Here is a 203,185-nt window from a genome sequence, read left to right as displayed (position 1 = left end):
CCCCCCCCCCCCGGTCGGCGTATACAACACTTCTGCCACCATCACAATAATGGAGAAGCCGCCGTCCCCGGCCTTGATGGTCATTGATCCCGCCGCCGCCGAGTCTCAACCCGGCGGTATCGGCGCCGGGCCCGACGACGACGCCGCCTGGAACGAAGCCCTCAACAAGGAGCTGCAGGAGGGCTTCACCAGCAACGACCGCCGGGACATGCAGCGCATGGGCAAGAAGCAGCAGTTTCGCGTGCGTTTTTCTCTTTTTTCTTCTTCTTCTTCTTCTTCTTCGTCTTCTTCCACCTCGTCACATCTCCTCCATCCCGCAGCGCTGACCACAACCCACCTTCCAGAGAAACTTTCGCCTCCTGTCCACCATTGGCTTCACCACCTGCGTCATGGGCACCTGGGAGATTCTCCTAACGTGAGCCTCCTCCTGCCTCTCTCGCTGCTCTCGGTCACCATCACTAACACCAGACCACCAGCTCCAACACCCAGGGCCTCACCGCCGGCGGCATGCCCGGCCTCTTCTGGTCCCTCTGCTGGTCCTACACCGGCCAGTTCTTCATCGTCCTCTCCCTCGCCGAGATGGCCTCCATGGCGCCCACCGCCGGCGGCCAGTACCACTGGGTCTCCGAGTTTGCCCCGCGCCGCCACCAGAAGCTGCTCAGCTACCTCTCCGGCATGCCCTGTTCCTTTCATAATCCCTTCCTTGCTCATCCTCTTACTAACGTCCTTCCCACCTCTGCAGGCTGGCTCTCTGCCGTCTCCTGGCAGTCCATCGTCGCCCTCGACGCCTTCCTCATCGGCTCCATCATCCAGGGCCTCGTCTCCCTCAACAGCGCCGCCTACGACCCGGCCCGCTGGCAGGGCACCCTCCTCGTCATGGCCTCCGTCCTCGCCATCTCCCTCTTCAACGTCTTCGGCGCCAAGCACCTGCCCCTCGCCGAGGGCATCTTCGTCACCGTCCACGTCTTCGCCTTCTTCCCCGTCGTCGTCACCCTCCTCGTCCTCGCCCCCAAGCAGCCCGCCGCCGCCGTCTTCACCGGCTTCTCCGACAACGGCGCCGGCTGGCCCTCCGTCTCCCTCGCCGTCATGGTCGGCCAGGTCTCCACCATGTTCGTCGTCCTCGGCTCCGACTCGGTCGCCCACATGTCCGAGGAGATTGAGGACGCGGGGGTGATCGTGCCCCGCGCAATGGTCTGGTCGTTTCTGCTCAACGTGCCGTTCACGTTTGGCCTGCTGCTGACGTACCTCTTCTCGATCGGCGACGTGCAGGCGGCGTTGAGCGACAAGACGGGATTCCCGTTCATGTACGTCTTCCGCGAGGCGACGGGCAGCGTGCAGGGCGCCACGGGGCTCACCGTCGTTGTCCTCGTCCTGCTCATCATGGTCACCATCTCCAGCCTGGCCTCCACCTCACGCCAGACCTTTGCCTTTGCTCGCGACAACGGGCTTCCATTCTCCAAGTGGCTTGGTGCTGTATGTCTCCGCCGCCATCGTCCTCCTCTCCCTACCTACCCAACAAACTAACATACTCCCAGGTCCATCCTACCTGGCACGTCCCCGTCAACGCCGTCACCTTCACCTGCATATTCAGCATGGTCCTCTCGCTCATCAACATCGGATCGACCGTCGCCTTCAACGCCATGCTCTCCCTCTCCACGGTCGCCCTCATGGCAACCTACGTCATCTGCCTCGGCTGCGTCGCCCTCAGACGTGTCCATGGCGAGCCGCTGCCGCACTCCCGCTGGTCTCTCGGCAGATGGGGGCTGCCCATCAACATCACCGCCCTCGTCTACGCCTGCTGGTCGTTCTTCTGGAGCTTCTGGCCCAACAGCTATCACCTCACCGCGGAAAACTTCAACTGGGCCTGCGTTCTTTTTGTTGGACTCATGGGCTTGTCTGTAGTCTTGTATTATGTGCGTGCTCGTCACATTTATCAAGGCCCGGTTGTTCTTATTCAAAAACAAAGAGATTGATGTGCAATGAATTCCATTTTTGGCACGCAAGCAAGCAAAAGCGCTGTATTTGCATAATTACCTAAAACACTTATTCGCTACATAGTGCATGAACCAGCCAAATGCAAACTCCAGTGCAAGATCAAGTCAAGAGCAATGGGTTGAAACATTTGATTCGTATATACGTTATATCCCCTTCTATATTTTCATACACATACACACCGTTTACATGATACGTTACTGTCCCTCCACGCGCTTCTCCTTGGCGGCCTGGAGACCCTCAGCCTCATTGCCAATCTCCAGCTCGGGCTCGTCACGATCGAGATCGTACATGTCCTCCTCCTGGGCATCGTAATGGCGGAACAGGACGTAGCAGGCACAGCCGGCGATGAAGGACGAGATGGCGACGCCAGAGTACATCCAGACGAACTTGGGGTTCTTGGAGACGGGGACGAGACCCTCAGAGATGGCCGAGCCAAAGGCGTTGGTGAAGAGGTAGATACTCTGAACGAACGACTTCATGCTGGGCGGAGCCTTGGTGTAGGCGTACTCGAGGCCGGTGACGGAGATGAAGATCTCGGAGAGGCCGATGAAGACGTAGGCGGGCGTCTGGACGGCGATGTGGACGTTGTTGGAGACGATGACGCCGTCTTGGCCGACCGCGGCGGCGCAGTTGTCCTTGTCGCGGGGGAAGCTGTAGCAGGGGCCGGCGCTGTAGATCAGGTGCTGCACGATGGCGGCGTAGGCCAGACACAGCGCGGCCAGCCAGAAGCCGATGGTGATGCGGGCGATTGGGCGCAGCTCGATGCCGCACTTGCGCAGCAGCGGGTAGATCAGGCGGTCGAGCACGGGCGTGAAGACGAGGATGGAGAGGGAGTCAAAGTTTTGCATGAAGTCGTTGGGCATGCCGTGGCCCTGCATCTGCTCCGCCTGGGTGACGAAGTTGGACGAGAACTGGCCGTAGCAGACCCAGAAGATCGGGTAGAAGAGGAACACCTTGCAGGCGCGCAGCGCGCGCTTGAGCTCCTCGACGAAGTGGTCGTCCCAGTGCACGGGGGACTTGCCGTGGGCAGCGCGCCACGCGTTCTTGGGCGCGTCGGTGCTGCGGCCGACAATCATCATGCCGATGGCCTTGAGGGCGTCGGTGATGATGGAGCCTTGCGGCGGGCGGATGATGTAGGACTTGCGGCGGACGACGAGGACGAAGATGCCGACGTTGAACATGCAGAAGCACATGAGGAAGGCGGTCCAGAAGCCCTCGTAGCGCTCCATGAAGGGCGTGGCCATGAGGGAGAGCGCGCCGATGTTGATGCACCAGTAGAAGATCATGTAGATGCGCTGGTAGGTGATGGCCGGGTCGATGATGACGCGCTCGCCCGTGGGCTCCGTGCGCAGCGCCATGCGGCGGCGCTGGTACTGGTCGGCGATGAGCGGCGCAATGTTGGACTTGATGCCGCCCGTGCCGAGGCCGATGATGATGATGGCGACGATGTAGCCGGGGAGGCCGGCGACGTCGCGCGTCGAGGGCAGCGAGGTGGTCCATAGGAAGATGAGGCCGACCCAGTAGACGGCGCAGAAGATGAGGATGGTCTTGTACTTGCCGAGGTACTGGTCCGAGATGATGGCGCCGAGGATGGGCGTCACGTAGCAGAACCACTGGAAGAAGAGGTTGAGGCCCGTGGCCGCCTGGTGGCCCATGCCGAGGCCCTTGGCGCCGTCGGCGCCGTGCTTGTCGTGGCTGATGTAGTTCTGGAACAGGCCCTGCGCGCCGTAGTAGGTGAAGCGCTCCGTGAGCTCGACGAAGGCGATGAGGAAGGCCGAGGGGGGGAGGCTCTCGCCCACGCGGCGCAGGGTGGCGCGCTCGTGGGCCGAGGGCTCCTCGCCGTCGGCGGTGGGCAGGCCGTTCTCGAGGTCCTTCTTCTCGTCCGACGAGGCCGCATCGACGTCCGGCTCCTGGATGTAGCCGCCGGCGACGTCGTGATGCTTGTTGGGGACGCGCTCAGAGAACTTTTCATGGAGCCTGGGAAGCGAGGGTGTGTTAGAGAGGGTCGTTGTCTCTGTGTGTGTAAGTGGAGGACGAGGTTGGGCTTACTCAACGGCGGCATCCTCGTGATTGGTAGCCATGGCTGCGAGAGGTGCTCTCTGCACTGGGATTGTACGGCCTTGAAATGAGGGGAGGAGAAAGACTCGACGCAACAAGGACGAGAAGGGGAGACGAGAGAGAAGAGAACTCGACAACAACTACGAGGTGGGACGAGTCGAGTAGATAAACAGCAAGGCCCGGGGGAGTTGTATTACTGCAAGCGGGCGGGCGGACTAGCTAACTAACTACGACCTAGCTGATTGGGCAAGTGCAAAAGGGAAAAAGTACCACCAGTTATCTATGATATGGTAACTATGGGGGGAAACCACCCGGTTCCTGTCCAGAGGGTCTGGAGGCGAGGACCGAGTGAAGGCGAACAAGGCCCCAAAACGGCGGTGCCGCGGAGGATCCACTTTGAGTATGTAGGTGGAGGTCAAAAGTCGACGGCCTAGGATTTGCCCCGGGCGAAGAGGCAACAAAGGGCAGCTAAACAGTGCTGGGGATTTTTTTTTTTTTTTCAGGGTTTGTGCATTTGCCTATATTTACCTGTATTTATTACCATATACCCGAGGCATTTTGGGATTTTTGTCGAGTGGTATTGCGGCCAGGACAACAGTCCCGACATCTTCCTGGGCACATGGACAAAAGCACGAATACCTCCTACCTAAATTGTAATCGAGGACTTGCCCAAAAGGGCCTTCCGCAACGGAGTTGCCCGTCTGAATTTTTCCACGGTCGAAACTAGTCATCAGAAAGGAATAGGTACCTTATCCCCGATGGTGAGGCGTTTGCCTGTTCAAATCCCATCATCAAACAAAGTTCTATACCTTTCCCTCTCGCCGCCAACTATTCCGAGCAGCCGCCCCCAAGGTGGCGTAACGCCTCGTCCTGTATCAAGTTGCGCCAGGCATGCGTTAAACCCGCAGCACCACCCCAAAGACAAGGGGCGCATTTGCGGTACAGCAAGCCTCCCTGCCTCCCGAGACGCCTAAACTTCGCTCTCTAGCGCCAAGCCCACCCGGAGAAATTTTCCACTGCCTTTTTCGCCTTTCCGTCTGGCCTAGTAAAACGCCTTGCAAGCCAAGAAAACAAGAGATCCCCGCCCGCCAAGTTTCGATCGGAACTTGTCAAAGGCAGGCCGCTTGGCGATGGCCAAGGGCAAAACGCCGGGCAGCTACGGCCCGCGTGCATCAAGAAGATCGTCAAAAGAGTTGCAATCGACTGGGAAAGTGGACAAGAAGCAAAGAAGAGACCCGTGACAACCAGACGAACCAGTGACCCAGTGAACCACACCCCAGGAAACGGATTCCCCATCTCATGCTACCAAGGCCCGGTGGTGTGTCCGCACCTGCAAACTCGGTCTCATCACGGGCTTCCACACACCCATAATCTCGCTTTCCAGCCATCAGCCAGTCCCAGAAATAAACTGGAGCCCCGCCTGTTGCGACGGTCCCATGGGATCATCAACAAAAGGTCCTTTTGTCAATGACATTCCGCACCCTCACCGAGCCAATTGTCTACGAAATGCGGATAGTCACCGTTGGGAAGGGGAAGTGACCCCCATCAGGCTCTTTGACTCCCACGCCGCAAGAGCCAATAGCGACCCGAGCCTTTGTCTTTGTTGCCATCCAACCTTTGTATGCCGCTCGCCCAATCCTCTCGCTCGCCCCGACATTTCACATTCTACCTTTTTCTTAGCGTTGGATCATCTTCTCTCCAACAAGCAAGGGGCGCCCGACTCTCATCACAGCTCCTATCCACTTCTCTTGCAACAGTGCCTTGTCACCGTCTCCAAACAGTTATTAATGGAAACTAGGGTCTCTCGCAACTCGCCGCATTTTTTTAATTCTATGACACGGCCATGTGCCCTCCCCATGGGGCTCCCGCATCAACAAGTCCGACGTTGTGTAGAACGGTGGAAACGAAAAACATTCTGCTAGTTTAGGGTTCACGATGCTTCACTCAGCCGTTCCAGCCGCTTGTTAAGCCTCTTCAGCTTTGACTCCATTTTCTTTCAAAGAAAGGGTGTCCCAAATCAGCTCGCCACATTCTCAAGACATGGAAATCAGCTCCTTCAGCACTTGTTGGCTGAAACTCCCGTCCCGGAAACTCTCAGCCCATGCCACCAAGCCAACCAAGCGAGCGCCACAGTGACGTGGATGGCACGGCCACTACCGGCACATGGGCCTCATCAAACCGCTCCAAACCGTCAGCTAATAAGAAGCCAACTCTCACTATAAGCCTGCACGGAGACTAGACTTTCCGTACAAAAGTTCATCAGCATTGTAAGTCATTAACGACCCTGCTGATTTGTTGACCTCGGTGCAAATCGCGCTGCCAACGTCACCCCAGGTCGCAACGGCGCGACCCAACCTAGTTCGTCATACGACAAAATTGAGGTAGCCGGGGAGTCTTCGGGGAGACTGTTAGTGCCTTGTTGGGTTCTCTTCAGGCTGGCACTTATTAGCTAAGCAGTTCTCAGTGAGTTTCCCAGCATATTCCTGCGTCGCCAACTAACACCGACCCCTACAACGTCACATTCATCCTGCCGCACCTGCTGGTCCGGGCTGTAATCTTGTTAGTTTTGGGATTTTGGCTAGCCACCGCCACTTGTTTCTATACGGGCTCTTACTCCACGGAATAGTAATTTTAAACTTTGGCCTTGTTCTCGGCCGGCAGGCTTGGACCCGCCGCCGACATTGCCGACGCGGCAGCCACACATGGCAGTAGCCAGCCCCAAGCAACATCCAGCTCGATGGCAAGCCACCAACTGACGCTGCCGTAATAATAATTTACAGGGCGTTGGCGATCGGTCGGCTTTCCCATTTGCGTAACCTGCCTCGGCAAGCCTGCGCTTACGTCCACCCACTCAGGCAAACTCCTTATCATGATAATAGTCAATGGCGTGACTTATTCGTCTTGACTGGGAAATATCTCCTGTCAACAGGACCGATGCAAGAAAAGTTTTTCCCCTTATCTTCTGTGGGACGGCTCCAGCTCGCTCCCAGTTGAGGCGAACCTGTCACGGCTCGGCTCCCAAAGCGCCACCACGTCTGCGCTAGAATGAATCGCCTCCTTTCGATGGGCTTCCTCTCAGCTTTGTATCCACCAAACGCTGAACATTGATAATATTCCCAGTGCCACCGCCGAGACTGCCGGCACCAGTCTGTTTTTGGCTCTTTTCCAGTAAGAAACTGGTGAAGTCGAGCTGGTTGCATTTCCGCCGCCGCAAGACCCCGCCGATGACTTCAAGCGTCCATGTAATGCAATCGTTTTATCGGTGGGGGCGATATTTGCAGGACTCCACAGGAGCTGCAATTCTATCTGGGTCTCCGGCGGAATGCGTCAATTAAATCCGGAGTATTGGATGCTAACAGACAAAAGTGGCGAAAGGGTCCAGTGGTGCAGCGCACAAGCAGCCCGCGCTTGCAGCGTTGTGACGGCCGGGGTTTTTGCGCGTGCGAGGTGAACATGTCTCACATCATTCGATATAAGCGTTTTGGAAAAGCCGGCTGAGCCGGGATTCTCTTATTCGTGTGATGCCTTCTAGGAAGCTGCACTGACAGGAAGTTTCCTTTCCTAGAGCAACAACTAACTATGTAACTTGTTGTCCTACCTAGAGGCGCAGTGTGCCAACAGACATTAACATACTAAATACTGCGAGATAACTAGTAAAGTGACAATTCCGAAAGAAAAAAAATTCATGCAAGATTTCGAACAAAAAAAGAAACAAAAAATAAGCATCAACAAAAAGTGAACCGCTCTTAAGAGCGGCTCTCCCGCCGGGAATTGAACCCGGGCTCAAGCGTGACAAGCTTGCATACTGACCACTATACTACGGAAGATGTTCGGATGTTGGCATCCGACGTAGCTGAGATCGATGGAAGCTGCTGCGCTATCTTTTATTATATGCCTCTGCGTAGTTGACCCCGATGTTCTTTGTCACGAGCGGAACACCAATGCAAAACATGTAGCTCTAGAAATTCTACCATGGAGTGTTTAGCACATTTTAGAACCTGGTAAATTACTTCTTCAACGTTGAACAGGTGAGTTCTACTCCAGACTACGTCGCTAGACAGGCTGGTTCAAAGCGAACTCCGTGCACGTTCAACGCGATGGGCTTTTTTTTTCTCTCCGAATTGTCAGTTGCACCTGCAAGAACCCCGCGGCAAACTGTATGCACCGCACAAAGAGTCGTGCCGGAGCTCCGCGGGGCAGCCGTTCGGCGAGCCCCCCATCGTGCCGGGAAGCCAGAGTTGCAGGCCTCGCGGCACGCCCGAGAGGAGGAGGAGGAGGGGGGGAGGCGGGAGGCGGGCTGCTGCTAGCCCTGGGTGTGCGAAAAGTTCGGATGGCCTTTCTACGCTGGGCGGTGGCCTGTTGCGCCTAGTCCTGATCGCCCGATTGATTTGCCGGTGGTGCGTGTGTACATGGTGCTCGACTGCCCGTGTCTTACTCTGGCCACCGGCCGGCTGTGGCCATGAGCGCCTCCTTTCGAGGCAGACCGCGTGACTGGCTACGGGGAGACCCGGTGTGGCGGAACATACAAAGAGGTTGGGGTGTTCTGAGCGGCGAGGAGAGTGCGGCTGGCATGATGGCGGAAGGGTTGGGTGCTAATGAGGAGGAGCGGAAGAAGAGGGGAAGTAGAGAAAGGGTAAGGAGAACCAGGACACCAGAAAGCCGGCGACTGAGGACTGGTGTGTGAACGTCTGTCTGTACAGCACTGCGTTTCCCACCATCCAAAAACCAACGATGAGTCCGTGTCGGGCACACTTCCGCCTTGTGTGCCCATTGAAACGAGGCAGTCAAAGACACTTTGTTGTCCAGGAGTGGCAGTAAAAATACAATTACGCAGAGGTTATATACAAGCCTATTACATCTCCCATGCTTCCCGTTATTCTGTTCGAAATGATGCTTCCTTCGCTGTTCTTGTCCCTTGTTCCTTGTTTCGATTCCGGTGTACATATACTATAGGAAAAGGCAAAAAGCACAAGTGACTGCTTGGTATGCATGTTCGCTTCGCTATGCATGATGAGCGCCTCCGATGGTAAATTTCATGTTTTTCAAACGCCGTGTTCGCCATTCCATGTCGTTTTCGTCCTTGCTCCTCCTCCATTATGCCCTCTCTCGGGCCGTTTTTAGTGAGGGAGCGTCAGCGTCAAACTGCCACTACGCTTACGTCCGGCCAGGGCGCTTGCCGTCCTGTCCTGCATGCAATGCATCCATTCCAGAACCGTCTCGTAGCACAGCACATACTGCCGCAGGCTCTGCACCGTGCTGAGACGCTGCTGTCGAAAGTCCTGCACGGTCTTTTGGATCAAGTCCACAGAGTCGTCATTCAGCCACCTCGTGTCGAGTGCCGTCGACTTTCGCTGCTGATGGGGCAGGTTTGCGAGCTGGTCAGCCGCGGAGCTCAGGTTCAGCTGAAAGTAACAATCCGATGCCGACATCTCGGCAGGGTTGAGCATGCTGACGTCACCCTCTGCGTCCTTGACAGCGATGCCGGTGAGATCTGCTTGACGCTTTCGCTTCAGCATATCAACGACACTGTCGACAGTACAGAACGCGCCAGTGCGGCCGCAGCCTGCCGAGCAGTGAACCAGCATGGGTCGGCAATTCTTATCGGCCTCTGGCTCGTCGTGCCACGCGATGGGCAACGCGCCGCCCTCCATTGCCTTGTGCGCTTCAACAACAGCGGCGGTCTCGACGGGTAGTGCAGCACGCTGCATCACGTTGGCCAGCTCTACCAGCGCAAGCAAATGCGACGGCTTAGCAGGAGTCCCAAAGTCAGGCCACCCAGGGAAGTGCAGGTGGGTGACCTCGCGTATCGGCGCGAATGGATGAGACGTGTGCGACAGCGCAAACTTGCGTATGATAACGTACGGGGCCTCTTCGTCGGGTGATAGGGTTGGTGCCGCCTCGAATGCCGTCGTGGTGTTGGCTCGGCGCCGGCCACGCTCCGAGGCGTGTGATGCCGGTGTGCTGTGAGAATCCGATCTGTATTTCTCAACGTCAAGCGATGCCTTCTTCTCGGACAAAGGCCGCAAGCGAATGGGCCCAAACTCGCGACCTTCCCAATACGGGTGGCATTTCAGCTGCCCGCCCTCCGTCGTTGCTGTCAGCATGACAATGACACGGACATCTTGGTCCCATACGACGGACCAAAAGTCCTCAAAGGTGGCCGGCAGCGGACCCTGTGTGGCGATATACTTCTTGTTGCTACGCGAAGCAGAGAGATTACTGGCATTGACGTAGTCACAGCAACCAGAAGCCTTGTTTTCTAGACGGACTCTGCTGTGCTCAAACGGAAGAATATCCTTGTATCTGTTCTTGACTCCCTTCTCCACGCCGCATAGCTGGATATTGCTGGCAGACTTTGCGTGATTAGGGTTGAATGCAGCGTACGCGCTCCTCATCCGAGATTGTTCCTCTTGTTCGATGTGAAGGAATTTGTCAGAGACCTTTTTGCCGTGGTCCCCAGGCGCAGCTGCCACACGCAGCCAGATTGGGAGCCACGAGGCTTCGAGACCATCGGGCAAGTGGACATCGAACTGGCCAACGCCATCTGCAAGATCCATATTCTGGCGGATGTTGGAGAAGAATGGGTTGGGCTCCTGCATGCTCGTTGGTAGCATGACACCACCAATGACGGGGGCAACCGCGTTGCAATCTGAAGAAGCATTCTGCGACTTCGTGGCCGGCGCTGCAGTCGGCTCGGTGTCAACATGTGCAGGGAATGATTGGCGGAAAAGACTGAAACCTCCACGGAGAATCCCAGTCTTGCCGGAGAAGTTGGCCGCGGTAAACTTCTTGATCATGCTCTGGGCTGTAAAGGCATCGCGGTTATCGGAAGCGTTGGTGTCGTAGACTATGATCCATTGCATGTCTCTCCAACGATTGAACTTTGTCGAGTTGATACTGTCTTGGAAGGTTGCCTGGAGCTTTTCGATGCCAAAGGTGGCGCGCTTCAACAGCGTAGTTGGAATACACAGGTTGAGCGCATGCCTGATGCGACTTTGTGAGAAATTTTGAACCGAGCGAACATCAATGAGCAATACCCCATCCATATCCCCGGCTTCCATAATGTTGGCTAGCTGATCACCAGCGATAAAGGGGCTTTGGGCATCTAGCTTCATTGGTAGGGTGGAAGCCCGCGGTAGACCGATGCTTGGTGATTGTCTTCGTGGTTTAGGTTCGTTGAGTGAGAGTCGCTCATCACGGTACTGCTCTACCGATGTAGTCGGGTTTGACGGCTGTTTTGTTTCCTCCATCAGCAGCGGGGACGCAACCCGCGGAGGAGGGGCAACCTGAGGTAGCTTCAAGGACACATCCAAGTTACGCTTCGAGTCCAACGATACGTATGCGGAGTCGTGAAGGCTTCTCTGATCAGCGTCCGGCTTCATCATCGGGCCCATGTCGGCGCGTATTCTATTCAATGCTAGCCGAAACGACGACGGCTCTGTGGGAGGCTCATGACTATGGGAATGCCAGCGGGCCGGTCGAGGACGGGCCATGTGAGCAGACGCCGAGGGAACATGGCTAGTGGTAGGAAGTGCAAAGGAGGGCCCGCGATTGCGGTCCACCTGCCTTTTGAAGGCTTCAAACTCGGAATTGGGTTCGAGGGGTACAGTCTTGGGCAGCGCGGCGGCAAAGGACTTTATTGAGGAGCCGGCTGGGCTCCAGTTGTCTTTTCCGGGAACTGAAGAGTCGGCCCCCTCGAGGTTTGAATCGATGACCAGGCCAAAATAGTTGGGACTCGGGGCGCGTGGTGGTGCTCGGCGACCGGGAGAGCCTCTGGGCGGGTGGTTCTGACCGACGGAATACGCGGCGCGGGGTGAAGAGAGGGGTGTGGTTGATTTCGTTATGGTTCGTGAAGGTCGTCTAGATAGATTATGGGGACTTGATACCCCGGGGGTTCGTGCAGTGTGAGCCGTCATGGTGTATTGTACAGACATTTGGGGAGGCCTGGTGAGTGGAAGTGAAAATTAGGAGCGAAAGAAGCCAATCAGCTTCGAAATCGACCGAGAAGACGGCTTCAAAAGTCCATGGTTCGATTTGAATCAACTTTGGAGAGATGGCGAGGAATAAAAAAGCGTCGCGTGCGTCGTGGCAGAGGCGGTTCAATGAAGGCTGTCGGTTGTCGGTCGTCGGTTTGCAGGGTTCAGCCTGTGACGTAAGGGCGGGAAGGGAGGCGGTGGCGAGAAACAAGAGGGCGGAGCCGCAAAGTGAACAGAAAACCGACGCAACGGGTAATGAGCAACCAACGACAAATCACCTTAGTCAATTGCGATTGGAAGCAAATCGAAAGAAATTCTCCTTCTTTTTAATATCGAGCTCGAGAAGAAGGGAGCGCGAAAGGGGTAGGTGGGAAAAGGGTCCTGCCTTGTCCAGTGGCGTTTTTTGCTTGCTGCGCTGAGTGCGTGCCGCAGTGTCGGAAGAGGCGACCAGGAGGTGCTGACCAAGGATATTGATTCAGACAGCGATGGATTGATTCCACGAGAGACGGGAAGGACAAGTCGAGCAATATGGGACGTATAATACGACAACTTAGCGAGCGAGCGAGCGGCTGGTAGATGCAGATGCAGGTGCAGCCAGCGAGACACGACAGCGATGAAAGGGGGGGGGCGTCGGCTTATGCAAATCGACCAGCGAATGGCGCGAAAGGAAAGGACAAACCGGATCGGCGAGCAAGAAGAAAGCGCTGATCCAGGTAGACAGACGACGAGATGTCGGAAGACAAGACTGTGGCCGAGAGGAGCAACCAGACCGCCAGCAGGAGGGCAAGCCTACATGTGTAGAAGAAATAAAGGACGAATATCAGTGTGCGCCGAGAGAGTTGTGTGATTGTGTGATTGTGTGTGTGTGTGTGTGTGTGTGTGTGTGGGCGTGGGCGTGGGCGTGGGCGTGTGGGCAGGCAAGCGTGTAAGTACCAAGCAAGTTATCGGCTTTGCTGCCAACCAGCATCCCTTCTACTTGGAAATAGGATGGGGATGGGCTTATTAGGCAGAGTGGGAACGCGAATAGCCAACTTGTCTGCCACCACCGCCCTAGTCTTATCTGGCATTCGGTCATGGGCGGGAAGGAGTTGCTGTGGATGATGGCGGACGCCAGATGACGATGTTCTGGAGACGAACAAGGGCCTGGACTGCGCCGATGCAGGGTCCTCGAGTCACTCGACCTGCTTCCATTTCACATTTTCTTCGTCTGCTACGGAGTACACTCTTCGCCATGCCATGGGCATGATAACAATTAATCCAGGGGACTAGAAACGGGGGCGCTTCGCCGAGAATGCCAAACAGGACACTCTTCACCCTAGAATCGCCAATGAGACGAGACGTTTTGGGGGGGGCGCCAGCGGCGGGGGGGTCTCATGGCCAATTTTGCCATGTTCAACTGGGTTTGTCTCCTTTGCCAAAGTAGCGAGGATGTATCCAGTAGCAGGTCAACGGGCGACAAGGGGGCGGTAACAGCCTGGGTCGGTTGGTGTGCAGCGTGGGAGACATGGGACAAGACGGGGCACACCAAGTTGGTGCCACGAACTAATAAAACAGGCCCAGCAGAACGCGGCTCAAGATCTTGACCAGGCCGGTCGAGCTTCTAGTGTACCGAACTTCTGTGGGGGAAGAAAGCAAGATTTTCGTGAGGAAATAACTGGGTCGTGGACCCAAGTTGAAGTTGGTAACTGAGCGGGAGAGAAACCGTGAACTGAACGAGGAGAAAGACTGAAAGGGCATTCGTTGTTGGTATCCGGAGCCGATGTCAACCAAGAGCGATCTACAGTGATGTACAAGTCACTCTCGCATGATGCAGTTGCCATCACTGCCTCCCTATCCGTACGCATGTATATTACGAAATACAGAGTTAATAATAGAGCATTGACAACCTTGTTCCAACCGCTGCGGCAGCCGTTCCGTTGTGTGTTCTGCTTACAGCGCCACGGCTAGCTAGATAGGTACTTGCACGGTACCTGCCCACCATCCATCCCAGCGAACAAAAGTCGCCATTACATTAGGTCATTGTAGCGGTGGAGGGGCCTGAAAGGGGAAACTGATTGACACGGCGCAGAGCAGATCGAGCCTGGCCAAGGGAGCCGGGCTGGAAATAGAAGGGCCCAGAACAACGGCCGACATGCACCACGTTTGACCGGTCAAAGGACGATGTGCTTCGGTTCCGGCTTTCTGCTTTCTTCTCGTCTTCTTCTTTTCGTTCCCTCCAACTACCTCGTCTTCCTCACTCACCCACTCAACCCATCAGCGTCGTCTGACCCCCCAAAAGTCAGCGAGCAGTCGACGGACCTGCGATGACTTCTACCGCTGCACTGGTGTCCATGATTGTTACAGTTCCTCCTGTGACGTAGCGGCTTCGTCGTGCACGTACCACGCTTGTACCTCCGAATCGTATCCCGCCATGCTTGGACCGCCCACCATCACGTCATAGTGTTCCGGCCGGCGAGGTCCAGAACGTCTTTGCCTGACTTGGCTGGAGTTGGCCCAGCAAGAATTTCCCCTTCTATTCCCATTCTTACACTGTGCTTTCTTCAACACTTCACCCGAATAAGAAAGGGGGCGGCCGCAGCCTATCCTAAAATGGAGTTGGTGATTACCTAGTCTTGGCGCGCACCTGAACAAATCTTGCTTTTCTGGCCTTATTGTCTCGCCTGTAACGCCCTCCTTGGTTCCCGTGTAAGAGCTCGGCTTGCCAATGAATACCCGCCGAACGAACCTGGTACGACATTACACAAAAATCCGATAATGTGACCACCACCACCACACAACATAATCCTGGCAAAAGAGCCTCCTCCCCTATATCGACCGGAAATCCAATATCTAACTCTCCTGTGCGGTCTAGAACTTTTGCCAATGGCGTGCTATATCGAGCTTGCCACCCGTTTCGCGGGCCAAATCTCCCAGTGGTGGCGAGGCTTGAATTCTCCGCCCTTTTACCACCTTGCCATCTGCCCCTCCAAACCCGTAACTGGTAGTCATCGATGCCTGATGCAGAACCAGCCCGAGTATGCTTAACAGCTCTCAAGTAACACTCGGTCCGCCATGAAATCTCAGCCGGATATATGTACCATGCACAGCAGCCGCGGCGCTATGCACAGCAGCGCCGGACAGGGTATGCCGGCCTCCGAAGAGGGCTTGCCTGTTTCTCGTTCTCTCCCCTTGTGCCACGTTCCAGCGCCGACCGGCTCAGCTTCGCGTGGCTCTTGCATCCTGCAGGAGAACAACCACTCACTCAGACAACTTGTGGCCTTCCAGCTGGCATTGCAGCATGTAAATCACGGCCATCCCAAGCGCCGCGGCCGGGCTGCTGGCTGCATGACAAAAGCCACAACGCATCTGATGGTGCAGTAGTAATATCTTGAGGCGCCCAGTCACTGGATTCGCTTCACAACTCCGCTGTACAACCCCCCTTGGAAAATTGAAGCCGTTTCGGTGCGAGTCCCCTGATCACACACGGAGCACGCGTTCTGTCTCTCTGCCCCGCAGCTTCACCAGGCGAGAACGCAAGCTACACACATAGGAACGGGATGACATCACGGCGGCGCCGGCGGCGCAAGTCCAGACTCTTCCATTTCGCAGAGCCGCAGATGATTATCGATAGTTGGCCATTGTGCACCCACGGTCAAGTGTTACATTGCCACAACTTGTTTCCTGTCATTATTGCCACGACAAAAAGGCTGTGACAATATCGCATTGGCTGTGTGGGGAAGACTCAGACGTAGACAGGAAGCGAACAACGAGGACCCTTGATCGTCACATTACATGCGTGTTTCTTTGCATCTAATCCATCTTGGGACGTCTGACCCGGCTCCCCTTTCCCTGTAATCCGCTATCCGTCTGTAAATGGCCATCATTTTCCTTGTTGTTGCCTGCATGTTCCCCCATCCATCCCATCGGGGCTTTGTCCCGCTGTGCCGCAACTACTGCAACTTGCAAGCGACAACTTGGAACAGCGTTCAACTAAAATCCTACATCCAGTACTACGATGCAACTTGCTGGTCTCGAAGTGTCGATCGAAAGCTCTAGAATCCGGTCTCGTTCGCTTTATCCACTTGATTGCCCCCCCTCCATTATGGTTTCCTTGATTCGAGCCTTTACCCTTACCACTGGGGGCCACACAGTTAACCCGGCGGCCCCTACCTTCGAAGCCGTTCAATCCGGTTTACTGATTTCAGATAAATCAAAACCTATATCCAATGTGACAGATCTCTACCTGTCTCATCCCTGTCCTATTCGATTTATCGGTCGTGAGAATTCGTTCGCCCGTCAAGAGCGGCACATGGCAGCACCCACATTCTCACCGTTCAACCACAGGTGGTGATATCTCATCCTTTCCACCCGGATGCCAAATACAGCGACCGAAGACTGACCTGAGACAATCGCTGTTCCGGAGCCAACCATCTCAACAATTTCTTCTCGGGGGCTGGCTTCCAGATTTAATAAGGGGTTCAGCCAACTTTCGGGGCAGCCTTCGCAAACAAACATCCCATGACCCAAAACCCTGTGACTTCTACCCACCGCCTCCAACTCGCCAGTGTGTGGAGGGCGCACCACAACCCACCACAGCCACTCATCCAACAACCAAGGTCATCCAAAGCACCATTCTGTAAGTCTTGATCGAGCACTTTGCGCGTTCTACTTTCCAAGATTCAATACTATGAGACCAATACATCGTTTCTTATTAGTTTAGAAACCTCAACGTAGAAGACAACATTCCTTCGTCTTTGCAATTCCGTCGTAGTGTCACGTCACCCCCGCAAAGCCGTTGATGTTGGGTGGAACCGATTCCCCGACCTCGGGGTTGCACCGCCGCGCGCGCTCTAGCCCGCCAAATGAGAAGAAAACTTTGTTGAAGTTAAATAAAAAGGGCAGACGATGCCTCGTTGATTAAATCCTCTGATATTTGGGCATTTTTCAGTGCAGAATTTTGAAGCACCTCTTTGTTCGCGAGAAGCCCTTGGCAACCATGTCCCAGCCCGGCCCCGAAGCATCGGCCGAGGAGCGCCGGCAGGCCCGGAAGCCCATCCCCAAGCCGGTCCCAGCCTACCTGCCCACGGCCGGATCCCCGTTGACCGTCGACAAGCCCGCCTACGAGGCCATCCAGCGCGCGGACCGGGTGCTCCTCGAAGAGTTTACCATTCCCATCCGCTCCGGCCAGGCCTGGGAGGTGCCCCAAGGCTGCGTCGTGCGCATCACCACGCCCGAAGGGCCCCAAGTCGGTACGTCCACCCCCATGCATCCATCGCCCGGCCTCTGCCTCCTAACCTACGCCCAGGCGACCTCAACCTCTGGAACCGGCACAACCCGCGCGAGCGCTTCTGGGCGTCGCGCACGCGGCAGCTGCACGCGTCGCACGTCTCGACGCACGACCGGCTGTGGTCGTGCCTGCCGTACATGCGTCCCCTGGCGACGATCCTGCACGACGGCCTGGCGTGGTACGGCGAGGACGAGCACGGCGGGCGCGTGCACGACCTCCTCGGCACGCGCTGCGACCCCTACGTCAACGCGGTGCTGGCCGGCGCGGAGGCCAGCTACGACTTCCACTGCCACTCCAACCTGGTCCGCGCCGTGGCGCCGTTCGGCCTCGCCGAGGCGGACGTCCACGACGTCCTCAACATCTTCCAGGTCACCGGGCTGGACGACCGGGGAAGGTACTTTATGAACCCGTCGCCCGCGCAGAGGGGCGACGCGCTCGAGTTCCTGGCCGAGCAGGACCTCCTCATGGCGTTGAGTATGAAGAGCCCCATCCGTGTTGTCCTTTGCTCACCTTTTGTGCTTCCCGCGACTGCCGAGACGGTTCTTTGCTCACCTTTTGTGCTTCCCGCGACTGCCGAGACGGTTCTTATACCGGAGTATCATGCTAACTTTGTATAGGCACTTGCCCGGGTGGCGACTTGTCGGCTTGGGGATTCGGCAGTGACAGTGAGCAGGAAATGATCAAGTGCTGCCGCCCGCTCCACGTGCAGGTGTACAAGCTCAAGGATGAAGAGCTTCTTGAAAAGGTTGGCTGGAAGCCTGCTAAAGTGTCGCCGTATAAAGGAATGCACGGCGTCTTTTCGCCCATGGGAGAGTCCAGTCAACGCAAATAAACCCGCCGGAAATTTGTAATCGAGTCACTCAGTCAGTCATAGAAAGCCGGTTTGGGATTCTAATGGATCGCCCTGTTGATTATTGTTACAATAAGCTATCCTACCATCATCAAAGCTTGTACCATCGTGAAACCATGACCGCAACATCTCGTTTCCCTCGCACGCCAAGAACACAGTACCCAACTGCTTCCATTTATTTCCAAAGCTTTCCAAGTGACACTTCCTTGTCATCGTGCTTGTTGAGAATCTTGGCTGTGGCTAGCTCAAAGTCCTCTTGCGTAACGTGCACTCTGCGCTCACGAAGGGCGTACATGCCGGCCTCAGTGCACACACCCTTGAGCTCGGCGCCAGAGCAGCCGTTCATCTTCTCGGCAATCTTGGTCAGGTTGATGCCACGCGTCAGGTTCATCTTGCGGCTGTGAATGCGAAGAATATCGGCTCGGGCCTCCACGCTTGGGGGAGGGAACTCGATCTTGCGGTCGATACGGCCGGGTCTCAGGAGGGCGGGGTCGAGGATGTCGAGGCGGTTAGTGGCCATGATGATTTTGATGTTCTTTGTGGGCTCGAAGCCGTCGAGCTGGTTGAGCAGTTCCAGCATTGTTCTTTGGACTTCGGAGTCACCACCAGAGGAGCCCTCGACACGCGAAGAACCGATGGAGTCGATTTCATCCATAAAGATAATGGAAGGCGCGTGCTCACGCGCCATAATAAAGAGCTCACGGACCATGCGGCTACCCTCGCCAATATATTTTTGTACGAGCTCGGAACCGGAGACACGAATAAACTTGCACGCCGTGTGGTGGGCAACGGCTCGCGCCAGTAGTGTCTTGCCGGTACCAGGAGGGCCATAAAGCAGAACACCCTTGGGCTGTGCAATACCGAGCGACTCAAACAGTTCGGGGTGCTTGAGACCGAGTTCGATGACTTCCTTGATTTCCTTAATTTGTTGATCGAGGCCACCAATCATGTCGTATGTGCTGTCGGGGACCTTTTCGACCATCATGAGGGAGACGAGGGGGTCAACTGAGGATGGCAGCATCTTTTCGAGCTTGTAGCTATCGGAGAGGAGTGTAACGCGCTTGCCGGCGGTGAGCTTGGATACGTCGACGTTATCGGAAATGTCAACAACTAGGATTGGTGTCAGTATGCTTGAATCAATGCGTGCGCAGAGAGGATATGAAATATTCCATACCGTATTTGCCTTCGGGGTGCACCTTGACCAGGACCTTCTTAGTGCCCATAACCTTGACAACCTCGCCGACATAGGAACCCGGCTGTTGCAGCAGCCCAAGCTCTTCTCTCAGTAAGCGCACGCGCGAGTTGTAGTCATTGCGCTGCGCTTCGAGACGTCGAAGAGCGCCCTGACCCTTGAGGATCTCGAGCTTCATCGCCTCGATCTTGTTGTGATAGTATTCGTCGAGCGCCATGGTGACCTGGGGCCGCTAGGCAGTGTGAGGACGCGCGGAAGGCAGGATGCGGGATGCGGTGGAGAATAACAGGACCAATTCGCGTAGCAGTGTGTCGCTGTATTTCGAGAAGGCTGGCAAAAGCGGTGCGGTCGCAAACGTGGGTGCTGGATGCTGAGATGCTGAATGTGGACGGACGGTTGGCGAAGCTTGGTGGCAGCAAGGCTACAGCTCTCTCGTAAGCCGCACACAAATAGTTGGCGCAGTGCGTGGCAGCGAGTTGCCTTGTCTGCGCAGCGACACGGAAAATATGTTTTGCCGAACTCCCGGGGAAGGTGATGGTTGAGCTAGCGGGAAGCTTTAGTGGCATGTTTAGCGGGCAGAAGCGCTGGAGAACGCTATTGCCGGGAACTGGGGGACCATTGTGCGCTGAGACGGCCTGCACGACGATCGCATGCATTCACACGATCTTAGATAGACATTAGTCTGGATGCAGAGCTTGGCATCACAATATCATATCTTGGCTGTGTTTGTCTCAATGAAACGAGGTCTGTCAAACGAAAAAAAACTGCATTAAATAGCTACAGACCATCAGGTTCTGTTGGAGCAACAGCACCTACCCTAGCATTCCATGCGCCACAACAACATCCCGCACAGGAGGCATCAAGCAGTGGCCAAGGGCCCTTCAAAACCTTTCCTTGGATGAGCAGGGTAACCCATCTCTTTCGACTCCCGCTTGCAGCGTTGTCATATCCTGTGTCGCATGGCGTCCTGCGTAGGTTGTATTGCGTCTGCGCCAAGCGGCACGAGGCCATGGTCGAGATGACCAGCATGCACATGTCATCCTTGGCTATGGAGGCGCTGAAAAGTAATAAGAGGAGGACAGGCATTGGGCTTTGCTCCTGGGTCCTTGTTTGCCTGTCATCCTCTTCGTATTTATTCATCATAAAAAAAGTGTCGCCCTCGTCCGCAGCCATTCCTCCTCAAGGGGCAAGCGCCGCCCTTTTATTTAGGTTCAGAGTCGCCGCCGTAGCCGAAGCTCTCTGCCTTCTGCACTTGATAAACAACAGCTACCCACAGCATCTGTAGGCGAATAAGCTTATCCAGACTTGCTCCTCCCGTCTCTCTTGGATCATTTCAATACATCATCTATCCTTATCCTGGCTGCCTACTACTTACAGCCTACATAGCATCCTGACCTTGTTATCACCAGGCCAGGCCTCCCTGGTCATACCACTCCACCTGGGCTACCAACTAGCTTCGTTTGTCGCGCCACGGTGCCCAGCTACTCCAGCTCCTTCAGTTCTTACCTTTCTGCCTCAGCTTCTTGGTCCTTAGGATCTCATCTTTTCTTCGGCTTCAGGCTTCGCGACTGCATATTGTCTCGTGCCTTGCCGCGGCCTGCTGTGTTGACAAAGCTCAACAGCATCCGCCGTCATGGACGACGACCGCGACGCCCGACGGAGGTCCAGCGCGACCTCGCCCATGAGTCGTCGTACTACCGCCGCCGCCGAGTCTTCGACGGCCCGCGATGGTGATGGACTTTCCGAGAGTTTCCAGTCCACTGACACCGTTAGGAGGCGGCCTGAGAGCTCATACGGTCAGTCTGACGCTATTCATCCCTCCCTTGGCTACTGACCTCTAACGTCTCCTAGGCACCATGACCAACACCCCAGAAACCCAGCCATCCGCTCAGGATCCGCCGCAGACTCCTCGTCAGTCGCAGCCCAGCCGACCGGCCGCCAGCGACCGTACAAAGTCGTTTCCACGTCCGCGAAAGCCGCCTCTGTCGAGACGCCCATCCTCGAACACTCCCCATCGCCGCAGTGTCTTTTCCGCCCATGACGACCCCCACGAGGTCGAAGCAGATGCTGCTGAGCGAGGATACACCTCCAGGCGCCGACAACCACCCCCAATCACACTATCTCGCGTGCAGTCGCAACGAAACGAGTCCACGCCAGATAAGGAAACGAGCGCTGCTAGCACCCGCCCGAGCTCCATCAAGGGCAATGGGGAAGACGACATTGACGAGACTGACGAGCACGAGCACGAAGAACTTGTTCTTGAGGAACATGTCGACTGTGACTCCGACGGCGACATCAGCGAAGCCGAGAGCTTCACGCTCAAGGACCGCCAGCAAGCCATCAACCAGACCCATCCCTTTGGTATCAGGGTCTGGAAGCCTGCTCTGTATAAAAAGGACCGTTCTATTCAAAAGTCGGCTGAAGGCGATATTCACTCATCCCCAGGTGGAAACGTCAACAAATGGCTCGTTTTGTTCAACTTGATTTGGACTCTCTGCTTTGGTTGGTGGATGGCCCTTTTTGCTGCGTTTGGCGCCATCATGTGCCTGCTCTTCGCTGCGGCTCCCAGCGGCAGAGAGTATGGCCGTGTTCTTTGGGGTCTTGCTGGCTATCTCTTTTATCCTTTTGGCAAGTATGTCCGTCTGGAGAAAGATGAGCAGTACATGCACGAAGACGCGGATGAGGGCCGCAGCATCTCCGAATATGAGCAGTGGCAATCTGGCGATCTGGAGTATGGTCGACTTTTTTTCGGACCCGACCGCACTCGATCCATTGTTGGACGCTCGCGAAGCAGCATTGACTCAGAACGTGACGAAACTGACAGCCTGCTTGGCCGCGGAAGACGCTCGGACAACCCGAACAACGCACGAATGAAGCGACGACTGTTTGGCCGAGGAGAATGGAACATTGGTCGTGTCATCTTCTTTCTCTTCTTCTACTGCCTCATCTCGCCGTCTCTTATTGTTGTCTCGTTGGTTTGCTGGTTCCTCGTCTTTTGGATTCCCATGGGCAAGGTAACTATGCTGCTTTTTGATCACCTGCGCCGCCACCCCCTTGCGCTTTCGTTTGAGTCGCATCTGGATTATGCAAGGTCGACTGATGGTTCTGATTCATCTATCCTCCTCTGCACTTACCGCGCTGTAGGTATCAAGTACTGGAAGTACACCATCGATGGAACAAACGTCTTCCTTATCAATCTCATGGCCGTGGTGTTTTTCGTCATCTTTGACTGGGCTGTGCTGGATCGAATGCTGCATTTGAAATCGTTCATCACTAGCCCTGCGTTTCTTTTCATTGCTGGCCTTGTCTCCATCATCCCTCTTGCGTACTTCATTGGTCAAGCCGTCGCTTCCATTTCGGCACAATCCTCCATGGGGCTTGGTGCCGCTATCAACGCTTTCTTCGCGACTGTGGTGGAAGTATTTCTGTACTGTGTTGCTCTAGGCCAAGGCAAAGCTCAGCTCGTGGAAGGAAGTATTGTGGGCAGCATCTTTGCCGGTATTCTCTTCCTCCCAGGACTGTCAATGTGCTTTGGTGCTTTGAAGCGCAAAACGCAACGATTCAATGCCAAGTCGGCAGGTGTGACATCGACAATGTTGCTCTTTGCCGTTGTCGGCGCTTTTGGCCCGACCCTTTTCTACCAAATCTATGGCACACATGAACTGCAGTGCCTCGGCTGCGAAGACTTTGGGGAGATTGGTGGCCGCCCCGAGGGACGCGACTGTCGTCGATGCTATTTTTCACAGACGCCGGCTCTCGACGATCGATTCTATCTCGAAGCTGTCCGACCGTACTGCTACATGGCAGCCTTTATGCTTTTCTTTTCGTATCTTATCGGCCTCTGGTTCACCCTTCGTACGCACGCCGCCGTTATCTGGAACTACGAGGTCGAGGAGAAACGTCAAGAGGAGCAACTGCACGCGTCCTCGGTTTTGAGAGCCTCACAGCCCTCTGCAGCCGAAACAAGCAGTACAGACATTCGGGATACGCACCTATACAAGCGAATCCTAGGCCAGTCCTTGAAGCAAGTTGGTCTTCCAACTCAAGAACCCAGTCGTCAGCCTTCTGCTAGCGGCCCTGACGCTGCAGCAAACGGGGCGCCCAGCACCCTGCACTTTGTGCCACCCAAAAGCGCTGGCGCCGAGGGCCGCTCATTGGGAAAAGCAACCGCTGGTCTTGGCCAAGGAGACAACTCGGCCCTCGTGCGCGAGGTTGCGGAGATTGCCGCGACTGCTGCTACCATCGCTTCGCGGGACCGCCATCACAGCCGAAAGCCGTCTTTTATTCCACAATCGACAAAACATACGGCATCTCGTGCCGGGGTCTTTGATGAGGACCCTGCCGGGCATGGCGCTGCTGGTCACGGCGGCCACGATGCTCCAAATTGGGGCCGTGGCAAGAGTTCATTTATTCTCTTGTCCGCCACCATTCTCTATGCTATTATTGCTGAGATTCTCGTTGACACGGTCGACGTCGTTTTGGAGAATTTCTCGATTGATCAAAAGTTTTTGGGCATTACGCTTTTCGCATTGGTGCCAAACACGACAGAGTTTCTGGTAAGCTTGAGTCTTGACTAATTGATTGAAACAAGATACTAACATGTGCGCAGAACGCTATTTCGTTTGCTATGAACGGCAACATTGCGCTGTCGATGGAGATTGGCTCTGCCTACGCCCTCCAAGTTTGCCTGCTTCAGATCCCCGCGCTTGTTCTATACTCGGCACTGTACCCCTACAGCGGTCCGGCGGGCAGCGACAGCAGCGAAGCGTCCATGTACACATTTTCGCTCTTGTTCCCGCAGTGGGACATGGTGACTGTGATCCTCTGTGTGTTCTTGCTCAGCTACGTCTATGGCGAAGGCAAGAGCAACTACTTCAAGGGCAGTATCCTGATCCTCACGTACCTGGTGGTGGTGATTGGGTACTACTTTAGCGGGTTCACGTCGGATGTATTGGGCACGGAGCGATTTGATGTGATGGGTGCGAACGGACAGTACACATCGTTCAAGACGATTGGACGCACGACGAAGGGACGCGCATACTAGAACTGCAAGGTTCTTTTTCTTTGGAAGCATTGTATTTTTCCTATTTCCTAGCACGAAGCGCACCGTCCAGCATGTTTAGGTTAACGCGGATAACGGGCGTAATTAATGTTTGTATTGGCAAATTGATGGTACACCTATGTTGGATCGGCGTGGGAGTTGTGATTGAGTTGTGACTGAAATTTGATATATGCTACAGGAGTGTTGTAACTGTCTGTGTCTGGCTTTCTCAGCGTCAAGCATGAGATTGCCATGATCGGAAGCTACGCCATGGTACGGCATCGTGGGCACTTTCTCGGACTCTCTTCAATGCTGAAATATTGCTTAAGATGTAAATGAAATGCCAAAAATGCAATGATTGCCCACAAGGACGCCTAAACACCAGTACCCAATTCTCATTCTACCATGACATACTCTTGGACTGCGCCTTCTCAAAGGCGGCCGCGAAACTCAAGCTGCTGCTTCTTGTACGATGCCGCCGCAGCCTTTGCGTGGCCGCGCTGCTCAGCGTCGTCCATGACCCATTGCTTCAAATCATGATCCCACCGGTGACTTGACAAAGGTCTCTGTTAGCAAGGGGTCTTCCCAACCAACGGTCAGGCCAGGGCGGACAGGAAATGAACTCACTATTGATGCGACTCCTTGATCATGGAGCTGCGGGAGTACTCGTCGCCGATTATCTTCTCGAAGCTGTGCGGGATCCTCGCCTTGACGCCCTCAAACTCCGTCTCGCGCAGCGGCCAGATGTCCTGCGCGTAGTACCTGTGATCATTCTTACAGCTCCACACTCCGGGCTGCCTCTCCGCCGCGCGCTCCCTGATCACCGTTATGTCCACAAACATGCCATTGTCCACGTCGATCCACCTCCCGTCAATGATGTTCGAGCCGCCGCGCGACCTTCGCTCCTCCCAGTGCGGATTTATGTCGAGATGATACGACCGCGTCGTCCCTTCCTTGTCAAAGGTGACGTCGTGCCGGGTGCCGTTGAGGTTGGCGGCCAGCCAGGCCATGGTCGCGTCGGTGACCTGCACGTCCAGGTCGTAGTCCCAGGGCATGACGCGCGCCCCCCACCACCAGCCGAGCAGCGTGCCGTGGGCGAGCCAGGTCTCGACGCCGGCGGCGCGCGTGGTCTCGAGGTAGGCGCGGATAAGGTCGCGCAGGACGGAGGGGCGCTCGGCGTAGGGGACTTCCCCGGAGGAGGGGAAGAAGCGCACGTCGTAGTGCATGCGTGCGAGGGAGCCGCCGGGCTCGTGGAAGTATTTGGGCGCGGGGGGCGCGGCGGCGGCGGCGAGCTCGGAGGCGGGGAGGGCGGTGGTGGGACGGGGAGGAGGAGGAGCCGGAGGCGGCATGGCGGCGGCGGGGGAGGGCGAGGAGGTGGCGAGGAGAAGAAGGGCGGCGGCCTGCCGGAGGTGATTGAGGAAGAGGACCATGGCGTTGATGTCGGGGAAGGAAAGGGCGAGGCCCTTGCGGTGGTTTCGGCCGGTGTGGCCAGCCGCCGTTTGCGAGGCTCGCAGAATGTAGATGTTCCGGTACCGAGTAGCGTGCGACGCTAAAAGAAACAACTGTCGTGTGTCGACGAAGCGCGCGCGATTGAATGTCTGGGGAAGGATGGAATGCGACAGTAGCGGTGGGTAACGGGCAGGCAGACTCTCGTTTGACGTATTCGTGTGTATTGGCAATGTCTCGATTATATCCGTCAACTCAAGTCAATGTTGAACAAGAAGAGAAAAGTCGCAACCATCGGCCAGGGGTCGATGGGGATTTCAGATGAGGAATCCAGCCGCGTGTCCCCCATGTTCTTTCTATTTTAACTTTCCTCTTCTCGTTAGGCTTTTTGGCTGAACATCACGCGCCATACTCCACTGGGCGTCGTCATCGCGGCACGAGCGATAGCCAAGTCGAGTAGGTGAGCTCCAGTAACAGAGCTAAGAGTGGTCGAGTACGGCTGTTTCGGCCGTTTCGTGGCGTCGGCTTCACTGGTTACGAAATGTCTTGACGTAAGGAAGCCATCGATACATGTTCAATTTCTGAGGGCCACACTATCTTCCGGATGTGGAGGTGATAACTATGGATGCTACTTGAGTAGACTCTTCGCATGATATCGCATGCCAGAAAGATATAAATATATGCAGGTTAATAAATAGAAAAATACCCCTACTTCTCCACCACCTCCACAACACCATGCGACAAGTCAACAAAGACATCCGCATCCTCAATCGTCTCCAGTCGATGCGCAATCATCAAAATCGTACACCCAGCAAACGCCTCCTTGAAGAACCCCTGCGCGTTGGCGTCCGACTTCACGTCCACGTGGCTCGTCGCCTCGTCCATGAGAACCAGCCTCCCCTTGATCCTCCGCTGTCGGAGGATCGCCCGCGCGATGGAGAACAGCTGCAGCTGGCCGTGCGACAGCCTGACCTTGTCCGTCGCCTCCTCTAGGCCGCCCTGCTTCGCGATCGCCTCCCAAATGCCGAGCCGCTCCAGCACCGTCTGGATCTCGGCATCTTCCTTCCCCTTGGCGTCGGATCGACCGAGATCGAAGGGAACGAGGCTGCTGCGGACGGACCCCCCGAAATCCAGGTTCTCCTGCGAGACGGTGGTGATGCGGGCACGCAGCTCATCCACGGGAATGGTCGAGATGTCGACGCCGTCAATCTGAACTGTGCCGCTGTACTCTAAGAACCCAAGCAGGGTAAGAAACAAGGAGCTTTTCCCGCTGTTGCAGAGTTAGTCTACTTTGCTAGTTGGTCGTAATAGGAAGGCAGACTGACCTTCCTGTCCTGCCAGTGATTCCGACTTTTGTCCCTGGAACGACGACCAGAGACACATCCTTGAGCACCGGGGGCGCCTCATTGCTGCTGTTCATTAGCAACGCGGGGTCTACACAAAGCAAGACAAGAGCACAAACCTGTAAGCCGCCGTCACGTTATTCAACTCTAACCTGCCATGCTCCGGCCAATTTGGCGGCAGATGTCTGGTTGGGACTCGGGGCTCCACGGGCGTGTGGTCCAAGAACTCACGCAGGCGAGACAGCGCTCCGACGGACGTCTCAAGGCCAACCCAGGCTTGGATGAAGAATCCAAGAGCCAAGCCAAACCAGACAAGATTCAGAAATGAAAGCCCAATGGCCGGTGCTGAGGTTGTGTGACTGAACTTGAGCGCAAATGCGGTGACAGTCGTGCCGATCGCGCAGGCTAACAGGTCCAAGTAGAAGCTCAACCAGCGCTGAATGGCGCTCATCGCATAGTATGGCTTCTGCGACACGTTTAGGAATTGTAAGCTTCTCTCGAAATTGTCAGACTCTCGCCCAAACGCGCGGATGTGTCGGAGTCCGCTGGCCGTCTCCCCAAAGTGCGTGTAGAGCGGCGTCTTATGTTCAAGATCGAGGTGACGCATCTGGCGAGATGTCCGCAGGTAAAAATATTGCAAGAACCATATAAATATGAACATGAAGGGGAGGATCGCCGTTGAGTACGTGGCGCCGGCAAGGATGATGCCAAACATGATTAGAATATGGAACAGCATGTATACAAACGTGAAGAAGGAAGAGGGCAAGACTTGGCTGACGAGATTCATGTCCTGACTGAAGCGATTCAGGATGAACCCAGAGTCGGCAGAGGCAAAGTACGAAATTTTGGAGCGCATCACCGTATCGGCCAGCTTCTCGTGCAAGCCTGCCGCTGAGCGCGGAGCAAGGGTACGGTAGAGGATTCTGCATACCGTCAGTAATGCAACCTGGGAGTCATGAGAATGCAGTTGATAGACTCACACAAAGCTCCAAAAGGAGGCAAATGTACCGCCGACAGCAATTCCGACGTAGCCAATGTAATACAGAGCGTTACTCGGCGCATTCGTCACCCACACGCGCATGTATACACCTACTAGACCGTTAGCAGAAGTAACAAAAAGAGGCGAGATTTACCCACCAGTCATACTCTCCCCCAATGATACACAAATCACAACGAGAATCCACGGCCAAAACATCCACTTCCCAATGGAGTTGATAAAGAGCGCGTAAAGACTCATATCTTGCCTCCGCCGCGAATTGAGGAGCTCCAGCTCCGCGTCACTCATTTCCTTCTTCGGCTTCACCGGCTGAAAGTCAGACTCGGCCTTTTCGTCCTCGCTGGTCATCTGCGAGCTTAGCTCCTCGATTCGTGAGTGGAGAGAAGCGCTGTGAGAATTGGTTTCCAAGGTGACGCCGCCGTCGCCATCGAGGAGGAGGACGTGGTCGGCAATGTCGAGGCATTCTGGGAGATATGTCGAGAGCACTACAGTTGTACCAGCCTTTCGAAACAGGCCGTCCTTTCCACAGAGGTGGAACAGCACAGCGACGGCCGTTTTTCTGTCCAAGGCACTGAAAATGTCATCGAGAATGACAAGCTTCGCTTCACAATATGCTGCTCGTGCTGCCGCAATTCTGTGTCTCTGCCCGCCGCTCAAGCTCATGCCATTTGTCCCTGCCATGTAGCCATCGCCACCTGGGAGGTGCCGAAAATCTTCTTCAAGCATGCAGGCCTGGATAACTCTATCGTAGCGCTCGCGGTTAAATGGCAAATTACCAATGATGTTGTCGCGGATTGACGTGTTCTGTATCCATGGCGTCTGATCTGCAAAGCCAATGACCTTTTCTTCAACAGAAATGGAGCCGCCAAAAAGTTTCACCTCGCCTAGGAAGCTCTGTAGCAGAGTAGACTTTCCGGAGCCGCTTGTGCCAATTGTCACGGTGATGCTGGATTTCGGGATTGCAAAACCGGCTTTGCGCAGCACGGGCTCTTCAGCGCCGTCTGGAGCGATGGAAGCAGCAGACAGCCGAATGGCGTACTCTTGGATGTCCGCAGCCTTTTCCTGGGCGGGCGAAATTTGATCAGACTCTGGCGATGCTTGGTCTGTGGCTCGGGGATCCTCGCTTTCCGGTAGGCAGAGGTATCCCTGAACGCGACCGAGGCATGCGAACAGCTGCGAGAGGTTGGCGTAGGCCTTCAAGAGGTCCGATAATGGATTTTGGCTCAACGCGACGATGGAAAGGCACGGGAAGATTCTCTCAGCCGGGAGCGCTTGGTACGGCGCGCTTCCCCCGAAAGAGGTCCAGAACAGGCCGACGGCAACAATCAACAGCTGTGGAAGCAGTGCCGTGAGGATGGCGGCACCCATGAGAATTGCAGTAAAGATACGGTACCTCTTGGAGTAGTCGATGTCGATCCGGCGAAGGCGCTGCAGGTATGCAGTCGCCGTCGGACCAAGCCCGAGCATCTTTATGACACGCAGCTGAGAAAGGATCTTGGAGGTCTCGGCCATGCGGAATTCCACCTTTCCGTTCCACGTCGCCAACGCAGAGCCAGACTTGGAACCGAGATAGAGGCCAAACAGCGTCGAGAAGGCCAGGGGGAAGAGGACGACAAAGCAGGCCTGGCCCACGAAGAAGGAGAGGAAGTAGGTAGACATGCCGACCTCGATGATGGCGATGGGGATGCTGTACAGCGCACCGATCCCCGTCGCGATGCTCTCCATGTCGGTGCTCATCAGCGTCATCGCCGCCGACTTCTTGGCTTCGGATTGCGAGATCCGATGGCACTTGTCCAGCATCTCGGCCACGAGGACGCCTCGCACCCGCGTCGTCAGCCGGTTGTTCAGCTGCTGAAAGGCGCCCCGGCTGAGCCCAATGCCGGTCAGCGCGAGCACCGTGGCCCCAATGAGCGAGTCCTGAACGTGTTGCTGCTGTGAGTGCTCTCGACCGACGCCGGCGCTGATCACGTCGGTCATGCGCAGCAGCAGGAAAGGCAGGGAAAAGGAGCATCCCGTAAAGGCCAGGCGCGCGACGAAGCAGTAGAGCAGGTATGTCCACATCTGGCTGAGTAGGGCTCTCGCGAGGCGCAAGGTCCCGGGCTTGTCCTCCCACGCCGCCCGCCATCGCGGGTGGAAGCATTCGAAGAGAGCGCGGGAAGAAAACTCGACGCCAATCTCGGTGATGTCGTCAATCGAAATGGTCTGGCGATAGCCCTTCCACACGAGGAGGTTGAGCCAGAAAAAGAGCGATCGCGTCCAGAAGCCGGCTGAGGCTTCTTTGCCGGTGAGCTCGCGCAAGTCGTCTTCGATGATGAGACTGGTCCGTGGAACCTCTCCTAGAACGGCAATGGTGAGTCGGAGCGTCGCCGCGGCGGCGGCGAGGCCGCCGAGAGCGTCAAGGCCGGAGCGGAGGAAGTACGAGCGGCACTTGGCAATCTCTAGCAAGAAAGTGACGCTCAAATATAGGCCAAGGAAGGCCGATTCCCGCAGCGCTCGGCCGTGCTCTACGAACAAGAGCAACGTCAAGGCGAGCGAGGCCACCATGTCGAGCGACGCGGCCGGGATGGATGCAGAGGTGCGGTATTCGGATCTTGGGCTCCGTACAGCCAAGCTTGCTATCTCAATTGCGACAAGAATACATGCGGATGCCTATACGCAATGCCTCGGTTTAGCAGTCGTCCGGCTCAAAGCGGAGGGCGGTCACTAACAAGCTTGAGCCAGAGCAAACGGCCATTGCGAACGACGGTAGGCTTGCGCAAGTAGTACAACGTTATACACGCAATGAAAACGATTGCTATTCCCGACGGCGCAATGGTAAAGATGGACTCCTCAAACTTGAGAGTAAAGTCAAAGATGCTGGCGATTGGGGGCCAAAAGGTTTGATCCGCAAGCTCGGACGCCATTGTGCCTTTCACCAGGAGGAGGAAACACACAAGTTCGCCAAGCTCGACGTTCAAGCCGCCCCGAGCTACTGACGACGGGCGTGATGTGAAGCCTTGGGTTTATGAGGCTGGCGAGGAGAGCAGCCGAGCATTAGCTCCAGTTCAGCCAAACAGTCGGGGGAAAGAGAAAGAGAAATGAACCAGCAGTCACCTGCGAATGACAACCTTTATCAATGGACCCCAATAAGGCTGTAGATGGAGCGCCGTACCAACCAACGAATTATTAGCACCAGCACAGATAGCTGGCCTGGCCCGGGAAACCAGGATCGGATCTGGGCAGGGAAGAGGTTGGTGTAAAGTATCGAGATGCCGATAGGTGCACATCTGATTTGATAGTCTGTAGGGATACCAAGTATGCGTACTCTCCCTGTGTCTTCGTCTCTGTATATCGTAGAGGTCTGGTCTTTTACTTTCCCCTCGAGCGGCTCGAAATACGAATAAGCGCAGCCTGATTTGCTTGAGCTGCCACCAGCGAGCCTCGTCCGCCGAAAAAGCGTTATTGGTGCCATCCCAGCGTTGCAGTGCATTGAACGTACCACTGCCGTTAACTCGTTCAGGATCCCTTGCCTCACAGATACATAGTGGCGTTTTCTGGCTTCCCACCCGCCGCCGTGCTCTCCTCCGGAGAGACTAGCATCGTGCTCCCCTCGCAGCCTTATTGTTGCCAACGCTCCAATATCTGGATAGGTACGCGCCCTGGCCGCTGCAGGGCGTCTAGCTTCGGTGTGTTCATCATCAATCCGCTGCCTTTCTTAATCAAGTAGACTGAGATTGTCGAAATGAGTGATGCAGGGCATTTTGCGCAGCCAGCTCTCGTCGTTTGTTCGGTAGCACGTATTTGTAGGTACATAGGTGTGGTATTGCGAGTCCGCTAATCTCTAGGCCCTCATCTCGGAGTCGATCGCGAACCTGAGTCTTGGCCAACGCCCATATCTGATGGCCACTTGATTTCGTTTGGCGTGGATGATGTATGATGGAAAATGGATGGTGGGACGCACTGGCTGGAGGTAGGCCGTACACTGCAAGCACATACATACATAGGTACATACATACGTTCCACGAGACAACCACTTATACACGCATTACAGGTCCCTTCTTATCTCGCTAAATATTTTCTTTTTATTTCTTGATCTAATAGATGGCCACTATAGAAGCAAAAGTGGAAACTAATTCTTTCTGTACTCACTGCTGAGTACATCTGCTCTTACAAATACTGAAATGCTTCGCGCGTAACCGTTGGGCTCAGGGTCTCTACCCCATCCCAGCGGACGAAAGCCTAATCATTCCGCCACCAACTCACTGACAAGTCTGTACATCCTTACAAATCCGCCATCCATTTACCTTCAACTGGCTGCATTATTATTCATAAATCGTCTTGTCCTACTGCATCGATTTTTAACAACTCAACTTCACCCTCCTGCTTGGATTACGGGAATCTTTGACACAACCACATGCAGAACGCGACATAGAACACATTACAACCCCCCGCGTACACAGGCCCAATTGCCAATCGCCATCCTGCAACCGCCCAAGGAACACACCCAATGCCAGACGTGCATCCCCCGAGCTCGCAGTCCCCCGCCGCCTCCGTCGCCGCAAGCCAGGGCGACGGCAAGCAGCACCTGCTCCTCGCCGCCAGCGGCTCCGTCGCCACCATCAAGCTCCCGCTCATCATCGCCGCCCTCGCCCCCCGCGCGCGTCTCTCCATCCGCGTCATCCTCACCAAGTCCGCCAGGCACTTCCTCGCCGGCCAGGCCGCCGAGCAGCCCGACCTAGCCGCCATATCTAGCCTACCCAACGTCGACGGCCTGTACGTGGACGACGACGAGTGGACGGCGCCCGGCTGGACCCGCGGCGCCAGCATCCTGCACATCGAGCTGCGCCGCTGGGCGGACGTGCTCTTCGTCGTCCCGCTCTCAGCCAACCTGCTCGCCCGCGTCGCCGCCGGCATGTGCGACGACCTGCTCTCAAGCGTCATCCGCGCGTGGGACACTCGCCGCGCGGCCATCGTGGTGGCTCCGTCGATGAACACTTTGATGTGGGAGCATCCGCTGACGGAACAGCACTTGGCGGTTTTGCGGTCGTGGTCGTGGTTTCACGTGCTATTGCCGCAGGCAAAGGAGCTTGCGTGCGGCGATGTTGGACAGGGCGCGATGCGTGAATGGAAAGACATTGTTGTTGATATTGAGCAAAGTCTTGATGAACTTGCTACTTGAAAATCAAGCATTCAATCTGTAAAAATACGTGCCAATCTTTTAATGTAATTTAATAAGCCCATCTTATCAGAAGGATTCATGTGTTGAATTACCTGCACCATGCCAGTGTGTGCAGTCAGCTCGATGTCCTTGTAGAAAACCCTCCAAGGAAACGACTGTGATGCACGGAAGCAACTGTAAAAGTGGATTATATATCTATCGAAAAGTATCAGAGTGCAGAGTAAAATATCTTCCAATGGCCGTCCCTCCCACCAAGGCTTTCTGGCATGAGTCGTCGGTTGCTATGCTGAGGTTGAGGCTGTGACGATCCTTACAGCTCGAAGTCATGGCTTGCACTTGCGCTGCTTCTCCTATACTCGATAAAGCAGTATTCGAAAATTGATGAATTTCTAATTAATACATCAACAGATAATATCGCCGCTTTCTCTAACGAGGGTCTGCTGAATGATCGCAAGCCGTCTGTCTGTGGCGAGAGTCCTAAAGACTTTGGTATGTATAATCCTCTATAGTTGGTAGAGACTTTGCTAATTATTATCTTTAGTCCTTAATTCACATCAGCATCTATTGCTCTTTGGTTTAATTTAGCAGAGCTCCTGATGAGATCTGACCTCTATGCGATGCTCGGGCAGCGCGGTGGACAGTAGTGGGAAGCAAGTGGGTGTAAGCGGGAATAGATTCGGCAAACGAGGTTACTCTAATTCGAGAGCAGCTTGATAATAGTCTGAAAAGTTAATGTAGGGCACCATCGTAACTGCATTGTCTCATCGCCTTGCGAAGTAGAACTGCGGGCTATGTTCACGAGCCGCACACGCCATAGCTGGGAGTCAAGCATTACGGCGTACTTGGAAGTTCCAATTCCCAACGTTCTGCCACCTTTTAATAACCTTGAATCAATTCATACTATGATGTGCTGCAAATTTAAGGAATTAATTTACCGTACAGAGTATGACTTGTAACTAGTAGGTTGTGAGCCGAGTCAGAATCTGGGCGCAGCAGATGGCTGAGTGGCCTTGAAGAGCACCACTGGTACTCGGGGAAACGATTTCTATTTATGACCTGCTGTTTGGAAATTATGGTAATCTGCAGAGGATATAATGCCATCGGAATAAAATCTTTGGTGTGGATGTAGTAGAAGACGACGCCTCGGCACTCAACGGCCGACGCAAGTCCAGCTGAACTTGGTAGCCTTGCGAGGAACAATACACGGCCAGAGCACTACTCACTGTCAAGTATCAATACCATTTCGAGCAGAAGTAATCGGTGCACTGAAATTGGGAGTTTAGAAATTTACGGACGCCAGGAGGTCTGGATAAAACGATGGCAGCTGCTCGCCGACACCAGCCAATGAATGGTAACACAGCAAAGTCGCAGCGTGTAAATCCCGACAGGGAATAACATATGTTCGTCAATACGAAGTGGTTGGAAGAATTATCAACCCAACCCCATGGATAAGACACCGAAACTTACTCAATGCCCACGCAGAGTCCCATCACCACGTGTTTTAGGGAATATTCTTGTAAGTGGAGGGCCAAAAACACACGTGCGAACCCTCATGAGTACGACAAGTGCGCCAATGTCCGCCTGTATCCAGAGCAATCCACGGAGCTGCAGATAGCAAGCACTCTTGTCCACAACGCTTCCGCCCCAGGGGGACACACGTGTGCTCGCCTGTTCCTTTGCGACGCCCAGCGGAAGTGGCTGTACGAAGTAAGCCGACTTGCTAATTTAGGATAGAGCGGAAGCACTGTGGACATTGTTAAATTGTGCGCGGGCTTAAAATCATTCTTAGCGGTCCTTCTTCTGTGGCCCTCCATGTACGAGTAACTTGCTCCTAACTATTAAGCTAAACTTGTGATAAACAATTCGACAAAGTTCCCTATTGGGCTTGGCACCGCATCTACGCACCTTCAGCCCTTTTATACTTCGTAATCATTATCTAGTAATCTGTGGCGGATGCCTCGCTCCACAGTGGCACAGAGCGCGCGCATTACAACACAAAAATTAGTATCGGTGTTATGCCGTTGGACGTAGAGTATGTATGGCTGGGCTATCAATAGATGTCGGCGCCCTGGAAACTCTGGGATACTACTGCACCACTTCGCTCGCATGTCTAACTTATCCAGCCCCAGAGCAGTTCCACAGCCGTCAGCCCTTGACTCATGAAGCCAATTGCTCGACTTCGGGGCAGCTCGGTCGCCTTTTTCGGCCTCTTCCTAAACCAGGGCTGACGATTCGCCAGACATGTTGATGAATCTGCCGGCTCGGACCTCCCACTGCGACAATTGCCCATTAATCATGGCGCTGCATCGTTAGAGGGGAAGAACTACATATGCAAGCCAGAGCCGGGGTCAACTCCACAAAGCACCGTCCCCCCTCCCGGCGCGCGCTCCCCCAGACCTGTCTTGAGAGGTTCCCCTCACCGTCGCCAGCTGAGTCTGAGCTGCCTGATTTGGCCGTCGCAGGTGGTGTGCGAAGCGATCAAGTTGCAGTGGCTCAGGGCTGTAGGTGAGGCAACGACCTTCGGTTGTAACGTCGTTTTTGAAACTTCCCCGCCACATCTTGCAGCATTTTGGCAAGCCGATTCTTTTAACAGCAGCGTATGCGAGACGATCACTTTCCGGGTGAAGAGCCGACGGAATCAGGATTCCATGCTTCCCCGACTGAGGCGAAGCTAAAGAGTCCATGTTTGCGGTTTGCCTGTGTGGCCATCGGGGCTGGGGTAAATAGGAACGGAAGGAATCACCCCGTGCTGCGACATGACATGGTGGGACAGTTTGCATTGCATTCTGCATTGCGCCGTACAGGTTGAGAGTGTGAGCCACAGAACTTTTGGGGAAAGCTCGTGCTTTTGCGCGGAAAAGCGACGCATAGAGTCCGGGCTTTTTCGCCTGTGCTCCTGGGTATGGTATGATGATGAGCCCAGCACTCTCATCCTGGCATATAGGCATCCCACGGCCATTAACAATTAGCAATACATATGTGCCTTTTACAAACAGTAATCTTGGCCGTCAGTCGGCTGCAAATTGGCCTGGCACTTGCTTGGGCCAAGCCGCAAGCCACTTGTCCGTCCATTCGTGTCGCCCCAACCTCTGAAGAACCTCCTCGTTCGGCGCCACGCCGCCACCTGCAGCAGAGAAGAGAAGCACTTTGTCTTTTTGCCAAGACAGGAACCCTTGCGGAGCTAGGCTTGAAGAGCATGGTGCCTCTTCACAGCTGACCCGCCTATCCAGGCCCCAGACCTGGCCCCGACGCCACGACGGCTGGAGCCTTTTACTCAATGGCAATTCCACCTGCCTCATGTGGGAAGTTGGGCTCCTGATAGGTGGGCGGCGTTATTACGCGAACGCATTGAATTGGCCAACTAGTTAGCTCCGAACAAACAATGGGCGGCGGCTTGGCCGTGGGGAGACAAAGAAAAAAAGGTCGGAAGGCCGACCCGCTAGCTATCCGCACCGTCACCGAGCCACTAACAGCAGCCCAGTAGGGACTCGGGCCATGCCATCCTTCCATCTATCCATACACCTCGCTATCTTGGGGAGGAGTCGGCCTGCATGGTCATCGCGGCTGATGGTATATAGCTAGCCAGGTCGCTGTCCCGCGGGCCTGGTTGTCTCTCCTTTCCCCCATCCCTCTCCAAGTCTCAACTTCAATCATCATCGGTCCTCATACTCCGACAACCTTGTCTCACCACCCGCCCCCTGTGAAAATGAAGTCCTTCGCTGTCATCTCTTCCCTCGTCGCGGCCGTCGCCGCTGCTGGCCACTGCGGTGGTGACAACTGCGCCCGTCAGGTCACCGGTACCCGTGACGGTCTTCTTGCCGTCACCTCCCGCCAGGTCGACTGCTCCAGCTTCATGAAGACCACCATCGTCCCTGATGCTACGTAAGTTGTTCTCCTACATCCTCACCTACTTGGACGGGATGCATTCGATGAGGGAACCCGCCCCATGCTGACGTTCCGCGTCTCCAGCACCACCACCGTCACCGTCACCGTTGACCCCGATGCGCCCAAGCTCAAGCGCGAGAACCAGCACGAGGTCCGCGCCGCCACCGAGATCCCTACCGCCGTCCCCGCCTACGCCTCCGGCTGCGACAGCGCCGCGCGCTACTCCTCGGCCTGCTCCTGCTGGGGCATCACCGCCAGCGCCACCACCGCTGCCCAGCCCACCAAGACCGTCACCGTCACCGTGACCAGCGACTACTGCGAGGACCTGTAAATGCCAGGACAGCACATGTCAATAGTTGGGGTCGTCTGGCCTGCGCAGGGGGAACGCGCCCCCGTCCGTCGGCTGGAACGGTCGGCGGTCGGACTGTACAGGAGTAACATATGTTAAAAAAACGAACGCCATCCAATCACGGTGTATGAACAGCACTGAGCAGAGAATGACCGGCAAGGCCAGCTGAAAGTGCTGGGCTTGCCTGGTCGATGTAAATAGACGATATATAAGGACTAATGATCAAATCCAAGTTATATATACATACTATCTATGCCCGTACAGAGTGACATAAGCGAGCTGAGCATTCATCGTGATAGCTGGCAGGCTATTTTTATGAAGCCGGATCGGCAATCTTCAATCGACAGCGACGATCACTTGTTGGAGTCGTTTCGGAGTAGGAAATGTGAGACAGCGATCGGGCTCTCGGGCCTGAGCTCTGGCGTTCCCACTTGGCACCGAAGAGTAAGTATCGCTGGCGATGAACCGGCCAGCTCCGCCATGAAGTATCTGCTGAGATCTGTCGGTCGCAGAATGTTTGGAACTGTAAAAAGGCAGACTTATCTACTCACCACCCAAGCTACGAGGATATGTAGCTCATTGGAAGGCCTTGTTGACACTCGATGTCCAACCAGGAGGCTGTTTACTGGCTTCCAGTCAGGGCAAGCTGGCAGTTGGACTCGAAGCTACTGGAGAATTCCCTAGGGTCTAGGTAAGTTTTAGCCAAGATCAGCAGCTCATATCCTACTATGAAGGAGTGACGGTGTAGTTGCTACAACTGTCTGTGGTAGAAGAACGCAGCGCGTACAGAAGTTGCAAGATTATTCGAAAAAAAAAAATCTTGGCATCATTCAAGACTGTAGATATAAGCGTCGTCCTTTAACAGCAACGTGCAAACAAATGCTTTGAAATACCTGCTCTGCAAAAACCGCGGAGTCTCGAGACGTGCTTACTCACCTGCCAACTGGTCAATACCCTTGAGCATCAGGCCTGCATTCACCAACCAACAACCGCTCAGTCACTTCGTTTGTTTATCTCCAGATAACATCAACATGACGTTTCGGTGCTGAAGAGTAGAATCCCCTAGACGGAGAAGCAATTACACTAGATTATCTCAGTGGTGCTTTCAAGCAACTCTAGCTATGTACATAGGTACACGCCACATTATGCGACGCCCCGCAGGAACTGGCTAGCCAAACTGCCCCAGCATTCCGATTGCCTTTGTTGAGTGCACACTACCTCAAGCCAGAGCATAAGAATAGTTAAGCGAGAAACAAATGCCTTCAAATCCTCAAAGAATAAAAACTACCCGTTTTAACCCAACCAGGGTGCGTTTGCGTTGGGCGGCTGGCCTGCTGCACATCGGTTTCGTGAGCAAGGGCTCATCACCGCTGTATTGGCGGGGCAACACAGGAGATAAACAAAAGGTACCATGTCGCCTCCATCAAGACCGCCAGGACAACCCAGCCAAAGCTACACCGGAGAGTCCAATCTCATTTCCCTGTCTCATTCATATCGGTCTATCTGCCATCATCGTCCGGGCTCCCTCCAATTCCTCATCGCCTCGTTAAGCCCAGCCCGCAAACGCATTCACCGCTCCGACCGCTGTTCTCGAGACTCTCCGCCTTTTGTGCCCATGCCTAGACAACGGGATAGAGACGACGACTTCAATTTCGAGATACATATTGACGACTCCTGCTTACCCGAGGCAGCTAATGAGGTGCATAGCCCATTCGAATCTACGGCGCCCCAAGAGACCAACATGACGACCCCGAGTCCCGCCAACGACTTCAATGCCGACTCTGAAGGCTCAGATGCAACGATTCTGAACAACGTTGAAGCGGAAGACATCGACCTTGCTGGTAGACGGAACTCAAGTTTATCCAATGCATCGTATGAGAGCGACAGACGGCCGCCCAGCCAGCCGGCATCCGACTTTGAGCAGTCGGCCCGGCATTCCTTTGCGAGCGTCTCTGACGACAGACGGTCGGTAGGAGGCTCTGAACCGGCTGGTGGTAGAGTTTCTGCGTGTGAAAGCAGCTCACAGCATGGCCAGGATGATGACGTCTTCAGTGATCATAGCCCGAGGAGCTCGACGTGCTCAAACGCCGAGGCGGATCATTTGAAGCAGCCCCAGGCCCCCTCTCGAAGATTGACTGGCGGGTCACGAATCTCTGATATGCAGCCCTATGACCCGGACGAAGAATTTATACCGGCAGTCAGAGAGACGCCACGACCACCATTTCGATCGCCATCCTCGGTCAAGGCTATGCAGATGAACTCTCCGCCGCCGTCGGTCTCGGGTTCGTCTCGCTCAAACCGTAGAGCTACTCGATCAAGCATTTCACGGATAGGATCGCCGGCCGTAACCACGCAATTCTCCCCAAAGAAGACGCCACCTCGATTCAAGAGAAACACGCCACCCCTGGTTCTTCTGCATGTTACATTGCTGCCCTTGCGGTGGCCGTGGGGCCACTTGATGGACAACGCGCGGCCGAGCGAGCTGAGCGATGCTTGCAAAAATCTACGCGAAGCATGGAAGCAGCTGCAAGCCCGAGTCGGAGACACGATTTGTGACCGGGGCATCTTGCTTCCACACCCTCAAAATGATTTTGAGATCTTGGAGGAGCGGTTGCTCGAGGCGTTGGAGCTACCACTTCGACGCCGTGCTCGTATTCTTGAATGCGGCCACTATCTCGGGCCCGCCAATGAGATGGCCACGCCGGATGATGAAATCGGCAGTGATGACGAAGATTTCGAGCAAGGTGCCACCGAAGCAGAGGACCGCCATTGGTGTTCGACTTGCCAATCCGATATTCGATACGATTCTCTAGGAGAGGGCAAGATGTTTCGAACCAAGGTGTACGCTAGCAACGGCCTAATGAAGGCTGGTGCCTGGGATGCCTGCTGGAAGGAAATGGAGAGGGTTGATGTTGAGCTGGAACCGATCATTGATCCATCGATTGTGGATGAACTCGAACGAATTGCAGCCACTCAAGAGCGGGAGGCTATAGAAGCCGAAATAGCAGCGTCAACTCACATGGAGCTAAATGGTCCGGACGATGCTTTTGACGCACCACCCGCTCATGAAGACGAACGGGAATTGTACGAAGAGAGGATGCGTGAGATATACGGTCAACCTGAAAGCCACGAAGCTGTCCCGGAAGAAGTGATTACAGAGATGCCGATTGATCGAGAAGATTCTGCTCAGCCATGGTCTATCGCCTCGGTGATGGATGTGCGAAGCGGTCCTTGGGCGGATGTTTTCAAATATGGGCCGCGAGATGTTGTCCAGCTACTCGTTTTTATTCTCTGTGTGCTTCTTCTGCAGTATTTGGGCATTGGATTCGACAGATCAAGCAAGGTCGAGCCCAGAAAAAGCGAAAATTCGTTGCCGGTCCCTGCGATGCCGCCGCAAGAATCTCCCGGCACCGAAATAGCGGCTAGAGAGCCCACCCATGGACAGCCAACCACTGCAATGCCTCACCCCATGGAAGAGTCTTACGCGGCCTGCACGTCTGCTCTTGAAGCCGCCCATGCGTCATTGGCTGTACCTGTGGCAGCGTTAACCGTTACGGTGACGGAGACGGTCTCTGTGCCCGCAGCCGAGACAGCACAGGTTGCCGAGGTGGAGCCACGCGTGGACGAGCAGTTGATGCCAGAGACGCAAGAGGAACACACGATGCTAGAGAAGCAAGAGGAACACACGATGCTAGAGGCGCAAGACGAACAAACGATGTTCGAGGGACTGGCTGAACACACGGCAGAAGCACCTATGAAATCAGCGATACCCGCCGAGAACACGATGCATGAGGATGAGGAGGAGGATACGAATGAACATGGTGATCTGTCCTCCGACGCGACTGGAAAAACGGAGTTGTAATGGAAAATTTGGAGATGGATTGTGGAAGGAGAGCCCTTTGGATTGATTTGAAACGAACTGAGAATACCATAATGTAGATTGCCACGAAACAACCATGAAATAGCCATGATATCAATACCAATGAATCTTTGCATGATACAATGAAGGAACGGCGACGTGTCTTTGTGCCCTTTTAGGTATCTTACCTCTCTTAGGTATATCCCCCCCACCCCGAGAGTGTTAGATATATCAACTACTTGGGGATAGGTAAGACACCCAATAGGCACAAATGCATCTTGCCACCCACTGTAAAGTATAGTCTCTTGCAGACTCTGGCTCCTGAAGCTGTAGAAGCAAGCCGCGGGAGTTCCGGACGCGTGTAGGTATTCATCTATTGTTCAAAGGTCGCTTTCTGGTAATCGCTTATTTGTCATTCAGGGTATTTATAGTCGAATATATATATCCATGCATTCAATCTGCCACTCTCGTTGGCCCAGGAGATTTCTGAGCCATCCTAGCCCTAACCCCGTCCACTCTGGCTTCGCCACCGTAGCCCTCGCGATCGTACTCGCCGTTGAGTTGAGAAGGCGGAAGACAGTCCCATTATACATGGACCCCGCGCCGTTGTGCGCGGCGGAACAGTTGAGGCCAGCGCACGAGGCGGTCGCCTCCTCGATCGCGCTGCTCGATCGCGGCAGGAACCAGTTGCTATTGTAGTCGAAGAAGCACCGATCGGACCAGTTGCAGCTCGTGAAGAACAGGATGATGAGTAGGATGCTGCAATAGACGCATGGGCGGTGCAGGAAGTACGTGCAGACGAAGAAGAGGAAGATGAAGGCCGGCGAGGCGTTGGTCGGTATGAAGAGGAGAGGGAGCCAGCTGCGACGGTTCTCGGTCAGTGGGCATTCTTAAGAAGATAAGGAAGTGGCACTGGGCAGTATGACGTACCTGCGCAGACAAAACATTGCGGCGGTGTTGTTCAATGTGTCTGGTACCCGAGCTCGCAGGGGGCGGAAGGCAAATGAATGGCGGAGGGGCCGTCCGCGCTCAATGTCGCACAGGTCACAAAGCGATAGTCAATGTTGCGTAATAATTCTTCGTAGAAGTGGCGGTGGACTTTTCGAAACGACCGCGCTGGAAGGGTAAAGAAAACTGATTGCCGTGGTTCGGGAGCGGTCACTACCCTGGCTCGCTTCGGTTTGCCTTCGACTAGAAGACGTACAACTTACCCGCTAAGCAGGCTTAGCTCGATGTCCAAATAAAATATGAGGTACGTATGTTATGATAAGAAGCTGGGGGGTTGATGTGGTAGGGCACTCGCGACGGGTTGCACAGGATGAGAATATTGAAGTTGAAGCTGATGTCGGCGGTAGTAGCGAGTACTGTGATGCGACCGCAAGAAAAGCTGCGGTCTCCATTGGGGCGTGGGGGACCAATTTGGTGGGGCGACTGCCACTCGGCCAAGTCATTACGACTCTACTCAGTAACACGCTCGCCACCTTCATTACAGTTACCAGTGGCCGTGCTACACGTTTTGTTAGCCCATGTTTTGCGAAATTAGGTACTGACATGCTCGTGGCACAACTGATATCAAATTGAATCGAGTAGTATTTTTACACGCACAGCACACAATGTCATCAGGCCAAATGCTGACCAGGTCGTGCGAATCACGCGTGCAACTTGGTGTTTTCTGAGCCTTAAAAGCAAGAGCACTCAACGCCATTGCACCACGTCTCGATGATACTATACATTCACAGTAGACGCCACCGGGTGCCATCAGGTGCCCAAAGCAGTTATCAAGCCCAACGCATCAAAGAATAGGCGCTTCGTAGCCAGCCCGAGCCATCCCTCCTCACGCATTGGGCCGTGACACTGGATGACTAAGCACTTGTCCGGGTCATTAGTTGGGCCACTACAGAACGCTGACCCGCCACCGCAATGGACAACTCTCTCTTATAATTTTTAAGAGTTCAACCACCCAAATTCTACTTTATCCCTCTGCTAACCTATCCTTCCCTCTCCCACCAACAATTTGATCCTCAACTCGTTTCGCTACGCCGAGCGCAGCTCCGCAATTTGTTTGCGTTGCATCGTTTCGTAGCCTCGATTTTCGACTCCCTATTTCACCTGCGGCCATGGATCTCCCGGCCGCACCGACACCGCCTTCTGGCGGCAACGGTGCCTCTGATCGCACCTCCGATCGCACCTCCAGTTTGCTCAACCTTCTCAAGTTCAGCGGCAACTCTGCTGGTGCGAACTCTCAGAAGCAGTTTGAAAAGGAGCAACCGCACAAGAAGCAGCCCAGCCTGCCCCAGAATCCGGCGGCAGCTCGCCTTCATCAGCCTGCACCCGCTGGCGCCGATCCTAGTGGTTTGCTCGCCGCCCTGATCAGAGGTAATCCCGAGAATGACGTATCGGCCCCGAGCCAGTCGCAGATAGCTGCAGGGCAAGCATCAAATCCGTTCAGCAATGGCTCGCCTCCGGCCGACACGAGATCATACCTACTGAATCTTCTCAACCGTCCCAAGCCTAGCCAGACAGACCAGCCGTCGCTGACGGAGTCTGGCCAAGGTCGAACTCAATCCCCCAAAACTATTGAAAAGTCGCACGAGCTGTACTATGAACAGCAGCAGTACCAGATGCACGCCCACAACGCTTATGGGTCTCAACAGCAGCAGCAGCAGCAGCAGCAGCCCGAGCCATTCACCGATGCTAGGCAACCTACTTCAAACGGCTCCTCCTATCCGTACAACGCGTCACAAGATGCTCAAACGGACATGTCCGCCGCGTTGTACCAGCAGCTTATTGGCAGGCTTGCGGAAACGTCTCCGCAGAGCCCACAAGCGCTCGCAGGTGCAAACGCCGCGCCGCTACACATTCTGAAAAGGGACCAGGGCTCGCCCGCTGGCCACCACCTACGCGAGCAATCGGCGACGCGTAGCAACGAACAAAGTCCCCATGCAAGCCCCAGAGACCAGGCGAGCCAGCATCTCGACCGTGCTGTTTCTTACCAATCTCAGCACTCTTCTCAGCCGCCCACACAAACTTCCCCTTCCGCAGATCTAGCCTCGGGTCAGCACAACCAAGTTCCCGCGGAGCCCATGTCTTCACCAGTTGGCGAATTGACCAACAAAGCTGACTCGGATGCTCGCGAAACTGTCGCCATTGCGGAGCAGCAGCAAGCCCCCGTTGACAACGCCCCAACTCTCGACAGCCAGACTGCCGAGATGCATCCCCTTGACAACGCCGACGAGTCTGTCAGCTCCAACGTGGCTGATTCCAATGGCGATGCAAGCAAAGATCTGAAAACTGATCTTTTTGAAAGCCAGGTGCTAGTCCCCATCGCCACCTCTGTTCGCGTTCTAGCGGAGGAGGACCAAGCTGTTGCCGACAGCTGGGAAAGCGCCGACCAAGACGAGATTCTTGTCATTGAAGAGCCTGAAACACCCCCCGTGAAGGTATACAACTTTCCGATGAAGCCCTGGATATCGATCAGCCTTCAGGAAGATGCGACCGACCCCCGACCGCAGTTTCGCGAAGAATCTATCATGGACATTGCTCGACTCAAGAAAGATTTTGATCAGATCGACCGCAACCTGTACACTGCTTCGCGGACCTACATGACTTATGGTATGTCGAAACAAGGTGGCCTTCGAGTGATCCGACAGGATGATGGAAAGGACGCCAAGGTGTTCACGGATACCAAGGATCGCATCTTCAACGTTGGCATGTCTGTCACGCCCCCCGACCACGAAGGGCCTCATAAGGAGGCTATAATCGGTACAGGTATCAGCGGCACTGTGTACTGGGTTCAGCTCAAGGAGGGCGACAAAGACCACATTGATGATGCCCACCTGGAGCAGTATGGTTTCGCCCTTCCTCCCGTTTCTACGCAGGAAGGTGATGCTCCCGGCGGAGCTTTGAAGACACGTGCTAGAGCATCGACCGGCCACCCCGAATTCTTTGCCGTCGGCCGTGGGAAATGCATCAATTTTATTTGGCCCGCGCATATTCTCCAGAACAACCTGTTCAAACCTGGTCATGATCGTGTTGCTGACACCGAAAGACTGTTCAACGAATGCTCTCTCAAGATCAACACTGGCAAGGCGGGCAAAGATTTCACTTTCAGCCAGGATGACACTGTCGTCGTCTCCCTGGACAAGTCTGGTCGGGTCAAGTTCTGGGATGTTCGTGACCTTACCACCGCCAAGGAAGGAACTGCTGGTCGCTCTCCGTTGCCTGCGCACAATGCCATGGAGGTCAAAGAGCCTTTGATGACGCTTGCTAGCACACCGGAAGGTGAAAAGGCTTGGCCCACATCGGTTCTATTGCTGGACAAGCTTCGACCTTATCAGAAGAGGTGTGCCCTTCGCTACATGATTGTTGGTATGAAACAGAACCACACTCTACAGCTTTGGGATTTAGCTCTGGGCAAACCCGTCCAAGAGTTCAACCTACCTCATAGTAAGGAATCAGATGCTGTTTGCAGCGTCATGTACCACCCCGCTAGCGGTATGATTGTTATCGGTCACCCAACGAGAAATTCAATTTACTTTGCGCATCTGTCGGCACCGAAGTACAACCTCAGGAGCGTTTCTCAGGCCGACTACATTCAGCGACTGGTCAGCCAGGATTCCTCCATCTCGCAGCCGGATAGTACCGCTGTGATCTCCGGAGTCCGGGAATACTCCTTCGCAAATCGGGGCGTTTTGAGAAGTCTGGATATTTTGTGCAACCCTGCTATGATGCAAGATGCCGACGAGCCTACTCTATTTGAACTGTATGCCATGCATTCAAAAGGCGTAGCTTGCATGCTGATCAAGCAGCATGAGCTTGGATGGTCCAAGGACAACAAGGTTTTGCAAGCCATTGATGCTGTCACCGAGGGCGTCGTCACAGTTTCCAAGTTGAAGGCACCACAAGCCACGGAAATTCATGCCACTTCCGAAGCTCGTCCCAGTAACCGAAGCTCCGCTAAAGAAGGGAATAGCTCCTTGCCATCCAGCCACAGCGAAACTAGTCAGCGGGCCCTTGATTCCAGCATGCAACCAAATCTCGCTGCGAACAAATCTCGCAATGATGGCAAAGACAACGATGCCGCCGCCCAATCTTCCAGGGAGAATCAACCTGAGAGGCCAGAGAAGAAATCTAGAAAGAAGAAGTCTGCCGCCTCCAAGGAAGCGGAATCCTCGTCGCATGGGTCGTCTGCGACTGTCCGTGATGGGCAATCCGATAAAATGGATAGCAAAGGCATCAATGGCATCTCGTCTGACGCCATGGAGAATGCCATTGCCAATTTGGAGACCCGGCTTTCTGCTCAGTTATCGGACATGCTGAAATCGTCATTCAGAAACATGCAGAGTAAGATTGACGAAGGCGTTCGCGTCAGAGACGAGAGCTTCAACCATCATCAGATTAAGCTCCTTGACATGGTTTCCGAAGTCCTGAACGAAAACACTCAGCATGTTCTCGAATCTCTCATTCACAGAAAGTTTACCGAGTTGGTCATTCCGACCATTGGCGAGAAGACCAGCAAGGTTGTTACGGACACGCTTTCCAACAAGCTTCAACCAAGTGTTGTATCAGCTGTGCAAAAGGAGATACAATCTGCGATGCCGCAGGCATTGAAGCAGGTTCTGCGCTCCGGGGAGCTCTCGAGTTCGATTGCCGAGCGCATTAGCCCAGTTGTATCATCAGCTGTTCAGCGCGACATTGCCTCCACTCTGACGCAGCGCCTGGCGCCAACATTGAACTCAGTCGCGACGCAGTCAGCACAACGCGCGATTGGCGACCTTCAGCAGCAACACCATGATCAGCTCGAACAGTTCAAGGTCCAGCATATGGCAGACTCCAACAAGATTGATCAGCTCCGATCCCAGGTCAACCAACTCACGGACATGGTCTCTAACCTGGTGTCGGCACAATCTTTGATGCAGTCTGAGCTGTACAAGCTTAAGCAGCAACCCGTCCATGAGCTACCCGGCGTGTCTGGCAATCAGAGTCACCATGTGCCCAGCACAGTTGCATCACACGGATACGCCAGCAACAACAATGTCAACACAGCCAGCCATCCTCCGAGCTTCGCACCCAGTCAAACTGCGAGCAACACACAGCCATACATGGGCAGCCCGCAGTATATGCGAGGGCAGCAGCACATGAGAAGCCCACATGGCTCGAGCGGCCCTTCCGAAAATGTCGGTCCCGCGAATAACGTCAATGCTCTAGCAGGAGCGTACGCTCATCAGATGAACAAGAGTGAAGTCGAAGCCGACAATGATCTTAACCAGCGCATTCAGCTCATTGAGCAAGCCATTGATGCGGGCCGCCTCCACGAGGCCATCATTCAGTGGGTGCAGAGTGGGAAAGAAGCCGAAATCTTCAGACGTAGCTTGAGCCGTTACCCAGCCGCCAAGTTCGCGAATCTGCCGCCACTGATGCTTTTGGTTGTGATTGCGACGATTTCGAAAGATCTCAAGCCGAATCCGCGACTGAAGGAGGAAGTGGAATGGATTGAAATGGCAGTCCATGCTTTCGCTGACAACATTCATAGCCACGTAAGCTACCCCCTTTTACACGAATCAACGTCAAGAGCGCCTCATGCTAATGATTATTATAGGAATGGGAAAAGCAGGGTACCCGTGATGTCACTAGAAGCGCTTCTCAGACGATGCAACTACTGGTGAATCGTATTCGCCCGTTGATCGCGAATATGGAAGATGGCTTCCCGACGGATCCTTTCCTGATAAGCCTGGAAAGAGGCAAGCTTGAGTGGATTATCGGGACATCTGAGCACATCCTGAGTCTTTACCCGAATCAACGACACTATGAGTAAGAAGTGGCAGGCATTCTGAAACGAGAGGTATTGAGGTCAATGGATTTCCTTTGGTCGACGAAAGCGCGGCGAAAATGCTAGTCGACCGCTAATTATTCAAGTGGTCGCCCCTTGTACTTTTGGTTTTACATTTTCTCATTATTTTTGTTGCGATGCATAAAGATTCCCCCTTTCTGTCACGCAGGAATTGTTTTACGACATGGGAACGAGAAAGGAAGCTGGTTTGTATTGGACGGCGTGTAAGAGCGAGGCAAGATGACGCTGGATTTCCTCATGGCTTGTGACGGTAAACGATTTTGTTAGATAATGTATATGTTGGCTGTTCTTACACATCTTTTCTCGGCTGCCAGTGATGCATATCAAGATTCTCGTGGAGTAATGTATACATCCTGTCATTAGTAGAAAACTGCCTGCACCTTCCTTCACTCTCTTTACCATCCGATGTCCACCTACCTCTTGCTCTTGGGCAGCGTCCGCTGTCGGCCTTGTGGAGGGAGCCACGCCCGCGGGCCACTACCCGCCTCCCAACATGGCCTCCCAACATGGCCTCCCCTCCAGCTTTTCTCCTCACTTTCCCCTCACGCCCTGCCCCTCTGACAAATCGGTCAAGTTTAAAACCTAAAGGCTCTGATCCATCCTCAATTCGATAGACTCATTGGTTGTTCTGCGCAAGAATGGCTCAGCCGATTACAAACGTCATAGTGTTAATTATTTAGTTAAGATCGTCGCGATGTCCTACGCCACGTCCTGCCTTTTGCTGCCCTCAACCCTCGCCGCAGCAGCCTTAAAGAAACGAGTTATAGATCACATAAACCCCCACCCATAGCTGAGCACACGAAGGGGGGGGGGGAGGGGTAACTACAGTAGACTTACATGGACAGAACAAACCGCCAACTCCATTGCACAGTGTGGACAGTGCAAGCGCCAGGAACAGGCACATCGAGCGGGCACATCAATATCACGGAGTTGTGGCACATGCAATGTGACTTTCGTTCGTACAACTTGCACGTTAGAGAAAGTTCAGTGGGCATACTTCGGATCCTAGCTGAGAGGTGATCGGCCCCCAGCCGTCGGACCTAACTCTCATAAGACGAGGTTGGCCGTGGTCTTCAGGCCAGCCAACAAATGGAGTTGGAAGTGCCTCTGCTCGTCAAACAAGGCCTGGCTGGCTGACACAATCTTGGTGACGGTCCCTCCGGCTAGACGTTCCACTAACTAACTATGTACATAGCTATCCGTTCCTAGGTACCTACAAAACCTAGCAGGAGCTATTACATTAGTTAGTAGTTAGAAAACCCGTGCCAAAGGGCGCCGTAGCGTTCTCAGTCGCTGCTATTCGTATATGAGCTAGAAGTCGGGGTTGCTAGCTGCGTGTGGGCAGAATGATGGCCTGCCTATGCATACGTAGAAAGCCGTCATGTACCATCTTCAACGAAAGAAAGTGCCACTTCAAGAAAGAGCTGCAGTGGAACAAAAGTAGCACGTGCAGCAAACTGTCGCTCATCCGCATCCAGTTGTACAGTGTACCCATTCCGTGATTGGGTATGCGCTGGTTCGCTGCCTCCCTGACTCACGAGGTGGCTGCAGCACACCACGTCAACGCCTCCTCATGCGTGACGTGAATCTTTATCGAGTGCTACAACCACAGCATTAACGCTATGCCTAAAACTGGGCAGATGGCGAATAAGGAGGCCTCGTAGTCAGTAAGTTTCGCCGCCTTGTTAGATTGACGCATACCCGTCTTTCCGGTTGTCACCTTTACTGAACTACTGCTACTGTGCTAAACAAGCAACGACTTGCTTGTTCTGCAGTTTCGAGACTCCCGTTCCAACAACCCCGGATCACAGCTCCACAGACCAGATGTGACACTTCGGGATATTTTGCTTCCCGAAATAGCTTCTCCACATCTTCCTCTAGTAGTTCAGAGTAAGGCTCCTCGCCGACCATGATAAAGTACATGACTGATCCGAGGGCGAAGATGTCATCAGCCGCTTTGGCTGGCATATTCCAATCCCAGTCGGGAGGCTGATATCTTGACCCAGCCGCGATCGTACGGTCGGACCCTGCGACAGAACTGCCAGCGAAGTCGGCAATATGGAGATCAAGAGCCGTGTCGAGCATCAAATTACGTGGCGTGACATCGCAGTGAATGACATCTGCCGCGTGGAGCACACTCACCGCGGAAGCTGCCTGCAGAGTCCAACGCTTTCGAAGCTCTATAGGGACACATGACGTCTCCCTTAAATAAGTCGCCAGATCTCCTTTCTCGAGGAATTCCAGAGTTAGGCAACAGCTCTCGGGGTCCCAGTCAATCAATCGAGGCAAATATGAGCATTGCCCGATCCGTTGATAGACCGCGGCTTCCGTCCTCATATCCCTCCGATGATTCTCCTCCACCTTCCGGTTATACGGGTTCGACTTCGGATACTTAACAATGTGACATGAGGGTAGACGCTCAACGTGAGCCGTTGCTCCGCCGCTGATTTGCGTTCCCTTTGTGATATAGTATATAGTGCCGTACGGCACGTTTTCTGGAACCTGGAAAACAGACTCTGGCCAGTTAGGATGTTCCCTTCTTTGCCATGATCCCGGGACAGGCCGATAGATGATACGGGACGGAGGCGCAGGCGCAGGCGCAGGCGTCAGAGATTTCTGAATGGCTTAGTTAAAGAATATTGATAAAGAATATTGATAAAGAATGACCCTCTCATACCAATTCTGTCTCGATTTTTGTCTCCCGCGATAACCAAGGAAGCCTCAGCAGGCATCTTGATATGAGATTCCATAGGTCGCGGCACTGTTCGATGAAGTACCACCATAGACCCGGCGCTGGTGGCAAACGACGGAAGCGATCAAGCAAAAACATCAGGCACCGCTTAAAATGAAGAAAAGCTTGGAAACTTTGTTTGTTGCTCTCGGGGTAGCTAACCAGGGCTCGCCGTTGAAGCTAACCCGCGTGTGGAGTGCGGACGCTATCGGGAAAGGGGTCCTTTGCAGAAGCACGTCGGTGACAATGAGATGTGTTATATGTGTGCTGACTAACACGTGAGTCTCTCACAAACGTAGAAGCCCAGTTTGATATTTCAATTTGGGACAGAAGGCTCCTGGATTGGTCGCGGCCACGGAGAATATTGATTCGCCGTGGTTATAAGTGTGCGAGTTACGAATTATTAGTGGCAGAGGGTGTGTAAACTGTTTTCTGTTTTCTGAAGCGGGTCCGCTCGCGCATTGTCTATTGGACCATTTGTATCTAGGCGGTACCAACTGCATGAATCTACCCAAGTTACTTCCCTTCAACCTCAACACATCTAGCCCAGCTGCGCTACAGACGAGCAAGTAAATGCTGTCTTGGCTGCCGTCGGACTGCTAGACCGCGTTGACGACTACGATGGCTTGGATTCTCAGTTGAGCAAAGTCAGGCTCTCTCACCCAACTCCAGGTGCCATCGATCGATCCGCGCGCGCAATTCTGCCTGGGAGAGAAATAGGTAGTAGGGTTGTGTTGATTAACAATGCTAGTAGCAGCGTTGATGCAGAATTGGGCGACGAGAACTCCGATGAAGTATTCTCCAAGAAGAAATTTTGATATCAAGCAATAGGCTCTGCGGTAAAACTGCCAGCTCAGAATTTACACTACCTTTAAACACGCGAATCGCGACAGCTTCGTGTCAGGCAAACTCACCCCAAATGACCCCGCCTCCCCTTCCCCGGGCCGGACAGAGAAGCATTTGTCCGCCGCCGAGCAACTGCAACCACGCGTTTTTCTTTCTTTCCCCATCTTTCTTATTGCAAGGCGCTCAATGCCTTGTTTAACACGTATCAGGGGGCAGACTCAATGCCGCCGACGCTGCGCAATTTTGGAACAACAACTTGGAAGGGGGTTGCGCCGGCCATGATGCAGGCTGTTCCAACATTGAGACCACTTCGGCCCCTCTTCTCTCACCATACTTATCCCCCCCTCCTCCCAACCTTTCTGCGATGCAGGGTGACGGCGCATACGGTCGGTTGGTGGCGGGGACTTTTCCTGCGCGGGACCAGTACCAAGCCGCCTGGAGCCACCTGTGATGGCGAATCACACCCGCCATAGCCCGCGTCTCGCCTCGCTTGCTCGCTTGGGCAGAGTCGATTTGCGAGTCTCTCGGTCAGCGGCATTCTTCGGGTATTTCCCTGTTCCCCTCATTTGCCTTTATTAGACCTTCTCTCGTCCTCGTTTTGACTTGTGTCTTCTCCTCTCTCTCCTCCTGCCTGTCTCTCGCTACCAGCTCTACTCTACTCTACTTTCCCCTACTAACCACACTGCCCCCATCAAATCGAGTCAGATAAAGAAGATTTAAAGAGCCAGTCGCTGGTTATTTTTCTTGCCTATCACCCGCACGCCTCCATCATGGACTGGTCCAATGACACCCGCTTTCATGCGATCCCAGGTGCAGAGTCTGCAACTTCTCTCCTGCTAGAACTGCTATTGCATCATGGCTTGAACGCAATGCGATTTGTTTTTGCCCAGGTTTTGCCCAGCTTATCGACCGTTGTTTTTATCCTATACACCAGGTCCCATTTTGCACGCGGGGCACGTCACGAACGTGATGATCATATTGACCGGGAGAAGAAGGTATGCTTTCACACGCCAGCTACTTGATCTGCTTCACAGCTTCATTGCCAACTAATTTTACCCTATCCACAAGATTCTATCTCTTTATCTCGGGATTTTGGAACTTCTGATCCCAGCTCTGCAAGCATTCACGGATGGGCTGGACATGGGAGGGTTTGCACCCGTCAACTACCTCATGGGCTTTGTTGCTGCCATCACGGGATACGTCATCTTTGACAGGGAGAGCGAGATGGGATATCGGCCCTCTAAGTCCATAATCCTCTTCGTTGCCTTGTGGGCCCTGATCGACCTGTGCAAAACGTGGACGTATCTGCTGGAGGGTCACAGTCGGCTGCTTGCCGCAGGTGGTTTTGCCACGGCTTACATTCGGTCTCAGCTCCTGACTGCGATTCTGACGCCGGGATCTCCGCCAAACACAGATTTAGTCGCATTTCTACGACGGTGTGAAGCTCAAGTGCAGCGCGAAAGGGCAGAGTCGGCTCGCAAGAGCACGAGGGAGGGTAGATGGACTGTGTCGGTCGGCTCTGAACCTTTAGCGCGCCCAATAAAATCTCAGAAGACGAAGGATGCGACAAAGATACGTCCCGAGGCAAATGAGAAGTAACGCAACAACTCGGGCAATGCTAGCAAGCCAGCTGAACGAGCTGAGCGTTGGACGACGCAGTATCAGGCTGGGTCTCGGGCGTTCGGAAGATAGAAACTTGCCAACTTGATACTTTAGGGTCTGAAAAGAGCAAGTAATAGCTGAATAGCACTGTAGACAAAACCTGAGGATTAAATGAGAATGGCTGATCCTGAGATGTGTAGAACTAAGTCTAGTTACCCTAGAGGCTGACGCAGGAAATAACCGACTGACTTAGCAGCGGAAAAGATGCGATAATTAAAAAGTAATTTACTTTCATTAGTAGATTATGTTTTGTTCAAATAATGAAAGAGGCTACTAGGGAGGCCCAAGGTCGGGCGGGTAACTTATGCACTCCGGTGATACAAGTGCTTTGTCGTGGATCGAAGTGTGTCGCTGCGTCGACAGCAGGAGCCGCCAAGCTCTCCAAAGAGGGGCCGCGGCAACATTCCTGCAACTCTACGCTAGATCGCCCGAGAGCGACGATTTACGTGTGTGCATTACATGCAGAGACTCAAAATTAGCAGGGGGTGGCGCATATTTCGCCAAGGCAACAGCTTCATGTCGGGCACGACGCCCACCGACCGCACACTTGCGGAGCTAACGGCCAAGCTCGCCGAGTTCCGGGCGTCGCCGGCCCGGCTGGGGCTCCTCTACCCCCCGGGGACAACGCTCAGCAACTGGGCCAAGGAACTGGAGAGGGAGCACGCGCGGGCCGTGCAGGCGCCGCCGCCCGAGAGCGCCTTTGTCAGGGCGGGGCTGCGCTCGCGGCTGCTGGTGCTAGACGCGAGCTTCAACCCGCCGACGCTGGCGCACGCGCACATGGCCAAGCTCGCCGTGCGCGACGTGCTCGCGGAGCAGCGCGCGGCCCTGGCCGGGGCCTCCGCCGCGCCTGTCGTTCGGCCCCAGACGCGCCTGGTGCTGCTGCTCGCGGTCGCCAACGCCGACAAGCCGGCCGCGCCCGCGCCGCTCGAGCACCGCCTCGCGATGATCTACGCGTTCGCGCGACGCCTGCAGGAGGAGTTGCGGGGCCAGGGCGACGAGGTGCCCGTCGACATGGCGCTCACCTCGGAGCCCTTCTTCAGCGGCAAGGCCGACGCGCTGCGCGCCGCAAGCTGGTACCCGGGCGCGGAGCTGCTGCCGATGGAGTTTATCGTGGGCTTCGACACGCTGGTGCGGATCCTGGATCCCAAGTACTACAAGGGGGAAGCGAGCCAGACAGGGGAGGGTGCTGCCGGCTCGGGTCATCAAGAGAAGGGAGGCGTTGAAGCGGCGGCACGGGGGCGACGACCCCAGACGCCCATGATGAGGGCGCTGGACCCCTTCTTCACGCACGCGTCGCTGCGGGTGATGCTGCGGCCGGGCGAGGACTACGGCGGGCGCGACGCGCAGCGGAGCTATATCGCGGCGCTGGGCGGGGCAGCGCAGGGTGACGCGACTGGCAGCAGTCTTGACGAGGTTGGCGGCGACGCGTCCTGGATGCGCAAGGTGCATGTGCTCTCCGACGAGGAGACTGGCGGCACTGTGGCAGAGGGCGTGAGCAGCTCCCGGGTCCGCCAGCTCGTGCACGACGGAGGCCCCCCGGCCGCGCAGGACCTCGTGCATTCGCCGGTTCTTGACTGGATCAGTAGGTACGAGCTGTACAGGCGGTCGCGGTTGCCCAAGGGCACGTCTACGGACGATGGAGGGTCTGGTTGAGGTTACGTCGTTTGGCGACTGATGGAAGGCGGACTTTTGCAACTGAGGCCGTCTTGATAACAGATACGAGTGGGAGAAGGCACTTGGGGAATGTGAATGGGGAACACGAAGCAATGTACGTGATGTATGTGTTTATTGTTTTAGATTATTTTCTCTGTCAGTAGGAATAGCAATTCAGCATTGTGCAATATGTAATTCATATTGCGTGTTGTATGGTGTTCCTTTTGTGCAAAGCTGCGTAGTGTAGTTATCCATATCTGTGCCTCATTCATTATTTGTGATAGCGTGCGTGTTTGCCAGAGTAAGTCAACGCCAAGAGTGGACCCGTACTTTTAATCTCTCATTTTTTATTTCGTCGTTTTTCTCTTCAGATTTGCTTTCTGTCTTGAATTTTGACTCCGGATCACACGACTACAATTTCCTCAGACCCTGTTTCTCAAGTCGGTCAGCCATCACCATCCACAGCTCACCCAGCAACCGCAATCTAGAACCAAGCGGTGACCAGCCTCTCTCACACATCCCTGTAAAAAAAGACATTCTGATATCATGATATCAGAATTTTCGAATCCACACAGTCGTAGACCCTGGCGAAAAGTGAAAAATTCACGGGCGCTCGAGCCTGAGGACCCTGCAGGCTCCCGCGCGCCCCAGTGAAAAAAAAATCAGATTCTGCCTGCCACAAAAACTTTTAGGCGGTGAAGCGCAATCAGCGCCCCACCAATTCTCTCTATAAAGTCTCGTCCTCCCGCCCTCGTTTTGTCTCTTTTCTTCTTTTCTTCTTCACGTCGACAATACTTCAGTATGTGCACCCCTACCTTGGAAGCAACAGTCTCCTCCCCAAGACTCCAAGCCGCTTTCTCTCCCCGCCCTTCGAACCTGCCTTGCTGACCTCCATTCAAGGAGAATCATTTCTATAGTAATCGACCTATCTCTTGGTTCCCCAAAAGAGCCACAGAATCCACCCTGGTTGATGATTGCATATCCTCGACACCCTAGAGTGAATACTTTTCTTCTGGTCCTCTCGAACTGTCCGCAAGGATGGCGGCTTTGGCTCTTGGGTCTCTGCTGTATAGAGAGATGTGCAAGTCAGTGATTGGCCAGCCTCTGGCTGGTTCATGTCGACTTGCCTCGTTTCTTGATGATCTCGACCCTGTCGGCGGTCTGCCTTCGGGCGCGCTAGCAGGGTGGGTGTTGATGGACGTCTGACAGGCTTTCTTCTTTTTTTCATTGCTGTCCAAGGCTTGCCTCGGACGTGAAGAAGATTGATCCATCCCACCTGCTCCCGACCGCGCATCATTCTATTACATGTCACTTCCAATTGTGCAGGGAAGATCTTACGATCCCAGCTCGTCTTGATCCACGATTGCAGCACTGAAACTGTTCTATTGCACCGTTGGCTCATTCTCTCATTACGCGCCGCTGTTGTGACGCAGTTTTGTCTTGCGAGCGGCCTTTGTATTATTTTGTCCTACCCTATTGCGCATAAACGAATTCCTACCAGGTCGGGCGCGCAATGTTTTGGCAACATTCTTCACACCTACCCTACGTTGGCCCATTTTTAACAAAACCGAACCTTCAGCATGTTCCTCCAATCGCTCACTTATTACTACGATACAGAAACAACGCTCGGGGAGTTTTTTTCTTTTTGCCACACTAGATCGAAAAGCATCTGCCCTCCTCGCCATGATTGACTCTCAACCAACCTCCACGCTCTCCGAGAGACCAGAGACACAGACCTAACCATTGTCGCCCTCTACGCTTCCAGAATCATGACAGGCATGACATTGAGAAGCCACCTCTGGGGCTAAACTTTGAATTTGCAAAAACTTCCTCCACAACCACTGAGGAATTCTATCTACCCTAGCCTTCCTTGACTTGCCGTCAAGTTCTTTCGCGCTGGCAATCATCACCAACAGCACCATTCCCGTGTTAGCCATCCATCCATCTGCTCCATGCATCTAGACTGGGCAGCACAGGTACTGAAGAACCATCTCGAAACGCAGCTGCTGGAAGCGTACAAAGTACACCATCTGTTTTATTGCCCAGGTCCACAAGAGGCGCCATGCTTGGCCGGCCGTGGGCGCATTGGAAAGGCAGCGAACACTGAGCAAGACGTCGGATGAGCGAAGTGCACTCTGCTAGCGTAAGCTCATCATTGAACATTATTGCACCTGTAGAACGCTGATTAGTAAGTGAATAACGTAGTCCGTGGAGGTCCTCGTACTTCGGCATGCTCTTGAATGGAGCAATTCGAGTATGCCACGCGGGCATCCCTGAAAATTCGCGCTTGGCTGTATTTTTGTATACCCTCGGCCAGGGTTGTCTTCTGCGCTCCAGATCTCTCTGCGCAATAGGTCAAGCAGAAGTCGCGGCTCTCCCCTACACCGTTCCAGAATGCTCGGCGGCAAGCCGGTGACTGTTGCCCGTGCCGCCGGAGGCTCCCCACCAGTATCCGCGACCTGATATTTGATGCCCCATCCCAGCCAAAACGCCATCCGCTTAGCAAACATCTTGGCCTCTTTTTGAGATATTTCGAACGACAGGTGCTGGTCAAGGGGCTCAACCACAGGCATGATATCACCCCTTCTCCGCTCAAAATAACCCGCCATCAACTCCTCCAACCGGCAACGCTCGTCCGCTGCATGTTGGTCAACCGCGACGAGGGCAGATTGGGCTGGATCGGTGGTGGGTGTGACTCTGCCAAGAGGTAACTTGACTAATACAAACTTGTTATCCACCTGTGCAATAACCTCTGCTTCTGCGAGAGAATTTTTTGATATTTGGCCGCTGATATTGGTTGAGGCAGTGTGTCGGGTATTAGAGTCGGCTGGCAATTGATGTACCGCAGGTTCCACTGTATCAAACACTGGGTTTTCCCAAGATTGAATGATCCTTTCAAGCCACTGGCCTTTGCCCTTCAGACAGTGCGTATCTAATGTTTCGAAGGTTCTCAACTCAACGCTTTGTAGATGATGATTGTCAGCACCACCACACAGACCGCCTGCGAATGATTCCTCCGTAGCAAAGGGTTTCCGTAAAAGCTGGCCGCCCGAGCCAACGATTTTGGGTTGTACTGAGGCCATATCGGCATGATGGCCGACCTTGATTCGACGCCAATTATCGAACAGACTCAATGACGACTTCCCTGGACTAGGAGACCCGTTATCAGTGCTTTGGCCATCTTGGAATGGCGACAGCCGAGCATCTCCTCTTAATGGGGAGGGTAATTTCCGAGTATGCACGCGTTTTCGCGGGCGCATCTTGTGCTTTCGTAAGAAGGCGTAGCATACGGCGCGCAAAAGGGCGATAATAGCTGCCAAGGTTGAACTTTGTGGTCGGAGGAGGTTACCTGTCAACACATCTTCACTTTGAAATCGTAGATAAAACATGGGCCATCTTTCCGGGCCTTTTCTAGGCTTCCAGTATGATGGGAGATCACTACCCGTGGACTTTTCCTCTCGTCCGGCGTCCTCAATAACGCCAAAGCTTGAAGACGTGAATATTTCGTTCATCTCTTCAAAAAGAATATTCCCACCTAAAGATTTCTCAATAGGGTGGATCCCGAGGCTGATGAATTGCGAGTTTCTGGTTGCAGCAGGAACCGTGCTGATGCATCCATCGACAGAGATGCTACCATTCACTGCGGCCACTGGTATCCACGAATTGGATTCATCAGAGTCCGATAGTCCCGTTTGTGTTAAGAGACGGGATGTTTGCCGATCCGTGGCCAGCCCATCGAGACTGTTCATCCGGAGCTGACAGTTCTGCATGGCTTCGCGCAAAGATATCGAAACACTGCAGGGCCAGGCCAACAGCAAAGCAGTCAAGTCGTACGTGAGCGACTTGAATTCCTTTTCAAGATATGGCGGTGTGGAGAAAACAGATGCGCGGTGTTTTACCCTTACGGGCATTGACCCAAAGAGATCAAAAACAGCGACCCGCGTTCCATGGCTGAATGAAATGCGGTGCTGAACGGAAGGATCGGCGGTGTCTCTTGACGCTGCCGCGCCGTGGTGAACAGCTATAGAGCGATGCAAATCTTCCTCCTCAATTTTTGAAGAGATTATCACAAGTGATAACGCTGCGAGAGAAGCGAGAAAGTTTCCTTGGTGGCCATGATAGCTTGAGTAATGAGGAAAACGTGATGTGCCTGAATTTTACTGATGAGTGTTATGAATGTGCTGATCAGTAAAAAAGACATACTGTTCGCTTTCGCTAAACCGCCGTCTATTGTAAATTCCTTTGGTGGGATGCCCTCGCCATTATCTTCCACGGTGCAGTTTCCGCGAACGTAGTCGAGTACGATGCTGACTTTGCTGGCGCCGGCGTCCAACGAATTTTTCACCAGTCCGCATATGACCCCATTCAATGACACAATAGAAGAAGATGATATAATTTTGTCGATTACATCGTTAGGAAGCCGTTGGATTGACATGGCATGATGAGCGACACAGGTGACGAAGGGGAGTTGCCAGCCTGCCTTGACTGGCTCCACTAAATAAATCTAGCACCACTTTCTACTGGGGTAGCTTGAAGCACGGCAGGATCCGAATAGCAAGCATTCGGCTCGGCGGGGTTCGTGATACACATTTACGCTTCTCTAGAGCTTGAATCTTCCATTAACTGTCTCTTCACGCGACAGATAGTAGCGAGAGCCAGTCGAACGTATTGTGGTTAAGTTTGAGCATCTATGCAGTCACGTGATATTGGTGTACCTCTCCTCCCCCCCCTTCGTTACGTGCGCCGCGCTGCGTGACAGCCTAACTACCTGCATATCCACGCGGCGAAAGAACATCAGCTTACCATCAACAAAGACACGGCAAAATCTCGAGGGCGCTCTATTCCGCTAGAAGCATCTTCTCCCACCGTGCAAATACATAAACAGGAAGCGGTGCCATGATGACCAGCGAGGACATGATCCACGGAAGCCAGGGTAAATGCAACCATTTTGCATTGTTCATCACACTGACGAGACATCTACTTACACTCAGCAGATCGTCAACCTCAGCGTCGACGCCCATTTACAACTTGGGTTAAAAAGCTTACCAACTTCAAGAACTCGTCGGACCCCGAAAGAAATAAGCGACATGTCAAGCCTCGCAGAGGCGGCAAGCTGAACAATCCGTATCCCGAGTCCGGGACAATCAGCCAAAATCATGGCAACAGGCACCGATACAGCGAACATTCGTTCGCCACGCACCAAACCGGCGATACTTCAATCGCTGCCCACTCCGGTCGATATTCGGTAGATGATTTAGCACCACCCACAACTGGTGGAAGGAGCATGGCGGGCACGGCCTCGACTGAAAACGATGCTGCGCGATCTATTACTGCCCCTAGCCATGGCACAAGCTCCGTAACGGGCACCAGTCGGACTGTAGGAGGCGGTGTCGAATCTAGGCGAGGAGGCGATAGCACCTTCTCGAGCCCGGCTCCTTCGGTTCGCTCCTTGACCACGACTTTGACCACGATTCAATCCGTCGGACCAAATAACAACACGCAAGCACCGCAAAACAATCCAAGTGGCTCACACGGCCAGTCAATACAATTCAGCCAGCCATTTGCAACTCAATCTCCGGCATCTGCGATACCAGCACACTTGGCGCCACCAAGTAATCCGACAACCTATACTACTGCAACCGCCAATAACTTATTGACGGATAACGCCTCCATCCTGACCCTCGCTTCATCTAGCAAGCGACGCAGGCGTAGATCGATGGACACTGATGCTTCAGTGAGAGCACTAGCACCGTCGTCACTTTGGGGAGGCAGCCGGGAGAGTCTCCCGCTCAGTGTTCTTAGCTCAAACGTCGAGGGTGTGGTTCCTGGGGTGCACTCTAGCGGCCCAAGACTCGGAGCCGAGCGAAACAGTATGTATTCCACCACGGGGGCAGCTGCTGCTGCGCCTAGCGACCGCAACAGCCTATATACAAAGCAAGGTGATGGCGCCAGTGTGAGGAGCGGCCTCCTCGGCCACGGTCGACCAGACAGCATTGGGGGAGGAATCGGCAACCCTGGTACTGGATTGGCGAGTCCTATGGAAGTGCCAAATGATGGGTGCCCTAACTCTAAGCCTGAATAAAATGCCCTCAATGGGTGACTGGTATGGTTGGGCACTTTTGGGTCGATATAACGAGATGATTACGAATAGGTGAACTACTGGCTAGTGAACAGCGAGACTGCCGTAATTGGGAGATGAGGGACGGAACTTTCTGCGAGATACCCGCTACTTAAAGCACGATTGAATAGTTATTTTTGAAACATGAATACATATATTCTCTTCTGATGGTGAGAATATCCTGTGTCTGGGAAGTCTGCCCTGCCTGACTCTGCACCAGCCACTGGCGTGGAGTTAGCGCCACAGCTAGAGCTACCCCAGCTGTTGCCAGTCAGTGTCCCGCCGTCGTCATTGCGCTCTCACAAGCTTTGCCTTCAGTTCCTCAGCCAAATTCCATTCACACTACAAAATGGCCATCTCGGTAGGTTTCCTTTAGCAACTACAGCGCATTTACAGCAATCTATCGGCCGCTGCTCTCAGCTCATTCGCGCACCCGCTAACGCTGCGCAGTGGAAGTCGTTTGACTTCTTCGACGTCTCTCAGGTGGCCGCTCCCGAAGCCGAGGCTGCCCAACTATTCGAAAGCAACGATGTTTCAAGCGTATGCGCTGGCTCGGACAGCTTGTTCTTGGGATCGGGCGATGGATCTGTCAGCATTGTCGGCAAGAACTGGAAGGTGGTGAACAAATTCCAGGCGCACGAGGCGGGACAAGTAACGCACATGCGACAAGTTGAGGGAACCAGCATACTTGTCACGGTTGCGGTAAGTTGGGTGCTGCTTGAACAGCGCAACTTTGCAATCTTAACACAATTGTGTAGGAAGACTTGAGCAGCGAACCGGTTCTGAAAGCTTGGGCACTTGATAAGCTCGTCAAGAAGACAAACGTACCGACGTGTCTAAGTACAATCACGATCAGCAATGGCAGGCGACAGTTCCCGGTTTGTTACACCATCAGAAGGAAAGCTAGAGGCCTAGAAACTCACAGTCCGACATAGATCTCCGCCTTTGCTACCCTCGACGATCTCTCTCAAATTGCTGTCGGCTTTGCGAATGGTACCGTCACGGTCATTCGCGGCGATTTGATCCACGATCTCGGAACGAAACAACGAATAGTATACGAATCGGAAGAACCGGTCACCGGCGTGCAGCTAATGGAAGACGAAAAGATCACAACCCTCTTTGTGTCGACGACGTCCAGGATACTGAAGCTTGGCTTGTCAAAGAGAGGCCAGGGACTTCCACCAAAAACGGTCGAAGACAGTGGTTGTGCTGTTGGATGCATGACTCTGGACCCTGTCACAGGTGACATTGTCGTGGCAAGAGAGGATGCCATCTACACCTACAAATTGGATGGGCGTGGCCCCCCAAAGGCATATGAATCACCGAAGAAGATGATTGCTGTACACCAGGATTACATGGCACTGGCTTGCCCACCGGTCACTAGCAATGAGCCAGATTCTATACGTCGCCGCTTCACGAACGGGGCGGATGGGCTATTCGATTCGTCTACTTTCGTGCTGCTCGAGCCAGATCTACGCATCATCGCCCACACAGAGACTCTTATTTCGCCTGTCAAGTTCATCTTTGAGGTCTGGGGCGATATCTTTACGGTAACAGAGCAAGGAAAGGTAATTTTAGCCGCTGAATCTGATAATATCATATGCTAAAGCCTCCGCCAGGTCTACCGGTACCACGAAAAGTCAGTCCAGCAACGCTTGGATATGATATATCAACGAAACATGTTTCCACTAGCTTTGGAGCTCGCACGAAACTCTGGAATGGATAGCAAGGAACAGAGCGTTATTTATCGCAAGTTTGGCGATCATTTATACCAAAAAGCCGACTATGATGGCTCCATGGTACAGTATATTCGGGCAATCGACACCACTGAACCTTCGCAGGTCATTAGAAAGGTGAGTACCCAGCCACCATGCCACTACAGTCGCTAAGTATTTCAGTTCCTCGATACACAACGAATACATAATCTGATAAGGTATCTCGAAGAGCTGCATGAACATAGAAAGGCAACAGCAGATCACACAACGTTGCTGTTGAACTGCTATGCCAAGCTTAAAGACAAAGAGAAACTGGAAAAGTTTATCGAATCTCCTGGCGACCTGAAATTCGATCTTGACACAGCAATCTCGATGTGCAGACAAGGAGGCTACTACGAGCAAGCAGCTTACTTGGCAAAGAAGCACGGCGAAACAGAACTGGTGGTCGACATTCTGATTGAAGATTCAAAAAATCACGCCGCGGCGCTCGAATGTATTTGGCATCAAGATCCAGAAATTGTAAGCTCAACTCGAAGTCTACATAAAGGATGTGCTAATAAATTTGCCCAAGGCGTACCCTTGCTTGCGAAAGTATGCTCGAGTTCTCATTGAGCATTGTCCGAAGCCAGCGACCAAACTGTTTAGCGACTATTATACTGGTCGATACAGGCCGAAGCGAACGCCCGTCGCCGTGGTTGAAAGTGCTGGTCACTCGTCGAACGCATTCACCTCTGGCGCTGCCAGTGCTGTACAAAATCTTTCAAATCTCTTCACTCTGCCATACATCAGTCCTGCTTCAGCAACGGGCACACCGGCTGGTGCGAGACCAGCCGTGGAAGGTCTGCCCCCTAACGAAGATGACTTTCCGCCTCCCAAATACACGCCACCCGAGCCAAGAACGGCATTCTCGTCGTTCATCGATCATCCCGACGAGTTTATCGTGTTTTTGGAAGCTTGTTTGGAGGAGAAAAATATTCAAACGTCGGACCAAACAGATTTATATACAACCTTGTTCGAAATGTATCTGTATAAGGCTGGTGAGAAGAAGGGCCTGCACAGAGAAGAGTGGGAAGCAAAGGCAAAAAAGCTGATCGAGGGCGAGCATGTCCCCATGGAAAGCTCTAATGTCTTGTTGCTATCGCACTTGTCTAATTTCAAGGACGGCGCTGTGTTGGTCAAAGAGCAGGCTGGATTGTTGTCGGACATATTCCGGTCCTATACCTCGGCGCGAGACACTCAAGGAGCGATGAAAGCACTGCGAAAGTATGGCCCTGAGGAACCTCAGTTGTATCCCGCTGCCTTGGCATACTTGACTTCGGATCCGAAAATTCTGGAAGAAGCAGGGCAAGACGAACTTGCGGGCATCCTGGCTAAGATTGACAAAGATGGCTTGATGGCCCCCTTGCAAGTTATCCAGACATTGGTTGGCCAGTCTGCCGGTGGTGGCTTTGCGACAATGGGGATGATCAAGCCATATCTGCAGGAAACAATCACTCGGGAGCGAAAACAGATCTCGAGCAACCGTCACAGAATCAGAACACTGCGGACTGACACAGAAAAACGACGCGCCGAGATCGAAGAGCTGAACTCGAAACCTGCCATATTCCAGGCTACTCGATGTACGGAATGTGGCCAGGGGTTGGATTTGCCAACCGTCCACTTTCTATGCAAGCACAGTTTCCACGAAAGATGCTTGCGGAGTGGTACAGAAGAAGGCGCCGAATGCCCCAAGTGTGCGACTGGTAATGATATGATTCGCAAGATTCGACGAGGCCAACAGGAAGAGGTGGATAAACACGACCTCTTTAAGTCTGCTTTGGAGAGGAGCGAGGATAAATTTGGCACTATTGCAGAGTGGTACTCACATGGGGTGATGGACGCGTCTCAAAATGCAGAGCATGCTCCGTAACAAGTCCATTGGCAGAAGATGTAGTCGACGGATTGATACATGTTTATAGCGCGCAGTTGGGAATTAATTTAATACCTTGAAGATTGAATCGCGCCCATCCTGTCCGCGAATCGGCGTCGTCGGAGGCAACACTGTACCTGCTATGCTGCAACCATGTCGCATGGCAGTTCTTTTTGTCTTGGTTGGAACCAATAACTAAATGCCTGCAACGTCACATAAAATGAGAACCGTTGGGCTTTCTCTGGCGCTGCTCGCATGCTCTGCTGACACGAGCCAGCGGGCTTTCCATCTGAGGCATATACCGCTCTTTCACGATGATCCTGGCATCGCGCGCGCGATTGGTTGTCGACGACCAAAAGAGAAGCCCCGGCATTAATAACGCCAACGTGCCCTTTCCTGGGGGGGGGGGGGGGGGGCGCGTGTGCGCATCTGCCGAGACGTTTGGCCACGACAGACAAAGATCGAATCTAGGTGAAACCCGGTGGACGTGACTTGGCGAGTCAGCTGCCTTCTTTGGGCATTCCAAATTGTCCGTCGTCGATTTTTGACTGGGCGTCGCAGAAAAATAAAGAGGGTTGCGGGTGCCGTATTTTCGACTTCTGAGACGGGGGCAATAGTCAAGGTTGGGGGGAGAATTCGACAAGTTACAACTCAAATCATTTATTTATTGAGGCACTCAGCCTCGACCACTTCATCAGCGAATGTCACCGCCTGGATATCATGGATCAGGGTATCTACTCACAGAAAGCCTCTCCACACGGGAGGGCTGCCTGCCTGGCTGCTTCAGGCGGTTCTTGGCTCGTGGCTTGACGAATGCCATGAGAGAGGGGGAGGTGTTGTCGGAAATGCGAACTTTTTTGCAATTGTGCGTGAGGGGAACGATGCTCATCTAAGATCCTCAAGAAAAGGTCAGCCGCTGTAATTCGATGGTCTAGCATTCCCAGTCTCGGATCAATCTGAAGAGACAGCGCTCACCGCACTAGTCACAACAACGGACAGCATTTCATCTGACGGCATCACCAGATGGCAGAGGTGTAATTCGTACATATGGGGTATAACCACCTGTCTGATCATTCGGCCGGGCAATCATGCTAGCCCCGAGCTTGTGCCAACTTATTTTAATTCGTCCGGCAGCTCCAGTTTCAAATTGTTTCGGCCCCCTCCCAACTCGACTATCTCCGTCCACTTTACCCAAGTGTCCGGCTCAGAAATCAGCCAACGACAGGCGCCTTTCCCCCTTCCCTTGTCAATCCTTGCTTGCTGACAGCGCCTTCCTCCGAGGAAGGGGATGCCTCTTGGCTTTGGAAGCATTGCGAAGCCAAGGATCTAGACAACACTCTCACACAGTCGTGGTTGGCTCCGCCGTCAAACTCAATCAATCAAGGTGGGCGGCGACTCGGCTTTCAATGGCTCGGGGCGGCAGTATGAGCCGTCTTGAACCCAGCTGAAGTGAGCGCTCATGGTATCCTTTCCCTCGTTTAGTAGTAGGAGAATTATGTAGTTAGTTAGTGGTAAGCCGCAAAGCCAATGGGGGCCGACACGATCGCCCCGGCGTCGATATGCGGATGGGACAGAGCCAGGGGAGGGGGGGGATTGGTTTTGCAGGATGGCTCATTAATGGCTATGCTGCCGGTTGCTTATTACCCTTTTCCCTCTTTTCTTCCCACGCTTCCTGTTTTATGAAGAAGGAGGCTAGTCTGCGTTCATTGTTGTAACCATCACCGGCCACAAAACTACAACAAACTTCCGACTTCCACCCCCTAGCCGCCTCTTCCGTCTTCCTGGGTGGCAATGGTGCCGGCACTGTTGGTCTGAATCGACGCTGGGTGAAGAAACAAAACGAGGCCATGATGGGGAAAGGCGGCGACGTGAGCGTGTTGGCGTGCGCCATCGGCCTCTTGTACTCTCTGGCCATCTGCGCCTTTGTGGTCCGTGTCTGGGCGAGACGAAGGACGAGGCGCTGGGATGTCGACGACTACGCCTACACGGCTGCTTTTGTAAGAGAGAACGAATAGCGGGACAACCTCGTCGACGGTTGAACTGAAATGAGAGAGCCGAGATGACTAACCGTTGTTGCCTTTGGCCTCCGTCTAGATCGTGGCCGTCGCCCACGCCGTCCTGACCTCGTTCTGCATCGCCAACGGCTACGGCCATCGCGCGCAAGAGCTGAACGCCTCCAACCTGGACGCCGTCCAAATCGTACGCCCACCCGGCCTTGGCCGCCCTCCTTCTTTCCCGGGAAAATTGTTTGACTAACATGGAGAGGGACAACGAAAGGCGTACTACGTCGCCCAACTCACCTACGTGCTGTGCTTCGGCCTCGCGCGGATGTCCTGCGCGCTGTCCGTGAGCTTCGCTGCCCACGGCACGTCGCTCGTCTGGCCGGCGCGGACGACGGCGGCGCTCGCGGGCGTCTGGGCCGTGGCCTCGGTGCTGTGCCTGGCGCTCATCGACAACGCCGACCGGCCCTGGACGGGAATCGAGACCAAGTCTATTGTGAGAGCCTCCTTTTCCCTCTTGTCATTCCCCTCCTTGCCGAAGAAGAGGCAGCTAATAACGAAATCAACGCTGGCAGTTCTTTCGATGGCTCGGGATCGAATCTACAGGCGTACTGCTCGAGCTGTCGCTGTTCATCCTCTCCACGAGCGTCGTCTGGAACATCCCGCTCGCTCCGCCCCGGCGTCTGCAACTAGCAGCCGTGTTTGGCATCCGTCTATTGTAAGGGGCCCCGGGCACATCTCCGTACGTGTTTATGCTGACCCCTGCGCAAGCTTGATACCGGTCATCTCCGCACGGCTCATCTTCCTCCAGCCGCTGAGCAGCTCCGCCCCCGCGTGGACCGCCACGGCGCCGACGCTGCTCACCGAAGCCGCCCTTTCCCTGTCCGTCACCATCGGCTGCGCCGTCGCCGCCCTGCACCCGAAGGCGGCCAACGTCAACGAGGAGGAGGGCGGCCCGACGACACTTTCCAAGATGGGCGGCGGCGAGCGCTATTATCGCCTGGACCGGCTCCATAGCAGCCCCAGCAAGCATGGGGGCGGGGCGCGGGCGCTCCGCGTCGGGAGGTTGAGGACGAGGTACCGCCCGGTGACGCCGGACCTGGACTGGAAGCCCTATCAAGGCTTCACGGAGGCATCCGAGGCCACAGCGTACCCCCCGCGCGTGCACATCTCGAGCGGAAGGGAGAGGGCCGACGCAGGCGTGGAGGGAGGGAGCGGGGGTCGGATGACGGAGCCGACGACGCCTCCGAGCACGCCGCTGCCGATGGGGATTCACAGGAGGACGGAGGTGATTATAGAATACACCTGAGCGCGGAGGCACGGCCACCTGCTACTTAAGAATCACCAAATGATGGCTGGTCTCGTGTGTGTCCGAGCATAACGCCTCAGTTCCGAGTCTGCCTGGGTCCGGACCCAGCGCCGACAGCCCCAGGCGATCCTCGCCTTCATGGAGGCCCTACACGCAGACGGAACGCGAAGCGGGAGGGACCGAACAGAGCAAGCTCAGACCTCCCTTCCCAAATACAACGGCAAAAGGTAACAGAGACTTTGCCACAGGTGCACGCATACCTGGTATCATGCTTGGATAGCGACGGCACGGAAGCTGCCCTGGTTCCGCCACCTACACCAAACTCACCACAACCAACGACCAACCTCCAACTAGTTAGTACATATGAATGATACCCACCACTTACCATAGCTTCAAGCCTTTTAGAGCAAAGTCACCAGATGAAACACGTTTGAATAGAGAGATGCGAGTCGAGCAACGTAGACAGTAAACGTGTCTGCAATCTTGTTGTATAAGTGTAATGCCGAAACCAAAGTTCATCTTCTTGCAATATGTCCGTAAATGCACGTGTTCGATAGGAAAAAAGCAAAAACGCCGAGTGGTCCCCAAACATCCCAAGATCATAACGTCGTATCCTGCTTCGTCTTCCAACCAGAAGCTCTTCCAAGAAGCTAGGAGTGTTCAACCATCACACACTCACAATTCCCAAACCCATCCATCCATATTCATGTAAGTCCCGATATCCTTATACTCATGACGATAAAAGCCATTCCAAAAAAAAAGAGACGCCTGATATAAATATCAAATACAAATGCAAGAACAAATTCATGAGAGAAAATACAGCGCCCATGGAGTCGTCTCAAGACTCGATAGTCTCTTGCTGCACTTTGATGGCGACAGCATCCCACCAGGTGCCGTGCGCGGCCCGGTCAACTGAGCCGACCTTGTCAAGCAGATCAGAAATCTGCCTGACGCGGTCGACAAACTCAGACAGGCCCAGGCTGGCAAGTTTCTCGCCCGCCATGTTCGCCGCCTTGACCTTTTCGTTCGCCGACGAGGAGCCGGGGACGAGTCTAGCCAAGATGTTGCCGCGGAGCCGAGTGAGCAGCAAGCGAAGCACCGGCTGCGTCGGCTCGGCGCCGGTCCGAGCCATCTCCTGCGATGCTTCCAGAACTTTGCGCACGAGCTGCCGCAGCTGCGTCTTTGTCGCCGTAGGCATGGACCGGCCAGCCTCCAACGCAGCCATGGTGCCGTTCAGGGTGGTGTCGACAGATGAATGCTCATTCTCAAGCACCGCCAGGATGCGAGAAGCCTCCATCTTCCACTGTGAGCGGACATCCCGCTTCAGCAGGTTTTTGCACTGCAGTAGCACTGCACCGACTGTAATGATTCGTTGCACCATGGTCGAAACCTTGGTAATGCGTGAAATGTCCAGGCGCAGCATTTCCGGTACCTGATCGGGCGAAATAGGCAGCGCGAGGGTCGTGAAAACATCCACGAGCATCTGCGCATAGAACCGTGAGGCAGTGGGCCGCGATTTCGGGTGGTTGATGCCTTCTGGATCGCGGCGCTGGACCTCAGCCATCACCTTGTTAGTAGCCTCTCGCCAAGCATTTTCAGCAACAATGAGGCGGACATCGCCAGCCGCAATCTCCTGCGCGAAGAGCTTTGCTTCATACTGTGCCGCAGACTCAATAAGTTGCGGCGCAAACACGCACAGCAAATAGTTGACATGGTCGCAGAGCATCACATCGATGAACCCAATCAATGCCTCAACGCGATCGATGACATTGCCGTCAGCCAACTTGTCCCGGATAAGGGTATTGAGTTCCTCATCACGGACCGGGGCACAGAGCTTGGGCAACAGGGATGCCATGGCAGTGAAGAAATGTTCGTAGGAAAAGTTGCCCACCGTAAACTGCCGTTCTGCCATTTCAAGGTCAAGGATCTCGCCAATGAGATTGTACATCGAGTTCCCCGGCGTGAGCCGCTGTAGCTTATCCCTGATAGTACCTGCCATGCCGAGAAAGATGCGAAAGTTGGCTTCGTCATCATCTGCATAAACAACTGCCCTGATATGCGTGTATAGAGGTCTAAAGGTTGCAGCTTGCTGCTCGACATATTCCTCTGTCGGTATCTGGTACTCTTTATTGATTGCGAGCTCATGCACAACGACACGGTTGTCGGGAAGCAAGCCCGCCAACCCGGTCTTGGGTGCGGATGATTGCTGGTGGCTTGAGCTCCGGCCCTGACCTCGACCAAGTGGTGTCGAGGGAGGTGTGAGGGTCTGCGAATCTGGAGACACGAGGCTGCTGGCAGTTGCAGAAGCATCGCCAGCCGAGTTGTCAGCAACTCGCGGTTTAGTGTCACCGGTAGTTTGCTTCTTGGCTTTGCGGGCGTTGCGCGCTTCGGCAACGGCCGCGAAAATCAACTTCCTTCCCTTTTCTTGGCCGGCCAGCCGCTTGATACGGGCGATCAACATTACTTGGCTCTCTTGAATGCTCTTTCGATATACGTCAGCGGCGGCATCGTCGGTACTATCTTTGACTGTTTGGTAGATGGCGTCAAGCTCGACAAACTGCATGACCATGACCTCCACAAGAGCGTTAGAGTCACGAGACTTCCAGGCGATGAAGGCATTGTAAAACACCGCGTAAGCTTCGGGGATGACGTTGCGCATAGAGGGTGGAACCGTGTAACGGTGGCCGGGTGTGAGCCAAGACAGGATATTCTCAAATGAAATGAGAAGGTCTTTGGCTTTACCAATGAGATCTTGAAGCTGAGGATTGCTCAAGTCAGCCGCCGGCAAGCGGTTTGTTGCAGCGGCGGGTTTTTCAAGATCGCTATTCGATCGAGTAGGATCATCCTTGGTGCTCAGGACTTTGTTGGGGTGGCCGAGGATCATGAAAGCACTCATAAAAGTGCGGCAAGCAGCCATCTCCGCAACAGAGTTGGGCTCGCCTTCTTGCAGACCGCAGAGACGTAGCAGACGGGCAGTAACATGAAGTACACTTTCTTGGGAAAGTAACTCAACGACGGTGTCGAAATCGGTGTCTCGAATGCCGTCAATGCTTATGCCAAGTTTGTAGAACTCGTCAATAGCTCGTTTACGGAGAATGGAGCTCCACCAGCCATGGATAAGCAGCGCGGCATCCTGATCAGACAGCTTGCGGGCCTCGCGCTCGTTCACACGAGCCAGTACGTCAACAGATTTCTTGGAGGCGCTGTTGACGCGGGTCTTGCGAGAAGCATTTTTGGAGAGTAGTTCCTCACGGCGGCGCTGGGCCTCGGCCATGCGCTCCTCCAACTGGGTTTTGATGCGGGCGACTTCCTGCTCACGCTTCTCTTTGGTCTGTTCGGCAACCTGCTTGGCTTTCCGTACTTCCTCAGCGCAAGTGGCGGCGATTTCTGCAAGATTGCGGTCTCTCGCCTGCTGGGCTGCGAGGGCCTTCTCTTCCGAGGCCTGGCCACGTGGGGCGGCCTTTGCGATGGCAGCTCTCAGACGAACCTTTTCTGCGTGAGCAGCACGGTCGGCCAGACGGGCTCTGCGATCTTCGAGGAAGGAGGCTCGGCGAAGGTGTTGGGCGACATATTTGCTCTGCTGATCGGGATGGGTGGAAGATGCGTGGATGGAAGAGCAGCGGGAATGGGCGGAGGAGATGGAGTTTCGTCGAGATGAAGCGGCGGAGTCACGGCGCCGGGCGTGCGAGGGGCGGTAGAAGCGGTCGGCAATGCGCTGCGGCGGCGGATAGATGCGGGCATCCTGATCGCGAGAATCTTCGCTGGCCCATACCGTTGGGAGATCGAGATCCAGGTCGAGGTCCATGGCGTTGCCGTCAGAAGGCTCGGCGTTTGACTCTTCGATGTTACGAGAGGGCTCGCTCAGGTCCATAGATGGTCGGCGCATCTTTGGTGGGTTGGCCGGTGGTGCTGAAGATAAACTGAATCTATACCGATGAGGTGGCTGGCGTTTCAGCGCCAGAGGCCGAGGGAGCGGCGAGCTGGTCGTCTATGTCTCTGAATGAATGCGGATGCAAATGCGATGCTGATGTATGCAAGGTCGTGGGGCGGTGGTTGGGTGTCTGGGCGAAGCCTGGCTTGGTCGACTTGCGCGTCCCGTCGCAGGAGAGGGCAAAGACAATAATAATACAGGGAAAAAAGGGCCCGGGCGCGCAGAAGGTTTATGCAAGAGGCGGCGGTGCAGGGAGGAGCGTGAACCGTGCCGTATTTTGGTCGATGTGACGAGGAAACATGGATGTATCTTGGCAACCGGGGTAGATAGATGAGCGGCGAGATGGCGCGTGATGGGAGTTGTCTTGGGATGACGCAAGGAGCAAAGCCTGTCGCGAAATGCAGGTCTCAAGATCCCCCACCAGGGCGTTTGGAAGGTTGTGGAAGGAGAGAGAGGCGATGACAGAGCAAGGAGTTGGTTGGCTGGAGAGGACGGCAACGGGGAAGATGACGCTGGGAACGGCACAGGTGCCGATTTGAAGGAGAAACTAGGGTTGGTGCATTTGATTTTGCGAGCGAAAGAGTTGGACTGTTGATGTTTGCGGCTGAAGCAGTTCGAGATGTGCTAACTACTTGCAACGTCTACAGGTACCTGTGAGCAGAAATGCACCATAATTTGCTAGAGGTTTGCTCAGAATTACTCGAGGCCCACTGTAGATAGTTAGTTTGGTGTAGTTTGCCGCTAAGTCTTCAGCCACTTCAGCGACCAGAGGATGAAGATGATAAGTTGAGGAAGTGGATTTGAGGGATACTGATGTTAGTTATATGAGTTGACGGGATTATTTTGCTCATTATTATCCCTTTACCATGGCTATTTAATCTTTGTATCTCATGTTATTTCTGTAGATACTCGGTAGTTGCAGGCGGAGGGGTAACGCAATATGCCCAGCCACCGATTTTACGAGTCGCCAATCTACCTTGATCAGATGAGACAAAGTAAATGCAGCTATTATTGGATCTTTTGGCTAGTTAGGGGGCGCAGTCGAATGGCTCAATATTTAACCCCAAGATTCACACAAACGGCTGAGGACTTTGGAGACAAGTGGCGGTGGTTTAAACATCAGCCACAGCTACTTTAGGCACCGCCACGTGAGTTGTGGCGTCAAACGTTGTCAGCAAGCACCCTCACATTGAAGAATAATTTGCATCATCAGAGGCAACGAGCAGAGCGACTTAGCCAGCTTCATGTCCACGACATGGAGAGTGGCCAACCACGCAGCACCAAGGCTACCGAATTCATTCTGTAGTCATCTTTTCACCCGATTTTGAAAGCAATTGGCTTGTCCGGCTGCTCAGATTCGCGCTCACGGTAAGGGGCTGCTAACCATTTGAACGACTGGGCCTGCATCACGAAGCAGTCGGCGCGACGGGCCACGACTCAGGGGTCATCAAGCACCATACCGCAGCCACACCGCGGTGAACAGCAATCACCCTACCCGAATCTTGCTGCGCATATGGTTTGCATCCGGGTGGCTGCAACATGATGGATTGCCCAATTCGGCAAGCTGCCCGCTGCTGGCGCCTGACAAGCTTCAGCGCTGTTCGAGCTGCTGCTAGCGGGCAAAAGGCCCTGCAGCGGACATCACTCAATGTCTCGACGGGCCGAAGCCGAAGCAAGGCGACGCTGGCCACAGTCGGCTTAGGTGGGCGCTGTCAACTACACCAACAAGTGACGTCGGTACCGCAGCCGGGCATACGACCGGGGATGCGAAGGGTACCGTTGCCGGGACCGACCCGGAGTGGGATGACTATGAGGTGAGTTTTTTTCTTTGCTTTCCAAACATCGTCGAGCGAGCGATGCAAGTGATGGCCGCCCCCAAACCAAGAAAACTTCCGGTAGCGCCGGCTTGCGTTATGGCGTGCGTTACGGCGTAGTTTACAGCAACAGAGCGCCGAGCCAGCCAGTGCAGTACGGATGCCGCTTTCAACAGTGTTGTCTCGCGCTGTAATTTGAATTTTACATTTTTTTTATGTACTATACTTTCTGCCCCCTTTATCTTTCTTATCCCTTTATATATCTTTTTCATTCTCTCATCATTTTCTCCGTCTTTTGCTTTCTATACTTCCTTTTATTCCTCTTATACTAGCGCCTCCCGCTTGCCCCTCCATCCCACCGCCCCGCATCAACCAAGTCCCCGCCGGTCACAAACCCCCCAGCTCATGATACTTGCCTTCTCTGTTTGACAAAACTTCTTACGTTATACGTGGCTCTCATTCTCGTACTCCCTTTTCCTACATCCTTCTCCCCAATCCATCTTGCTTTGCCCCTCTTCTTTTCTTCAGCCGCCATCTTGTCCGCCCTCCTGTCTGTGACGCTGCTCTCCCTAGAAGCTTCACTTCAAGCTGCTGACTTCAGTCTGTCCTGCCCCGCCTAGACTTTTACACAATACATCACCGCGAACTTGTTCCGCCGCTTCGCGTGCGAGATACGCCGAAACCATGTCTGATCGCGAGGTACTCCCCGACAATGTCAAGCCTAACCACTATGCGTTGTCAATCAAAGACATCGAGTTCAAGAACTGGACCTACCAGGGCACCGTAACGTTAGTACCACCTGCCGCTGCCCCTCCCGCCATGGCGTTCAGTCATAACGCGATAGCTACAAGATGGTCATCTATGTTTCGAAATCCTGACCCTAGCTTTTAGAATCGAGTCCGAAATCGTCAAGCCTACTAACCAGATCATTGTCAATACCCTCGAACTCACGCTGCTCCGTGCCAAAGTTTCGGTCGACCACACAAAATCCACTCAGAGCTGGGAATCTACAAACTTCTCCAATGACGAGAAGGCCCAGCGTACTACCGTCACCTTTGACCAGGAGATCCCTGTCTCCAGCAAGGCCACTGTTGTCATTGAGTTTCAGGGCATTATCAACAACGACATGGCCGGTTTCTACCGCTCCAAGTACAAGCCTGTCGCTGGCACTACCCCCGCCGCCTCCGTTCCCTTCGACGATGAGTGGCACTACATGTTCAGCACCCAGTTTGAGTCCTGCGATGCTCGCAGGGCTTTCCCTTGCTTCGACGAGCCGAATCTCAAGGCGACCTTTGATTTTGAGATTGAAGTCCCCGTTGACCAGGTCGCCCTCAGCAACATGCCTGTTAAGGAGACCAAGCCGTCCCGAGATGGCTGGCAGGTCGTCTCCTTCGAGACTTCTCCTCGCATGAGCTCTTACCTGCTTGCCTGGGCTGTTGGAGACTTTGAGTACGTCGAAGCCTTCACCGACCGTCGCTATAACGGCAAGCAGCTCCCCGTTCGTGTCTACACTACTCGCGGCCTGAAGGAGCAGGGTCGCTGGGCCCTTGAGCACGCCCCTCAGACCATCGACTTCTTCTCGGAGATCTTCGATATTGACTATCCTCTGCCCAAGTCTGATCTTCTTGCTGTCCACGAGTTCACCCACGGTGCGATGGAAAACTGGGGACTTGTCACCTACAGGACCACTCGCGTCCTCTATGATGAAAAGACCTCTTCGCCCCGTCTGAAGAACGACATTGCCTATGTCGTTGCCCACGAACTGGCTCACCAGTGGTTTGGTAACCTCGTCACCATGGATTGGTGGGATGAGCTCTGGCTTAACGAAGGTTTTGCTACTTGGGTTGGCTGGTACGCTGTCGACCACATCCACCCTGACTGGGAGGTTTGGGCCCAGTTCGTCAACGAAGGCATGGAAACTGCGTTCAAGCTCGACGGCCTCCGCGCCAGTCACCCCATCCACGTTCCCGTCCGCGATGCCCTGGACGTCAACCAGATCTTCGACAGCATCAGCTACCTCAAGGGATGCTCCAGCATTCGCATGCTTGCCAACCACCTCGGCGTCAAAACTTTCCTCAAGGGTGTATCCAGCTACCTGAAGGCCAATGCCTACAAGAATGCCAAGACCTCCGACCTTTGGGCTCACCTCAGCGAGGCCTCGGGCAAGAAGGTCGACCAACTTATGGGTCCCTGGATTGGCAAGATTGGCCACCCGGTCATTACGGTTTCCGAGCAGCCCGGCCAGCTCTCCGTCAAGCAGGCTCGCTTCCTCTCTAGTGGTGACGTCAAGCCCGAGGACGACACCACCACCTGGTGGGTGCCTCTCGGTCTTGAGGGCAAGAAAGGTGAAGCTGGTATTTCCTCTGTCGAGCTGAATGCTAAGGAGGAGACGATCAACGACGTCGACGATGACTTTTACAAATTCAATACCGGGGCCACGGGTTTCTTCCGCGTAAACTACCCCGAGTCGCGTTTGGTAAAACTCGGCTCTCAGCTTGACCGTCTCGAGCCCGTCGACAAGATGGCTATCATTGGATCTACTGCTGGTCTCGCGTTTGCTGGTAACTGTAGCACTGCTAGCCTTCTCACCTTCCTTAGCTCCTTTGCCAACGAGACTCACCCTCTAGTCTGGAGCCAGGTGCTCGATGCCATCTCTGGTATCAAGAGTGTCTTTAACCAGGACGAGGCTATTCGCACTGGCCTCGACAGATTCACCATTAAGTTGATTTCGAACCGTATCAAGGCCCTTGGCTTCGACCCTGCTGAGAATGAATCCTATCTCACCATTCAGTCACGAACTCATGTTCTGAACAGCGCTATATCAAGCCGTCACCCCGAGTAAGTGGTGCATTTGGAAGGCTCGTATCAGCTCATGACTAATTCGATATCAGGACGCTTGCGGAGGCTTTGAAACGATTCAATGCCTGGGCTGAAAATCCCGAGGCTAGCACGCTCCATCCTTCGCTCCTCTCGCCTGTGCTTCGAGCCGGTATTGTTGGTGACACGACCCGTGCTGTTGACTTTCTGAAGAAGGAGTGGTTCAACACCAAGTCTGTCGATGGCAAGCTTGTCATCTCCCGCGCTCTTGGCTTTGTCCCTGATGGTGAAATTATCAAGAATGAGATTATCCCCTTCAACTTCAACTCGTCACCACGCGACAACAACACGGCTGATATGCACTTCCTCGGCGCCAACCTCGCCAACAACCCCCAAGGCCGCCATTCCCAGTGGCAGTACATGAAGGATAACTGGGCCACCTGCCTCGAGAAGCTCTCCAACCCCATTGTCTTGGATCGCTTCATTCGTTCCACGCTGAGCAGCTTTGTCGATGACGCCGATGTTGCCGATATCACCGCTTTCTTCCAGGACAAGGATGTCAGCAGCTACAACCGCACTCTGGAGACGGCCAAAGACAAGTCGAGCGCGAGAGCCGCCTACAGGAAGCGCGATGCAGGCGCCATCAAGGAATGGCTCGCCGCGAACGGATACTGACTGCAGCCTCGGCAAGAAACGGGCAGATTATAGCAGGGCGTGTATCGGGCGTGAAAAAGTTGTTGTTGATGTAGGTGTGTTTAAATAAAGTTCATGATATCCAGCAAAGTAACTACCGTCTTAGCCTGATGGCATGTGGCAAGTCCTGTTTACGAGTCAAGACACTTGAATTTTTAGGCCAGGATGACGTCTTCTTATTGCTGTCTCCATATGCCGAACCCCACCGTGGAAGACGAACCTGAGCCAAAATTTGTGAGCGAATGCTTTCTTCGCCGAACTAGGTCTCCATTTTGTATTGAGGCTATGCGCTGTCCTTGACTAGTTGTTGTGATGTGTTCGGTGCTCGGCGGTGCTTGGTAGACCATGTGTAGGACCATGGCCACAGCAGCGTCGCTGTGCGAACTTTCCACCCGGCCGCCGTACGGCGTCGTCAGGCGTCACTTGTTACCTGTTCTGGTCAAACCCGACTAGATAATCTGCAGCATCTTGAAGGTGTGCCTGGCCCCTCGGTTATCATAGCGGGCAGCACCGGGTTCCCGACAGCACCAGGTCCCCAGCGTAGCCGCCAAGGACCGCTCTCCGAAGGCACCGGCCCCGGCACTTATAAACGAAGTGCCCCTCATTGACAATGTTGCTACTACGTTTTTTTTTTTTTGAATTGAAAAACGCTCTTCTCCCATCTTGTTGATTGCTAAAAACTTACATCGCTCTACCACTTTCCCTGACTTTCGCATTTCGCTTCCCGGTCTGGCGCGCCGCCGACTTGACTAACACCAACCAACGCCTTGACTCGAGCCAAGCGAGAATAACAAGGACACCGATTCATCAACGAGATATGACGACGACGACATCCAAGGTGGAAGACGCCGTCGCGGCCGACGTGCCCACCCTCGGCGCGATGCACATCAACGCCTTTGACGACAACTTTCCGGTGCCGCTCTTCGTGAAGCCATACGCCGTCGCGGGCTGGGGGAAATTTGTCCGGCGCGCCGCCGACCCAGCCCCCGCCTCCGGCTCATCAGGCTTGCAGCCGCGGGTCGGCGTGATCCGCGACGACTCTGGTAACCGAAACTGGTCCCCGCAAGCACTGGGAGAGAGAGAGAGAGAGAGAGAGAGAGAGGACTTGGTTTGTCGGCTAACCTGCGCGCTTGTAGGGACGGCGAAGGCGGCGTGCCTGCTGTGGATTGCGCGGGACCGGGAGGCCGTGGACGGGCTGTACGGCGCGTGGAGGGACGCTTGGGGCGAGCCGCACGAGGGCATGGTGCCGGACAGGCTGGACACCTTCTTCGGCGACATGAAGGCGCAGCACAGGACCGTCATGGGCCGCAACCCTCACATGTGTATTTTTTTTTTTTTTTTTTTGCTGGGGTCAGTTTTTTCTGATGATGGCGTAGACTTGGAAATCATCATGGCACACTCGACGGCGCGAGGGAAAGGATACGGCAAGGCGCTGCTGCTGTTTGCGAACGAGCTCGCGGACGAGTTGGGGCTGCCGCTGTACCTGGATGCCGACGAGGACGTGGTGGGGTTGTACGAGCGCGTGGGCTATGTGCGGCAGCCGGAGGAGGTGCGTGAGAGCAAGGGACTGGTGCCCATGGTGCGCGCGGCTCATGGAGGTTAGGTGTCTGTGGACGTTGGGATGTATAGCTGCACTGTCTGGAGGCCGGATATGTGGCAGTGTCGTCGATGTCTGCATCGAGGAGGTGCGTCGTACGAGAGGCGGGCGGCCGACAGGAATAGACTCCGGAAGGGGTCTACCCCAGCTTCAACAAAGAAAGTTTTCAGGCTAGACTGACTGTGCTGATAAGTCGAGGCTCGCTTGTATCGTCTTGCGGGGATGCAGGAAGCGCCTTGTGAAGCCTCTCCGCCTGGGCAGCATGCTCGCCTGCCATTCATTGCTCGCGTGTAACAAGCAGATAAATGTCTACATGACAGCGCATGTGCAGTGCCGTCATGCCTTGACTACTTGTTTCTGAGCCCGGAGACTTGATACTCTAGTGGCCTGTGTCTTGACAGCGACACAAGGCGTCTCTTCCACCATACAGGTCTACGACAACAAGTGTTCAAGTGTGTATGCAAGTTTTACAAAAGAAAAAGAGCTTTTTTTTTATTGTTTTCTAGCTTTTATGCTTTGGTCGTTGCTTTGTTATTAGTTCGAGTAAACAAATGATACCAGCCCTGGCATGAAACAAAATCTTGAACGAAACAAGAGTTGCCTAGTAGCGAAAGGTTGAAAAAGCATCGTCAAATTGTAGTCGTTTCGAGAGCTGCAAACGGAATCCTGGAAGCTCACGACAGCTCTCCCCTCACAAGTTCGTTTGTCTGTGCCCTCGTGGGGGGTTTCTTGATCGATCCGAACCACACCCAGCGGCTTCTTCATGCGAGGGCCGGCAGTTGTGTAGGTTGGGCATGGGTGTAGGTATCTTTCCCGTATGAGGGGCTTGGGTGTGCCTTGACGTGGGGACACGGAGGGGCTTCTTGGTAGTGGAAGTCATCTCGCAACAGCTACTTCCACGCGGGCGCATTCTGTGGCTCGTGGCTCACCGGGAACGTAGCCGGCGCGGGCTGGTGTTCGCGGGGCGAGGCGTAGGTGTTGGTGGTGTTTTGCTGGGTCGCAGCCTCGTCGTCGTCCTCATCGTCGTCGTCGTCGTCGTCGTCGTCGTCGTCCTCATCCTCTGTGCTGTCAGGCGATGTGTCGACTAGCATCACCGCGTTGCTGGACTCCTCCGGCACCTGTGCCAAAAGTAGTAAAATCTCCCCGACCCTGAGGTCGCCTGAGGTTTGCTGGTTTGCTACGGCGTTCTCGTCCTCGCCCCCCACCTCCTCCTGCTGTCGGACGGGCAGGAAGGACGGGGCATCCTCGATCTCGGTGTCAGGTGAGGCCGGCTGGCTGCCAACCTCACCCTCTTTGGAGAACGAGCCGTCAGAGGCGCGGCTGTCGGCTGACGTTGCGAGCGATCTAGCATCGTCCTCGCCCTCGCCCTGTGTGCTTGGCAGGGTAGGTGGACGGCTTGAGAGGCCTGCAGGCCCGTGGTAATATGCGGCAGTGGCGTCGGCCTGGCTGCTGCTCGGGGTATTCTCTGTGGCCCCTAGCATCGGGGGTGAACACGCAGCATGTCCGGGGCGATCGCCGACCGCCCCGAACGGGGGATTGTCGTCCGAGGAGAGGCGGCGGCTCAAGAAGCCAGGGGCGGGCGTTGAGTATTGCATCGGATCCTGGAGTGACTGGTCGACATCCATCGAGTATGTATGAAGCTGGCCTTGTGGCAACGCAAAAGACTCATCGTCGCGCTCGAAATGCGAATACCACGAGCTGCTCTGAACGCCACCAGTGAGTGGTCCTTGGGGCCGCCTCAACTGCTCGGCGATTTTCGGCTCTTGAATCATCTCCGTGGCGGTGTCGTTCTCGGCGCGCCACGCCTCGGGCGGCTGGCTTTGCCAGCCAGGCGTGAGGTTGTCCACAATGCGTCTTTGATCCAGAACCCGTAACAGACTATTCATGGCCACTTGGTTCTCCCTAAGATCTTTTTTGAGATCCTGGAGCTCATTTCTGAGATTATGGCAGTTCTGCTCGAGTTCTTCTCCGAGACTCTGGCAGTGCTGCTCGAATTTCTTTCTGAGTTCCTGGTTCTCGAGCCGTAGTGCGTTGTTGTCATGTTGCCGTGCCTGCACCTCATTCCGCAGCGCGTGCAGATCTTGCATGATCCGCGCCTGTCCTATTTGCATGAACACCTCAGCTTGCAACTGTTGCATCTGCTCATGCAGTATGAAAAGCAGGGTGTCTGTCCCCTCTCGACAGTAGTAGCAGACTCGGAACGACTCGTGTTGCTGATCGGCACCCCCGTTAGATTGTAGTTGGGGCGACGGGCCTAGATGTACCAAGACTGTTAGTATATATACCGATAATTCTCCAAGATTGCCTTCTTAAGCAGGTCGGGCGTGAACCATCGCTCGGATGATGGTATCTTGTAGCTTGACTCACTATCGGAATTTACGTCGAGGAACATGACACGATCCGTCTGGTTGACATTTGCGTGCGTGGCTGGGTATGGCGGCGCGCCTGGACAGTCGTACGTGAAAGGAAATGGGGCAATATTATATAAAGGCTCCCACTCCCCTCCGAACTCTTCATAGGTGACTTGTGCCATTTTGCGTTTCCCTGTGAGGCGACGAGAAAAAGCTGGATGGGCCGGGCGTAAGGAGAAGGAGAACAAGAGTATTCTGGGAAGCATCCCGCCAGCCTTATATACCCAGGCAAGCAAGTGGCCTGTGCTGGATTATGACATAAGTTCAAGGAGAATGAATGAATACTCAATATCCTCGGCACTCTGAAAGCTTTTCGTGCCTCTGTCGTTGCACTGCATAGTGTGGCTGTTTCGAATGGGAGCGTTGACACTTTTCCCCAGCCCAGCTAAAAACCATCGCAACTCGAGTGGGGATGAAAGCAAAAGGCACCCCTTTGCTGCCTGATACCCTGTTGAAGTTACACCTTCACCCCCCAAAAGAAAAGGGTTGCGACTTGCCCATCGGTTGGCTGTCAGCTTTCCAGAGCGGAAACGAAGAGCACAGCCATGTCCGTCTTGACAAGTCACCAGCATAACAAGACCAAATATATTATGATTCTGTGCATCTCGCACCCGAGAATAATGCCCATCGCCCCTTGTCTCACACCATGAGGAGTGTGTGGTCTGCCTTGAGGGGGCGTCCTCTTCGAGCCGCGAAGAAGCAGGAGTAAGGAGCAGATGGGGGTTCAGAAACGGTATGACTGCGCGGACCCCGAACGTGTACAACGCTCCTATACAAGTCTCCAAAGACTGGAAATCTATTTGAAGCGGTTCTTTGTTCGTAATGACGTGAGGCGTCGACTTCGACATACTTGTCATTCGAGCCCTCACGCTACACGTTGCAAGACATGGCGCTGTCAGTCTAAAAGACACTCCCTCACCATCCAGAGCTCCGACCCAAGGAAGTTATTACAGGAATATCAAAGAGGCGAGACGTCCCCGAATGTGACGTACACGCCAGTCGTGGGACACCAGCGCCAGGCCAGGCGTACAAGAAGCTGGGGGCCGTGACGACGCCTTACTACACACACTCCTCACAAACTTGTAGTATAAATATAAGTACCGTGTAACTTGCACCACCTTGCTCTGCTCCTGAATTTTACTTGAAAACTAGGAGGCGGCCTGTGGCATCGGCCGCCGGCGTCTGAGACCAGTATAGTACAACACAGCAATACGTCAACGGATTTGCCAGTCTATTCTCGCACCGTCTTCCCCTGTGCAACAATCCGGAGTGATAGATGTTTTTAATTCGTTTCTACTAGTTATCTCGCTCGCGGCTGAGATGTTTTACGCGAAGATTGTCTGAATCCCAGGAGCAGCTGAAGGCTGTGCTCGGCGGCCTACCTATTACGTCAGACCTTTGCTACGGTGAATATCATGATGGCTGACTATACGTAAGTAGCACGATTTTCGAAGCCTTTCTTCGCATCAGACGTTTGTTGTTGTAATTCTTGTGCTCCGTAGGTGTTCTTTGTTCCCCGGCTGGCCTTCTGCGTCTTTGTAGACACCGTGCTATGTACGGTGACCACACAATACCTAGAACAGGTGTGAACCGTGCTGTGTACATATACGTTATCTACCATTCATGCCCACTGCATTAGTCGGTAATTTAACGTTTGGAAATGTAGCAGGAACTTGCCTGCCAAGCGCCCGAAGCCAATGCGCCAGGCTCGTCGTAGTGAGGCCGAGGCCATACCATGAAGACCACATCGCGCATTGCCATATGAATGGAAGTCAATGAAGAAGAAAATAAACTGAATGCATTCTTTACTACGCGAACAAAAACAAGATCTGGCCAGATTTGCAAAAAGAAAGCTTCTGCCAGGACAGGGGTTCGAACCCTGGAATCTCTCGATAGTGGTGTGCTAAGTATAAAAGTAACTTAAAACCACCGCCTTAACCACTCGGCCATCCTGGCATTCAGACGCTAGCGTCCAGCTAATTTGGTGCTAAGAAGGTATCAAGAAGGAGGTCATGGTACCATGACTTTGCTTCAGCCATCTCATTCGTATAAGTTGGCCATTTTTAGATTGAGGCTGTATTTCAAGCGAATTCTTCAACTCTTCTATGAAGCTTCAGATATTCACGGCCCCGTAGACGCTGCATTTTCCAGGTGTACATACCTCACACGCCGTACGCAGGCCAGGTACTTCAGTACGTGCCTCGTCGCGAAACTGCCGTACAAGGAAAGTCCCGGTCGCCAAAGTCAATGGATCTTGTTTCTAGATTGGATTCCGTTCTCATATTTAATCGCATGTTTTTTTCTGCTGCTGGCGCTGAACCTGGTTCCATGGTTCCCTCAACACGCTGTAGCCACGACTGGCGGCTCGACTGGTGAATGCGTAAGAGAGTTTTCTTGTCCGATTAAAAACCGAGCGCTGATTTTAAAGAAGGCATATTTTGAAAAGTTTAGTATTCCTCTTCTCTTCGTAGACTACCCGCTCCGGTGTGTGCGTCCTCTCCGCATCGATCCAGCACCAAGGCACTCGTAACGTGAAAGCCTCCCTCTGCGCGGTCCCTCACGGATTGGGATCGGGACAAGGTACTGGCGGACCAGAGTGCTCCTCTCTAACCCTAATCTTTTCGTTAGCGACATATACAGTCAAAGTATCTGCGTTCGCCTCTCACAATGGTAATTTACACGCCGGGTTCGACTTGGCCTGCGGGACCATCATGAGCTTCACAATTGTTAGGCTCTCTCTCTCTCTCTAAACATCACCAACCAGCACCCTTCGATAATCTCCTCTCTCCTCAAACTCACCGGCTCGCAGCAGGCTGGTTTCTGATTCCATTTGCAGTCAAAGTAGAGGTCTCGTCCGCACGGGTCCGTCGAGTGCAGGTACGCCGTCATGCCTAGAGAGGGTGCTTGCGTCGTTAGCGAAATCGGGGAGCACACGTTTTTTTTTCTCGTTTCGGAGGCGGCGACTTGCAGTTCTTGCCGGTGTATTCGAATGGGATATCGAAGATGGTGTGCTTGACGACGGAGTCGCAGCAAGCACCGGCGGGGACGCGCGGGGTCGAGTTCTTGGGGTAGATGCAGTCGAAGAAGGCGGCGGCGGAGGGCACCAGCGCGAGGGCGGCGACAACGGTGGTCGTCTTTGCAAGCATATCGAGGGGAGAAACTGGCGTTTACGCTGGGAAGCAATTCTATCTGGGATGATTATTTGCTGTTGTTCTGTGGACGGACGCTGCAGATCAACCTTCAACTCCTCATGCAAGGGCTTGTTGATGCAAGTGACAAAGTGCCCGACTTCATTTCTAAATGTACTAGTACAAGCTCTATAGAAGGAGTATAGCTTCGAAGGCTCTGAAGTTTCCACTCCCGCTAATGCACAGCTACCTTACAGTGCGCGGGGCAGAATGGCATCTAGGGCGACCAACAACTTTGCTATACAGTTGCTGGCAACCCCCTCGAGCAGCATCGCAGAAGCTGACACAGCTCACCACAGCAGCCTCACAGCTTGCGGTGAAGCTGATCGGTGCGTTTATCTTTCTTGTTTCATAATACGTCACTGTGCACTTGCTCGATGACTGGTGCCTTGCCGCCTGGTTGCTCGTTGGCGTAACGCCGGCTGTGATGGCGGCGGGCCAACACGGTCGTTGCTGTGCAACCTTCCTTCCTACCAGCCCTTGACCTTCGCATTGGTCAACGTACGTGCTGGGTAGCTTTTTCTGCCACACAAGAATTGAACCCCTCCAACTACGAGGAGTGTCGCAGATGGGTCTTTCACAGAGGCTGAGCGTAGGCGCCGACACTGGACTGCGCCTTGGCCCCCCAGGACTTTTTTAAGACTTTTACGACTCTCACTTTATATAATTTATAGAACATGTAATACGGCATACGGAGCTTACGAGCTCAGGTGGTGCCCGGGGTGGCCCTGCATACGCCACAGCGGCTGTCGTGGACAGGTCACCTTGCACTGCATCACCTCTTAGGCAGCCATGCACCTCTAGAAGCTTTACCCAGATGAGGGTGCTTTTAAAAGGTACTTATCACTTGTCCGACGTACGGCAAGGTGGCGATATGAGTCTGGCCATGACGCTGTGCGCGGGACCTGCCATCCTCACCACTACGCCAGCTCTGTGCTCACGTTGTCAGAGCTTTCGGTCGGATAGCATAAAGCGCCGCTGACCCCCAAACCCTTCAGTTACACCAAGCATTCCCATTTGTTGACGGTTCACAACAGCCTTCTGGCGCCGGGCGAATGCCCCCTTGCCCGCGGCGTATTGGTGGCCCCGGTGGTACTTTTTGTGCGTCCGCTTGACCCTTTTTCTTCTCATATTACTTTATCCTTGGCTGAATTCTGTGTCACCAATAACGTGCTATCGCCTTGCAGAGTTTCCTTTGGGGATTTAAAGCGCCGGGGGCTGAGGCGGCGCCGCGGTCTAGGTAGGAGCCTGTGGAACAGTCAAGTTTGACAGCATCAGAAACATGAACAACTGCAGTTGGTTGGTGACGTCCAGAATCGTAGCTTCACACTAATGTCTTTACCTGTATAGCCGTGCCGATCTTGGACAAAGGCTACCCTTTCCTATTATCAAACCCGCTGTCTCACTCAAGGACACTACTTCATGGTTCTTACTACCAATAGTTTACTGGTTAGAACTTATTAGTGCTCAAGCTAGCGACAGTTGGTTGAACAAAGCTTTCATAATCAGGAACCAGCTTCACAATTAGTAGCAAGACAGGAGCAGAGAAGCGGTGTTAGTGATATCATCTTTTTCTGGCAAATCTCTGTCCGTATTCCCCACCACAGCTGCGCGCCGCATCCCATCCTCAAGGATGTACGGTGCCATTCACCGTACCGGCCGAGACGACGAGGTGGTGTCGTGCTTGTGGAGATTGCTGGCATGGGGATTGCCGGTGCGAAAGCCGATGCATCGAGCTTGCTTCGGCGAAGTATGCAGGAAAGGTCGGTCTGTTGGGTACGGTGACACTGCCGATTTTGATCCTCTCAACGAGCGGGCATTCCATATTCATCTGCATCAATACCCGGCAGGACCGGGACGGGTAATCCAGCCACTCAACCGGCTCCTCGGTCTCGTCTCGTATGGTCGATTTGCGAACCTTCCAATGGCATGGCCGCCACCTGCTAACTAACTAGTTCATTAGGCCCCCCCGGATTTTCCTGGCCAGGTTCTGGGGGGGGGGCAGCAGGCTGAACGGGGAAGGCACACGTCCGATCCTTTGCAAGGCACTCCCCACTTGTTCCTCTCTTCATCTTGGTTGACAGCCTTTGCAACTTACCCTTCAGATCGTACAGACGTGGCACAACATTCGGGTCTTTTTGTCACCGTATCAATCCTTGTCTGTTGACACCGTGGTCCTTTCGACCAGCAACCTTGACGCGGATCCGAACCCCGTACTTGAAAAGAGCCACACCAAATGTATTGACGCGAATCCACTTCACCAAGAGGCCATGGTATGCTATTCGTAACTAGTTGAGGCTGCAGAACTGCGCATGCACCCTACCCCGCAGGCGGATGAGGACCAACCTCGGCTGGGCCTCGTCGATTAAAAAAGGGTAATCGCCCAGTCATCTGTATGTATGTAGTTTTCTGTGTCCGTGTGCTGTATAGTTGTCAATTGTTAATTGCCAATTGCTGTCCAAAGATGCTCGCCCCTCTCGTCGTTGCCTTTGCCTTGGCGTCCACTGCCACTGCCGCGCCGGTTCAGGCATGTCCGGCACCCGCTCCAGAATGCTCTTCGTACAGTAGGGTTCCAGGAACAACGTTAGGCTTTTGACTTTTGACTAATAGACCCGGGAAGCGATTATCAACGCACGCGGTACGACAGAGCCGCAGGGTGAATCTGTCGGGTTCAAAACTATGAACAAGAACATCTTGACAACCCATAAAGGCGGAGAGATTGTATGTACACGTCTCTCGCAAGTGGTCATTGTTAACATTCCTTGATTTATCAGTACAATGTGGTTTATGGTGCCACCTGGGACCAGAACAGCGCGCCGGGCACCCAAGATGTGAGGACTCAGTGGACTACCTGGGCGAGGTTCAGAGACTAACACGAAAACAAGTTGATTGACCAGGTTGGCAAAATTCTCGCGAAGGACGCCTCGGAATGCATCATCCTCGAGGGCTATTCTCAGGGAGCAACCGTGGTCGTCGATGCGCTTCCCAAGCTCACCGGCGCCGCCTTTGACGCCGTCAAGGGTGTTTTCCTCATCGGCGACACGAGACGCCAGCCCGGCCTGGCGTGCAATGTGGACATGCAAGGCGGCGACAAGACGAAGGACACCTCGGGCATCCTCTACGAAGAAGGAAAGGGCATTCCCACGGGCTGGATTGCCAAGTCTCTTGATGTCTGCAACGTGGTAAGTATCTCCCCTTTACAAGGCTCTGTAAATAACGACGGTGATCAATTGCTAACGCTTCAAAAGGGCGATTCTGTCTGCGATGTCTCTGCTGGAAATGGCACCGTACTTATCACACCTGAGCACTTGGCCTACCCTACAGACGCAGGTCTGCAAAAGATGGGAGCCGACTTTGTGCTAAAGAAGCTGGGTTGAAAGGGCGCAATATTTTGCTGAATTTTTTTTTCCGGGCATATTCTTTCATCTATATGCCTGGTTTCGCCAGATATGACAAGCCACGCCAGTGTACATATGTATTTTCTAGACGCTCACATGTACTAGATGCTAGTGATCCGATGAGGAGATGCTTATTCCCAAATTAGACAGTAAATCTAGGCACAAGCATGGCCAAGTCAAGCATTAAACAAGCCACAAGACCTCAGTTTTTATTAATGTACAACAGGCAGCTATGTAGCTAATACGTGCTGCTCACGACCTACTACCCGGTACGTGGTGGACTGAAGCGATGCAACTCCGCACGCTGAACTCCGTCTAAGCCCCCCCTGATATCAAGCACACCGGCTGCAAGAGCCGCATTACGCATAATAATCATGACATTACCCGAGGTGCGTACCGACTTACCAAGCGTTCCGGACTGCAATAGCGCTGACGCCATGTCTCAAGCTTGTGCTCCGATTCCACAACTGGAGACACGGCGTCGCCAAGCACCAGGCCACCGTCCGCAAGACCGACCGCCCGCTGCGCGCCGGCGCCCTCTCCGCCGCCTCCATCAACTGGATGGCCCTCTTCGACCCCGTCGCCAGCCACCCGGACATTGTGCTGCACGCCGTCGCCGCGCGCTCCCTCACCCGCGCGCAAGCTCAGATTGACCAGTACCGCCTCGGCCCGGACGTCCTCGCGTGCGGCTCGTACGAGGCCATGCGGGCCAAGCTCTCCATACAGCCGTCCCCGACGTCGGCGAGGGCGGTTGAGTGCTCGCTGCGCTGCGACCGGAGGCAGCCGAAGCCCTGGGGCGTGGTGCCCAAGGTGTTGGGGTCGGGTACCGGTGTGCACGATCGAGCTGGACAGGGCGCAGATCCGCTTCGACACGTTCGTCGGCGCGCACGTCGGGCATTCCATCGTCGTAAGACGCAAGGACGAGCAGGGAAGGTGGACGGGCCAGGAGGAGACGGTGAGGCGCTACGAGGGCGGCGAGGTCTGGGGGGCAGGGCACGGGGGAGAGGTGGTGGACGAGCTACAGGTACCAGCTGGAGGCGTTTGTGAGGGTGGTGAGGGCGGCGGATGCGGGGGATCGAGAGGCGGCGGAGAGGTTTCGCCCGTGGTGCGGCTTGGAGGAGAGCAGGGCGGTCATCGCAGTGGTTGATGCCATCTACGACAAGGCTGGCCTGCCGAGGCGCTAGTCTGCGCCACAGGGAGATTAAATAAGGCGCAATGAGCAGACAAGAGTAGTAAAAATGGTAGCGTAATGGTCGCCGTATGGTAATATGATAATGATTAATATACATTGGAAGAATAATTAGCTGGTCCGTTCGCGTTCTGGTGCGACGCCATGCAGGCCTGGTAGGCTGCCAGATCCAGCAGCGACCAGACTTGCTTGATCCGGCCTTCCTCGAGCTGGTAGAAGGCATGCTCGCTGAACCTCACAGCGTTTCCCGTCGGCGCAATACCACGAAATTCTTTGATAGGCACCCCAGTGAAGCCGAGACGGGCTGCGATCTGCTGAGCCTCCTCGTTGACAATCAGGCTCTTGATCGTGAAATGCAGACCCGAAATCTCCTCGAAGCTGGACTCGATCATCGCCCTGTACTCGTCACGGCCATAGCTGATGTAGTTGTGCGTGATGAAATCCTGGCAGAAGCGCTCAAAATGAGCGTGCATGGTGAGGGTGTTGATGGAGTCAATGTACTCTGTGTAGAACCTGCGCAGGTCAGAAGTCTTCGCCGCTCTCGACGCCGCCCCCTCTCTCGCTTCATTGATGGGTGGTCCCGAGGTTGCCGAGTTATTCGCACCCGAAAGAGTTTGGACAGCAGCGATCTTGTTGCCGAAGATGGTGAAGAGGCTCTGCTCTGCCCACTCCTCCCCGTCGGCATCGAGCGGCGTCCCCGGCGGTGGACCGGGCAGCAGGAGGCGTGCTGCAATCTCAGGCTTCTCGTCGTCAACTATGCATGTGTCAAGAATGGCAGCTGAAAACCCGTCGTCCTTGAGCTTTTGGATGTATTCGCCTCGCGTCAGGCTGTCGCCATTCACGATGACGTCGTGGGCCAAGAAACTCTCCGCATCTTGCCAGTCGTTCCTTTGGATGGCAGCGAGCCACTCCAAGAAAACGAGTCGTCTACTTTTAGACATGTCCATTGATACGCATGAGACTGGGGGCAAAACTAAATCCGATAGTGAGAGGTAGATGAATGAGTCAAACTTGACGCTGCCTAGCGAGGCAAGATTAGCGAGGCCACGAGGCAGCTTAATAAGGGATGCATCATCGCAAGGCTGCGATTAGTGGAATAATGTTCTGGAATCTAAATGGCTCTCCCAGGCAACTGGCTGGCAGATCAAATTTACAACAATGCGATAATAATCAACTAAATACAAGTATTCAATTCATGCACTACATCTACTTCATTCTAAGACCTTGTGATTACAGTAGATACGGAAAATATACTAGATAAAAATCGTAAATTAATGTAATAAAAATATGATAAGAAATGCAAGAAATATGTATAAGAATAAATAAGATGACAATGATAAAAAGAGTAAAATCTTCTTAGAACGGTAAAGAATATACAAGGCCTGTTTCTCATGCCCACATAAACCAGATACGCCGCCAGGGTATAAATCTACATGACATCGTTAGAAAAGGAGGCAGAAGCTATTTGTCCTCCTTGGACGGTCGCCATATCGCTCGGCAAGACAAGGCGAGGGGCCCCTACGCCGCGGCTTGGAGGGCAGGTCCTCGCCGTATGCATTGCTTTTTCTTGCGTATTTGGCTGGGCCGTTCCTCGTCTGACTCTCTAAAGCTGTCGTTGACAACTTCACCGAGAGCAGGCCGCTTGCGCTTGCCGCCGCTGGAGCTGGGCGCCTCCACAATGTCCTCTTCCCAGGTCTCCATCGCATCCGGGTCAAACGGGCCGACCAGATCCTCCCCGAGCGCCTTTCCGAGCCGCTCCCGAAGCCCCAGGATCGGCCAGATGGGGACCCGGGCGTAGTCAATCTGCACACCCAGGTCCTCGTCAGACTTCGCAGCAGTCGGTACCCTGTGTGGCTGCCGAAAGCGCTCCAAAAACAGCGCCGTGATGTGGCCAGTATAGACGATGAATTCCGCTGTCTCAGTGTCGTGTGTCATGACGCGGAGTGTTAAGTCTCGGAATGGCATGGCATACTTGGCTGGGAACCTTCCTTTGCGGAAAACGCTCACCGTGCGTGAAACGGGGTAGAAGTGTTTTTGCGCCATGGAAAGCATGATGGCTATAACATGAGAGTCTTCGTCCGCGTTTCGCGGCTCCACATTCTTGGATCGCAGTCGATGCAGGCGATACACGGGCTCATTCCCCTTTGGGCCAGGTACAACGCGAAACATGTTCCTTCGTATCGATGCCAATTGATCCTTCCCCATGTAGCAAACCATAGGGTAGCCAGACAGGTTACGTCGAAAAGCTGACTGCTGAGCTTCTGACACAGACACGGACGCAGACTCGAATTCGTCCCTCGGCTGAGAGCGTCCCCAAGCTTGTGACTCATCAAGATCGGGATATGCTGCCTCCGTCGACAGCGACGAGCTTGAGGACGTTTGCGATTCTATAAAGCTGACGCCAGGGTACGCCCACATTATCTGGGCTCTGGCGGCCTCATTGTACACCCTATCTCCGAAGTAGATAGGAAGATCTGGGCCGAGAAATGACCGACAAAAGGTGGCCGGCCAGAGTGTGGCCATGACTGTGCGCACGGCGTTGCACATAGCCGCAGGTTGTGCCAGCTTGTGCGACAGGATATTAGTGAGGGTCTCACTAAGGGTCGTAATGGTTTTAGAGGGCTGCATGTGTCCCCTGGAAGGCTGCGAGCCGGGCTCATTCACTGGCATAGGCGCATCGCAGATGGGCAGTTCGTTGAACCGAGTGCCCAGGAGCTCTGTGTGCTGGTCCGTCCAACACAGCGGCCGCACAAAGAGTGACACAGTAGGATATTGTCGCATAATCTCGAGGAGAGAGCCTGGGGCAACGCGACGAGGGTGACGCCTCCTGGTATCCTTTGATACGTTGGTAGGTCTTGATTGAGGTAGTTGCCGCGTTGTGCGTTTTGGCGAACTTGTGGGCGGCGAGCTGCGAGGCTGTCGGTGGCAAACCATCTTGACGAGTGAGTGAGCGAGCAGTATGCCTGCGGCCCCAGTAATAAAGACGCTGGAAGGTGTATCGAGTTAACGTCGCGCGTTTGGTGATGAAAGATAGAGGGAAGATGTTCTCTGCGACAGGAATGCGCTTACTCGATGGTGTCCATGTATGGTGTGCCTTAACTTGGGAGATCTGCTAATTTGGGGGGTCTGCCTTGTGATATATATAGGGCGAGGAGGCATGAGCAGAGTCCGTGGAGCCGTGCTAGTGACACAGATATCGTGCAGAGTCAACCTCCACCGAGTCAGTCATCGATACACAAGGGTGACTGTCGGTCGCGCGATGCTGTTTATGCGTGCAGGCTGGAAGCTGACGGGACGGCTATGTGTGGCGGCACCGATCATGAGGTTAATTAAGTTAAAAGAGGAAGCGCTTCCCCGACTGAAATGAGACGGACTCGTGCGTGAATTGCAGAGTTTGCTTGAGATGAAGGGCGCAAACAAGAAGGGCGCCCTTTGTTGGGCCACGATTCGGGCCCCGCGCAGTGCAGTCCAGCTCAAGCACCCTAGACCATCTTCGGGAAGGACCAGGCTGTCGCGGTGCGCCACGCTCGGAAAGTCGCCCCTGGTCTGTGCTCTGGACGCGCAAGTGATGCGTGATCACGTGGCTAGTTAGGCAGCAACGTTCCACTTATTGGCAAATATCACCAGCCACAGTTGTACAGTCAGCAACATGAGGGTCACGCCAACTCGTATTGCTGCTGTGCCACTCCAGTGGGCTTGACGACCACAGGTGCAACCACACCAAACTCTTTCTTGAGCTTTTGGGCGCCAGCGCGCTAGTTCACTTGAAGCTTCCAATAAACTTTTTGAATCGTGAATGCTGCGATTGATCACGCACGTCACGCACGCGTGAATCTAGGCAGACAGATCCCACGCGCGTCATCATTCTTTTAGCTTTTTTTGGTTGACCAACTTCTTTACACCAACGCAGGCCCGCGTTACGCGCGCCCCTCGCAACCATGGCCAGCCGATTCATTGTGCCTGACAGCAGTCCACCGAGCAGCGCGCCCTCGACCCCCGACAGATTGCCTCGCCTCAACAATCAACCCTCTACTACGCCAGCTGGTCATCCACCGCCCTCATCTGCTGCTTCCACAACGCCGGCTGGAGCTCCATCCGATGCCTTCCTCGGCAGCTCCATGATGCGCGGCGTCAGCAAGCCCAATTTTGGCGGACGCACCCTGTTCGAACGAAGCGAGATGAGCAATGCTCCCCTTGGCCGCTCCATTCGTGGTCGCGAGCTCAGGCCATCCGGATTAAGTCGACAGTTCCATTTTGATGAGGATGCTGAAGGGGAGGATGTTGATGCTGAGGGCGAGGACGAGCTGCCTCCCCCGCGCGCCAGCCTCTTCCGCACATCGCACAAGGATGATTCTCAAGCTGCGGACGGTGCAGATGCCGGTGGCGATGACATGGAAGCCGAGATTGAACAATTTCTTCTGCAGGAGATGGAACTTCAACAGCAAAACAAGGACGATGAAATGCTTGACGATAAAGGATCTGAGCTCGGCGACATGTTCCTCAATATGCGACACGACGATAGACCATATGGCCAGCCAGTTATTGGCGAGGGAGACGACCTCATAATGTTGAATACTCCCGCGGCTACTCACAGGGTGCGCAAGGAAGCTGAGGACATCTTCCGTCGATCAAATGTACACTTTGGTACGTCGACGAGAAACAAGGAGTTTCGATTTGGCGCGATTGCGAGAGATTTGTACACGAGCCGAGATGCGGCTACTCTGACCGAACCGACCGAGTTGATTCTCAACACCGAAGATCTTGTTTGCCGTCTCTACAAGGATGGCATTGGCGCCGAGGAAAATGTGGACAAGATGGACAATTCTCTCGCCACCGTCTCGTACCGCCTGACTCAACTCTGGAACGATTTTGTCGATACCCTTCCAACGCCCGATGGAGAAGACTTGGTGTCCATTGGTCCCGGTATGCAGGCACAGCCATTCGAAAAAGCTGCGTTTGTCGCTCACCTTGTCCTTCGCATGCACCACACAAGATTCGACCCTGAGACCGAGCAAGAAAAGACTCCTCCGCTGCCTGAGGTTCTCTTCAGCTGGATGACTACTAGCCACAACCTCTACCCTGATAATTTTCGCTTAATGAGCCGGTTCAAACCTAGCCCTGCATGTCACACCATGTTCTGGCAACAGGTGCGAAACACGCTGCTCCGAGGAAATGTCACCGCTGCGTCCCAACTGCTGAGGAATGCAGGATGGGAGCATGTACGCAAGGGGACAGGAGGAGAGCAGGCATATACAGGCAAGGCCCTGGACAATGTCCGTCGCTTTTGCGCGGCTACCGCTGAGGCCCTGGAAAAATGTCCTGCGGCTAATGGTGATTGGGACATCTGGAACAGTGCATGGACTCTGTTCCGTGTGCATGCCAAGGGCTCACTGGACCGACTGACTCTCTTTGCAGAAGGACGTGATGTGCAAATGGACGATTTGGGCGGTGGCTATGATTCTCCCGCTCAATCTATGTCTACGATGGCAAAGGAGGCGTCGAGCCAGCTTCCGTGGGTTGTGTACGAGGAGCTGCAAATGGTGTATGGCATCCTTCTCGGCGATGCCGAGGCTGTATTGGAAACCGCTCAGGACTGGTGCGAGGCCACGGTGGGACTCTTCGGGTGGTGGGATGACAGCTCACAGCGACGCAAGAATCTTCGCATCGCACAGGGCCGATTTAACGCATCGACCACGGGCCGGTTTGGTGCTTCCGACGACTACCTGGACCGGCTGTCCGCTACTTTCCACAAGGTCATTGAGTCTGATCTGAATCCCAACACTATGAATCCAGTGGAGGTTGCGCTTGCATCCGCATTCGAAGGCAACATCACAGCAGTCATTGGCTGCCTCAGAATTTGGTCGCTGCCTGTAGCATGCTCGGTTGCGGAGATTGCCTCGTTGGGCGAGTGGCTGCCAGCGACAAAACTGGCAGCCGATCTGCCCGCCGATGGACTCGATATGGAGGACTTAGCTTTGCTCGGAATTACACCGCCATCTGACGACGAAAAGCAGGGAATCAAGGATACCACGCTGGTGCTCTATGCCCGCGAACTGGCCGGCATTGAGCACATGTCGCCCCAGCAAGACGGCTGGGAAATGGCAATTCAGGTCCTAGGACGCATGGATCTTCCTGAAAAGTCGGAGCAGACCGTGAGCGAGCTTCTTCGGGACTTGCTTGCAACGCTCGACCAAAACTCAAGCTCGACGGTGGACAAGATGTGGAAGATACTGAACGATCTGGGCATGATGAACTTTGCCGAAGAGACTGCCGAGGTATGTGGTATCAGCTTGGTGATGATGCGAGTAGAAGCTAACCTTGAGGCAGACATTTGCAGATATCTTGGCGAAAGAATCGCACCGCTACGGTGAAGCGTTGTGGTACTTTGCCCTGTCGCACAAGACTGAGCGGGTGCGTGAGGTGCTGAACCTCCTCACATCATACTCGCTAGTTCATTCGACGGCGTATCCGGCAGAGAAAGAGCTGGATGACGATCTTAGGAATCTTTTGCGCAACCGCTCAGCCACCTTGGAAAGGAGGGCGCAACAGGATCTAGACGCAGCACAATTGCTAGGCCGGATGCTGAGTGGATATGCGACACTTCGCAAGTTTTATGAGCTGCGAGACGAATATGCACAGCAAGATGCATCGTCGTCTAAGGCGTTGTCGCTGCGAAAACAGGCGGCATTTGCACTGGTAGCAGCCATATCTAGCTCTGATGACAATATTCGCGGCGGGTTGTACGACGACACACGCGACGCGGTAGTGAGCGAGGACTTCCTGCTGGCTTTGCTGGGCGAGGTGACGGTGTTTTTGGGCCAGCAGCCGTGCACGATGTCGCTAGAGCAGATTGACAGCGTGCTGAAGGCAATTGAGGACTTGCAGACGGTCGGATCGCGGGTGTACGAGGCCTGCGACGAGTTCTTTCAGCTGGTCCTGGCGTCAGGGCAGGGCTTAAAGGGCTCAACACCCGCGGATCTGATGCTCAAGTCGACTGGCGCGCTTGGGGCGAGCAGCTACATCATGACGGGCAGCTCGATGCTTGCGAGTCAGCTGCACAAGACCGGGCCGGGCCGGGTCGAGAGGGGATGGGACTGGCGCAAGCAGTGGCAGATGTCGACAAAGGGAGAGGATGTGCTGCGTAAGCTGCGGCTGGGACTGGCGAAGGATCTGGCGGCGCTGTGGCTGGAGGAGGCGGACGGGGCGACGACGGCGTTTTAAGTTTGCTTACATGGATAAAGCGGCCATTTGTTTTGTTTTCTTTTGTCTTGGGAAATAGGGAGGTCGTGTAAAAATATTCAGGGACGTATTTCAGGATGTGATTTTCCTGCCGATGTATAACCAGCCATGAGATAGGATGGATGTAATGGCGAATTTTAATTTTCAGGCAATTGATGCTTTACACGATGAGAGGAGTATGCACCATCATGCAAGGTGAATGCCAGCTGAGCATGTGTAGTGCTATGTAACTAATAAAGTTGATGCAGAGATGGCACCTTGTTTGCCGTGAAGAGGATCGCGGGCTTATTTTGGAGGTGTGACGTGGTGACCTGGGCTGGAGAGCCGATTGCGGATGTACATTATTACCAGCCTGTCAATAAGTGCCGATGGCGATTGCGCAAACGCTAGACCTGCAGGGCAATCAAGATGCTGCAGGATGACGGCAGCGGACAGTTCAGCTATGAAGTATGGATAGAGAGAAAAAAATCAATGTCTAGACGATCACAGGGAGTTGCTAGAGCTTGCCTATGTTTTTACATTTTTAAAGACGCATCCAGGCCGCTTTTGGACGCCGCGTCCTTCAGCACCAATGCGCTGTAACGTCCAGTGCAAAGCATACCCCACACACCTAAAAGCCCTGATCTTGGCCAATCCAGCGCTGGCAATTTCCAAAGCCAAGCCCACAGACCCTCTTGCATGCTGTTGAGACAACGTCACAGGCCGTTTTCCCACTGAAAATAAAAGCACCGAAAGAACACTGGTGTCCCTTTGAAAGCCGTGTTCAGAGGCGGATGCTCAATTAAAATGCATGTCAGATAGAAATAAAATCACGAAAGGGATAAGAAATATAAAAACGTAGGAAAAATAGGAAGGACGAGAAAGATAGAAACGTCTTTTTTGAAAGTGACTCGTCCAGCGTCCCCCTTCCTCTACCGCCCCCACTCCGACCACGCAGCCGAGCAACCGGGGCAAAGAGAAAATCCCCAGCATCTTTTCGTCCATGTCAGTCACTCAATCTAAACCATCACCATTTTTTTTTCGTCGTCCACAATGGCTCCAATGGCAATGGCTGGCCGCCGTGGAGGTACCATGACGGTATGCGTTCCCTGCCATTTTCAATGGTCAATTCTAACATATCCTCACCCTTTAGACTCTCGTCCGCTCTGCTGCGCTGCGCTCCGGCTCCGGAGCCACCCTCAAGAGCCGCATCACCACCACCACCACCACCGCCCGCACCCTGTCCACGGCCACCGGGCTGCCGCCCACCTACGAGCGCCTGTTCAACAAGTACACGGAGGTGCGTCGCGTGCTCAGCGGCCAGCGGCTCACCCTCGCCGAGAAGATTCTCTACAGCCACCTGCGCGACCCCGAGGCCTCGCTGCTCACTGGCACCAACAACGGCCGCAACGTACGTGGCGCCGCCAACCTGCGCCTCGACCCGGACCGCGTAAACATGCAGGATGCCTCGGCCCAGATGGCCCTGCTGCAGTTCATGGCCTGCGATCTCGCGCGCCCGGCCATCCCCGCCAGTATTCACTGCGACCACCTGATCGTGGGCGCCAAGGGCGCTGGCGACGATCTGAGCGCCGGCATCGAGACCAACAAGGAAGTCTTTGACTTTCTGGAGTCGGCCGCCCGCAGGTACGGCATGGACTTCTGGCCGCCCGGCGCGGGCATCATCCACCAGACGGTCCTCGAGAACTACGCCCTGCCAGGCCTGATGATGCTCGGCACCGACAGCCACAGCCCCAACGCGGGCGGCCTGACGACCATCACGATCGGCGTGGGTGGTGCGGACGCCGTCGAGGCCCTCGTTGGCGCGCCGTGGGAACTCAAGGCGCCCAAGATCCTCGGCGTCGAGCTCACCGGCAAGCTCTCCGGCTGGGCCTCGCCCAAGGACATCATCCTCCGCCTCGCTGGCGAGCTTACCGTCCGCGGTGGCACCGGCTACATCATCGAGTACTTTGGGCCTGGCGTCGAGTCGCTGAGCTGCACAGGCATGGCCACCGCCGCCAACATGGGCGCCGAGGTCGGCGCCACCACCTCCATCTTCCCGTACACGGCGGCGTCGGCGCGCTACCTAGCCTCCACACGTCGCACGCAGGCCGTCGCCAACATCGACGCCTTGCAGGCCTTCCCAGGCGCCGGCACGAGCGCCGACGCGCGCTTCCAGTTCCGCGCCGACGACGGCGCCGAGTACGACAAGCGCATCACCATCGACCTGTCTACGCTTGAGCCGCACATCAACGGGCCCTTCACGCCGGACCTGGCGACGCCGCTGTCCAAGTTCAAGGAGACGGTGCGCGAGCAGGAGTGGCCCGAGGCGCTCTCGGCCGGCCTCATCGGCAGCTGCACCAACTCGTCATACGAGGACATGACGCGCGTCGAGTCGCTCCTCAAGGAGGCCGCCGCGGCGGGGCTCAAGCCAGCGGCCGACTTCTACATCACGCCGGGCAGCGAGCAGATCCGTGCGACACTCGAGCGCGACGGCACGCTGGCGGCGTTCGAGGGCGCGGGCGGCGTGCTCCTGTCCAACGCGTGCGGGCCGTGCATCGGGCAGTGGGCGCGCCAGGACGGCGTCACCAAGGGCACGCCCAACGCGATCCTGACCTCGTACAACCGCAACTTCCGCGGCCGCAACGATGGCAACCCGGCGACCATGAACTTCCTCGCCTCCCCGGAGATCGTCACCGCCATGGCCTTTGCCGGCGCCACCACGTTCAACCCCGTCACCGACACCCTCAAGACGCCCGACGGCCGCGACTTCAAGTTCTCGCCGCCGCGCGGCCAGGAGGGCCCCGCTACACCGTTCGAGTCCGGTGTCGCCTCGCTCGGCGTGCTCTCGCAGCCGCCCGACGCCGGCGTCGCCATCGCCATCGCGCCGACCTCGGAGCGCCTCGCGCGCCTCGAGCCGTTCGCGCCCTTCCCCGACGGCGACCTCGCCGGCCTGCGCGTGCTCGTCAAGGTCACCGGCAAGTGCACCACCGACACCATCTCCGCCGCGGGGCCTTGGCTCAAGTACAAGGGCCACCTGCCCAACATCGCCACCAACACGCTCAACACGGCCGTCAACGCCGAGACGGGCGAGGTCAACGCCGCGTACGACCTCGACGGCGAGCGGTTGACCATCCCCGAGCTCGCCGAGCGCTGGCGCGCCCGCGACCAGCCCTGGCTCGTCGTCGCCGAGCACAACTACGGCGAGGGCTCCGCGCGCGAGCACGCCGCGCTGCAGCCGCGGTACCTCGGCGCGCGCGTCGTCCTGACCAAGTCGTTTGCGCGCATCCACGAGACCAACCTGAAGAAGCAGGGCGTCGTGCCGCTGACGTTCGCCGACGAGGCCGACTACGACAGGATCGCGGCGGGCGACGAGGTCGCGACGGTCGGGCTGCATGAGATGCTGCGCAACGAAGGCCGCGGCGAGGTCAGCCTCCGGGTCACCAAGAAGGACTCGGGCGAGGAGTTCCTGATCCCGACCAAGCACGCGGTCAGCAAGGACCAGGCCGGCTTCATCCTCGCGGGCAGCGCGCTCAACCTACTGTCCAAGGGCGTTTAAGCGGGTTCGTGCTGGGTGGGCTAGATTGATGGGGAAAAGCGAACATGGCTGATTGGGATCATTTGATAGGAGTCTGCAAGGCTGTTTTTGTACGTTCTTTGCGGGAGTTATGTCTGTACCTTCACAACACTTGTTGTTTTTCTTGTTCTTCTTATTAGATTTCACATCTCAGTGTCATCGCTTCATTGTGATGATCCTTACATTTGTCAACAAAATAGTCCAAGGACACCTCGATTAGGTTCGCATACCTCTCCACATGCAAATATACCAAATCTTGTACACCACCGGCGACGCCAGCGCAACCCGATTCCCAGAAAATCTGTTTCGTCTCATCAAAAGAAATAGCTATGTCGTGTATGCCCTCATGCTAGAAAATGCACTGGTACGTGTCTCGTAAAGCTATGCGCCTTAGGTATTACAAGAAAAACCCTCATAAAAACATGCACAAGTCCAATAACGCCATAAAATGACCCGATTCCCGTAATACGTCCCGTTTCCCGTAATATATCCTAATAATACCTCAAGAGCCATCTCTGTACAGAGTTACACTTGGCGTTTTGTGGCCGCGTCATCTTCTCTCATCTTCCGCTGCCACTCACAGGCCTTGGCCCAGGCCGCGTTGTTGAGCACATCCGGCGGGAGTCGGCTCTCGGGAACATCGCCGAAGTCCATGATTCTCTGGTACGAGGCCGGCTGGGGATCCTGTCGCGTCTGGCGCCCTGTAGCACTTCTTTTGAACCCCTGACGTTTTGCCTCCTTCAACTGCTGCTCATAAAGCCAGCGCATACGCTGCGCTACTTTGCCGAACCATTTCTTGCGGTTCGGCCGCTCGCAAATTTCTCGCACCTTATCATTCCACCACTTGCTTGATCTCACCACCATCCCGTGAACCGCGGGGTTAGCAGAGACAAAGACCCTCGGGTCTTGAGCAGGTGCCGTCGATGTGAAGGCCCGTCGAGGAACTATCACCCCAGGCGGAGGTCGCATTTTACTCTGGGCATAAATCTGGGCATCGAATGAGCTAGAGCTGAAAATTATAGGCTCTGCTCTTATCATAGCACGTATCCTTGACGATACCGTAGATCGGTTTACAACGATCAGTTTGGGTTGCTCATCATGGCAGCTCGATCGGCATTCCTTGAGACGCCCTCTTTGCAAGAAAGCTAGCGGGATATTATCCCCAGAGGATTCACATTGGGCGCTTGGTCTCGTGGTGCTCGATTTTGCGGTGCTTGGTTCGGCGGTACTTGGCTTGACGGTGCTCGGTTTGGCACGTCTTGCTTTGGTATAACTTGCTCTCGCGGCCCTTGCTTTGGCACACCGAGCTTTAGCTGCACTTGCTTTGTCGGCGTTTACTTTGGCGACGGTGGCGACGGTTCCTTTGTCGGCGCTTCCTCTGTTGGTGGCAATAACAATAACATCTTGTGCTGCTTCCTGGGGACAATCGTCTTCCGTCGATTGCAGGCGTGGCTCCGGGATCGGTATATCAGAAACCGACTCTTCCAAAGTCAAGCGCTGCATAGATGAGCCGGCGTCAGTGCCCTCTCCCTCACTTTCGTCGCTGCTGCTTATGTAGATCACTTCTCGACCCTCGTCAGTAGCGGGGACTAGAAACTTGCTGCGTATTTGTTTCGGCGTTGGAAATAGCTCATTCTTTGTTGTTGGAGCCAGTGCAGTACCAGGTGGGTGCACACTAGCAGAATCCGCGGCTTCTGATAAAACGAGCAGTACATCATGCGCGGCTGCCATCTCTGCCCTAGCTGTAGGCGAATCATGGGTCATGTCTCTGTCTTTGTCTTCAGATAGGACAGTCAAATCAAGGTGATCGAAGGACCGTGGCACAGTAGCAGCGACCGTCACGCCAACGGTGCCATCCTGGGTGGGTGCAGGATTACACTGCGCGAGCACTTCCCCAGATTCTACCCCGTCGATCATGTCAATATCCGTGATAGAGGTTGGCGAAGTATGGTATGAAGGTGGTGAGCCTGCTAAGTTTGTGTGCAAACGCAAAAGTGACTCAGTGTTTTCATCATCTGCACCCGTTTGCACGCAAGCTGGCCGCTGTTCACTTTTCGCTGCTGGGTTCACCGCGTCACCGACCGAAATCTCATGTTGTATCAGTGCTTTTGCCAGCGCTTCTGACCTCTTTGAGGAAGTAGACACATGTGGTCTTCGCCGAGCTCGGGAGACATCAGAACCTGCGGAAAACGAAAACTGCCCACGGGTCCGTTTGGCGGTCCATTTTGGCTTCATGACTTTATATTGGGAGCTGATGCCAGACGCGCCAAGTTCGAGGCCCTTCACTGACCCGTTTTCTCCATAGTTGCCGCTCCGATTCGGGGATAAGGCGGTTGTTGTTTGCTCGGCAGCTTGAAGGCTCATGGTGGCTTTCGATCGCCGCACTGCCGCGGAAAAGTTGAAGCATGTAATTTGAGCCAATCCTCCCCGCTTCATATATACCAGGACTGGCTATCCATACGATGAAAGTCCAGCTAAAGCATGCAGGCAGTCGCTCTAACCGTGCCGCGACTGTATAGGAGAGTTGTCTAACAGCGTTTGGTCAGCGCGTGTTGCCACTTGCACCTGCAGAGTAATCGAGCACAGTGGGTAGTTTCTCGTCAGATCTTTTCAGTTATTTTGCAACTTCAAGCTTGGAACGCAACGGTTCCTGTGTCCCTAGACCGTGTGCGCGACACAGTCACTTGTCTGCCACGGCCTTTGACCTGGATCAGTTGAGCAGCAATGATCGAGGTTCCAAATTGTGGTAGGAGTTGCTTATACGCCAGTCAGGACGGGCAAAGAATGCAAGAGATTCTTTGCAGCTATCCGTGGCTAGGCAATCACGTGTCTAGCCGCCCGTGGAGGTGGCGAGACTGGAGCAAGGCGACACAGGTCCCAGTCGGCTTCGTTCGGTCAGACCTTTTACCATTGGACATCATTCGAGAGTATTAGGAAGTGCATGATGAAGAGTTTAACATACCGTGTGTGGTAGGGGTTCACGTGGGCAGGCAGGCAGGGCATCTACCTCAGCGACTGCCTAGCTGACAAGAGGAAGCCTCAACGCACCGTTGCCCCGCGGGAAAGCCCAGTCCGTTGCAAGGAGGAGATCCAAAATCCGGTCTATGCGTCTTGGTGCGGATCCGATGCGTATGCCGGAAGCCAGCCGAAGCTTGCTCCAGCATTGGTATGGTAGTATGAAGGCGGAATGGGGCCGATATGCTGGGGTACTTGGTGATGCCAAAGTCGTCACGGACAGCGGAGACCAAAGCATATCTGGCGCTGCCAGACGAGACCGCCTTCCCAAGTTGGTGTAGGCGAGTGCGAACCCGCTGTAGCGCTTCGCCAACCCCGCCAACAGCCCTGAAGGCGCTGTAATTTGTGTAGGTATGGACCTGTTACTGGGGGCGTACTAAAGCAAGGTATGTATCCCCCAGCTTCACGGCCACCTTGCTGAATGCCCTTCGCCACCACGCGCGCTTAGCATCCCGTCAATACCCATCTACACGCGCGCGCAAGGTCCGCAAGTCATGGATTTCCTCAAGTCGGCCGTGGCCTCCGCCATGGCTAAAGGACCGCCCTTTCCCTACAGCTTTGGCGACAAGGTCGACGTCGACGAGTCCATCTGGACCTTGTACAATGGCACCAAGAGGGCAAGTCGCGCCGCGCAACGCAATACTGCATATCCCTTAGACAATTGCTGACAACGCCCACAGGAAGACGGTTCCAACTGCAGCATCTTTTCCTTCGATATCACGGCCCACAGAGGTCTCCTGCCCCTCGCCCGAAACGCGCTTCGAAAGCTGCGTACCATCCGTCACCCTGGTGTCATCAAAGTCCTTGACACAGTAGAGGTCGGTACAATTGCCCGGTGGCACTTATACAATGTCTTATACTTGTAACAGACGGAAACATACATCTACATCGCCACCGAGCGAGTGGTACCCTTGCGATGGCATGTTCGACGCAAATCACTGAGTCCCGAAACCATAAAATGGGGACTACACGGCATTGCGGTACGAACCCAAAACAAACAGCTGCCGAAACTAAAGTCTAACTACTGATAGCGGACTCTGAAATTCATCAACTCGGACGCTTCCTCTATCCATGGCTGTGTCAAGGTCGGGTCGGTGTATACCTCGGAAAGTGGCGAATGGAAACTAGCTGGCTTCGAAATTCTTAGCAGCGTCAAAGAGGACGAATCGACGATATATGTCAGTACAATTGGTGCGAAAGTTGGCCATCGCACTAATACATCAGCAGACATACGGAAGCCTTACACCCGACTCTGCCCGCTATTCACCCCCAGAAGTTGTGCAAGGTGGATGGGATGTCATCAAGAAGCACCCTCACTCCGCTGTCGACGCATTCAACTATGGCGTCCTGATATACGAGGTTTTCAATGGCGATTACAACGGCCGAGACAACGTTGGACAAACACGCGGCGTTCCTCCCACGATGCACTCTAGTTACAAGCGACTATGTAACGCGAACGCGAAAGCTCGGATATCCATATCCGCATTCCTCGATCAAGGAAGCCGTCGCGATGCCTTTTTCGATACACCCCTCATTAAACTCACCGAAGGGATTGATAATCTAGGTATTAAAACGGAAGAAGAACGCGAGAAATTCTTGGAGTATGTGCATCCTATCTTCCTAATGATATGTGACTACTAACAGCTGCAAAGCGACTTGGAGCAGGTATCGGATGACTTTCCAGAGGACTTCTTCATCATGAAGGTCCTCCCGGAACTAATGAAGTCTGTGGAATTCGGCGGTGGTGGGCCCAAGGCCATTGGTGTCGTGCTCAAGATTGCCTCAAAACTGTCGCAGGACGACTTTGAGAGCAGGATGACCCCCTTTATTATCCGGATATTTGGCAACCCCGACCGCGCTATCCGAGTTTGTCTGCTAGACAGCTTACCTCTCATCATCGACCAACTGCCGCAAAAAGTCGTCAATGACAAAATATTTCCCCAAATTGTAAGAGCGGCCATTGCTTTGGTAGACAGCCGTACGCGTTCTAACAGCCCTAGGTCACTGGCTTCACAGACGCAGCACCTATTGTGCGAGAGCAAACGCTCAAGTCAGTCTTGGTGTTGATCACAAAACTCTCGGATCGCACAATTAATGGAGAGTTGCTCAAACACCTTGCCAAGACTGCCAACGACGAACAGCCTGGAATTCGTACCAACACAACGATTTGTCTCGGCAAAATCGCAAAGCATCTAGGGACGGGGTCAAGATCCAAGGTCCTAATTGCGGCTTTTACGCGCTCAATGCGAGACCCATTCGTTCATGCGCGCAACGCCGCCTTGATGGCGCTGGCAGCGACATCCGAGTATTTTACCGAGGAAGACTGTGCAACGCGCATCCTTCCTGCGCTGTGCCCGTTGCTTATTGATAAGGAAAAGCTCGTGCGTGACCAGGCAACTCGCGCGATGGACTCATACATTGCCAAGATCAAAAAGGCTGCATCCACTATGCCGGACTCAGCGCTGCCACCGCCGCAGTCTGGAGACGCTCAGGCTGCTCGCATGGGAACTCCTCAGCCGAGCGCTGGGTCCCAAGGCTGGACCGGCTGGGCCATCTCGTCCTTCACCAACAAGATGTCGACCGCAGCCGGTGATATGCAAACTACCAACGGGTCAGCATCCGCAGCTAGGACCCCATCTTCTCCAGCCCCGGACGCCCGCAAGCCGACTTCATCAGCATCCACGCTGCACAGACAGGCGCTCGCGTCACCGCCTGCATCCACCGCAGCGCCGTCTCCCACGCCTAGTGCCGTGGCAGAAGAATTCTACGGTGATGGCGCCGATGACGACGACGTCGGTGGTTGGGGCGACATGGGAGACATGGACGAGGATGGTGGCTGGGGTGAGCCTGCTGGCCATTCATCTACGAAACCAGCGCCGGCTGCTGCTACGGCATCAACGACGCCTTTTGACGACGGCGAGCCCGACTTTGCGGGCTGGCTCGCGGCGCAATCACAAAAGAAGTCGGGCGCAAAAGCGCTTCCTAAGGGGCTGTCAAAGGCGGGCGGCACGGCGGCGAAGAAGGCGCCTGTAAAGGCGGCGGCGGCGAGTAAGGCCAAGCCTGTAGTGGCCAAGAAGATTGATCTTGCGCCAAAAGCGGATGACGATGATGACGGCTGGGGAGACGGTTGGTAGATGGATCGGGTATAAAAATCTGTGTAGTTAAGCGTTTAATACCTTTTTTGGAAATCGATATTTGTAGTGTTGTGATGAAATGTCGCATCGTAAGCCTGGTTGGTCAGGTTGGCGATGGGTTACAGAAATGCCGCAAGGTATAAGTCCCCAGGCTCCAGTATCCTATATATATCCTTCGCATCATTTTTAATGATTATTAAAGCACACTGTTTATTAGTTGCTTTCCCCAGGATGCTGAATTGAAAGAGGTTAGGCGCGTGACAACGGGCAAGGCTGATTTGCGACGCCTCTCGCATCTGATAGGCCTGGTTAAGCGAGCTGAGGCTTTGGAACGCTGGGGCCGTCTCACAAGACTCATTGTTGGTCTTGGCATTGACGGCTAGTGATAAAGAGCTCTTCCGGCCGTCAGGCCCTAGCAAAAGAACAAAAGGAGGTTGTCTTCTCTTTTCTTCGTTTTATCAGTTCGCAATAGACTCAACTCGACAAAGGTGCACACCACGATGCGATGAATCAAGACTCGTCGCCGACTTACACCGTGACGGGGCTCCACTGGTTCGCGCTGTCCGCGACCATCGCGCTGCTCTGCTGTATCTGGTGGGTGCCGGAAATCCCTAGCCTGTTCCCGCGGCGGGTGCAGAACTACACGTCCCCGCGATATCCGGTCTACGACGGCGCGGATGACTGCCACGTCGCGGCGGCGGCGCCGCACCGACGGCCCTGGGGACCTGGCAGCTTCGTCCGCAACGTCATGTGGAGCTGCCTGCGGTCGCTGCAGCCCGGCTTCGTGGTGCAGCTCATCCGGCGGTTCGAGCTCGACCACACGCTGTGGGCGGTGCGGTACTACCACGGGCCGGGCACGAGCTCCGAGCGCATCGCGCGTCTGAGCGCGGCCGGCTGGGCCGGGGCCATCTGCGCGGAGATGGCGCCGCTGGTCGTCCAGGCCGTGCTCATCTACGTCGGGTCGACCGGGTTCGACCGCGGCGGGGACCTGCTGGTCCCGTTCTGGATCGTCGGCCTGCTGCCCTCCGCGGTGACGGGGCTGAGCATGATGCTGGCGAGCCGCCTCCCGCGGTCCGCCTGGCGCGCCGCCTCCCTCGTCTTCTTCCTCTGCTTCCTCGCGCTGAGCGCCTCGCTGATCGTCGCGGCCACCTTCACGGTGCGCGGGTACGGCGGGCTGCGGCACCGGGCGGCGTTCGGCATCGTCATGGCCGCGGCGTGGCTGCTGCACATGGTGCTCTCCGTCGTCGTCGGCTTCCAGTGCAGCAAGGGCGTGCACTGCGTCGCGCTGCTGCTCACGGCGGCGCTGCGCGTCGCGCCGATGATCCTGCTGGCAGTCCCGCCGCGCGGCGGGCGCGGGCGCGGCATGCCGTACCCGGGGATCAACGCGCTGGCGTTTGCGATCGCGGTCAGCGTGGTCGCGGGCGGGCTGGTGTTCGTGCTGGCGGCGGCGGCGTTGGTGCGCTGTCCGGTATGGGACAGGCGGCACGTGTTGGTGCGGCGGCGGCGACGGAATAGGCGCGATCCGCGTCGGCGGCAGCGCGAGAATGACCCGTACGGCGGAGGCGGAGGGGGTTCAACGGGTGGCGGCGATGGGGGAGGCTGGAATTTTGACGGCGGCGGTGACGGCGGTGATGGCGGAGGACACGGTGGTGGTGGTGATGGAGGTGGTGGCGACGGAGGAGGAGGAGGAGACGGAGGTGGTGGCGGAGGCGGAGGAGACGGAGGTGGGTGATCTGCAGGTAATCTGTGTTGCAACCGAGGTTCCTGTTATGGCGATTTATGCTATTTGGGTAATTGGTGTTTGTGATAATACATGTCTCATCCGTGTCGCCGTGGAAGCTGTTGCGCTTGCAGAAGAGGTAACTAGTTGCTTGGCTATAGTGGTGGGTGATACAACAGGTCATGGGCAGGACGACTTGCTGGAGGGATTAGACTCAGTCGATAATGTGTTGTGTACTGAATAATAGCTAGTTATCAATTAGCGCTTCGGGCTTTTGCTTTGCAACTTGTCATGATGAAGAGTGAAAATGAAAGTTACAAGATGCTTCGTTTGCAGCCCCAACCGTAACTAGTGCTGGAGCAGGGCTACCAGCTGCCAGCTGCCAGGTCGACCAATTCGTCCATGTACACCACGCACAACTTCTCAGCTCCCAAGCCATTTCCTATTTCCTACAATGCCACGCAGCGCAGGCTCTGTATCCGATTGGATCCCAATAGCAGCGATGGCCTGGGCATGCACCAATACTTCACCGGGAGAATGACATCCGAAACGCATGGCCAACAGTGACGAAATGATTTTCTTCACCGGGGACGCTAGCCGACCTAGTCAATGGCACTTCGTGGAACGTCGGCCCCAGCAACTTAACTACTTAGATGAAGACGCCTGTTGTGCTACGCCGGCTGTTTTTAAACTATACAAACTCTTGAAATTGGTCGGTCTCGTTTCTAACCAATTGTATTGCCACTAGCAGCCAGATTTCATCTCATCCGTTTCAAAATGTCTACCGAGGAAGCCAAGGTCAAGCTCTACTGGTACGTTCCCTAGCGCCTCGGCGCAAATCTGCACTGTCTCACCCATGTGACGAAGCTAGCTCCTCGGCAGCAATCAACAACCACAAGACAAATCCCAAGCACATTGTATCATGAGCTAACCACAACGCTTCCCGCCGCCAGGCTCGAGCAGTCGCGCTCGCAACGCATCCTCTGGCTCCTCGAGGAGCTCAAGGTCAACTACGAGGTCGAGATCTTCCACCGCAACAAGCAGACGTTCCTGGCGCCCCCGGAGCTTGAAAAGGTGCACCCGCTCGGCAAGTCGCCCGTCATCGCCATCACGCCCCCCGGCGCCGGCGCCGATGCCAAGCCCATCGTCCTGGCCGAGAGCGGCTGGATGACCGAGTACCTCTGCACGCACTACCCGGAGGGCGAGCGCCTCGTCCCAAAGCGCTGGCAGGACGGCAAGGAGAACACCATCGGCGGCGAGACTGAGGCCTACCTTCGCCATCAGTACTATCTGCACTACGCCGAGGGCACCCTGATGCCGTATCTGGTCATGTCTCTTGTCATTGGCCGTATGTATCCCGTACTCTCTGGTACTGTGCACGCGCCTGGACCATCTCGGAACTGACCCCTTGTGCAGGCCTCAAGGGTAACGACATCCCTTTCTTCGTTCGACCGATTACCTCCATGGTCGCCAACAGGATCATCGCGTTGTTCATCGCCCCCAACATCAAGAAGAACCTCGCCATGCTCAACGACCACCTCTCCACCTCGGGAGGCAGGTTCCTCTGCAACGACCAGCTGACCGCGGCCGACATCCTCATGAGCTTCCCCCTCATCGCGGCCAAGTCTCGCTTCAGGGATGTTGCGCCGGGCTGGGAAGAGACATATCCCCGCATTTCCGAGTACATCAAGACGCTGGAGAGCTGCCCGGGCTACAAGAAGAGCATTGCAAAAGTGGAGGAGCTGGACGGCAAGTTCACGGCTTCGCTGTAGTTGGCATGGACAGAGAATAATACATAGTAAATAAAAAAAGGCTCTCACTTTCAGCTTCAACGACAGCAAGGCCGTGGAATAGTCTATTGCGCAGTTCTACATTCTATTCTACCTAGGCCGGATACGCGGCGCCGTCACCACGCGAGTCACTGCCCGCAGACCACACCGGCGTTTTTTCGACAGAGTCGACCAAGTAGCGGATAATCTGCCCTCGTCCAAAGAGGCTGCGCTTGTCACCGCTCACCAGCTTGATCTTGTGCCCCAGCTTCCGGAGTCCGTCAATCGTCGCCTCCGGCATGCCCTCCTCGACATGCACGATCCACTCACTCGTCTTTTCCACTTCCGCGAGGCCGCTGCCGATGCAGATGCGAGGTGCATCCAGGGCCTGCTGAGGATCGAGCCCGCCGACGACCTGCCCGAGGAGCACCTGCACGTGGCCCTGCGGCTGCATGAAGCCGCCCATGACACCGAAAGAAGAGTGCAGGGAGCCATCGCGAGTGTTGGTCGCCATGGCCGGGATGATGGTGTGGTACGGACGCTTCCGGGGCTCGATCCTGTTCGGGTGGTTGCGGTTGAGCGAGAAGTTCGCCCCGCGGTTTTGGAGGGTGAATCCACAGCCGCGGGGGATGATGCCGCTGCCGAAGCCGTCGTAGTTGGAGTTGATGAAGGAGGCGGCGTTGCCGGCGGCATCGGTGACGGTGAAGTAGACGGTGTCACTGCTCTGCAGCGCCGGCGAGGTAAAGAGGGGTCGCCCTTCTGTAATGTTTTCGCCAACCTTTGACGGATCGAACAGCTTCGCCCGGCTGGCGAGGTACTCCTCGGAGATCATGCCCGCGATTGGGACTTTGGTCACGTTAGGGTCAGTGACATACCAGTTACCATCGGCAAAGCTCAAACGTAGGGCCTCGATGATGGCATGGAGGTACGCGGGACTGTTAAAGTCTTCCGGCTTAAAGGTGGGAATTTGGCCGGCCTTTTCCAGCTCTTGGATGATGCCAAGCGCCATGAGCGCAACGATTCCCTGCCCGTTAGGCGGGTGCTCCCAGAGCTCAATGCCCCCGTCTGCGGACTGGGCGGAGAGCCCTTGGCCGTAGAATTTGAGCGAGATGGGCTCAACCGGCTCACTGCCCATCTCAGCATGATGCTTCAGATCATCCAGGTCAAGAAAGCCGCCGAGGTCTTGCACGACCTTGACGAGCTCCTCGGCGATGCGACCAGTATAGAACCCTTTCTTCCCCTCCTTCGCCAGCGTGCGGAAGGTACTCGCCAGCCGTTCGTTCTTCATAATCTCGCCGGTCCTAGGTGCGCGGACACCTTCAGCGGCGGCCGGGTCCCTCTTCAGCATCTCAGCGAAGTTGGGCGAGGCGCTGCGAATGAGCTCCTCTGACTCTCCCCACTGCCCAGTGTTAGATGAATGCGGGTAGATTTCATGAGGAAACTGTAGATATACGCACGGCAGAAGCGGCCACTTGGGATACGGGGAAGCCCTTCTCACCAAGGTCGATTGCGGGCCGCAGGATGTCAGCCATGGTCAGTGTTCCGCTTCCGAATCGCTCAACGGTGTCTAACCAACCCGCTGCAGCCCCGGGGACGGTGACAGCATGGACACTGAGCATAGGGATGCTGTCCGTGCCGTCGTCCTTGAGGCCCAGCGCCGAGCGGACCTTGTCCAGCGTGCACTTGGCACCGGACCGGCCAGAGCCGTTCATTGCTGAGACTGTCTTATTCTGCGCATCCCAATACAGAATAAACATGTCCCCGCCGATGCCAGTCGAGCACGGCTCGGTCATGTTGAGCCCAGCAGCTGGAAGAAGAACAGGTTAGCACGTCGTTTCTCGAGCGGCGGCGGATCCCGGCAACATACCGACAGCGACGGCTGCATCCTGATGAAGAATTAGTATCCCTCTTAGATAATTGTACAAGAAAGAAGAGGGAAAAATGAAAGGTGTACTCACAGCTGCGTTTCCACCAGCGCGAAGCACATCGAGACCACACTTGGCGGCAAGTGGCTGCGTACAAGCGACGATGCCCTCGGTGCTATGGACGACGCTGCGGCGAGAAGGGAACTGGGAAAAGTCGAGCGCCGAGTGATTCGTGCTAAAAGCAGAGTCTGTAGAGACAGGCATTGTTGAATATTCGGCAGATTCGCTGTGGTTTACCGTACGTATACCTTATCTAAGAGCTGGGACAAAGAAGGCCAATCTGTTCAAGTTAAGAAGGCAACAATTTGGTGTCTCGGGGTGCGCGGAACGCGGAATTGAGGGCGATATTTGGCTGATTTACTTGCGTAAGTGCCGGACTCTAGCGTCTTGATAGCGTGTCGATGGCAGACGAGTGAAGCTGGTGATGTCGTTGCATCAGCTTAAGTTCAAACAGGAGACTGTGAGGCGCCCTGCCGTATCCCCAGATTTGGACTCCGGCGAACCCAATTCAACCTCCGGGCATCTGGGGAGGGCGTGAAGTGGCATTGTGGTGGCGTTTCGCATGGGCCCTGACTCCCCTCAAGTTCCTTTATCCATCTACAGATATCCATAAACACGGGATATATCAAGGACTTTAAAACGGGCAGACCGTGGATAGAGATAGGGAATAAATCGGGCTCGACGCCGTATCTTTCATGATATCTGTTAACGAGAGGTATCAGTCTCAAGGTTTCCTGATAGCCCGCATGCTCCACTTCTATTAACTAGACGATTGTATAGACTTGTGGAGGAGGCGCAAGAAATGTCGCTTTTAGTCCTGATTGTCGGAGTTAAGTCGGTATATATGTTTTTAATAACTAGTAATAAAGCCACAATACTTTACACACTGGTTGTGGCACTGGACGGCACTTCAAACTCTCAGCTAATTAAGTACATGGCGCTTTCCCGCCTGTCGATCATCGTGCCGTTTTGGTCCTTCCCCGCAGTCGATAGGTGCTATTAAGTTCCGAGGAGCCGGCGAACCAAGTATTCAGCGTATGCTGAATGGTCATGTTAAGGTTTGGAGTTCCGAATAGCTTCCGCTGAGTCGTATCGTAACATCGCCCAACATACCCTTGCGCACTCAAGTTCCGAGACACCTACCCTGTGGCTTGGTCGACGCATCTATAGTATACGAAGTCATGAAGATCGCTACATAAAGGTGTCAATTGTCGCTGCTTCCAGCCCGAGGTCCTGATACAAGCTAAAACGTCTGTTCCCTTACTTTCTCTGAGTTGGACAAGCTTGCTCTGCCTGCCATGGAGATCAACCAACACGCCAAGGCCGGCCAAGGCCACGATGACTACGACCCCGAGCTAGTCAAGCCAACAATCACAGGCTCTGACATTGATGCGGCCCTCAAATTCATTGAAAATGGTGGCGACGGGGTGCCGCCGATGACCGCGGAAGATGAGAAACGCCTGGTCCGGAAAATCGACATGACCATTGTGCCACTCATGTGTAAGTCTCCCGCCCTTCGCCGGCCGCATTTTGAGTATGCTAATGAACTGTGGCAGTTGGTTGCTACTTTTTGCAATACCTTGATAAAACACTCAGTGAGCCTCCCATACATTGCCCTACAGCCAACTTTCTCTCCTCACACATCGGCAGTCAACTATGCCAACATCATGGGCCTCCAAGCGGACACCGGCATCAACGGCAACCAATTCTCCCAGCTCGCCCTCATCTTCTACGTCAGCTATCTCGCCTTTGAGTTCCCTACTGGCTATCTCATGCAAATCCTACCCACCGCGAAATACCTCGGCGCCAACGTCGTCTGCTGGGGCGTCATGGTCGCCTGCACCGCCGTCGCCCGGTCCTGGGGCACCCTGGTCGCGCTACGAGTGCTGCTCGGGTGCTTCGAGGCCGCCGTCGCGCCGGCTCTCATCCTCATCACGGCCATGTGGTACAAGAAGTCGGAGCAGCCGCTGCGGGTCGGCGTCTGGTACGTCGGCACCGGCGTCGGCCAGATGGTCGGCTCCGTCACCTCGTTCGGCTTCCAGCACTACAAGGGGAGCGTCTTCAAGTCATGGCAGATCATGTTCCTCGTGTACGGCGTCCTTACCGTCATCGTCGGGCTCCTGGTCGTCTTCGTGATGCCGGACAACCCGATGGTGTCCCGGTTGTCGGACACGGAGAAGCAATGGGCCATTGCGCGGTTGCGAGAAAACATGACAGGTATCGAGAACAAAAAGTTCAAAAAGTCCCAGGTTGTCGAGTGTCTGCGGGACCCCCAGACTTGGTTGCTGGCCCTGGCCATCATGTCGTCTTCCATCCCCAACGGCTTCCTCAGCACCTATTCCTCTACCGTGATCAAGACGTTTGGCTTCACATCCGAGGTCTCCGCCCTGATGGGCATCCCTTCTGGCGCATTCACGGCCATCCTCACCATTACCTGTAGCTTACTTGCTGGCAAGTACAACATACGGGGCTTCCTCGCCGTCGGTTTACTTGCCACTAGCACCTTGGGCAGTTGTCTTTTGAGGTTTTTACCGGCCGAAGGTCATGTTGCGGGCAAGATGGCGGGCACCTACCTCACTTCATGCACCGTCCCCTCGCTTGCGCTTATATACTCATTCGCATCAGCCAACTTTTCGGGCCACACGAAAAAGATCACCTTGAACGCGCTGCTCCTCATCTGCTTTTGTAAGTCATGTCGTGCTCCCTGTCATTTTCTAATTGCTGATTGAAGTCTAGGCATCGGCAACGTCATCGGCCCCCTTACATTCCGCGACAAGGACAAGCCAGAGTATATTCCTGCCAAGATTGCCATGGTCATCACCAATGCCTTTGCCGGCGTCTGCATCTCTGTCCTTGTCATGTACTACAAGTGGGAGAACCGCCGCCGTGACCGCATTTACGCCAACATGGAGCACGTGCCAAACAGCGAGTTCTTCAACCTCACAGACCGTGAGAACCACGAATTTCGGGTAGGTCGATCTCAATCCATCCTTCCCAGACGCCCCAATCAGATACTGACGGCGCCGTAGTATTCCATGTGAGGTTAAAAATTGTGCCCTAGAAATGCCCCAGTTCTTACTAGTTCGATGCCGCGTCCGTCCCCCAGAATGCAAGCCATTGATCGATCCATGTGAATACCTCCTTGATAATTACTCAACACTAAAGTTGATACCCTATATTCTAGTGACTGTAAGTGGTCTCGTAGCCTGGCTATTATTGACCTGGGTTTAAAATTAGTTGGCGCACCCAGGGCACCTCACACCTTTTCATACAGCCCTGTAGTATACACCTCCATAGGCGTCGTCAAATTGACTAATCATGCCATTGATAATGATCTTGTATGCTAGGTCACTGACTTATAGCCTCTAAAAATTGTATTGTGTACAGATTTGCATTCTATCAACATCGTCAACACAGTTCAATTACTTATGTACACCTGCCCTTCTGGCGGTATCCACTGAAATGTTGATGGGATCCACCGCAGAATCTCAACCTCGAATTTCAACCAGAGCTTGTCCCTGACGGCAACAAACGACATCGCAAATCACCGCCCTCGAGCTTCGTGCGTACCATCTTCCGACCGGCAGAAAACCTATCAGTAGGCCCTTCCCGGCGAGCATAGGTGCCATGCTCCCGTCGCGCGCTGTGTGCTGGAGATGCACCACACAGCTACGCACCCAGGCTCGCCAGCCTGTCGCCAAATTGGCATTCTCGTCGCTCGCCGACACGACCGGAGACGAGCAGCCCTGGCGAGCTTCGCAATCCTCTGCAAAGGAGCGCAAGGCGCCACGCCATCGAGATGGGAAGCACAAGCCCAGGCACGCTGGCGCGCGACCCTCCTCCAGATCCGATGTGTCAGCCTTTGACATGTTTAATCAGATTGTCAATGCGAAGAGCATGGGGTGGACAGGCAATTCCACCGGTGTCCAGCCCAACGAGGCCGCCTCAGGAACCCGGCCGAGTACCGAAATCGATATAACATTCATGCTGAGCACCTTGGTGGCGCGTAAAAACGACCCCGTCGATCAACGACTCCAGACGTTCGAGGAGTCGATATGGCCGCATCTGCGAAACTACGATAACCACTTTCCGGTGCCTATATCACAACTCTTGATAGAATTCATCAACAATGCTTGCAGAGATGAGATACAGTACGGTCGAGCCTCCTCCTGCCTCGCGATCGCTCAGCTCGCAGCTCGGGTCGGCATAACAAGTCCGCACATCCCAAATATCATGGCCCTCAAGATATGCCATGTTTTTGCCACGAGCAAAAATTCCAGCGCTCATCGCAACCTTTTGGCGCAAAATTTGCTGGCGCTTTGGATGCACGTCTCGCAAATGCAACGGCTGCCCGAGAAAGAGCGACCCTTGCGACTGGCTCTCCCGGACAAGGTTGAATTTAGCGTTGGGCTGAGGAGCACACAGAAATCAAATGACGGTGTGCTTGATGATAGCAGCGTCACTCCGGAAGCTTTTCTCAACGCCGTTTTTCCACAGTTTGAAAATGGCCGAGCGAGAGAACTGATGGACGGGCTTCTCGCCACGTTATGTTTCTGCTCCGACCCGCGATTTGTCACAGAACGTGTGCAAAGAGAATTTGCTCCATTGTTGGAGCTGGCAAGCATTTTCTTCGGTGAATACAGTCAATCAGCCGAGTTAATGCTGCAAGAATTCCCCCATCACGCCACCCTTCACGCCGTCTTGTTTCCATCCGAGAAGTCTCATGAGCTCCAAGCCTACATCATGAACCAATGGCCCATATTTGTTCTGTTTCTACAGAATCAACAGGTACCATGGCGTCAAGGAAGCTCTGCCAAGGAACCAAGAACAAGTCTTGCTCAAATTCACAAGCGACTACGCAAGGCATACATAGAGCGCAATAAACCAGGCGTCCGGACCATCTGGGCCGAGCTGTACCAAAGACAGGCTAATAGCGCAGGTCTACGCTCCGCAATACAATCCAGGCCCGAACTGATGGACTTTATCATCTTCATCGCCTGTGCACTGCGCCTAGACTACGAGTACAAGACGGCTGTCGAGTTGATGAACGGACTGCAGATTCCCTTAACGCTCAAAACATACACCGGTATGATGCACGGTTGGAGACTTTGCAAGGATACGCGGAAGATTGACGCCTTGTGGGATCAACTTGAAAGCGCCAATGTGCGCCTCGACGTGCCTATCTGGACAGAACGCCTCGCAGCATATATCCTCAAAGGCAAGATTGGCTTGTGTATAACGGCACTTGCAAAGCTACAAACGGAGTGGGATGATGCAGTGAAGAACGATACAGTGGCAGAAAGTGGTGCTGTCCAGCCCAGCATTGAAATGGTGAATGCATGCATCAAGGGTATACTCGAGATTGACCCCCCGGCGGCCAAGGTGCTTCTCAGCTGGGCGCACAACAATGGCATCCGACCCGACGTCAGCACACACAACATCATCCTTCGCCGGGCCTTCTCTAGCGGGCCTGATGACGTTGCCTGGATCATGGAACTGATGGAGAAGAACGGCGTAGAGCCGAATCAGGCGACCTTTGTGATCCTGATTGAAGAGATGCTGGCTCTAACGGGCGCTGACTCGCCAGAGGCGCAGGTCGAGGCGGTCAACCAGGTCTTTGCCGACCTGGCGCGGTCCAAGTTTGCCCTTACTGGGGAACTGTACGCCAAGGCACTGCACGCCGTGGCCTCGCTAGCCGACGCCTCCGACGAGGCCGTCGAGGCCGTCCTCGCACACTTGCGCCACCAAAAGGTGCGCATCAACCCGTACATGGTGACGATCCTGATTGAGCGGTCGCTACAGCGCGACCCGCGCTCGTTTGCGCCCATCGAGGCACTGCTGCACCGCTACGGCATGGCCGACATCTCGCGCGGCGACCAGACGCTATGGGAGCGCGTGATCCGCGCAGCCGCGCTCACCGGCGAGGCCCGCACGGCGCTGGCGCGCTTCGACGAGTTGGCCGCCGCGGGACGACCCGTCACGTCGCTGCCGTGCCTTAACGAGCTGCTGCGCGCGCTGCTGGCAGAGGACGACACGGAAAGCGCGCGGCGCGTCGTCGACACGGTGCTGCACAACAAGATGGCGGCGCAGGCGCAAAAGGGCAGCACTCACGGCGAAGATGGCGGCGGCGACGATGAGGCGCGCTTTTGGAAGCACCACTTTTGGCACGTCGCTAAGGAGAACCAGCTTCTCGATGAGAAGAACATGCCGGGTGGGCTGCACAGAATGATCGAGCACTACTGAAAAGTACTCTGGTGTCATAGTCAGTCTTGTCTTTATTCTGTATGATATGTTCTGGCGATCCAGCCAGCGGCTTCTTGTCAGCATCATAGGCGGACATAGCCTGTTGTATATTAGCACATTCAATACCATGTACATTTCACCCATGCGTCACCATTCTGCAAATGAATGATGTGTTATACTTGACACTGCAGAAAGGTCATCAATCCCTGTCTGAAATCAGCATCAGATGACCATATCCCATCATAATCGTGATATAAACGCCGAAATCCCGCTGACCTCCCAAAACAAAAAGGTACCAAAAGTCTTTTCATGATACATTCGCTCCGCAGTCACTCACGACTGCGCCATGCTCTCATCCTCATCCTCCGCTGCACCACCCTCCTCGTTCTCCCCTTGCGCCGCCGCCGCCGCGGCGCCTAGGACAGCCATCACGGCCTCGAGCCCCTCGACCTCGTCGCGCGCGAGCGCCCGCCCCGCGCTCTGCCACTCGCCGTCGCGCACCTCGCCACCCGGACCGAGCTCGACGCCCGCGACGGTCTCCAGGTACCGCCTGGACGCGCGCTCGATGTACTCGGCGCGTTCGCGGCGCCAGCTCTTCTCCTCTTCTCCCTCCTGGTCTTCTTCGTTGTCGTCGTCGCGGATGGTGGGGAGGAGCTCCCGCAGAGATGACGACAGCGTCCGGAGGGTTTGTAGCTGCGCGAGGGTGAACTCGGTCGTCGTGGCGATGGGTCGCTCGGAACCGCCCTCCTCGAGCGTGCCGCGGTCGTGCAGAAAGCCCAGCGCGTTGGCCTGTTGCTGTTCCTGCACGGCGGCGGCATCGTCTTCCGTCTTCACCGCCGCCGTCGTCGTCGTCGTGGGTGCGGGGCCCTTGACGCCGACGGCCGCGCGCAGCGTCGCGAGGAGCGCGTCGTTGCGCACGCGCTCCGTCTCCAGCGCGAGCTGCAGCTGCTGGCTGGCGTGCAGTCGTCTCCGTAGCTGCGTTATGGACTCGAGGCTGGGCGGCGGGGAAGCTCCCGCGACGTCGCCGGGGGGGGAGAAGTCGAGGCCCTTGTAGTGGGCGAGCTGCATGTACGGCCGGTCGTCGGGCTTGACGGTGAGAATGTTTCGCATGACATAGAGCTCAAAGATGTCAAAGTTCTTGTCGATGGAGGCGTTGAGGAGCGTCTCGAGCTGGTGCGTGCCGTGCTCGATCTCGCGCTTGGCGGCCTCGTCGGGGCTCAGGGCGGCGGCGGCGGCGTCGGCGCCAGGCGCGCCGCGCTTCTTGGGGTTGCCAAATCCGAGGTTCTGCGCGGAGATCTTGCGGAGGGCCCGCTCGACGGCGCCGAGGGCGTGGTCAGCGAGGACGTTGACCGCATTGATGATGTCGTCGAGGAGGGACTGGGCAAACTGTCAGTAGGTGGGGGTGGGAGGGCAACGGGAGAGTGGGCGATGGGGAGGGAGAGAAGGCGTACAACTGGGGGATAGCTAAAGTGCTCGGTGAGCAGTTCGTACTCGGCGTTGTCTGGCGCCGACATAGCCAATGTCGTCGTGTGTTGGTGTTGGAGACTGGGAGAGGAAGCATGCGACAGGACGCGCTGGCCGGTGGGAGAACGCGTCGGTGTGCTTGCTGGGACCGTGTATAGTGGGGGCGGCACGGCAGTTGCAACGCTGCTGATTGATAATTGGCTGCCGTTGTCCGTTACTTTCGGTCCTCTTGACAAAGAATATCACAAGATAATTGACATGGATTGTTAATGTTGCGAATGCGAGATTCAGACGACTTGTTGGAGAAATGCAGGTACCTGGTACCTATTGGTGGGGCACTAAAACCAACCGTTGGCCCAAGCCTCCTCCTCCCCACAGCCCGTAATCGTCGTCATCCCACCCGTTCATCCTAGCAAATACAACCAACTTGTGCAGTATTTTATAACAACGCAAGCAAGCATCCAGCACGGTTACGTCTGCCGGTATTTCCTCCTACGAATCTCCTTTATCCTCCTAATCAAAGTTGCGGCTGCAACGGTGGCCCCCCCCCACCATGTCGAAATTCGGCGGCTTCGTGAAGAACGGGTGGCATCCCGAGAAGGAGGGCACCACCTTCAAAGGCCAAATGGTACGACCGCCCGACGCGTAGCCAACCCCCCTTCCCATCCTTGCATGTATTTGCTGAACTTTTGCTCTCCAGAAAGGTCTCGTCGGCCGCGGCGAGTCCAAGGACCAGCGCAACAAGGACCACGTGTCCCGCCCTCTTCACACCCTGACCGACCCGTCCTCGCTGCCTCCCCCACCGCAACGTCGCGGCACCGGCCTCGGCCCTGGCCCCGCGCCATCCTCTTCCGGCGGCGAGAAGCGCAAGCCGGTCACCGCGCCATCCAAGTATCAGGACCCCCATGGGCCGCGCGTCGAGCCGCCCGCTCGCACAGCCCGTGTACCGACACAATCTGAGGAGGAGGAGGCGGAGGCGGAGGCGGCCCCTGCACCTCCTCGCCCGTATCGAACCAACACCACAGGCTTGCGGACCGACCACTTGCCGCTGCCGCCGGGCCGTCGGGACGGCGCTGATGGGAGGAGCCCACCATCGTACAGCGCGGCGACCAATACGACGAGGGCCGCACCACCAGCGCTTCCCGGGCGTGGCGGCAGTGCTGCTGCGGCGCCGAGCCTACCGCCCCGACTGCCGCCTCGCGGGGCCGGTGATGCCGCAGTCACCCCTCCTTCTACGAGTCCACAACCAACGGGCGGCGGTCTACTAAATCAGAGTGCGGTGAACCGCCTCGGCGCCGCTGGAGTATCCGTACCTGCTCTCGGTATCAGTAAGAGCAACAGCAGCGCCAGCAGTGCCAGCAGCCAGCAGCAACAAGGTGGCAGCCACATGAACGAGCTACAAAATCGCTTCGCGCGCTTTAACACTTCGTCCTCCACACCGCCGCCGCAGCAGGAACAAAGTGCACCTGCACCGAGCCAAGGCACGACGTGGGCGCAGAAGCAGGCCGCGCTCAAGACGGCGTCGCAATTCCGTGACGACCCCTCGAAAGTGTCGCTGACCGATGCTCGGGCGGCGGCCAGCACGGCTAACAACTTTCGGCAGCGCCACGGCGACCAGGTGGCCGCGGGGTATAGCCGGGCGCAGGCTTTCAACGGGAAGCACGACGTAACAGGCAAACTGGGAGGCCTCGCGAACAGGTTTGGGGGCGTGGCGGGTCAGGGGGGACAGGAGACGCCTGCACAAGATACACCAACGGTGGGTGGGAAGAAGAAGCCGCCTCCTCCACCACCGCCCAAGAAGAAGCCGGGTCTCGGGACGGTGGCGGCCGCGGAAGACGGGGATGCGCCGCCTCCAATTCCCATGTCAACGCGGCCAAACTTCTAGTTTCGTTAATTCTTTCTATCCAAGTTGCCGCCGTGTCTTCTGCCTGGTAGCCCCTGGGCTAGACCAAGGAGCGATAGGCCAGAGTACACAGGTTTACATTGATAAACCGTCCGACTGCATACGCGCGACATCACATCCGCCTTAGAAAGCAGCTTCAACGCGCCAAAGGCCAAAGCTACTCAAACTCACCCTATACAACATACCCAAGTACAGCGCAAGCCGGGCGAAATACGGGGTCCAACAACGAAGAGACACCAAATACTGCAAAGGAGCATGAATACATAACATAAAATATTGATCTTATGCTCGTTTACGTTTCTGCTGCATAGACTTGTGTATACCCGCCTTCCGCCGCAGAGACATCTTCCGCTGCTCTAGACAAGTCTAATGCAAATTAATGCAAACACGTCCACCGGATGTTCTGGCTTCTAGGGATCCGATGAGCGGCACCATGCATGCAAGTGTCTTTTTGGATAATAAGCTGCAATGCAGTCTCGCCATTCCATGTCCTCTGGTGTCGTGCCATCAATGGTCATATCAAAGCGGCGAATCATGGTCGCGAAGGCGATGTACAGCTCGGCCCAAGCCAAGTTGACGCCGAAGCACATGCGAGGTCCTCGACTGAAGGACACAAGCCAGTGGTCAAGGCTACCCGCGCGAGCCATCGAGGCGGTCATTTCGCTCTCAGCATCGGCCTTGACCTTTTCTTCCAGCCATCGCTCGGGCCTGAACTCGGCCACGTCCTTGCCCCAAACCTCGGCGGACATGTGGACGTGCAGGATGGCCATGCCGACCACGGTGCCGCCGGGTATCTGCCGACCCGATATGGTGGCGCCGCCCGGCGGCACCACGCGCGTCAGGGACACACCGGACGGGATGAAGCGCAAGGATTCCTTGATCGTCGCCGTCAGGAGTGGGAGGGCCTCGAGGTCGGCCAGCGCCGGCTGCGCCGCCAGGTCCGGCCAGACGCTCGCGACTTCGCTCCTCAGTCGCCCGAGCAGGGCGGGCCTCCTCATGGCGTGCCAGTGGCCCATCAAGAGCGTGTCGGCTACTGTGTGTGCGCCGGCAAAGATGAGTATGAAGCCCTCGTCGTGCAGGGCCTTCAGCCCCGGTACCTCCCTCGCGCGGTACGACCGCGGGTCCAGCATGTGGTGGAACAGCGTGTGGTGCGACACGGCGTCGAGCTTTGATGGGCAGCTCAGCACCACGTGCAGCTGGTGCTGGATAAGGGCGCGGACCTGGTACAGGCGCGGAGCCAGTCGGCTCGCGTTTGGGATGAGACGCATGGCGAGGGCGGGGGGCACGGCGAAGATGAGGTGCCGGACGAGGGGGACGTTCTTGAGGAGCGGTAGCATGCGGAGACTGGTGTCCATGGCGAGGATCAGCGGGTCGCGGAAACGCGGGGCGTCGAGCGCTCCAACGCAGCTGCCAAAGGTGAAGCACATCATGGTGTCCAGGGTATAGGACCGGAATGCGTACAGCAGGTCAACGGAGGCCTTGGTCGCGCTAGCTTTCGCTATGGAGGATGCGAGTCTAGTTGCCTATGTTGAAAGATGGATGAGTGCTCAAAGCGCAAGATAGCTGGATTAGAACGCTTCCTCCAAGACTAAGCAAAGACTACTCACGTTACGCCAAACCAGATGATCGAGTTCGTTGATGGCCTTTTTGGAAAAGATTGGCTGAAGCACCTCCCGTCGTTCCCTGGCCTGGGCATACTTGAGGAACGCAAAGGAGCCGGTCGTGACGCCAGCGGTCCGATAGAGACCAGGGTCCTTATCCCACCTATTGCTGCCGTGGTATATGTCATGAAACGCAGAGGGCTTCCCAAAATGGAGCTGAGGTAGATGTAAGGGACGAGGCTTCCAGTAGTCATAATGCTGAGCAAAGGGTGTGTCTCGTGTCAACGTACCTCGTTCGGGGCGACTCGGACGATTTCGCCTACGAGGTGTATGAGATTACTTTTCTTTGAACTGAGAATCTGCATTTTGTTTTTTTTTTAGCCTACCGTATTTCTCGTGAAGACTGAAAAGCTCGCGAGCCAGAGTCTGCTGCTTAATGACTTCTTTGTACGCCTTCCACCCGGACGTGGCTCCGGCCATCCATGGGCCGGGGAAATGTCGCAGCGGGTGGAAGTACACATTGTATACGATGCTGCAAACAACCCAAAGAGCCGCGATTTCTAATGATATAAGGAGAATCTGCGTGGTGACCATGATGAGTATGAAGATGGTACTGTATAGGTTGACCCAAAAGCCCCGACGACGAGACCTATTTAATAACCTCAGTTCCGAGGAGAGGCTCCAGGCTGTTCATGGCACCCGTGTGATGAAACACAAAAACATGCAGAATGGTTGCTACCTTGCATTCGTTTGTGGAGTTGGAAACGACATGCATGGTGTTCGATTCTTGTCATAACGAAGAGCAGGCTGGCAATAGTTACACCGCTGGGAAGCCACCTCGTCTAACAAGTGCATGACGGCAAGCCTTTTACTTTCCGTTCTGCCTCCAGATCTCCTTTGAAAATTATTCTCTTGTCCTCTGCTGCCAAAGCCGGCCGGAGCTTGACCGCCTTCCCCGCTGACGACGCTGTGATGACTCCTATTCGGGCTTCCGCTACCCGTGTGGCTTCTCGTGCCCTGCAGCCGCTTTCCGCCAGTCACCAGGGCGGCGATCAACCAGCCGCCCTGCCATCCGGCTGTTTACTTCTTTTGTAGATTTTCCTTCCTTGGAGATATGTACGGCATTTGCAAACAAAGGTCTTCCAGGGCTTCGAGCCCGCGCTTGTTCAGGCTCGGTCGTTTCACGAACAGCAGACGCAGCTGTGCAACCCATCAGTCGCGGATGCGGACTCCAAGAGATGCATTTCATCTATCCACCACTATAAACTCGGCTCGCATATCGCATGCCGCCATCTGAGTCCCCGCCATGACCCTTGTATGACCTTGCGGCCGTAAAGTTTCTTCGCTGTCCCAACAGCGGCAACCTTCAAGCACACATTATCTGAGCCTAGCATGACTAGAGAATCCGTGGGGGATTTTTGAATATTGGTACGAAAATTTCGGCCAGAGGACACGCCACGGCAATAATATCGAGCTTGTTCCCTCAAGCCTCCTGGGGACCATGTTTTGGGGGCCAAGGCAACCTTTGCGAGGACACGATCCGCGAGCCTGCATGCATCCCCCCGGCAAGGTATCTTACCCAGGGATATTGTCTCCATTATGATCAGGACGGGGAATTTCAAGCGAATTCTTAGTGCCACCCCCTTTCATACCGCTGGCACATGCGACAGCAAAGTCTTACTCGGAGGCTGGCAGATACCGGGTAAGACGGGCAGGCGCCGTCTACACAACATCAACAAGGAAGAAACAAATTACCTGCAGGGCTCTGAGCAAATTCCCGCCAGGCTTAAGCCCCGTTATTGAACAAGGGTCATTGTTGTAAGCACAAAACGATACCGCACAAGGGTATCCGTGCTGAGATATGATTCCTTCGCCCGGCACTTCGTACACCAGATCAGGTAAGGTTGCTCGGCTCTCGTGCTCGTTCATGAGATGCCCGCCTAGACCTCTCAGCCCCAGCCTCAAAATAGATTGAGGACGATTACCGCGAATTGGTCTCAGCCTTGCGGATCGGCGCGTCGACATATCAAAGTAGCATCTGCCAACGCAGATCATAACGGCGAGCAAGTAAGCACGGCCCATGCCATCCATGTAGCAACGACATTTCTAGTCATCAAGGTATATATGGAGGTTTCATGCCTGACGACGAATGCTCCTCATGAAAGGAGACCTTGTGCGCTTCATGCAGCGCAGGCTGACGGAGCACAGTGCTTACAATGGCAATGGTGCGCCTTGGCGAGCCAGGTGTAAACCTGGGCAGTAGCGTGGCCTTGGCAGGTTGGCGGCCTCGCAATTCAGATGGATGGGAAACAATGCGCGCGGAACATTGAATCCTTTCTACTAAGTTACATTGTACGAGGCCCTCCAAGTAGTCTAGTCATGCATCCACCGCTTCGAAAGCCTCCCCCCTCGCGGGCCGGGTTGACCACGGCGCAGTTTAGACTTGAGATGGAATGTAAGAAAACCGGCCTCGGAGAGTTTAAATCGGACTTTATTTGGCCGGCTCACACACTCTCTTATCGCCCTGAGCCCGCCCTTGACCGATAGCACGAATCCTACCAAATCCTCCCGACCAACCACACCAGAACATTAGCGAACAGCGAAAACCCAGCGAATGGATACGATTTTCTCTCTGCAGCCATGACTTATTAACGCAGCTGAGGCTCTCTCGCTCTGCAGCATTCAATATGTAGTAGGGTAATCACATGGCTGAGCTGAGACAGCTGAACGAGCTGAGGCCGTAAAAGGGGCAAAAAGAGGAATGGTGGCCGCCATTTGTCGTAGATTCCGATGTGTGGCATGCATGAAACCTTACCTCGAGGAAAAACCATTCTGTCGTTTGCGTCCTCTTATGAACAGACATCACGCGGCCTCTCTTTTCAAATCCATAATTAGATTGCTCCGAGTCCCTTCCGTATCGCACTTCATGTACGCCCGGGCACCGCCCTTATCATCGGCCACCGAAGCTCAACTCGCCGCTCAGCAACAGCATGGCGCTGCCGCGATACCTACAGCGGCATCAGAAGAAGCTGTATCAGCACCACCGCCGCCGCCACCGAACCACCAGTGGCGGCAGCCGCCTCCGCCTCCAGAGATGCCTGTCCAGTCGCCCTGGCGGCGCTCAGCTTGCGACCGCTGTCGCGCTCAAAAGCTGAGGTGTCTGCGCTCCAAGGAGGACGACACCTCGATACCTTGCACGCGTTGCCTCCGCGTCCGGCATCCATGCTTTACCAGCTCAGCCAAGCCGCCTGGGAGGAGCTCTGGGAGGCTACCACCGGCGTCAGAGCTGACCGCGGCTGCGAGCAGATCAGCTGGTAACAAGAGGGCGGCCCGACAGCGGGCAAGCGAGCGTGTCTCCCCTGTTGCCCCAGGCCAGCAATCGCCCATGTCGATGGAATGGCCCTTGTTATACCAAGAAGGGGACCAAAGCGAAGAGGCTGCGGTCTTTGAAGAGGGCGTCATGAACATGATCTCCTTCGATGAGAACCAGCCCATCGACTTCTTCAGATATCTAGCCTCGATGCCACCCTGCATTTCGGCTTCGCCGCCTTATGGGTTCGACCTTGTACGGGAAGGGCTGGACCACGAGCATGAGGATGCCATGGATCTGGTCCAGGAAGACCAAATTCCCATGGCGTCTCTGGCCCCAGCTCCGCCGATCCAGCACTGCCGGGGCGTCCTGCTGGCGCGGCTCTTAGAATCTCTGTCGACGCAGCTGGTGCAGCTCAATTCGGAATCCTGGGACCTCGGAGTTTTGAGCGTGACGAGCTCGACCGTGGACTCTGGCGAGGTAGACGTTGCTGCCGCAGAGGCGCTCGCTCGCGACGTGCCAGTATTCAACCCGCTGTTATCCATCCTCGTCAGCACGAGCAAGTTCCTAGATATCTGCAAACTATTCGTGGCACCCGAGGCCAGCGGCGGAGCCGGCGAAGCATCCGCGGCGACAAGTGCGGCTGCGGAGGTAGTAACTCAGGCGGTTCCGAGGGCACGGTTGTTCTCCACGCACGAGATCGGCGACAGCCGACCGTCGTTTTCATCTCCATCCTCTCTTTCTGGCTCGACCCGGGTTGCGTCCTCGTCCTCGTCGTCGCCACCAAAAGGGACCGAGTCGTGTTCCTCCTCGCCGAGGATGCCGACCGGCCAAGTGGCCATCACCGCCTCCCAGCTGCTGACGCTGGTCTCATGCTACCTGCAAGTAGTCACCATCTACAACGACATATTCTCCCATCTCCTCGCCCAGCTTGCCCAGCCGCAACCGCCACCGCCATCATCGTCGTCTACACAGCACCAGGTGAGCGCCGTCCCCGTTCCTTCCGGCGCAAACGCAAACGCATCTACCTTCGGTGGCACGCTGATGACGCCCAGCCTGGTGCTTGCCGGGTTTTCCGTGCCGTTGAGCTCGAGCCTGCGGATGCGGCTGCTGGTAGAGGTAGTGGAGCACCAGTTCGAGCAGATCGAACACACCTTGGGCCTGCCCGGCCCGTACCGCGTGTCGACCGCGAGTCACCCCGGGCCACAGAGTCAGCAGCGGAAAAACGGCACTGATGGTGGCGGCGGGCTCCTCGCCAGACGGGAGGCGCCGACGCTACTTGACGCCGTAATTGGGCTGTCGAGCAAGGTGGACGATGCTGACAGCAACGACTGTGGCGGGATCGGGGTCGTCGCGTCGCTCCGAGAAAATCTGCGAAAGGCACAGCGAGTGCGGAGAGGTGGGGGTTAGGGAGCCCTATGTAGCGATCCTTGTGATCCCTGTTAGTAAATATAGACGAGTTGGCGACTGACAAATCCAGATCAGATAGAAGTGATTTTCACAGCCGACACCGGAGTTCATCTGCCGCAGAATTGAATATTGTGCCCTACATTAGTACACTCGAGTTTTGCATGCGACTCCCTCGTCTAACTTGAGATCGTACATAGCTTCCACGGCTATGGACACAGGCTTACTGCTCGCTTGGAATGAACCCTGCCAGACCTCGCTGGGTAGGCGGGTCCCTGCACCTGCATCGGCTGCCAAGCAAGCGGAGATTGGTGCTGAGGTATCCACCTTCACTCAGCTGGCCAGATTCAGACCATCGGATCGGCAGACCATTGCGGGTAAGCTTTGCAGACGAGGCTGAATACTCTCTCTGAGAGCCAATCGGGCTCCGATTGCTCCGATATTAGAAATCCTTCTGAATAAGCTACAGCGGAGTTCTCGATTAACAGTCAAAGAGGAGCATGATAAGAATAATGGTGTGCCAGACGAGTGGGCGATGCTTACGGATGATTCCTGGAGCGATGTCGATCAGGTCTATTCATTCCCATACCAGGCTTGAACAGCACTGCTGACAGGAGGGGTATTACTAACAATTGCAAAAGAAAAGGAAAGTTTTGCATCTTTTATTTTTTTCATGTCTAAATTTGGACGGGTGGTTCATTTTATCAGGATTCGCAGTCTTGGGGTGAGGAAGTGGAAACGGTCCCTAAAATTTCTACGTTTCAACCGCTAAAAATTGTGAATAAAGAGAGAAGTCCGCAAGGTGCGGAGCGGCTTTTATTAGTCGGAGATTGTGTGTGCTTCAAGTGGTTGTCTGTTTGACAGCATCTGCGACGGGCTGAAGCTTTCCCTTTTGTGGGCCACCTAACGGGCGCGTTTCTTTCTGCTCATCCCCGAGAGAAGAGTGGGGTGAAACGTGGCAACCTTATTCTGTCGGGCGCCGATTTACTATTGACGCTAGCATGCAAGGATCGCCGGGCGGAGGATCCAATGGTAAATGTGTAAATACGAAGGCTTTTTTTTAATCGTGCAATCATTAGGGTAGGGAGGAAAATCGTCATTGTGTTTTTGCTCTTGTATCGTGGCGGCTGGGCTGGCGCGAAGGAAACCAGGACTTTCTGGCCACTGGATCATTAGATCAGACGAAGATCTATGTATGTACATATGTACCTCCTGAAAGCCACGGGGCCCTGCTAGTCCGTTGCAAAGTTAGGGGCGGACACCGTGCGGGCCCCCAGCTTTACTGGGGAAATCGAACTACCATTTGTACGAATAACTCGATTAACGTTAGACCCTTGGATTTCAAAATCTAGCTTCTTGTAGAAAAGCTGTATCTCACAGGAGTCATCATGGCGGAGGTATCCTCGCAGAGGCAGAGTCATCCTAGCGGAGTTATTCACTGCAACTCCGCATCAGGCTCCCGCTGCGGGTACTTGCTGTCTTGGACGCTCCTGACCAAGCTTCCCCATTGGGCGGATGCCTTGCCAGCGGCCGCAGACCTCAGATACAAATGGTTCGTTTGTCAGTATTCCACCCTCTCGGCGCAACAATTAGCCCGATTTCCACCTCTCCCATCTCTAATCCCTGGAAGCAAAAACAGATCGGGCTGTCGCCATCTTCTTTTAAGATCCCACCTCTTCCTCTTTCGGCTAAGACCGCGGTGAGCGAGTCACGCTGCTAACAAAAGGCAAAAGCACACCGGCCGACTAAATATTGCCCGCGAGATCCTCACTCATTTAGCTTGTTGCAGCTCAACCAACCAAGGACCCTTCTCCCACCGTTCAGACCAGAACTCTCAGCCATGACAGACTTGGACAAAGGTCCCCCTGACGCGGCAACGGCGACTGGTTCTACCACAACACCCGTCGCCAATGATGCCGATAGCAGCACGAACAGCAACCTGAACAACAATAACAACAACGACGGAAGCATCAAGGCAGACGAGAAGGCCAAGCCCAACGATGGCGTCACCGACTTCAAACCCACGGCCCGCTTCTGGGCCATCCTGTTCACCTGCGCCGTCATGGGCCTCCTTAGCGCCCTGGAAAACACTGTTGTGACCACCGCCCTGCCTCATATCGTCGCCGACCTCGATATGGGTCAAAACTACGTCTGGATCACCAATGTCTTCTTCCTCACAGGGTATGCATCTGACAAGCCGTGCTGTGCAAAAGAAAACGACAAGCCTTGCTGACATTTCCCCGTTTGATCCAAACAGCGCCGCCATCCAGCCGCTCTTTGGCCAGCTGGCTAACATCTATGGCCGTCGATGGGTGACAATGGCTATTGTTGCCTTTTTCACGCTCGGCAGTGGCATCAGCGGCGGTGCCACCAACGGCGCAATGCTCATCGCTGGTCGCGCTATCCAGGGCATCGGCTCCGGAGGTCTTTACATCATCATCGATATTATCGTGTCCGACTTAGTGCCGCTGCGTATACGGGGAAATTACATGTCTGTCATTCTCATGGTCTACACAATTGGTCTGGCCATCGGCCCCTGGATCGGCGGGCTCATCGTCGAGAGGACTACCTGGCGCTGGGTCTTCTATATGACCATTCCGGTGAGTAAAACATGTTCATCATGCTCTTTTAGGGGTTCTTCAAATCCCAATCAAACCCTTCCGCCAATGCTAACTCTGCTTTAGATTGGCGGCGTGTCCATGGTCATGGTCTTTCTCTTCGTCAGAACCGCATACAACCGTACCGAAACGCACATTCAGAAGCTGGCGCGGATTGACTACACCGGCAACGTGATTCTCATGGCCTCAACTGTCGGTATTCTCTACGCGACTACGTATGGCGGCACAACCTACTCGTGGGCATCGGGCCGTATCCTGTCCCCTCTCATTATCGGATTTGCGGGTTTTTTCCTGTTCGGCTGGTACGAGACAAAGGCCAAGGAGCCGGTGATGCCCCCCAAGCTCTTCAGCAGTCGCACTACCTCGATCATTTTCCTCGCCACTTTCCTCAACTCGACCATGGTTTACTGGGTTCTTTTCTTCTTGCCCGTTTACTTCCAGGCTGTTCTCGGTGTGTCTGCCTCACAGTCAGGCGTCAATATCCTTCCTGTCATTCTCTTTGGCCTGCCCGGTGCTATCATCGCCGTGCTGATGCTCGCGCGCTGGGGCGAGTACAAGCCTCTGCACATCTTCGGCTTCGCCGTCGCCGTCATCGGCAACGGTCTCTTGACCCTTCTGGACCAGAACACCTCGACTGCGAAGTGGGTTGTGTACGAGATGATTCAAGCCATAGGCAGCGGTTTCGTCCTCAATACCCTCCTGCCTGCTGCCCAAGCCCAGCTGCCGGAGAGTGACCAGGCCGCGACCACCTCAGCCTGGGCATTCGTGCGTTCCTTTGGCAGCATCTGGGGCGTCGCCATCCCGGCCTCCATTTTCAACAACAAGTTCGCCCAGCTGGCCTACCGCATCGAGGACCCGCAGGTGCGCGCGCTCTTCCACGGCGGCAACCGGGCGTACGAGAACGCGTACGCTTCCTTTGTTTGGTCCTTCCCCGAAACGACGCGGGAACAGATTATCGGCGTCTACAAGGACGCGCTCAAGCTGCTTTGGCAGATCGCCATCGCGTTCGCGGCCGTCAACTTCCTCATCGTGCTGTTTGAGGAGCGCGTGCCGCTGAGGACCGAGCTCGAGACCGAGTACGGGTTGGAAGGGGAGGAGAAGAAGAAGAAGGACACTGAGGCGGCCGTGGGTGTGGAAGGGGAGGCCGCGCGCAAGGTTGGGGCGGAGGAGCCCAAGACTGCTGTTGTCGGTTAACCTTGAGATGATGTTGGCGGCAGTGATATCGTAGACGGCCTAAAATTGGTATCGCCTCGGAATTGAGACTTTACATTCGGTTGCATTTCGGGGCTAATAAGTCACAGCCCCTATATAGTTGAGTAGTTACTATACCTCCTCTGTTATAGATGTCAGTTAATACATGCACAATGGTATTCATTCGACCCTTACGTTGTGACGCTTAGACACTGCTGCATTGAAAGCGAATGTAATTATTAACAGTATCATTCTCAACCTATCTTCTATCTTTATCTTGTTTCCGTTCTATTTATCCCTTTCTTTTCCCCCCATGCTTTCCACCCACTACGAGGTTCATGAAGCCTGCGGGATCCGAACCACCAGCTTCTCGCCGCGCACCTGTCCGCCGCGGAGCATCTCCAGCCCCTTGAGGATCCCCTCCCATCCGCCCCGGAGCTCTCTGACGGGGTGCGGCACCACGCGGCCGTCATCGATCAGCGGCTGCAGCTCCGCGACCGCCTCGACGGCCAGCGCGTACGCCTCCGGGCTGGCCGCCCGCGTGTACGCCGACTCAGCGCCGTAGTCCACCGCGTGCCCGGTGCACTCGTACGCCATCACGACGCCCGCCCGGACCGCCTTGCGCGCGCCCGGCCAGCTCGCGTCGGGCACCTCAAGGCAGGCGTAGCGGCCGCCGCGGCGGGCGATGGCGCCCATGCACGCGGCGTGCGAGTCGGCGTCGGTGATGCAGTCGAGCGCGTGGCGGATCTGACCGTCGCCGGTTGCTGTCGCCGCCTGGCGCGCATCCTCGGCGACGGAGGCGGACTGGTACGATGCCGTGCCGGCGGCGCCGTACTGCCGGGCCAGCGCGGCGGACGCCGGCGACGCGACCGCGATAGGTCTATACCCGGATCTTTGCGTTTCGTCAGCACTGAACTTTCTTCTCCCGCGCGGGGCGAAACACTCACGCTTTGAGAAGCTGCGAGGCCATGGTGCCCGAGGCCGTCGCGCCGCCGTACACGAGCACCGGCTCCGACTCCGCCTCCGCCAGCGGCCGCGACGGCCTCCCTTGCAGCGCCAGCGCTGAGTCGCCCCAGAGCGCGAGCGCGGCCGTGGTCCACCCGATGCCGCCCATCGCCGCGCCCTGCGCGTCGCTCCAACCCGCGGGCACGCGCAGCGCCAGGCGCGCGTCGACGACGGCGAACTGCGCAAAGGAGCCGTCGCGCGGGCGGGCGCGGTTGTACGCGAAGAGAGAGCCGCAGACGCGGTCGCCCTCCTTGAAAGGGGAGGCAGCGGCGAGGACGACGCCGCAGTAGTCGCAGCCGGCGGTGGCGCCGGGGTCGGGCAGGTAGGTGGGCATCTTGAAGTCGTTGGGGTTGAGCGCGGCGGCGAGCACGCGGATCAGGAGGTGGCCGGGCGGAGGGGGCAGGGGAGGCATGGGAACGGCGTGGGAGATGGTTAGGGGCAGGGGCCCGGTGGCGGCCTTGGTGTTCTCGGGGACGGCGACATCGCTTTGGACGATGGCTGTTTGGGTGGTTTTTGCTGTGTAAGCTGGGGATGACTTTGACGTTGTCATTTTGTACGTATTTTGTTACCTATCCCTAACATGAGCTGGAGAAATGCTTAAGTAGGGTTCTTGGGTGGTACTTTGGGTCATGCTTTGTTCTTTTCTCGCCCGCCCGTCGGCCTCCGAGTATCTGGTCGGGGTGTTGAACGTCACGAAAGTAACGGAAGCCTCGAGCTGACAGCAATGAGTCTTCGCCGCTTTCTGTGTCAGTGTGTCGCTCCGACATGTCTGCCAATGCATTGTCAGCCCCGAATTGTCTCCGAACCAGCGCCTCTCCTATTGGGTGTGACGCTTCGGTGCATCGGATCCCTCCGACTGCAGCAGCGAAACGATGGGAAGGGTGACACCCACCTACCTTCGGATCGGACGGATAATTCACCGTATTACTATTCATCCGATCACTTGCCAGCTAGCCCTAGGATCTTCGGAAGATACTGGCAAATTCTCTCCATTAACCCCGTGTCCGATCCATTCCCACGTATTCAGACGCCTATCTTCCGATTCTAACCTCCGGGTACATGGTGCATTGTGCAGACGAATCCCTCCAGCACATTATACCCAATTGACAAAGTCAGATATAAGTCGTAAAGTATTTTTTAGTAAGGATTGTAGGATGCACTCTTTATCATTGGGTCTCCGATAAGACGTCTTTCCCTCAGAGACATGTAGCCTTGCTTGCGACAGGGCATGTATGCTGAGACCCCAAAAACAGATAGATGGCAGAGATCAAAATTGAGCTGTTATTCCGACTATGAGAGGACTTTCTACTTCTGGAAAGCTAGCCTAATCCTCCGATAGTAACATTGTCTATCGGAAACTCCGATGCCCCTCTACAATGATCCGAGCCCGATCCCATTCTCTCAAGCAGCAATGGGCTTCTCTTCCTGCTCCGCAGCGGCAGCCTTGGCAACGTCCGACAGCCGGTATCGCGCCTTGAAGATGGGTCGGGTCCAGATGGCGTACAGGCGGATGTCGCGCTCCCAGTCGAACTCGTCGGCGTTAGCAATCTCCCAGTCAAGCTTCCAGGCCATCTTAGCCAGCAGCACGCGCGCCTGGCGGTAGCCCATGTTCTGCCCGATGCAGCTGCGGGTGCCCGCGCTGAAGGGCCGGAAGCAGTCGTGCACGTCCTTGTCAAAGACGGTGTCGTAGTCGGGGTCCGTGGACGGGAGCCAGCGCTCCGGGCAGAAGGAGCGCGGCTTGTGCCAGTAGCGCTCGCTGTGGAAGGCGGCGAAGAGGGAGGTCTGAACCTTAACCTGGTGGGTTTTTTTATCTGGTTAGTCTTTGATGCTTGGGCTCGAGTCGTCACGCAGGATGTAGCAACTTACTCCCTTTGGAATGTAGTGCCCATCCACGGTCGCACCGGGGCTGATGCGCGGCTGCCCAAAGGCTCCGTTGGTGTGCAGACGCAGCGACTCCTCAATGACGGCCTTGAGCCAGGGCAGGTGCGTGAGCTCCTCGTCCTCAATGTCCTCGTACCTCGCAAACTTGCCCCTGACCTCGTCGGTGAACTTCTTGAGCTTGTCGGGGTTCTGCGTGAGAAACAGGATCGCGGACCAGAACAGCTGCGTGTCCGGATCCAGGCCGCCGACGAAAACGTGGACGGCCTGCGCCAGGATCCAGTCCACGTTCTCGTTGGGCGGCGTCTTGCCTTCCTGGACGAGCGAGCTGAAGTAGTCGCGTTGCTTGTAGTCCTTGTAGTTCTTAACGCGGTCACGGACGATGCGCTTGTGCTCGAGCAGGAACCGGACCAGGTTGGGCGGCAGCGCGAGGTAGACGAGCGGGTGGAGGAGCGGGAAGCGCTTGAAGGCCTGGTCCAGGGTGACCCAAAACATGGAGGAGTTGAACCATCGGAGAGAGTTGGAGGACTCGTTCTCCATATTCTTGTAGTCCCAGCCGTAGCCCAGGCTTCCAGCTAGGTCGCAGGCGATCCAGTCGCACCACTGTCATGTCTCGCCAGTTAGTCGCTGTGTGTTGAATAATCTTCCGCTAAAAAGGACAACTTACGGCAGTCATGTCCAAGCCTTCTGGTGTGTTACCCTTAGTCGCCAACTTGTCGATGCCATTGTCAATCACCCTGTGCAGGACGGGATCCTGCTCCTTGAGGGCACGGGGAGAGAAAGCCGGAGCCATCCACTTGCGAATAATTCGGTGCTTCTCCGGATCCTGTTCCGCCGCGATTCCGGTGTGTGCTCCAATTCTGAAGTAAAAGTCCGATTTTCTGAAGACCGGTCTTCCCTTGGTGCCGCTCATCATGATGTCTGGGAGCGACGCGCTCATGGTGTTAGGTCCGTAGAGATGCAGTGAAGGAAAACCCGAGAATGACTAACCGTTCATGGCCTCTGCGCGGAAGAAGACAACCTCGTTCGGCGCGATGCGTACGACATCACCTGTGATATTGTTAGCGGGCCAACGACCGAAAGCCCCGGCCTCACTCGCAGCTTGTGGAGCAATCAGGCCAGCGACGACGCACCGTATTCCTTGATAACGGCTTCAATTGCCCATGGGTATCTTCCAGTGAACCAGTGATACATGTACCAAATATCCGTGAGCGCTGCGACTTTGGGGCCCGGAAACTTGGCCAAGGGGTGGAAATAGAGCAGGTAGACGGCGCGCACGACGAGGTAGGCAGTGGTCTGGGACTATGTGTCAGCGGCTATATGTGCAGCTCTACACGCATACGCTGAATCCTCTCTTGATACAGGCTTTTTTGAACCCGGTGAGAATGATACAGGAGCGACCAAAAAACTTCAGAAAGGACATACCAACACGGCACCCAGCTGGACCCAGCTGATCAGGGGAACCTGCCCGAGGAACTCTTTGTTGTCGACCCAGCTGTTTCGGGAAATCTGCCCGAAGGCCTCTGTCAAGTTTTCGATATGCTTCATGATGGTCGCCGGCGATGGCAGACTGACTGACTGTAGGGTAGATGAAACGGCCCAAGCTTCACACAATCGATGGGAGTGTGTGGCAGTCCATTTTTTATCACAAAAATCGACACTGCCTGGACGACATGGGATTTATTCTCCCGGCAAGACATAAGACGGCAGGAAAGTGACATCTGCGATCAGTGGGGCCATCAGGCAGGTCGTGATAGCTGAACGGCATCCGGCCATGACACTCAACGCAGGTTTGAGTGAGTGGACTGCGGCTCGGAGCCGGGGATTCGGGTCAGATCTGGGGCGTCAAGTTAGCGGCCGGGGCGCGCAGCAACCCTCCGATAGTGCACTGGGATTGTGCGAGGTAAACGTTATCGATGCAAACGAAGTACAGGTAAAATACTGGCTTTTTTTGTCCAAGACAATCAATTCTTTTACAAGATAATCAATCGTCTTCATTTTGCACATGTTTCGCGGTGCAATCCGCACTTGATACTACGCATGCTGTCCTCAATCCCACGCACACTGACCAGTACGCCACTAGGCCAGACCCATCAGCGCATATTCAGCCGCAGATTTCGTTTCTTTATCCATCATCATCATCAGCCCTCCGACCGACAATTCACACAAATTTACACAAAGCCCCAATCGAGATATCCGAAGGCCCCACCCCGTTAGCTTACTCGCCTCCGAGTAAGCCAATACGCCTGGCTTCGGCTGCTTACTTTCGGGACACCTTTTCTTTCTCAACGCCTGTGATGCACGACCGACACGGGGCAGCACAGCGAGCATGACGGTTGGTCCGTCACCCACCAGTCGCTACTGCACCGGCTGACATGGTGGAAGAGGCCATCCTCTGTTGAGCATCTTTCCATCTCCGACTGTCACCGAGCAGCGTCGAAGGACCATGTTTGCCATCCGACTCCGTCACGCCACGCGGCGGGTCTGCCGGTTCAGCTCCCCGTGAGTCTGGCTGAGGCTTCAACTCAAGTAGCGAGCGAAATATAGTTACATGAAGACATCTCCAGGCTTGTTACCTTGATTCTATAGCAGTATCTCTTTTCGTGTAGATCGATCCTTTCAGACACCAAGCATCACCATGTCTGCCGCCAAACGAACACAAACCAACGAGCCCATCGCTTTGATAGGCTCCGCCTGCCGTTTCGCGGGAGGCGCCAACAGCCCTTCTAAGCTGTGGGAGCTTCTCAAGGAACCGCGCGATGTGCTCAGCGATATCCCAGACAGCCGCTTTAGCGCTGATGGCTTCTACCACAAAGACGGGACGTACCATGGGCGGTCCAACGTCAAGGCGTCGTATCTCATCGAGGATGACGTGCGAGCCTTCGACGCCCAATTCTTCGGCATCAAGCCTATCGAGGCAGGTGGCATCGACCCGCAGCAACGTTTGCTGCTCGAGACGGTGTACGAGGCGCTTGAGTCGGCGGGCCAGTCGATGCACAAGCTGCGTGGCAGCGACACGGGCGTTTATGCTGGGCAGATGTGCAACGACTTTGAGTTCCTGTCGTACCGCGACCTTGACGCTCTGCCGACGTATAACGCTACTGGAACGAACCGCGCCATCCTTGCCAACCGCGTCTCCTACTTCTTCGACTGGCACGGCCCATCCATGACACTCGATACTGCCTGCTCGTCCAGCCTGTACGCCGTGTACCTCGCTGCCCAAGCGCTGCGCTCCGGAGAGTCGCGCACCGCGGTCGCGTGCGGAACAAACCTTCTGCTTGGGCCCGAGTTCTTCGTCAGCGAGAGCAAGCTCAACATGTTGTCACCCGATTCGCGATCTCGCATGTGGGATAGTAAGGCGAACGGGTATGCACGAGGAGACGGAGTTGCTGCAGTTGTCGGTACGTGCACCTGATCCTTGCCCAAATACTCACCGAAATTGAACCGCTAACATCAATACAGTCAAGACACTCTCTGCCGCGCTGCAAGATGGCGACCACATCGACTGCATCATCCGCGAGGTCTGCGTCAATCAGGATGGTGCGACAAGCGGCATCACCATGCCGAGCGCAAAAGCGCAGGCTGAGCTCATCCGGAAAACATACACCAAAGCCGGCCTCGACTACCGCGGCGACGGCAGGCCTCAGTACGTCGAAGCACACGGAACGGGAACGCCTGCTGGCGACCCTATTGAGGCAGAAGCGCTCAGTACCGCCTTCTTCCCCGATGGGAAACCACTGGCTCGGGGTGAAAAGAAGCAGCCCCTTTACGTTGGCTCACTTAAGACGGTTCTTGGTCATACGGAGGGAACCGCTGGAGTCGCGGCCCTGATCAAGGCGTCGTTGGCAGTCCAGCACGGCGTCATTCCGCCAAACATGCTCTTCAACAACCTCAATCCCAATATCCAGCCCTTCTATCACAGTCTCGAAGTTCCGACCTCCCCTATCGATTGGCCAATTCTGCCTGCAGGGCAACCACGTCGTGCTAGCATCAACAGTTTTGGCTTCGGAGGTGCCAATGCGCATGCCGTCATCGAGAGCTACAGTCCGCAGGCTCACAGTTCGCTCGAGGGCGAATCTGCGCAACAAGCTCCGCTACCCCTGGGCCCGTACGTCTTCTCCGCCGCGTCGGAGCAATCGCTCGTTGCAAACCTTGATGCCTACTCTACATATCTGGCCGGATTAGATGCCGCTACGCTGGATGCTGGTAATCTAGCTTGGACTCTGCGCCAGCGTCGCTCTACCCTGCCATTCAAGGTCGCTTTCCCGGCCAGCTCAATGGAGCAACTCAAAATCACTATCGACGAAAAAATAGCAGAAGCCAAGTCCAAGAAGACTACGCTAGGGCTGAAATCGTCGCTGCCGCAGAACAAGCCTCGCCTGCTTGCAGTCTTTACCGGCCAAGGTGCGCAGTACGCCCGCATGGGCTCTGAGCTACTTGACCGCTCTCCTATGGCGCGACAGATTATCTCCGAGCTCGAGGCGCACCTCGCCGCCCTTCCAGAGTCGGAGCGGCCCAGTTGGTCTCTGGAGCAGGAATTGCGCGCCGCCCAGGCCACTTCCCGTCTAAACGAGGCTGCATTGTCGCAGCCTCTCTGCACGGCTTTGCAAATTGTTCAAGTCGACCTCCTGCGCGCCGCAGGTGTCGAACTTGCAGGAGCCGTCGGGCACTCGAGCGGTGAGATTGGCGCCGCATATGCCGCCGGACTCCTGTCGGCTCGCGATGCGCTACTAGTGGCCTACTTCCGCGGGCTGCATGCTTCCAAAGCTGCCAGCCCCAACGGTACTGATGTCAAGGGTGCCATGATAGCTGTGGGAACCTCGATGGAGGACGCGCTCGAAATTGTTGCCGAGTTCGATGGGGCAGTCGCACTGGCGGCTTGCAACTCGTCAGCCAGCGTCACGCTCTCGGGTGACGAGGACGCCATCGACGAGCTGGCTACCATCTTCGAAGACGAGAAGAAATTCCGTCGAAAGCTCAAGGTTGACACGGCGTACCATTCTAGCCATATGGTGCCCTGCTCGGCACCATACATTGCATCCCTCCGCAGCAACGACATCCAGGTGCGGACTCCCAATGGCTCCAAGGGCCCGGTTTGGTACTCAACTGTGTACGAAGACCTGAAAATGTCTTCCCCCGAAGCGATCACGAAGCTGCAAGACGGCAGCTACTGGTGCGACAATATGGTCCGGCCCGTGTTGTTCTACCAGGGTCTTAGCGCGATACTGGCCTCTGACACATTTGACCTCGCGCTCGAGATCGGCCCGCACCCAGCTCTCAAAGGGCCTGCAGCCCAGACTATCCAAGAGACGCTGAACCGTGAGATCCCTTATCACGGTGTGCTTTCCCGCGGCACCCCGGCCGACGTAGCCCTCTCTAGTGCTCTCGGCTTTCTCTGGAGCCATGAGACCACATCTCTGTCGCTGGTCAACCTAGAATCGTTCGAAGCCGCAGCCGCCGCCGCCGCCGCCGCAAAGAGCAACGGCTACCGCTTGGTGAAGGGGCTACCAACGTACCAATGGAACCACGAGAAGACGTACTGGAGGGAGTCGCGGCACTCCCGCCGCCTTCGCACCCGAAAAGCGCGTGCCAACGCCCTCCTCGGAGCCGTCGAACCTGAAAGCTCGACGACGCAGCAACGCTGGCGCAACATACTCCGAGAGCGCGAAATATCTTGGCTACCGGGTCACCAGCTGCAAGGCCGCACCGTGTTCCCAGCGGCCGGGTATGTCTCCACGCTGCTCGAGGCTGTGCGCCAGCTCCCACAGGTTTCCGGAAGCGCAATTCGTCTGATTGATATCTCTAAATTCCGCATTTTACAGGCAATGTCGTTCGACGAAGACGACAGCGGCATCGAGATCCTGTCGACGCTTGAGAACATCCACAAGGACGATGAGCATCGAAGCATTCGGGCACACTTCACGTATTCCTCAGCTTCCGGTCGAGATCCCGATGCCTTTGTTCTAACTGCCAGCGCTGACGTCGAGGTCCTTCTTGGCGAGCCCTCCAAGAGCTTGCTACCAGCCCGACAGGCGGACCCGCCCAACATGGTCGACGTGACTGACGACCGCTTCTACGGCACTCTAGCTGATCTTGGATACGGCTACACTGGACCATTCCGCGCCTTGTCTAGCCTTCGTAGGAAGCTCGGCAAGGCTGTCGCCCAGGTGATCATCCCGCCATCGGATGAGAGCACGCTTCTGGTCCACCCCGGCACGCTGGACGGCGCTATCCAGGCCGTCCTCCTTGCCTTCTGCGATCCTGGCGATGGCCTGCTTTGGTCACTACACGTTCCCACACTCATGGAGCGCATTCGTGTCAATCCATCTCTCTGCGGGTCAGGTTGGGGAGAGGTCGAATCTGTCCATGTGGCCGCCTCTATGTCTGAGGCTGGTGAACCAGGTATGGTAGGTGATGTGGACATTTTTGCCGCGCCAAGTGGCAAAGATGGGCCGGTTGAGCACGCTGCCATCCAAGTCCAAGGCGTCCGCACTGTCCCATTTGCAGGTGCCACAGCCGCGGACGACAACAAGATATTCGCCAGAATGCGCTGGGCCAACGGCAGTCCTGACGGTGACGCGATGGCAGCTGACGATGAGACGACGCCGTTCGAGCGAGATCTTGTCCAGGCTGCTGAGCGAGCCGCCATCTTCCACCTGCGAAGGTTTGAGCGGGATCTGGCCCCCGACCATCCTGCGAGAAGTCACCCAATCTATAGCAATTACCTCGCCTTTGCGCGCCACATAGACGGGCTTCGGGCTAAGAGTCGCTCCAACTACAAGCATGCTCACAAGAAGTGCACCGACGACACTCTTGAAGATGTACTCAGTGCTTGCGAGCCCTTCAAAGACTGCATCGATGTTCGTATCATCGACAAGGTCAGCGAGGTCATGTCCCGCATCTTTGATGGCGAGGACATTGCTCCAGAGCAAGCAATCCCCGCCGAGCTTCTGGCAGAGTACTATGCCAACGCTGTCGGCCTACGCCAATCTGGCCAGTGGCTGGCCAGAGGCGTGAAACAGCTCGCCCACTGCTACCCAAACATGAACATCCTCGAAGTTGCGGCTGGCACTGGAGCCGCAACTGGACGCATCTTAGACCAGCTCGGAGTTCATGGATTCTCATCGTATACCTATACAGACGACTCGGCCGAATTCTTCAAAGAGGCCGCTTCCATGTTCGCACCATACAAGAAGCGGATGACTTTCAAGACACTTGACGTGGCGCGAGACCCGGTCTCCCAAGGATACACTCCCGGGTCATATGATTTGATTGTTGCGTCGGCTGTTCTCCACGCGACCCCGAGGCTGGAACAGACTCTGCGCAACATTCGTCGCCTCCTACGCCCCGGCGGCTTCCTCATAGTCAATGAATCCACCAGCGGTACCCTCGCTCGCGATGGCTTCGTCTTTGGCACAATGCCGAGCTGGTGGTCAGGCGCCGAAGAAGGCCGCACCCTCTCGCCACTCGTGGCGCCGGAGCAATGGGATGAGGCGCTGAGGAACAGCGGATTCTCGGGCGTCGATACTATCACTCCGGAGGCGTTCCAGGATACGCATTCTAACACAGTCTTTGTCTCGCAAGCCATCGACGATACGGTCCTGTTCCTCCGCGAGCCGCTGTCGGCCGCTGTCCCCGCCACAGTTTACGCCGGTGGCGACGGCGCAAGTCTGGAGGACCTGGTCATCATCGGCGGGTCTACGCTGCGTACCGGTCGTGTTGTGTCGGACCTGAAGCGAATCCTGGTGGCTCACGTCTCGGGTGGCATCACATTCTTCAAAAGCCTGCTAGACCTGCCCGCAGACTTCAACCCGTCGCCGAACACCTGCGTGCTCAACCTCTCTGAGCTTGACGTCCCCGTGTTCGAGGATCTGACAGCCGCTGCTTTCGAAGCGCTCAAGCGACTCGTGGCTGTCGAGCATACCCTTCTCTGGGTCACGCGCGGCAAGTTGGCAGGCAACCCTGCGGCCAGCATGAGCGTGGGGTTTCTGCGTACTGCCGTCCATGAGGTTCCCGGCCTGCGAGTGCAGTGCGTTGACCTCGACCCCGACGCTAGCCACGGCCGGGTGGACGCCTCTGCCCTTGCAGAGACGTTGCTGCGGTTCCGTCACCTTACACGGATCCAGGGTTCGCTGGAAGCTCCGCCACCACCGCTGTGGTCAGTCGAGTTCGAGATCGCTTTGAACGCAGAGGGCCACCAGCTGGTGTCGCGCTACCTGCCCGACGATCACGCGAACAACCGGTTCAACTCGGCCAGGCGGACAATCACGCGTGAGCTAGATGTGCGCGAGGCTGCTGCGGAGGTGGAGAAGGACAAGACCGGTGGCTACCAGGTCGTCGAAGCCTCTCTACTCCGAAATGCAGACAAGCTAGCTTCCGAGCCGGGCAGACGCGCCACGGACTTACGTGCAATGAAGGCAATGATCTCTCCGGTCAATACTCCGCTTGGTCCGCTCTTCTTAACTCTGGGTCTAGAGGATGAGGGCTCAGTCATCCCTGGAAGTCAAAGGTCTGTAGGATCGCGTCGCTTCCTGGCCCTGGCCGAGTCTCTTGCGTCGAGGTGCAGTGTCCCGAGTTCCGCCACTGCTCTGCTCACCCACCAGGATGATGATGCTGCCTCGTCGTCAGGAGGCAGTGAGGACGCAAAGATCCTGGCCCAGGTCGCCGCCAACCTCTTCGCCGAGTCCGCGCTTCAGGGTCTCGTCCCAGGTCAAAAAGTCGCGTTCCATAACGTCACAGGCGGTCTCACTGCCGTGCTTGAACGGCGAGCGGCGGAACAGGGTTTCAATGCTATCTTTACAACCAGCGTTGAGGAAACCAGTGAAAATGACGCAATCTCGATCCCGGCTTTCATGCCTGCCAGAGAAGTACGGGATCTACTCCCCAGGGACCTGGCTCGCTTCGTTTTCGCGTCGCCCAATGATCCAGTTGCCAAGAGAATCGCGGAGGTGCTACCAGTCAACTGCCGCATCGAGTATTTGACGGCCGTTCAGAGTAAAGATCCGTATGCAGCCATGTCTCCTTACCGTTCCACGGCAGAGAGCGCCCACGAAATACTTGGAAATAGCCTGAGAACGGCCTTGAACTATGCTCAAGAAGATCTCAAGGCGTCCGCCCATGTCTCGGTCAATACTTTCAGCACCAGCGACTTGACTGTCGCCGCGCAAGCCAATGCAGAGGACAGCGACACTAGTTCTACAATCCAAGATCCTCTCACGGTGCTCGACTGGCAAGCTACCCCGGTTGTACAAGCCCACGTCAGCCGGCTGGACACCAAGCCCATCTTTAAAGACGACAGGACCTATTGGCTGGTGGGACTTTCGGGTGCCCTAGGACTGTCTATTTGCGATTGGATGATTGCAAAGGGTGCCAAGTACATCGTCATCACCAGCAGAAGCCCCAATGTCGACGCTACTTGGCAGGAGAGTTGCCGCAAGAAGGGCGCGGTTGTGAAGATATTTTCCAAGTGAGTTTCTTTCCTTTTTCTCTCTGCTCTCTTGGAGGATACAGTTCCAGTTCTGCCTAGAATGGCCTACTAATTCGCTGCTAGTGATATCACCGACGGCGAGGCTGTCGAGACAGTATACAAGATCATATGCGACACTCTCCCTTCCCTTGCTGGAGTCATGATGGGGGCTATGGTCCTCAGGGACCGTCTCGTCCGTGACATGACATTCGAAGAGATGAAGGCCGTCCTTGGGCCCAAGGTGGATGGTAGTCGCCATCTTGATCGCCTCCTTGGCGATCTCCCACTTGACTTCTTTGTGTACTTCTCTTCCTTGATGCAGATTGTGGGTAATCTCGGGCAAGCCAATTACACCACTGCCAACGCCTCCTTCACTGGGTTCGCAACGCAACGCCGGAGGAGAGGTCTAGCGGCCAGCGTCGTGGATATCGGCGCCGTCGCTGGCGCCGGTGTCTTCGCACGTGGGGCCGGAAACGGCGGCGACCTCAACATGCATCTTGCTGGCCTGCGTCGCGTCTCCGAGGTTGATGTGTACCAAGTCCTCGCTGAGGCCATCAACATCGGACACGCCCACCTGCCGCTGGAGTCCGGTGAGGAACCCGCGATCGGCGTCGGGATGCGATTTACCACGCCCAGCGAGGCTTCCCTGCCCAGGTGGTTCGGAAACCCGAAATTCGAGGCCTTTGTTCTCCGTGATGAGGACGATGGCGTGAATCACGGCTCTGCAAACAAAGGCAGCGGCTCCGTGCAAGAGAAGCTGCTCCAGGCACAGAACAAGACGCAGGTCTTTGAAGCCATTAGAAGTAAGCTAATCTGGGGGCCCTTGGAGGCCGTTTAGAGAAACTGAAACAATCTAACCCATCAATTTTCTGAACAGACTCATTCCTCGCCAAGATCCGGCCGATGCTGCAGATCGATGGTGCCGACGATGAGGCACTCATGCAAATGCACAGCGGCGAGATCGGTATGGACTCGCTCATCGCTGTCGACATCCGCTCCTGGTTCCTCAAGCAGCTCAACGTCAGCATTCCGGTCCTTAAGATCCTCAACGGGGCGTCGATTGCGGAGTATGTTGAGGAGGCGGTGGCCAAGATATCACCTGAGCTTACCCCAAACCTTGGGCTCGCAACGGGCTCTGGCCCGTCCGCCGCTGACATCGGACCGGCTGCGCCGCCCAGACCTCGCTCCACCACCGAGTCTTCCGCACCATCATCATCAAGCCCTGACACCCCGGGCACCGGAGCTGCCTCGCAGGTGTCAGATGAGACGGTGCCGACACCGCCTCCGGAGGTGGCCGCCCACCTCTCGCTCCCGAAAGGTGAGGAGGCCCTTCCGGCGTCGCTCACCGCCGCCGCTCTTGCTAGGCTACCTGTGACACTCGAAAGATCTATGAGCCTCTCACACACCCAGTCCATGTTCTGGCTCATTCACTCGCTGCTCGAGGACAAGACTACCCTCAACCACACGGGCTACATTCGCATGAGGGGGCTGGTTCGTGTGCAGGACCTCAAAGCGGCCGTCCAGAAAATCTGCAATCGCCACGAGAGCATGCGTGCTTGCTTTTATCTGGACGAGAACAGCACGAAAGGCCGCAGCGATGACGCAGCCGATCCGGGCCACATTGTGAAGCAGGGCATTCTCAAGACCGGTAGGCTGGAGCTGGAGCACATGGAGATCGGAAGCGACGAGGAGCTGGACGAGAAATTTAATCAATTGAGGAACTATGTCTACGATCTTTCTGGGGGAGAGTTCATGCGACTCATCCTTCTGACGAGGACCGACTTGCCGACCGAGAATTACTTCATGATCGGGGCGCACCACATCAATTTTGACGGGGTGTGCACCCAGATTCTCTTGCGCGAACTCGAGGCCTTCTACACCCGCCAGGCACACCTGACGCTGAGTTCCACGACCAAGCAGTACAGCTCCTTCATTGCCTCGCAGCTGGACGACGAGATGGCAGGGGCTTGGGACGGCGACCTTGCCTTTTGGCGTCGCGAGTTTTCGACCATCCCGGAGCCGCTGCCACTGACGCGCGCGAGGGTGGTGGCGCGAAAGCCCCTGCTGCGGTATGACGCGCACCGCTTCGACTTCAGGCTTGACCCCGTGCTGGCGGAGCGAGTGAGGGACGTGGCGCGCCGGCACAGGGTCACTGCGTTCCATTTCTACCTTGCTGCGTTCCGCATCGTCCTACAGCGGTTTCTCAGTCTCGGCCTCGTTGATGGCCAGCAGGACGGAGACAGAGAGACCAATACCGCCCCCCATGACAGCGATGTATGCATCGGCATCGCCGACTCCAACAGACACGACGAGGAGACGCTCGGCAGCCTCGGTCCCTACCTGAACCTCCTAGCCCTGCGGTTCCGTGACCGTCCCGCCACGTTCGCCTCGGCACTCACGTCGGCGCGCGACAAGACTTTTGCGGCTCTGGGCCATGGCGCGGTGCCCTTTGACGTCGTTCTGCGAGACCTGCGCGTGCACCGCGACATGTCGCACGCGCCTCTGTTCCAGGCGTTCCTCGACTACCGTCTCGGCTTCCCTAACCAGCAGCCGTTCGCAGACTGCACGCTGGAGTTGCTGCGATTCGAGCCGGGGCGGACGGCGTACGACCTCAGCGTCGACGTCATCGACACTCCTCTGTACAACGACGCCGGAGCTCCCGGAGGCAAAGCCGGAGGCGATGCGCTGCTGTCGGTGTTTGGGCAGGCTTCGCTCTACGAGCCGGAGGATGTTCGTATCTTCGCGGCCTGCTTCGAAGATGTCATCAGGGAGTTTGCGGAGGACCCGAGCAAGGGCTTGGTTGGACCTGGCAGCGAGTGGAGCTATCGTGATGCCGACGTGACCAAGGCATTGGAGCTCAGCAGAGGTACAGTTAAGATCTCCACGGCTTGATCTGCTTTCGGGGCCGTGAACTAACAGAATACAGGTCCGGCATATGAAACACAATGGCCAGGCACGTTGGCACATCGGCTAGACGACATCGTCGCTGCGCATGCTGACAAGGTGGCTATCAAGCTTGTGGGCGATGATGGTGATGATGGTGGCAGCAGCCTCACCTACAAGCAGCTCGATGACAAGACAAACGCCATCGCCGCCACGCTCCTGGACAAGGGCGTTTCCAGAGGCCAATACATCGCGGTTCACCAGGAGCCAACGCCGGATTGGATCTGCTCAATGCTAGCTATTCTCAAGATCGGAGCCATCTACGTGCCGCTGGACCCAGGCACTCCGGCTGCTCGTCTGGCCATGGTTGTCGCCGCATGCCATCCTGCTGCCCTGCTCGTTGACAGAGCCACGGCGCCCAACTGCGCTTTCGAAATCCCGACCGTGGTCGACGTGTCAATGGTCCCTGCATCCAACGTCCGCCGGATACCGCCCGTGCCTAAGGCCGGCGAACCAGCCATCGCCCTCCACACCAGTGGCACTACAGGAACCCCAAAGGTCATTGTCCTGACACACACCAACTTAGTCCACGAGATCGAAACTTCGGTCGAGACATACGGGCTTGACTCCAACGTCACCGTCCTCCAGCAGAGCGCATTCGGTTTCGACATGTCAGTCCTGCAAGCCTTTCTTGCCTTGGCTCTGGGAGGGACACTCGTCATGGTGCCACGCAAGCTTCGGGGAGACGCCGTCGCCATGTCCGAGTTCATCGTCAAGCACAATGTCACGTACACCTGCGCGACCCCGACCGAGTACAGCAGCTGGCTCCGGCATGGCGAATGCGCGGCGCTTCGGCGCTCCCACTGGACCGTAGCCCTCAGTGGCGGGGAGCCCATCAGCCATTCATTCTTCGATACCTTCCGCGAGCAGCTCGGGGCCAAGCTAAATATGCGGCTGTTTAACGGCTACGGGCCAGCCGAGACAACTTGCTGTTCCGCCTCGACTGAGCTCGCCCTCCGCGGCAGCGCATCTGAGCTCCCGCCAATCATCCCGGCTGGACACGCCTGTCCCAACGAGTCTGTCTACATCCTCGACGAGGAGATGCGTCCGCTGCCGCTAGGCCTCCCTGGCGAGGTTTGCATTGGAGGCGTTGCGGTGGCCAAAGGATACTTGGGCAACGAAGCCCTCACCAGCCGAGCATTTGTTCCGAATCCCTTCGCTACCGAAGAGTACATAGGAAAGAGATGGGCAACCATGTTCCGCACGGGCGATAGGGGCCGCCTCTTGCCTAATGGGTCCGTCATCGTTGAGGGACGCATCGGCGATGATACCCAGATAAAGATTCGCGGTGTCCGCATCGATCTGCGGGATATTGAGCAGACGATCGTCCAGGCCGCGAACGGCGCGATTGTCGAGGCAGTTGCTGTCGCGCGCACAGCGTCAAATTCGTCCACTCCAGATGTCGCATCTAATTCCAAGATCATTGTTGCCTATGTGGTCGTTGATGCCGAGTTCCGCAAGCATCAGCCCCTCGAAGGGCCATTGGGGGCGACATCTAGGGAGCAAGCATACCTGGCTCGCCTCCTCTCGGGTTTGCCGCTCCAGCGTACAGTCTGCCCTAGTATGCTGATTCCGATCGACAAGGTACCACTCACCACGTCCGGCAAGACGGACAGACGTGCGCTGGCAGCCCTGCCTCTAGACCGGTCCTCTTCATCCGCAGCGCGGCCACAGATTGAGACTGAGCCCCTGACAGACATGGAGCTGCGCGTCCAGGCCATATGGGAATTGGTCTTGAATTTTCATAGCGAGCATCTCAACGACCTTCAAGAATCAGCTCCCTTCCTAACGCCAGAGACCGACTTCTTCCACGTGGGTGGGACGTCGATGCTGCTCCTGGAGCTGAGGGAGCAGGTTAAGCGACACCTGGGACTCTTAGTGCCGCTGATGCAGCTGTTTGAGCATAGCACGCTAGGTGCCATGGCAACTCTTCTCGCTGAGCAGGAAGCGAAGGCTCAGGCAGATAACGACTGGGAATTCGAGGCAACTCCTTCCGACGAGCTCTACAGGCTGGCCCAAAGCGCCGTCACACGGGGCATCTTGCCTGAAGGCCACCCACAGGCCGAAGCCAAGACGGTGGTACTGACGGGCGCATCAGGTATCCTCGGACGGCAAGTTCTCGAACGCCTCCTGGCCGCTCAGAAGACCGGTGACGTCGGCAAGATTATATGCGTCGCGCTGCGCCGGATCGAATCGCGCATCTCCTCAGGCGTGCTGCCCAGTCCGATGGACAAGGACGCGGCACAGCTGGTCTACTACGCAGGCGATCTAAGGCGGGAGCGTCTGGGCTTAGCACCAGCCGAGTGGGCTTCCATCACGGCGCAGGTGGACGTCATCGTGCACGTCGGCGCCGAGGTATCGCACACCAAGACCTACTCCACGTTGAAACCCGCCAATGTGGCCTCCACCGCCGAGTTGGCGAGGCTTTGTCTCGAGGCGCAGCTGTCACAGGGGCGCTCTCGGCCTGTGCCCTTCCACTTCGTTTCCACGGGTGAGATCTGCATGCTCGGCGACGGCGGCCAGCACGGGGCGCTGTACGAGGAGTCCGTCGGATCTGCCCACGTCGAGCCGGACCAAGACGACGCGGTCGCCAAAGGCTACGCCGCCACCAAGTGGGTGTGCGAGAGGATGCTGGAGAACCTCGCAGGGGACACGGCGACCAGCGATCATCATCTTCTCGTCTCCGGCAACAACCCGCTCCGCGTCTGGATCCACCGGCCCTCGAGCATCACGACGCCGCAGGACGAGTCCGCCATGGGGCCCGACGCGCCGATCCTGCCCCGGGTGCTGTTCTACTCGCGCCTGCTGCGGGCCGTCCCTCACGAGATGGAGGTTGGCGGGCGCATCGGGGGCTCCCTGGACTTTGTGCCGCTGGACAAGGTGGCGGGTGACATGGTCGACATCGTCATGGCGAGCTGCGGCGAAGCCGCCGCCGCCGCCAACGGGACTATGGGTGTCAGGAGCGAAGGAGGTGGTGTCACGTACGTGCACCACAGCGGGGGCACCGTCATGGAGCTGGCGACGCTGCGAGCGTTCCTCGAGGCCGAGGCGGAACAGTCGGAGGGCGGCTGCCTCCAGGAGAATAAGGCGCGGTTCGAAGCAGTGCCGTTTTCGGAGTGGACGGACAGAGCCGAGGAAGCAGGTTTGCACCCGCTGCTGGCAGGCTTATTCCGGGGCGTAGAGCAGCAGAGGAAGGCGTTGGTCTTTCCCAGATTTCCTAAAGGTTCTAGACATCCTCCCACTGGATCTGTCTAAATGATTGTTTCGTTTTGGCCACTTTCAATGTTTTTCTTTTCTTTTCGTTTGATCTACATAGAGGCGTTTTAGCATAGCTTTTAGGCACAATGAGCATGTTGGGGTCATCAATTCATCCTTGTTGTTTTATATCTTGTGTCATGGGAGAAACCAGGGCTAGATTCCAGTGATACATCATCCACCATTTAGGTAAAAACAGGAAAAACAACGCCAGGACTTTTTTCATGGTGCTTTCGCTGTTTCTCGACGGTTCAAGACAAAAAAAGTCAAGGGCGGCCTCGCGAGGTTTTGAACCTTAGACCTTCATCTCCTTGAGGCCGTGCTTCCAGACAATGATGTAGGGGGTGACACCATCCTCACGGTAGTTGAGGAGGACAATACTAAGAGGCAGGATAAGTATGCGAGCCAAGAGCCAAAGGGGGAATTTCAACGTACAGGCCATCGGGGTTCATGGACTCGCCGGTGTAGAACTCAAAGTCCTTGAAGTTGGGGAGGAGCTTCTCCTTGACGTAGGCGGAGGCGCCCTTCTCGAAGGCGGTGATCTCCTCGGCGGGGGCGCCGCGCTCCTGAAGGGCGGCCTTGACGGCCTTCATGTAGCCCTTGAGGTAGACGAGGTAGCCCTTCTTGTCGAAGTTGGTGGACTGGAGACGGAAGGAGTTGACGATGTTGTTGACCTTGACGTCAGCGTCATCGAGAGCCTCCTCAGCCTCCTCTGCAGAGGCGTTGGCACCGGTGTCTGGGGAGGAGGGAACGGTGTTAGCGGGGTAAATGCAAGTCTGGCATATGAAGCGCGCTGATGGGCGCCAGTTGACGCTTTTGTAATCTCGATCATCATCTTCTTCTTCGTCTTCTTCGTCTTCTTCTTCCTCCTCTTGCTCCCTCTTTGTTCTTCCTCCTCTTTCGCGTCTTTTTTTCTTTTTCTTGCTTCATTCGAGTTATGGAGACGTACTGACGACAACAGCACCCTCAGTGATCATGGCGCAGTCAGCCTCGTAGACAATGTTGTCGACGAGCTTGAGGTCGTACGAGTCAGAGATGATCTCGTCATCGGTGAGGATGTCCTATTGCAGCAATCCTGTTAGTTGCTTTGTTCTTTCACATGTTTTTTGATCGCCGCGACATCTTTTGGCCGGGGGGAGGGGGTGGTTCGGGTATGAGGATGGCGGGGTTGCAAGAGGGGGGGAAGAAGCGAAAAAAAAATCTCGACAAAGTGGCGCGGGGTCTGCCGCGCCGAGCTGGTCACGGGAGCTCGGGGCGACGCTCCGGGGTAGGTCGGTAAGATTCGTACCTTGAAGATGAGCATGATGGCGGTGTTGGTCGTGAGGAGGACTGGAAAAGAGGCCGTGAATGAAGGTGATCGAGGTGGAGGGGAAAAAAAGAAAATGGGAAGAAAAAGAGAGGCAGAGACAAAAAGCAGGATAGGTGGAAAAGTGGAGGGGCTGCGTTTGTACCTTTGGGCGCTCCGTGTATGGTCGGCCAGGCCTTTTTGTCGCCTAGGAGTACCTTGCCAAAGAGGGCCAAAGAGGGGCAGCATCGTCTTTTTTTGGTGGGGTCGTGGCCTTCCTTCTGCTCTGTACTAACATCATTCTGATTTTCCTCTCCCACGTTGACAAGTTATCCTCATAACTAGGGGCATTGCTACTAGCTCAATTAAATTTGTCGCCCCTCTTTACAGGACTGTTGACTTTGGCCCGTTGCCAGAGCATCTTGTTGGCCGTGTTCCACTCATCGGCTATGGTGACAATCCCCAGTGCTGGCCTTGTCTTCCCCGGGCGTGAGGGGCTATTAGGGAATTGCCATGATCGAACATGCCCTCGGCAGCAGTTATTGGTTGGTATTTAATCCACCTATTCTTTCTGGTTCGATTCGAACTTGTACTGTCGACCACAGTCGTGATGAACTCTAGCTACCTGCCTGCTGACGGCAATAGGCTGGGTAGGTATCCTATCCGAAGAGGTTGAGGAGCAAGAACAGCCAATAAAAAAAAAAAGTTCAAGGCCACGGGTCGAAGCCTTTCATACTCAACTTGTCATGGCAGCAATGTCCCAAGCCACGCATGTACTGCTTAGCGATTCTCCGCGCTCTACGACTAGCAGCCTCACAGCCTACCCTATACCCTACACCACAAAATGTCACTCTGTTCTTTTCCGCTAAATCACAGACGGGACATTGACTATGAGGATTACTCGTATCCCAAGTACACAATAAAGGTAAAAGTGTTCTTAAAAGAGTTATGTTTTGATTGGCTGACCAGCACAGATGCAAGTACCAACCGACTTGCGCGCAATGATCGCGGAGACTATCACGGTGTTGAACCAGTTGAGAACCCGCCTCGACCTGTTAAGAGCCAACATTTTTGCCATAGCCCGGACCACCAAGGTACATGTAACTGCCCCAGTTACCCCCCGTTTCGAAGTGCGTCTCCAGGTTGTATACACCGGGATCCGTGATGATGTTGTCGTTCGAGTTGGCCGAATAGTTCCGCACCGAGTTTTGGGTGTCCGCGTACACAATGTTGCGCATGTACGCCGACTTTCCGTACCCCGCCGAGGGAAACTCACCCGAGCCCATGTCGCTCGTCGTCTTGTCGTTGTCGCTGTAGATCTCTCCATAAAAGGAAATCTCGTTGGACGTTGTCGCGAGGGACGACCCGGTCGTCACGTTCTGGTTGAACATCCAGGTTGGGTAGTAGCCAATGTTGCGGCCGTTGACCGCCAGCCACCACTTGTCGTCGACGAGGCGGTACTGCAGGTCAATGTCATACTGCTGGCCGCCGTCCACTGAATGAGTCCACTTAGAGTAGCCGGGGTACACATTGCTGTCGACCTGCACCCAGCCGGCGTAGTCGGTGTTGTAGCCGGAAATGTTGTGGCCAAAGGCATGGTATCCGTTGGTGTTGAAGAAGGTAAAAAAATGAACAGGGGAAGGGTTGTAGGCAGGATACTTTTGCCAGCCCGCCTCGAGGGTCTGCACAATAGAACCGTAGTATGTGTTCCGAACTTGAGTGTTGCTAACGGCAGTCTGAATCAAGGAGAAGTCCGTATCATTCTCCAAGTACGGGTCATAAAGACTGAAGCTTGCACCGCCACCCTTGTTGTTCACGGTCTGCTGCGTGAAGGCATACTTATGACCCTTTGTAACCCGCTTAGACAGACCTGAGTCTTGCCTAGGCAGTTCCTTGACTTTGCTGTTGATGTTCGTGCTGGGCCGGAGGTATGGAACTGCTCCCTTGGGACCATTGAGAGGCGTGATCACCTTATCCAGGGTGTCTTCAACCCCAGTGGGAGGTGCAACCTCGTCCGATAGCACCCAGTCAATAATTTGGCCATTAGGCAGGACAGTGGTGTCGACAATTGTCTTGCTATGGTGAACAATGGCCCGGCCAGAGACAATAGGCAAAGCCCCAGCAGCGGCGAGAAGAAGCTTGGAGTAATGCATGATGTGCTAGTAGAGATGCCCTAAGTAAATACACAATTGATATAGATAACAGAACTTCTGTCCCTCCTTATATAGTTCTGAATGCAGTCTATTATGAATATTAGCTCCTTCTGTAAGACGCCACGAATAGCAATAAACCAGCAGCTAGTTTGTTGGATAAAGATTCACTGAACCGCCCTGACTTCTTTCACCTTCCGCAAATAGTGAAGGAGTGGCTCCCATGTAATAGTGCTAAGGGGCAGAAGTTTAGGCACCTTCTGGTTTGAGTATTCATCCCCAAACAGCCCTCACCATGTTGGAGAGGTTTGTAGAGCCATTCTGGCGTAATCTCGATCGAAGTCCGTGGCCGTACCATACATTGTCGATATGGCGATAGGTGCCGCTTCTGACTACAATGTTTGCGGTTGACGGCGCCAGGCCAAAGTGGAAAATCGCATCGTTTTGTCTCGCTTTCCTAACTCAATGTCAACGTGAAATGATAAATAGACCCAAACCATTATGTAAAGTTTTAGGAGAGAGTGTAACGGTCTGGGGTAAATTTGGGGCTCCATAGGTATAGGGTGCTCCAACACGCCCAACGTGGAGACAGTTCATGAGATCGTAAATACTGCTTCGGCCACAGGGTCTAGCCCGAATTGAGAAGCTTGAAAATCACGCCGCAAATGATTATTCCGGCAGTTATCGTGGTCAGCGTAGATGGCGCAATGTCGAAAGTTCGTTCAACTCCTCTCCCTCATACCGCTCGCGAACCACTGGCGAACAAGACAACTTCAAGTGCCGTTGCGTAAAGCGCTTGCCTAACTTGTCAAGCCATGGCACCTTGCTGTATTGCGCACAAGGGCGGGCTAATTAGGAGTCCGGAGCAGAGTCGGCAAACTCTTATGTCCATCATGTCTGAATGTTCAAGAAGTCGTGGGCGAGGATGTTGCACTAGTGTAATGAGTGATTCGAACGGATGGATGGTCCACTTTGCGTGGTGAGGTTGAATATACGACGACTTTTGCACACAATTCTGTACGCTTTCAAGAGTAAAGCCTCCAGCCAGCAGGGTAAAGTATTAGGACACTTAACACTACTATTAGTATAAGAAATGTCTAGTCAACTCTTGTATAAAGAGTTAATACGCGTCCGCCGGCGGCTTCATCGCGCTCCATCACCTTTACAAACATAGCTGCATAATTAATGAAGGCTGCAAAGAGAAGAACGCATTTGTCTACACCCTAAAAAAAACACAAAATGTGACCTAATTCACTGACGTTGTTACAAATTCCTCCGTGGCCTGTTAGTAGCTAACTATAGGGTCGGAGCGTGCAGGCACTAACAAACTCCAGGCACGAAAAAGCAAAAGGAATGTGACAAGAAGGGGCCCTATTTTGTAGTGGTATCTTTCCCGCCTCGAATTCCCATAGCATGATGCAAAAAGCAACGGCCGTCGAGCCTTATTCGTCCTTGATTCGCGCAACGCCCGAGGCTGAGATCACCCTCGCGTTACAACCCCTGAATGATTGCCTCGCTCTGCTGCTTTACGCGTCGAATCACCCCACCTCGGACTACGGCTCGGATCGGACTGCTACCACATTTTTCCCATCATAAATGAATGACGTTGGGGTGGCCTGGCTCCGCGGCGGCCGCCAGTCGGGTAGGTACAAGGCAGTGTCACCGCAGAAAGGCTGAGCTCCAGGTACCGAATTATCAGATTGAAATCCGTCTCTTGCCCCCTGCAGGGTGACCGGGAAAGGAGTGACGATGCTAGACACGCAGGGGCTGAGCGACACATGCTTGACAATTTCTCAGCGCAGGCAGGGTGGGCGCGTGCTGGAAGTTGGATTGCCGAGTGGTGTCATTTCTGGCCGGCCTGTACCAGTAAGCCAGCCCGTGCCCGTGCCTTGTTCTGAGGAACCAAGTTACCAGACACTGAGCATACGGGCTCCAGGGCTGGAGAATTAACTAACCTATACCATGGAAGTTAATTAATAAAGCCCAAGGTCCTTTGATGGGGACCTGGGCTTGGCTGAAGTGCGCAAACACGTCATCTGTCTGTCCGCTCGCATCCATCCTTTGCCATGGATTCGGTAGGTATCCGCATAGTGCTGCGTTTCGGTGATTATTTGCCTGCTAACGTTTTGATCTATCTTGCTAAATCTGTAAATATATTTCAACGAGGCTCTTTTCACCTCTCCTGTTTACAGATACCTGTGACTGTCAACTAACTAACGTTAACGTTAGTTATTAGCCAGGGGAAGCGCAGATTCTGGGCCACTTTTTGGGCAGAGGCGACAACGCCCATCTCCGAGCTTCCGGTCCGAACAAGGAAATAGATCCAGTTTTCAGAGAAAGGATTGAAAAGGAAATTCACGGACATGATAATCATTCCGTACTTGGACAGCACGCACAGTAAGTAGCAAACAGCAGTACTTGAAATTTTGGTGCCTTATTAACCACCGACGAACGCGGTACCAAACGTCGCCCCTGCACTGCATTGCACTGCACCGCACCGCACCCAGGAAAGAGGCCGACAGACCATCTTTAATCCAGCGATCCACCCCCGGTTGCGACTCTTTTTTCTCTTCCTTTCCCTCCCTCCAACATCAATCAACGATCGCCCTCTTCTGACGTGACACTCCTTTTTTTGCATCTTCAACATTGAGACAATATAATCCGACGCCTGCGTTTATTTTCCGAAACGAGACGATTCTCTTTGCCCCCGCCCGTCAACCAACGATCCGCGAATAACTCCCAATTGCTCCCCGACGTCAACAAACCACGCTCCTTTTTTAATCGCCACCCCACGCCCAATTTCCCCCCTCTGTCATTGCATGGTCAATTCAATCATCGCGGGATAAACGCGCCGCGCGCAATTTTCGCTCTGCCTCATCTTACCAACTACCATTGTCGTACTTTCCCAGCCGACTGACCCCTTGCGAGACGCTCCCCCTCCCTCCCTCCTGACGACAACTACAATTACTTGCCTGCAATGGTCAACGCTACCTCGGCCAGCCTCTCATCCTCATCCTCTGGCATCATGGCCAACAACGCCACCCTCTTCGACACGGCGCTACCACCGCTGCCCGCCTACGACCTACAGCCCCGGCCGGACCTCTTTTCGTGGTGCCCCGACTTTTGGCTGTCCCTCGTGCTGCCTGTCGTCGTCTACTGGGCCATGAGCCTCTTCTTCCACGTTATCGACACACTCGACCTCTTCCCGCAGTACCGCCTACACACGCCCGAGGAGATTACGCGTCGCAACCATGCGTCCCGCTATGAGGTCGCCCGCGACGTCGTCATCCAGCAGGTCATCCAGGTCGTCACCGGCGCCGCCCTCCAGCTTGCCGACCCCCCCGAGTACATCGGCAAGGCCGACTACGATGTCGCCGTCTGGGCCACGCGCGTCCGCCTCGCCCAGCGCGCTGTCCCCGGCCTGCTCGGCCTTGTCGGCCTCAACGCCACCGCCATCTCCAAGACCATGGCCGCCGCCCACCACCCCTTACTCGCTGGCGCCCTCGCCGGCGGCTACTACCCCTTCCTCAAGACCGAAGCTGACGTTCCCGTCTTCGCCTCTTGGGAGCTCACTGTCGCCAACGCCATCTACCACGTCCTAGTGCCCGCCCTCCAGTTCTTCGTCGCCGTCTTCATCCTCGACACCTGGCAGTACTTCCTCCACCGCCTCATGCATATGAACCGCTGGCTCTACACCACCTTCCACTCGCGACACCACCGCCTCTACGTCCCCTACGCCTACGGCGCCCTCTACAACCACCCCTTTGAGGGCTTCCTCCTCGACACTCTCGGCGCCGGCATCGCCTTCAAGATCACCGGCATGACTGCTATCCAGGGCACCTGCTTCTTCACCTTCTCCACCATGAAGACCATCGACGACCACTGCGGCTACGCCTTCCCCTGGGACCCCCTCCAGCTCATCACCAATAACAACGCCGCCTACCACGACATCCACCACCAGACCTGGGGCATCAAGACAAACTTTTCTCAGCCCTTCTTCACCTTTTGGGACGGGATTCTGAGCACAAAGTACAAGGGTGCCCGCGCCGACCGCCTCGCCGACAAGAAACGCACCGCTGAAAAGACGGCGGTGGCGAAGTAAATCAGGCCGCCCCCCTCCCTCCGTTGATGACTATCGAGGGGGTTTTGTTTGGATCATGCCCCCTCTCTCTACTACTGGGAGTGAAGGTCTAACTTGTTTATGAAATGGCTCTTTGTTTTCCCATCTACTTTTTTTTTTTGGATGACGAGGTTCGGTTGGGTCAGGTCAGGTTTGCGGTTTTTTGTGTGCCCCTTCGTTACTGTTTTTTCTGTTCGTTTGCCGCTGCATTTCTCCTCCATTCCGGACCACATTCGCTTCTTTTCTTTTCCTTTCCCCGAAGTGAATGGGATGCGGCGAAACGAACAACATCATAATATTATAATCATGTGCGGCTTTTTCGTTTCTTTTTTTCTTTGATGAGCAAAAAGGTCTCACGAAACACACCCTTTCTTCACGGAGCCCTGGCTGCTTTGTGTGATGCTGCTGCTTGGCATCATTTCATTTCCCCCTTCTTCCTGTATTATACTTTCTTCTACCCCTTCTTCTTTGTCTGAGATATGTATGCTCTGGACTGGATTCATCGTAACATTACACTCTCGTTTTTTTATAGCATGGCGATGTTCATTGGGGCTTGTCTGAATAAGGGAATTCCTTTTTTTTTTCTTTTACATATAATGTCGAATAAACAAATCAGTTTGAATAATGAACAATTGCATCACAGAATGAAGATGTCTTTAATAATGGCAGGAGTCGGCTGCTGCTCCTTGTAAACTGCATGTGTGTCTCATCTTGTATTCGTAAAATTTCTAGACGGGATTTCATAGTTTCATCATCGGAAAATGGTAGATTTTTAGTATTCAAAATAATACCAGCAACAACAGTATAGCAAGGGAAAGCAGCAATACCGAATAGCAAGGGCTATGGCAATAGCAAATAGGTATCAATCATATGCAAAAACGTAGCGAGAAACAAGGACTTTGCGCCGCCTGAGCGCAATAGCATAAAGCGAGACGCAGAAAAAGGAAAAATCAAAAGGTCAGAAAGGCGACCTCTGTCATGTCATCAGCTCTGGCGGCGGCCGGTGATCGAATCGGCGATCCAGCTGAGCTCATGACCAAAGTCGTCGAGCCCTACCAGGCTGGAGCCCAGAAAGTTGGGCCCCAGTAGGTTGGAGCTCTCGCCCGACTCGCCCGGCCGCGGCAGCAGCAGCGGCGAGTGCAGCGTTGCGAAGCGCGGGCTCGGGGACAGCGTGTCGGCGTCGTCGGCCGCGGGAGGCTTGTCCGTCGAGAAGGCGAGCGGCGGTAGGTGATACCGTGAAAATGACGCCGTCGACGGCGCCTTGACGTGGCTGCTGATGCGTGCTGCCGCCCCAGGGGCGGCAGGCCCATCCTGGTGGCCCGGCAAGGGGAGGTGCTGGTCAATATCGTCGTCGCCTTCATGCGATTCGTCATAAAATGATAAAAGGTCACCCGCCGTGGGAATGTCGCACAACGAAGGAAACCCGGCCGTCGTGGGAGAGGCGGGCGAGTTCATGGCACTCGACAGCGTGGATGATGGACATGCCGAGGACGCAGAACTGTCCTGCACGGAGAGACCCAAGCTCTCTAGAATAGAGAGCTGCGGTGCGTGTTGTGGCGTCGGTGATATCATCAAGCCTGCCAACGTGCATTCACCACTTTGTAGAGAGGACTGCCGGCTCAGAGACGATGGCACCACGGTTTGCGCAGGAGAGCTCCTTCCCATTGTAAGCAACCTGTCTCTCCTGAAAGGTGGTGGTGAGAGCCGTGTGGTGAAGAGCGGCTCCTCTGCGGCGTATAAAGAGAATCCATCTGCAGCCCCTACAAAGTTGTCGTCGTCTTCCTCATCAAGCTGGTCCAATACGTCAAGAGTTGGTGTGCGAGGGCGAGATGGCGGGCCAAGACTGCCTCGAGTAACTGGCCGCGTGGACGTGTCTGGTTCCTCGACAAGGAGCCGACGTAGCGATGCCGGAGAAATGTCACGGGTGTGAGATTCTTCGGACGGCGATTGAGGCCGGACATCGTGGTTGGAGGACACGGAGGTGAGGCTGCGATGGTCGTCATAGTTGGTTGAGCGATCGCGGCTCTCTAGCGAGCGGGAAATGAGTGTCTTGTTGAAAAAACGTCTCCAAGGCGACTTAATGGGAGAGGTGGCGGAGGAGGGACCGTCTCTGGAGAGCGCAATGTCGGTGTGCAGGGCGGCAGGAGCAGTGCCTGTGCGGCGGATAGACAGGTCGGCGTGGGAAGGAGCCGCAGGTTGCGGTGTGACAAACTTGGAGCGAGGATCCATGGTTCGAAACTGTTCTTGATATAATGATGTAAGTGAAGCACGACGACTGCGACTGGTAGCTTCTTGTGGTATATATAGAGTGTTGACCTTTTGACCGGGGAGGTATGGACAGCAGGTTGTAGAGGGCATTGCGGGGTTGCAAATCTCCGTCGATCCGTTCAGTTCATACTACATAGGCGGGCGCGGAACCAAAGTTAGCAGTCAGCACCGGTAAAGGAGCAATGGCCAGAGGGGAGAACCTGCGCGGTGGTCCTAGCTGGCGGCGGGGTTGGTTGCGGCGGTGAAATGGTGGTGAGGCAAGCAAACTTTCAAGGGACCGAGATACGTACATAATAGTAGTAGGTGTGGCCCATGGCAAGACCGGTGTGCTTTCTACCAGCGCCGTAGCCGTCGCAAACATGGTCCTGGAGGGAGTGACAGCCTCGCCAATGGCCGCGACCGCGCCGGGTATCGCGGTCCATGGGATATGACGAGGAGAAGTTATCCCATGAGCCAATGAGGTGGACTGTGACGACTGATGGATCCGTCTCACTATGAGTTGCAAGGCCAATGTCAGCAAGAGGAAAGGTCGTGGAAAGCGAAGTCGAAGAAAATGCCCCGTACGGGACTCGTCAATCAAAGTAGATTAGATGCCAGCGCGGAAAGAAGGACTGAAGAAGCGTTGGCCCCACGGTGCTGCAGCCAAGCTGGTGGCTTGAAGACGTCGACTTGCAACGCCGCTGAGGGCAAACAAACAGTCCGTCCGGGTCCAAGTCGTCTGCGGTCACTCGAGCGCAGAGACCATGCCAGTAAAGTCTTTTTTTATCCCAACCAATTGCCAGTGACCCAGAGCTCGCATGCTCGTATCCGGCGCAGCGATCTGCATAGCGAGACCAGTTGAAACAGACGACGACGGAACTTGTCCTTCGAGGAGGGCAAGCTGCATGCGATGGGGGATGCTGACAAGGTCAAGCTGAAGCCTTGTCTGGCATGGGCCAGAAGACGGCGAAGGGTTGCCTCTCATCAACACAATGTCCGTCCAATAGGCAAGAATTGAACAAATCCTGTCCTGCTTGATTGCGCATTTCTGCAGCGATATAAGACAATTGGACAAGTTTAAACCGACGCCATTGGCAGTGTTCAAGGGGACCACCGAGTCCAACGGAAACAAAGCAAAAAATGCGAGACACAGGTATCAAGAAGGCGACGGGGGCAGCAGACTAGAACTTACAGCAGGAAAGCAACTAGAGTCCTCGAGGGATCCATAGCGGGCGATCGAGGCGGCCGCCTCAGTCCGGTGCAGGTCAAAATAAGTTGAGAAGAGTTGAAAATATGTGTCAAGCTTCCCGCGAGGCGATTTTTTGCTCTCCAACAAACCGTGCGACAAAGCCAAAGCGGCCATGCACTTTATTCCAAACCTCTCACACTCTCCCACGCAGACCGGGAGCGAAACGTGTTTCGGAATCGTGGGCTCAGGTCGCCCCAATTTACCGGGTCTCAGGGCCTTAATTTGAAGCGAAATATGATGGACGGGCGTTGCAATATGGAATTGGTAAATGTCTGAGCAAGTCCAACAACAGCTGAGATATGAATGAAAAGAGCAGCCAAGATGTTGGCGGTTCGGTATTTCGCAATGATGAGCGTGCCGGGGCTTTGCGGTAAAGCACTGGCGCCCCCCTGGTCGTATGATTGATTGGGTGGCCAAGACGATGGATGCGACAGAGAGGCCTCGTCGGTAACCGGCAATGCAAGAACGAGGCGCAGGACAGGAGGGAATCGATGGAATTGAAATGAAGGATCGAGTATATGGAAAGGGAAAGGAAACAAGTGAAGCACCAAGAAACCGGGGGCGACTTGGCTTTCGTCTCGAACTGAGTGATAATCAATCTCAGCTGGGACTCAGCTGGGTGACATTGAGTGCCTGAATCATGCGTCCCGCCGTCGCGCGGGGGCCGGGCCTCTGCCAAAAGACTGATGGTCTAATAGGCCGATTGAGAAGGACGTGAGGCTGCGAATTGTACTTGCTGGTCAAAGGAACAACAGAATCGTGGGTGTAAAGAGAGTCTGAGGAGTCAACCGACAAGTCTGGCTGAGACGCGGGAGCCACGGGTACCCTGGTGGGATGGCGACTATACGGAGCAGATAGTTACAGTGAGAGAGAGAGTACTGGTAATTAATCGAGACGACGAGGTCTTTTAGGAATTGCCGTAGTAGCGAGGCCAGAGGTAATCTTAAAAGGTGGACTAAACTATGTGTCCGTAGTCCGTTGGTAGCTTGGGGGGGGGGGGGGGGGGGGGGGGGTGTGGCGTGGCACAAGAAACTGCAAGCAGATTAGCAGACAGCATTTGCTTGGGCCATTGGTTGGAAAAGGAAGTGCAGCAGCTCTGGGGTTGCACTGCGTCTCAAGATGCATGGCAAATGCCATTGACGACGGCCTCTGCTGCCGTTTGATGCAGCAACGCGTGCAGCAGGCAGCGTCGACGATATGGGGTGGGCAGAAACGTCAATCCCGACGCGCGGGAGATGCGCCGCACTCCATGCTTGATTGGCACGGAAAGCATGGAAACGGCAGCCCATTGACAAGTGTAGCTGAATGGAGGGGCGGCGGCCGCAGTTGCCAAGCAGGGAGAAGGAAGGGGGGCCGCAATGGACTGAGGGTTGCGGTCAGGGCAACATGCGCATTGTCGAGATCTTCATCGTGGATGGTCAGAGGGGAATGGATGATTTGGAGGGAAAAGTGGCGCAGAGGGCTAGCGAGAGTTAGTGTGGCTAAGGTCTTTTCCCAGTGTGGCTTAGCGTAGCTGTGCACTGGATGCTCCCGGCTCAGCGGCTGCAACGGACTGGCTAAGAGTTACTGGTAATTAATCCGCGCTACAGATCAATTGGTGACTGGAAGAAATTGGATATTCACCCGTTAATAATTTGATAATTTATTACTCGCCCAGCCCGAGAGCGCCATGCAGCAAGCTTGATGCTGGCTGGACAGCTGGAGATGCAATGCTTTGCAGCTTGCAGCCTCGCTCCGGCAAGCGATTGGCTCGCCTTGGATCCTGTTATTAGCTAGCACACCTGATCTCCCCATGGCAACGCTGGTCGTGCATGCCACTGACAGCTGAAGTGGCTGGCTGCATTAATACCCAAGAATCTTTCTCCAAGACAGAGTTCACCTCAATACAGATTCAATTAATAACAATTCATCGTCATTGCAGTGTAATCGACCCTGACGCTGTCTCTCACTACACACCACTACACGAACCTCCGCCGTCTGCATTCGGCCGAGCATCCCGGCTGCGTCTGGATACTTTGGTAACACTGAGATGCAGCCCCTTCGTTATCTTGGCCTGTTTACATGGTGAAAGAAATGTCATTGTCATCCTCTCTGTACTCTGGGTGGCGCTTTTCAACGCTCCTCACCATACAATGTTGCGACTACCCTGTACCTCTTTATGTGATGCCTGTGCACCACTGACCGTATTAAAAAGGATCGGAACCTGACTTTGCTCTGTATTCGTCCAACACACTACCCGTATCCCGGTTGTACATATATGTCTAAAATTGCCAAGCACAACAGACCGCTGCAAATGTACTTGGTACTACCGGTCTTGCGTCTCGCCGCTGACCGTCTTCAACGCGAGTGCTCATCCGTATTTGCAAACTTGCCAAAAAAAAGGCTTGTAGCACAGCTGTACAATATTCAAGCATTGACCTCGTTCTGCGCCGTGTGCAGGTCTAACGAGACGCCGCGTCGCAAGGTTAGGCACCTTAGTCTGCTTGTACATGAGCCGCAGAGGATACGTATCTATGATTACTGATTACTGAGAAGTTACAGGAACATCTGATACAGGCCATAAAGCAGCTTCTCGTGAAGTTCAATGTACACACATGCATTGGAACTGGGAGCTCTATTCACCCGAACTAGCCTCCCGTGTGACATCCTAGGTTACTAGAAGTTGAACGGGCAAATGTTTCAGTGTAGGTCATAACCTTTTCATTTCACAGCGGAGCCATCTAGTACCAGCTATCAGGCCCGAAATACCCCTTCTCCGGCAACGGCAGCAGCGACTGCTGGCCGGCGCCGCCATCAATCGTCCCCCTCACCACGCTCGACCCCCACCAGGTGAGCCTCACCGGATCCCACTGCAGCGCGAAGAATATGATCATCGCCGCGAACGCGACGCCGCCGCCCAGCGCCGCCGAGATGACGTAGTTGTACCGCTCCCACCAGGCCGTCTTGTACCGCCGCAGGTAGTACATGAAGCCGAACGAGAAGTAGAGCCCGACCGTCGTGTACGACAGGTTGTTGGGCGCCCAGCCAATCGCCCCGTTGGCGACGATGGTCGGGTGCACGTGCTTGAGCCACGAGAGCGGCGTGAGGAGCGCCCGGTCGACCGGCCGGAAGACGGCGGCCGGGAGCGTGTTGTGCAGCGCCTGGCGGAGACGGGGGCCGAAGCGCTTGCCGGTCCACCACGCGAGGGCCAGCAGGAAGCCGAGGAGGAAGCAGTACTTCATGGCCGGGTAGAGCTGGGAGAAGACGCGGGCCGGACCGATGGCGCCCTAAAAAGAGAGAGAGAACTTTGTTAGCGATCGGGAGTTTGTGAGGCGAGTCTGACATGCTTGGGACATACCCAAACAACGGAGGATGCAAAGATGAGGGCGGATCCGGCGAGGCAGTTGAACTTGGCCTCTTGGTTCGGCGTGCAGATGTCGGGAATGGTGGTGTCGACAAAGGTGACGACGCCGTAGCACACGAAAGCCGTGATGATGGTGCTCAGAATCTGCCCGCGGTACATGGCGCGCGGCGGGATCTTGGCGTAGAACCCCATCTTCTGATCCGAGATGTAATTGTCCGCCTGGCCGTTGATGTTCCACCCGTACGTCTTGACGAAGATCATGGCCTCGGGGTGTCCGGGCAGGGCGTAGCCCATGATTAACTCGGTCGCAACGTTCAAGCCCTGCGTGATGCCGGAGATGGCGTTGATGTACGTCATCGGGATCAAGAAGACGAGGTTGAGGGCAACGACGAAGAAGATTGTCCACACGGGCGTCTCGAGCTGTGGGTACTGTAAAGGGATGACAATGGCAAAGATGAACGCGATCAGGGCGATGGAGAGGAACCACCAATCCGGGACCTCGGGGTACTTGCGCATGATGTTGGTCAGGGGATCGTCAAAGTCGTCGTAGATGGACCCGTCGCTGCTGAACATGCCGTAGAGATGCCTTCCCGCGCCGCGGACATCTCCCCTCGCCAGCGCCCCGACCATCCCTGCGACGCCGCGCACCGTGCCCGCCACGGACTCCTTGACCGCGCGCGCCATGGAACGGCCCGCCTTCAGCAGAGGGCGCCACGAGTCGAGCAGCACAAAGACCATGGTGAGCGGGTAGAACAGGAAGAAGGCGCCGTACATGACGAGGCTGCCGGCGGTGTAGAAGGGCGGCGAGTACGCGCGGTACTTTTCCTCGACGACGACGGCGCGCCGCGGGTCGATGACGCGCGTGATGTTGTACCCCGCGCCGCGGTTGTCGAAGATGGAGGGCGTGTTGGGCGGCAGGTGCGCGGTCCACGAGCTGTTGGTCCAGTAGATGGCGATCAGCACGAAGGCGGCGATGAGCTGGCCGCTGGCCTGCTGCAGGTACGCGAAGAACGGGATGGCCAGGGGCGCGCCGTTTTGGCTGATGACGTTCCAGTCAAGCGTCGGGAGGGGGTTGAATCCGATGCCCGAGTTTCCTATTTGTCTGTCTTAGTTGCGCAGCAAGTTGTATCAAGCAGCCGTGTACATACCCGTCATCACATTCAGAGCAAAGTTGTTGGGCGCGATCCACGTCATCCAGGCGAACGAAGATAAAGCAGGGAAGAGGTAGCCGGGGATCCAATAGTAAAGGAACATGCCGGCGAAGAAGATGAAAAAGACCCGGTACCGGGACAGGCTCCAGCCGTGGACCGTCTCGCCGCGGTGCCGCTCCGGCATCAGCAGCGCCTTGTTGAGCGCGACGGTCGGCAGCAGCGCCGGCCAGATGGCCTCGACCGGGTAGACGACGAAGCGGCGCAGCAGGCCCGAGAGGCCGAGCCCCAGGAGCTGCGTCGACAGCAGCAGCAGGATGCCGTACTCGGCCGTCAACCAGTCGTCATGATAAAATATAGTCTGCGTCTGGATGTTGGCGAAGCCAAACGCCGCGTTGACGCTGACGTTCATGATGATGGTGGCCAGCATCTGCTCCTTGTACGACCAGGGGCCCGGGTTCAGCGATATACGCGAGCCGCCGCCGAGCCAGCGCGGGAGGACGAAGCCCCAGTCGGGCAGGGCCCAGGCGAGGAGCAGGCCGCACGGGTACAGCAGGATCTGGACGACGGCGGAGCTGAGCGAGATGCTCGGGAAGCGCGACATGAAGAGCGTGTTGGTGAACTGGGCGACGATGGCCCAGCTGAGGCCGACGAGGTAGGCGCGCGGCGTCTCGCAGGGCATCGTGCCGTCCGGGTCGTCGTCGTCGGGCGTGGTCACGGCTCGGACCTCCGGGTACGGCGAGTAGAAGCGGTTGAGCGCCGCGACCGTCTTGAGCTCGGCGGCCCAGTCGCCCTCGTCCTTGTCGCCGAGCGGGCCGGCCAGCAGCGCCGTCATCTGGTCGCGCAGGCTCTGCGCAAAGTTGTAGTCGTACTCGTGCTCCGCGAGTAGGGCGCGCAGGATGTCTCGCGCCTCGTCGACCGTCATGGCGTCGATCTTGTCCCGGACGTACTCGACGTCGTCCATGGGTGCTCCGGGGACGCGGGGGACGCCCCCGTCCTCCGGAGTGGTGGTGCATTGATGGTGATGCGCCTGGTCGCGCGTCTTCTCGTCGACTACCTGTGGCGGCGACGGCTTGACTGAGCTGCTGTCGGAGGCGGCATGACGCGGGGCGTCGGAGATGTCCTGATTGGGAATCATGGCGGCACGAGGCTCACCAGGTCGTGGTATGGGAGGCGAAGAAAGCGAGGGGAAAAAGGGACGCAGTTGTATCAGGTTGGTGAGACTTGGTGAATCCCTCTAGCCTGGGGGACACGCAGATGAGAGTGTTGGGGTGAGGGAGGGGTGAGAGCGAGAGGTGAGCACGCATACATATAATATGCATACATATGTATACCCGTTATACATGCAGAGCTTTATATCTGCGTAAAAATGTGTAATTTATACAACGAGCGCAGTGTTTGCCTGATCTTCACCTGTCGCAGAAGAATGTCTCTATTCCAGCAAGTCGTTGACCGGGTTTGCTAACCGACTCGGCGGTTGATGTGCTTCTCGGGTGCAAAGATACAAGGATGCAGCAGGATATCCATACGAGCGGAAGATCTTTTGTCCCTATCTGGGGCAATGCATATGACCGCGGACGTTACTGGAGCAAGACTGTCGATGCCGAGGAAGAGCGTCGGAGTTGAAAGGGGCTATTGGGACAGCGGTTTGGGGATGGATTGAGGGCTCAAGAAAGAGCGCCGCTACTGATTAAGGAAAAAAGTCCAGGGCTACCAGGTATGGTACAGGGCAAGGATGCAGAGGTGGTCACTACCGAGAGCCTTCTTTGTTTGGTTGCATTGGTACGGCTCCTTCACTGGGACTGGACGAATCGGGCTGCAGGTCTCACCACGAGCAATCACCCATACTTTAGTGCCCGTAATCTTCGAATGGAAAAATTCAAGATAGTATTTAAACCTAAATCTACCTCTGAAATGCCTCTGCCATACTCTCTCTCCTGTTAGCTCTAATAAGCGTGTAAGTGCGCGACGCCCGCAGGCCGGGCTGGACATGGTGGAAATTAGGTTGACGCCAGCAAGCCCGACACCAACGAGATCGGGCCAAGGATTTTCTGAAGATTGATGCGGAAATATCGCAATCGTAACGGGGAGACTGGTGAGACTGGGGAACCTCTGTGGGGGGGGTTGGCTGCTGGCCTTGTCTTCTGTCTTGTCTTATCTCATCCGGTTCTGCAGGGACTGCCATTTTTGGCGAGAGTCAGGATGGAGAACAAAGGAAATGACAAGTCTGCGCCCGCCCGTTCACGTCCTCGGCATTCATCAGGGTTACGGCCTTTTGGTTCATTCTTCCGGCTCTTCCGTATCTTCCTTGTCGCGGGACGGAGCAGCTTATTTACTAGTCCATGAAGTAGTAATTTTGTAATAGGCTGGGTAACAGATATCCTTAGTCGACTAGGAGACATGAGCGTCCTAATCTTCGACTGCAAAATATTTGCGGAGTATCCGTATGTCGAATAACTACGATATCCCTGTAGACCTGGGCCATGCAAGAACCCGCGAGAGATGGCACAAACCAAATCATTGTCGCCCGCAAGTCTAACTCTGAGGTTCAGAATTACCTCCGTGGTCTGCGATAGCCGCAGAACTCAGCCCTCTCAGAGTCTCTCGCTTCGTTCATGAAAGCGACCCCAGCGGCTTTCGCTATTAGCCCCGTAAGGCTCAAGGCCCGGCCCGTCCGATGATTGACGTCAGCTCCCCCCCAAGGAACGCTCCTCCCACCTGAAACCACCAACATTTGACCAGCCCCCCCGGTCTTCCCGAGAGACGCGGCTCCCGCGTCGCGCGCCGTTATTCTCCCGGTAACAGTGCTTGCTTGTATGCATAAGAGGGCTATCCTTCGGGTCGCTGCAAGGTGTAAAAGGCCAATCAGCATCACGGCCAGACGAGCCAAGCTTCGGCGTACTGGCAGCAAGCCTATGCCTCGTCTTGTCTACCCCCGAACCGGCATCCAGCGCCAGCTAAAGGGCTGAGAGCGGGGGGAGTGTCAGATCTTGCCTGTCATGGAAGGGGCACAAATATGCGGCTGGGAAGCGTCTGGTTGAAGCTTCCCTGTCCTGGCACAGGTGCGTCAAGATACGGGATGGATGAAAAAGGTAGGGGAGCCCATCACGAATTAGCTCCCGCGTATTCAAACCGGAAGCAGCATCGCGTCCTCCTTACTTCTTAATGTAGTCTTGTAGAATCTGATAATAAATAGCCCCGACTACGAAATGGGACTCGTACAGCAACGGGATGTTTGCTCGCTTGTCATCGCCAACGGCATTCTGATCCGCTTCAGTCCACTGTACGAAGATATCCTCAAAGCAGAATCCCATCGTCCTCGAGTTCCCGTCATTTTGATCCGTCCGGCTTGCTAGCCTTCCCTGGCTCCTCTCTGCCCACGGCGGCACCTCAACCACACATCGGTACATGATAACGACAATTGACGCGGGTTATTAGTTTCATATTTCTTTTGCTCGACCCTTGCTCCCGTCGCTTTCTTGCCCACGTTCCTGCCGTTGCTAGTATACAAAAGAAAAAGGAGAAAAACTCAGCATCGGTCGCGCTCAGAGATGGGTATCCCTCACTTTCCCCCAACGGCCGACTTGCAAGACCAAAGTGAATAAAAAAAGTCGCGTGCTTTTCATACACGCACCATAACGCCTTACCGTCATCTATAATCTTCCACCACTTGCCTTTGTCATGTTACATAAAACCTACACCGGCTCCGTCTTCGCTGGGAGTTGCTCCGGCCCTCAACCCCAGCCACCGTCACACCGCGAGATACATCTCATTCAGCCACGGACGGCGCCTCAGTCTTGGCGCCGGCGACATCTTCCGTCTTGACGCTGACCACGGGCTTGCCCTCCTCCGTCGCTGGCGCACCACCACCATCACCGGGCGGTCCAGCAGCGCTGCCACCGCTGGCCGCCTGCTTGGTATCCGCGGCAGCAGCTTTCTTCTCCTCCTTGGCCTTCTTCTCGTCCTCTGTCTGCTGTAGTTTGGCCTTTTCCCTCTCCTCCCGCTTGCGCTCGATCCGCTGCGCCTCCTCCAGGGTAGGGCACCGTGCCGGATTGAGGAACCGCTCCGGCACGCCGCGCGCTGCGAATGCGCCGCTGCCGGCCCAGGCGCCGAGCAGCCTGCTCCAGCGGTACTCGCCTGACTGCAGGCGCTGGAGCTCTTTGAACGCCGCGGCGCTGTGGAAGTGGAGGGTCGTCTTGGGGTCGCGATACCGCGCGGGGTTGTTGGTGATAAGACACATGGGCGCCGGTGTGGGTTCTGGCTCCAGTTAGCTTCTTCAAACGTGCTTACTCAGGCTAGTTATACGTACTTGGTAAGCGGCTCATCTTGTGGCCGAATAGAACCTGCGTTTGTATGCTCCTGTCTTTGATCGCGTTTGCATCAAAGTTTTGATATATAATAGCATCACGAGTCGTGTAGAGCCCGTCCAGTGGCGAGCGAGCTTGCTCTGGTTGTGGCGTGGCCGCTTCAGACTGAAGTCGGCTGAATATCTTGTTTGTGGGCAGTGATTCGTTCCCAGCCGCCTGGGTTGCCTTAGGCGGTAGACCACCCTCTGTAGTCGGAGGAGCTTTTGAGGTTGTAGTGGTATGAGAACCATTGGCCTGTTCTGGGTTGGAGCTTGATTGCGATTGCGCATCTTTCGGGGCTGGTTCAGGAGGGGCATTAGCCTCTGATGCCGCTGCACTAGCTGGCACTTGGGTCTTTGCATCTTTTGAATCAGAAATCCCCTCCTTGGGCTGAGTGGATGATGCCAGTTCCTTGGTATCTTTCGGAGGAGCCTCTGTCGTTTGGGCGGGCTGTGCTTCTGATGAGGAATTGGGTTCTAAGGTCTTAGATTTTGCGGTGACGTCTTGAGTTTCCCCTCCGCTGACTGCTGTCTTTTCTGTACTTGTTGGCACATCTGTCATTGAGACGTCCCCAGCAGCTTCGTTTGTTGTATCGTGCGTGGGTTTGGTGTCCGCAACCCTATCAGTCGTCGTGGCTGTCGTTATTGCCGCTGGTGTAGTAGACTTCGTAGGTTCTTGAACTTGTGCGTCCGGTGCATCAGCCTTATTCGTGTCTTTTGGTGCTTCATCTGCGGCCGTGTCCTGTTTTGAAGCTTCGCTCATCTTCGCCTCGCCATTCTGACCTGCTTCCACAACTGTGCCTTCGCCCGCAGACTGCGGCTTTGTTGTGCTTGCATCCTCAGGAGTCGCGGGCTTTGTACCCACAGCAGCCTCCTCCTTCACAGCTTCCTTTGGGTCATCCTTCTTCTTTCCCTTGGCGGCTCCTCTCTCCCGCCTCGGCTTCTTCGGCTTCTCCTCCACCGCGACGTGCACGCCCTCGCCCTTGCGCCAGCCATCCCCGAAACGCCCCGCGCCGCTCCAGAACGACAGCACCGGCCCGCGGAGCGTACGCTGCTGCAGCGCCGCCAGCTTCGCCCGCCGCTCCTCCTCGCGCTGCCGCTCCGCCTCCTCCCAGCGGTTGAGGCTGCGGGCGTTGCGCTCCTCGACGAGCGCCGCCTCCCGCAGCCGGTCCTCCTGCGTCATCGGCGGCTTCTTGAGCGCCTCGAGGCGCGCCGCCTTCTTCTGCATCTGCGCCAACTGCTTCAGCCGCTTGGCCTCGCGCGCCTCCATCTGCGTGTGCAGCTGCTCCTTGGAGAGCCGAGTCGTCTGCCGTGACGACGCGCGCGTCGGCATGTCGGCGAGCGAGGGCAGCCAAGACGCGCGCTCCGACTTCTTCTTCTTCCTCGGCGGCGGTTGGTGGCTCATCGTCTGCGGTGTCGAAGGGGCGACGGAGGATCGTGGTGTCGAGGCGCTCGTGTCGATGCGCACTTTTTTGCGGAATTTGGCTGGAATTGCCTCTTGCGCCTTGCGCTTCCGTTGTGCGGCGCGGCGCTCCTTGGCCTGTCGGTCGAGCTCCTTTTCGCCCTCGAGGTCGTCATCGTTGTTGTCGTCATCATTGTCCGAAGAGGAGTCCATCTGCACGTCTGAGGCGTGCTCGCCGGCGTCGGAGAAGCCTTGGTCGTTTTCGTCTTCAGCGAAGAGTAGTTCGAGATCCGAGTCGGGCTCCTCGTTGGCGAGCATCGACTTCATGCGGTTGCCGGCCGTGGAGCGCCGCTGACGACCGGTGGCGAGCCACTCAACCTGCGGTGCGGCCTCAGATGTGCCGCCATTAGAGCTGTCGTTGTCGCTATCGCTGCCGCTGCCAAGCTCCATGTCACTGGCATGGACGCTGGACAGCCTGGACGACTGCGACTCGTCGGGCTCCGACGGCCGGGTGAGCTCCGAATCCATCGCGAAGTTATGAGCAAGCCAGTTTATGTCGATGCATCACTAGCTGTGCTGAGGTGTACGGATCGGTGTCTGATCGAAAAGGCAATCGGTGCGAATTCGTGCGCGTGCTTGATGATGTAAAAAGTTGGACAACGCGCCTTTGGAGGGGCTTCGAAATTTCCATCCCTGACTGAGAGGCAAACGCCTGTGGCGCTCCAAGTTTAGCGGCATGTCACTGTGGATGCCCCCAGGTGATCGCCGCAATCAGGTAGAGGCACCTAACTCCTAACTACTACAGTGGGTGACAACATGTATTTCCCCCCTGTTAGGTACTGATCTTATATATTTCTAAGATTGGGGAGATACCTAAAATACCTAAAAGAGGTAATAAGATACGTAAGACACCTCAGAACTTTAAGGAGCTGAGGTATGGTATATTCCTTTGGTGGTAGTCTCGTTCACACTACGAACATAGCTCACATGCTAAATAGTAACAGTTTAGGGTCGCCCGTAAATGAGTGCTCAGGCTTTGACATTTTCTGGAATAGGACGGACTGCATTCGTTAAGGACAAATAATCAGCAATCTAAATAATCGAGAGATATGTCTGTCTGGGCTACTTATGTACCATAACGTTGAGCAACTACCGATTGTAATCACCTTCGGTAACATGTGTGAAATCTATCGTGTGGGTTTTGTGAAACAACGCATAAATCAAATATATATATAAAAAAACCCAAATCATCAATCAGCCGTCTCACGTGCCGTCGTGTACGTCCCTGATTCAAGCAATGCTGCTTCTCGATTCCTGGATGCTCTCCTCGTACTCCGTCATTTGCAGCGCTTCCTCAACGTTCTTAACGAAGTGGCTCTCGCCGCACAGCTCGACAATGCCGCTGCTGGCCATGAGGCGCCAGACGGGGTGGTTCTTGCCGCCGGGCATGCGCGAGAAGAAGACGCGGACGCCCCGTTCCCGGTAGCTGCGCACAATCTCCTCCAGGACCTGCGTCCCAGATCCGTCAATCGACGTCACGCCGTGAATATCAAAGATAATGTTACGGTTGGCATCGTGGCTGCGGATACGGGGCAACGCTGGGTGCGCGGAGGGCGTCCCGTAGAGCTCGAGGCGGCGTAGACGAGATTTGAGCTCGCCAGTGTTGGCAAACGTGAGTGGCTCGGGGATCTTGACGATCAGGCAGCCCTCGACGAACTCGAGACCGTGAGGGTCAGCCTCTGCGTTTTCAAAGAGCTGCGTTCCGGGAATGCGGCCAAGGATCTGAATGCGGGGGCGCGTGCTGTGCTTGATGACCATCAAAAGCGAGATGCCGACTCCCAGAGCCATGCCCAGTGTCAGGGAGTAGAAAATGGTGGACAGGAAGATGATGGCCATGAGGCCTAGCTCAGTCCAACCTCGAATTCTAATGAAAAATTTGATATCGTGCGGTGCTTCTTCTATGAGAGACCAAGCAACGACAGAAATCATGGAGGACAGGACGGGTTTCGGCAAATAGTAAAAGTATGGCAAGAGGAAGAGCACAGAAAGCAGCGAGATGAGACTGAGCACAATGGAACTCATTGGCGTCTTGGCACCCGTCGTCTTGTTGACCTTGCTGCGTCCATAGCCACCAAAAGCAGGAAGACTCATGAAGCAAGAACCGACGACATTGGCAACACCAAGTGCAATCATTTCTCGGTTCGCGCTCAGCTCCATGCCAGGGATGCTGCTGTTGCCGAGACTCTTGGCGGCGACAGAAGATTCGAAGAAGCCAAGCAGGGCAATGAGGAACGAAGTCGACATGGCAGAGCGAATGTGTTTCATGTGGGCGAGCGTAAAAGGCCATCGGAAAGCAAAGAGGGTTCCGGTCGCCGACTTGACAGCGCCAAGAATCTCGACACCGCTCTTGTCCCACTCAAAGTACCAGCACAGTATAGCCGAAGCAACAACAACGAGGAATCTATCCGGAACGAAGACTACTGAAGGATACCGGGGCTCTAAGCGACGCTTCAGTTCACTGCTTGCTCGTTAGACTTGGATTCGTTCAGCTGCACATGGAGCGAGGAGCGACTGACCGGAAGAACATGATGACCAAAAAGCTGCCACCAGCAACAGCAAAGGTAGGACAATGTACCTTTTCCCAGTTCTCGATTATAAAAGCAATCTTATCCACACTGCTGCTATGACCGACGCCTGCTTTGTCCGCAAGTTCGCCGAGGCCCAGCTCAGGGATAAGCTGGTCGACGGCAATGACGAAGCCAATGGCGCTGATGAAGCCGCGCAGAAATGGCCTGCTGAGGACAGAGTCGAGGAAGCCTAGGCGGGCCAGGCCGGCGATAAATACCATGGCGCCTGCGATGCCAGCAACGACGCCCGCAATCTGCGTGTGAACGAGGTCGTTGTCGTCGAGACCGCCGGTATCAACGCTGGACTTGACGACGGAGCCGACGAGCAGGGAGCCGGCGGCCTCGGGACCGACGACCATCTGGGACGAGGATCCGAGGATGGCGTAGATGAAGGGATTGAAGACGAACGAGTACAGACCGTTGAGGGGCGAGACGTGGGCGAGGTTGGCGGCGAGCGAGAGGGCCATAGGGAGGTAGAAGGAGGCCACTGTGACGGCGGCGACAATGTCACCCTTGAGGTATGACAACTTGTACTTTCGCATCCAGATGAGGCATGGGACGTAGTAGGATAGGTACCTAGGTAGTTCAGGTTAGCCGCGCGTTGTCAATTCAATTGCCAATTCAGCAGGTTGGAAGGAGGGAGCGCCATACATGATGGGGTCGTCACGAACGCCGGCTTGCTGGGCGAGCTCGCTGGCGTCGCCCATCTTCTTGGTGCGCATACGCTGCTTCAGCCACGACTTCCAGTCCTCAGAGCCTTGCATGCGGTCGATGTGGCTCTCAAGCTCCTGTGCGCCCATTGGAGTGGACGCACGGGGGCTGAACGTGCCGTGGTCGCACTCACCGGGGTGCGCGCTGGGCTCGGTCGAGGTAAGGAGGAGCGGGGTGGCTTCGGATGCGCGACGGGCCGCGAGGGAAGGCGCATCGCGCGGACTGTCGTGGTCCCGGCCGTGGTTGTTGTCGTCGTGGTCGGCATCGCCGTCAACGTCACTGAAGGGCCGGTTCGAGGGCGTATGGCTCTGCCGCAGGGTACTAGGCTGGGCAGGCAGATGAGGGTGCGGAGACGAAGCATCGCTACCGGGCCGGGATCGATTACGGCCAGTCATGGTGACTGATGGGTTTTGTTCTGTTTTGTCGTTGGTGCGTACCGTTGGTCCCGATGGCCAGCGGTAGATCTGGGGGAAGATGCGGGATGACGGGGAGGGTTGTTGATCCCGACGGGTCGATTCTACAGCTCCATTCGACGCCCACCCGGTTCAAATAATGGCCAATTCAAGAACTGCAAATGGCTGGCAAAGGGCTGGCAACGAGGGAGAGACAGAAAGAGGGAACGAGTTCAAAACATTGGATACAGTTGACTTTTGACCCCCCTCGGAACTTGAACCAAGCCCATGACCCTACCTGACACTTTACAGTGGGGCTGTTTGCTCACTGCTGATATTCCAGGCACGGTGAGAGGCTGGCGGTGTACCTAGCGGGCTTACAGCGGGCTTACAGGGACTGGCCTTAGTTTTGGGCGGCCTCTATTTTTGTTACCAATGCAGTGGCCCTTGCCGGCGCAGTTGAGGGAATCTTTGGTGGGGGGTCATGACTGACAAACGAGAACAATGCGCAGTTTGAATTCCTGTCTAAGATTCATGCATAAATTCGACCAATTACTCCCAGCTTAAATGTTCCACTGCTATACGCCGCGTGATGGGGCATGCGCTGGCTGACCTACCTACATGCATATTCAGCGCACGTGAGAGCGCCCTGCATCCAGGCTGGCCACGGCTAATGGATAATAGAGTACCTGGGGAAGGATGAGACAGTGTCTTGGTAGCATCGTGGATCAAATCGCCGAAAAGAACACGACTCGTTGTTCAGGGTGAGATCGCCGCATAATTACTCAAGATGAGGCCTGATATTCCTAGCACCATCAATACGTCATGGGAGACACTACTTCTAGGTAATATCATAAAATCCTTTTATAAAAACATGACAACTTTACAGTAGTCTGCAGGCCTTGCCAAATATTCATACACATAAAATAAAACCTCTAAATGACTTTCCATCCACCGGCACCCATACGCGCTACATTACTCGCGGATAAACAGGGCAGCCATGCCCTGGCCGGTGCCAATGCACATGCTGGTGAGCAGGACCTTCTTGTCCTGTCTGCGCAGCTCGCTCAGGCCGGTAACGATTTGGCGAGCGCCGGTCGCACCCAGAGGGTGGCCCAGGGCGATGGCGCCACCGCGGGGGTTCATCTTGGCCCAGTCGAGGTTGAGCTTGTCGCGGCAGTAGACGGCCATAGAGGCAAAGGCCTCGTTGAGCTCGATCACGTCTACGTCGGCGAGCGTGATGTTGTACTTGGCCAGCAGCTTGGGGATGGCTACCGAGGGGCCGATGCCCATGATGCGGGGGGCCAGGCCGGCGACGGTCGAGCCGACAAACTTGGCGAGGATGGGCTGGCCGAGCTTGATGGCGGTGGAGCGCTTCATGAGCAGGATGACGGCGGCTAGGAGAAGGGTTGTCAGCGAAATTTCTTAAAAGTATCCAGGGGAGAACGAGTACACACCTCCGTCGGTAACCTGGCTGGCGTTGCCACCGGTGGTCGTCTCACCCCACTGGGGGAAGGCGGCGCGGACCTTGGCGAGGCTCTCCTTGGTGGTGCCGGGGCGGATGCCCTCATCCTTGCTGACAGTGATCTCGGTGATCTCGCCGTCCTTGCCCTCAACCTTGGCCTTGATGGGGACGATCTCGTCGTCGAACCAGCCGGCCTTTTGGGCGCGCTCGGCGCGCTGGAACGACTCGGCGGCGTACTCGTCCATCTGCTGGCGGGTGACGTTGAAGTCGGCGGCGACGTTCTCGCTGGTCCAGCCCATGGGCTCTAGCGAGTCCTGGACTTCCTGGTTCTCCATGACCTCCTCGTTGAACGGGAAGGGGGGGGCGCCCTGCGCAGACATGCTCTCGCCGCCAACGGACACGCCGATTTCGATGGCACCGGAGCGGATCGAGTCGGCAATGTCGGCCGTCGCCTTGAGGCCCGAGGAGCAGAAGCGGTTCACGGCGTAGGCACCAGCAGTGTTGGGAAAGCCGGCGGCGAGGGCGGCGGCGCGGATCTTGGCGGCGGCAAGAGGGTCGTTGACCTGGTATGGATCTTTGTTAGGAAGGCTGTTTGGGGGGATTCCACATCGCGATCGTGTCGGGTAGAACGTACGTTGCCGAAAGCAAAGTCTTCAACCAGAGCGGGGTCGATGCCAGAGCGAGTCTTGAGCTCCTTGAGCAGGCAGTAGACGAGGTACTCGATGCCGCTATCCTTGAAGCCACCCTTGCGGGCCTTGGTCAACGGCGTGCGGAGCGCGGCGGTGATGACAATGTCGTCGGCATTCTTGGACTGGCTGCAAGGGATCAGTTAGCTTGTGACACCTTCCCCGCCGGCGAGGTGCCGGCGCAAAGAAATACTCACAGGCTGTTGATGGCCGAGCCAGGGGCCAGGTGCTTGATGATGGAACCGATGCGTTCGACAGCCATGATGAAGGATGTGTTTTTGTGGATGAAGGGGTGGAAGGAGGAGGGTATACGAGCGATGCAAAAAGGGGAAAAGAAAAAAGATGATGATGCAGAGAAAGAGAGCCCGCAAACAAATTTCGGGTGGGATGAACCGGATACAAATGCACGTTCCAGCGGGCGCAGAGGCTGGCAAAGGCCGAACCCGGATCTGTGGAGTAGCCGAGGCAAGCACTTGATCGGCCCAGCTTGTGGGTGGTCCGGGGGAAGCTTAACTAAGCATGGCGCGGCCAGCCGAGGTCTTTGCCACTGCCAAAAGTCCGATTGTGCGCCCGCGCGGAGAAAAAGACTGATGGGTGAGGTGAATGGTTGACTCTGGACGCTGAATAAATGCAGATTTGAATGAACCGATTTGTCTGTTTTTCTTGTGGTATCTGGGTCTGCTTGCGCACTCGTGAGTTGCCAACTGACGGTGAACAGCTACAGGTACCTTGGGCCTCTGTTGCGCTATCACAAGCCAAATCTACCCAGATTTCTCTCCAGTTAGCACCTATATCGAGCAAAAGCTCCGGATTGTGGTCCCATGCAGCACTGTAATCACGAGACAGAATTTTTGGAATTACTTGAAGTGCATCGTCAGCCCTAGAATCGACATTCTTTTACTCTTTCCGTTAGCACAGCCGACCCCACGGGAAAACTGCCATGTCCATGGACTGGATCACCCATCGAAACGAACGCCTCGGCCGCCAGTAGGCCGTTACTGGATTCCGCCCAGAAACGCCCGTCTCCCAACTAATGTACAGCAGAAATCTTCAGTCGTACTTGTTTCCCTTGAATCGCAACGGTCAGTCGATGGGGATGCTGGGACGGCGCCGGGCGACACCCTGGGGCACCCCGGATGTCCCGCGATGCGGAGTCCCGGAATCTAGGGGGTGGCCATGATGAGACATGCAGTCCCGCATATCGATAGGACACATCCGTCAACCTACTGGTATGTATTGGTGAGATCTTGCTTCGGAGGTCTTTCACACAGCAAGTGACACTCGTGTCCCACGGTGCGCCTCCTCCTCGTGCTACCAGCCCAGCTTGTCAGCATCGCATGCGTCTTTTCAGCACATAAATCTCAGCAAGCTTCTCACAACCTCTACGCCGAATACCGTATTCATCACTAGCCTCGTCCCAAAATATCAAACACTGCTCGCTTCGATACGAGGCACGCCCGACGTTCCAGGGCGTTAGCATTGGCCCTGCCCACTAATCAAGGCACTGTCGTCCACTGGACCAGTGAAGACTGCCAAAACCCACCGGAAGCCACCCGCTATCCTCTCTAAACAAGGCGAATAGATTTGTCAAGCCGCCAAAAAAAAACCTTGTTTGGGGGCCGCTTCAGCTCGGTTCATGCAAGCGCTTGGTCATTTTTCCCTCGTTCGTCGTGTCCTTTGCTCGTATTTGTTTTCCTTTCAACACTCGTTTTGCTCCTTAATAGCGCGTCGCTTCTGTTTTTCATCCTATTTTTAAATTTATTTTAATATATTCGCTAGAGCCGTCTCTACCCCGTAACCGCCACAAATCGATAGTCAATCGAGGATTCAGCTCCCGCCGTTCGACGCAACAATTTTGCTTGGCAGACCTCCTTTTCGCCTGCAGCGCTGATAAACGAGCGAGACCGCATTGCCGACCGTGCCATCGAATCGAAATAATTTCCCGTCAAGTCCCTCGTTTGAACACCTCTTACCTCGTCAAATATCGCATCTCCGTACTCGCAAGATTTGCGATCGGCATCCTACCCCACGTCGGATCGAGCCGACGGCGAGCTATATACAGACACATACACATAAGCACAGCATACCATTCATGTCGTTACTCGCCTTGACCCTGTATGCACTGTTCGGCGCGGCCAACGGCGCAGGGAAGCGCGGCCTCGTCTTCACGCCAAACCCGTCGCACCCCCAAGACAACAAGCTTTGGCAGCCGCCAGGCAACGATCTCACCTGGTACTACAACTATGGCAGCCTTCCATCGCCCGCCTACGCCGACGTCTCGCAAGATCAGTTTGAGTTCGTGCCCATGATGTGGGGTGTTGGTGCCAACCCGTCGGACGACACCTGGCTCAACGAGGTCAAGGGTGTTATCCGCGACGGCCGCAACGTGTCCTACGCCCTCGCCTTCAACGAACCCGACGCGCCCAACTCCTGGGGCGGCAGCAACGTCGCCCCACGCGCAGCCGCCCAGGCCTGGGTCGCCAACTTCGAACCCCTCACCAAGATGAACGTCAAGGTCGGCCTGCCCGCCGTCACCGGCGCGCCGTCCGGCCTCGACTGGCTCAAGCAGTTCCTCGGAAACTGCTCCGCGCTTGTCAGCAGCGGCGGGAGCCAGACCAAGAACTGCACTTTCGACGTCGTCCCCGTCCACTGGTACGACAACTTTGCCGGGCTGGCGTCGCATATTGGCGAGCGCCGCGCGCTGTGGCCCAACGCCGAGATTTGGGTGACCGAGTACGCGTTCGCCCACCAGGACCTCTCGCCCACGCAGCAGTTCTTCAACCAGACCGTCGACTACTTCGACAAGGAGTCCTACATTGGCCGCTACTCGTACTTTGGCGCCTTTCGCTCCGGCAACTCATCCGTCGGCGCCAACGCCCCTTTCCTCAACAACGCCGGCAAGCTGACTGACATTGGCGCCTGGTACCTGGGCAAGAGCGCGACGGGGGTGAACCCCCAGAGCAAGGCGCCGAGTATCGCGCCGTCGGGAGTCGTCGTGGGCGGCATCGCGGCTGTCGCAGCCGTTGTGCTGGCGTGGGTGTAGCGAGACAGGAGTAGAAGAAAAAAACGAAGATGTGGCAGATTGGTGTTTTCTGCGGCGCGTTATTAGACTGTCATATTATTACCACGGCTTGATGGATTGAGAATTGTTCATCCTGTTAATGTTTTAGCGCATATACGACTTGATTAGATCCAAAGCAGCTAGACGCATATAGAAATTGAAAGTTAGCGTTTGCATCTTAAGTAAATCATACAGATATCCGGATTAAGGGATGTCTAGATGTTCTGGTTCCGGGCTGGGCAGATTGCCGAAGCCGCTTGACAGCTTCGGCCTGCGCGAGCCATGTCCGGCATTAGGCCCCGCCAGTTTGTCAAATCAAGGAGGGGTCCCGGGGCCAAATTCAAAATAGAACAAAGAGCACAATAGAAACCCACGCTCGCTTCTCCGGAACCGGGGCTGCTACAATCCAGATCCAGGCACCCCGTTCCGACCGAGATAGACGCTGGTTCAAGATCAAAGAGACGCCGCTCACGCCACATTGAGGCGCAGCCAGATTATGGTCTGGCTGGGGCGAATTAAGTGGGTCATTACTCAACCACATGGCAGCACGTGATCCACTGCCAAGCCACGCTTGATTGTCAGGTGTAATTCGAATGATTGAGGATGACGTCTTCCATTCATATTAAGATGCAGTTTTTTTTCTACTTGCGATCAAATAGTGCTCTAACTCTTTCCTCCGCGGGTTGTGATGATAAGAAAATGCAGGGGTCAATGGAGATGCTGTTGGCTCCTCCTTAGTCTGTTGGCCGTATGTTCCACCAGTCAATCTCCCAATTATGGGCTGCACTGCATGGCGCGAGTCTTGGCCTTTCTAACAAGAAGACAAAAATTTCAGAACCACAAAGAAGAAAATGGAAAGACAAAGCGTAACATAATTATTAGAAAAAAAAATCGGATTCCCTTCCCACCTCCATCTTCCCCTTGCAACAAGTGCCAAGAGCGCTGAAAACCCGCTCTGCGCCACTCACAGCTGCAGCCTTCAGCACAGGAACCTGAGCACCAAGTGGTTGGGTGGCAATCCGTCTAGGCCCGGGTCCATCGCGCGCTAGAAGTTGGAGATAAGACACAAAAAACCTTTAAAAAAAAAGAGACAAGAAGAGACAAGAAGAGACAAGACAACATGGCGTGGGGGAGATGCCAGCCTGCGTTATCCTTGCGGAATGGGATTTCTTGGCATTTATTTTACATGGAGCGAGTTGGGTTGTTGGGATTTCGCCGAGGATGGGGGCAACCTTGATTGTTCTCGAACAGCGGTGCACTGTTTGCCAAGACGCAGGTAATCGTCGCTCTTGGCGGACAAATGACAACACCAAGACGACCAAGGAAGGGGAGCTTGGGCCCGGGATCATGGTTATCCTTTCTTTGAAGGGGGGAAACTTGACAAACTGCGGGTAGTTGCGGTGCAATCCAACGTGGTGATGATCTGAGCCGCAAGACAGTTGTCACGGAAAATAAATGCGAACAAATACAGAGCAGCTATTATGCTAGTCTCTTTCACTCTAGTTAACCTGATCTCTGCCGTCCTTCCGAGCAACATGCGGCAGGTCAGACCGGATGCTGCGACGTCTGATAATACGATGCAGTTGGACTAGCCTCAACCAGGGAGACCTTCTAGAATGAATGGAGTCGTCCATGACGGAAACCACCATTCCTTGCATTCCTTCCTTTTTTTTTTTTTGTCCCTTTCTTTTTATTCTCTTCCTGTCGCCGTCGCAGACCTTGCCAATGCCAAGCCTCGCGTCGTCCGCTGCTGGTCTGCTAGTGAGACCAAACCAACCACACCCAAGCGTCTTGGCGGAATGCTTGACCACAAACCATTACGGGCATTCCTTCGGTGAACGTCCAAGCAAAGGCAAAAAAAAAAAGGAAGCAAAGGGCTTCCTGTACATTTATATTTTTGCCAATTTGGAACCGCTTTCTTCAAGTCGTAAATCGGTTTCAGCCAAGGACATGAACTGTTTCTCGTCTGAGAAGCCAAGGAGCGTTGCGTATCGGGAAGAATTGGCATTCCTTTGCCTTACCAACTCGACGCATGCATCATGTCAAGTTTTTTTTTTTTTCATCAAGATGAGAAGATAAAAGGTCTTTGACGTCACTCCACTTCCCCTGCGTAGGCAATAAATGGCCAGATCGCCGTTCTCGACAGCCTGACGAAAACATGGCGCCCCCCCTCCCCAGTGCTGCTGCTCTCTTGGCACGTATCAACCCATTCTCGCCACAGATTCATCATCACGAGGCTCTCTGTAAAAATAGATTAAAAAAAAACGATCTTATCTCTGGATTTGCTGCTGCGCCTTGCTCGGGGTTCGGCCAACCAAAAGTTAAGGACGAAAACGCGTGCTTGTTGCTCCGCGGAGTAAGTCAGCAGTGTATGGTTGGGTGGTGGTGCAGCCTCAGCTGGGACGGCGGGACAGCCGCCGCGCTTTCTCCGGGGACACGAACAAAAGAGAGGCACCATTTTGCTTGCGGCACCGGGGCGGGGGCCACACTTGGCGGCGCCCGCCAAGCCGAAGGAACCCCACCCAAAGCTCCGCGCCGGTGTGGGGGCCCAAGGCGCTGCTCTCTCGGCTTTGGGCACGCTGCCTACACACGCCAAACCTTATCTCATTGGAGGGGTCCAGTAGGCTGCAAGGGCATCGACTCCGGTGGAAACTCTGTATGATGTAGTTGATTCTCGATTTTTTCTGTTCGAGTACTTAAAGTACCTTCCCCCCCCTCCCCCGCCTTCCCCAGGACCTGTTTGAATCTAGATCAAATCTATAACCAACCGAATTGAAAGTAGCAGAACCGTTGCTCTTCAATCCGTATTGCTTAGAGAGAGAACACCACTACAAGTTCTCTCCGAGAAAACCCATACAAACAAGCCCCTCCAAACTTTACAAAGGGGAAGAATTACCATCCTTTTGTTGTGTCTCCCCCCCAGAACCTTCTCACTTTATGAAGCACCTTCACGGCCTCGTCAGCCTCAGCCCTCCCTCCGAACAGCGCGGCTGCGCCCCAACCAACACGACAGCCCTTGCTCTCACCCCGACCTGCGACAATGGCTGAGTTCCCAAAGCACCCGTTCCTCCTCTCCGTCGCCGAGACGGCCGAAGCCCTCGCCACCGATGTCGACAAGGGCCTCACTTCGGCCCAGGTGGCCGAGATGTCGGCAAAGTACCCAAAGAATGAGCTTGACGTCGGCGGTGGTATCGCCTGGTACAGCATTCTGACCAAGCAGATTCTCAACGCCATGATTATTGTACGTCGTATTTTCTATTGCTTCCGCCTTGCGCAGCAACCAAATTGAATACCTTGCTGACATGTGTAAATCTTTAGGTCCTTGTATTCGCCATGGCCCTCAGTTTCGGCATCAAGGATTACATCGAGGGTGGCGTCCTCGCATGTGTCATTGTCCTCAACGTAACGATTGGCTTCTGGCAGGAGTACCGCGCTGAAAAGCGCATGGACGCTCTTCGTGCCCTCTCCTCACCCAGTGCCATGGTTCTCCGTGACGGCAAGACCCAAGTTATCTCCAAGTACGTTCTCTTATTTCGCGCGCTGCGCTCATCTGCAAGAGTTTCCCCAACTAAAATCCTTCTCATAGCCCCGACGTCGTCCCCGGCGACATTGTCCTCCTCAAGATGGGCGACACAGTGCCAGCTGATCTCCGTCTCTTTGAAGCCATGAACCTGGCCTGTGAGGAGGGCCAGCTCACCGGCGAATCGATCCCCGTCGAGAAGATCACTGAAAACAACGTCACGACCCCCGGAACCGAAAAGCTGGCCACCTCGGAACAGGAGGTTGGCATCGGTGACCGCGTCAACATGGCCTACGCCACCACCGTCGTCCGAAAGGGCCGCGGTCGCGGCATCGTGACAGCTACTGGCATGACAACCGAGGTGGGCAAGATCGCGGCCTCAACCTCCAAGAAGCAGCGCAAGCACGGCCGTTCCATGAACTGGCGCAAGTATGGCAAGCGCCAGCCCGTTGTTGGCTTGGCTAAGCGTACCTACGATATTATCGGCAAGTTCTTGGGCCTGACTGAGGGCACTCCTCTCCAGCGAAAGCTGTCAGCCCTTGCCTATGTCCTCTTTGGTTGCGCTATCATCCTAGCCATGGTCGTCTTTGGCGTTAACCACTTCAAACTTCGCAACGAAGTTATCATTTATGCCACCTCTCTTGGCATTGCCATCATCCCCGAATCTCTTGTCGCGTAAGTTCAAAATATCCGCAACTTGTCTCCGAGAAGTAAATTGCTAACCAGCTGAAATTGCAGTGTCCTTACAATTACCATGGTCGTCGCTGTCACCGTCATGCGCAAGGCAAATGTCGTTGTTCGTGACCTCTCTGCGCTCGAAGCTCTCGGCGGTGTTACCAACATTTGCTCTGACAAGACCGGCACCCTGACCGAAGGTGCCATGATCGTTCGCAAGGCTTGGATTCCCAGCAGCCACATCTATACCGTCCACGACTCGCAGAGCCCGAGCGATCCGACCAAGGGTCGCGTCACATACGCCCTCAACAAGGACGAGCCCATCACTGAGGCTCCCAAGCGAGACTACGACCGGGAGCGCAGTGCTGCTGTTCTCAAGTTTGATGTCCCTGACGAGAAGCTCAACCCCAAGAGCGAAGCCGAGCCTGCTCCAGTCGAAACGGCTTGCGAAATGACGGATGAGCTCAAGGCATTTTTGCTCTCGACATCTTTGTGCAACCTGGCCACTGTTCGCTTCGACAAGGAAGAGGAAAAGTGGCAGACGACTGGTGAGCCCACTGAGATTGCTCTTCAAGTCTTTGCCCACCGCTTCAGCCTCGGAAAGAAGTCTCTCGAGGGCCAGGGCTGGAAGCAGCTCGCCGAATTCCCCTTTGATAGTTCCATCAAGCGCATGTCCGTTATTTATGACGCGCCCGATGGTGAGAGTGGCTCCATTGTTGAGGGCACCAACAGCATGGTCTTCACAAAAGGAGCTGTCGAGCGCATCCTAGATCTCTGCTCGCACGTAGGGACCGGCGCAGAACAGCAGCCCGTCACCGATGAGCTCAAGGAGACGGTCCTCCAGCAGATGAACAACCTCGCTTCTCAGGGCCAGCGCGTTCTTGCTATTGCATACCGCACATGGGACGGCAAGTTCACCGCGAAGCAGTCATCCAGCGCCGCCGAAGATGAGAAGCTCCGCGGTGAAGTGGAGCAGGGCCTCACACTGCTCGGACTTGCTGGCATCTATGACCCTCCGCGTCGCGAGACCAAGCCTTCCATCGCGGAGTGCTCCCAGGCCGGTATCAAGGTGCACATGCTCACTGGCGACCACCCCGAGACAGCCAAGGCCATTGCCAAGGAAGTTGGTATCATCCCCAAGAACCTCGGCATTCTGCCGGACAAGGTTGCAACTTCCATTGTCCAGAAGGCCACTGACTTTGACCACATGACTGAAGCCGAGATCGATGCGCTGGAAGAACTTCCCCTGGTCATCGCCCGCTGTGCTCCTGACACCAAGACTCGCATGATTGAAGCTCTACGTCGCCGCGGCGCCTTCATGGCCATGACTGGTGACGGCGTCAACGATGCGCCATCTCTGTCCCGTGCTGACGTCGGTATCGCCATGGGCTCGGGCTCTGATGTCGCAAAGTCGGCTTCCAAGATTGTGCTGACTGACGACAAATTCAATTCCATCGTCTCCGCTATTCGTGAGGGACGTCGCATGTTTGATAACATTCAAAAGTTTATCCTACACTTGCTCACCTCCAATGTTGGTGAGGTCATTCTCCTCATTGCTGGCCTCGGCTTTGTCGACGACGATGGCTTCTCGGTCTTCCCCATTTCCCCGCTCCACATCATCTGGATCAACATGGTTACTTCATCGTTCCCAGCTTTTGGTCTTGGCCGCGAGCCTGCCGCCCAAGACGTCATGCGCAAGCCTCCTCAGGACAAGCGACGTGGTGTCTTCACCAACCAAATCATCGTCGACATGGTAATTTATGGCATCATGATGGGAGCCTGCACCATGATTACGTTCGTTATCATCATTTACGGTCAATACGGGGGCGATCTTGGGGCGAACTGCAACACGGCGTTTTCTGATGCCTGCCGGCCTGTGTTCCGAGCTCGCGCGGCCGTTTTTGCGGAGCTTACCTGGTTGATCCTGATTTCTGCCTGGGAGTTCAAGAGCCTCCGCCGTTCCATGTTCCGGCTCAACCCTGACGACGACAGCTACTTTCCCTTTTTCAAGGATGTATACAGCAACCGCTTCCTATTTTGGTCCGTTATCATCGGAGCGCTGTCCGTCATTCCTGTTGTGTATATCCCAGCGCTGAACACCAAGTTCTTCAAGCATGCCCCGATCTCTTGGGAGTGGGCGCTATCGATCGGTTTCACGCTTGTCTTTGTCGCTGGCATCGAGGGTTGGAAGTTTATCAAGCGCCACTTCCAGCTGCTTCAGGATCGCGCCGTTCAGCGCGGTGCCTGGGGCCAAGGAGGGCCAGATGATTCGGGAGTCAAGTTCCGCAAGACAATGTCCATGTCGAGCTTCAAGACGTGGGCGTCGTTTTCGCGCAAAGACACGGGCGAGACCCTATCAAAGAGTAACACGCAGGTGTCTGGAGCCAAGAATTCCAGCATGGTATAGATTGACGCGGTTGCATATCGCAGTGGGCCGAACGGCGGTAGCCTCGGTGTATAATGTGGTGGAAAATTTTCGTGTTTAATCGTTCATAGTATTGATGGTGACCGCATAATAGATCTGATAGAAAATCATTTCAATGAGAAATGCCGAGCTTTGAGTGTGTCTCGCAAGTGGCAATGGATGGTGCGTAGGCGTTCGAAGAAACAAACTCGTCTAATCTTGTAGGGGACCTACCCCGCTGAATAAGTCCCCACTAGTTCAGGGACCTTGGACCAGCCACACGGAGAGTTTCCTCCCTTCTTCCGCCACGGCAACATCACGTACGCTGCCTCATTCCTGCAGAGTCCCCTTGGACGCTGCGATGCGTATTTATCCATCTTCGCGAACTAAGAGCTTTGGCTTTTTCATCGCGTCCTACGAACGGTCTCATTCAAAGCCATCATCGGCGCTTAGAGACACCTCAAATCTCGTCCCCCCACGCCCCCCCAAAGCCGGTTTGCTTGACAGGAGCACTCTCACGGTGTTGGCCCAACGCCAGACTGCTCGCCGCTGTTCCACCCGACCCAAAGGGGATTATAGGGCGCGATGCTGATTGATGCCTTCCATCACTCAGCATACGAGTGTGCAACCTGACCACTCATGTTTGCGTCATCTGCGTCGCGTCTACCGTTTGCGTCGAACTATCCTTTCGAACATCAATAACCATCGTTCCCTGCTTCGTATGCCGCGACACGACGAAGACGCACATATGCAGAGCTCGACGACAGAACCTCTCGAGCATGGCAGGCCTTCTGTTAGCCGACTCAGGGTTGGCGAGACTTTGAAGACGGTACATAACACAGCTGTCAGACCCCATCCCACTATCGCCATGTGACTGATGCCGTGTCCATTTCGGCTACATTCTGCAGATTAGACGTACAGCGCAAGACTTATACTGCTTTCGAGACAATGTCGGTGGCCGCTCGGCCCTCGTTCACGACCCCAAGCCCGCTGAACTGCAAGTCGATGATGTGCATAGCACGACCCAGCCGCCTGTCCACCCTAACGAAGGCGTGAGAACTTCTTCAGGCTCTATCGAAGGGCCTCACGTCGAAATTCACCAAAGAAGACTCTCTAGAGTCTCCGCTGACGGCGCAAGTTCGCCCAGCCCGCAGCGCCAGTTTCGCGTGAGTTTGCTAGAGCAAGTTGACCATGTTGTGACAACAAAATATTAACACTGACGTGATAAGCATCTGAGCACCGATATTTCCTGTCACCAGTGTGGTGAAATTAGCAGCCCGGAGTGGCGCTCGGGACCCAAGGGTCCCGGCACGCTTTGCAATGTCTGCGGTCTAATATACGCAAAGCAGGAAAGCCACCGGCGTCGCGATCAGGCAAAATCAGAAAATACGAGGAAGCGTCGCGTGAAGTAAGGCGCCCTACTTGTTGCAATTGCCATAGCACGCTCTCGATTTGTCACCTGACCATGGCTGATGGCTCAATGATTGATTACGAGAAATGTTATTGCTTTGTGATTGTGTAGCGTTTGTGCAGATTAAATAGCCATAGCATTCTTAAATGAGTCTTATTTCTAAAACTACTAAATAAGAACCAGAAAGGAAGAAACTCAGAGAGAATCTTTCCCGCCACGTAACATACAAGCAACTTCCTAGCATGTTGGTCATCAAGTGTTGCATCGGTGGCCGCGGACATGAACCACGTCCCCCACGTTGTAATAGACAATCGAGGCGGCTTGGGTTCGATATGCTGGATTTGTCTTGTGTTCATACCAGTAACTCAACGGCTATCAAGTCAAAGAATGGTGTACGTGCCATCATTTCCTAGCGGGTTAAACTCTTGGCAGATCCGCGCCGAAGGAATCGCACGGAAGTTAGGGAGACAATTTGCAGGAGTCCCTATTTGTCAGAGTTGACAGCTAGGTCATTTTCCTATAGTATGGAGTTATTTCCCTGGGTGGCTATTCTCCTCGTTCAACCATGGCAGCAAATGGATTCCATTTCGCCGAGGTAAACTTCACCATACCTCACTCAGAAGAGCTTGGGTCCTTGCCCTTTTCCCGCTGCGTACTTCCGATGACTCGGTTACCAATGCCTCTTATAGAAATACGCTTTGAGTTTGCAAGGAATTTGGCTCCATGGTGCGCGGCATCCGCCAGGTTGTCCATCAAGCCGTTGGTTCCGTCACTGGAAGCCTGTAACGGCCGCATCAAGCATCACAATCTCGGTTCCCGTATCCAAAACAAGCCCGGGCCCCATCAGGATACACGCAGAGTTGGAACACGGATAATTCCGCCACTTTACCAGTTGAACCTCCAGTAATTTGACAGAAACTAGGTGCACGCCCAGCCCGCCCGCCACAACTGCAGGCTTCTCAACACACTCGCGCCGCCGACAATATCGCCAGAGAGGACTTCAACGGAGTCAAGTACCCTTTTTTTTCTCTCCTCCCGCACCACGTGTTCCCACTCTCCGACAGCGACGATCATGGGGGTGTAGCCAAGACACGGATGGCTGTCGGCAAATCCCCCAGGGGTATCTGACCTTCGGTTCTAGCATGACACAGCCCATATGCACAATTCCCTCACCAAGAAAGCTTGACATGCCGTTTTGCCTATCATCACGGCCGCTTACTTTACCAACGAAAGGAGGTGGTTCACCGAGTTACGAAATAACGACCGACCCTACCCCGGACACGCTCGCCCCCCCCCTCCCCGGGAAGCTTGGCACAACTGCCAAGACAACTAATTGCTTGCTGATGCTCATCTCAGCCAGATGTGATGACAAAATTGTGACCGAGAATTTCGAACCGTTATCGGTCATCGGGAGACAGGTCCCCGTATTCTCTCTTCTGTGATCCGCGACTAGAGGATTCGTGACAACGAGAAGCACGAGCACGTACGTCGCGACACCTAGCCCGACAACAGAGACTCGGGCTGCGCTCTGCTCTTGGGCCCTTCGTTTTGTAGTTTTAGCAATAATGTATGCGTCGTTTCTGCGAGGTAGCAATGCGAGGAGCATGCCGGTCCTGCGACAGGCGAAGCAGCCACCACGGCAGATCGTGTTGTCGAACGAAAGGTCTAATCCGGCAACAGGATTATGTCTCTCTGCTGGCTACGCCGTGCATCGGGACTCGCGCTGCAATACACCCCCTCAATCATCCAGCTCCTTTTTCTTTTCTTATTCTCATCGGCATATTGCTCAAGAAGTTCCCATCTTTGGCTCTGCCCAGATCGGCGCGCCGGCACTTACGCCGCGAAGGAAGGTGGGATTTACCACTAGAAAGGGCAGGCCAGCCGCCGTACGAAGAGCCTATCCAACTCGAGCATAATGAACAGTTCCAAAATGTCCAGCCCGTATTTGGAAGCTGTGGCAAAACTGGGTTGGGTTGCCACCTGCCCTTGGGGGGGGGGGGGCCGTGTGGGAAATCGGTTGCGCGTCTCTGAACAGGAGAGCGCATCACAAGTGCCTCATTACCCCGTAGCGGCGAAATTAAATCCAGCAGGAAACCGACTAGTTTCTTCATCTTGAAAGCTGTCGCGGCCTCGTGCGATGCCAAGGCCAACCTGGGTCAACCCGCCAGCGAACCCTGGTGATTACATGTGTGTCGTTTCAGGCAGACCGACCGCTAAGACGCACGAGGCGGGGGGGGCTCTGTTGAGGCTCTTCTAAGATTCTTCTTTCCTCTCTCTAAATTCTAATGTTTAAGCTTTTTACGGATTGCTTGGCGTGGAAGCTTGGTACTGGCCCTTGCGCAGTCTCAATTTCTGACGGCAGCTCTCGAAATCCGTAGTTGGAAATCGCCTCGCCGGTACAGTTAGTTAGTGTTAATAAGTCGCAGCCTGTCATCTTTCATCAAAGTTGGCCGGCAAGGGTGCAGAGCTATCAATCCACCAACACGCCCCTGTTGCGTGGCATGTGGGTAACAAATAACTAAGATGCCGCTCAAACAGGATAGAGACAATACAGCGCATCACTAGTCCTACTTTTTTTGCCCTCTTTATTCTTGCACTTTATCTTATCCATCATGTACTTTGTCCAATGTAACTCGGAGTCAGGGCTAATGCTCTATATTGCATACCTGCCTTATGTAGCAGATAAGGAGTACGGCGTTTAGCGGCTTCTCCCTTTATCTTCCCTCGTGGCTTTGCATGGTATTCTCGTGTTGACCGGATGGCCTGCCCGATAAGCCTTGTCAAGCCACATCGGCCAAAGAGGACCCCGATAAAGGTTGCGCGGCGGCGAGAGCCTCATACAAATCGTCTCCCAGCCGCGGAACCTCCGCTCGTTCCGCTCCATCGTTGCCGTACGGGTTTATTCGTCCGTTGCCGGTTATGACAGCCCGGCGAACCATCATCACCGAAAGAAGGGTTCGATTGGCGGTGACAGAGTGGAATGATCTGCAGAGCTAAATCAACACGCATAGCAGCATCTTGACCTCTTTGTCCCGGTGCACGCCTGGCGGACAGGGGGCCGGGTGGTTTGGGCTTCCTCATCGGGTCAAAAGCTCATTGTGTTGGCAGAGATTTCCGCGTGCATTGGTCGCCTAGGACCAAAACGCACGTAAGCCGGTTGTCGCCCGCTAATATACGAAGGGGGAAGGCAGGTAGGGTAGCGTCAGCACCAAAGATGATACCACCGCCGGCGAAATAGCGCATCAACACTAAGACTGGAAGGAGACAAAACACGACGCCTTAATAATATATCTTGAAAACAAGAAAGCGGGAGAGCGGGAGAGAGTACCCCTTCCACTGTAGTGCATGCAACACTTGCAGGCACTGTGCGTCGTCCAGAACAAGGCTGCTAAAGCAGCTACCGCAATAAAGCCCAAGACGGAGTAGTCATGGTTTCTGGGGGTGAATTCCAAACACGGGTCAGCTATTCATCACGCAAGCAGCCGCGGCGTATTACAAAGAACTGAAAAGTCCATCAAGCCTCACCGGAAGCATAGCCGTGAAGGGTCATGTAGGCCCCCAGCAACGGTTTTTCAGCTGACTGACGGAGTGAACGATGGTGTGCGCGTATGTACTCCGTACATGCAGCTGCATCGGTCTCCTCTATCAGTTGCTTTCCTATTTAGTTCTCCGCGTAAGGTTCGAAGTGGTTGAAACGGCGATATCCTGAAGCATCAACAACTCTCCGTACGGCGGTTTCCAAGCAAAGGCATTTTTATCGAAGGCTTGCTGAGGTGCAAGTTTCGGAGGAGATCGGCAGCAACTTCACTTTGGTGTGTTTGGTGTGTGTGTCGGAGTTTCGACGCCCAATGGTGGGTGCGGAGCGTCTGTTTTGACTTTCTTTTAAACAATTGGTCGCAGTGCTTATTATGACGGTCGGTTGATTTCTTCAAGGCAGATCACATACCCAGCTCCAGGGTTTTCACTAGCATGCAAGTGCAACGGGGTAGTTGCGGCGAACAAGCAAAAAGCAGAAGGGCGACTTGTGCGCAAGGGTTCAGTTGTCTGTCGTATGACATCCGCTAATGCCAACTCGGTGACCACAGGCGGGCAAAGTGCCAGAAAACTGGTCCTCGTCCGTGTTACACTCAACGGTTGGGGGCAACGAGGTCGCCGAGCGCAAGATTATGACCGTTTCTTGCCCTTGTAGGAAGCTCGGGTTTGGTAGGGAAATAAAGGTTGGGGAGTGTGACCTGTAGCTTGGAGAGTATAAGTTACAACTCGCCCACGGCCTCAAGGCCCCCTGTCCCTCCTCTTCCGGGGCCACTGCCGGCGCCATCGACACTGAACCACGCCACAATCTCGAGCGCCATTCCGTAGCCCCGAACATCCGCCCGCACATCGGCTCCGAGACAAGTTGGTGAAGATGTGTCAATGCCAGGTGGGATACCCGTGATGATCGTGTCAAACGAACTGGACAGAGAGGGGCGCTGCCACAACATAGGGCGGGTCAACCAAGGGGGTTTGTAGATGGTAGTGTGCGGAGAGGATCCCGTTGGCGCTGGGCAAAGCAACCGATAGATTCGGGGTGGATTTCTGACAAAGTTGGGCGACGCCAAGTTGATAACTTCCGACAAGACAAAGAAACTCTCTCTTGTTCATTATCTCTTGGTCTCGCGCCGCACAATTCACTCACACCACCTCTTCGGCTCTCGTCTCGCCGAACAGGGAGGCTTCTGTAGGGCGCCGTCTCGCCGTACAGGGAGGAGGCTAGCTTCTGTAGGGCGCCGAGCAGACCTGGCTTGCTTCTATTTTTCAGCGACGGGTGTTACCCGTGGGAGCCAGAGCGCCGAAAGGAAAAAAAAAACCTTGAATCGAACCAGATTTGCAAAATGCGGCAGGCGGAGGCAGGATGATCGGGGGGTTCGGGGAACAGGGGCGTGCGAGGGAGCCAAAAAAGGCAGGTCTGTTTAGGAACCTCTGCGAAGACGAACCAGGAATGGAGACCTATCCGGCCCTCTGAGGCTGAAAAGTATCTGTCTCCAGTATATATGGAACGTGACGTAAATGAAAAGCCACAATTACAACCCTTCGCGGTGTCGCTGGAAATGGATTTGGCAGACTCGCTTCGACCTGCATCGTATCGGCGGCCTGGATCACCTCCATGTCCCCTGCTACCCGCACGGGAGACTGTGCCGGTGGAAGACAAAAGAAAATCCAGAATACTTTTTCAGAGCCAATTGGAAACATGGGTAATGCCGACGGATAGCGTCGCTCTGCATAGATGGATGTCTGCAGCCAAGACGATGCATCACATTTGCGCCTTACCCGGCAGCAGCTGCCAATGCAGGCAAGACTCGACCACCCTGCATCTTGCACACATTTATTAATGAAGGCTGAATCAAAACATCATATTAACGGGGCTTTCCATTATACTTTCCGTAAAATGAATAAGTCGGAATGCGGAATGATTGCTGGCTGAGGATCGTCAAGCGCGTACCTCCGAGCCAGTGTGGAATAAGCTCTCAAAAAGCGTCTCGCGTTGCGCCTTGCTTGGGTTAATCCGTTGCGAGATGCTGAAGCGTGACTTGTCCTGATATGAAATCGGGGACCTGACGCTAATTAAATTCAGGCCAAGTAGCCATAGTAATGGTCTCAAGCCCTCGTCTCAGCTGCTCTTGAGGCCCTTACTGGTTGTCGAGGCTCGTCATCCTTGCCATTTCCTTAGTTAGCTCGCTCATCATCTATCTTGTCAGCCACAAAACATACGCATCGCAAGCGATTGGCTCTTGCCGCGATGATGCTTACGACATTAGAGGGGGATCGGGTCCAATCATGTAGTTGCCGCGGACAGGTGGCTCAATAGGGAAGCGTTGTTTGGGTTTATTTCCGTCGTCCTTCCTGTAGGGGCACCGATCTTCTGCTTTGTAGGGTAGCTGAAACATGCAGAAACGCCATCGGCGTAATTGTGCTCGGATGAACGGCTAACTGCCTGCCGGTAAAACTCGACCTGAAAAGCTAAGTTGAAAGGAAGACCTGAAAAGTTCAAATTCATAGCATGCAAGGTAGCGAGAGACCTGCGGCAATGCCGTCAGATTTCGTCCTTGATCTGGAGAAAGCATTGTCCGGCGAGAGCTGAATACGCATGCGAGTTGATTGCTGCAATCGGCCGGCAACCCTGCCATTGACTGGGACCGCAATTCGGCTTCCTAATAATAACACAGCCCCAGTTATGGGGGAAAAGTTTTCATTTCGTCAATAAAGTACCCGTGGGGCGTGGTTAGGGAACTGCCTTTGAGCATACAGCAGAGACTGCCACATCGTAGGCGTCTCGCTTATCATGATGACACCTCATGTAGATGTAGAAGAGCAGTCCGAGATCTATGGGCAAAGAGTGGTAAAATGGATCACAATTTGGCTTACAGCCGGCTCGAAGGCCGCAAATGATTGTGCTCCTACTGTGAGCCTGTGACTTCTCGCCGCTTGGCACAAACGCCACGCCTATGAGGTATGTCTGCCAAGCTGAATTGGCCCCGGCTTCAATTTCTTTGGAGTAGCAGTGCGAACCCCGGTATCTCGGACCGCGTAAACCCTTGCTGTTTGAGAAAAAAGGTCGGCTTGCTGTGGTCCAAGTCCATGTCTGGTATATTGGATTGCATAGTTAATAATGATAGTAAATGTGGACGCAAAGCAGCCTGCATGATAATTCGTCTGTTATGACTGCGCCAACTCACCCAAAAAGGCCCGCACAGCGCAGACATGCCCCATATTCTCAAGTTCATGCGACTGTGCGAGTTGCACTTGATGGCCCTCTTCGCTGGGATCTGCGAGCTTATTTGACGCTATTCGGCTTGCTTACCGGGAAGCCAGATGCAGCTTTCCAATCATGCCGCAGACATCAGGGTAAGGCCTCGGAGGAAAAAGAGCAAGGTCGTAAAATTGGCGGAGAACAAGTACCAGAGCTAAAACACCCGGACGGGTAATGATGCTGCTCGCGGAAATCTTGACAGCCTGCTCGGTTGCCTAGAAACAAATGCGAAAGTGGACTCGGGCCTGTGATCCATCCCGGACACTAGTAATGAAGAACGCATCTGAGGTGCAAGCAATTGGGGGCGTAAAAAAGACTATAGATTCGATATTGTGAGACGGAGCCTCCGGCCGAGATGCCGGGATTCAGATGAAATTGTCGGTCGAAATATCGTAACGGCACGAATCGGCAATTGCTCAGCCATTACATTGGCATTTGACAAGTCATGGGGCGGTAGTTTGCCCCAGGTCGGACAAATGGCTCAGTCGGCATGGCATGCGTCTGCCCCGACGAACACATCGCCGAAACAATATGTAATAAGGCGTAGGCCGAGACACCCCGATTAAATACTAGAATTGGCGATACTATAGGTGGCGAAGCGGAACGAAGGAGCTAAGCATTCCCTTGGGTTTTTCTTTCCCTAGTTGTTGTAATTATTAGCAACTTGCAGTGATTGTTCGGGGATGGCGACGGAGGCCATATATATGCTTGTGGGGCGTAAAGCCGTGCTTCGGCACAAGGCTGAGTTGAACGAAACCAAGGTGTTGATTAGCCACTTCGCGTTACGTGTACGAGTTGAAACGTTAACCAAGACGGGACGACGAAAACCCACCGAACTTACGCCAAGAAACTTGACCGACAACTAGCCTCGTCACAGGACTTATACCTGCCGGGGAGGACTGGCATTGGTTTGAGGAGGAGAGTAACCCGCGCATGTAGGCACCCGTTTGAAAGAACTTGGCTGTGACTCGAGTAACCAGGACAGTGCCTGCGTCTCAATACAATCTGCATTTTTGAAACCCAGATATGGGCGCGCACAGCGCACAGCGCACATAGCACTGGCTGACGGCCATGGCGAAGTCCGCCAGCCACAAAAAGGGTCAAACGAACAAGGTGGTGGGGGTGTGCAGCTTAGCACAGTCAAGATATTGCTTGTTAAGGTCGTAGGGCCAAGATGACGGGAGAAGCGATCATAGTCGGTGAAGCTGTCGCAGAAGCAAGTCTAGCACGACGAGATGAAAAAAAGCTAGGGCTGGCATTCAACGTGGCGACGGAGCAGCCTTCGACCTTGGCGCCCGGTGCGAAGAAGTCAACGCAACGAAGGGTTGTCGGTAAAAGGGCAGATTCCGATCAGTAACAGAAGATCCCCCACGAGAATGATTTGCAGAAAGCAAGGCGGTTGGCGTTGTGCTGGCAGGCGAGCCCTCCTATTCTGGTTGCTTTTTTGTTTCCTCCTTCCTGATCAGCGCCAAGCGCGTAGGATGGCTCGGGAGATGGGCATCGGCAACCTTGGCCACTGTCCATCGGGGGGCCGTCCTGGCCAAGCCATGGCGTCGAGTAGAACCACTCATCGCGGCCCATTCGGGCGCCCGTAACCAGCCTGCTCACGGGTCATCCACGTCCCCCGGGCCAGGAACTTGACGCGTGGACGGACGGGCGAATGATGGTGGCGAGATAGTACATACATACTGGGCACTCGTACCGTAGACGGGCATGCAGGAGCGTGCAGAACAGCGGGTATCCAGCTCCAGCGACCCGTGGAACCCGTAGCTGCACGACGAGTATGCTTGACCCAGGGAAAAAAAACAAGGCGCCACCGGCGTTGCAACGAAAAGGATGCTTATGAAAGAAGCTAAACAACAAGAGTGCGCGGAGAGGGGGGCGAGCAGCCACTAGTTAGAGTAGCAGTAGCGAATGTAAGAGCGAATTTGGGAAACGAGCAAGCCGGCGGTGGCAGACAGGCAGGCAAAGACCCTAGATAGGTAGGTGATGGCGATGGCAATGGCGATGGTAGTTTTGCGCATGGATATGCGTAGTGGTAGTGCTTGGACTCGACGATGTGAGGGGTTTGAAGCGCAAAATAGGAGCAAACGGACTCAAATTTGGAAGAGTACGAAGTACTGGCATCTGGCAGCTGGCGGCCAAACGGAGACGTTAAAAACAGCGGCAGGCAGGCAGGCAAACGGAGATTTCCAAGGCTGACTCAGCTTGTTAACCTATCCCAATGTTGATCTTCTTGGCTTTGCTTGGTTCTTCTTGGAAGCTTCTTCACCTTGCCGTTGTTGTAAACAGGCGTACGGTATTGCCGAATCGCGAACTGAATCCCGCTTCACTGTCGGACGCACACCACACACACAGGTACACACATGCCATACGCCATCCGCCGCCCATCTCTGTAGCGGAGCCAACATCTCCCTCCGACGAACTAGCCCAGCTCGGCGCAGTCTACGGATACCAAAGAACAATTCGCCCAGCCGCTAATCTGGGGCCTGTTTCCCTCGCACAAGTCTTTTTCTGACTTCTTCGTGGCCGCACGGTTACCGCACCCCTCCCTGGCCAGCGAGTCCCACCACCGGCAACCCAGGGTCAGCCGGACAAACCCTGAATTCCGTACATGCCTCACCTTGGTTCTACTGGCCAGCGGCCGTCGCCTCGAATACAGGGGGAGGGGTGGTGGGTGTCCCTATTAGCCAGCAGGGGGCTTGAGGCTTGGGGCTTGGGGGCCATCATGTCATCGGCGGACAAGAACCTCGCATAGCAGTCCGCAGAGCCGCCCCGGTTCGGCACCTGGTAATATCTCTCAATGAGCAACCGCAGCCAGCTGAGACTGGCCGCAGCAGCCATCTGGAATCTAAATTGGCCCAGTATTCTAGTGGATCAGCGACCTATCCTGCTCCTCGTCCACTTCTCGACTGGTACATTTCTCCGCTGCCTGGCAGAAGTGCGTCTCTATCGGGGCGGCTGGGCTGGGATAGGCCGGACAGGGCGTGTCATCAACGGCCGCGGAGGCGTAGCAGTAGGACGAACGGGAGGGAGTGGAAGTGCAGACTTCTGACGGACACGCCCAAGGCGCTGCGGTGCACGATTATTAACCTAAAGGAGGGGCGTGCCGAATCTCACTCGCAAAGAGAGATCCAACCCGCCGGTTGGGAATAGCTCGCCCTGACTGACCGGGTGCCGCTAGCAGATTTGGTTGACCATGTCTATTCTGGTCCATGTTTCTGGCCGACTTCCTTCCACCACGTTTCACTCCCATAGTTATGCGACTCTCTCCCCCGGACCACCTTTTAAACGCTCTCTCTACCCCACTGACTCATCTCAACTCCCTCGACCTGGCCAAATACCTTATTTACTGCATGCCCCTCGCTCCCGTCCTCCCAGTTCCATCGAGTATACTTACTTATACACGTGCACCTCCCACATCCGCTCATCTGCCCGCTTGTCTTGTACACCACAGCCCATTCCACCTTTGTCAACCCTTACATCTATTCAAGGAGGAGACGAGAAACAACGCCCTACGCTATCCTCTTCAGCCACTCGTTGCTTGACCGACATGCCCTCTGCCACGGCATCAGAAGCAAGCGACAAATCCCGTCAACACAAAAAGACCATGTCCTCCATCTCTAGCACCTCCTCTGCCGGCGCCCAGCCGCGTGGCAGCCAATCACCACCTGCGGCCATGAACCGTGAAACCACCCCAGAGTCGCTTGCCGACGCTGATCAAAAGACCAAGAAGAGGATCCAGAACAGAGTTGCCCAAAGAACGTACCGTGAGTCTAACCCTAGCAGCTCGCACCACCCATTGTTCCACTGACCAGAGGACAACAGGCAACCGTATGAAGCAGCGGGTACAGGACCTCGAGCAGCAGCTTTGTGAGATGCGTGCTAGACAACAGCAGCAGCAGTACTACCCCCAGGACATGCCCGGAACTGTCACTCCTGACGGCTCAATGGGCTTTGTCCCAAATGCCGGAAACATGCCTCCCACTCTTTGGCAACAAACGATGACCCTTCCCAGAACCCCGGGCTCGATGTCCCATGACATGTGGCCTGGCATGGCTGTTGACGGCACCGCTCAAGCCATGCCCGAGACAGTATCCATGGCTGCGAACCCCTACATAGCCCGCAGCTTCCACCACCAACCTCCCTTCAACAACCCGGCTCTTTTAAATCAACTCAACCCCTCAGCCGCCACCGGCCTCGAACAGGTTCCGATGATGTCTCCCAGCCTGGAGATGCCCGGCGAGTCCTCTATGCAAAGACTGTATCGTAACGGAAGCACTGCATCGACACCCAACCAAGAGTCTCTTCAATTAGACGCTCATTTTGGATACAGAGGAACTGTCACAGGTCTCGGTATGTAGTTGCTCTCGAATTGTACATACGAGCTTCACTAATGACAGTCTCAAAAAGGCCATGCCTCTGAAATCTCCGAAGAAGATGGAAATGATACCAAACTCTTCACGAACCCTACTTCCTGGGAAAACAGCCCTGCTATGATGTCGCCAACCAGCTCAAGAACAGGAACGGTGGCTCCACAGAGCGCTATTTCCGCTTCACCATGGGGCTCTATTGCAACCGCCGCAACCGAAGTTTCAGACGCCGGATCGCCGCACCAATTTTCGAGTATCGAAGAGCGTTTCGAATACGTCCTGGAGTGTGCTCGTCGCGTTGGGTTCGATACGTTTGACTCGATGGCTGCCCAGTACTACGGAAGCTGCTTCGACCCTTGCTCCTCTCTCGCAATGGACCAGCGGCTGAGTCGCAACCGGCACCTGCCTGCCCTGTTGGCCGAGATTCGACAAAAGTCCACGCAGTGGAGTGTGTGGGAGAGGCGTGCGTACCAAGATGAGGCGCTCAAAACGGCAGAAGACATCTGCGCCATCGAGTGCCGAGAATTCCGATCCAACCAGGATCTATGCGATGGCAATGCCATGAATCTGGCCACCATCCAACAAAAAGTAAGTCTTTTTTTAGCTTAGTTCGGGCCGCAAACTTTCTGAGACTGAGACGCTAACCGAGACTTGTTCCAGCTACCCAATGTGTGGACGCTACTGTCTGGCTTAGCCTCCGCCACACCGCTGCAAAGACAGGGTGACCGCTCGAACCTGGTCTACAACAGCATCAAGCAGCTCTGTGCACTGGGCGATGCATCTAGCCATATGGCTGTGGATAGCCAGTAGAAATTGCTTCTTTCCACAAGGTATATTCATTCCTGGAGCAGGTCAATCTCTCCATTTGCTAATATGACGTAGGCTTTTCTTCCAGAAGTCTTCCTTTTTCCTTGCAGCTTTACACTCTGTTAAATGGAGTTGGTTTTTCTTTCTCGGTACATACTTCTTTCTTGTCCGGTTACAATTGGGCAAAGAGATTATGCCAAGGCATGGCGTTGCAGCGTGAGATTGATCCGCATAAAAGGCGTTTTTGGGTGAACCCTGGGTTCAAGATTTGGGCAAGGTGAAGAAGACCACGAGCACAGCTTTTGTTTTTGGTTGTACATGGAATTTAGTCTTGCGTGCCAAGCATTGGCTATTTGCTGCCACGTAACTACCATATCAATTTTGAAGCACATGACGCATGCACAACGAGAAGAAACCGCCGTGTGCGTAGACATAACGCTGAAGATCTCGGCACCAGCTTGGCGTTGGCACGCACCAGAAGTGTCGTACTTGGGTGAGTTAGCAATCTCCCGAACTCGTTGCTCGTGTAGAAGAAACTGGGGTAGCATGACGGTGGGCGGAGTAGCGTTGCAATGCGAGGAGAGCACGCGGAGGCTAGAGAGCAGAGGAGGAAGAAGAAGAAGAAGAAGAAAAATAATGCGAAGGTCGCTCGTGGTACAAATTAGGTTAATCTTATTTCCGATGAAATGAAAATAAAGTTTTGGCAAGAAACAGCAGAGCTGACGAGGGTAAGCAGCCCTGTCGTTGGTAGTGCGTAGAGGCTCACCAGATTAAAGTGCCAGAGGGCTGACAATATCGCTACTCCCGTACTCCGTAGATGACGGCTTATTTCGGGACCTGCTTTTCCCCTCTTCGGGCACTAGTTGGACTCTCTGGTGATACACAACTCGTAGGGATGATAAGCAAATGCTGGTGCTCGGGGCATGATCTGCCCAAGGGAGCAAAACAGTCCTCACGTCAGAACCAAAACCAAACCCCGGAGCCCTGTCTTTCTTTATTACCCCTTGGACCGAAAAAAAAAGCCTTCCAGGTGCATAGTCAATGGCAGTTAATTCGAGAGTAAAGCCAATGCTTCCTGAGTTTGAGATTCGCTGTTCTTCTTCTGTCTGCATCGCCAACTTCCTCTATCAGCCACCCACCGAGCCCCGATTGATTTCACTCTCGGTCCCACTGGCTCGATCCTGACGGCCACTTGGCTTCCCTTCGTCCCGGGCGAACCTTGCTCTTGGGGGAGGGCCTAGGCTTGCTTGTCCGAATGCTACAGGTCCGAGAAGAAATACGGGATAGGTAGATTTTTGCGGTGGGAGATGGGGGTCCTCCCCAAGCCAACGCCGGGCACCACAAAACAAGGCCCGCCCTCTGACACGGTGGACTGAATCGGGAACCCGGGTTGGGAGCAACCGCCAAACCATTGGTGGCTTCGATCAATATCTCGGCGTAAGCATAACTTCTAGTGCCATGAGACGCACGTACTCCCCTTGCCACCCCCCCCCCCACCCCCCCTCCCCTTAGTAGCGGCGGCCCCAAATCCGTCACTGGACCGATCAAGCCCCCCCGCGGCGGCGAGATTGGGCCTTGTAAGCTGATGGAGGGTGGGTTAATATGGGCAGCTGGTTGGCGGGAGCTCGAACGCCATGAGGTTAGACTAGGCCCTTGAAGAAGTCCGCCTCTCTCGGCGCATCTATGGTGTGAATCCTGGCCGATAACAGAGCGCAATCGCTATAGCCTGGAGGCTGTTTTTCTTTTTTTTTTCTTTTTTTTTCTTTTTTTTTTTTTCGTTTCCTCTGCAAGAAAGGTCTGTATAATGTCGGCCTATTTATCAAGCACATCGTTCGGTGGCTTGAGAGGCGCGGCAAGCCAAGAGCCTCAACGGGGTAGGCGGGCACTTCTGTGGTCACCACGAACAAGAAAGAGACGAGGAAGAAGAACGCGGAATGTTTATTCCTCATCGACTCCCAGCCGATCCTGCATGATCTTTTGCTGTCAGTTATTACCAATCGCCTGCACGACACGCCGTGCGCTCCAGTCTATCTATAGGCATGTATTCCTAGGATCCATTCAAGGAGTCCTTCGCTTTTTGTCTGAAGACGACATTCGAGATCCATGCAAACGTGGAGAGTCTGGACCAGTGGAACTTGCAAATTACTGGGTTATTGATGACATTCACTCGCCGGTCTAGATAGCCGGCTCCATTGCTGGGTATAGTCCGCCTGCAGCGGGTTGTATGCTAGGTCTAGTGAGAGAATGTCGTATAGCCCGCGTCGGGGCGAAATCAGCGCCAAGGGATACCTAGTAGGTAATACGTAATTGGCCAAGAGAAGAACCGCCCGAGGCTTGTTATTGATCAGCTACGCAATACTACATAGATCCTGCGCTATTCGTGGGCGCTATGGCCTGTACATTGTAAACGCGAGAGTTCAAGCGACAAGGAAGGAGCCTCTGGCGGAAATCTCTACCAGGCAGCTGCCAAGTTGTTGGGGGCGCATGGCTTTCCTCTGAAAACTCCCTCATCTATGTCTCTGTACGAATATTGCCTCTTTTTTTTTTTTCCCCTCCTTGTCTATTGTTATCTACAACCATGTCGTTTTCGACGCACAGCCCCCCATTGTGCATGAAAACGGTCCTAGCGCTCTTCCATCTTGCCTCCAGCAGAAACGCCGCGGCAGCGTCCGCCAAACTGAAAGCGAAACCCGCATCGCATTGCAGCACAGAGCCAACCAGATGCCTGCCCGCAACGACCAAGGAGTCCCTGAAAATCACCTGGTAATTGTCATCTTTCTTTTTCGCCCTGTGTTGTTTTGCAGCTAACCTTACTCGAGCACTGTTACAGCGTCTCGTGGATCTGCCCCCCCCCCCTCTCCTTCCCCTCTGTCTCCCAACCTTGCTTGATAGTCTATTTTTCTTCTAATTCTTGGCGAGGAAATAGAGAAAAGCACAGACTTCTGCTACGTGCGCATGGCTCCGTCATGAGTTAGCTCTAGCTGCCTACCTAGTCCGCAGCAGACGACTCAGGACCGCAGACCAGCAGCGTTGCAATGATATGATGCCCAGCCGCTACCGCCAAGAGCACGGGGATCAATGTGCCCCCCCCC

At 55.2% G+C, this 203,185-nt stretch overlaps 49 protein-coding genes across 49 annotated transcripts; 28 read left to right on the top strand and 21 right to left on the bottom strand.

The window, feature by feature from the left end:
• Positions 1-49: 49 nt before the first annotated feature.
• On the top strand, positions 50-1,973 carry ISF_03094 (Amino acid/polyamine transporter I; the record flags this gene model as incomplete). The annotated part of the gene is made up of 4 exons (XM_018846700.1): positions 50-241; positions 345-415; positions 477-1,473; positions 1,536-1,973. 4 exons carry the CDS (start codon positions 50-52, stop codon positions 1,971-1,973), a joined length of 1,698 nt encoding a protein of 565 aa, XP_018706428.1.
• A 216-nt stretch (positions 1,974-2,189) lies between these two features.
• On the bottom strand, positions 2,190-4,076 carry ISF_03093 (Oligopeptide transporter; the record flags this gene model as incomplete). The annotated part of the gene is made up of 2 exons (XM_018846699.1): positions 2,190-3,972; positions 4,045-4,076. 2 exons carry the CDS (start codon positions 4,074-4,076, stop codon positions 2,190-2,192), a joined length of 1,815 nt encoding a protein of 604 aa, XP_018706427.1.
• A 5,094-nt stretch (positions 4,077-9,170) lies between these two features.
• ISF_03092 (tyrosine-protein phosphatase non-receptor type 6) lies at positions 9,171-11,969 on the bottom strand (the record flags this gene model as incomplete). The annotated part of the gene is made up of 1 exon (XM_018846698.1): positions 9,171-11,969. One exon carries the CDS (start codon positions 11,967-11,969, stop codon positions 9,171-9,173), a length of 2,799 nt encoding a protein of 932 aa, XP_018706426.1.
• A 5,035-nt stretch (positions 11,970-17,004) lies between these two features.
• ISF_03091 (hypothetical protein) lies at positions 17,005-18,127 on the top strand (the record flags this gene model as incomplete). The annotated part of the gene is made up of 3 exons (XM_018846697.1): positions 17,005-17,257; positions 17,314-17,769; positions 17,913-18,127. The coding sequence occupies 3 exons, from the start codon at positions 17,005-17,007 to the stop codon at positions 18,125-18,127; spliced, it is 924 nt and encodes a 307-aa protein (XP_018706425.1).
• Positions 18,128-18,320: 193 nt separating this feature from the next.
• Positions 18,321-19,554, bottom strand: ISF_03090 (26S protease regulatory subunit 8; the record flags this gene model as incomplete). The annotated part of the gene is made up of 2 exons (XM_018846696.1): positions 18,321-19,255; positions 19,320-19,554. 2 exons carry the CDS (start codon positions 19,552-19,554, stop codon positions 18,321-18,323), a joined length of 1,170 nt encoding a protein of 389 aa, XP_018706424.1.
• A 1,416-nt stretch (positions 19,555-20,970) lies between these two features.
• On the top strand, positions 20,971-24,381 carry ISF_03089 (calcium permease; the record flags this gene model as incomplete). Its single annotated transcript, XM_018846695.1, has 3 exons — positions 20,971-21,133; positions 21,189-23,893; positions 23,947-24,381. 3 exons carry the CDS (start codon positions 20,971-20,973, stop codon positions 24,379-24,381), a joined length of 3,303 nt encoding a protein of 1,100 aa, XP_018706423.1.
• Positions 24,382-24,809: 428 nt separating this feature from the next.
• ISF_03088 (ABC transporter, transmembrane domain, type 1) lies at positions 24,810-31,067 on the bottom strand (the record flags this gene model as incomplete). Its single annotated transcript, XM_018846694.1, has 9 exons — positions 24,810-24,930; positions 25,006-25,940; positions 26,237-26,303; positions 26,537-27,094; positions 27,150-27,233; positions 27,287-28,090; positions 28,148-28,256; positions 28,305-30,813; positions 30,873-31,067. The coding sequence occupies 9 exons, from the start codon at positions 31,065-31,067 to the stop codon at positions 24,810-24,812; spliced, it is 5,382 nt and encodes a 1,793-aa protein (XP_018706422.1).
• Positions 31,068-32,650: 1,583 nt separating this feature from the next.
• On the top strand, positions 32,651-33,322 carry ISF_03087 (phosphopantothenoylcysteine decarboxylase; the record flags this gene model as incomplete). Its single annotated transcript, XM_018846693.1, has 1 exon — positions 32,651-33,322. One exon carries the CDS (start codon positions 32,651-32,653, stop codon positions 33,320-33,322), a length of 672 nt encoding a protein of 223 aa, XP_018706421.1.
• Positions 33,323-37,028: 3,706 nt separating this feature from the next.
• ISF_03086 (hypothetical protein) lies at positions 37,029-37,538 on the top strand (the record flags this gene model as incomplete). The annotated part of the gene is made up of 2 exons (XM_018846692.1): positions 37,029-37,204; positions 37,292-37,538. 2 exons carry the CDS (start codon positions 37,029-37,031, stop codon positions 37,536-37,538), a joined length of 423 nt encoding a protein of 140 aa, XP_018706420.1.
• A 1,759-nt stretch (positions 37,539-39,297) lies between these two features.
• On the top strand, positions 39,298-41,418 carry ISF_03085 (pathway-specific nitrogen regulator; the record flags this gene model as incomplete). Its single annotated transcript, XM_018846691.1, has 1 exon — positions 39,298-41,418. The coding sequence occupies one exon, from the start codon at positions 39,298-39,300 to the stop codon at positions 41,416-41,418; it is 2,121 nt and encodes a 706-aa protein (XP_018706419.1).
• Positions 41,419-43,532: 2,114 nt separating this feature from the next.
• ISF_03084 (WD40 repeat-like-containing domain protein) lies at positions 43,533-48,229 on the top strand (the record flags this gene model as incomplete). The annotated part of the gene is made up of 2 exons (XM_018846690.1): positions 43,533-47,951; positions 48,014-48,229. The coding sequence occupies 2 exons, from the start codon at positions 43,533-43,535 to the stop codon at positions 48,227-48,229; spliced, it is 4,635 nt and encodes a 1,544-aa protein (XP_018706418.1).
• A 5,791-nt stretch (positions 48,230-54,020) lies between these two features.
• ISF_03083 (cytidylyltransferase) lies at positions 54,021-55,157 on the top strand (the record flags this gene model as incomplete). The annotated part of the gene is made up of 1 exon (XM_018846689.1): positions 54,021-55,157. The coding sequence occupies one exon, from the start codon at positions 54,021-54,023 to the stop codon at positions 55,155-55,157; it is 1,137 nt and encodes a 378-aa protein (XP_018706417.1).
• Positions 55,158-61,624: 6,467 nt separating this feature from the next.
• On the top strand, positions 61,625-64,899 carry ISF_03082 (vacuolar protein sorting protein; the record flags this gene model as incomplete). Its single annotated transcript, XM_018846688.1, has 7 exons — positions 61,625-61,636; positions 61,672-61,977; positions 62,034-62,153; positions 62,211-62,843; positions 62,895-63,128; positions 63,285-63,509; positions 63,562-64,899. The coding sequence occupies 7 exons, from the start codon at positions 61,625-61,627 to the stop codon at positions 64,897-64,899; spliced, it is 2,868 nt and encodes a 955-aa protein (XP_018706416.1).
• Positions 64,900-66,746: 1,847 nt separating this feature from the next.
• ISF_03081 (hypothetical protein) lies at positions 66,747-68,208 on the top strand (the record flags this gene model as incomplete). Its single annotated transcript, XM_018846687.1, has 5 exons — positions 66,747-66,896; positions 66,994-67,098; positions 67,165-67,395; positions 67,475-67,617; positions 67,671-68,208. 5 exons carry the CDS (start codon positions 66,747-66,749, stop codon positions 68,206-68,208), a joined length of 1,167 nt encoding a protein of 388 aa, XP_018706415.1.
• Positions 68,209-69,046: 838 nt separating this feature from the next.
• On the bottom strand, positions 69,047-72,094 carry ISF_03080 (IQ calmodulin-binding protein; the record flags this gene model as incomplete). Its single annotated transcript, XM_018846686.1, has 1 exon — positions 69,047-72,094. The coding sequence occupies one exon, from the start codon at positions 72,092-72,094 to the stop codon at positions 69,047-69,049; it is 3,048 nt and encodes a 1,015-aa protein (XP_018706414.1).
• Positions 72,095-74,637: 2,543 nt separating this feature from the next.
• On the top strand, positions 74,638-77,445 carry ISF_03079 (Peptidase M1, alanine aminopeptidase/leukotriene A4 hydrolase; the record flags this gene model as incomplete). Its single annotated transcript, XM_018846685.1, has 3 exons — positions 74,638-74,741; positions 74,845-76,791; positions 76,845-77,445. The coding sequence occupies 3 exons, from the start codon at positions 74,638-74,640 to the stop codon at positions 77,443-77,445; spliced, it is 2,652 nt and encodes an 883-aa protein (XP_018706413.1).
• An 835-nt stretch (positions 77,446-78,280) lies between these two features.
• Positions 78,281-79,066, top strand: ISF_03078 (Acyl-CoA N-acyltransferase; the record flags this gene model as incomplete). The annotated part of the gene is made up of 2 exons (XM_018846684.1): positions 78,281-78,785; positions 78,840-79,066. 2 exons carry the CDS (start codon positions 78,281-78,283, stop codon positions 79,064-79,066), a joined length of 732 nt encoding a protein of 243 aa, XP_018706412.1.
• Positions 79,067-79,950: 884 nt separating this feature from the next.
• Positions 79,951-81,593, bottom strand: ISF_03077 (hypothetical protein; the record flags this gene model as incomplete). The annotated part of the gene is made up of 2 exons (XM_018846683.1): positions 79,951-81,314; positions 81,428-81,593. 2 exons carry the CDS (start codon positions 81,591-81,593, stop codon positions 79,951-79,953), a joined length of 1,530 nt encoding a protein of 509 aa, XP_018706411.1.
• A 2,435-nt stretch (positions 81,594-84,028) lies between these two features.
• ISF_03076 (hypothetical protein) lies at positions 84,029-84,617 on the bottom strand (the record flags this gene model as incomplete). Its single annotated transcript, XM_018846682.1, has 4 exons — positions 84,029-84,083; positions 84,138-84,187; positions 84,271-84,362; positions 84,404-84,617. The coding sequence occupies 4 exons, from the start codon at positions 84,615-84,617 to the stop codon at positions 84,029-84,031; spliced, it is 411 nt and encodes a 136-aa protein (XP_018706410.1).
• Positions 84,618-87,123: 2,506 nt separating this feature from the next.
• On the top strand, positions 87,124-88,036 carry ISF_03075 (Cutinase; the record flags this gene model as incomplete). Its single annotated transcript, XM_018846681.1, has 5 exons — positions 87,124-87,228; positions 87,270-87,380; positions 87,434-87,490; positions 87,557-87,841; positions 87,908-88,036. The coding sequence occupies 5 exons, from the start codon at positions 87,124-87,126 to the stop codon at positions 88,034-88,036; spliced, it is 687 nt and encodes a 228-aa protein (XP_018706409.1).
• Positions 88,037-88,431: 395 nt separating this feature from the next.
• ISF_03074 (hypothetical protein) lies at positions 88,432-89,241 on the top strand (the record flags this gene model as incomplete). Its single annotated transcript, XM_018846680.1, has 4 exons — positions 88,432-88,446; positions 88,505-88,867; positions 88,917-89,036; positions 89,089-89,241. The coding sequence occupies 4 exons, from the start codon at positions 88,432-88,434 to the stop codon at positions 89,239-89,241; spliced, it is 651 nt and encodes a 216-aa protein (XP_018706408.1).
• A 94-nt stretch (positions 89,242-89,335) lies between these two features.
• On the bottom strand, positions 89,336-90,187 carry ISF_03073 (Polyketide cyclase, SnoaL-like protein; the record flags this gene model as incomplete). Its single annotated transcript, XM_018846679.1, has 1 exon — positions 89,336-90,187. One exon carries the CDS (start codon positions 90,185-90,187, stop codon positions 89,336-89,338), a length of 852 nt encoding a protein of 283 aa, XP_018706407.1.
• A 577-nt stretch (positions 90,188-90,764) lies between these two features.
• ISF_03072 (hypothetical protein) lies at positions 90,765-92,027 on the bottom strand (the record flags this gene model as incomplete). The annotated part of the gene is made up of 1 exon (XM_018846678.1): positions 90,765-92,027. One exon carries the CDS (start codon positions 92,025-92,027, stop codon positions 90,765-90,767), a length of 1,263 nt encoding a protein of 420 aa, XP_018706406.1.
• A 1,157-nt stretch (positions 92,028-93,184) lies between these two features.
• On the top strand, positions 93,185-96,467 carry ISF_03071 (nuclear pore complex subunit Nup85; the record flags this gene model as incomplete). The annotated part of the gene is made up of 2 exons (XM_018846677.1): positions 93,185-95,521; positions 95,574-96,467. The coding sequence occupies 2 exons, from the start codon at positions 93,185-93,187 to the stop codon at positions 96,465-96,467; spliced, it is 3,231 nt and encodes a 1,076-aa protein (XP_018706405.1).
• Positions 96,468-97,517: 1,050 nt separating this feature from the next.
• Positions 97,518-100,020, top strand: ISF_03070 (aconitate hydratase; the record flags this gene model as incomplete). The annotated part of the gene is made up of 2 exons (XM_018846676.1): positions 97,518-97,562; positions 97,618-100,020. 2 exons carry the CDS (start codon positions 97,518-97,520, stop codon positions 100,018-100,020), a joined length of 2,448 nt encoding a protein of 815 aa, XP_018706404.1.
• A 3,527-nt stretch (positions 100,021-103,547) lies between these two features.
• ISF_03069 (protein kinase) lies at positions 103,548-106,187 on the top strand (the record flags this gene model as incomplete). The annotated part of the gene is made up of 7 exons (XM_018846675.1): positions 103,548-103,674; positions 103,738-103,871; positions 103,923-104,033; positions 104,085-104,231; positions 104,281-104,654; positions 104,706-105,000; positions 105,054-106,187. 7 exons carry the CDS (start codon positions 103,548-103,550, stop codon positions 106,185-106,187), a joined length of 2,322 nt encoding a protein of 773 aa, XP_018706403.1.
• A 505-nt stretch (positions 106,188-106,692) lies between these two features.
• On the top strand, positions 106,693-107,919 carry ISF_03068 (hypothetical protein; the record flags this gene model as incomplete). The annotated part of the gene is made up of 1 exon (XM_018846674.1): positions 106,693-107,919. The coding sequence occupies one exon, from the start codon at positions 106,693-106,695 to the stop codon at positions 107,917-107,919; it is 1,227 nt and encodes a 408-aa protein (XP_018706402.1).
• A 765-nt stretch (positions 107,920-108,684) lies between these two features.
• Positions 108,685-109,679, top strand: ISF_03067 (Glutathione S-transferase, protein; the record flags this gene model as incomplete). The annotated part of the gene is made up of 3 exons (XM_018846673.1): positions 108,685-108,719; positions 108,861-109,255; positions 109,324-109,679. The coding sequence occupies 3 exons, from the start codon at positions 108,685-108,687 to the stop codon at positions 109,677-109,679; spliced, it is 786 nt and encodes a 261-aa protein (XP_018706401.1).
• Positions 109,680-109,791: 112 nt separating this feature from the next.
• ISF_03066 (acylase ACY 1) lies at positions 109,792-111,805 on the bottom strand (the record flags this gene model as incomplete). Its single annotated transcript, XM_018846672.1, has 4 exons — positions 109,792-111,075; positions 111,134-111,483; positions 111,544-111,562; positions 111,635-111,805. 4 exons carry the CDS (start codon positions 111,803-111,805, stop codon positions 109,792-109,794), a joined length of 1,824 nt encoding a protein of 607 aa, XP_018706400.1.
• Positions 111,806-112,899: 1,094 nt separating this feature from the next.
• Positions 112,900-117,844, top strand: ISF_03065 (Major facilitator superfamily domain, general substrate transporter; the record flags this gene model as incomplete). Its single annotated transcript, XM_018846671.1, has 5 exons — positions 112,900-113,101; positions 113,198-114,286; positions 114,338-114,570; positions 115,086-115,199; positions 115,271-117,844. The coding sequence occupies 5 exons, from the start codon at positions 112,900-112,902 to the stop codon at positions 117,842-117,844; spliced, it is 4,212 nt and encodes a 1,403-aa protein (XP_018706399.1).
• Positions 117,845-118,177: 333 nt separating this feature from the next.
• Positions 118,178-119,358, bottom strand: ISF_03064 (Centromere protein Mis12; the record flags this gene model as incomplete). The annotated part of the gene is made up of 2 exons (XM_018846670.1): positions 118,178-119,221; positions 119,296-119,358. 2 exons carry the CDS (start codon positions 119,356-119,358, stop codon positions 118,178-118,180), a joined length of 1,107 nt encoding a protein of 368 aa, XP_018706398.1.
• Positions 119,359-119,861: 503 nt separating this feature from the next.
• ISF_03063 (hypothetical protein) lies at positions 119,862-121,193 on the top strand (the record flags this gene model as incomplete). Its single annotated transcript, XM_018846669.1, has 2 exons — positions 119,862-119,936; positions 120,009-121,193. 2 exons carry the CDS (start codon positions 119,862-119,864, stop codon positions 121,191-121,193), a joined length of 1,260 nt encoding a protein of 419 aa, XP_018706397.1.
• A 428-nt stretch (positions 121,194-121,621) lies between these two features.
• Positions 121,622-123,406, bottom strand: ISF_03062 (Cytochrome P450; the record flags this gene model as incomplete). Its single annotated transcript, XM_018846668.1, has 4 exons — positions 121,622-122,734; positions 122,819-123,028; positions 123,103-123,131; positions 123,199-123,406. The coding sequence occupies 4 exons, from the start codon at positions 123,404-123,406 to the stop codon at positions 121,622-121,624; spliced, it is 1,560 nt and encodes a 519-aa protein (XP_018706396.1).
• A 2,332-nt stretch (positions 123,407-125,738) lies between these two features.
• ISF_03061 (Zn(2)-C6 fungal-type DNA-binding domain protein) lies at positions 125,739-127,532 on the top strand (the record flags this gene model as incomplete). Its single annotated transcript, XM_018846667.1, has 1 exon — positions 125,739-127,532. One exon carries the CDS (start codon positions 125,739-125,741, stop codon positions 127,530-127,532), a length of 1,794 nt encoding a protein of 597 aa, XP_018706395.1.
• A 1,837-nt stretch (positions 127,533-129,369) lies between these two features.
• ISF_03060 (Major facilitator superfamily domain, general substrate transporter) lies at positions 129,370-131,341 on the top strand (the record flags this gene model as incomplete). Its single annotated transcript, XM_018846666.1, has 3 exons — positions 129,370-129,710; positions 129,787-130,129; positions 130,214-131,341. The coding sequence occupies 3 exons, from the start codon at positions 129,370-129,372 to the stop codon at positions 131,339-131,341; spliced, it is 1,812 nt and encodes a 603-aa protein (XP_018706394.1).
• Positions 131,342-131,674: 333 nt separating this feature from the next.
• On the bottom strand, positions 131,675-132,893 carry ISF_03059 (Alcohol dehydrogenase superfamily, zinc-type; the record flags this gene model as incomplete). Its single annotated transcript, XM_018846665.1, has 2 exons — positions 131,675-132,230; positions 132,286-132,893. The coding sequence occupies 2 exons, from the start codon at positions 132,891-132,893 to the stop codon at positions 131,675-131,677; spliced, it is 1,164 nt and encodes a 387-aa protein (XP_018706393.1).
• Positions 132,894-133,744: 851 nt separating this feature from the next.
• On the bottom strand, positions 133,745-135,769 carry ISF_03058 (cytochrome P450; the record flags this gene model as incomplete). Its single annotated transcript, XM_018846664.1, has 6 exons — positions 133,745-134,137; positions 134,210-134,824; positions 134,889-135,142; positions 135,212-135,271; positions 135,355-135,517; positions 135,647-135,769. The coding sequence occupies 6 exons, from the start codon at positions 135,767-135,769 to the stop codon at positions 133,745-133,747; spliced, it is 1,608 nt and encodes a 535-aa protein (XP_018706392.1).
• Positions 135,770-136,859: 1,090 nt separating this feature from the next.
• ISF_03057 (beta-ketoacyl synthase domain-containing protein) lies at positions 136,860-149,885 on the top strand (the record flags this gene model as incomplete). The annotated part of the gene is made up of 5 exons (XM_018846663.1): positions 136,860-137,622; positions 137,684-143,687; positions 143,772-144,490; positions 144,565-146,553; positions 146,614-149,885. 5 exons carry the CDS (start codon positions 136,860-136,862, stop codon positions 149,883-149,885), a joined length of 12,747 nt encoding a protein of 4,248 aa, XP_018706391.1.
• Positions 149,886-150,180: 295 nt separating this feature from the next.
• ISF_03056 (Translationally controlled tumor protein) lies at positions 150,181-151,188 on the bottom strand (the record flags this gene model as incomplete). The annotated part of the gene is made up of 4 exons (XM_018846662.1): positions 150,181-150,265; positions 150,321-150,621; positions 150,835-150,946; positions 151,174-151,188. The coding sequence occupies 4 exons, from the start codon at positions 151,186-151,188 to the stop codon at positions 150,181-150,183; spliced, it is 513 nt and encodes a 170-aa protein (XP_018706390.1).
• Positions 151,189-152,225: 1,037 nt separating this feature from the next.
• Positions 152,226-153,323, bottom strand: ISF_03055 (putative Glucoamylase; the record flags this gene model as incomplete). The annotated part of the gene is made up of 1 exon (XM_018846661.1): positions 152,226-153,323. One exon carries the CDS (start codon positions 153,321-153,323, stop codon positions 152,226-152,228), a length of 1,098 nt encoding a protein of 365 aa, XP_018706389.1.
• A 2,974-nt stretch (positions 153,324-156,297) lies between these two features.
• On the top strand, positions 156,298-157,422 carry ISF_03054 (Fatty acid hydroxylase; the record flags this gene model as incomplete). The annotated part of the gene is made up of 1 exon (XM_018846660.1): positions 156,298-157,422. One exon carries the CDS (start codon positions 156,298-156,300, stop codon positions 157,420-157,422), a length of 1,125 nt encoding a protein of 374 aa, XP_018706388.1.
• A 1,002-nt stretch (positions 157,423-158,424) lies between these two features.
• Positions 158,425-159,669, bottom strand: ISF_03053 (hypothetical protein; the record flags this gene model as incomplete). The annotated part of the gene is made up of 1 exon (XM_018846659.1): positions 158,425-159,669. The coding sequence occupies one exon, from the start codon at positions 159,667-159,669 to the stop codon at positions 158,425-158,427; it is 1,245 nt and encodes a 414-aa protein (XP_018706387.1).
• Positions 159,670-163,656: 3,987 nt separating this feature from the next.
• On the bottom strand, positions 163,657-166,565 carry ISF_03052 (oligopeptide transporter protein; the record flags this gene model as incomplete). The annotated part of the gene is made up of 3 exons (XM_018846658.1): positions 163,657-164,202; positions 164,274-165,373; positions 165,428-166,565. The coding sequence occupies 3 exons, from the start codon at positions 166,563-166,565 to the stop codon at positions 163,657-163,659; spliced, it is 2,784 nt and encodes a 927-aa protein (XP_018706386.1).
• A 2,631-nt stretch (positions 166,566-169,196) lies between these two features.
• On the bottom strand, positions 169,197-171,702 carry ISF_03051 (YL1 nuclear; the record flags this gene model as incomplete). Its single annotated transcript, XM_018846657.1, has 2 exons — positions 169,197-169,684; positions 169,737-171,702. 2 exons carry the CDS (start codon positions 171,700-171,702, stop codon positions 169,197-169,199), a joined length of 2,454 nt encoding a protein of 817 aa, XP_018706385.1.
• A 762-nt stretch (positions 171,703-172,464) lies between these two features.
• On the bottom strand, positions 172,465-174,907 carry ISF_03050 (sulfate transporter; the record flags this gene model as incomplete). Its single annotated transcript, XM_018846656.1, has 3 exons — positions 172,465-173,692; positions 173,751-174,377; positions 174,453-174,907. The coding sequence occupies 3 exons, from the start codon at positions 174,905-174,907 to the stop codon at positions 172,465-172,467; spliced, it is 2,310 nt and encodes a 769-aa protein (XP_018706384.1).
• Positions 174,908-175,879: 972 nt separating this feature from the next.
• Positions 175,880-177,317, bottom strand: ISF_03049 (3-ketoacyl-CoA thiolase; the record flags this gene model as incomplete). Its single annotated transcript, XM_018846655.1, has 4 exons — positions 175,880-176,301; positions 176,362-176,932; positions 177,004-177,184; positions 177,253-177,317. The coding sequence occupies 4 exons, from the start codon at positions 177,315-177,317 to the stop codon at positions 175,880-175,882; spliced, it is 1,239 nt and encodes a 412-aa protein (XP_018706383.1).
• A 1,830-nt stretch (positions 177,318-179,147) lies between these two features.
• Positions 179,148-180,098, top strand: ISF_03048 (Glycoside hydrolase; the record flags this gene model as incomplete). Its single annotated transcript, XM_018846654.1, has 1 exon — positions 179,148-180,098. One exon carries the CDS (start codon positions 179,148-179,150, stop codon positions 180,096-180,098), a length of 951 nt encoding a protein of 316 aa, XP_018706382.1.
• A 3,058-nt stretch (positions 180,099-183,156) lies between these two features.
• Positions 183,157-186,718, top strand: ISF_03047 (potassium/sodium efflux P-type ATPase; the record flags this gene model as incomplete). The annotated part of the gene is made up of 4 exons (XM_018846653.1): positions 183,157-183,357; positions 183,435-183,634; positions 183,703-184,311; positions 184,375-186,718. The coding sequence occupies 4 exons, from the start codon at positions 183,157-183,159 to the stop codon at positions 186,716-186,718; spliced, it is 3,354 nt and encodes a 1,117-aa protein (XP_018706381.1).
• An 11,748-nt stretch (positions 186,719-198,466) lies between these two features.
• On the top strand, positions 198,467-200,096 carry ISF_03046 (hypothetical protein; the record flags this gene model as incomplete). The annotated part of the gene is made up of 4 exons (XM_018846652.1): positions 198,467-198,683; positions 198,742-199,269; positions 199,327-199,874; positions 199,947-200,096. 4 exons carry the CDS (start codon positions 198,467-198,469, stop codon positions 200,094-200,096), a joined length of 1,443 nt encoding a protein of 480 aa, XP_018706380.1.
• Between the last annotated feature and the right edge of the window lie 3,089 nt (positions 200,097-203,185).

This window comes from Cordyceps fumosorosea (assembly GCF_001636725.1).
Source record: "Cordyceps fumosorosea ARSEF 2679 chromosome Unknown scaffold_5, whole genome shotgun sequence".
Lineage (NCBI taxonomy): Eukaryota > Fungi > Ascomycota > Sordariomycetes > Hypocreales > Cordycipitaceae > Cordyceps > Cordyceps fumosorosea.
The sequence above is the reverse complement of the archived record's forward strand: the minus strand, read 5'-3'. Positions and strand labels throughout refer to the sequence as shown.